The sequence below is a fragment of the Pinus tabuliformis genome, chromosome 8 (assembly GCF_031772625.1).
Source record: "Pinus tabuliformis cultivar Carrire ecotype Pingquan chromosome 8, CPIR1, whole genome shotgun sequence".
In the NCBI taxonomy this organism is placed as follows: Eukaryota; Viridiplantae; Streptophyta; class Pinopsida; order Pinales; family Pinaceae; genus Pinus; species Pinus tabuliformis.
This window is the reverse complement of record NC_142294.1, coordinates 417,935,759-418,224,116: the sequence shown is the minus strand read 5'-3', so window position 1 is coordinate 418,224,116 and position 288,358 is coordinate 417,935,759. Positions and strand designations below refer to the sequence as shown.

Here is a 288,358-nt window from a genome sequence, read left to right as displayed (position 1 = left end):
TGATGGGGTTCATTTTATTTTCTTTTTTGACCTCTTTTTTATTCTTTTCACCCTTTGATTTTTCTTTTAGGGTATACCCTCTTTACATTTTTTTTTATTTTTTATTTTTTTGAAAATATGGAAAACCTTTGCAACAAGAAAAGGTATGAACATATTACATAGCTCATCAAGTCAATCATGATATATGACACCTATTGGTATAGGAGCATAACACTGGCTCCACTTGGGGATGGATTTTCCTGGTGGAAATTCAAGAACAGCAGGTCAGATGACCTCCGAATGATTTTGACTTAACTATGGAATCTTCTTCTGATTGTTGATTTATTGTATGTATGACAGTGACACTTCTGAAGCTTAGGGCCTTCTCTTCGAGCTTCAACTCCAACAAGTTACTATCCAATCAAAACTGTAACATTACAAAGGATATAGTATGTATATGTTAACAATCAGGATACATTAATAAGTAGGATCAAAGTAATGTTTCAACATCCGACCATTAACTGGCCCTTCTTCTGTTTCTGTGCCATCCAAGTTTTTTAGATAATATGTATTGTTTCCTTGTAAGGCATAGATAATATAAGGTCCTTTCCATAGGAAGTCAAACTTCCCATGTTTCCCCTTATCCTCTCTCCTGGAATCCAATCTTAACACTTTATCTCCAAGGTAGAAATCATCTGCCTTGGTTCTTTTATCAAATATCTTCTTAAGCTTTTCCTGCAATACTAGGGATCTTTGATACACTTCCTCTCTGGTCTGCTGTAGATTGATGGTCTGGTTTATCCTTCTTTGGATATCATTAGGTTCCACCTGAGCTTCTTGAAGTAATTTCATTACAGGAACCCCTAATGATCAAGGGAAAACAACCTCCATGCCATAGACTAACTCATAACGACTAGTACTGTTATCGGGAAATCTAGTGTCTATGCAGAGCTACTAGTCCCACTAAGACTGGTAGCTATCTTAGAAACAAACAAACTAAAACTACTTTAGTTTTCCTTTATGAGAAGTAGATAAGAGGGAACAAAGGAGACCAACCTCTGTCTTGCGCTTGGTTCCTTACTTGATTCCTCTCCCTTCTGATAGATCTTTGCCACTCGCTTCCTTGTCTACCCAGCTTCAAAGAGAAACTGTGGAATCAAAGCAGCATAACACTATCCAAGAACAGATATCTACTATCATAAACAATATAGGACCAAATATATATTGACCACACAAATGCATATATCCTCAATCATACAAGAATGTGGAGGAAAACTTGAATAGCTTTATTAATATCAAGAATAGAAAAGAGGATTACAACCAATTAATCTGACCCAGCATCATCCTCTCAGCAAGAAATCCCTTCTTCACCTCATGAAAAGCTTAGATCACCCAACACTATGATGTTACACCAAGAAACCAGCAGCACTTCCTTACAAGATACAAAATTCCAGGCCCTGGATCTCTGGGATGAGGGATCCATATATAGATGTTTGCAAGGGGGGTGAGTTAGCTTTTGAGATTTAATTAGTGTCCTCTCTCTGATAGTTCTTGATTCCACTTGGAGATTGATGATCTCTTACTCATCCCTGGGCGAATGCAGAGACGCAAGTGTCAAAGGAGAAGTTTCTGGAAGATTCCATGATCATCCACCTCGCAAATTGACTCTACCATTTGTCCACTCTCGCCCATCACACCCCATAGAAGGGCTTTTCAGTATGCATCGCACCTCCCGTGTGCATTTAGGTGGGATGCAGTGCACTTTGACCATGGAGCAGGTGAGATGGTCCAGTTCTGAGCAGTTTTTCATGGAGAACTTCTGGGAGATGATGAAATCAACTGACCTTGTTCTTTTAGGGGATGGAACAACACTTTTAGGGACTTAGGATTCCTTGGTTTATGGACATGTTTGATTAGGGTTGCAGTGCCCAAAAATGTCTATAACAGTTGCCCCTAAAGCATGAGGTCGTTAATCTTTTGATGTTGGGTGAAATGCTTTATCATGAGGATCCGAAGTTTTTTCGAGCTGGAAGGCGACTTGTAATAAGATACAATACAATACATTATCTTCATAATATTTTCATGATCTAGCTGAGGCAGGCATTCCCATGCTCAGCTTTATAAATTCATTTTCATGTACATAAGACAGACAATCGTCTGTGTGCAGACTGATGATTCTGGTAGAGCCATCATCCCTTAGATTGGATGATTATCTGTGCAGCAATGATGTACATTTGATGTCTTTATTTTCCTGAATATATATCGCAGCCCGGATGGATGAAACTAGATCTGGGGTCTTCAATCTCGTTCGATCTTCACTCAAAGTACAAGTCGATCCATGTGAGAGATGTTCCGGAGTCGAACATGGAAAGACATCGCCTGGTTACCAGCCAATGATGTAAGCTATTAACAGGCGCGAGAGGAATCACCGTTAATGATGATGACCCTCAAGGTACTACAGTACAATTCACGTGGTGTGAATAACGGACTTGGCGTCGAACACCACGCAAAATCTTTCGGTCAAAGGCCATTGATATAAACCTGTCGCCGGAAGTGAGAAACTTGCCATTGAGGCATGCAAGCTTCAAAGTACTGAAAGGGTTGTCCCTAAGTCGACTTCTTGGATAATGAGTTGATGTCGACAAGAAGCGACCCGCCGTAGGAGGGCCTTAATGAATCCAAAATCTACGGCACGGAACGGAGTAAATGATTTCGGAGGTGAAAACGGTCTGATGATATAGGGTTCAGGGTGGCGGTCATGAGAGAATGGAGCGTGAATGTATTGCAGTGGATGAGACACAGGTGAATTCTCTGAGTGACTTCTCTTGAACATACCGGTGACACTGACATGATGGATTGGTAGCGTTAACCCCAAATATGGATGGTGTGATGGACCAATGGTGATATGACCAGTGAACGGAACAACCCAACCCGACTCGGATGCGGAGTGAAAGTGTCATGTTCAAGAGTGACTTGCTACCAATAAAGTTTCTTCAAGTTTTCTTCCCAATTTTCCCCAGTCATTGCTGACTAGTACCTCTTTATTTTTATCAAGCTTGACGAGGATAACGTATGCTTGTTCTATAATTTTCCCTTCAGGCAAACCCATCGCTATGTTTTAACGAGCCTAGCGATAGTGAAACTTGTTCTTGTCTGTATGGACAAGTTTGTCACTATTCGGTTTTAACGAGTTTAACGACAAAGATAACTCAATCCTTTTCAATTTTAGAGAGTCTGAAAGGGACGTAAAGAAAACTCCAACAATCCTTTTTCGTCATATAATCCCTTAAGTCCGAAAAAGTATAAAATAATACAAAAGGGATGAATTTTCGGTAATTTTAACGAGCCGAACAAACAAGCGCTCGATCTTTTTGTGTAATAATCCCTCAGGTCCAAAAAGATTAAAATCTAAAGGAGGGATAGCACTTCCAGTCACTTTAACGAGCTGGAGAGGCCAATTACTCGGCAATCTTTTCATATTTTACGAGTCAGATGAAAAGAGCTTAAAGGAGACTCGTTTTTCGAGGAACGAGTGATAAATTTGAGTAGCAGCTAATTCCAGGTAAGGTTTGGAATTTTCCAATCACGACAGTGTCACAAGGATGGCTGACATGATCACTCTTCGCAGTCGTTCCTCAAAAAGGGTAAACAATCAAATGGAGGTGAATGATCGGCCAATATAGAGTGGAGGTGATGATGAGAACACGACCAAGGCTTCAAAGGCTGATGATAATGCATTCACGATGGTTATTTACCGGAAATTGGTTCATTTTTTAATGAATGAGCTTAAACTCTAGGGGAAACATTTGCTCACTGCTTATGTTTAATTTTTAATGAGCTTGAACTCCACATAAAAACTGCTCGATCCAGTCCTATAATAAGGATGTCTCATCTAAGATGGCATTTTTGCAAAGCTTTGCCCCACATCCTTTCTTTATGCAAGTTAGGAAACGACCAATCCTACGAGTTTAAAGGGTTATAGGACCTACAAATTTAAAAAATAATTGGTCACTCTTCGCTTGCATGCCAAAGGGTTTGCATGCCCCCAGGTATAGCGAAAAATTTCCAGGTTACCAAAGATTGTTCTATCCGCACTGTAGACAAAACACTTCCTTGGCGATGTCTACCGAAATAGACAAAGGTGAGTGGCGCAACTTGCCTCCACTCACATAACTTTAACAGAGGAATCTTGTTCTGGTCTAATCTCATAAACCAGTCATATATCCTTCGCGGAAACCTACCCTATACCCAAGGTTTTCCTGCCGAAATAGACCAGGGTGCATGCCCCCTGGGTTTCAGTCATGTCCTCCCGAATCACTCACGCTCATCAGGTGGATGGACTGGGGATTGATGAGACATTCCTTGCATGAAAAGACCATTCAGGGATGGTATTTGTCTATTTGCTATGTGTGAATCGGGGAATGAAAGTTGTTCTACGAGCTTGACCACTCTTCCTTCATGCGGAAAACACATTACTCTAAAGAGTGAGGAGACAATGGCTCCCATGCAATAAATATAGTCGCATCCAAGGAGTAGATTATAATCCAGGGGTCCTTGGACTACCATTACATTCATGTGAACGGTTTTCCTTCTCAATGTTAACGGCACATTGGGAAGGATCCCTAACAGTCGACTGGTTCCTTTATCAAAGCCCGTTACATTTCTCATTTCAGGCAAAATCGGTGGCGAACCAAGCGCTTTCCAAGCAGTTGAGGAAATGATACTCACAGAAGCCCCTTCATCTATGATGGTACCGGCCATGACCATTCTGTATATTTGTGCAATGATTCGAAGTGGTACACTATCCGGTAAATGGGGTCTGCCTAGTAGATTCCAATCGAAGGAAACAACTAGGTTGCTTGGAGGTGGGACCGAATAGACGGCCGGATATGACTCTGACGAACTTCCTTCCTATGGTAAAGGAACGGGTAGATTGCCCTCATGTTCATCAGAGTCTGTGTTTACGAAGAGAATTTGAACGGTGTCGTTCTTGTTCTCTCCGGTGACTGTATCATCTGAAGATGGACCTTCTGAAGGCAAGACCGGGTCAGCTGCCGCCTCGACCTTTTGACTTTCGTCTAGTGTGGATTCAGATGGTTTATCTTCAATGATAAACACTTCGACCGCCCACAAGGGCGTGTCAGTCGGATTTTCAACTAGTGATGGACTTGGCAAGAGTTTCTCATATCCAGGAGGAAGCCGTAACGGTGAAACCGGACGGTCGTCCAAAACTCTTTTAGCCTCGTCTAGGAAGGGACAACGGTGGACAGCGTGATCGCCTTCACATAGTTTACAAGGGACTTTACGTTTCCTTTTCTGTCCTGACACTTCACTTTCACTAGTTGACGGTGTACTTTCAACATGATCATCAGAGGTTGTTGACACCAGATTGTGCAAACGAGGAGACCAGTCCCTTAAGATCTGAGGGATGCAAGGAAAATCTTGATGATAGTGCTCTCCTTTGCGAATGACACATGGAGATTTAGGTTTCGACAATGCAGTGTGTGGATTTTCACTAGATGATGCCTGGTTGCCCCTTTTCGCCTTTGGCTCCTTCTTCTTCTTCTCTTTCTTCTTCTTCTCCTTCTTAGTTACTTGAATTTAGGCTTTACCATCTCCGTCAAGCGAAGAGGAAGGAGGAGAGGGAGAATCGGACGAAGTAGAAGGTTTGGGGGTGGCTTTGGTATCGTCTAGTTGCTTGCTTGATTGTTCAGGAATCACGGTGTTCTAGATGACAGAGTTCGAGAAGAGCCATACGGGCAGGCCAATTGTCTATCCTGGAAGCGACAATGTGGCCATATGAGGTGCACCAACATCTCCCTGAGAGGAGAAAGGACTAGGATTTCCTCCAAGGGGAAATCCTTGGTTGGTGGACTCCATTTTTCTCAACCTAAGACCAACATAGGAAAGGTGATGTTTATTCCGATTAAAATAAATTTTAGACGCTTTGACACAACTTGTTTTTTCAATTTTTAAGAGTCGAGACAAAACAAAAGATGACTCTAGTCGCCTTCGATTTTTAATGAGCTTGAAGTGACAAGTGCTCAGATGGACCTTTTCCTTTAAGGAGTCTGAAAAGGAACGAAAGAGACTACTCTGGAAATCTAGACAGAGGGATTACCAAACCAATCGCAAAACTGCAGAATACTTTTTATGGTACGGCAGTCAATCTTCCTGAATGTTGTGTTCAGTGCTTTGCGATCGATAAGGCGGCATACACGGCTTCCTATAGATAAAGGATATAGCCTATTGTGGTCTCCCAATATATACTCAACGGTACGTGGGAGCACAAGTCCGTACTGGCACTTGTCGTCTCAAAGTGGAGGAATCACCCAACCAATAATGAAAACAACAGTTACCAGGCTTTACGACGTCGGAATACGTCTCTAGCCTAGACTTCTAAATGTTGTGTGTTAGGTTCCAAAGCATTTTTAGATTCATTAAATTTATTTTACAGTTGATCTTGTTTAAGAAATTTGCCTTTCAGGTTCACCACGTGATGTAGATATACAATTCCTAAAATGCAATCTAATATGATAAGCAATCGTTTAATCTTCTTTTTGCAATGAAAATCCTAGCTACTAAATAAAGAGAGATGATATTCTTTCAACATAGAGCAGAGAGCACACACTATATGCACTGTCCTAAATCAAACCAACAAACAGTATAAACGCAAATGCACATGCATGTATTTGTTTTCAGCGTTCTTAATGTGTGAATGATAAAAAGAAAGTTAAGTGCAAATCTGAATTATTTTTCAAAGCGGCATTACTAACAAGCTTCTTTTCAAGACAAAATGAAGACAGTGACAACACTTTGTGATTTGGAATTGAAAACTTGCTTTCGAAACTTGAAAACTACTAATTCAAATCAAATACAAGAGTAACAGTGTAATCGACTATCCAGAACAATCAGATTCTCTTCTATGACTAAAAACGACACTTGCGACACTTCCAAATCAAGAAACGACAGTTCAATTACGCTACTTCCTTGTAAAAGAGAACTGAAAATGTCTGACAATACATAAAAACATTTAGAGTTCTTTGCACAATGGAGGCAGAATAATGGCAAGGAAGGGGGTTTCCAACAGAGGTATACTGACTATAGACAACAAAACTCCTGAATAGAGCTGAAAAGAGTGAAGAAAAACCAAAGTCTGGAGGCAAAATTAGCCTTTTCTGATGAGCGCACCTGTTACACAGGGATTCCAATATGCATCCCACCTACAGCACATGGGAAGTGCGATGCATACTGATATCCTTGAAGAGAGGGTGTGATGGTACAGTGCGAGACTTTTGATCCAGTTCTTGATCACAGTTTTCAGCATAGTTCAGGGATTTAGGCCGAGCAAGTGGTAATCAGTAAATAGATCACAGGGGTAGATCTAAGGAGGTTACTAGAGCCACCACAAGAGCAATTAGAGAGTTTGTAAATCGATTGTTCAGTTCATAAACAAAAACTGGAGATAGACTGAAGCAGCATTGATCTACTTTGCACTTGCATAGAAAATGCAGTTCGAAGGCTAGCTGGCTTGCCTTCAGGCTCCGTCTGTAAGTTTATAAAGCAAACAAATATAGACAAACAAACAATCTGTTCACTTCCCAGTGGAGTCTCCATTTTGGTATCGGGAAATCTAGTGTCTATGCAGAGCTGCTAGTCCCACTAAGACTGGTAGCTATCTTAGAAACAAACAAACTAAAACTACTTTCGTTTTCCTTTATGAGAAGTAGATAAGAGGGTAACAAAGGAGACCAACCTCTGTCTTGTGCTTGGTTCCTTACTTGATTCCTCTCCCTTCTAATAGATCTTTGCCACTCGCTTCCTCGTCTACCCAGCTTCAAAGAGCACCTGTGGAATCAAAGCAGCATAACACTATCCGAGAACAGAGATCTACTATCATAAACAATATAGGACCAGATATATATTGACCACACAAATGCATATATCATCAATCATACAAGAATGTGGAGGAAAACTTGAATAGCTTTATTAATATCAAGAATAGCAAAGAGGATTACAACCAATTGTTCTGACCCGGCGTCATCCTCCCAGCAAGAAAGCCTTTCTTCACCTCATGAAAAGCTTAGATCACCCAACACTATGATGTTACACCAAGAAACCAATAGCACTTCCTTACAAGATACAAAATTCCAGCCCCTGGATCTCTGGGATGAGGGATCCATATATAGATGTTTGCAAAGGGGGTGAGTTAGCTTTTGAGATTTAATTAGTGTCCTCTCCCTGGTAGTTCTTGATTCCACTTGGAGATTGATGATCTCTTACTCATCCCTGGGCGAATGCAGAGAGGCAAGTGTCAAAGGAGAAGTTTCTGGAAGATTCCATCATCATCCACCTCGCAAATTGACTCTGCCATTTGTCCACTCTCGCCCATCGCACCCCATAGAAGGGCTTTTCAGTATGCATCGCACCTTCCGTGTGCATTTAGGTGGTATGCAGTGCACTTTGACCATGGAGCAGGTGAGATGGTCTAGTTTTGACCAGTTCTAAGCCGTTTTTCATGGAGAACTTCTGGGAGATGATGTAATCAGCTGACCTTGTTCTTTTAGGGGATGGAACAACACTTTTAGGGACTTAGGAGTCCTTGGTTTATGGACATGTTTGATTGGGGTTGCAGTGCCCAAAAATGTCTATAACAAGTACTAATAGATTTTTTGGTGGTGTGTCTGTCTGCCCATAGTGCATTTGTCAGTTTCTTGTGCCAATTTTTCTTGTTCTCCTCCAATAATTTTTTAATGATATTAATGAGGCTCTTGTTGGAAGACTCATTCACTCCATTCCCTTGGGGGTAATAGGCTGTGGAATGGCCTAAGGTGATGTGGTACTTGTTATAGAAACTTATAATCTTCTTGGATTCGAAAGCAACAACATTATCAGTGATGATTTTATCAGGATAGCCAAATCTAGACAATATGTTGGTTTCTAAGAATCCTATGATCACTGTGTTGTTGGCCTGTTTGGAGGGGATGGCCTCTATCCATTTGGTGAAATAGTCTGTGGCAGTGAGAATCCATTTGTGTTGGCCAGAAGAGGGGGGATGGATTTCTCCAATGAAGTCAAGGCCCCATTGTTGGAGGGGTTTTTCAGTGGAAATTGGTTTGAGGGGTAAAGGTAACAATTTTCTCTTGCCTTCAAAAATTTGAAATTTATGGCAAGTAGTAACAAATTTATTTACATCAGCGAACAAGGTTGGCCAATAGAATCCAGCCCTTAGGATATTGTCTGCAGTTGATTTCCAGTAAAGAAGCCCACCATAGTGTCCTGCATGAAATTCTTGGAGAGCCTTGTCAGCTTCTTCTTTTAGTAAACAATTCAATAAAATTCCTTCATGATTTTTCCAAAAAAGAACACTATCTAAAATACAAAACTTTGAAGCTTTCATCTTTAAAAACCTTTTCTTTGTTCTAGATAACTCTGGAGGAGCCTGCAAGTTTAGTAATACATAAATTACATCAGCATACCAAGGTGAATCTAAGAAGGCCTAGCTGATTTTTGGAGTCGCCATCTCCTGTTTGTTATCCAGTTCATTAATGTCCAGGGCTTGACAATTTGTTTCTGTCATGAGTTTGGCCAATCCCTGTCCTTTTATTAGCTTGGTAGGTTTTATTTCAATATCATTTTCCAATATGGTAGCAATCCATTTACCTCTTTTTCTCTCAATTCCATCCTGTGTTAAGATGTCTTTGACAACAACATTTGGTACATAGGCTATCACATGAGAGTATAATATATAGATTCTGAAGTCTTTAATAGCTTTAACAAGTGCAAAGGCTTGTTTCTCCATGATTTTGTATTTTAATGATGCATCCCTGAGTGCTTTACTAAAAAAGTCTATGGGTTTCTCACATCCTTGATCATCCTTTTGTAATAAAACAACTGCTATAGTGTGTTCTGATGCGAATGAAAATATTATGAAGTCTCTATCAAATTGTGGACTGGTAAGGACCAATGTTCTAGTTAAAGCCATTTTAATTTCTTCAAATGCTTGGTTGGCTTCTACTGTCCATTTAATAATTGAATCCCTTTTTAACATATCATTAAGCAATCTAATTAGTTCAGCTAAATTAGATATGAATCTTCTCAAAAAAATTATCTTTCCTAAGAAAGCTTGAAGTTCTTTGATATTTCTTGGATGAGGTATCTGCAAAATAGCTTCTATTCTAGCAGGATCAATTCGAATGCCATCTTTGGAAATGATATGGCCCAAGAGTTTACCTTCCTCTAGACCAAACAAGGACTTCTTTGGATTTAAAGAGATACCATATTTTCTGCATTTTAGAAATACTTATCTGAGATGGTCCAAATGCTGCTGATCTGATTTAGAAAAAACAGTTAAGTCATCCAGATATATAACAAGAAAATCATGAATTTTTTTTGCAAATGCTATGTCCATTGCTCTTTGGAAGGTTGCTCCTTCATTTTTAAGCCCAAATGGAATTTTGATGTACATGAATGTGCCCCATGGTGTTGTAAAAGTAGTTTTTTCCTGGTCATCAAGATGAACCAGAATCTAGTTATATCCTGAGAATCCATCTAAAAGTGAAATCCTAGAAGCACCTACTACCCTTTGTAAAATATGATCCATCTTAGGTAAAGGGTAATTGTCCTTTAGAGAAACCTTATTCACATTTCTTAAATCAACACATAATCTGATTTCCCCAGTTTTCTTCCTAGTAGGTACTAGATTAGACACCCACTCTGAAAACCTAATAGGGGCAATTATCCCTGCTTCATACATACGTTTAATTTCTTTTTCAATCAATGGTAGCAGTACAGGGTTAATTCTTCTGAGTTTTTGTTTGAATGGTTTTTTATTTTCTTTCAAAGGTATTGTATGTTGAATTATAGAGGTGTCATATGATTTCAAGTCCTCATAGCTCCAGGCAAAGACATCCTGGAATTCTCTCATTAGTTCAACATATTTTAATTTTTGGTCAGGAGGCAAAGATTTGGATAACTTTATCATTTTTGGATTTTCTTCTGTCCCTAAGTTATATTCTTCGATGTCTGCTTTTAGTGGTTCCATCTTAGGTTTCTTTGGAATATCATTAGAATCAAAGAGATCTTCTAGAGGAGTTAGTCCTTTAGGCAAGTGATTGTCTTTTAAATCAATGACTTCTGATTCTCCTTCAATAATCTCATCAATATCCATTTGTTTAAGGTCCTGCATTTCTTTGTTGGTGAACTTTGTGGGATGAAGCATTTGAATTGTACTTTCTTCTGAAATGTCTGTTTCTACCTCATTTGTTTGATCAAATTCAATAACTGTATCTACATCTATGTGACTGTTAGAAAATTCTTCATCTAAAGTCAAGAAATTATTAATCTACTCATCACTATCAAACACTTGCCAGTTCTTTAAATTGTCAGGTATAGCTGGTCTGTGTCTAATCTCAACTGTAAACTGATGATTAGGTTCGAATGGTAATTTGCACGTGCTAGCAAACATTGCCAGACTATGGGCTTGCAAGTTGTGTTTTCTTGGGATTTTAGCAAGCTGAGTTTCTAGGAAAGTATTAAGAATATCTATAACTGTTCGTTTGTAGTATCTCAATTTGGGATCATTAGTTAGATACTTCCCTTTGATCTGTTGAATGATTAAATTAGAATCTCCTATGACAGATACTCTAATTGCTCCTAATCTTTTGACAAGTTTAAGACCTAGCAAGAGAGCTTCATACTCTGCCATATTGTTGGTGCACTTAAAGTCTAACCTGTAGGCATGGCCTTCAGCATGGTCATTTTCAAGATTGTACACCCAAGCTCCTGCTCCTGCTCCTAATTTTTTGACTGATCCATCAAATTCTAAGTGCCAAAGAATTTCATGTTCGTAATTGGTATCAGGAGTATCAGGAATTTTTTGAATAGTGAGATCTATTTTTTTACTTTCTTCTGGTTTCTCTTGGGTGTCTGATATTTCATTGTTCTCGGATATTTCCTGGATTTGAACACTAGATTTTTCTTCTCTAATTTCTTTTGGTTTTGCTACTAAAACTTCTAATTCGTTGCAGGGATCAATTTCAGCATTATAAAGAATGAATGAATCCATATCAGAGTGTACTGAGTAGATGGGGAAATTTTGGGGTTTCCCCTGACTACTTACTACATATTTCATTAAAGTTTCTCTGTATAGTTTCTTAGGTTGGCCAAAAACTGAAATAGTAGCATAGGACATGTCCAATTGAAGAGATCCCTGAAGCTTTGCACCCGAGGATCTAGACAATAATATGCCATACTTTGGTGGAATATTTGCTACTACTATGTCCATTAAGATTGTCTTCACAAGGTATTGAACCAGTGAAACACACAAGTCTTTTATTAATCCTAAACATCTCACCTGACTTGAATTGAAAGAAAAGAGGTATTTGTATGGCCTGGTGATGTCTAGGTCTAATTTTTCCATTACAGACTTAAGCATTAGGTTGTGAGATGCCCCATAATCAAACATGGCATTATGAAGTATTTTGTCATGTATGTTTGAACTTACATAGAAAGGAGGAATTCCTCCATCTAAGGGTTTTCCATTTACTTCAGGGCCAAAGATTAATTCAGGTTGGTCATCAAAAACATATACTGAGTCTTCATTTCCAGTGATTTTGAGTGATCTATTGATTTGGCTTTGGTAGACATCATGTTTAGCTAATTCAGACAATGCAACAACTATTTTTAGTTTGCCTACTTCAGTCTCCAGATTAAAAGGTTTTTCGGTAAGAGCTTTTGTATTTCGGACAGTTGGATTCTCTCTATCTTCTGTATTTTCTTTACTTTTCTCCTTCTCAGGAGTGGGGTTATGGGCTGAAGTTGTTTCCAAATCAATTTCTGGAGGTTCTTCCACATTTCCTTTGGGAGGAGGAGAGGTTGAGAGTTGTCTGTTATTAGGTTGATTATCGGATACATCTTCAATTATTGGATTAGCAGGATTAGGATTTGATCTAGAAAGAATATGTACAGGTGTAGTATTAGTCTTACCTTTGACAGGTTGTTTTGTAGCTTTCTGTTTGTTGGTTTCAGGGACATCAATTCTTCTACTCCTCAGATTATATTGCTTGTGAACTTCATAAATGGTTGTATCATATCCCTCCCTGAAGTCAAATGATTCACCTGACTGAGTTTGGAATTGTTTAAGAATATGAGCTTCTTGATCCTCTTGGGTCAAGAAAACTTGTTGTTCATTATTGAGTCCCATCAAGTTTATTTGAGTATCTTCTCTTGGTTCATCAAAATTTGAGGCTTGAGAATAATTTTCTTGGAATGGGGGCCTAATGTTTTGGTCAGGACCAGTCTTTCCAGTGTTCTGGTTTTGATTTTTCCTGAAGTTTGGATTTCTTCCAGTATTGGTTGGCTGACCATCCCAAGGGGCTTTCCTTTCAATCGTTTCTACTCTATCTCCTAGCCTATCCATCCCTTTAATAATAGCATCCAGTTTCTGTTCAAAGGCTGAGGGTTCTTCTTTTAATGGTATTCTCCTTTCACTTCTGGCCTTGGCTCGTTTAGATATCAGGTTGGCTTCAACACTGACAACTATACTTTGCATATCTTCTAAAGTTCGAGGAGCTCTTTCCCTAAGCTAGTAGGCCATGTCAGAATCAAATCCATCAGGGAATTTGATTAATGCTAAATCAGGAGGAGGTCTGAGGTTTTGAGGGATAACATTGTAAACATTATTGAACCTAGTGCAGTAATCTTGCACAGTTTCTTGTGTTCCTCTCTTCAGGTTTTCATATTCTGATAAGATTTGGAGAGGATCTTTCTTCTTTTCCCATCTGTTTAAGAATTGTCTATAAAGAGCTTCTAGGTCATTTATACTGTTTGCAGGTAGGGCTCTAAACCAGGTTCTAACTTCTCCAGTCAGACTTTGAACAAATATTCTCATTCTTACATAATCAACATTTATTTCATATATTTCAAAGTAATCAGTCATTTTTTTGGTATTTTGTTGTGCAGTATAAGTACCAGAACCATCGAATGGAGTGATTTTACTATGGTAGTCTTGGGGCATAGCCCCTGGATTGGCTGGTAATACCAATGGAGTATATTTGTTTGCCATTGCAACAGGTAGTGATGAAACAACAACTGAAGTTGGGATAATGATGGGTGTTGGAGTGTTGGATGGAGGGGTAGAAGGGGTGGTTTGAGGTTGAGATGTCTGAGGAGATGGTGAGGAACTCAGAGAAGCAATAGTGATTGTAGAGGGATCAGGTGTTCTTTTAGAAGTAAGCTCAGATTGTATTGAACTTTGCAAATGTTTGTCAAGATGTGAATTAACAATTTCAAGTTGTAAATCTTCAATAAATACTGGGTCCTAAACCAAGCGGACCAACTCAGAGTCAGAAAATGTTACAAACAAAGAGGTCTCAAATTGCTCATCAAAGGGTTCATCCTCAAGGTAAATCCACCTTACAGGGTAGGATCTTGATCTGTAGATGGGCCGAGAACTAGCAGTACTTTCTTGGCTTTCCTGTCTCCTAAGAATTCTGGGGATCAAATTAGGATTCTCAAACCCAGGTGGTCGATTTGGATCAGGATTAGCTCTGGTGTAACGAGTTCTTTCTGAAACCAGATTTTCAGCGGTATTTTGGTTTTTTCTTTAAATGGGATTAACAAAAAAACTTCAATAGTTTCTTCAAGAGGTTTCAGATATGGAATTTAAACTTTCTTAAAGACTTATTGGACAAGAGGAACTGGTCGAGTGTTTGGAAACCAGATGTTCAATCCATAAACTAGACCGGAGATAGATTGAGACAACATTCATTTAAAATGCAATTGCAAAGCAAGAGCAGTTCAAAGGCTACCTGGCTAACTTCAGGATCCATTTTTAGTTTATAAAGTAAACAATAGTAACAAACAAACTATTCATTCCCCGGCGGAGTCGCCACTTTGTTATCACTAAGATTTTCCTTGAAGTTGTTGGGAAGAGGAAAGGGGTTCGAGGTAACCACAAACTAACTTTTAGGTATAGAATCTAGCTAATTTGTACCTAGAGCGGGCTCTCTCTTCAAGTTTTAGCTTTGTTTTGAAAGTTATTAGGCTATTTATTAAAATTTAGGGGTTTTGATTGTGTTTTGGTGGTGAAATTCAATAGCAGAGGGGTAGGACTGAATAGTTTAGGCCATTGGGCTAATGGAGTCAAAGAAGATGGCTTAACTGGATTTGGTTTCTTAACAAGGGATGGTTTCACAGGGCAAGATAGCTAAACAGGGAACAAATAATGACTTGGTAAAATGGAATGGACTCAAAATGGATGAAGGGAAATTAAGAATCCTTCAACATATTTTGAGAGAGGGAACTTGGATGATTATCAATAAAGAGAAATTAAGAATTCTTTACTAAATAATCAAAATGAATAAACTAGGAAACAAGAGCATTTAAGAATTCACTGCTTATGCTATTTTAGAGGAAAACATTTAAGAATAAAAATGATTGAAAATATATTGCACTTAAGCACTTTCTGATTTATTCTTTTTCGTTTACTTATTGATCCGGTGTTTGACTCATGAATCCTGTGAAAAGTCCTTTGCATTAATTCTTCATCCAGCTAGCCATACAAAATTTGTCCAACAACACTTTATTCCAAAATAATCAGTTTTACAGCAATGTCTAAGAATCCACCCTCAATACTCCAATTGAGGGAGTATTTATACAAAAAACTTACAAAAAATATCTCATAACAAAGTGAGATATATTCTAGGATGACTATCAATAAGTTACAAGAAAAATAGAGATAGATGGTCTCGTAGATAGAAGAAAAGGCAAAATGATGTTGTGATGTTCCTATTCTTATGAATGTGCTGGAGGCAGGCCCTATGATTTGGCATGCTGCTGTCTTCTTTGTAATTCTGTGCTAGCTGCCCTGTTTTCACTGATACTCTTTACCTGCTCTGATACTCTTTGACCTGTTTGATCTCTATTTATCCTCTTTACCATTACTGACTGTAGTAAATAACCAAAATTTACCTTTTACCAAGGATAATTTACAAAATTTCTAACATTTCTTCCCACCATTTTGGTTGTGGTATTCTAGTTTTTTGAAGTTTCCTTAGGGTCTCATCAGTTTCGGTATACCTGAAAAAGGTAGGCTGAATTGGAAACAAGTGCTTTATTTCATGCTCGACATAGAATAGGTTCTCTAAGATGTCATAGAGAACTCTGCCTGTAGGCAATGCTTTTGATGTTGATGCACTTGTTAAAGAACTTGCCTGGTTGCCTGCATATTGATTCAATTTCTCCACATAGTCTATATGCCTCATTAACTTGTCATTAATAACTAAAGGACTAGGCAACCCTTTACTAACAAAATATCAAATTTCTTCATAAAAGCATTAATTTCTTCCTGCATGTCATGGCATCTTCTTTCTAAATTTTGCATCAGAGTCCTTTTAGTTAAAACTCTTTTGGCTTCCAGAATTGTCCTTGTTCTATCTTCAATGCCTAGTTCTTCAAGCTGGTATTTATTCTTGGTATTCAAAAAATTTATGAGCCTGGTGGCTTCCTCAGGCATCTTTCCTAACTCTGCTCTTGTCCTTTGAATTTCTTCTCGGGCTGCCTTTACTAAATCAATTTGTTCAAAAATTATTTGGATTGATGGCCAAACATCATTTATTGACTGAGTGATGTTGGCCCAAAGAATCTTTTTAATATCTGTCAAGGGCTTGTCAAATGTAAGGTATTTTTCTAATGATTTTACCTTGTTTTCTAATCCTTTAATTTCCCTTGTCTTTTCTGCAACATTTATCTTTGAGAGATCATACTTTTGCTCCAAGGTAGCAAATTGTTCTTTTACCTTTTGCAGCTCTGTGACTTGGAGCTTCAATTCCTCCATTGATTTTACTAATTCATCTGGGCTGAGACCTGAAATTCCTGCTTGTGCTGTACCTGTTGTTGTTGTTGTTGTTACTGCCTCTGCTGTGACCACTGGAATATTAGGTGCTAGAGCTGTTCCAAGGGTGGAAGGGATTGCAGTGGAAACTACTAGAATCACATTGGGAGGCTGAGAGGTCGACTCTCCCTGCTTGTCCTTCAATGATTTCTCCAATTATTGTTTAGTTTCCTTTAACTGCTCATTAAGTTTAAGAACTAAAGCCATCAGCTCTTCTTCTGTTCTTTGTTGTATAACCTTAGCTGTTTGTGGGTGTTGTGAAGGTGGCAATTTCAGTTGCTTTCTCAAAGCGGCGATGTCTTCATGGAGAAATTGCGCAAGGAAATAGGAGGCTTGGAGGACTGAAGGAAGGCCTATGTGTTGTCTATTTTTTCTATGAGGAGCAGTGAGGGATTGTACTGAGAGCTGGATAGCTTGAGAGCTAAAGCTTTGTGTAATCCTAAGATATTTTCCACTTGTATGATAATACAGATAGCGGGGTTTTTAGCTAAGGCTTTCCCCAGAGTATTCTTCTGTGTTTCATGTGTGATTAAATCTTCTTTTCTGTTATATGTGTTCTATTTGATCTTGCTCAAAATTGATTAAGCTTCCGCAAGTTTGATTGTAGAAGTAGATTAAGTATTTTGCTTTATTACATTGTATTATCAGTTTAATCTACGGTGAAATTTCTACAGTGGCCACCAAAGTGGGGAAGACCTCATGATGCAGGTAAGAAAGAAAATGTTACTCCTTACAAGAAGCATAATGTAGTTGAGAAGGGACATGGGTCGTAACCTGGAGAGTAACATAATAGAGGTGATGGTAGGGGACCACTGCAGTGTCAGATTTGTGGAAAAGATCACCGCAAGAAGGATTTTTTGTTGTATCAAGGTGGTAGGCCTCAGATCTATAATGCTCAGGAGGTGCAAAAAGTTGGGGATGTTAGCCATAACTTTCCTCATATTTATGTAGTTGTGGACAACAAGCAAGTAGATCACCAGGCATCCATTACTGAGATGGAAGGTAAGCTTTGTGATCGAGTTGTTTTTATTTTGATTGGCCCTGGATCCAATTATAGTTGTGTTAATATTGACCTGGTTGATAAGTGTGGTTTGAGAAAATAAGTGCATGCAAAGTCTTGGTTGGTGCAGTTCGCTACAGGTATTAAGAAAAAGGTTCATCATTGGGTAAGAGGTTGTGCATTTGAGCTGAATGGTATGCCTACATCAACACATCTAAATGTGCTTCCATTGGGATCATATAGTATGTTTTTGGGTATGGATTGGTTGTACCTTCACAGGACCAAAGTGGATTGTTATGACAAGGCTATTGAGTTCCTGGATGATAATGGGGAAAGAGAATCTTGCAGGGTAAGAAAAATCCTACATCAATGAGGAAAATTACAACTATGCAGGCCAAGCGCAGTTGCAGGAAGGGATGTGTATTGTTTGTAGTTCATATTTCCACTGAAAAGGGTAAGGATGTCGAGGATGCAAAAGTCCTCAATAGGTACCCTATCTTGCAGCAGTGTTAGGATGTGTTCCTACCAGAGATTTCAGAGTTTCCTCCCCATAGGGAAGTGGAATTTTCTATTGAGTTGGTACTAGGAGCAGCACCAACATCAAAGGCACCTTACAGGATGAGCACTCCAGAGTTAGTGAAATTAAAGTTTCAGTTGAAGGAAATGCTTGACAAGGGATAAATTAGGTCAAGTGTATCACCTTGGGGTGAACCAATTTTGTTCGTGGAAAATAACGATGGTACTCTCATATTATGAATTGATTACAGGTAGCTAAACAAGGTGATGATCAAGAACAAGTATTCATTGCCAAGGAATGATGACTTGTTTAATCAGTTTAAGGGAGCAGTAGTATTCTTAAAGATTGATTTGAAATCAAGATAACATCAAGTGTGCATCAAGGAAGAGGATATCTACAATATTGCTTTCCAGATCAGGTATTCACGTTATGAGTTTGTTCTGGTTCCTTTTGGTTTAACTAATGCTCTAGCTACTTTAATGTGTTTGATGAATAGTGCGTTGCGTCATTATATGGATAAGTTTGTGATTGTATTCATTGATGATATATTGATATATTCCGAGAATGAGGAAGAGCATATTGAACATTTAGAAGCAATGTTGAGATTGATAAGAGAGTGTCAGTTATATGCCAAGCTTAATAAGTGAAATTTCTTTTAGTCAAAGGTACATTACTTGGGACATGTTGTTTCCAAGGAAGGCATAACAGTGGAATGGGAAACTCCTAGGAATGTGGATAAGGTCAGATCATTCATGGGGCTAGCGGGTCACTACAAGCGGTTCATCAAGAACTTCTCCAAAATTGCATGTCCTATAGCATCATTGCAGAGGAAAGAGAAGAAATTTAAATGGACAGAGGAATGTTCAACAAGTTTTGAGTAGTTGAAGCAGTTGCTTACAAATGCTCTAGTTCTAAATATTGCAGATCCAGATAAGGAGTTTTTGGTGTGTACAAATGTTTGCAAGAGAGGACTTAGTGGAGACCTGATGCAAGAGGGATAGGTGGTGTGCTACGAGTTAAGGAAACTAAATGAGCATGAACGAATTTATGTGATGCATGATCTTTAGTTGGAAGCGATCATCCATGCATTGAAGATATGGAGACACTATCTTCTTGGCAGGAGATTTGTCTTCATAAGTGATCACAGTGGATTGAGATACTTATTTGACCAACCTAATCTAAATGTCAGGCAAGTTAGGTGATTGGCCACGCTCAGTGAGTTTGACTTCGAGATCAGGTACATTAATGGTAAAGAGAACAGGGTTGCAAATGCTCTTAGCAGAAGAGTACAAGTAAATCATATAACAACTATGAGTTCATATGGGACAGATTTACAAGATCGGATCTTACAGGCAGGACAATAGGATGATAGGTGTAGGGAGCTTAAGCAAAAGTTACAGTAGGGCACAGGGGAATAGGATGTGTATTATCACCTCACGACAAATGGCTTGGTGAGATTTAGGGACAGGATCTATGTGTTGGATGATAGTGACCTTAAGAAGATTATCTTGAAGGAGTTTCATGTCAAGCCATATTCAAGTCACCCGAGATATCAAAATACGTTGAAAATTGTGAAAAAGTTCTACTATTGGTCAAATTTGAAGACAAAAGTGGTAGATTTTGTTGCTAGACATCTGGACTGTCAGCAGGAAAAAGCTTAGTGTAAGCACCCAACTAGTTTGTTACAACCTATTCTGATTCTAGAGTAGAAATGAGAGGTCATTTCCATGGATTTTATTTCATATTTTTCGAGGACATCAAAGCAACATGATGCCATCATAGTTATTGTTGATAGGTTCAACAAGGTAGTTCACTTCATTCCAGTGAAGACTACTAATTAGGCTAATGAGGTAGCTGAAAGCTTCATTAGGGAGATAGTGAGAATGCATGGTAATCCTAAGAAGATCATATCAAATAGAGATTCCAAGTTTGGGAAGGAGCTGTTTGTAGTTTTGGGTACAAAGTTGGCCTTCAGTACAACTTCTCATCCATAAACAGATGGACAGACAGAGAGGGTTAGCAGGATACTCGAGGATATTTAAGGATGTGTGTCATGCATCAGCAGCGGAGATGGGATGAGTATCTTCCACTAGTGGAGTTTTCTTACAACAATGGTTATCATAAGTCACTAAGGATGAGTCTGTTTGAGGCACTCTATGGGCGGAGTTGTAATACTCCCATCAAATGGAGTGATCCAATGAACACGGTATTTATTGGACCGAATATGTTAGGAGAGATGGGATAGGAAATGCAGGTTATCAAGAAGAATCTAAAGGCAACATAGGATATACATAAGAGATATGCAGATCAACATAAGGTGTTTAAGGAGTTTCAGGTTTGGGGACATGTGTACTTGCGCATCAAGCCCAAGAGGAACTCCTTGAGGATTGGATCACGTGCAAAGTTGGCACCATGGTACTATGGGCCTTTTGAGATCCTCGAGAGGATTGGACCAGTTTCCTATAGACTTACATTTCCTCTAACACTGAAAGTTCGTGATGTTTTCCATGTTTCATTACTTAAAAGATATGTGAAAGATGTTAATCATGTGATTGATTGGTTTGTATTGTAGGTGGAGCCAGAAGGAGAATTCCAGTTGAAACCTCAATGCATATTGCAGTGGAAACAACTCATGCTCTAGAACAAAGCAATCAAGCAATTTAAAGTGCAGTGGAAGCACTTTAGGCTCGATGAAGCTACATGGGAGATGGCTGATGAGATGTGGGCTATGTATCCTTCATTATTTTTTAGTGGAGGAAAATGAGTTTTTGGTATATGCACATTTTTATGTATGGTTGCAATTGTAAATACTGCAATGAGTTGCATTATAAGGCTCCAATAAGCAGTGCAATTGTTATGTTGTCATGTTTGTCATGATGCCTTTGCTTTTGAGCAGGCTGTTCATTGTAAATACGTAATCGAGCTAAGTTATAAAGCTCCGTGGGCAATACGTTTTTATTTTCAACGGTCTTGCTGGTTATAGGTGTCATAGAACACCAAGGATGGTGTTCCCCTAAGGGGGAGGGGTTTGTAACAACCCCTAGTTAAAAGTTCACATAATAAAGTTAATAAGGGTAAAATAAGACCAAGATCATGGGACACTTATTCCAAGTTTAATGTTGGGCAAAACATCATAGTGGACATCAATTTTTGTTTATTATGGCAAAGGTAAATTAGCGAAGGCATTCACAAAGGCTTTGAAAAGGCAAAGTGGCAATTATTGGCATTTATTTATGGAAATAGAAGAAATTATGAGAAAAGGGAGCTCAAAGGTCATAGGTTGCATGTGAGGAGGAAATTGAAGGAAAATGGAGGGAAAATGAAGAAATTAGAGGCATAAGAGCATCAGTTTGGGGAATTTTGTCTGTTTAGTTTTGGAATTGGTTTTAAAGAGTTGAAGAGCACTAAGAGGAGAAAGCAAACAAAGGAAGGACAGGGAGGACAAGAAAGCAAAAGAAATCAAAGGAAAGAAAGGAAAAGTTGGATCAAGTGGCTACAATGGGATTACTTGCAGGTATCGAGTTGCATGTATGATTTCCTTGCTATTTTTTCCATGCATGGTACATGCATGTGGGTGTTGGTTCATTTGTTTTCATTGTCATGGGTTTTTCCTGGTTTGACAATGGTTTCATCATTGCCTTGCCATTTTTGGATAGCCATGTTGTGATGGGATTAATTCTTGGTTGAGCTTTGGATTTCCAAAAGATTTTGGATCTGGGTGAGGTGGTCTTGGGAAAATCCCAAGGGTTGGGGGTGGAGATTGTTTTCTCCGGGAAGCCCTCAACAGGTGGGTGGAGACAGGAAAATTCTTGAAGGGATGGTGAAGGAATTCTGATTCATTTGAGCTTGGTTGGTTTTGTGATCTCAGGACCTGTTTAGGTGAGATCATGGTAGTGTGAGGGTGGAGGTGGTTTAACCTCTAGATTCCCTTGATTGTTAATGTATTGGATTATCCCATGAGATACCACATTCATGTTTGGAATATGGCATGGGGGTGATTGGATGAAAGAGAGATTTGGTTCAGCCAAATATATGGTCGGTTGGTACGTGGAAGTCCCTGACTTCGTTGGCTTTTGCATATGTTAATACGAGTTATTTTCCTCTTGTATTTTATGAGAAAATTTACTTGTGATGATGTGGATTTAATGGTTGTTCTATCATTGTTGTTGTTCTGGTTATATGATGGTTATAAGCATGGTTTTATGATAGTTCCATTTATGGCTCTTATCATGTTTTGATTGGTAAATGAATGCTTATTCAATGCATGATCTAATAGATATTATTGCAGCCATTGTGAGAGGGTGTTATACCTTCTTGATGATTCTCATATAACTATCATACCCTTGTGTTCATATATGTATTCATGACTTGTAAATTTCATATTCATTATGTGTTTGACTGATCCAGGTGGATATTGGTGGCCACTTGCCAATTCCACTTGAACCCCCACCATTGCTTCTTTCAGTTTTTTAGTTTCCTTAATTGTAGCACAGTTTACTAAAATCGTCTTTTCCGTTGTGGTCCTCAGAGAGATCTTTCCAACAGGGTATCATGCACGTCAAACAGAGATAATATGACCAAGTCGCGACCCTGGGAAGTTGGTTGTCCAACTCACCCCAAAGGGGCCCATAAGCTCTTGGTGTTAAATCTCATCAGGTTAGTGTTTTAGTTGTTTAGGGTTTGCTCTTATTGTTCAATAATAAAAAGGCCCTTGAGCCTCATTGTAAGGCAGTTCAGAGGCATGTAGCCACCACATCTCTTCTCAAAGATAAGCTACCATCACCCTAGCCAGTTTATTTCCATTTATGTTTGTAAGCATATTTCAGTATTTTACATTAATGAAATGAAGTATTATTTATGCTCCATCTCTGTGTTTATGGTTATCTCTATAATTTGTTGCGTTCATGTTTAAATCCGGATCAGTGGTATCATAGCAGTCTGTTTTTTTCTTTGTTTTTCGTTGCATGTCCCCAACGAGGTCGGGATATAAGGAGTTAGGGCTTGAACTGATCGAACCTTTGCAAGACCAGCGTTGCAATTCCTGATGGCCTCCCATGGCGGATGAAAATAAAGACGAGGGGGCAAGAGATCCTATCAAAATCTTGCTCGAAGAAGCCCTCGAGAGACAAAGGAATGCGATGATGGACAACTTTGCCCAAATCCTTCAGCGGATACCCAGGGGCGACATGTCGCTTCCAACAGCTACTCTAGAAACACCACACCGTTTAAGATACAATTTAATTTTGAAATCCCCATATTCGAGGGTCAGATAAACACAGATGCCATCAATAAATGGTTAAATCTGCTAGAGGGTTATTTTTCTGTTCATGATTTTTCTAGTCAGGAAAATATTATTTTCACTCTCCTCAAAGCAGCCCCCCACGTCAAGGACTCGTGGGAAACCTACTGCGAGCAGAAGGATGAAAGTACAGCCTCACTATTTTCAGCCACACCCACTTGGAATTCATTCTGGGATGCCATCAAGGAGCAGTACTATCCTGTCAGAAGCTATGATGATCAATACATAAAGTGGACCACGCTGCGACAGGGAAGAGACCAAGACGTGCCAGAGTTTACCAATATTTTCCATATCCTTCGCACAAAGTTGGGTATCAAGGATACGAAGCAGCATTTGGTACTCAAATACCGAGGCTACCTGCACAAGTACATCCAGGAAGAAATAGAATTCCTGAACATCTCCTCACTCGACATGGCATATCGCTATTTCGTGAAGGTCGAGCAAAATTTTAAACAGAAGAAGTGAGACTTTGGATCTGCGAATCCAAAGCAAGGGAAAGGTGCTCCCAAACTGCGGAACAAAGGATAAAGCCACGGCCCAAGACAACCCGCCAAAGCTTCAATCAAAGAACAACGTCGTGAAGCTGAAAAAGGACAAGGGAAAGTGGTGTGAGTTCCATAAGAGCTCCACTCACAACACAAGTGAGTGTCAGGCCAAGCAATCACTGGTGGCCGAGCTAAAGGTTTCATAATCAGATGCATGTTCCGACTTTGAGTCAGAACTCGACAATGGGAATGACAAAAGGAAGCAGATTATCAATGTGGAGCCCAACGCCACCATTTCCACCACAAAGATCCAGAAGGAGGAACCCGAAGATCCAGAGGAGGAGGAGCGTCTCTTCCACTCGCAGATGTGGGTAAAGGGCTCCCCACTACAGTTCATTGTCGACAGCGAGAGCCAAAAGAATCTCATTTCGGCAGGGGTCGTGAAGCAGTTGGGCTTACCGACCACAGCACATCCACAACCGTACACCATCATGTGGCTTCACCAAGGATGGCATCTTCGCATGAGCCAGCAGTGTCGCCTTCGATACAACATCAAGCCCTTCACGGATGAGGTATTGTGTGACATTGATCCCATTGAAGTTTGCGATGTATTATTAGGACAACCATACTTGTGGAAGTGACATGTTGTGTATGAATCAAGGCCCCGTGCTGTTATTGTTACTTTGGGAAAAAAGCTGTATAGGATACCAGAGGTAGCACTGCCTACCGCCATCTCTTTGGTTACTGCAAAATAATGCAGTAAGCTCATTTCCAAAACCGAGAAATTTGTTTTCCTGATGATATGCCGTCAAGGAAAGAAAAAGACAGTGGCCATGACCTCTAGACAGGGCCCCTCTGCACGACAACTACAGATGGACAAGGTCGTGGAGGAGTACGAGGACATCTTCACCTCCCCCAACAGGGATTCCTCTACACTGTCAGGTCAAGCACTCCATCGATCTGACCCCAGGTGCACCGCTATCCAATGGACCAATCTATCGGCGCTCCGTTCTGGAGAACGATGAAATCAAGAGGCAGATTCAGGAGCTATTGCGAAAAGGTCACATCCATCCGAGTTCATCACCCTATGGGAGCCCAATTATGTTGGTACAGAAGAAGGATGGGACTTGGAGACTCTATATTGACTATCGGGCGCTGAACAAGATTATTGTCCGTAATAGGTACCTGATCCCACGGATTGATGACCTCCTAGACCAATTGAAGGGGGCAAAATATTTCAGCAAGATCGATTTGAAGTCGGGATATCACCAGGTACCAATCGAACCCTCCAATGTGTGGAAGACTGCCTTCAAAGCCAAGGAGGGCCTTTTCGAATGGTTGGTTATGCCTTTCGGATTGACGAATGCTCCTGCAACCTTCATGAGGCTAATGGATGACATCTTGCAGCCATTCACCAACTCATTTGTAGTGGTATACTTGGATGACATCCTGATCTTTAGCCAAAGTTGGGAAGAGCACCTCCACCACATCCGACGGGTTCTCCAAACACTGCGGCAACACAAGTTATGTACCAATTTGGAGAAATGCACTTTTGGCATGACCCAGGTTCAGTATCTGGGATACATTACTGATGAACAGGGGGTGCATGTGGATCCAGCCAAGATCCAAGTCATTCAAGATTGGTCATCTCCAACCACTCTGACAGAGCTTTGCAGCTTTCTAGGTCTTGCCAACTTCTACCGCAGGTTCGTGTTGGGATTTTCTCATATCACTTGGCCCTCGAGTCAAGTCACCAAGGAAGGAGCGAAAGCAAAATTCTTTTGGTCTGAATCTCAATAGAAGGCATTCACAGAGTTGAAAGATCGCCTCTGCTCGGCACCAGTGCTCGCGTTACCAGACTTGCAACAACCATTTGAGGTCGAGACAGATGCCTCTGACTATGGTATTGGGGCAGTCCTTACTCAACATGGGCATCCAGTGGCATATCACAGTGAGACACTTTCAGAAATAGTCTGGAAGTATCCCACTTATGACAAAGAGATGTATTCCATTGTGCAGGCCTGCCGACAATGGAAGCATTACATTTTGGGGAAGGAAATGGTCATCCACACAGACCACCAACCACTACAGTTCATACAGACCCAAGTGAAATTGCATAATGATTGCCATCATAAGTGGTCCACATACCTGCAACAATTCCATTTGAATATCAATTATAAGAAGGGCAACACATATAATGTTGCAGATTGCCTCAGACGACCACCGATCATGGCGTTAACCACCATGCTCAATTCTTGTGGGCATGAGACTTCTGATTGGCCACTTCTCTACAAAAGCAACCCAGAATTTGGCCACACATACCAGACACTCTTGGAGGGTCAGCATGTTCCAGATTTTCACCTCTAGGATGCCCTGTTATGCCACTTGGGTCACCTTTGTGTTCCTTCAAGCGAGCGTGCCAAGGTGATTTGGGAAGCACACTACAGTCGAGTTGTTGGGCATTTCGGGGTCGAGAAAATGGTGGCAATATTGCAGAAGTAATTCTATTAGCTGAATCTTCGACAGGATGTTGGGAAGTACATCAGATCATGCACTGCCTACACCATTGCAAACCAACCATCAAGAAGCAAGGCCTCTATACCCCGCTGCCTACCCCTAGTCGACCTTGGGAATCCATCTCCATGGATTACATGTGAGGCCTTCCTTCCACTAAGCATGGAAATGACTGTGTTTTTGTGGTCGTCGACAGGTTCTCGAAGATGGCCATTATGGCGGCCTGCAAGAAGAATATCACCGCAAAAGCCACTGCTAAACTCTTCTTTGAATGAGCATGGGTACACTTTGGGATCCCACAGTCTATCATATCAGATCAAGATAGCAGGTTCCTCACTACATTTTGGTCCAGTCTCTGGTCGATGCAGGACACCAAACTCACTAAGTCCACAGCCCTTCCATCCTCAAACTGATGGCTAGACAGAGGTTGTCAACAGGATGATCATACACATTCTGCGCATGTACAACTCAAAGAATCCGCACACATGGGACGAGAGCCTCCCCTATGTTTAGCACATCTACAACCGAGCTCTCCACAGCTCGAATGGCCACATCCCTTTTCAGGTGGGCTTGGGATTCCAGCCACTATGTCACATTGATGTGGCCATGCCATTTGTAGATACTCATGTCCAGTCCGAAAAAGATAAGGCGAACAGCTTCATTTAGCACATCCAACATATTCACCAGCAGGTCCATGACATTCTGGAGAAATCAAATGCCAAGTACAAGCAGCGACATGATCAACATCGGGTGCCACACAAGTTTCAGGTGGGCAACAAAGTCTGGTTGCATTTGCAAAAGGAACGCCTTACCGGAGCTTATCGGAAATTTAGACCACTCTGATATGGTCCTTACACCATTACCAAGGCTATGGGAGACAATGCATTTGAGCTCAACTTTCCCCCATTCCTTGGCCTACACCCAGTGTTCAATGTGGATTGCCTTCGGCCATACTTTCCACCATTACTAGACACATCCAACATTGCAGAATAGCTCACACCCACAGAGTTAAATCCAGATTTCATGGAACAAGCTACAACTGATCGAATCATGGACACACAGATCAAGCACACTTGCTAGCAGAATATCCAACTCTATCGAGTTGTCAAAGCAGACCAACTCCTTCACCAAGGCAAGTGGCTCACCAGGGACCAAGTTCAGCAGAAGTTCCCTCGTCTCATGGAGGAACTCAGCGCAATGGGGACCATTGCTTCCTAAGGGGGGAGGAATGATCTAGGTGGATATTGGTAGCCACCTGCCAATTCCACTTGGACCCCCACCATTGCTCCTTTCAGTTTTTCAGTTTCCTTAATTGTAGCACAATTTACTATTTTTAGCAGTTTTCTAGGGCCTAAACTTCCAGAGCCGTTTTAAGGCCCTAAATGACGTTTTTTTGGAAATCTACCGCCAACGATTTTCTGTTTAAAATTGTCTTTTTCGTTGTATTCCTCAAAGAGATCTTTCCAACGGGCTATCATGCGCGTCAAATTGAGATAATATGACCAAGTCGCGACCCCGGGAAGTTGGCTGTCCAACTCACCCCAACAGGGCCTATAAACTCTTGGTGTTACATATCCTCGGGTTAGGGTTTTGGTTGTTTAGGGTTTGCTCTTATTGTTCAATAATAAAAAGGCCCTTGAGCCTCATTGTAAGGCAGTTCAGAGGCATGTAGCCACCACATCTCTTCTCAGAGATAAGCTACCATCGCCCTAGCTGGTTTATTTCTATTTCTGTTTGTAAGCATATTTCAGTATTTTACATTAATGAAATGAAGTATTATTTCCGCTACATCTCTGTGTTTATGGTTATCTCTGCAATTTGTTGCGTTCCTATTTCAATCTGAATCATTGACGGAATGTATGTCATGGTTAGGATTGGTTAGATAAAGTTCTTGACTAATTTTTGCATTAATGGCTTTTTCCTTGCGTTATTCATAATTTTGGAAAGTTCTATCAAGTAATGGGCAGAGGTTTGGATACTAGCCCTGAAAAAGTGGTTTAGATTTCGGGGTTGCATGCTCAAAACTAGGAAATTTAGACTACAGTCGATAGGAGGGAGGGTTATCCATGTAGGAATTTACAGGTTAAGTCCCTTAGATAGAACACCAAAGGACACCGCTCACAAACAGATCACAGATCAATACACTAGTATTCTTGACGTAGTTAAAACCCTCAAAGAGGGAAACAGTCCACGGCCTGAGCCAACACGGCCACTTCGGGCAATTTATTAATGTAAAAAGAATAAAATTTACATAAGCTTCTCTCATGAATGATCACCTAACAAATGGCCCTCCATCCTCTTTAAATAGAGATCATGGACCAATCGGGTGTTAAGACACAGATCAAGTGTCGATAATACCAAGGAGAGAATGAACCATCGGATCACTTCATGTCTAGAACATATCGTGACTGTCAGATTGCAAGTTACAAAAAGTACATACTGAAGAAACACACTTTACCTAACTATACACTAGACCAATTTGTACTTAATTATTTCCTATGTGTCGGAATATCTAACATCCCCCCTTAAGAAAAATTTGGGATAGGATTGAACGATGTACAAAGATGACATAATAGGAGAAGGAAGGAGGCATTAGAGCCTATCCCCTCTTAGTGACAACTTCCTAAACTCCAACCATAAATCAAAGTTTAGTAAACTTCACCTCTATGAGAGCCTTTGTAAAGATGCCTGCAACTTGATCATCGGTTGAACAATATTGCACTTCAAGAACATGGTCATGAATGAGCTTTCTGATGAAGTGCATGTGCAATTCAATGTGTTTGTTGCGTTGATGTTGGACCGGATCTTTGCATAATTGAATGGAACTTTGATTATCATACCAAAGTCTAGTCAAATGTTGTTGCTAAAAACTAAACTCTAATAGGATCTGACGAAGCCACGGGACTTCCTTACTAGCTTCAATGGCGTCGTGATACTCTACTTCTGTTGAAGAAAGAGAAATGGTACTTTGTTTCTTGCAAGCACATGTAATAGGTCCAGAACCAAGAGTGAGGACATAACCTCCAGATCTTAAAAATGACGTAGCTAGGGCTACCGAAACCTTTTTGCGTGAAACGAAAGGGGTTCCTCACTGAAAGATATGCTCCTAACACAATAGATCAATCCTCTTGGACTGAAAGTGGCCAGAAATAGTAGAAATACGAAACAACAATCGGATGTAGTTGTACCGGCTTCGGATTTGGATCACCAACGGATGCGGCCCTCGAATAGCTCTGATACCATGTAGGAATTTACAGGTAAGTTACTTAGATAAAACACCAAAGGAAACCGCTCACAAATAGATCATAGATCAGTACACCAATATCCTTGACGTGGTTAAAACCCTCAAATAGGGAAACAATCCACTGCCTGAGCCAACGTGGTCACTTCAGGAAATTTATTAATGTAAAAGAAAAAAAAATTACATAAGCTTCTCTCATGAATGGTCACCTAACAAATGACCCTCCATGCTCTTTAAATAGAGATCATGGACCAATCGGGTGTTAAGCCACAGATTAAGTGTCGGTAATACCGAGGAGAGAATGAACCGTCAGATCACTTCATGTCTAGAACATATCGTGACCGTCAGATTGTAAGTTACAAAAAGTACATTCTAAAGAAACACACTTTACCTAACTATACACTAGACCAAGTTGTGCTTAATTATTTCCTATGTGTCGAAATATCCTAACAGGTTATCCATGATATTGGAGGGTTAGAGTTGGTGGCTTGCACTAGGAGTCCAGATCACTAAAAAGGAAAGTTAAATCATAGTTATGGCACCTGTAATCTAGGTGTATATAGGTGGCCACCCACCTATTCCACGTGGACCCCCACTATTGTTTCTTTTTAGCTTTCTTAATTGTAGCACAACTTACTATTTTTGGTAGTTTTTCGGGACCTAAACTTTCAGAGTCATTTTGGGGGACTAAAAGACATTTTTAGGGAAAAAAAAAAAAAGAGATTGATAAAGTGTAAAAACTAGCTTGCCAGTTTGTTTACAACCTCCTCTTTGAAACGAGGTATTATGATAGCCAAACAGAGATCATATACCAATTTTACAACCCCAAGAAGTTGATGTTCCAACTTACCCCAACAATGCCCACAAGCTTTTGGCGCTTCATCTCCTAGGGTTATGCTTTTGGATGTTTATGGTTTATCATTGTTTGTCAATGATAAAAAAGGCCACCGAGATTTATTATAACACAGTTCAGAGGCATGTAATCGCCACATCTCTTCTCATAGATAAGCTACCATCACCCGAGCTAGTTTATTTACATTATGTATGTAAGCATATTTCAATTCTTTGGTATTAATGAAAGGAAGTTTTATTTCTGTTGCATCTCAGTGTTTATGTTTGTATCTGTATTATTTTGTGTTCTTGTATAAGTCTGGATCAACCTGGAGTGGTTGTTTGGCTCCTGGGGATCCTGTAGCACCTGAGGAAGGTTAGTAAAGTTTCAGTTTGTCGATTCTACTTCCTTAACTTTACTTAGGAGGTTGAGACATGTCATAGTAGCCCTAAACTCATGTTTACCCCAATAGGTTGGTGAAAATGGGTAAATGTGGTAGGGATGGTTACACCCTTCCTAATCTTCTCGAGGATTCCTAGCATGAGGAAATTTTTGGGGACAAGAGGATTGTTTCTAAAGAGGTGACCATACTCATGGAAGTGGTGGCAACAGAAAGGAATATGTTCATAATCAAGCAACCACTTCTAGCTTGAGTCCTAGAAAGAGATGTCAATGGAAGTTAGCGGGGGTTGGGGTATGTTCATGTAGATGCATATTCTGGCATATGAAGTATATCTACCTCTCTTCATGATTTATGATATTTTGGCAAATTAACTGAGAGCGTTTCCCGTGTCTTCCAACATTTCTTCCTCCCATAATTCTCTTGGGAGGGGAAAAGTTGGATCCATACTAGAGTTGCCTACAAAATTTACTTGTCTACGTTGAAATGTTCATTTTAGAAACATAAATATATCTCTCCTAAGTTGAAAACATAGGGCCCATTTCCGAATACTCTGATTTTGACCTCTAGGTTAGAAAAAGTTATTATAAAAAAACCATTGGCTCCCAACTCCAGGTCCACTTGTCCCTTTGGATTCCACTTACTCTATATCCACTACATGAGAGACTTTTTTAAGGCTAGAACCCTATAAATTTGCTAATTAGGGAAATCTCTTGCATAGATTGATTGTATGTCATGATTTTGTTGGATTTGACTCCTAATTTGGGGTATTTTGCTACCATTGGAAGATATCAGCCAATATTTCTTCATTGTCGGGCTTAGCCAACCCATCTATCCATTGTAGTTTCCAAACCCTCAAGTTGTTCCTGCACCATACCACTAGGAGGATGCAATGCACAAGGATTTTATCAAATTAGGAGTGACCTGACAATTTGATATACCTCAAGATGATGTTTCGATAGGAGGGGAATGGGCCCCCTCTTGTGGTGCATGACATGTAGCAAAGAAAAAGGGTAAAAGAAACCCTAATCAAATCTACAGATTCGCCAAACATATTTCTTCGCATAGTCACATGTTTCTTAAACATGTAATCTCATCATGGTTGTGAGAAGAGGACTAAGAGATCGCAGGACCATTGGATGAGTTCTTGCATAATTTTATACAATTGTTGAGCTTATGGATTATGGAGTTAATTTTAGAGGGAAGGATAATGTATAGTTAATGATTGGGAGAATAACATTGATGTCTCACATAGTTTGTTTCAAATCTAAGGCTTGGAGGTTGTTGTTGTTGGAGCTACTACTACTAAATCTATGACTAAGGGGATTGTTCTATTAACTATATACTTCTTCTAAACATGTTGTTATAGCACCATTTGTCACTCTTGGTAGATCTGATGCTCTGATTATAGCCCAGGGCAACCCTTCCTTCCAGACTTGGTCCAAAATCTAAAAAACAATGTTTATTCCCTATGCACTACGTTGCGTTGTGATAAAAAGTGTGTACACGTGGGTCAGAATTTATCCAACCCGTGTACATATGTTAAAACACTTAAAAAAATTAAATTTCCTTAATTTCGGGTGGAGTTCACGGGTTTTACCTGTTACTCACCTCCTATTGCCCGTGGCCCAACTGTTTCCCAACTGAAAAAACTAATTTGGAGAGGTATAAATAAACCTCCATGGGAAGGCCTTAAAGGAGAAAGGATGAGATATTGATACTATAGTGAGATTATCCTTGATCAAGTCTGAAGAATCCATGTGCCTCCTGCACTCCCCAAAGCTTCAGGAAACCCTTATTTCCTTGATTATAGATATCCCCCATCTTGCTTGAGATATCCTTGTATTGGTAATGGACGAAGATTGCTGAAGGCTGGGAAAGGACAGATCGGGAGGACGGTTCTGCTTGGAATCAAAGAAGGACTCAGGTCGTATTTCTCCACCTTATTTATAGCTTACTTCAATAAAAGGAATGATGTTTTGTTTCTGATATGAAATGTGTTTATGCATCAAAATTATGTTGTAATTCATTTATGAATCTTATATTGATGTATAATTAGTCATTCATTTATATGATTTAAAGTTAACATCGTGTATATTCTTTATGTTTCTACTGTTGTATGTGTTCCATTTGAATAATTTTCAGGTTTCAAGAACATTAGGAGAAGCTGAGGGCTTGCAACCTGCAGGATCTACCTAAACAAAGGACATCTGGGTAAGGACACTCCTACATGATTTAGTAGAATAAGGATTTTTGATGATTGCTTAAGCATTTCTTGTTGAGGTTTTCCCTCTGCTCTGTTGGGGTTCTCAACCCAAAGCCCTAGGGTGGTTTCACCCGTAACAGAATTGGCGACTCCACTGGGGATAACAATATTGTTATTCCTGGTTTGGGTTGTTTGTTCTCAATGAGGGTTCACTTTCTTAATTGCTTGCTTTTACAGTATTGTTTGGTCCATTAGTATCCCAAGCATCGAGTCTGATCTTCTTGATCAGACCTTGAGTCATCTGCTGTCTGGAGAATTCATTTTTCCTATAAGCTTTCTTTTTCAAAAATCTCCTTTTCACTGAAAAGATTTGGCCTAGGATTGCTTCTTAAGCAAGTTTGTAGTTTGTATCTTAGGTTCAAGGCTTCGTTCTGAAGTTCTTGGTTGTTTTGGTCTTCCAAAACACAAAATTGTTTTCAATTTCGTTTCTAACCCTAATTTCAAATCCCTTGCATTTCTTTCCCTTGTTTGGTGGCCTTGTTGCTTTTCTTGCTTTTTGAGAGTCTTTTTTACAAGTTCAAAATTATTTCTTTCCTAACCTTTTTGTGAGTTTGTCAAAATCTTTTGCTGCGACTTGGGACAGTTTGTACAAGTTCATAGTCTTTCTTGTTCAAGTTTCATCCATTTTGGAGTTTATAACTTGTGAGATCGAAAGACTCCTTATGCCTATTTATTGATCTTCCGAGTGTTAGTAGTACTTTTGTGACCTTAAAAAGTTGTTTTGTTCCCTTTAAAAGAAAAAGCTCAAAAAACTTTTCTTTTGTTTTTCTTTTTCCAAGCTTTTGGTTTACGGTTTCTTTTGTTTTGTTGTTGAGAAGCGAATTGTGATCTTTTGCAATTTGTTTTGCTTGCTTTGGAGAGATTTGTTTTTAATTTTTTGGCCCTCTTCATTTTCAAGTTGGCTTATTGTCTCTATAAAGAAACACATTTTTGCTTCTTGTATGAGCATCCATGCACTATCATTACAGTTCGTGTTACAAGCATTTTAGTCTTTCTGTTAGATTTAGGGTGTGTGAAGTGCATTTTCTGGAAAAATAAAAAGTTGCTTGTACAAGTTTATTCGTAGAGCTCTATAGAAATCCCTTTTCATTGAAGAAAATAACTGCATTGGCATGTAGCTAAGTTTCTAATGGTTTCTGTTGCGTCAAAGCATCATCAGTTTCAATCTCATAATTCCCCTGACTTAAAGAACAGTTATATAAAATCATACGATTAACAAAATGAACTAGAACTTTTATTGTTGTCATTAAAAAAACACCAATAAGTTTAGGTTCATTAGGGCCTTGGATTAGGTGAATGGAGAGTTAACTCTCCAAAGCCGCTCAAATTACAAAACTTAGAAGTTGAATAAAGAGCGAAACCCAATATCGTTAGAAAGACCGGGAAAGCTCTGTGACTCGAAGTTAAGTATGTGGGAGAGTGAAGACAAGGAAGAGAGATACCCCCTCTCTTGCTTGTTGGATCTTGTGTCATGACTGTTCTGCCCGACTTTTGATACGATTTGGTATCCATAGTGGCCTTTCCTAAGGATTGCATAGGTGGCTGCGGAGGAGAATCCTATGGCACCTGAGGCTGACGTTGCATCACGTCTAGCGGTACTTCTGGAGGGTACCCTTGTGAAGCTTGGGTGCTTGCGCTAGCAAAGGTTGTTGTTTGGAGGTCAGTGTAACTGCTTTTGATACCTTCGCTGGTAGGCCTGGGCTGTCATTATCCCAGACTATCTTCAGAAGGTCCCTTACTTCACTTTCTTGTATTTTGGTGTCCGATCCTCATCACTCATAGCAGAAATACTTGGAAGTTGCTTGATTGGTTGTATCTTTAGGGACTTTATAGTTGAGTGCTCTTTTCTCTTTGTATATAGTTGGCTTTAGGTATTTTTGTCTTGTCACTTTTGGACTTTAGATTCTGAGTGACCGACCTACCACTCCGCCGATCTTGAAAGGCTTTTGATCTTTCTTTTGAAAGTTGTGGAGTTTCCTCCTCAAGGGAAAAGGTTTTGATTATGCATCTATCTTCCTTGGAAAGTCATTTGTACATTCCCGTAAGGGAAGGATCTATGAATAAGTTAGATATGGCCAATATTCCTGTGGAAACCAACCAAGGTACCCTCCCAAAAGGGGATCCTTGTGCTTTTCCTTTCTTTGGAAATGTTGGTACCCCCTTAATGGCCACTTTGAATATTCCTGGATTGAATGTTGGACTACCAGTTTGGTTGTGGTCCACTCTGAATATTCCAGATGTTCTTGAAGCTTCTTAAGCAAATGCTTTATTTCAAGGGCATCAAATGGGTTGTTCATCTTCTCTCAAAGAGAAATATGGGATTCCTCTTCCTCCTCCCTCTTATAACGAGAGATATAAAAAGAGAAGAAAGAGGAAGATGAAGAAGAAGAATAATTCTATCCATTCATCGTCAACCTCTGCAAGTCATGTTGGAGATGAGATTTCAACCGCTACAAGTCATGTTGGGGGCATAAGTCTAGTCACTGCGAGTCATACTAGCAATGGGTCACCTACCTCTATGAGTCATATTTCTGTTGACTCACCTGCTTCTATGAGTAGGGATGGGGGCACAAGTCCTATCTCTCTTGGGAAAGAGTCACTAACCTCTGCAAATCATGTTGGGGACTCTCCGCAAATCACTGCTAGTCATGTTGGCGGAATGGTTGTCGATAAGAAACCTAGGCGTGGAAATTTTAAACCTAAGTTTCCTTGTAATATATGCAAGGGAGACCATCTTACTCATTTATGCCCTGGTATTCCAGAGGTACAAAGGATATGGTCCGAGTCTGAAAGTTCTTCTACTCCTAAATCTGATATGGTTTCTCAAAAGTCTCATCAACCATTGGTTGATAATGTGGTTGCGCCAGTGCAATCTCTAGCTTATTACACTCCTCTTTTGGGGGTGAAGTGCCCAACAACAGAGTCTATTTGATTTCTAGTACAAATTATTTTGGTATAGGGGGCATTCTGGTTTCTTCAAATGTTCCCCCTCCAAGTTCTAGGAGTTCCTCCTTTGATTGGGATAGTCTTGTCGAGCCTCGTCTTCCTTCTGTTGCACCTTTCCAAATAAAGGTTTGATTTAATTCCACAAATGTCTATCAATGTACGGTGGATCCTCTGCAAGTATTATATCCTCCTTGACTTGGAAAGCTTTGGGTTCTCCAAACTTGTTGACAACTAAGAGTCAGTTGTTAGCTTATGATAAAAGACCTAGTGAATCTATGGGTGTTATTCCTCAATTTCCTATTACTTTAGGTGGGAAGACTGTCTTAATCGATATGATCATGGTTGATCACCCTTTAGACTTTAATATGCTACTTGGGTGTGATTATGTCTATGCTATGAATGTTGTGGTGTCTTCACTCTTTCGAGTGATGTGTTTTCCTCATAAAGGGAATATTGTCACTATTGATCAACTTGCATCTGATAATCACCACCCTAATTCGAATTTACTACAGAATACCCCTTGGTTTGTTCCAAGTGTTCAAGTAGACTCTACCCCGCCACGGGTGAATTATGTGGCGTTGAATCCTCAATGTTCAGTTGCTTCTGAGAAGGATCCGTTGAGCTATTATTTTCCTTCTTGGGACTTGGTCCCGGCAGTTGACTAAGTGATTTCTCCTATGGGGACATGGGACCCCTTAATTCCCTCTTTTGATCCTTGTAGTTCTCATGATTTCTTGGAGTTTGATTTGCCTTCATAGGAGGAACTTTTTGAAGCCATGAGTTCTGACTACCAAAGGAGTCCTTGGCTTGAGCCCTGAAGAACTATTATGCATAAGCCGCAAGGCTGCATGGTTCCTTGTACCATATTGTATATATAAGGTACACATTTTCAAGTTTTGTATTCTATAACACAAGATTTTATCTGAAGTTTATATGTGGGATGTATTAACTTCTTGTCTAGTGTTCCTATTTATGTCTATAGAACTTGGAAGATTTCTCCTTTGGAAATTTGTATGGTTGATCCGCTCTGACAAGTATTGGTTCTCGAAACTGGCATATAGGTTAGGTTTTTCACCTGCATTGTGCATTTATCAGTTTCCTTTCCCATTTTGGCCTTAGGATTGACCCCACCAAGATATGATGTGGAACCTTCTCTTTTCTTAGAAGTGTCATAACTTGTGTGGTAGAGCCTACCTTATCATGGGCACCCTAGATAGTACCTTGTTGTCACTTGGCACCCATGTTGAATTTTTGTTCTTAGGCTCAGGAGTCCTCTTTAGTCCTGCCATGACTTATGCGTTGAATACTCATTCTCATTCTTCTGTGCTACTTTCTGACCTTATACCCTAGAGGCTCCTTTGTGTTGAGTCGTACTGCTGCATTGCATATTGACTACTTGCACCTTTTAGACTTGAGTCGGCTTCACTTGGACTCGTGTTTAAGCCACTTATCAACCATGTCTTATGAAAAATCAACCTTGTAATCACTTAGCCTCTGCAACTTGACACACACTTATACCCGTGGAAAGAACATCCCTTTGAGTGTCCTTGACCAATTTCGCCACCTTGCATTGAGCATAGGAATGTTCCCCTCCTAGGAACTAGAGCATCTGCTTTTTCGACACTCGTTCTTTCCACTGTACTATAACATTCTTTTATTCTTTTTCAAGCTTCATATAAAAGAAAAAGACAAAAAATTATATATTCCAAAAAAAAAGAGTGGGAACGAGACATTATTTCCATATTTTGATGGCAGCTAGAGTCAATCGTGTTGCCCTTGAACAAAGCACTCAAAAGAAAGTCTTTCCTCCATTGGGGTGGGCTTTAGTTTGACTTAGGAGAGCCTTAACCTTGTTATCAAGTCAGTCCTCCTCTGATTGGTTACCTCTTCCAATCATATGGAGAGTTTTCTTATGCCTCCTGCATGACAAACTTATACAAAGTTATCATATGCTGCCATGTAGTCACAGTTGAGTCATGCTTTTGTTCAAGGGAAGTAAACCTGAGTCGGCCTCTCTGCGGTGTCTCTTGACCTATTTTTTAGTCGACCATCCCTGGTTGTCAGCGTCATGTTCGTTATCACATCAGTTTTATTGGTCCTTTGCTCATGCCGGTTTGAGAAGGTTTCCATTGAATTCTTGTTGGCGGGTCTTGTCCTTATTGACTACGACAAATTTCTCTAAGGGAAGATCTAGAGTCTCACCCTGACCCTATTTTCATTATTGATATGTCACCTTGTGTTCAGCATCGATCAGTATCATGGTTCTTTGACTGGGTGGTTTCCCTTGTGTTCGACATCAGCTTTCATTATCACACATTTGGATTCGTGCAATGCCTTGGTTTCCATTTGACCCTATTGGTGGGTTCCTCGCCTTTGTGTCATCTTTCATTATTGGTTGGTTCAGAGGGTTTCTATTGTGCGCTAGCCACATCTCGTGTACGCCGGAAACGTGCTTCAGTTGGGTTACTACATCTTTGTTCGTCTAATTCCTTCCACATTATTGGCCTATAGGTTACACTCGCGCTAGATTGATGAAGGATGCCTTAATGCCTTCCTTCTAGTGGATCTTTTCCCATCGACTTTAGCTCATTTCTCTAGGAAAATGATCTAGAGTCCATTTGGCAGTACCTCAGGGTTTGCAATCATCAGCGGCAGGTTCCTTCGCTATCGACAGTGGGAAAACATCATTGTCTCCTAATTGATAGATTCTTTCAATCGTTCAACTACGACTCATTTATTCGCACTTGTTAGATTGTACTGGGTACCTTGACTCTCATCATCATTATCGGTGAGTAGTCTCGCGTTTGTTAACGGTATACATCAATGATCGGTAATCAAACGATTTCTCACATGGTCGAATTCAGATCATTCATTCCCATTGTGTAGAAATGTACCACGACGATCGGTGAAGACCTCGGGTTTGCATCAGCATGTCCTGGTTCACTTGTCAGTTGCTCCTGTTTTTGCTAGTTGACACCATCCACATTATATGTTGCAGTTCCTTATAGCAACATCTTATATGCTGGCACTCGAGTTGTGGTGTAGTACCATTTATTCCATCATGTTCACTTGGTACTATTTGGATCAGTTTCTTGGCTTCAGTGATCAGCTTCATACTTCAGCATCATTGATCAGCTCTTTATATGTGATATTCAGACATGTACTTTCTTGATTATGATCAGATGATCCATTATGTATTTCCAGTTCCTTTATACTTGTATGCATATTGGATCCGCTTTTGTACTTGACATGCGGACATGCTTTACTATTTCTGAGCATGGGTATGCCCGCCTCAGACAACAGTTTCTTTCTGATCTCTTTCGATGGCTTGGAAGGCTGAATTCTGGTGAACTCCTCCTCGGTCTCGGCATGATTCCTTCCATACACTTAATACATTTTGACCATCATGTACCCCTTCTGACCTCATATATTAGGGGGCATCTATTATAGCACCATTTACCACTCTTAGTAGATTTGATGCTCTGATTATGGCCTAGGGAAACCCTTCCTTCCAGACTTGGTTCAAAATCTAAAAAACAATGTTTTGTTCCCTATACGCTAATTTTCCCTGTGATAAAAGCGTGTACACGTGGATCAGCATATATCCAACCTGCATACATATGTTAAAACACTTACTTATTGCTTGTGGCCCAACTGTTTCCGAACTGAAAAAACTACTTTGGAGAGGTATAAATAAACCTCCATGGGAAGGCCTTAAAGGAGAAAGGATGAGATATTGATAATATAGTGAGATTATCCCTAATCAAGTTTGAAGAATCCCTATGCCTCCTGCACTCCCCAAAGCTTCAGGAAACCCATGTTTCCTTGATTATAGATATCCCCCATCTAGCTTGAGATATCCTTGTATTGGTTATGGAGGAAGATTGTTGAAGGCCGGGAAAGGATGGATCTGGAGGACGGTTCCGCTTAGAGCCGGAGAAGGACTCAGGTCCTATTTCTCCACCTTATTTATAACTTACTTCAATAAATTATGATATGAAATGTGTTTATGCATCAAAATTATGTTTTAATTCATTTATGAATCTTATATTGATGTATAATTAGTCATTCATTTATATGATTTAAAGTTAACATCATGTGTATGCTTTATGTTTCTACTGTCGTGTATGTTCCATTTGAATAATTTTTCAGGTTTCAAGAACATCGGAAGACGCTGAGGGTTTGCACCTTGCGGGATCTACCCAAACGAAGGACATCCGCGTAAGGACACTCCTGCACAATTTAGTAGAATAAGGATTTTTGATGATTGCTTGAGCATTTCTTGTTGAGGTTTGCCCTCTGCTCTCTTAGGGTTCTCAACCCAAAACCCTAGGGTGGTTTCACCCATAACACATGTATTCTTAAAACCCATTATATATATTTGTATTCAAAAAGGTGGTATATATGCATGTTGCTTCCATTTGATAAATTTGCTTGAATTATTTATTGGTTTACGTTTTAAAACCTTGCATAAATTAGCTTTCCAACCTAAGGATGCTTGTTGAAGATTATATGAATAAGTTATTTTTAATGGTACATGAACTTTATGTTGCTTATTTAATTATTTTCTCTTATTGAGAAATATTCATTGATTTTAACAAACTAGGAAAGTAGTTTTTGTTATACTATAATTATTATATACTAAGAATTTATGTTGGCCAACTTAAATGAATTATGATTAATATGCAAACCTTGGTAATATAGGTGAACCCAAACAAGTAAATTTTATTATTTTTGAGATTCATGTTAATAATTTTTTTGAGAGCTTCCATGGTATGCTTCACCCATTAAAGGATGCAAATTTGTACATATTGAACTCTATTATGTTCTTTAAGGAGATTGCAAATTAGAGTTGTTAAAAAAAACAATCCACTTCAAAGCGGACAAGACAATAATGCACATGTGTAGCTATATCTATTGGCTAAAGATGACATGATGGTAGGAAATTTCGTTAACAGGTGTTTCCACATTTAAATAAACCATGGGAGTTAGACTCAATGATTTTTCTTAGAGGTCTACAAATAACTAATAGGGGTAACAACTATTTGGCTATAGTCATGGATTATTTCAACAAAATGGTTGTGATCATACCTAATAGAAAAATAGATTTGGCTTATTAGGGCTTGTAATTATTCTTGAAAAGATATGAGTGTACTTTGGTGTACCATCATTAATAATATTTGATCACGAAAATCAAATTATCAATTAATTTTTGCAGGTGTCGCGGGGAATGATGGACAACAAGCTAGAAATGAGTACTGCCTTCCATTCACAATTGTATGGCTAGATAAACAACATAATTACTTAATAGTGTAAATGTTGCATAATTTTAACTATAAACATATTGATGTATAAGATGCCAACGTCCCAATCACACAATATGTGATTTAATTATGCACTGCATAATGTGACACACACTTCACCTTTAAAGTATTCCTTGGATTCTTGTTGAAGAACCTATTGCCATTATGGATCTCATCCCTAATGAAGTGATAGTTAAGGAGACCATTGCATATGTACATGTTATAAGGTTTATAGATCACATTCAAAATTATAAAAATTGAGAAGCCTTGTAGAAGCACAAGGCCTCGAATAATCAACATTGCATGGATTGTTTGCTTTTCACAAGAGTTGGAATTTAGGTTTACCTTTATAAATAGTGCTTTTAAGCGGAAAATAAAAAAATAAACTCACTCATATATGACATGTACCACCACTGAATAAATTGAAGAGAACATGTTAAAGTTATAATTATCACCCTTCTTTTGTTGCAAGGGAAATCACCCTGTCTCGCAGTTGGAGGGTGAGAGTAAGGGTCAATACAACAATATTCATATGCACATAGCCATTACAAAAAAAAATCTCATCATCATATCACTCACAAGGAATTGAACCTCAGTGGGGGAGATAACAACCATTCTGCCCAACCACCCGAGCTAACCCCAGTTGATAAAGTTATCACCTTATATGAGCATTCATCTTATATTTAATGTAGAATGCTTAAAACTTTATGGAATACCACTGATAAACGACGAAGAAGAACTTGCTAGACTTGTTCAGAAGAGTTCGTTGTCAAGATTGGCATAAAGTTAGAGACATATATGGTTCTATAATGGATATTATGGGAAACTAAATAAGGGACCTTGCGACTTTACTAAATTAAGTAGGAAGAAGGTCAACCACCCCAAGCTTACAATCATATATACCTTAATGCAAGTGAAAGCAAAGTTTTCCCAATTGTTAGGACGATTATAAAAAAACTAACAATTCATGAGTGGGGGTTTGATTTGAAAATTAATAGATTGAATGAGATGATGACTAAAGGAATCACACTATTATTATGTTCAACCTAGAATATTGTTTAAGTATGAGAATAAATTGAATCGGTAAACTTTGACACTAATTAGGTGCTCAAAATTAGGCTCAAAAATCAAAGTGTCAAAATCTTGATAAGCTTAGCTTCAGATCGAAGAGCTCCTTATTCTGATTCCAACGGTGTGAATGACACTCAAATCCGAGCTCATATGCAGAAGTTAGAGAAAGTCAAAGTCCAAGTTTGACTTGGACACATGGCAAGATTGGATGATGTGGCAAGTCCCTTCAGCGAATGAGGAGGCACCAAGTGGCAAGCCGCCATTGGCCCCCGCATATTGCAAATTGCAATCGTAGGCAAGTCGGTGTTAAAAATCAGCCCCAAAACAGCCAAGGTGCGATGCAATAAGGCAGACGGGAAGGCATTCAAGAATCGGCTGGAGGTGCGATGCGATGGATCGTAATCACAGATCGGCGAAGGGAAGTCATTACGGAAAATTGACCCCAACTTACCCGGGTTGCGATGCGATAAACACAATTGTCAATAGCAATCACAACTCACAGGAAAACAAAGACCCGCATTAGGTTATCCGCCGATTGTGAAATGCGAAAGGATCTCGTATGCAATGCGACTTTAGGTTCGGGTAATACTCATGTCAAGTCTGCCACATCGCAATCGCACATCGTCCGCCGTGTTCACAAGACCTTCTGTTTTTTACGCCAATTGCGATTTGCAATAAGACAGTCGACCGACGGATTATGGCTTGTCGGGCGGCAAAATTTTCACTCAGTTAGCGTGTTTTTGGGGCTAATTCGTAGGATCATGCCGAAAATGGGGCAATTTGTGGAGCAAATAATGGGAAAATAAGGGGAAGTCATAACTTCTTCAGTTTTTCACCAAATTGGATGCAAAAAGAGGCTATATAGCCATTTTTGGAGATCCTGGACTGATTGGAGCAGGTTTCAGAAGCATTTGAGCATTGTAAACACATATTTTTACACTTTTGAGCATAATAGAGAGGCCCAAGCCATTGGAAGTTGTACCAATGAGACGTATCCTAGGAGGGGTGAACTCCTTTATCATGTGCTTGTTGTAATGTGTTTCTGATGATGTTCTGTATATGTTTATGCTGCTGTTAATTTTCTTATTTATGTTAAATTCCTCATAAAATTAACATAAAAACTCTTCATTTCACTTGCAAAAATTGATGAATCCTTAAGCACAATGAAAGAATTTTGTTAATAATCTGAGGAAGATCTTAACACTGTAAACTAATATTCTAAATTAGATTAGACACACACCGTATTTATAATTCAATTACGTTAAGGACACACACTTATATCCCATTCCGTGATCTCAATGTTCTAACCTAGTTATGAAGCACATATTGAAGTGGTTAGCTTTATTTACAATTCAATTATGTTAAGTACACATACTTATATCTTATCACATATTATCAGTGTTCTAACCTAGTTGTGCTAATTTAATCCAATCATACATAGAATTTGCCATGCTACCTGAATGCATGTTTTTAGATATGCACAACTTAGTTCACCATATGTGCATTGACATGAATGTATTATTCAATGAACCAGAAGTTCAACACTCACAAAAACCCTCACTTTCTTTCTCTTCATCTATTCATTTTCCTAATAATTATACATTTATATTTTCAAATATGAACAAATGAGATGTAAAATATTTTTTATATCCTTAGACTATGTTAGTTATACTATGATTTTTTATTATAAAAAAATTCATCCAAATCATATTTTCTTAATAAATAGCTATAGTGTCATTATCCCAAGGGGTTAACTTAACTAATTGTTACTAGTGTTTTGAGCATTTCACTAGTTCCATGTGAATAGGCTCCCAATTTGAATTCCCTTGAGATAAACATATTAAGTTATATTAATGAATTTGCTAAAAACATTATATATAAACATAAAAAAACATCCTTTAATTTCCCAAAGATAATTTATTAAATAAATTAACAATAATATTATGCTTAAAAAACAAACAAACAAACAAACAAAAACTACTCATTTATTATTCAAAATATAAAATCAAATTCATAAATTTCCAAAAAAAATATACAAAAAAAACTCATTAAATACACATAATTTAATAATGGTACATCAAAACTCTCTCACAACCAAACAAACTTCTTATTTTTCCAACCCACTTTTTATATAAAAAAATACCTATTACCTCTCTTATTTATCCATTTCAAACACATCCCAAAAAAAATAGCATCAATTGAAAGACTAGTCTTTAAAAATATTTACATACCCTAATCTCATAGTGCTCACAAGAATAAATATCATATATTTTGAGATAAGGTTAATCATATGGAATTTAATGGCTTGAGTAATAAAATTGCATAGTTTCTATTTAGAGTTTAATGGCTTGAGTAAAAAAATTGGCTTAGTGGTAGGCATTCATTTTTACTTGTTGAAAAGGTAAGATATTGTTTATAATATATGGTTATTTGATTTAATAAGATGTTTAATTTTTTTTAATTGTTTTTTGTTTTTGTTGGTTTAATTTCTTTTTGTTTTTAATAATAGCGGAAATTGAAATTTTGGAAGTTTGAAATTGAAAATAATTCTTAAAAGTCAGTGTTATGGACAATTTTTTTTTGCAAAAGTGAAATTCAAAGTTTCTACATAATTTCAACTAGATTTAGAAGAGAATTAACTAGAAAAGCAAGGTAATTTGGATGTCAAATATCCCATGCTAATTTAATGATTTTCGTGTGTCAATAACTTATTTATACATAACATGTTACATGACATGTTTATCATCTTTTATCAAATTCGAATTTAATTGTAACACTATATTTTCATTTGACTTAACTTATCTCTCATGATAATAAACTATATTTATTAAATATAAGATTTGATTATGTTAAATATGCTTAATATATTCTTCTTTTTCGTATCATAACTTAAATATTGTATTAAAAAATTTGCACCATGAGGGTGGGGTGGAGGTGGAGGTGGAGTCTGAGGGAATAATGAAGAGAACATAAAAAATGTAGTGTTACATTAAAGATACATAAATTAAAAATTATGGCAGTTAGGTTTGAGTTGTTCAAAAAGTGTGATATCATAGCATGATTTTAATAGCAAGACTCCCATAGTATAAATCATAATAGTGTAAATTATCCAATACAGCCCTAATATCAAACAAAATTTAACTTCCATGAAGTGTTCAATCTGAGTTTTTTGATATTCTTTCACTTGAAGATTCACTGGCTCTATTGATGAAGTTGTCCACAACAAATGTCACTTTCCCAACGAATAATAAGAATGTAGAGAAACCAGCCTACATCCCAGCAAATGTCATTTTGTTATTATGCCACAAAACATGGATCATTGTGAGCTCTTTCGAAATTTAAATGATGTATTATTAAAAAGAACAAGTAAAAATGAATTCAAAATTATCTTAAAAAATAAAAGATAGAATTTGGAAAAAGAAATATTATAAAGGGTTATGACAAAGCTAATTAATGAAGAAGTCATAGGATGTAAAGTAGTTGGGGACAAGGTGTCCTATTAAGGTTCTTCATGGTGAAAAGGTCCCTAATTCGAAACACTATGGGCATATATCCATACATAAGTACAGGTTGTTATGGCCCAGACCAGGTACAATCCCATGATGATTTTGATGACTTAGATGTCGTGGGTTGTAGTTTCTCAAGCCATGGATTAGTCATTATGATTTGCGAACAAACTAACCAAAAAATATTTAAATAATGAACAATACATAGATAAAGCTACCATGATCTATCCAATAGTTTAGGTCTACAAGGAATGGTAAAATTAAAACTTTGAGTTTGTCTTTATTCATACGCTTCGAAAAATTGCCATCGATATAGATTATGAAAAATACATCCAATATAAGAATTGATTTATAACACATGTGAATGAAGTGAAAACATGTTTACTAATCGATTTGCACCACCCATTATTCAAGGGATAAGAATCCTAATTGCTGAAATTCATGGCCTTCATCATTTGATGGATAATGTCTTCTTCCTTGAAGTCTTCCTAAGATGATTTATTGACATTTCATAGTTAAGTGTGATCCTTTCCTAAGGTAAAAACCATATTTCTTATCATAGAGCATTTTGCCTCAAATACCTTGGATTTGTTGCTTCTACTGGACTTGAGCATTCATGAGCATAACATCATGAGAGATGCATTGGTGCTCATTTTCATGGACCTTAGTGGTTATCAAAGAATTTGAGGTTCTATTGTGACTTATAGATTCCTCATGTTTTTGAAGTACCCTACAAATTTCCTATGCCTCCATAATCCATTACTAGGAACTAATATCCAATCAAAGGAAAACAACTTGGTGAGTCCTAAAATAAAACCTTAGGCTATCTTCTAAATTGATGCTACTATTAAGAGATGAGTCAAAGTTCACAAAGATAGGTGAACAAGGGGTGGAGATCCATATTCAAAAAATAGATGATACCACCAACCCAAGGTCACCAACACCTTAAACTCTAAGACACCAATCACTAAATAAACACAAATGACATAACTCCAGACACAACCAACTTGAGGTCATTGATACCTAGAGTTCCAGTACACTAATCACTGGGAAAATACCAGAATTCCAACAATACTAGAACTCCAGACACCATGTAAGCTTCAAGATTTCATAATAAAAAAGAGCACTGGAAGATCTTTGGGACCTTTTGGCACCAAATGAAATTTCCAAAACACATACTATGAGAAAAGAGAAGACCTTAATAGGAAGGAGAATTGTTTGGGAGTCGTCCACCAGTAGACAATATCACTTGGACCAACCATGAAGTGTGTCATTATCCCAGACGATCCTTGATAAGATACATCAATGGATTTAAAATGTTAGCTATAAACTAATTCTAACATTTGTAGGACAAGTGAACCTGTCCCTTAATATCTCACTCCCTTGCTTGACATCATATGACAATATAGTTACCATGGCATTTATTGCTTATTGAGAAAATATACCCTCATTTTTTGAATAACTCCAACATTTAGTTCAATTGCTTCAATGACTAGAGCATTGACTTGTCAATTGCTCCTTTAAAGCATGGAAGAAGGAGACCTTCTAAAGTTTGGGAACGTCCTTTTGAATCTTTATCATTGGAAATGTTAACTTAACATCGTTAAGAGTTTTTTTTGAGATCATTATGTTGATGATTATACTTGAGCTGTCAAAAATAATTATAATTCTTACTCTATTTACATTTATTGAGCATAAATTCTAAAAAAAAACATAATTCTTAATCTAAATCAAATCTGATTCTTAAAGTTTAATTCAAATTTCAAATAAATTAAAAAAAATTAAAACCAAAATTTTAATTTGTTTTCCTAATCCATGTATTTTTATTTTTTTTAAATATCACTAACAAAAACTTCCCACTTTATAAATACCATTAATTTTTATTTATTTATAATCATGCAATTCATCCCATCAAAACAAATTTCAAAGAGTCGCACTCAAAAATAAAGTTCAAATACAACCAATTGATCTTGGGACAGTTCAAGATAACTTTAGTCAAATAATGGAAAATTTGATTTCAGATATTTTCGTTTGACATTTCACCGTTGAAAATAATTATGGTTAATAATGAAAGTTGAGTTTCGTAATATTTTATTCTGACATTTATTTGTAATAATAGTGTTAGAAGATTTATATATGCTGCTAAATAATGCTGAGTAATAAAACCTTGCTTTTTTATAGTATGATATGAAAGGGTTTATGTATAAATTAATGGCTTACCAACTTGTGCACTTATAATATATGAAGTGTTTATTTATAAATTAATGAATTATGAAAATTGTATATTTAGAAATATGGGTTAGAAAGTTGTTATAAATTATTTATTAATATAAGTTTATTTTAATTTGATTAATTGATTTTATTTTAAATAATTATAAGGAGAAGATATTAATTTTTATGGTAAAAATAATGATTTAATTTGAAAATAATAATTAGATATTTGATCTCAGATTTTTGTAACTAGTTTCGGGTTAAATTTTCTATCTTCTTAGGTTTCTTCTTTGGTTAATTTATTTTATTAATTGTTTTATTCTTGACTTTCTCGTATTTAGAATTTTGTCTCTTGTTCTAATATTTTTAATAGTACCATATCAATAATATCTTAATATTATCAATCCGGGCTTGTACTAACATCCCTAGATCTATTAGATAGCTTTACCTATAATTTTGATATTATGTTTTTTACCCTTACCTTAATAAATATATATATAAATAAATAAATAAAAATAAAAATAAAAATGTTAACTAATGTTTAATAATAATTTATTAATTCCACTTGATTATTAATTATATTAAATCATTATTAAAAGATAAAATAAAATAAAATAAATAAAAAAAAACCACTTAAATTGACTATATCTTTTCCCTATTAGATTTAAATGATTAAATTCCTTAAAAAGAATTCAATAAATTATCTTAATAACCAAATAAAATTTATAAATAAAATGGTAAAGTAACCCCTTTACATGACCAAGATGGATTAAATCTTATCCCTATTTGATTTAAATGATTAAATAGATAAAAAGAATTGAATAAATTAATTTAATAACCAAATTTATAAATAAAAGGAAATAGAATAAGATTCAATTATATAATATATTATAATATATAAATTATTGATTTTTTTTATTATTATTTATTAGACTAACCTAAGTACCCACGGGGAATTTGAACCGGTGACCTATCGGAAGGAGTGCCTTAACAACGCACCCATTCACCGTCAATCCAAAGCCCCGTGGGCATTATTGAATTATTTATTAAGAAGGAAATTGGTTGTTTTTTTACTATAATTAACATAATAATATTATTATATAATCTAGCCATTTTTTATATAGCCGTTAATGGTCACACCTAACCGTTTGGAAAATCTGCTCTCCCTATTTAACTTGCAGCCATGATCTGACTCCTCAACTTGTCCTGACAATGAACCACACTAGTTGGTTCGAAATGCATCGGCAAAGGTTTTCTACATGTGATTTACGCTGAAACTCTTCTTAAAAAATGTTATGGATCACAGAAGCCTCAATTCAACAATACATCAAGAGTGTTTGATGGTCGATGTTTTGAACCTATTAATGAGTTCATCTTCAGGATCAACATGAAAAACAATGATCAATCAATAGGATTAAATAGCAGCATGATGCATCTAGTTGCGAATTAGTCATTACGATTATAATATTATTCAATGAAAACTATCATTAACCGCTAGTTTTTTTTGTTAAGAAATTATAATAAAGTTAGATTATTTAATAATTATTATTATTATTAATTATTAGTCAACATGTAAGAAACTATTAATTAGTAATAAATTAATTTTATTTTTAATTCTTAAATTATTAATAATTGTTAAATAATTATTGTAAAAAAACAAAAAGGTGATTCATTTTAATTTTTATTATTATAATAGCTTGAAAACATAGGAGATAAATAAAAAAAAAAAAAATTAATTAATTAATTAAAAATTAAGCAAAGTTTTTTGGTAGAAATCACATAAGATAAATTTTCAGCTGGCGTGTTTTGAACCAACAAGTGTGGTTCATCGTCTGGTCATGATGATGAACCACACTTGTTGGTTCGAAAGGTGTCAGCCAAAAATTTCTCTTATGTGATTTCTACCTAAAGACTTTGCTTCATTTACTATGGATCATAGAAGCCTAAACACAGTAATTAAAAATTGTTAATTTTTAAATTATTATAAATTATTAAGTAATTAGTAATAATAGGTCAAACAAGAAGAAAAAAAATGATTTAATTTCAATTTAAATTTTTTATTTATAGAAAAGCTGGAGATTAAAAAAAAGGATGATTAAACAATAAAATAAATAAATAAATAACACAAAATATAAATATAAATCACAAAGAAGGTAGGAATCCAAATCTTACTTAATTTCCAACCATTGTCTCTATTGAGATTTTTTATGTGCTTTTCAATTTCAATGGTCTCTCTCAACTTCCTATGGTGGAAATGATCAATCCTCACAATGACTTTGGAATCCTCAATGCACACATGGTGATTTGTTTTTTTCGCATGTTCAGCAATAGCTGAGGATCGAGAACGATTATCCCTGATGTCTGTTGCATGTTCTTGAATTCTCAGATTAATTGAGCAAATAGTTTCTCCAATGTAGGGAATTCCATATGAGCATGAGATTGAATAAACCCCTTTCGTGTCCGTCGAGTTCACAGGGTCCTTCACAGATCTGAGGGAGCTCCTAATAGTATGAAGGGGCTTGAAGGTCGCAGTGACATTATTTTTCTTAAGAACACGAGCAATATTATCAGTGGTTCCATGGATGAATGGAAGAAGGACATTTGAAAAATGTTCATCATGAGGTTTTTTAATCGAATAACCTTTACCAACTTTTTTGAAAGCTAAAAGACCTTGATGTCTATTATAACCATTAATTTCAAAAACTTCAAGAAGGTGGGATTTCTCATCCTCCAGGTGGTTTTCATCCAAGCTCCTTAGCACATGGGTAGGAAGGGTGTTCATAACCCCAAATTTTTTCCCTGGGAAATGGTGAGAATTGGCATGAAGATATTGTTTTGTGTGAGTCTTCTTGTGAAACACCTGGTGAGATAAGGAGCCATCTTCCATTCTGGAAAGGAGAACATCAAGGAAAGGAAGGTTGCCATCAAATTCAACCTCGATTGTGAATTTGATGGAGTTTGATTGAGAATTAAGATGAATAAGGAACAAATCCAACTGCTTACGACCACGGGGCTATATAACACAAGTATGATCTACAAACCTTTTTCTAGAGCTTGGGTTGAAATTGAGCAGAGGCAAAAGATTTGGTCTCAAAATCCTCCATGAATAAGTTAACAACAACATGAGAGAGCAGAGAACCCATGGAAACTCCACATGTTTGCTCATAGAATTCACCCTGGAAGCTGAAAAAGGTAGATGTCAGGTAGAGCCAACTAATTTGGCAGTGTCATCATCAATAATCCGATTTATGACATTAATGGCCTCATTAATGGGGATTTTTGTGTAAAGGGAAATAACGTCAAAACTAACCAACAAATCCCTAGGGCTAGCTTGATACATATTAGCTAATTGGAAAAGGAAGCAAAGTCCTTAACAAAGGAGCTTGTGTGACCAACTAGAGGCTTGAGCTTTTGAGCTAAGAACTTAGCAAGAAGATAAGTAGGCCCACCTATTGTGTTGACAATAGGTCTTAGGGGGAACTCATCTTTATGAATCTTAGGAAGACCATAAATTCTAGGGGTGAGGGGGTTACTCTCAATAAGTTTCTTGTTGAGGGGGTCAAGAACATGGTTAGATTTAACATCATTGATGACCTCCTTAGAAACTTTTTCTATAGGATTCTTCAGGAGTTTCTTCTAACTCCCACTATTATATAAGTGGTCTAACATTTTGTGAACATAGTAAACTTTATCCATAATAACGACAACCCCACCTTTGTTAGCCTTAAGAATGACAACATCATGGTTATCTTTCAAGGACTTAACAACAAGTAATTCACTTTTGCTAATGTTGCTCTTAGGAGGCCTAGGTTTCTTAAGAATAATGGCATAATCTTGCTTAATAACCTTCTTAATATTATCAGGAAGTTCCCTAATTCCAAATTCGATGTTGCAAATGATGTCCTCAATGGGAATCTTTCTCGGAGTCAGAGTGAAATTTAACCCTTAATTCAAAAGGCGAAAAACACGAGGATCCAAATTGAAACTGGATAAATTAACAACATTATTAAGAGGGGGAAGAGAAAATTTATTATTATTATTATTTTGTAAGATTGGTAGGTATTCTTCATTCATTCATTTCAAAAACAGGTTACATCCATGAAAGAAGTTCAGTGGCTTCAACCCGCCCATTGGGAAACTAGGTATGTTGGGCACCGAAACTCATTATAAGCCATCCAAAATCTCAATAACTTCAGTCTGTCAAACAAGGCCTTATAGGCCTGAATGTCTAAAAACCAATGTTCATCTACATAGCTGTAATATATGATACTATCTGACATATACATCAAAAAGTTCAACAAAAAAACAACCATAACAGAACTAAAAACTAATCATCATCAGAGGACTCCACAGGGGCAGGGTCCTTAGCACTAGATCTGGGTAATTTTGAATAGGGGAGGCATGGAATGTGCTTTTCGATATGGCCAAGGTGAACATTCTGTTGCTGGATTTGGAATTGAATAAGCTGTAATTCCTTCTGGATTTCTTGAAGGCCTGGGTCGATTTTCCCATAGTCAACTGACGACGACATGATAGCTTTAGCCACGAGACTCTTCATAAGCCAATAGAAGTGCATTGTTTGTTTGTATTGTGTGGTGCGCCCAGCAATATGACCAGGATATGGAGCAAGAACTCGCCAATCCTCCACTTGCACTTCAACTTCTGCTCGCTGATTGAGATCAACTTCCCATGACGATATCAATTGTTTCACCTGAGCTGGAGTTCCAATATTATAAGCCTCAACCGCTTCTTGTATAATCTGAGCATCCGACCTGCGCCCACTTCGTTTTGGTGGCCGAACTAATGAGGAACCCCTATTACCACGATTATTAGTCTTACAACCTTTGCCCCATCCTCCATTACCAGTTGAGCTAGTACTAGGGGAAGGGCGGGCCATTTTGTTTACCTTCAAATTACATAGACTATAGACATGCCAATAGATAGGGTAGGTCGAGAACCAATACTAGTCTTTGATCACACACCCACAATGTAAACACAGTTTATAAGGACCTGATGTAGAAACATTAAATAAGAGAAGGAAATAAATTTAGTTAGGCAAAATACTGACAAAAAGGTGGAAAATCGACGAGGGTGGCCTCCACCACCATTCTATACCACTATCCAGCACCTTGTGCTCAAGAATACCGAAATATAAAGATATACAAAGCTATCGTTGACAATTCTGATATTGTATATCATAGATTGACTCCCTCAGCCAAAAACCTTTACGGGCCACCTGATATACATATTAAATCAAATAAGGAATGCGTACTTTTATTGCTATGCTCACGATGAACAAAACATGGGAATCTCCTTTACTGTCGTCTATACATTCCTTCACTATGCAATAATTAACACATAATGGAAAACACATGCCCATTATAGACAATAAAATGCCAAAGTAAACTGACACCAGCATAGAAACATCACACACAACAAAGAATAACACTACAAAAACTTTCCATATTTCCAAACATCCATTTCCATTACCTCCAACATTCCAATTATAGAGCTTGTCATTGTCATTGCAGTGGAGAATATTTCGAACATGCCATAGTCTCGGAGGAAAGGGAAAAGAGAAGAAAGCATACCCGGTTGTGAACGACAACAACCAGGAGGGATTGGACCTAGTCTGAATGCAGTTGTGCCAACCCGGTCAAACCAGCATGAGTGAGAGAGTCGAACGCCTTCCACTTTTCCTTAGAACCTAACACCAGGACAAGACAAATGCGGGCAGGAGGAGAGCTGTCTGTTCCACTTGTAATTTATGAGCTCCATAACTCGTCATTTCAACATTTAACATTCCAACATTGTCTGCCATCCCACTAGCCTGTTCGCACATGCGACGCGTGGAAGGTGGTCACCCTTCAACCTTACAAAGGTCACATCAACCATTTATCAAATCCCATGAAAAATTTTGTACTCTATCATACCTAGATCGAGAAATTATTATTATTAATTATAGTGTTATTATTATTAATATTTATAATATTATATTAATATATATAATAATAATAATAATATTATTAATATTAATATTAATACCATTATTAATAGAATTATTATTATTATCTGATGAGATTAATACTATTAATCCTATAAGTGTTTTCAAAATCGATACCCTAACCCCTACTATTATAAACGAAAGAATGGAGGGAGTTATTAGATTCGAGGAATGGACGAAGGGAGCGGAACGAAGGGAGGTTGAAAGGAGAGGGATAAAATAATTTATATTTATAATTTTATAAGAGAGGAAAAAAAAAAAAAATCATTAAGTTTATTTAAATAATATTTATTATAAATTAATTTAAATATTAAATTTAAAAATATTATATATATAACATAGAAAGATGTCAATAATATCATTCTCTTTTAAGTATTTAAAAGTTGGAAACTTTTCCCAAAACATTCTAACCTTAAAAAGAGTTATCTTACTTTGTTAAAACATCTCTTTAAGATATTGAGGTTATCTTAATTTGTTTAAACATAATACGGAAAGTTTTAAATTACATAGTCAAATGAGATCTAATAATTAAAATTCCAACCAACCTATCAATTAAAATTCCAACCAACTTATCTTGTTATTATAGATAATTTAAACAAGAAAATAAATTTTCCAAAATTTCTAAAACCATATATATAATTTATGATTTTATCATTTTTAAAAATTCTTTTTCATTTTTTTTTAAGTAAAGGGATTTTGTATCATAATAGAGTTATAAAAATTATATTTATCAAAACATTAGAGCTCAATAGTGATTTATCGTGAACATGAGCCTCACAACATGAAAACAAAAGATGAATGCATATAGAGCAAAGACCAACAACGCAAAAACATAGAACAAGACAATTAGCAACGCTACCTTGAAAAACCACCAACAGTAGTTAACACTCAGGGGGGTCCTCCTAGACCACAAGGCATAGTTTGTAGTAGTTTGAGTCGTCTGGCAGAGGGAGCCCCATGGAGGTTGGAAACTCGAAGTGTTGTTGAAAAGAACCATTGACATGGCCACCTCGACCATTGACTTGGTTGTTAAGACTGCCACCTTTTGCCACAAGAGGGACCTGAACCAACAAAGTTAGATTTTGACTCACCACGTGACTGGCGAGATTGTGGCGAGGGGTTGCGAGGCCTAACCTAGGCAATGGTTACGTGCACTTGAGAAAGTGAGGAGTCATCCATTGTATCTGTCAAGGGCGATTTAGAGCCCTAAAGCTCCATACCCAAAAGTCAGGCAATTCGACGATATGTAGAATTTGCATGGTGTAAGTGGCATTCATGGTCTAATACATTTCCTTCCAACAACATGTTGGTTTCTTCTTGGTCTTCATAGAGGCGCCTCAAGATGTTGCACAGGGCCCAAAGATAGTCATTAGAGACCTGAAGCTTGCATGCTTCAACATGTACCACCATTATTCTAAAGTGGTGGGGAATTTCACAATCAAAATGTTCATCCCCGTGCCCATGTCAAGGGGGAGGGGAGGTCGACTTCGCCCATGACCTCATCTGTTGGGCCATCCTCATTCTCGGACCACAACAGTAGAGAAACCAAATATGAAGGTGTGAAGCAGAATAGTGTAACCACCTTCGTGCTACAGGAGGAATTGATGACCATTGCAAAAACTCCCAACAATTTAATGAAGAGTGAAGGACTTAGGACTCCAAGTGGTGTAGTCATGCGCTTTAAATGTCGGAGGGGGTTGGACTTGACACCCCCCCAGTTTTTCCATTCTCAAGACATGGTGGGAAGCGGGCTTGATGTGCCGCCAAATTCCCACCCAAGGTGTACTTGTTGGTTTCATTAAGTGGAATTAAAAGTTGAAGCTGACGAGATTGCCATGTGAATCCAAGAGAAAATAATTTTCTAGTTCATTTTATATGTGGTTATATATATATATATATATATATATATATATATATATATATATATATATATATATATATATATATATATATATATTTTTTTTTTTTTTTTATTTTTTTTATTTTTTTTTTATTTCATGTTTGATTTTGTTACAATTTGTATATATAAAATAAAATTCGATGCATTTTTATTTGTATATTAAGATTAAAAAGTTTGATACCTCATAAATTAATTCTTTTCTAATTGTAAGAACAAAAACAATAATTTTTATTTGAAATTTAATAAGATTTATTTTAAATTTTATAGAATTCTAATATTTAATGTTAATTGTGTATTTAATCGTAATACATATATATAGATGTTGAATTTAGTTTTACATTTAAAACAATTATTTATCAATTCAAATTACAATTTTAACAAAAAAAATGTCAAAATTAAATTTTAAAGATATTGAATCAAAAAATTTAAAAGCATTATTTTAAAGTTAATTTATTAATTAGGCTGGGTTGTGGCTCAAAGAAATATGCAGAGCTTTTATACTTGAAATTGCTCCTTATATTTTCTCTTTGAAAGAGGGTGCCCAAGGTTAAGTTTTCAATGATTCTGGTGTGGTGGTTTAATGAATCTTCTGTATGTCACATGCACACACTCAAAACCATCCTTGAAGTTTTATTGTTTAATTTTTTTTTGACCACATCTCATGTCAACATATTTACAAGAATAGAAACTCAATATTTGATGCACTTTCCAAGGAGGACATGCACCAAGCCTGCACTTTCCAAGGAGGACATGCACCAAGCGTGGGGCACATGGTAGATTTCAAAGCAGGTTGATGGATAACATTATGAGTATTTCCACAGACCCTTCATAGAGGGTTTCCAGGTGGAAGCAACACAAGATTAATTTCCATTTCAGAACTACACATATGCGGATCTGTTCCAATTTTTTATAGTTTGCACCAATTGTTATGATTTGCACATGAATACATTTTGCACTCAGTTTTTTGTGTCTATTTCATGGTGATGTTATAATGCCATAATCCTCAAGAGTCGTTTGATGTAATCATTATGTTATGTTTAGAATATTTTTTTCAGAGATGAACTGTTTCTATGGATCAACCTTTATAATATGCTTTTCTGGCATCTACAACATGTAATTTTCATTTTTTTTTAATGAAAACTATTATTTTTCCTTGGGGAAACAGGTTAATTCATTATAATTTTAAGATCTTTATATATGATCATGTTTATTCCAATAAAAGTAAGATCCTAAAAAAACTAAAGTTGCAACTATATATATGCACAATTTAACTAATAGTTGAAATGATTTTCTTGCTCAATAAAATTTCAAGCAAGATTGTGATTCCATGTTGTTTAAAATGCACTTTTGAATGGATGAATGGATTCAACACCCTAAAAAAACCCCAAACACTCCAACTTTGCATGTTAAATAACTTAAACTTCTGAGTGTGATTTCATGTTGTTTAAAATGCACTTTTGAATAGATGAATGGATTTAACACCCTAAAAAAACACCAAACACTCCAACTTTGAAGTTGAAATAACTTAAACTTATGATTGTGATTTCATGTTGTTTAAAATGCACTTTTGAATGGATGAATGGATTCAACACCCTAAAAAAACCCAAACACTCCAACTTTGAACGTTAAATAACTTAAACTTATTATTATTAAAAAATTCACTGAATTTTGGCCAAAATCAACCAAGAAAAATGCCCAAAAAAGAGTCATTTTGTCTATTAATTAGACTATATATATATAAATTTTATTAAATATATCATATATAATTTATTAATAATTATTTTATTAAATATAAATATATTTTAAAGTAAAATTTAAATTTATATAAAAAAGACAAAAAAATTTCACAACCATTAATTTTTATTTTTCATTTTATTAATAATACTAAATGGTATTTTGTTTACATAATTGCTTTTATGATGCATCAGATAAACAAGTTTGAATGGTCAGAAAACATCTCTCTACATCTATTCTCTACATCTATGTAAGTTTAAATGGTGAGAAAACATCTTTCTACCTCTATTTAATTTGATGTCAAGATTTGGTAATGACCCACACTTGATGGTTCTTAACTCGTCAACAATTTTTTTTCTTTTGTGTGATTTTCACCAATTTTTTTAGCATATAAGTTTTAATCATCTAATATAATTAATAATTGTACTATTAAATTAAATAAATAAAATTACAATAAAATTTAAACAGAAGTGAGACTACTACAAATCAATTCCAAACACCAAAATTCTAACCAAATAATAAAATAAATGAAATTACAACATAATTTAAAACCAAATAATAAATGAGATTAGAGAAATTTAAAACTTTGTTAATACAATGTTAAAAGAAAATCCCAATTAATATACAGAAAAATTAAACTTAGGGTGGGAAAAAATACTAATCATTGCTCCCACTATTTAAACTAATCCAATTACCATTATAATTATATAAAAATAATAAAATAATATATTAAACATAAACAATAATAAAATATAATATATTAAACATCTCCATTATAGTTCTTGCGTCTTTAAAATATTCTCCCCTATTCTCCCCTAAATTAAGAGGTTTCCCACTATACCAACTAGTAAGGTCATTAATCAATATATTTAGTAAGGAAAAAAATCTAACATCTGTAGGACAAGTGAACATCTATAAGACAAGTGAACATGTCTCTTAATATCTCACTCCCTTGCTTGATATCATATGACAATATAGTTACCATGACATTTATTGAGAAAATATACCCTTATTTTTTGAATAATTCCAACATTTAGTTCAATTGCAATTTGGGAACCTCCTTTTGAATCCTTATCATTGGAGATGTTAGCTTAACATCATTAAGAGTCTTTTTTGAGATTATTATGTTGATGATTATACTTGAGCTGTCAAAAATTATTATAATTCTTACTCTATTTATATTGAGCGTAAATTCTAAAAGAAAGCATATTTCTTAATCTAATTTTTAAAATTTAATTCAAATTTCAAACCAAAAAAAAATATTTTCATAAACAATGTATTTTTATTTTTTTTTAAATATCATTAACAAAAACTTCCCACTTTATAAATACCATTAATTTTTTTATTTATTTATAATCATGCAATTCATCCCATCAAAACAAATTTCAAAGAATCGGACTCAAATATAAAGTTATTTTGGTAGTTTAGAGAACGTTCAAATACAACCAATTGATCTTGGAACAGTCCAAGATAATTTTAGTCAAATAATGAAAAATTTGATTTCAGATATTTTCGTTTGACATTTCACCATTGAATATAATTATAGTTAATAATGAAAGTTGATTTTCGTAATATTTTATTCTGACATTTATTTGTAATAATAGTGTTAGAAGATTTATTTATGCTGAGTAATAAAACCTTGCTCATTTATAGTATAGTTTATAACGCGATTTTTTGAAAGCTTTTTCGGCGGATTTTTCAGGTCGAAATCCGGCAGGAATTTATTGGAATCGCAAGTTTGATAGCTAGTTTCTGCACAATGAAAGCGTCCCAAGGGTTTTCGAGGGTGCTGATTCCAAATATGCAGTTAAAAAACCATTTTAACTGCAACAAATCAAGATTTAACCTCAATTTCTTCCGCCCGGATTCCGTCACTGGAATCTCCAAAAAGTCGCATTATAGACAACTCCATATGAAAGGGTTTATATATAAATTAATGGCTTACCAACTTGTGCACTTATAATATATGAAGGGTTTATTTATAAATTAATGAATTATGAATTGTATATTTAGAAATATGGGTTAGAAAGTTGTTATAAATTATTTATTAATATAAGTTTATTTTAATTTGATTAATTGATTTTATTTTAAATAATTATAAAAAAGAAGAACCACATTGGTTGGTTTGAAATGCGTCGACATAAATTTCTCCATGTGATTTTCGCCGAAGAATTCTTCAAAAAAAAAAAAAAGATATTAATTTTTATTGTAAAAATAATGATTTGATTTGAAAATAATAATTAGATATTTGATCTCAAATTTTTGTAATTAGCTTTGGGTTAAATTACATCAAGAGTGTTTGATGGTTGATGTTTTGAACGTATTAATGAGGTTCATCTTCACGATCAACATGAAAAACAATGATCAATCAATAGGATTAAATAGCAGTAGGATGCATCTAATTGCGAAATTAGTCGTTAGGATTAAATATTATTCAATAAAAACTATATTAGTCGTTAGGATTATAATATTATTCAATGAAAACTAACATTAACGGCTAGTTTTTTGTTAAGAAATTATAATAAGGTTAGATTATTTAATAATAATAATTATTAATTATTAGTCAATATGTACGAAATTATTAATTAGTAATAAATTAAATTAATTTTTAATTCTTAAACTATTAATAATGGCTAAATAATTATGGTAAAAAAACAAAAAGGTGATTTATTTTAATTTTTATTATTATAATAGCTTGAAAACATATGAGATAAATAAATAAATAAAAATTAATTAATTAATTAAAAATTAAGCAAAGTCTTTGGGTATAAACCACATAAGATAAATTCTTGGCTGACGTGTTTTCGAACCAACAAGTGTGGAATTTCTCTTATGTGATTTCTATTGAAAGACTTTGCTTAATTTACTATGGATCACAGTAATTAAAAATTGTTAATTTTTAAATTATTATAAATTATTAAGTAATTAGTAATAATAGGTCAAACAAAAGAAAAACAAAAAATTGATTTAATTTTAACTTTGATTTTTTATTAATAGAAAAGCACGGGATTAAAAAAAGGATGATTAGGCAATAAAATACATAAAGAATAAAACAAAGAATAAAAATAAAAATAAAAATCACAAAGAAAGGGTACAAATCCAAATCTTACTTAATTTCCAACCATTGTCTCTATTGAGATTTTTTACATCCTTTTCAATTTCAATGGCCTCTCTCAACTTCCTATGGTGGAAATGATCAATCCTCGCAATGACTTTGGGATCCTCAATGCAGACATGGTGATTTGCTTTCTCTGCATGTTCAGCAATAGTTGGGGATCGAGAACGATTATGCCTGATGTTTGTTGCATGTGCTTGAATTCTCATATTAATTGAGCAACTAGTTTCTCCAATGTAGGGAATCCCATGAGATTGAATAAACCGCTTTCATGTCCTTCGGGTTCACAGGGTCCTTCACATATCTAAGGGAGCTCCTAATAGTATGAAGGGGTTTGAGGGTCGTAGTGACATTAATTTTCTTAAGAACACGAGCAATCTTATCAGTGGTTCCATGGATGAATGGAAGAAGGACATTTCAAAAATGTTCAACACGAGATTTTTTAATCGAAGAACCTTTACTAGCTTTTTGGAAAGCTAAAAGACCTTGATGTCTACTATAACAATTGATTTCAAAAACTTTGAGAAGGTGCGATTTCTCATCTTCCAAGTGGTTTTCATCCAAGCTCCTCAGCACACGGGTAGGAAGGGTGTTCATGACCCCGAATTTTTGCACTGGGAAATGGTGAGAATTGGCATGAAGATATTGTTCTATGTGAGTCTTCTTGCGAAACACCTGGTGAGACAAGGAACCATCTTCCATTTTGGAAAGGAGAACATCAAGGAAAAGAAGGTTGCCATCAACTTCAACCTCCATTGTGAATTTGATGGAGTTTGATTGAGAATTAAGATGAACAAGGAACAAATCCAACTTCTCACAACCATGGGGCTGTATAACACATGTATGATCTACAAACCATTTCTAGAGCTTGGGTTGAAATTGAGCCCAGAGGCCAAAGCTTTAGTCTCAAAATCCTCCAAGAATAAGTTAGCAACAACAGGAGAGAGTAGAGACCTCATAGAAACTCCACATGTTTGCTCATAGAATTCACCCTGGAAGCTGAAAAAGGTAGATGTTAGGCAGAGACCAACTAATCTGGAAGTACCATCATCGATAATTCGATTTATGACATTAATAGCCTCATTAATTGGGATTTTTGTGTAAAGGGAAAAAATGTCAAAACTAACCAACAAATCCCCAGGGTCTAGCTTGATACCTCTTAGCTGATTGACAAAGGAAGCAAAGTCCTTAACAAAGGAGCTTGTGTGACCAACTAAAGGCTTGAGCTTCTGAGCTAAGAACTTAACAATAAGATAAGTAGGCCCACATATTGTGTTGACAATAGGTCTTAGGGGGACCCCATCTTTATGAATCTTAGGAAGACCATAAATTCTAGGGGTGAGAGGGTTACTCTCAATAAGCTTCTTGCTAAGGGGGTCAAGAGCATGGTTAGATTTAACAACATTGATGACCTCCTTAGAAACATTTTTTATAGGATTCTTCAGGAGTTTCTTGTAACTCCCACTATTATATAGGTGGTCTAACATTTTGTGAACATAGTCAACTTTATCCAGAATAACGACAACCCCACCTTTGTTAGCCTTAAGAACGACAACATCATGGTTATCTTTCAAGGACTTAAGAGAAAGAAATTCACTTATGCTAATGTTGCTCTTAGGAGGCCTAGGTTTCGTAAGAATAATGGCATAATCTTGCCTGATAACCTTCTTAATATTATCAGGAAGTTCCCTAATTCCAAATTTGATGTTGCAAATGATGTCCAAAATGGGAATCTTTCTCGGAGTCAAGGAAAAATTTAACCCTTAATTCAAAAGGCGAAAAACATGAGGATCCAAATTGAAACTGGATAAGATAACAACATTATTAAGAGGGGGGAGAGAAGATTTATTATTATTATTATTTTGTAAGCTTAGTAGGTCTTCTTCATTCATTCATTTTCAAAAGCAGGTTACATCCATGAAAGGCATTTAGTGGCCTCAACCCGCCCATTGGGAAACTAGGTATGTTGGGCACCGAAACTCATTATAAGCCATCCAAAATCTCAATAACTTCAGTCTGTCAAATAAGGCCTTATAGGCCTGAATGTCTAAAAACCAATGTTCATCTACATAACTATAATATATGATACTATCTTACATATACATAAAAGAGTTAAAAAAAAAAACAACCATAACAGAACTAAAAACTAATCATCATCAAAGGACTCCACAGGGACAGGGTCCTTAGCACTGGAACTGGGTAATTCTGACTAGGGGAGGCATGGAATGTGCTTTTCGATATGGCCAAGGCAAACATGCTGCTGCTGGATTTGGAATTGAATAAGTTGCAATTCCTTTTGGATTTCTTTAAGGCCTGGGTCAATTTTCCCAAAGTCAAATGACGATGACATGATGGCTTTAGCCACAAGACTCTTCATAAGCCAATAAAAGTGCATTGTTTGTTTGTATTGTGTGATGCACCCACCAATATGACCAAGATATGGAGAAAGAACTTGCCAATCCTTCGCTTGCACTTCAACTTATGCTTGTTGATTGAGATCAATTTCCCACGACGATATCAATTGTTTCACCTAAGCTGGAGTTCCAATATTATAAGCTTGAACCGCTTCCTATATAATCTGAGCATTTGACCTGCGCCCACTTCGCTTCGGTGGCCGAACTGATGGGGAACCCTTGTTACCATGATTATTAGTCTTACAACCTTTCCCCCATCCTCCATTACCAGTCGAGCTAGTACTAGCGGAAAGGCGGGCCATCTTGTTTACCTTCAAATTACACAGATTATAAACATGCCAACAGATAGGGTGGTGAGCTCCAGTATTGTAGCAATAATGCTACAACTCCTGGGGCTTCCTGTCTCTCATTTTATCAACCCGGTAGTTCGTACAAACTTGGAAGCGACGGTGCTGTATGCACAAGTACTAGCTCTTGTCGCAGCTGTCACTTGGTCAGCTGGCACAAGTCCGCTAGGGCTCAAGCCAACTTCTAAAGGCTCACAGAAGAAGCTTTATCAATGATGGACGAAAGCTAACTCAGAGAAAACTACTCTACTTGGCGAAAATGATCTGAAAGCAAATCAAAGCATGTAAACCTAGGAAACCCTAATTTAACTAGTCTAACCTCTATACTGCAAGGAATGTGAAGGAAACTTCTACCAATGCTGCTGTTACCTCTAATAAGTGGAAATGCATGGATCTAAGCTGTTTGCATCATGAAAGACATGTTTTTGTATTTTCCCTTTAAATGTGTGGAATGGTTGTGATTGTGTGCTAATTAGGGTTTGGTTGTGCAGATGGGATGAAGAAGGAAGGAAAGCGTGGGACAGGTTGGGAAGGCTAGGGGAGGTCCCTAAGGATCCTTAGCATCCATCCACAGAGGTTCCTCACATTCAGATGCTCAGCAACCGAGAGAGTGGCCTCCTACAGGATGGCTGTGGAGGATCCTACAGGATACTCTGTTTTCTATAGGATGTCTACCAATGGCTACAGGATGACCTACCGTGAGTGGTTGGAGTGATGGAGGAGTAATGGAATGGTAGGGGGAGATGTGCAAGGTGGGGATGAGGCTGGTGATGGATGTAGAAGTGAAGGAATGGGATAGGGAGTGAATGAAGGGAGTAGGTTGGAAGATGGAGGACTAGGTCAACAACGAGGGCTAGAGAATGGAGCTATGCGAGGAGTGAAAGTCTTTGGAGAGATAGCAGAGCGGAGTGAAGGTCGAGAAGACGTGTGTGCATGTGTGATCAAGGTGGAGGAGAAGGTAATGGGCCGAGAGGGAGAAGTGTAAATGTAACAAATGCTTATGACTGTTATCAAACCGAAAGTGCATCAACCTAACTACCTGTGCTCATAATTCAATGATCAACAATCAAAAACGCGAAGGAGAATATGCATGAAGCTGTGGTAAAGGAGTGCAGTGCATGAGTGGATGACAAGGAAGCATCTAACGTAACCGTGACTGTATTGTAGCAATCATCAAGTGAAGAAATGCGTGTTTTTAGTGGCTAGCTATGGGCTGCACCCCAATCTTCAAGAAAGATGGCAGTGAGTCCTAACAGCCTTTTTGTTGGAGCTCCAATGGACTCTATCTATCCTCTGCTACACTAAACGACTGTAAACAAACTCACCATAAGCAAATCCTATCTACTCATGAAAAAGACCAACTCAACAACCTGTAATTCGAATTGCATGTACAAATGAAAAGCTCAAAGTGCTGGAAATGAAATGGGAACAACACTACAGCAGAGGGGATCTATGGCTCTCAGGTTGGGCCCTAACCTGAGAGCTATAGTCTCCTTAAGAAACTTAGAACTAGATCACAAACGGTCTTCTTTATTCATAATCTGATATCATGCCAAATTGGCTTACAAAAGAGAACGAAACTTGAGCTGTGCTCCAAAATTACAATAGTAACACGAGAGTTTCAACAACCTAACCAAGGCTAAGGCCTCTATACTTATACAAAACGATGCTCCAACAAGTATCCATGATTCTAGGAGCTCGGCTGTTCAATCTATAGTTTAACTGCTGATCCTGTAGGATGATCATAAATGCTGTTTCCTGTAGAGCAGTTTTGAACTGCTGTTCCTGTAGAACAGCTGGCCGTGTATTAAGCTCGGAGGGAGGATGGAGTGGGGCTCGGAGTTCTTGGTGAGGATCACGAGGAATGTCCCCCAAGACCGTGTACAACCTCTCCTTACGTCAGCAATGCCAACTCGTTGTCTCCTTGCCACCTTTTAATGCCAAAACCTGGAATCACAATGCATTAGCTACGTAGATAAAGTGCCTATCCTTTCTCCTACAAACAACATGAATAAACTAAGAAGTGTATGCATAAACAATAAAAATGAATGGTTTGAGCAAGCAAAATAGGCCAAAAATGAGCCCAAATTGTACCAAAATTGGGGCTCATCATAGGGTAGGCCGAGAACCAATACTAGTCTTTGGACAAGCGCCCACAATGTAAACACAGTTTATAAGGATGTGATGTAGAAACATTAAAGAAGAGCAGGAAACAAACTTAGTTAGGCAAAAGCGAGACAAAAAGGAAGAAAATCGACGAGGGTGGCCTTCACCACCATTCTATACCACTATCCAACACCTTGTGCTCAAGAATATCGAAATACAAAGATAAACGAAGCGATTGTTGACAATTTCGATATTGTATATCATAGACGGACTCCCCGAGCCAAAAACCTTTACGGGCCACCTCATATACATATTAAATCAAATAAAGAATGTGTAATTTCATTGCTATGCTCACGATGAACAAAACATGGGAATATCCTTTACTGTTGTCTATACATTCCTTCACTATGCAATAATTAACCCATAATGGAAAACACATGCCCATTATAGACAATAAAATGCCAAAGAAAACTGACACTAGCATAGAAACATCACACACAACAAAGAATAACACTACAAAAGCTTTCCAGACATCCATTTCCATTACCTCCAACATTCCAATTACAGAGCTTGTCATTGTCATTGAAATGGAGAAGATTTCGAACATGCCACAGTCCGAGAGGAAAGGGAAAAGAGAAGAAAACGCCCCCCGTTGCAAACGAAAACAACGAGGAGGGATTGGACCTAGTCCGAACGCAGCTGCGCCAACTCGATCAAACCAACATGAATGAGAGAGCCGAACGCCTTCCACTTTTCCTTAGAACCCAACACCAAGACAAGGCAAATGTGGGCAGAAGGAGAGCTGATTGTTCCACTTATAATTTATGAGCTCCACAACTCATCGTTTCAACATTTAACATTCCACCATTGTCTGCCATCCCACTAGCCTGTTCGCACTTACGATGTGTGGAAAGTGGCCACCCTTCAACCTTGCCAAAGATCGCATCAATCATTTCTCAAATCCCATAAAAGATTTTGTGCTATATCATACCTCGATCAAAAAATTATTATTATTATTAATCATAATGTTATTATTATTAAATTTATTGATATTAATATTTATAATATCATTAAGATAAAAAAAATAAAAATAAAAATAATATTATTAATAAAATTATTGTTATTAATAATAATATTTTTGATGAGATTAATACCATTAATACTATAATTGTTTTCAAAATCGATACCCTAACCCTTACTATTATAAACGAAAGAATGGAGGGAGTTATTAGATTCGAGGAATGGACGAAGGGAGCGGGACGAGGTTGAAGGGAGAGAGGGATAAAATCATTTAAATTTATAAGAAAGGAAAAAACATTTTTTTAATCATTTATTTAAATTATGACTTATTATAAATTAATTTAAAGATTAAATTAAAACATATTATATATAACCTAGCAAGATGTCAATAATATCAATAATATCATTCTCTTTTAAGTATTTAAAATTTGGAAACTTTTCCCAAACATTCTAACCTTAAAAGAGTTATCTTAATTTGTTAAAACATCTCTTTAAGATATTGAGGTTATCTTAATTTGTTTAAACATAATATGGAAAGCTCTAAATTACATAGTAAAATTAGATCTAATAATTAAAATTCCAACCAACTCATCTTTTTATTATAGATGATTTAAATAATTTTTTTTTTCAAAATTTCTAAAACTATACATATAATTTATGATTTTTTTGAAAAATATTTTTCTATTTTTTTTAAGTAAAGGCACTTTCTATTATAATAAAGTTATAAAAATTATATTTATCAAAGCATTAGAGCTCAACAGTGATTTACCATGAACCAGAGTCTCACAGTAGGAAAACAAAAGATGAATGCATATAGAGCAAAGATCAACAATGCAAAAACATAGAACAAGACATGTAGCAATGCTGCCTTGAAAGACCACCAACACCAGTTAACACTCAGGGGGTCCTCCTAGACCACGAGACATAGTTTGTAGTAGTTTGAGTCGTTTGGCAGAGGGAGCCCTAAGAAGGTTCGTTGGTTGGAAGAGGTTGGAAACTCGAAGTGTCATTAAAGAGAACCATCGACATGGCCACCTCGACCATTGACTTGGCTGTTAACACTGCCACCTTTTGCCACAAGAGGGACCTGAACCAACAAAGCTAGGTTTTAACTCACCACGTGCTTGGCAACATTGTGGTGAGGGGCTACGGGGCTTGACCTGGGCAATGGTTACGTGCACTTGAGAAAGTGAGGAGTCATCCATTGTATCTGTCGAGGGCGATTCAGAGCCCTGAAGCTCCATACCCAAAAGTCAGGCAATTCGACGATATTCAAAATTTGCATGGTGTAAGTGGCATTCCTGGTCTAATACATTTCCTTCCAACATCATGTTGGTTTCTTCTTGGTCTTGATAGAGGCGCCTCAGGATGTTGCATAGGCCCAAAGATAGTCATTAGAGACCTGAAGCTCGCATGCTTCAACATGTACCACCATTATTCTAAAGTGGTGTGGAATTTCACAATCAAAATGTTCATCCTCGTGCCCATGTCAGGGGGGAGGGGAGGTCGACCTCGCCCACGACCTCGTCTGCTGGGGCATCCTCGTTCTCAGACCATAACTGCAGAGAAACCAAATATGAAGGTGTGAAGCAGAGCTGTGTAACCACCTTCGTGCTACCGGAGGAATTGACCTTCGTGCTATAGGAGGAATTGATGACCATTACAAAAACTCCCAACAATTTAATGAAGAGCGAAGGATTTAGGACTCCAAGTCGTGTAGTCATGCGCTTAATGCACTTTAAATGCTAGAGGGGGTTGGACTTGACCCCCCCCTCCTTTCTCCATTCTCGAGGCATGGTGGGAAGCGGGCTTGATGTGCCGCCAAATTCCCACCTAAGGTGTACTTGTTGGCTTCATTAAGTGGAATTGAAAGTTGAAGAGATTGCCATGTGGATCCAAGAAAAAATAATTTTCTAGTTCATTTTATGTGTGGTTATATATATATATATATATATCAATATTAAATTATATTTTATTTTATGTTTGGTTTTGTTATTTTTTAACATTTTAACTTTGTATATATAAAATAAAGTTTGATGCATTTTTATTTATGTCTTAGGATTAAAAAGTTCAATATGTGATAAATTAATTCTTTTCTAATTGTAAGAACAAAAGCAATAATTTTTATTTAAAATTTAATAAGATTTATTTTAAATTTTATAGAATTCCAATATTTAATGTTAATTGTGTATTTAATCGTAATACATATATATAGATGCTGAATTTAGTTTTACATTTAAAACAATTATTTATCAATTCAAATTACAATTTTAACAAAAAAAAATAAAATGTCAAATTAAATTTTAAAGATATTGAATCAAAAAATTTAAAAATATTATTTTAAAGTTAATTTATTACATATAGATGCTGAATTTAGTTTTACATTTAAAACAATTATTTATCAATTCAAATTACAATTTTAACTAAAAAAAAATGTCAAATAAATTTTAAAATATCGAATCAAAAAATTTTAAAATATTGAATCAAAAAATTTAAAAATATTATTTTAAAGTTAATTTATTAAGCGGGCTAAATTGTGGCTCAAGGAAATATGTAGAGCTTTTATACTTGAAAATGCTTCTTATATTTGCTCTTTGAAAGAGGGTGCCAAAGGTTAAGTTTTCAGTGATTCTGGTGTGGTGGTTTAATGAATCTTCTGTATGTCACATGCACACACTCAAAACCATCATTGAAGTTTTATTGATTAAAATATTTTTTGACCACATCTCATGTCAACATATTTATAGGAATAGAAACTCAATATCTGATGCACTTTCCAAAGACGACATGCACCAAGCCTGAGGCACATGGTAGATTTCACACCAGGTTGATGGAGAACATTATGAGTATTTCCACAGACCCTTCATAGAGGGTTTCCAGGTGGAAGCAACACAAGATTAATTTTCATTTCACAACTACACATATGCGTATCTGTTCCAACTTTTGATATTTTGCACCCGCTGTTATGATTTACAGATGAACACATTTTGCACTCAATTTTTTATATCTATTTCATGGTGATGTTATAATGCCATAATCCTTTAGAGTTTTTTCAGAGATGAACTGTTTCTATGGATCAACCTTTATAATATGCTTTTCTGGCATCTACAACATGTAATTTTCATTTTTTTTAATGAAAACTATTATTTTTCTTCGGGAAACAAGTTAATTTATTATAATCTTAAAATCTTTATATACAATCATGTTTATTCCAATAAAAGTATGATCCTAAAAAAGTAAAGTTGCAACTATATATATGCACAATTTAACTAATAGTTGAAATGATTTTCTTGCTCAATACAATTTCGAGCAAGATTGTGATTTCATGTTGTTTAAAATGCACTTTTGAATGGATGAATGCATTCAACACCCTAAAAAACCCCAAATACTCCAACTTTGTAGGTTTAATAACCTAAACTTATGATTGTGATTTCATGTTGTTTAAAATGCACTTTTGAATGGATGAATAGATTCAACACCCTAAAAAAACCCCAAACATTATGGTTGTGATGTCATGTTGTTTAAAATGCACTTTTGAATGGATGAATGGATTCAACACCCTAAAAAAATCTCAAACGCTCCAACTTTGCAGGTTAAATAACTTAAACTTATGATTATTAAAAAATGCCTTGAATTTTGGTCAAAATCAACTAAGAAAAATGCCCAAAAAGAGTCATTTTGTCTATATATATATATATATATATAATTTATTAAATATATCATATATAATTTATTAATAATTATTTTATTAAATATAAATATATTTAAAGTAAGATTTAAATTTGTATCATATATAATTTATTAATAATTATTTTATTAATTATAAATATAAATATTTTATTAAATATAAATATATTTCAAAGTAAGATTTAAATGTGTATAGAAATGACAAATTTTCTCACATTCATTAAATATTTTTAATTTTTTTTTATAAAGGATTTTTTTTAATAATATTAAATGATATTTTGTTTACATGAATGGTCAAAACATCTCTCTATATCTATTGAATTTGATGTCAAGATATGATTCTTCATAACCACACTTGATGGTTCTAAGCTTGTCAACAAAATTTTTCTCTTATGTGATTTTCACAGAATTTTTTAGCATGTAAGTTTGAATCATCTAATATAATTAATAATTATACGATTAAATTAAATAAATAAAATTATAATAAAATTTAAAGACAAGTAAAACTACTCTAAATCGATTCCAAACACCAAAACTCCAACCAAATAATATAATAAATAAGATTACAATACAATTTAAAACCAAATAATAAATAAAATTAGGGAAATTTGAAAATTTTTAATACCATGTTAAAAAAAATCCCAATTAATTTGTTGAAAACTTAACTTAGGGTGAAAAAAAATACTAATCATTCCTCCCACTATTTAAACAAATCCAATTACCATTATAATTATAATTATATAAAAATAATAAAAAATAATATATTAAACCTAAACAGTAATAAAATATAATATATTAAACATCTCCATAATAAACAGTAATAAAATATAATATTTAAACATCTCCATAATAGTTCTTGCGTCTTTAAAATATTCTCCCCTAAATTAAGAGGTTTTCCACTATACCAACTAGTAAGGTCATTTATCGATATATTTAGTAAGGGAAAAAAGGTAGAGGAGCAAGCCAACGAATCCAATCGAAGAATTAGTCGGCCCACCAAATATATAGATAAAACAGAGCATTGACCAAGACAATTAGAAATTAATCTAAACCCCAAATTAAAAGAATTAGTCGGCCCACCAAATATATAGATAAAACAGAGCATTGACCAAGACAATTAGAAATTAATCTAAACCCCAAATTAATATTAAAATAAGGGAAAATGAAAGGTAGAAAAACATTTTTTACCGTTTTAACCAATGGCGAAGGGGTGAGAGTCTCTGGTCGCGGGAAAAACAAGGTAATTCAAAAAATTACCTTGGTCAAATTTTGAATTAAAAAAAACGGAAAACCCCACTTTAGAAAAATCCCTCATTTTCAATTCTGAAATTCCCGACAGCTAAAACACAAAAATCAGTAAAATAGATAAAACAAAAATAAAAAAATGTTGTGGTAAAACCCTAAGGCCTGAAGGAAAAAAAAAACTACGTTATCTCCGCGTCTAGAGGTTTTATTGAATGAATGCAGTCACACTCACAACACTTTGGACCCGGAAATGTTTGCGTAAATCCCGGACAGGCGCCTCTCATAATATTTCCGCAGCTTCCCCAGCTCACGAGCTTTCATTCGGCTTTTGAATTGTGATTTTTCATGGACTGTGCTATTTTATATGATTTTTTGAAGCCATCTGTTCTGTGTGGAGTAGTGGACTCTGGTTTTCTTTCTACAAAGGGTTTGCCGTGGCCATGTAACCTACCAGCAAATACAATCCATTAGTGTTATTTTTGGTAACTTCGTGAATGAATTGGCAAACATTTTGACCTCAGAAAACCCTCGAGTCCGTACTCTTTCATATCGACGTTTTACTGATATTTTTTTTTCTTTTATATTGTTATAAATAATTCAAATACTTGTTTCTGCTATCCAAGCATTTACTGGTTTCTTGTTTTTTCATCTCTGTTCTTGTTCGTACGCTTTTTTTTTTTTTTTTGGTTCAATTTTTTTATTCTCTCCATTTATTGTGGGGTTTTGTTTCTTAATTTGTCTCTTCCAAATTCATCGTAATAATAGATTGTGTGCCCTGATAGTTATACGTTTTGTCACTCAAGAAGCCTGTCTCAAGTGTAACCCATTTCAGAGTCTGGATTACCCATGCAAGCATATAGTGCTAAAAGTGAACCCTTAGCATTTTCCCCGTTGTTAGGTTTTTATTGTTGCTCCAATAGTGGCTTTATTCTCGTTCCATTTTGACTAATGTTTCTGTACATATAGGCAGTTTATAGAACTTCTCTGGCTTATTTTCTATCGGATTAGAGCCACGTGCATTGAGGACAGTAGTTTGCTTTTTTCTTTTGAGGACGGTAGTTTGTGTTTTTCTTTTCCTTTCCAATGAATGAGTTCTGCACTAGAAAATAATTTTGCAGTGCATAGGTTCTTTTTGCAATTTCTCGATCTGGTCCATGTATTGTTGCTCAAACGTATGTTGACACAGTGAGGAATTGGTACTCTTGTCACTAGTTTGTTTCGTTTCCTGGTCCCATCCCATCCAGTGCTTGATTTGAAATTTTGAACAAACCAACAGTGTTTATAGGGATATTTTGTTATTTGCATATTACGTATATACTGGGGCAGACTGAGACATTCTCGAAGGGATCTCCAGGAAGTTTGAAGGAAGTATACATGGGCAAGCAGGGCCCTTGCTGCCATTGTGGGATATCTAGTGAGTTTTCATCCTTTATCTCCTGGGTGGGTTTTTAATTTGTACATCCATTCATTTCAGGGGACTTGGATGTTATTATTGGATGCAAGGAGATGGGTAGCATATGTTGTTGAAAGTTTTGCATGAAGTGAAACAAATAGAAATCTGAAATATAAGAAGTGTGGTGGACAAAGTTGAATCGAGGTAATGAAGCCTTGAGGCAATTAATAGCTTTTGCCCATTCTCAAAGTTGCTTAATTTTATGCATACGGGCATCTTTTGTGTGTATTGGATAATGGCAGTGATAATAATAATCATGTTGCCTGAGTCTTGACACATGCCCATTGATATCATTATTGCCAAATTAAATTGTTTAAAACCAAACACTGAAAAGGAGGTAAGGTTGTATAAAATATAAATGCAAAAGGTTCAGAGATCACATATGGCATATGGTCAATTTAGATTGCAGATCAAAACGCGTTGCCACCTAACCTTGCATTCTCTCACTTCGGCCCATAGCTGGTGTTACATTGGCTCTGTGGGTTTTAGCCTTCTTGGACAGACTAATCAATGCCCGAATAATAAACGAAGTATTCAATATTATAGTACACAATTTGGACAGGGTTTAAGTTCCCATACATTTAAAATGTCCTTGTGCAGTAAGAGGTAACATAATCTACATTATCCACCAGAATCTTGAAGCCTGCATTTGGCGAATGAAACAGCTGATTGTAAAGGCTAAGTTTCCATACAGGTACTAATCTCGTATTGCAGTGGGAGGTCAAATTGTTTGCATTTGTCCACCCTAAACTCTACAGGTTGACAAGTTACAGCATCAACTACAATACTTTTAAGATAATTATCTTCATGATTATAATCCTTCAATGCCCCTCTTGATATCCATGATACTCTTTGTTGGTCAATGAGCATTTAAGAGTTAAAATGCATGTAACTAGCCATAATCCAGCTCGCTAGTAGTTGATAATAACATGGCCAATTTACTATTTAGGCTTGCTCATTAGTTTCATAATAACATGATTTTCTCTTGATAATAACATGGCCAATTTACTATTTAGGCTTGCTCATTAGTTTCATAATAACATGATTTTCTCTTTAAGTTTTCCTGTAGGGGGAATTTCAAACAATGCTCATCAAAATAGCCTAACTGATGACTTAAAACTCCAAATAACTGTATAGTTATTACAAATCAAATACTCTCATGGCTTGCCAGTCTTCAATTAAATTAATGACATCATTTCTTACTATTCTTTTGTGTAGCTCCCCTGCATTTGTGCTTTTCCCCACTCTGGCTTCTCTAGGAGAATTGTATGATAGAAATCTTAGAAGTTAAGAAATGTTTGGTTACATGCGTAGCTATAACCTGTACTGCTACAAAGCACTCAATCGTGTGATCTTAAAACCAATAAATATCTATTAGATTTTTATGCATTGAAAACAACTAATACCACACTAAGGGGCTAGGCTGAAACAAGCCTGGCAAGATGGATCGGACGAGATTTCTGATGGTAACTAAGTAGAAACAGGAGATCCCAGTTCCTCGGGAGAGCATTGCATTGGATGCCCGAGGACCTATTTCTTTGAGTCGTCTAGATATAAGCAGAATATGCTGGAGTGGATTGATGCAGCAAATATAAATTTTCCAGGAGCATTTTCACAAAAGATAGGTATACGAAGAGAGAAGATTTTGACAGAGAATTGGGCACAGCTGAAAGATGCAATGACGATGTGATACCAGGGGTATTCCCCCCGCTCTTCTGGATTTTACATTTATTTAGAAGCAATTGCATTGAGATTTCCTGCCAGGATGTGTCTTTTTGCAATTTTTTTCTTCTTACTTTATCCTGTCATAATGTCTCAGAAAAAGAGAGATTCTCCTTTTATGTACTTTAGGTAACCATTTTAACCTTGTTTATTTCAATCAAATTTGAACATAAATATATGCACATATTTTACTTTTTACAAGCTGTATGAATTGGAATATTAACATTTAATCCACGCAAATCCCTTTCTTCATTCTTCCCGTGCTGGCAGCCCTTTTTAGGAAACTTTCAATATGGTTTGGAGATGTTAAAATGACCTTATAACTATATGATCAGCATAAAGCAAAAGTTTAGGCTTTAACACATAGAAAAACTGCAGTTTGTCTTAGTATTTTTATAAGATAATCTTGTTAAAACTGTTTAATGAAATGAGCGAGAGTAGGAGCTCCACTAAAGAGATGTTGGAAGGCACTGATGGCATGTTCGCTTGGTGCTAAATTATGACATTTAATATGTCGTAAAGCTGATCTTTTTTACACCATTGATCATCTCTTGATTATTTATATATCCTTGACATGATCTCATGGCTTCTTGAATGAAATTTTTAACAGTCTTTTGACTTTCTGAACTATGGTGTGAAAGAAATTATCTGTTGTTGCTTTTCAATGACTATAACTTTGGTTTTTGAGTCCTTGATTATCTCTCTGCAGTTTGGAAGGTGTGTTCTTCCATGTAGCCATTTGTGCAACATCTATTGCTTGTAGCTGGTATATTGTCTATGTTGACCTTCAAGTTTTGAATTCAGGTTAATGCTTAACTTGAGATTTCCTTGTTTGGTCAGCCAGATGTTCATACATACATTTTCTGGTTTCTCTAGTTCTTATCTATTACACTTTATCGAGTGCAGTTAGAGGAATGAAATGATTTAGTGCTAAGTGACCTCTTCCATAGCAAGCCTTGTCTCGTTGAAGATTATTTTTGCCTATGCAAGGCTTTTGTTTCTTGAATTTGTAAATCTTTTATTTTTGTGCTCATGTACCATTCTATGGTATGGTGGTTTGCTAGGATTGGCTAGCTCAATTGATTATTTTATGTATTTTTGAACATTTGTTGTAATGTCAAATCTTGTTAATCCTCTTAGTTCATAGCTACAATCGAAGCTTTCTTTTACTCTTGTGTTCCATTTTTTGGCTATTTAATATATTATTATTCTATTTGTTTTTTCTATTAGTATTATCATTTCTATTAATAGATTAAATATGCACAGAACTAACAGAACATCTAATTTCATTTATGTGAAATTAGCAACACGGTCCTTCAATATGTTTTTTTCCTTTTTCTCTTTGCAAATAAGATTGGGACTTCCTTTATGTTACAGGTGGGGAAAGATACTTTTGGTGGCTAAGGATATGTACATTAAGGGCAAAGGGTTTTGGGTGAGGCGTTTCAACTTGAAACCTTGCTTTGATTTGACAAGCTCCATGTTTGTGCTTTTATAGAACAAAATTAAAAATTGTTTGCATTCTAAGTAACCAAACACATCCATATAGGGGCTGTGTCTTGTATTTTGCATTTCAGACACCAATACATGCGGAAATGTGTTTGACACATGTTTGCCACATGTCCTATTGTGAATCGGACACCTACCAAACACATGTCAGATACTTGCCCTCAACATGTATCGGAATTTGGACATATGTCCCCCATGTAAGCAACATTAAATCATGTTTTAGCCTTCTTTTTTTGTCAGTTCACTCAACAAGTTGGAGCTGTGAGGCAATTTGGAGTGCAATTTAGGGTTATTGTGCAATGCTAGAAGGGATTACAAGTGTCGAGCAAGCGGATATATCCACCAATCTTTAAGTTTATTTCCTACAACAGTCCACTGTCTTCCTCATTTCATAGAGATTATGTCTTAATCATCAAGGGCAACTGGTAAAAGTCAAAGGAAAGGGAGAATTTTTGGGGAAAGGCAAATAAACCTTCTTCAAAAAGGGTCAAGGATACAATTCTAGTTGATGGTTGGTGGGAGAGGTTAGATCTTACCATTAAGATCATGCAGCCTATCATCTACGGTTCTAGCATCTAGTATCTATCCTATTTTGTATTTGCCATTGACACTCCCATAGTAGTAGTGACTCAGTACCTATGTAATACATTTTGATTTTGAAGATTTAATGAGAAAATTGTAGTTTATGTTCTAATTTCACTTGTGTTTGTCATATTATCATCATTGATGTAGTACTAGTTGTATGCCTGAAGTTGTATCATCATCGTGTAAAATTGTAAATGTTTTATTTTCTAAATTCTAAAGATACTTGAATCTTTGTCTATATTTACTTTTGTGTGTGTGTCTAATAATTCACTAATTTGTTCTCTCTCTCTTTCTTTATATATATATATAGTGTGTGTGTGTGTGTGTGTGTGTGTGTCCTATGTTAGACAGTCATATTTCTGTGTCCTCCATGTTTTGTGTCATTGTGTTAGGCATGCTATTTTTAGAAATATCAAGGGGGGGGGTGAATTAATATTTCTTGCCCAATCAAATTTTATTTAGTTTATGCTTTCATTTCAAATTTATCTGATCCATAATTTCATTAGCATCACAATGTGATATAGATCTGAGCATGTTTAGTAAACCATGAGCAACATTAAACATAAGAACATGTAAATTATAATAATGCAACACATCGTCACATAGGGACATTGAATTTTTAGGTGGAAATCCAATTTGGAGAAAACCACCGCTGCTATTGTCTTCTGTTTTTTTTATTATTATAAGGAAAATATTTCATTACATCTTGCATTGGTGTAGACTCTTACCAGTGTGCAGACTCTTACCTGCTGGAGGCTACCACCTCCACAAAGTTCTCCAACTATCACTGAAAAGAAGCTACTACTCCCTGATCAAGTTTACCGGTTACTACCAGAAGGAACCCCCTACTCCTTCATTGAAGGCTCCAACCCTCAGTACTGATGTGGACCACGTTTCAAAATATTTCACACTAGATCTACTTGACTCAACCACAAATCTTGCAGGTCACATTTCATCCAATTTTAAAACTAGACCTACATCAACCATTATGCTCAATCATTGAGTAATTGAATACCATGATACCAATTTGAAACAAATCATTGATCAAACAAATATACTCAATAGCCTAGGTTCATCAATTCAAATACCAAGCCAAATATTAGGGCTCACTGTCAAATACCAAGCCAAATCCTTTTTTAGCAACACTGTCAAATATCAAGCCAAATCCTTTTTCTCAACAATAATGACAAATACCAAGCCAATACTCATATATCATCATAAACATTTCTTGTATATTTCATCAATGCCAACACCCTCCTTGCAACCACTTTCCAACAAACATGTTACAATTATGTCAACAACATCCCTAATGCAATAACCAACAGATATTTCAATACTGATGATAAATTTTAATCTCATCAATAGGTATCCATATAGACGAGCAACAATATCACATAAGCAACATAAGTCTCTGTCTTGCATACAAACTTTGTCAAAATCATTGATCCCTGCAATCCTTTGTCATAGATTTCTGAATACACATTAAGACACTCATTCAAGGCAATCTCATCATAACAATATCCACTTTCTACTGCATACATGTGATCTCCATGTTCACAACAAAATCAATTATCCTACCATTAGGATCTCAACACAATACATTATGTAACATAAGTCATCTCTGAATGCAAACTATCATACTAATCTTTGTGCACAATGATAATACTCCGTTAACTAGGCAAAACACTGATCTCAATTCACCAAGCATCATTTAAGTCACTGTAATCAAGCAAACAAGTATAGATCCACCATGTAGGTCACTGTCACTGCAACAAAACAATTCATTACACTCTCGACGTATAGATCTTTGCCCTAGCAAATCAAACAATTATAGAACAAGTAGTAGTAGCTATAGATTTATGCAACACCCTCATAACAGTGTCAACATAACCTTTGCATACACTGTTAAAGCAACACAGTGATTTCTGCATATAGATTTCAACACTCAACCTCTGTCAAAACTAGGAGCATACATGAATCCATATCTCAAGTGTGACAACAATAAATTAAGCACAGTGTCAACATAAGTCTCTGTCAAACTAAGTAGCTCAATCAATCACAAAGCCAGTGATAACTACATTAGCTTCAATCCTTCATATCGCAGCGCACTAGACTAATCTCAGAATCATATGAAAGTGATATGAGGCTCACATCATTAATTAGATTTTTGGGATTTGCAACACATGGGTTAGTCTCTACAAAATCCCTCCATCCATTATGTTCTAGCATCAGATAACAAGTATTAGCGAGCTAAGTTACTCAAACCATCTCAGGCAAACAAATCTCTGCATTCAACAACGCTGCAAATAATGAGTCAGGAGACATAGGTCTTGCAATTAACAAGTGAGAAGATACATGCTCTGTTTCATACAATCTCTCTGCACATATGTTTCAGATCTTTGCATTCTCATAATCAGATCTGCAGAAAAAAACATGTTAAGGCTTTCAAACTTTTACCAAAACATTAGATCTTCAAGTGACAAACCAAGCAATGAAGATATATAATAGATCTCCTTCAATCTCTCATTGAGGGATAGATCTGAGCCTCCTCCTTGTGCCTTGGTGCACACCTGTTCGAGACAAATCACAAGCAACTCAAGGAATGCACACTCACTTGATCCATCTCCTTGTCTTTTTATAGCCTGTTTGTCTTGCCAATACCACAGGCAAATCCAATGGTTTTGTTGATAGGAAACTTTGACGGGATCAAATAGAAGTTACTTGACCTTCCACACACAAATACATTAAGCAAATCCATGGTTTAGTCAAAGATTTTTATTTTTCTACTCTTACAGGCAGTAATGCACCTCTCCCCTTCGGGAAGTGAGTTAGTAACGTTGGGCTTAGACATGAAACCCGCATTAGCCTAGGCAATAACGCTCCTTCTGCGAAGAAAACCTGTGTTACCCTGTTATCAAGCCCCAAAACACAATTGAACTTTGGTCAAAGCTCCTCCAACTTCTGGGATGCCTTCTCCGGCTCCTATAGGACCTGTCCAAGCTTTGACAAATCCTAATAACATCACCTTAACCTCAATAATCATCAAAATTCTTCCTCAATCAGTCACCTGTGTCTCTTTAGTTGTCTTGCCTAGAATTTCACTTACAAGCATCAACAAACCTTGTCCATCTTCTTGTAGCTTTTCCACACCCTGTGCAACCTTTTACAACTCCCATGCAATCATCAAGACAAATGCAAATCTTTTGCAATCATTAAGAATCATCATCCGTCCATGACCTAGCTAGGCGCATCAGTTCTGCATGCTTACCAACAATGTCATAGTATGACAAGGTCATGATGACATGGTGTGACAAGAGTGTCGTAGTGTGACAATATTATGATGACATAATGTGACAAGAGCACAATCCTATGTTGACATCCAGGCATCCAAGCATCCAGGTTGACATCAAGGCCAACACATTAGCCATAATGCCAACAACTATTTGACCTCTGGCCTTGAAAATGAAAGTAGAAGCCATGAAAAAGAGATATATCATGGGTTGGTCCATGGTCCTTAACCTTTGGCATATAAAAATGTCAAAAAATAATAGTTTGCAAGGAACTTTGTTGGTAGCCACTAAAAATCAATTGAAAAACATAGAAATATTGGTGTATAAGGGAGATATGACTCGGGGCTATTTGGCATTGTTGTCTAGTGAGATGGGGTGTAGTGGATCTTACTCCAATGGTTTCTTGTTGCCCTTTTCTTTTGCACCCACATTTGAAACCATGTTGAAGCCCCAAATGGTTTGTATGGTAGTCTTTGTCGTTCAATTGTTGTAACTCCATACTTCCTTGCAATGTTGTGTTATCTCCTTTATCCATAGTATCCATATGATAGGGATAACTTCCTTCATATGGCAATACAAATCCACTGTGAGGGAGTATTTGGTAATCCTACTCTTTGAGAAACCTGTATTAGGGACAATGATGGCTAACTTCTCATCAATTTTGGAGCTTTCAGTAGCTCCTCTCTTTTAGTTGACTTTTCCCTTGATCTTGTGAAGTTGTTGGATTGTGGGAGTTTTGTGCTTATCATTGAAGCCTATCCCTTTTGATAGGATTGATAGTCAATGCAAAAGAGTGTTTTTCATGAGGAAAGAAACCAACAATTTAGGTTAAACATGATGCTTGAAATAAGTATTTTGCTTGGAAGAGAGAATCACAAAACAAAAAACTCCTTTTAGAGAAACAATTTGACAAAAAACTCCTTTTAGAGAAACAATTTGAATGATCAAAGGAAAAGATTGACCATTGACAAATGACAAGGTGAGAGCAAATGAAGAAATTGCCACTCTCTTTGCTATTAATGAATATGTGCAATGAGGTTTTTGCAAAAGTTATGAAAAAACCTTTCATTCTAGAACTATAAGGAACTCTGCACAATTGGTATATCTATAATTGTTGGCAAAGTCTTGGTTGCCATGCATGCTTTGTGCATATAAGTCTCTTAATTGGTTTATTTGTGGTTTTTTAATGGACAAATTCTTGGGAACACAAAACAATTATTTGCCCTAGTTGGAAACTTTGCCATTTATTTGAATTGTTTTAGGTGTTGATATGTTTGACATGAATTAACAAGGTGTGGCACTTGCATGTAATTGGATGGTTAGATCATTTTTTGGAGACAATGTATGCATTATGCTCATAAAAGTTCAATGAAAATGAGCATTTCTTAGAGTTGAAAGATGGAAGTGACTTTCCTGAATTTTGCTACATTTATGTTGTAAATGTTCATGGGGGAGCCTATAGCTCCATCAACCTCCATGAAAGCATTAATATTGAGCCCAATGATGTCTTTTGAAGAATGGTTTAGGCTAAGAAGGTTGGGCTAGATTATAATGAGGGGAGATCATGTGCTCCTTTTTGAACATCTAAAATTGCTAGATCCCTAATGGAAGGGATGAGTTGTCTCGATAAATCAATTGTTGGAGCTAGCGTATCTAGGTGACATCATGATAATGGTCTTAAGGCCATTGAGAAGGAGGGCATTGTGTGGTTGGTCTATTGTCATTGGTGCCTGTGACTAGAGTATCTATTATGTGGTTGATGCTTTCACTAGTTGAAGTACATTAAAAAAGGATATAATCAATCTAATGGATTTGGATCTAGAGGAGTCTCATAAGGCTTGTCATTTGAACGTAAATGCCTCTTAAAGATAGAGGGTTAAACATCTTTAGTTGGGGTTTTGGAAAAAGATAGCAAGGGTCACTTTCAAATCTATGTGAAGATGATGGAATCCCCCTTGGATCTCATAACAAACAAGACAATTGAAAATGAAATCTCGTCAATCGGACAACCTCTACCTCTTGAAGAGAACATAGCTAATAGATCCCATCCATTTGTGAGATATTGTGATAAGTCTTTAGTAGCAACTTATGAGACTTGAGAGGACTTATAATAAGACCAAGGAACTAGTTTTATTTAGATGGTTTGAACTTTGGACTAACAACAAGACCATCAACCATTTGTAAGATATGCTCAAAGTAGAAGGCCATCTTAGGGCTAAAATGTTAGGAAGTAGACTTAAGTAACACAAACAAATTATTGATAGATCTCATCCCTAATTACCATATTAATCTCCCTTCTAGGTGGAGAAGGTCATAAGGAAAAAGGAGCATATATAAGGTGTGATATAGTCAATGAAGATGTCGATAGTTTTAGGAAAAACAAAAATGTTGAAAATCTCACACCATCTCTACACTTAGAGACCTACAAAAATGTTGAAAATCTCACACCATCTCTACACTTAGAGACCTGGGAAGTGGTCTCATTGAGGAATGAAAATCCAAATATGGGTGCATTTCCTAGCATGAGGTTGAGTCACCCAAAGACCAAAGTCTATTAAGAAAACAAATAATCATGGAGATGCTCTAGAGACAAGGGCTATTTTTCAAACTTATCTTGGACAATGTTTTGTGGAACTTTATGTTTTCGATGGATCATAATGATTTGGATTCTCTTGACTAGCACTTGATCAACATCCCTAAGCTATGATCACAAACATTAGAGATGTGGAGATCAACATGCTTAGTAATTATGTCAAATAATGCATCATTAAAGGCATATCCTAAAAGTATATCTAAAAGTGCCAACGCTTTAGCATAGATAAAGATGCATAACCTGTTGGGAGTCACGATCAACATGGTCACGCTTGACCTTCTCAGCTCTCAGTCACAATGCTCACACCACTTCAATGACCTCCTTCCGTTCTCTAAATGAGACAACTACATCACACTCAACACCCTGACATTTCTTTCGGTCAATTACACATGGTTTGAGGAGAGATCTCATTAACTATTACACAACTTTAGTTACTCTTACACGGCTTGAGGATGTATTGCTTACCATGGCTCAGGGTCACATGTACTAAGGCGCTAATGAGCAAGTACTCTGCTATCCTCTGATACGTAAAAACACGATTTTGAGGTAGCAGTCATGTGATATAGAGAGCTGAAGTTAAGGGTGTGACACAAATAAAATTTGGTGTTTTGGGCGCCAAAATTTGGTTAAGTGACGAAGGTTGTTATGGTTGCAATGGTCGAGTCTAATTGATATTGTCAAGATAGAATTTTACTAGGGGTAAAACCAGAGTTTGATGCCCATTGTATTGGTGTACAAGTTGCTAGAAATGGTGAGACGATTGTTTGAAATGGTTTGCTGTCGGTTTAAAGATCGGAGTCCGAGAAAGCGCCAAAATGAGCTCAGAGAGATTAACAAAAGAACTGTAGTAGTGAATCTAGTGCAGTGAATGAAAGCTAAATGAAGTTGGTAAGCAGTACATCCTTGAGTTGTGTAAGAGTAACTAAAGCTGTGTAATAGTTAATGAGATCTCTCCTCAAGCCATGTGTAATTGACTAAAGAAAATGCTTTTGTGTTGAGTGTGATGTGGTTGTCTCATTTACAGAAAGGAAGGAGGCCAATGAAGTGGTGTGAGCACTGTGACCGAGAGTCGAGAAGGTCAAGCGTCTGAGAAGCTCAAGCGTTTGAGAAGGGTAAGCGCCTGAGAAGGTTGAGAGTTGAAAACGTCGAGAGTCAAGAGAGCTTGATGAGTGATAAAAAAGATGGAGTTGTGAAGAAGAACATAGAGAAGACTGATATGAAGTGATGAGAAGTTGCTACTGATTGAAGGAAAAGCAAATCTGAGTGCTGTGATAAGATTGGAGTATTAAAAGAGCTACAAAGCAGAGACAGAGGCTGAGGATGATGAGCTATATTATATGATATTAGGCTGAGTGAGAGTTGAAGTAAAGAAAACAACATATTCAATATAATAGAGCACCTGTGGATCTGAGTTTGATAATGGATGAAAAAGGGATCTACATGGTCCAGCAGGTTGGTGCTTGCACATTAGGGAGTCAGTGCTTCCTTCAAGTGGGTGCTTGAGAAATAACTTGGGGGTCTGTGCCTCTTGCAAGTAGTGGCTTGCAAATTAGGGAGTTGGTGCTTCATGTTGGTTGGTGCTTGTGAAATTTCTGGCTACCTAGAAGGTGCAATTAACCCAATTAATTATTTCCTGTTACTTATTCACGACAAATTAATTCTTTTGCTAGAAGTAATGAATAACAACATCAAAAACACCATTCACAAAATAAAATTACAGGAAATATACAAGAAACCAATCACACAATTTACACCAGTATTTTTGGACAAAATGTCCCTGGAAAAAACCTAATGTGGGGCAAACCAATTTTCAAATATGAGCACTTTTTATTAATATCTTCAACAAAAAATGCTATTGAGAAATTACAATTGCTTGCCTGACATTGGAAAAGCTCTGACAATATTTTATCTTCACGTCTGAACAAATCGAATTGGGAAACTTCACTGTCTTCCTTTGCAGATCAACTCTTCCCTTTCGTGCAATTCACACTCCCTTCTTCCAATCGCAGTGGTTAACTGGGAACTTGCACTGCCCTTTCCAACAATTCGCACTGCGTTTGGGAAATCCTTCTAGCAAGTTATACTGCCTTTAGCAACTCACATAGGCCACTTACACTACTTCCAACAATTTGCACTGGCAATTGAAAACTCAATCTCGACCTCTAGCAACTCACACTAGTAAAATGGCAAACTCGCACTGCCAAAATCAACCTCTTTGTGCAGAAATAATTTGGCCCTAATAAACTCCCTCCGGAACTTAGAAATTGGAAATCTATCTGATGAAAATTAATCCCGAAAATATCTCTCCTCAATCACTGTTGTTGGAACCCTTTGGTGTCTTCTGTAAATCACCCACTCAAAGTGTCTATATCTCCAATGTTGCTCATCGATTTGCCTTTATAATCTCTTATTCACAAATGAATGGCCACAATTAGAAGTTCACTTGATCCAATCGATAACTAAGTTCAACTTAGAAACTTTCTACGAGCTTCTAGAGGTAAATTGATGTTATCCCAACTAATGTCAATTAATTATTCACTTTCCCTAAATTAGACTTAGGAAATAATTAAAAAATCACTAATTGACATAATTATCATATTTCCTGTAGGAAAAATTACATAGGCTTGGAGATAATTAAATCCTCTGTGTTCCTAGCCTCAATGACACCTCTCAAGACTAGAACACTTCTCTTAGCGAGGAAGGTGTTCTCCACAACATGCAACTTATCCCTAAAGAAGACAAATTTTCCTTTACCCAAGGCCTTTCTCAGAATGTCTGCAACCAACTGATCTGTGTGAACATACTGTAATTGAATTGATCCACGTTGTACATAGTCTCTGATGAAATGGTATTTGATGTCAATGTGCTTCAAGTTATCATGAAACACTGGATTCTTAGATAGCTTGATGCAACTCTGATTATCATAGTGGATACTGGTCAACTCCATCCTTTGACCAAATTGTGCCACTACCAACTTTTCCAGCCATATGTAGCCATGTATTCTGCCTTTGCAAAATTTAATGCAACTGACTTCTGCTTCTTGTTGTACCAAGAGACATCCTTTGATCCCATGCTGAAGCAATACCCTGGAGTGCTTTTCCTGTCCACTGCATTACCTGTGCAGTCTGCATTAGTGTATCCCATCAACCTAACACCATCACCCTGAGTATGCCTCAACCCATACTCCGTCGTACCTCGTAGATATCGCAACACATGCTTTGTTGCTGTTCAATGCACCCTTTTTGGTTCCACCATGAATTGACTGAGAGTGTTGACCGCAAAGAAAATGTTTGGCCTTGTGTTGACTAGATACATGAGAGAGCCAATAAGTTGTCTATACAAGGTGGTGTCCATTGCCTCCTGTTTAGATGCATCATTCTTCTTCCAATTGGTTATCATAGGTGTAGACATGGATCTACAGTCCAACATCCTGAATTTCTTCAGGATCTCCATAGTATGTCTCCCTTGACCAAGGGAGATCTCCTCATTTGCCTGCCACACTTCGAGTCCTAGAAATTAATGCATCAACCCCATATCCTTCATCTTGAACTCTGGTACTAAGTCCCTCTTGCAATCCTCTATGAGCCCTAGTGACCTAGTAAAAAATAAACTATCCACATGTAACACGAGCATGAGTGGCGCACCTACAACCATAAGATAGTAGAGGTTCGAATCTACCTCACTCTTCACAAAGCCTATTTCCTGCAAGTAGCTGTCAATTCGACCATACCACACCTTGAGAGCTTGCTTGAGTCTGTATAGTGCTCTCTTCAACCTGCATACATGGGTCTACCTCCCATGTGTCTCAAAACCCTTTGGCTGTTCAATGTACAACTCCTCCTCTATAACTCTATTCAGGAACGCCATCTTGACATCCATCTAATGGATTTGCCATCCCATCTGTGTTGCAAGTGAGATCACAACCCTAATTGACGTATACTTGGCCATTAGAGCAAATGTATCTTCATAATCTATTCCCTCCTTTTGAGAGAACCCTTTGGCCACAAACCTTGCCGTGAACTTTTCTACAATGCCATCTGCAGCATGCTTTAAATTGTAGATCCAACGAGAACTAACCACTGCCATATCTGTTGGTCTAGGCACCACCTCCCAAACATCGTTCTGCGTGATGGAGTTGTACTTCTCCACCATTACATCCTGCCACACTTGGTGTTGTGGAGCCTCCTGGTAGCTGGAAGGCTCATTGTCAATAAGCTCACTCATCAACACCTTGTACCTTAAATATCTCTCTGGCGGTCTCTTGTCCTTGGTGCTTGATCTAGGAGCTCCCAAAAACTCCTGCGTGTCTCTCAACGTCTGAAGCACCTCTCGATTCCTTCTCCCACTTGTGGTGGGTGGAGCTTCAAGCTCCTCATCCTATTGCTGCTGCTCCACATGCTATGAACTCTCCTCTGCACCTATACTTGTTCCTATACTAGTAACTGTGCTAGTACTAGCGCCATGAGCTTGACATCCTTGTTCATCCCTTGGAGCTTTTGCTGACTGACTCTAATTAATTGTTGGTAACTCCCGAGATCTCCTGAAGGCTTTCTCCTCTTGGAACTTTACATATCGTCTCACGATGATCTTCATGCTACCTGGAATGGAGATCCTGTATGCCTTAGAGGTTTCACTGTACCCCACGAAATACCCCTTCTTTGCAGTCAAATATAGCTTGGTGCGCTTCTCATTCGGAATGTGACAATATGCAATGTTGCCAAAAAATGTTTAACTTTTGGCTTCTTTCTTGTAAATGCCTCCTCGGATGTCAGCTTTCCCAACACCTTGAGCGGAACCTTATTCTGAATGTACGCTGCTGTGCTACATGCCTCTGCCTAGAGATATCTAGGCGTGTCTTGATCATATAGCATGGCCTTGGCTGCTCCAAATATTGTCATGTTCTTTCTTTCTGCAACCCCTTTCTTGAGTGGGTTGTGCCAGAGCTGTCCATTCCCTCTTGATTCCTTCCTTAACGCATAAATCCTTGAAGGCTTTCTCGATTTACTTGCCTCCATTATATGTTTGAAGAGCCTTTATCTTCTTTCCTGTTGAGTTCTCCACAAGAGCCTTAAACTCTTGGAAGTGACTGAAGACTTCATCCCTCGTCTTCAAGAAGTAAATTTAGGTCTTCCAGGAGAAGTCATCAATAAAGGTCACAAAGTACTCATAATCCTTGAGAGACTTAGTGGACAACCACAAATATGAGAATGTATCAAATCTAGCACATCGTTGGCTCTACTGTCACGCTTTGGAAATGCTACCTTTGCAAACTTCCCAAGTACACACCCTTTGCACATGTCATCATGTTCCGTGCTTACTTTCGGAACACCTGTTACGGTCTCTTTGAGCAGCTGAAGTGCTCCATGATGGATATGGTCCATCCTCCTATGCCATAATTCTACCATATCTCTGTTACTACTGCTGCTAACTAGTTCCTTTGGAGCATCCAATTGCAACTTGTTGCTTCTCACCCCAATTTCCTTTACTGACTTGCAATCTTAGTGTTTGATATACACTTTCTGTCTTTTGAAGTACACATTATACCCCTTATCCTGAGGAGCAAAAACTGAAATCAGGTTCATTCCTAAACCCAACACATGTAACATATTTGTTACATAAGTATTGTTGCTTGAATCCCTCTGAAATGTAACTGTCCCTCTCCCAACTAGAGTACACTTGGACTAATTTCCCATTTGAATCTGAAAGCATGTCTCCTTTGCTTTGTAATACTCCCTAATCCTTGTCATATGACTTGATGACCCACTGCCAATATATTAGACTCCTGTGGTGGTCGAGCTTGGTAAACAAGCTGTGAGAGTGAACTCATCTTCAAGTTTTGAAGATAACTCGTCAATATTCGCTGAAGCTGTTGTCTACTGCTTCTTCTTGCCACCCTACTTCTTGCTCGGACATTGATTGACATAGTGTCCATGCTGACTGCTTCCAAAACACTTGACTTTACTTAAGTCCTTTTTCTTCTCACCCTTGGAATTAAGCCCTTTGCTTGAGCCCTTCTTGGCTTTGCCTTTTCTCGCAAGAGCAACATTTTTGTCATCCTCACGCTTTTGGCTTTTATTGCTGCTACCACTAACAAGGCTCAACCTAAGCTCTTCCTGAGTGAAATCACTCCACAAACAATCCTAGTCAAGTAGGTCTTGTCGTCCATTGATCACTTGGACAAACACGTCCCACTGCTTTGAGAACCCATTTAGAGTAGTTCTCATGAGCTCATCATCATCTATCTTCTCTTCGACAACTGCTAACTCATCCTTGACAAGTTTGATCCTGGTGAGGTAACTGATTACGCCTTCTCCCTTGTTTTGTCTGGTGTTTCTTAGCTTCTCTTTGAGGATCAACTTCCTGTTTATAGTAGCATTCTGGAACAACTTCAGGATGGCATCCCACATCTTCTTAGATGTATCCAATTTTGCAATATGGGGAACGATGTGATCTTTAACCTCATCTTGGATAATACGCCTAGCCTTGGCATCCTCCTTGCAGTAGGTCGCAAACTACCTTGGATATGTTGGTATGGCAACAACTATCGTAGCATACTCCTTCAGTCCATGCTCCTCCAACAATAATAAAAAATGGATTTCCAGATGCTGAAGTTCAATGCACGATCAAGTCTGTCCTAATCCCTCAAACTAGCTGAAGCCATTTCTGAAACCCTCAAACAATAAACCCCAATAAATCTGAATAGATCTGAAGAGATCTATCTGTGTGAAAACCTTTGATTTCTCCTTTGAAATCCTCATGCTCAGATCACTAATAAGAACGCTTCATTAACTCTGTTACCATGTGAAATATCTGGCTACCCAGAAGGTGCTATTGACCTAGTTGATTATTTCCTATTACTTATTCACGTCAAATTAATTCTTTTGCTAGAAGTAATGAATAACAACATGAAAAACACCATTAACAAAATAAAATTATAGGAAATATACGAGAAACCAATCACACAATTCACACCAGAATTTTTGGGCAAAACATCCCTGGAAAAACTCCAGTTCAGGGAAAATCAACTTGCAGATATGAGGGCTTTTTATTAATATCTTCAACAAAAACTGCTATTGAGAAATTATAATTGCTTGCCTTACATTGGCAAGGCTCCAACAATATATTATTTTCACTTCTTAACAAATCAAACTGGAAAATTTCACTGTCTCCCTTTGTAGATCAACTCGACCCTCTCCGACAATTCACACTCCCTTCTTGCAATGGCACTGGCTAATTGGGAACTCGCACTGCCCTTCCCTCCAATTCGCACTACATCTAGGAAATCGGTCTAGCAAGTTACGCTGCCTCCAACAACTCACACAGGCCACTCACACTACCTTTAACAATTCACAGTGGCAACTGACAACTCGATCTGGACCTTTGGCAACTCGCACTGGTAAAGTGGCAAACTCGCATTGCCAAACTTGACCTCCTTTTGCAGAAATAATTCGGCCTTGATAGGCTCGCTTTGGAACTTAAAAACTGGAAATCTATTTGTTGAAGAATAATTCCGGAACTATATCTCCTCAATCACTACTACTTAAACCCTTTGGGGTCTTCTGAAAATCACCCACTTGATGTGTCTATATCTCCAATGTTGCCCATCGATCCGGCTTTATAATCTCTCATTCACAAATGAATGGCCATGATTAGAAGTTCACTTGATCCAATCGATGGCTAAGATCAACTTAGAAACTTTCTACAAGCTTCTAGAGGTAAATCGATCTTATCCCAACTAATGTAAATTAATTATTCACTTTCCCTAAGTTAGAATTAAGAAATAATTAAAAACTCACTAATTGACATAATTAAGATATTTCTCTTGGGAAAAATTACATGGTCTTGGAGATAATTAAATCCTCTGTGTTCCTAACCTCAATGATACCTCTCAAGACTATAACACCCGTCCGAGCTACAAACTCTAATAGTGCCAGCAAAAACAAGTAGGGGTTGGTGCTCCTTCAAGTTGGTGTTTGTGAATTAGGGAATGGTTGCTTCCTTCTGGTTGGTGCCTTAAAACATAATGTAACAATAAGTTGGGGCTTGCATTTAATAAAGAACAAAACAAGAATGGTGGTCTTCTCCCTTTATGGGTTTCCACATACATCTGGTGTGTCTATGTGTTGCATGTGTATGATGTTTATGATGCGACTGTGTGATTTATGATTTTTTCTATGTTGCTGCTTACATGTTTGATTGAGAAGTAAAGTGAAAGTATATATTAACAATAAGTGTAAAAATTGGCCTTAATACTAATTCACCCCCTCCTTAATATTAACCTGGTTTCCAACAATTGGTATAAAAGTGAGGTTCCTTCAGGAACAACTTAACCGCTACAAGGTAGATCCAAGGAATTGTGGCCAATAAAAGGAAGAATATGAAGAAGGCATCTGAGAAGAAGATAAATAATCTCAAAGTCTGTGATTGTTGAAACAATGTACTGGATGTGGTAGAAGTGCCAATGAAAACAATATTTTCCTAGTCATGTATGGAGAAGAGCAATCAAAAGCAACACAATTTACTCCAGAAAGTAGATCACAAGAGACCATGGATAACCGAGATTGGCTTACACCAAATGTAGTACCATTTTTGAATTGATTAGGTTATTTAACCTGGAAGGTAAGAATGAAAGTCTATTTAATGGCCTTTGATTTAAATGTATGGTTATCTGTAGAGCATGGAGTAAAAAATGAATATGATATAGAAGCAAAGAAGATTATCTTGAAAGGATTATCAAATTCAGTCTCTAATAAAGTGAGACATTGTGAAACTGCGAAAGAAATGCTAGATAAGCTACATGGCATATTTGAAGGAGAAAATCAATAGGTACTCCTTTGTCATAAATTCTCAAGATGTTGATTATTTAGAGGACGAAGCTGGAGGTAATAAAAGTACTAATGAGGAGCTATCTAAAAGTAAATTGCTATTCTGCTGCAAATGTAAAAGATTAAGTCATCTTACTCTTAATTGTTCAAATGCAACGTCAGAAAATAGTTGCCATAAAGGAGTACTAGAAGTTGAGAGAACACCCCATAAGGAAAATAAGAAAAGATCTCATGACTATTCATTCGAAGAAGATAGTGAGTGCACATCTAGTAGTGAAAAATAAGGAATACTTCTTATGTCTATGGAAGAGAGTTTAGAGTCAAAAAGTGCAATAGATCGTAGATGTGAAATTGTTAGTTCCTCTGATGACTTGGATGAAGAAGCCGGTGTTGTTTTTCCACGATACTGTAGAATCTTACAATCACTGACACTACCAATCCAAGTATCACAACAAACTACTTTGCACAGTGGAACAATAAATAGCAGTAAATCGACATGTGCACAAATATAGACAACTTTTTACAAGTTTTAACTGCCCAATTTTGTTATATTAATAAAGTGTAATACAATTGTCTAGGGCTCTCGTACCAGGGATAATGGCCCTCATAAATCCACTGATACAAGACTACGACTGAGACTTGGTGTCATCAACAATGACAACCAAACTGCCCGAACAAGATACACTGACCATCTAGTTGATGTAGCGCGCTCTCTCATCTCCTCTCGGTTGTCTTGGAACACACTTGCTCGGTCCTTTGGCTCTTGATCTGCAACAACACAACTCTGCCTCTATCAATGAACCAACTCCATAAGGTCATTGAACACGACTTCAACTGCTCTCTAGCTGATCGCTAGCCCCTCAACGCATCAACACATCAAGACTCCTGTTGAGTTGTTCACAACTTCGTTTGTGAACAACTCTCAACTGCCCACTGCTACTTCTCAACTTCTTTGGGATTTCTTCCCCAGCTAGCTGCTCCTTAGTCCTTCAAGGACCAACTCGTAGGGACTTTCTTCCCACTAGTGCCTTACTGTGCTGCTCGATGAAGACACTCCTTAGGGGACAGAGGGCTGCCACCTATCACTATCAAAAGTCCTTCTTCAACAGTGAACTTGGGTTGATGTGATTTGCTTCCTTGACCTCCTTTTTTCGTCCTTCAAGAATCAGTTCTGAGCTCACTTACTTGTGCCTCTCCTAGTAGACCATTTTTCCTTCAATGACCTGCACTTAGGGCTTGGAGCAAGCCACTACAATCCTCCCAAACAACTGTTCTTTTGGTTGCTCCACCAATTATCCTACACTAGGACAACATCCTCTAGCACTGACATTAACTCAGGAAGATGACCAAACCTGTCCAACAACCTCCTGCTGCTCTTCTTGATCTTGTGCAACTGATGATGATGAATTTGCTTGTCTACCCGAGGCATGCGAAATCTTTCTTGAGAGAGATCTGCACTTGTTGGATGACCAAATGAGGTCTACACTCTATTTATATGTTCTTGTGTGGTGTGACTCTAAGCCCTTGAGGGCACTCCTTCAACTAGGTCGACTTGTTATCTTTATTAGATAACCACACTTAACATATAAAAAAATTATCTTGCTTTGTAGACCTCCTTTTTCTGTGCTCTTTGTGGCCCCTAGTTCCTTTTAGGGTCCGCTTTCATCTCCATAAATCAAATCACGAAAACTCTTCTCGATGTTAGTTTTTGTACCATCGGATGGTGTTCTAGTCTCGAACTATGTGGAGATGCTAAAACACTTGAGATCTCCAAAACCCAAAAATCGTTTTTGGAAATTCCACCTAGAGATAGCTCAATTAAATTATTTGATCGATAATTAAAAAATGCCTTAGTCTAACTTAGGGAAATCAATTAATTAATGGGAATTAATTGAGAAAGGTGAGAATTCTCTAGAAACTCACATGGATCAACTTAGAAATGATCTTAGCCGTTGATAACATTTTAATCATGGCCGTCGGTGATCCATCTTGAGATTATAGGAGGGGGTCAATGGGATTGATGGAGAACACACAAGAAAGAAGCCAGTAGTGCGAGTTCCTTGGTAGGTCAAGCTATCCAGCGTCAAAGGTCGAGCAGAGGAAGAGAGTTCAAGCCATAAGGGACACAGATGGGTAAAGACAATGATTTTGGAGGAGGATTCCAGCTCTAGATAGTCAGGAGAGGAGGTCGTCTTATTTCTCTAGGAGGTTGCGCAAAGCCTCAAGAAGGTAGTTTGATTTTGCTGAGTAGGAGGAGAATTCAGTTGCTGAAGTTCAGGATAATTTTCCAAAGGGATGGAGGATTCTTTCCAGAGTAATAACATCAGGCAGAGGCAGATTCGTGGCAGGATTGCGCTGAGCGTGTGAGTGACTGCGCAGGGGTGACACAGAAGTTGTGCAGAGGGTTCGAGGTTACCAATTCGAGTGGTCAGACTGAGCCAGGATTGCTTGTGGAGGAGGGTAATTTCCCTTAGATATTTTTGCCAGTATTTCTCTTAGGAAAGATTGCCAGTTTGGCGTCCATTTCATTGTACTCAAAATTTCACTGCTACATAATAATAAAACCCTAAGCCGCTGCACCAGTTTTCCCAATTGGGTTTTTTCGGGGACAATTGTCCAAAAATAATTGTCATTTTTATATGTGTGCTAACATTTCCTCAGTTTCCAACATTTTATTTTCTGCGGTATTTTTTATGGTGAAAAATTGTAGTGTGATTTATTCGTTATTTGTCATAGCAAATAAACTTCATAATTAATTTACAGTTAGAAGAATAAATTTCCCATTGCTGCAATTAGACTTGAAAATTTCACACTTGGTTTTGGCCCAACATCTTTGGGTGCAAAACCCCCACCTTGGGTTCTAAGCCCACAAACCACATTTGTGGAGCCCATTCCTCCAAAACCCTCTATTCTAGGGTTTGGAGTACCTCCCAAGCTACAAACTCAAAACTCCTTAGCGAGGGAGGTACTTCCAACACTAGGAAGTCTCCATCATCATTACCGACGACACTAGCCCATCTAGTGTCCATCATTGCAACATACTCTGTAGAATGAACCCTGCAATCTCGGTAGTGCCTCTGCCTCATCTCATCTGAACCTGAAGACCTCAACACTTCCATAAGACTGCTCCCTCTGAAGCTAGATTCCCTCTTAGTATATATGATCTCCACTGGCTCTATCTATCTGCTACAGATCTTGTGTCCTACAAGATCAGTCCGAGTTGTGGTCGAACATAGGCCATCATCATTGCAAACCAGTCCTGCAGGCACTTATCCTCCTGGATAAAACACAACTTGTGCACATCCCTCCAATCTCGGATATGCAACATCATGATCCAATGAAGAAACTAGCCTGCCAATATGCAGTCCATCACATGAAGCAATCTTGATCATACCAATCTCGTCCATGCCAAAGCAATCCTCGAGCTGTCCCAACGATCCATGGCAAATCATAGGAAGTCCATGATCAACAACTTGCCCTACAACAAACTGTTGTTCACCAGGCTCTCCACCAATCCACCAGAACTCCTAGCCAATCTTGCTGCTAAGACAATCAATACCACATCTACATGTCTTTAGCTGAACCCTCTGCTGCATGATCTAGACAATCGTTAGCCCTTCAATGCATCAACACATCGAGACTCCTGTCTAGTTGTTCACAAATCTGTTTGTGAAGAAATCTCAACTACCCACTGCTGCTCCTTAGCTCTTTTGGGATTTTTTGCCCAACTAGTTGCTCCTTAGTCCTTCAAGGACACAACTATTAGGGACTTTCTTCCCATTGGTGCCTTTCTGTGCTGATTAGGTCAAAGAAGAGAACACAAGATTGAAGGAACAACTGCAAAATGTTGAAAAAGAAGAAGATCTTGATGAAGAGATATCCTTTAGAAGAAAACTTATTTTTTCTCTAGAAGAGATTGAGAAGCTTACAAAAATAAATCATGAACAAAGAGACTTGTTGCAGGAATATGAGATCAGGAATCAGGGTTTTGTAGTATTAAAAGAAACCACTGTTATTCTAAAGACTCAACAAGTCAAAAGAATGAATAAGGTAATGGCAAATTGGTTAACTGAATGAGAGGCTCATTGTGAGAAAGTAGAAGCTGAGGTTGTTTCCTTAAGAAATGATCTAGAAAAGAAGAACAATTAGTTGCAATTTGAGAACGATACCAAGATCTTAGATGATATTCTCAATAGTCAAAGATCTCTCTCCAGGAAATCAGGTTGGCTTTCAAGAAGCAATTAATGGAGAATCCAATGCAAAGGCATGTTCAGGTAAACTAGAAGGCAATAAGGAAACATATAAAAGGCCTGTTAAAGAAAAATAATAGCAGCAAGATACAAAAACGAAGTAACATGATCAACAATGGAGTAAGCAAGAAGCAGAATCAACAACCAAAGTGAATCAAGATGAGTATCATTCTCATTTATCCCCAAAGATAAGTATAACAAAAATATGTATCAACAACAACAAAGAATTGTTTATAATAGCAATTCAAACAACTATAGAGAACGAATGAAGAATCAACCGAGATCCTTTCCCCCTCAAGAACAAAGACATCAAAGATTTAGAGGTCTCCCTTCTCAAAGGCAAAGTACTCCCACGTACCAAAGTTTTTTTAATGTCTATTGTTTCTCTTGCAATAACTTTGGACATAAAGCAAAAAATTGTAGATATAATGCAAGCAATCAAAGTATGATGAGTAATAGTTACAAGAGAGCATGTAACACTCCAAGGAATAAATATGTTATCAATAATAGAGGATATTGAGTGAATACTGTTAGGAATCACAACTCCTTTGCACCTTTCTTTGATCTTGTTGTGTGCTACAAGTGTGGAAATCATGGGCACAAAGTAGCTGAGTGTAGACATGGAAAGAACATGTCTCCCTCTAAGAATAATGCAAATATAGGCAACATGCTAAGAGGAACAAGGAATTAACAATGATCTGATATTTCACACGAGGACAGTTAAAGTAAGATTAAAAGATACAAACCCATTTCTCCCTTAATGAATCTCCTTGAAAATTTCATGTCTGAGAATCATAGACATCAAGCAAGTGACAACTCAACCAATCCTCCGAAGCGAAACAAGCAAGTAGAAAGCATGAAGATATGGAGAAGAAAGAAGAATAAGTGAAATGCAATCTTGTATTTTGTGCTCTGTTACCCACCACCTGTGGGTAGTGTATATAAGAGAAAAATTCTCTCATAGATGGTTCTCAGCTAGCAAGCAATAACCCCTTGCAGCCACCAGATAGCTCGATGTGCCATTATCTCTGCCACGTGAGCCAGCTATGTGGTCCCTCGCTCACTTGTTATGATTGTATTTTTGAAGGTGGGCCTCCCGACCCCAAAGGTATGTCTTTTCATTGGTATAGTTGAATAATCTTCCTTACTTGTCATGAGCACTTTTGGGCATGGATTGGTGGGGAGATTCGACGGAAAGAGTGGGCTAGGTCTGTACTCTTGTCTCCATTGCCCAATTTTGGGGTTAGCCTTGTATCCTAGTCCCATAGGATCTCCTTTACTGGCCATTAGCTTTAGGTCAACACTACACGGGAAATCCCGATTTTGGTTGTGTGGTCTCGCCTCCCGACACCATTTACATCCCCCCCCTTCTGCTCATTTTAACCCCATTCATCTCTTTTCCCATCTGGGTCCACATAGGATTAGCCTCCCCCTCCCCCTCCCCTTGTCCACAACTTGGGTCAGGCCTGAAATGATGCTCGAAGGTTGATGCAGCTAAAAAGAAAAGAAAAAGCATAATTTGGCCACTCTCAATAGGAAATGTACCACAAAATGCAAAAGATGGTCGGGACATACAAATTTAGCACATGGGCAAAAGCCAAACATAATCTCTACCCCTTATCACCCTGGTTCCTATGGACTCTAGATGAGCCCCTCCATCATTTAGGAACCCATGATTGTCCCAACCCCTAGTGGGCGATGAACTGCCCCACCTTAAGGTGGTATCCACTGCTATATATTCCACAACATGCTCTTATCCCCTCGAGCCCCAAGCAGTTATGAAGAAAAATCAATCAAAGGCAAAAGGCATATGAAGAAGGGTGGAAAAACAAAGGTCGGGGTAACTCATGTGCCACGATTTGCTCCCACCTACACTCATCTACCTACGTGTGGGCTTCCCATATTATAGTTACTCTTGTACCATGACATGTGGTCTGGATGATTCCCCTGATCTCCACTTCGTTCCATTACCATATCATTTGCCACCTGCCACTTGAGGGATGTACCATGGACATGTCACCCCCTTTAAAGGTTGAAACCACCTAATAGGGCCCGTGCTTAACACCCTCATTGAGTTTTGAGACACTTGTACATGCTAAAGCCCACTATGGAAGGGCATGCCACCATGAAGTGCCCCACTGATTCCATGGCTTGTAATCTCTTTTACTTTATTATTCTAATGATTTGTTGTATTGGAGGGCAAGGGGACGCATTAGATCTTATGCAAGATTGCTGGTGGGTCTCCATTTGGGGCTTGGTCTCCCTATATAGGGTCCTAGCCCTTTAGAGGGCCGCATTGGCACTTTGTAGGATGAGCATTGAGAGCCATGGGCCTCCACCATAGCAGAGAGTACTTGATGGATTCCCAACACCACTCATTGATTGCTCATGTTCCACCTTTTGGATGAGGATGAGCACCTGGTTCACCATGCCGAGCCAACCCCACACTTGCACCATACACTTGGCAGATGATCTAGGGTCCAAATGAGGGCTTATGACATTCTCCTAGGCCTTTTAGATGGTTTACAGGCAGTTTCGATCCACTTGGAGACCCATGAGGATGTCCTTTTGCGCTTCACACCCATTTGGGGGCACCACAGGGATTTGCTTGGAAACAAGGGGCCAACCCCCTTGTCCACTATGCTTGATGTCCATTCTCACATCATGGAACACTCAGGACTTTATTAGGCCTCCTCAAAGGCCCAACGACTCACTTTATTAATCATTAGAACCTCTTCAGAGGCTTATTATTATGTCATTAAGCTATCTTGGTGGGCTTGTCACCAAGGGATGTTATTATTGCACATTATTTTATTATTTGGGGTTCGATTAGGCCAAATTAGGCAAATCGAACTCATTAGTGATTGTGTAAATACAAGTGAGGTGATTCATTTTCATCATCATCACTTGGATTGGGATTTAGTAGCTCTTGTGAACTTCACATTCCCTTTTGGTGGACGAATTTGGATGTTATGGGTGAATTTTGATGTTTGGATCTACTTCTCTTGTCTTGGAACTTCATTATTGGCATAATATGATGATTGGATATACTCTCTTGTACATGTAAGTAATCTTTTCATTTACTTTGTTACATGAATGTTGCTGGGATTTTCGTTATACAAGTATGAAATTTACTGCTTTCTTGTACGAAGTTGTGGAAATTTTGTTCTTTTATAGCGTTGCATCATTGCATGGGCCATGTATGAATGGGTGAATATTCCTAGAGGTTATTTTGTCAAAATATACCTTGATAAGTCATCATTTATTGCATATCAAAGTGTAAAGATCTCAAGTAGTTGCTCCCATGCCCTAATGCCATGCGAAGTTGCTTGAAGACCTCCTTGATTGGGTGAACCTCTTCCAAACCATAAATTCTCTTGACTCCATCTTCCCCAAAGGATAAGGCACTGGTCCTTCCATAGGTGATCACTTTAAACACATTTTTCTCACCTCTCCTCCTCTTTTTAGGCCTAGTCTCCATAGGTCATCTAGAGCATTAATTATCTCACATTCTAGCCATCGAAGGAGTTCGATCTCTTGCCCATTACTACGTTAGGGTTTCCTTTAGAGCCCGTCCAAATTTTACGAAATTCTGATGGTGGGATCTCAAGATATTGCAAGCCCTAGCCGAAGGATTGTCTCTTGCCCTAGGTTTCCCTTGGCTAGTGACCTCATTTGGGTCATTGCACTTTATTCCAAGAAGATTTGTCCATTGATCCTCTTCCTTTCCACAAGTAGGTTAAGCCCCTCCTTGATTGATCAATTCCACTTCCTTGACCTAATTCTGGGTCCACTTGGTCCCATGTGGTCCCACAACTTTACAATTCCAACTTCGCAAAGATCACATAAATACCAAGTCTCCATAAGGATTTCTAGGCCTAGGAATCACATTTACAAGATACATTCCCGAACCCTAGCCTCAAGAATCCTCTTAGCCCTTCCTAGAGAGCCTATCACCTTACTTTCCAAGCAAGAAAGCCATACATTTGAGTCTCTTTTAGGAATAGGCCTTTGGTATCACCCTTCATCCTCTCATTGATCTATTCATCTAGTGATTCCTCTTATATCGAGTCTCCTCCCATCATTGAAAAGTCCGTAAAGAGCAAGGAGCCTTAACTGAGGTGACAGTGGGCTATTGCTCCATTATTGGCCTTGACCTAGTACTTGCTCTATAGGATGCCTGCTAGTTTGAATGGTAACATGCTCAAGAAACAAACAAGCAATGGTATATAAACAATGACTGCTCTCATCATATGGCTGAAGATAAGAGCAAATTTCCCTCTTTAAGGAAGATCAAAGGTGGCAATGTTATTCTTGGAGATGATACATCAACCAAAGTGATGGGAGAAGGTAAAATTATCCTTGATAGTAAAAACACTAATGTTGAAAATGTCTTAGTTGTTAAAGTCTTAAAGCATAACATCTTGAGTGTGAGTCAAATGGTTGATAGAGGACATGAAGTCATATTCAATTCAAGATGATGTAAAATTAGAGAAGAAGATTGGAAAATTAATAGCAAAAGGAATCAGAATTCCAGATAATGTATATGTGGTGAAAAGAAGTAAAGATAGAAATAAGTGATTTATGGTAATCTCTTCTTCAGATTATGAATAAAAGAAAAGCAAGGGACAACAACACCTCAAGTCAGAAAAGGAAGAAATATTTGAGGGTGAGCTGAAAAGGGTAGAACTATGAAAGAGAGAATGAAGTCGGCATAGTACACAACAACATCTCAAACTACATGAAGAACAATATAATCATTGAAGATGGTACATAGTAGAAGAGTGGTGCGCTAAAAGCCCTAAAAGCAAAGAAGCGAAAGCGTGGTAGGCCCATAACCCATGGGTTTGTAGGAATAGCTCTCAAGCAAAAGCAAGGAAGGAAGATGTTAGGAGGCTAGAAGAGAAGGAGAGTGTGTAAGCCGAGGAGGAGCTGCACAAGAGTTGATTGCTCAAAGCAATGAAAGATGTTTGTCTCAGCTGTGTAAAGTGCTTAGGGGGAGCAAATGTATAGCTCTGCATGTTCCTTAGTTATCAATTGGTATCTCTATGTCAATAACTTCCAAATCCATGCATCAGAGAAACAACCATGGATAGTGAAAACTTCCAAGGGAAGAAGAGCATAAACATTGAGATAGTGCCTTTGAAGAGATGGAGAGTGCGAACAATCACATGAGCAACAACAAAGGCACTTTCAGTTAAGTTGTTTGTACAAAGACGAATTGGAAGATGGAGAGTAATCAACCATTGGCTTATCATAAGCAAAAGGAGGAGAATGAATTTATTACAATAGTGGAGAAGTGAGAAAAGATTGAAGATGGTAGCTGATTTCAACCAAAGGTTGCATCATCATCAACTTGTTATATACTCTCAGGGGAAGTAATGTTAGTAGTCACAAAGTGTCAAGAACTAGATGAATAGTCAAAAGAGATAGTATATATTCAGGGGAAGCATGCACTTACAAAAGCAATCATTAGCAACCTATTATATTTCCTCAAGGGGAGAATGGTTAGATATGGAGTATCCAGGCCCTTTGCCATTGATGTCAAAGGGGGAGAATTAGCAAACATTGGAGAACAAGGGGGGGAATGAGTAGACATTAGTAGCCTACTAGGAGGAGCATTGCTAAGTGTTGTTGCCATAAATGTCTAGCAATGTTTGTTAATATTGCCATCAATGCCAAAGTGGGAGATTGTTGAGCAAACTGTTGTCATTGATGTCAAGGAGTGTCAAGCTCAAGGGAAGCTTGTTGGAGATTGTTGAGTAGGAAGACAACTATCATTGATGTCAAACTATTGATTTGAGGGCATTTTGTCTTCAGTAGACCAACTCAAGTGCCCTTGGAAAGTTTATAGTTGGATAGCCCTCAGAAAGGCGTGGGATGAGCTTTTTCTGGTTATTTGATTTATAATTTGACAATGTATCGTGAAATTTTTGGTTAGAGGTCCAGGGGATCTTGCAGTCCTACGATTGATAGAATCCGCTAGACGGAGATATGTTCGTCACTTGATGGGCAATTTCATGGGCACTTGATAGACTCTGCAGGATGAGAATTTTCCTGATACTTGATGCAAAATTTGCTGTTCGCGCCCTAGAAGGTTTTGGCATGGAGACAAAAAATGCAATTGACAGAATTTGCAGCACAGGAAAACTTCCATCAATTGATGCTAGGCATTTGTGAAGTTGGTGGCGCGATTAACAAAGAGTGGGATAAAAATTTTGGTAGCATCGGTAAATGACACAAATCCAACGTTCAAGGTGTTTTAACAAAGAAAAGTGCTGCAAAACATGAAAGCTTAACATTTCCTCCGTACCAGTATAGGTGGTGGAATTCTTGATTGGATGACAAGGATGATGTGGTAGTTAGCTGGAAGACAGGTTAGCACAAAGATAATGTGGCATGCTGATTTGGCATTTTTAGGTACCCAAGTGGCCCTTTTTTGGGCATCCACAGGGTGACATGTGGCAGGACGATGTTGTGGCATGATATGTCACCGTGTTGCAGAGGTCTAGCAAAAAGGTTCGCGGGAGTGTTGTATTGGACAGTGTCGCGGTTGACGGTCTCCGGAAGATAGAGATATATCAATTGCTGGACGTGAAAAGTCACAAAGCGCCACAGAGGGTGAGGCTGAAGCCCTTTGCAAAGTTTGGTTGTGGTGGCACAGTTAACAGAAGCTGGGAGATGGGAAGTGGTCCGTCACTTGTTCGCATAGTTCTTGGCGCGCCACAAAAGTATTACATGAGGTTGTGACTTGGAAGAGTCGTTGAAGGGCACGATGCGGTAGATAGACTTTGGGAGATGAAAATCTCATGGACACGACATATAACTTGAATTTGGCCTCCCGAAGGCCTTTTAGTTAACAAAGGAATCTATAACGAAACCTGGGATCCCACTCTGTACTTGTGACAATTGGCTGATAGTGAGCGATAACTCAACAAGAGACAACGTGACTGTAAAAATTTCTGTTTTCCCACCCCGGTTTTCAGTTTCTCCTTATTTCTCCCATGTAGTTAAATGCCCATTCCCATAACCATACATTTAACAGACTGAAAAAATAAATATTGCTGAAAACACAAATTCTGGAAATTTTTCAGAATGTTGGAAATTGCAGAATTAAAAATCAGCAATTAAAAACAGCCATTAAAACACATTAAAACACTGATATTTTTTGTCAACTTGACCCTGGAAAAACCCCCTACAACTCTTGGGGAAAACCAGTTTGAGAGCTCTTCTTTATTTTTGAAAATTGTCTTTTTACAGTGAGAATTATTCAGCAAAAAATCAGCGAGCAAATTTACAACTTATCTCCTTTCCCGTGCCTCACAGCAATCTGGAAATTACAGCAAACAGGACAGCAAACTGCTCCTCGATTTTTGTGCAAAAATCTGCCTTTCACTATGTGCTGAATCAGCTGTACAAATCTGCTCAACTGCTGCCTTGGAATGTGTGCCAAGCTGCTGTCTCCTTCTCCTTCCTGCTCAGAAATCTCTCTTGCTCTCTTGCTCTCCTTCTCCCAATCTGCTCATGAAAGAATGAATGACCTTTTCCTCCTTTTCCTCCTTTAATATAACTCCAAGTGACTTTTGGGTGATCCAAGTGACTTTTGGGTGATCTCTAAATCCAATGGCTGAAATAGATTTAGATCAATGGTTGAGATTAAATGCTCATTTAAATCTCACTTTCTATTTTTTAATTCACCCCACTTTAATAAAGACCCACTTAGTCATTTATTTCCAAAGTCACTTTTCCTTTCTAATTTTTCATTGACTTTATAAAAGTCACTTTAAAATTAGACTTAATAACTTTATCACTTAAAGTCACTTTTAAATTAGATTTAACTTTATAAAATTATAAAGTCACTTTAGGAGAAAAATTAAATTCTTTTGGACACTTTTCCCTAGGCCAAAGATCAAAGCCTAAGGGAACCACCTGTCCTCCGGTACCAAATTTCAACACTCCCTCTTACCGAGGAAGGTGTTCCTCACCACACCCATCTTGTCTCTGAAGTAGACATGCTTGCCCCGTGGTAAGGCTTTGGTAAGGATATCTACAACCTGCTCATCAGTGGAAATATACTCAAGCATCACAGCTCCCTTCTGAACATAGTCTCTGATGAAATGATATCTGATCCCGATATGCTTTGACCTGTCATGAAATACTGGATTCTCCGTGAGTTTAATGCAACTCTGATTATCACAGTAAATCACTGAAGGTCTCAACGGCTGACCAAATAAGCCAAACAACATCTTGCGAAGCCAGATGGCCTCACAACTAGCTAGACTGGCTGCCATATACTCTGCTTCCGCTGAACTCAGTGCTACTGACTGCTGCTTCCGGCTGAACCATGACACTACTGCTGAACCCAACCCAAAACAACACCCTGAAGTGCTCTTCCTATCAGAAGCACAACCTGCCCAATCAGAATCAGTGTATCCTGCCAATCTCACTCCATCTCCCTGCCTGTAGTCCAGACCATAATCCACTGTCCCCTGCAAGTACCGCAAAATGTGTTTTGCAGCCACCCAGTGAACCTTCCTAGGCTCACACATAAACTGACTCATCGTGTTGACTGCAAAACATATATTTGGTCTAGTGTTGACCAAATACATCAAGGAACCAATCAGCTGCCTGTACAATGTGGGATCCACCAACTCGGAATCCGAAGCATGAAGCTTCTTCCAGTTGGTGATTATCGGTGTCGACATGGGTCTACAATCCTCCATGTGGAATCTGCTAAGGATGTCCACAATATACTTCCCCTGCCCCAGGAAGAAATGCCCCTCCTCCTGCCACACCTCCAAACCCAAAAAGTAATGCATCAAGCCGATGTCCTTCATCTCAAACTCTGCCACAAGATCTCTCTTGCAGTGCTCTATGAGTCTCTCTGCACCTGTAATGATCAAGTCATCCACATACAGCACCAGAATGGAGGCTCCTCACCAATCACAATAAAGTAAAGGTTCGGATCTGCCTCACTCTTTGTGAAACCCATCCCCTGCAAGTATGCATCTAAATCCAATGGCTGAAATAGATTTAGATCAATGGTTGAGATTAAATGCTCATTTAAATCTCACTTTCTATTTTTTAATTCACCCCACTTTAATAAAGACCCACTTAGTCATTTATTTCCAAAGTCACTTTTCCTTTCTAATTTTTCATTGACTTTATAAAAGTCACTTTAAAATTAGATTTAATAACTTTATCACTTAAAGTCACTTTTAAATTAGATTTAACTTTATAAAATTATAAAGTCACTTTAGGAGAAAAATTAAATTCTTTTGGACACTTTTCCCTAGGCCAAAGATCAAAGCCTAAGGGAACCACCTGTCCTCCGGTACCAAATTTCAACAGTGACCTAGTAAAATGGCAATGATGATGTCAACATGATGTTAGCTAATGATGTGGCATATTATCGAGATACGCGCGAAGTGGCTGATTTGTGAGCATTAGCCCCTTTTGGTGGAAAGCAATGTTTTAAAACTAGGCCGATCCAAATCGGACTTAGCCTGGTCGACCAAGTCGGACCCCTGCCCGGGCCGACTTGGTACAAAAACTGTTTCGAAGGCCGGTCTGTTACCAAACTGGCCAAGTCGGACATCGACTCGGCCAGTTCGGTAACAGACCGGCTGGCTCAGCCGAGCCCGTCATAACTAGGCCAAGCCGGTCCGCGATGGAAAAGGGCGGCAAAGTCAGACTTGAAAGCTATTTTTTTTTTGGCTTAAGGTTTTCCTCAATGCATCTACCCTCTCCCAAGCCTATAAAAGTTACCCAACCCCCTCACATTTCTTCACAACTATCTCATTGCATTTGTGAGGTGTTTGTGAAGAGTTGGAGTTGGTTTCTGGAGCAACAGTAAGGAGCCTCTTGGGAAATCATTGGAGTAGCAGTGAGGAGCTTCTTGGATAGTCATTGGAGCAACATTTTGGAACAACATTGAGGAGTTGGTTTTTGGAGCAACATTGAGGAGGCTAGATGTATTTTTTTTTTCACTTCTCAATTCTGCCTTTGTTTTTTTTTTTTTTTTTTTGCAAATCTGGAAATTGAAAAGAGTATTTTTTCTAAAAGAAATGAACATTGAAGAGTTGTTTTTTGTTCTTTTCATTTTTAGACTTTTGTCCTTTCATTTCCAAGTCCAAATATCAGAAAATGGCTCCTAAAATGAAAGATGCTACTTGGGCATATGTTGAGATGATTGATAATCAAATGCATTGCAAATTTTGTCATAAAAAAATTAAGGGAGGTGGAGGGGGCATTCATAGGTTGAAACAACACTTGGCTGGTATTAGAGGCCAAATTGTTCCATGTGCAGCACCAACAAAACAAATTGGGGATATTAGGAAGGAGTTGCTAGAAAAATTTGAGAAGTTTGAGGAAGAAAAAGCTAGGCAAAAAGAAATAGAGGCTGAAATAGGGAGGAAGAGGAGTATAAAACACATGATGGCTGCCAACCCCAATTTTGATTATGAGGGCTCTTCATCTATCCCTTGCATTGATGCATCCAACCCCTTTCGCTATGTTCCTCCCTCTTTGGAGTCTATTCAAGAAAAGGGTAAGGGTAAAATTAAAAAGAATGGTGATATCAAAAGTTATTTCACAGTCACACCCTCCTCTCCCTCTGATAGTGCACATGGTCCTCAAGCTAATAGAGGTCAAATGCAGCCTACTTTAGATGACCATTGGAAGAAAGAATTGAGAGAAACTGCCTGTGATTACATAGCTAGATGGTGGTATGATGCTGATATCCCTTCAATGCTTCTCGTTCACCATATTATGAACCTATGTTTGATGCCATATTTGCTGTTGGAAAGGGCTTCAAAGGCCCCACTATGCATGAGTTAAGGCGATCTCTTTTGCAAAAAGAGGTTATGTCCATTAATGAATATTTCAAAGATTTCAAAAGCTCATGGGTGAAAACAGGATGTACCATCATGTCAGATGGATGGACTGATCAAAGGAACCGTACCATGATCCATCACAAGTTTTCTTATCTTTTGCCCACAGGGAACCATGTTTCTAAAATTATTTGATGCAGCTGATAAGGTGAAAGATGCACACTTGTTGTTTCAGCTTTTGGATGAGGTTCTTGAAGAGGTGGGGGTGGCTAATGTTGTTCAAATAATCACATATAATGCCTCTAACTATGTTCTTGCTGGTAAAATGTTAGAGGAAAAACACAAAACCATCTTTTGGACCCCATGTGCTGCACATTGCATAAACCTCATGCTTGAGGATATTGGTAAAACAGATTGGATCAAGAACACTGTAGAGCATGCCAAAAGCATAACAAAGTATATCTACAATCGCGAATGGATTTTGAACCTGATGAGGAAAAACACAGTGGGTGAGGATCTTGTTAGGCTTGCCATCACTAGATTTGCAACTTATTTTTTGACATTGCAATCTATGCTTTCCCAACATAGAAACTTGTAGAGGATGTTTTCCAGTGATGAATGGACTGAATGTGAGAAAGAAAGTTAATGAAGACATATTTTGGCAAAAGGCAACAAAGATTGTGAAGGTTATTGAGCCACTAGTTAAGGTGGTGCGGTTCGTGGATGGGGAAAGATTGGCTATGGGTTTCTGTTAAAATTGGCAACTAGGGCCAAATTCCACCTTGGGACAACTCTTTTGATGGAGATGATGATTGCATTAGATTCCTCTTTTCGAGAGGACCAAGATTGATATAAAGATCATCTCATTTGGACAAGCAGAAGTATGATTTGGAATTTATGCCCACTCGTGTTCAATTTGTTTAGGTTGGCCACATCATCATGTAGACTCATGAAGACCAATAGACATGTCTCTTCACTCCCATCGACTTGTATAAATACAAGTGTCTTCTCTTCTCATTTGGCATCTTCATCACTCACACATTCTCTCTCCTTCTCTCATTGCTTCGTACAACATTGGGCATTCTCTCTCTCCCATGTGTAACATAAGGAAGATGAAATTTTAGGGCCGAAAATCACATAAATTTTGTAGTTTGACCAATGTTGACTAGCGTTGACCGTGACCTTCCAGGCATCATTTGACTTCGATTTTTTGGGGTTATTTCTATCTCAGTAGGGTGCATCTTTTGGCACAGAAATTGCGGCATTCTGTGCATTTTGACTGTAGACCAAAATTGCAGGTTGATTGCAGATTTCAGACAATAGTTTGACCAAGTTTGATTGTTGACTTTATCATTATTTTGGGCTGACTTTGACCTCCTAATCAAGCCAAGTTTGATTGGGGAAGATCGAGTTGTTTTGAGGACATTCTATTGTTGCTTTGACCAACGTTGACTTTTTTGGTTAGGGCTGAAGTTTGATTGCAGTTGGCTGCAGAAATTTACAAGCGCTGTTTTGACTTTGAATTGGGCAAGTCAATTTGACTTTTGTACTCTCTCTTTGTTGAACATTTGATATAATAATAAGGAGATTCAATCAAAGGGTTTTCTCCACATTGGGGTTTTTCCCTAGCATCCTCCAAATCTGGTGTTCTCTTGTCTTCGCTTGTCTTCTGCATGTTGTTTTATGTTCTATCTGCTTTTACTATCAATGTGATTATTATGATTGCTATTGGAAATTGGAAATTGTCATTGCACTGCTAAGGAACATTGAAGTAAATTGTGCTAGGCATAGAACATACCATTGTTAAACTAAAATTAATAGTTTCATTTATGAGGCTATGGATCAAGCAAAGGAGCAAATAAAGGCAACATACAAGGATAGAGTGGCTAAGTATGGGCCCATTTGGGAAATCATTGATCAAAGATGGAACAATCAACTCGATCGCCCTATACAAGCAGCTGGGTTTTTTCTGAACCCAAGGTGTCATTATAAAGCTCTAGAGGCTGAAGCTTTGACTAGTGAGGTTAGAGATGGATTGATTGAGTGCCTTGAGCGTATGGTCCCTATGGAGAGTTAGCAGTTGGAGATACACCGACAAATAACTTGTTTCAATAGAGCCACAGGTACCTTTGGCAAGAACCTAGCAAGGATTGCAAGGGAAGCAGATGAGCGAGGTAAACATTCAATTTTCAAATTCTTATTTTGTTAAATTATTTATAATTTGAAAGTTGGATATAATTTATTGAGGTAAATCATTACACAACTATGTTTCTTGCAACACAATGGTGGGAGGCCTTTGGTAGCCATTGTCCTCAATTGCAGAAGTTTGCAATCCGTATTTTAAATCAAACTTCCAATGCTTCTGGGTGTGAGCGCAATTGCTCTATCTTTGAGAGGATTCACACGAAGAAGAGAAACCGTTTGGAACAAAAATGGTTAAATGATCTAGTCTACGTCCAATACAACCTCAGGCTAAGACACAACCAATTGATGAACAAAAGACCTGATACAGATCCCATTGTGTTGGAAGATATTGATCCATCAACAGATTGGGTAGTGGAGAGTCAACCAACAAAGTTTGAACTTGATGAGGATATTGGTCTTGATTCGGATTTAGAGATGGAGCACTAGTACCAGGCCCAACCCCAAGTTCTCCAGTTGTAGGCACTTCCTCTACTCAACCACGACGCAGTCTATTATTGTGTGCAACTGCTACTACCTTAACAGTTGTAGTTGGAGATGTTGATGAGGAGCCATGGGTTTCCTCTTCTGTCTCCGATTCCGAGTCTGAGCCAGATGATCTTGGCTTTTTTAGCAATAGTGACTAGTGATGTTTTGTTATAGAGGCCATTTAGAGCCTCCTTGGTTATGTGTTTTTTGTTCTGATCCCTATATATTACATGTATTGGACAGTGCACTAGGTGCCATTTTGATATAATAGATATATTCATGAGCATACTTTGATCACATGTTGTCTTCTCTCTATATTCTAATGCTTTGAGTTTGGAAACATGAATGAAAATTTTCAAAAATATGTTTTTCATAAAAAAAATATTTAATGTATTTTTTACAAAGACAGAGTCATTGAAATCAACTAGGCCGAGTTGATATCGAGTCGGAGTCGACCCTCGGTCGGTTTTGAATTCAAATTAGAGTTTTAAAACTACAGTGGAAAGGCGTGGTTCTTGTTGAAGAATATAACTAGTGTTGATCTTCATAAATTGTATTTTAGTGATGATGTAGTTGTCAAAAGAAAGAAAAAGAGAATTTTTTGTTGTAAAAGAAAATTGACTTATTAAAGCATGGGTTTCATGCTTGGGTCATTAGTCAATAGGTCAAAACACCCATTGTGTGCTTCTAGGAGTATGGCTTGAGTCATTGTCATTATTATTACATTCTAGACCCTTCTTGGGATCTTTATGTCAAGAAAGAAAATAAACATTTTTATGTATATTCTCCTCCTCTACTAAGTCGACTTCCTAATCCTTCAAGTCAGCCTCAAAATAGTTGACAAGTCGGCCTAGTAATGGAGATTTGAACTACTATATATACAAGTGTATTCTACCTATTGAAGGACAAATATAAGGCATTTAATTTGTAGTTAAGAAGTGGACAAAAAATATGAAATACTAGAAGAAGCTTTGCATATGGCAAAAAGGAAGGAAGCCTAGCGAAAGTCTAAAATTGTGATTCTCTCACTCGTGTGAGCTTATTGAAGTATTACAGGACCAAAAGTGCAGAACTAAGATAGGAGAGCGGAAATTGCAGAAGAAGAAAGGGACTGAAACCCTAATTGGGATGATGTTGTTTATTGACTTGATACTTGGCAGTTTGACTTATTTATGGAACGCTGACTTGGTAGAGTGAAGGAAGTCATTTGTCTTGGGTCTTGGTTGTCTCAATTTGATTTGAATCTACTAGTGGAAGAGTTTCACTAGGTTTTCCCATTCATAGGGGTTTTTTACATTTGGTGTCCATTTGACTTTGACGATCTTCATGTTTTTTGCTAGCTGTTTGATGATTAAGAATATAATAATGACAAGAAGAAGAAGAATCTAATAAGAATGTCACAAGCAACTATCAAAGTTAAAGAGAAATCAAATTAAATTAGCCCTACTAAGCTGCCCTAGGCTTCTCAACATGGTATCAAAGCTAAGGTCAGTGTCCATGGCAGCTTAAAGATCACTTATGTGCAAAGGTTTTCAAGTCTAATTCTAAAAGACGAGCTATATAGAAGCAGTGCCAAGCTTTGAAATAAAATTCTGGGCACATCTACAAGTCAATATCTCTGTGGTAGGGCCACAAGCCTGAGCAAAAGGAGCAAAGGATTTAAAAAGCATAGAAGCATTACTTTGTAGATCCAAGAAGGTTAGATCTATTGGAAATACTGAGAGGGGGGGTGAATCAGTATTTCTTAGCAATTAGCACTTTTAAATCTTTTCAGAGCATTAGTTAATCTTCAATTATTATTAATGTTTATGGAGTGATAACAGTAAATAAAAGAACACAGTAGACACAAGAATTTTAGGTGGAAAACCCCCTTCGGGTAAAAAACCACCGAACACTTTTCTAATAAATTCTTTAATCTTCAGCCTCAATTGAAATGAAAGCAACACCTTCTTAGAATTCTAGAAAAGCATTCTTCTCGAGCTCCCACTGGAAGGATGCCTCAACGCCCTAGTTTCTTTAGTAGTCAATTGAATGGATGCCCCAACATCCTAGACTAATCTACCACCTTAAGTGTTCATAGGCTCCAACTTGTAGGCGACTTCATGCACCAACGTAACACCTCCCTGCCACCCTATAATGACTAAAATGAGACAATAGTGTGGATTCCCATACCAGGGACAACGATCCACGATACAATATGATTTACAATGGTTTTGATCGAACACCCAATCACACTATGACCTGCAACCCAACCATGACATCTTCCCAACAGAGACTCCTATACCTCCCAATAATGCCTTTTCGACTCTAGCCAGATTGATTCTTTTACAATAATGACTCTTCCAATGATGGCACTTTTACAAATGACTCTTGGCCTTGACACTTCTTCACAATATACGGATGGTTGTCATATTTTCAAAGTATGTCCCGTTGCAATGCTTCCTTTGATTTGATACTTTTGCTCTTGAATTCCTGCTTGAAGTTGTACTTGAATCTTCTTTTACCTACATGCAAAATTTGTGCGGCGAAACCAATCCTAAAACAAAACAAAATACCCTCCAACTTACCTCTGCTTGCAAAACACATCTAAGTGCATAATAATGAATAAATACAAATTAAAAATTACAATGCGTACCTGAAGTGTGCTTGTCACTTTTGTTGTTGACTTGCTGCAGCAGTAGACAAAGACTCCCACTGTTGATATAGGCCTGGACTCTATGCAAGACTATATCCAAAACTGACCTAAAGATATATACAATAAAAATTGATGACAAACCCTATACTCGTGATGGACCAAGTTCTAAGTACAACAACAGAGACCATTCTATCAACTATGACAAGACAAGTAACATGAACTTACAACATCATATAGATTTAGCAGACTTGGTGTAGCATCAAATGTGTAGTATCAAGAATAGGACACCAGAAATGTGGTATCAAAACTGACTGTGACATATAGGGACATAGAGATATAACCAAGACCCTATATGTACTTACGTTGTCCTGCAAAAACATATGTCAGAGATGATACTCATATTTCAAATGTAAACACTAATCATACATACCTTGTTGTAGGAGACTTACCCTTGACTGTTGATGTGTGGTCCTTACTACAGTGATCCTTGAATGCATGTTTTTTCTTGCCGTCTAGGAGCTCGATATTGAATCTATTGTATCTATGTAATTTCGGATCTCCAAGGTGTGAAATTTCGTCCTGTGGTAGCCCTCAGAGTCCTCTTTCCAACCCCACAGGTCTGATCAAGATTGGATTTTTCAAGAAAGAGTTATGCCCAATCTCCCACGATGACCTGATTATACACTGGTTCAGTAGAGCGAACTTGTACGAAGTGCCACGTGTTACTGTTGTGACCTTCGGCCCTGAAAATACTACTCAACAAACTACAGTTTGTCTTCTTTTCGTGACTATTTACGAAATTTGAATCCAATGCTCAGAGAGAAAGTTATGATGATTTTCCCAATGTCACCTGTTTGACATGGAATTCGGGAGCCTGCAAAAACCCTAACTTCCTCATATCATATCTCCGAAAATATAGTGAACCAAGATCTGAAATTCGGTCACGAGGTTCATCAAGATTTCGGCTCAAATGGGTTTTAATTTCAGCTTCTGAAGCGTCACAGAAAAAAGTTATAGTGAAAATGCCACGATGACCTGTATGAAGCCACAAAATTCCCACTAGAGGAGGATATGAGGGTCATTATCTATATGAATGTTTTGAGTTGAGAGGTTCCTCAACAAGTGAACGTTGGAGGGATTTTAGGAACATTTTTTATTATTATTAATTATTGACTATTCAATGACCACAACCAATTATGAGTTCCATGCTACAACCTCATAGGGTTTTAGCTCGCTAACTGGGGTTAGTAACTTCAAACATAAATATCTCTCAAACCGTGAAGAATCACTTGGCGTGCCATATATCAACGGAAACACCTCGTTGAGTAGAATCCATCTAGAAGATCCTTGAATCAGAATAGAGTAAGTTGTCAAGTCAAAATGCCCATGCAAGATCGGGGTAGCCTCTGGTGTTGCTTGGGTTGACATCAATGACAACCACTGATCAACAAGATCAATAGCCTGATCAAGGCCGAGAAACTTGAGAAGAAGAGCAAAGTTTTGTTTAGAGTCTGAAATCATTTTTTGAAGATCTGAGATCATCGAGTTCTGTGCATCTAAAGTTACAACGTCTTGTGCACATTAAAGTGACCAAATTACAGTCTAGAAGTGTCTCTTATCAAAGGTAGTCCAACGAAGAAAAAGAAATCAAGAATGATTGGCTTGAAGGCATTATAGGCCTGTTACAAAATAACAATCACCATATGAATTGAAGAAGTTGAGACTTTTGTAAGAGGAGACGTAGACCTTTGTACAAATATATATAAGGAGACCGAACCTTAACTGTTGCAGAGAAGCCGACCCAAGAGGATAAGAGAATCTATGTGTTAAGTCAATATCAGTCTTGGGTAGGGAGTCTTGGATAGGGAGCTGAGTTTGGTCAAGGAACATCTCTGGTTTAGGGTGTGGATTCTCTGTGGAGCAGGGCCGCAAGTCTAAGGCAGCCAACAAGAGCTTGGAGGATGTGTCTTGGGCTAATTGTAGTGTGTATACCCTTGCAGACTTAGGCCACAATTCAGACGAGAGGTAAGAGGGTTTTCTGTGCTAGTTTTGTGTTTTATATCTCTGTTCAGACTGCAAGAAAGGAGATGCTACAATAGTAGATTGTGTGACTTGTTTGAGGGGTTGTGAGGCCTAGGGAGGCTTTACCCTTCAAGTCGCAACCACAAGAAGGTACAACGTAGTTGAACATGGCCTTCTTCCTTGGTTTTGGGGTAGATTTATGTTGCTGGTATAACATGCTTACTGTAGGGTGTCTTGTGAAGCTTTTCCAAGGCCCAAAACAATGCTTGAGGAGCCAAGAGTGGACAAGTAAGGGCAACCTAGTTGGAGAAGGGAACAGTAAGTTGGAGTAGAGATTTAGGGCTGTTGGTGTGCCCTAATCAGTGCTCCAGAGTGCACAGATCCCAAGGCATGAGAACAACAACAAGAAGTTGCAGATGGATCCTTGTTGATGGATGGATGCTAGGTGGATGAGGTCCTAGAAGACGACAATTTGAGGAAGAATTTTGGCAGCCAAGAGGAAGGGTTTTCATAGTGGTTGGCTGCCCTAACCAATGAGTAGATACTATAACATTGTATTGGACGCTCGTGGTCTGTTGGAGGGCAACGTGAGAGTGGACCAAGTGTGGTCCTAGATAAGGCAGAGTTGGAGCAGCCTAAAGAACAACTTGGAGGATTGTAGAGGCTTGCTTCAAACTCAAAGAAGCAAGTCTCTTGAAGGGCCAAGGGATTGTTAGATGTGGTAAAAAGAGAGATCATAGGTCTGATCAAGTAGGAGCAGTTTGAGTAGCCCTAGACTTGCCTTGTGGAGAAGGACATCTACAACATAAGGGTAGTCCTCCTAGCTCATGTTCATTGTGGGAGAAAGACATCTTTCAATGATAGGTGGTAGCCTTGTGCCCTATGTTAGGCTTCATTAGAGCAACGCAGGAAGACTATAGTGGGCTGAAGTCTCTAAGTAGTCGAGGAGCAGCAGTGGGCAGTTGAGAGTTGTTCACAAACGAAGTTGTGAACAACTCGACAAGAGTCTCAATGTGTTGATGTGTTGAAGGACTAATGATTAACAAGAGAGCAGGTGGATCCGAGATTCAGTGGCTAGATGGACTTGTTGCATTGATAGAGGCAGGTGCTGTAGATCGGGAGCTGAAGGACTGGACAGGTGTGTCCAAGATACGACTGAGAGGAGCTGAGAGAGCGCGCTATAGTCAATGGTCAGAGTATCTTGATCTGGGTAGATTGGTGGTCATCACGACAAACACCAAGCCCTAGTTGTTGTATATCTTGTATTAGTGGATGGATGAGGGCCATTATCCCTGGTACGGGAGCCCTAGAATGTTCTATTATCAGTTTTATTAATATAACGAAGTTGGGTTGTTGTACAAATTTGTAAAAAATTGTGTATATTTTGTGCTCTAGTAGATTTATTGCTGTATATATTCTGTTGTACAAAGTAGTCTTGTTGTGATACTTGCATTGGTAGCGTAAATGATTTAAGATTCTATCCTAGACTCTAGTATCGTGGAAAAATAACACAAGTTTCCATCAAATCAATGGCAATAGATGCAAGATGGGTGTGGCATTTTGTAATTGTGGTCCTAATAGAGATCTTGATCAATGGTTGCCTCAAAACCCTAGTTGCACAAAGGGGCTCTATTGAAAAGCAAGTTATTTCTTTAAAACCCTAGTTTTGGTTGTGTAATTTCTTCCAAGAAAGATGTTTACTATAGGAAAATCTTGTGGTCCTAGCATTGAAGAATACATAGCATATCATAAGACAAACAATATAATTCGAAGATGCACTCTATTCCTTAATCTAAGTGATGATGTTGTCATGTGGTGGTAGTGGCTTAACTTTGAGAAGGCATTTAGCCTTACAAATGGAGATTATGAACAAATATTTCTAGATAAGTAGTGTCATGCTAAGAAGAAGGATAGAGAGAGTACCAAGGGTCTATTTTCATGTGACAACTTCCTATTATTAGTTCGTGGATGTATTCAATAGGAGAAGGTCATTATTTTATTAACCTCTATTGCAAGCATAATTTTATCACTGTTAGCTTGACTAAAAGATTGTAGGTTGCTGCAAAGTATATTCAAAGCACATAGGTTGAAGGTGAGAGCATTCAAATTTTTGAAGATTTGAAGCTTAAAATGGATATATTTTTTCTGCATTCCAATTTTCATGCTATAGATATGGGTGATGTGGATATTATTCTTGGATATCATTGGATGGACTTAGTTGGTACTGTTAAAATTGATGTGTGAAAGAAGTTTATGAAGCTTTGGCAATGTTACTTGGGAGCGGGAGCGACCATTTTCAGAAGCTCCTGGTTTGGGAGCGAATCGGGGAGCGATTTTTTAAAAATATATATATTTTTTAATTTTTGATACATATATGTCAACAAAAACATGTAGAATGATGAAATAGACATAAAAAACATAAAAAAACATAGATTGAACCATATAACAACAATCATCTAGAAGTTATAATCTTCATCAACCACGTCCGCAAGTTAGTAACATAGTAACATACAACATATTGAGTCTCATGATTCATCAATCTTAAAGTTTCAAGCTTTTAAAATTCAATATATAACATTTATCATCATTGATCACCAAAGTTGTACTTGTAAGCTAAGTGTAACCATTACAACAAATAATATCTAACATGAAATGAAATGTTATAAAATGAAATGAAATGAAACAACTTTCAACTTTCATGAAGCATCATATTCATAATTCATTACTAATGAGTTATAATTGCCAACTTCAAACTTAAATTGTCATATATTGTTTAAAAAAATATCATAATAAATATGAAAGAGTCAATAGTTATAAAAGCTACTAGAAACTAGAAAAGAGAAGTAAATCTATTATCTATTTCTTATGCTTGGGCCTCTTGCCACCACGAGAAATGTCTAATTTTTTAGTCTTGTTGCAAAATCAGGATCTTTGTCATTAATATCACCCTCCAAGCATTAATATCCAGAGGTATCTTTGTCATTACCTTTGTATCTGTATAGGGATCTTTGTCATTAATATCACCCTCTAAGCATTAACATAAGATAGAAAAAGCATAGCATGTCAAGTCAAGATTTTGTTTGAGTGATGCGTACATTTTTAGAAGGGTCATGATAGAGGAGTTCGACAACCAATGTCACTAACATCAAGGTACATAGAGGGATTGGTACTCTTGATTAAATATGAGTTCCATACCCTAATACATGACAAAATTCAATGGAAACATTGCAATCCCCCAATCCTGAAATCCTGAAAAAATGATAAGTCTGCTGGATTTTGAATGAAATCTAAAATTCTACTTTCTCCATATGAAATCCAATGAGGACGAAACCACTCTCAAACATCCTGAGTCATTTCATGGTAATGTTAAAAATTTAAGTAAAAGGATGAAAATGAAAATTAAAGAAAATGTCACTTTTACTTTAAGAATTTAACATTACCATGAATAGCATATCAATACTAGGGCCTAGACTTGATCATTAAGTTGCCCCACTCAAAAACTATTTGTTTCTTTCAAAAAAAATTGCATTTCGAACATTACTACAAAAAAAAAAATGCAAAAAAGGCAAAACGCTCCCGAAAAGGCAGGGAGCGATTTTTTTTTTAGGGAGCGCGCTCCCGAAATCGCTCCCTTTTCGGGAGCGCGCTCCCGACCCGCTCCCGAGTCGCTCCCGCCCGGAGCGCGGATCGGGATCGGGAGCGAGGGGGGGGGTGCTCCCCCGCAACACTGAGCTTTGGTACAAGAAAAAAAATCATATTGTAGGATATTTCTCTTACTAAACAAGAAGGTTCCAAGGTGGCACATGAAGAAGTCCTTATAGGAAAACTGATTGTAGTAACTATTGATACATGAGATGAAGAGTTGGAGTCCTAAAACAACGGTGTCCATTGTGTGTCGTGTATTTCTTCTTGCTCAGTTCTTGTTTCTGCATGTAATTTAATTAGTGAAGGTTGCAGTGTATTGGTTTCGATATTTACTATAGAACACAGTAAATAATTTGTTCAGTTATTTAACAAATAGAAGAAACTTAATCAGTGGTTGCAGTAGTGATTTGGTGATTCCGAATTTTCACAGTAGGGGTCATGTGAATAATGATGAGGTGGATTGGGACACAAGGGTCTTAGGGCCAAATGCCATAGGCTCAAGGGTAGTAATGATGTGGGACACCCACATATTTGGGTGTATGAATGTATGAGGGAGCATAATGTGGTACATGAGTTACCTCGACCTTTATTTTTCCACTCTTCTTCATTTGCCTTTTTCCTTTTATTGGTTTTTCTTTTATTTTACAGCTCGGGTTTCCAGGGGACGAGACCATACTGTATATGATATAAGCAATGATTACCCCTTTAAGGTGGGGCAGTTCATTGCTCGCTAGGGGTTGGGACATGCATGGGTTCGTTGATGATGCAGGCGGAACTCATAGGGGCCTGGAACTAGGGTGATGGCCATAATGATAAGGGGTAGAGCTCATTTTTGGCTTTTGCCCATGCATTATTTTTGTACTGTCCTAACCATCTTTTACATTTTGTGGTATCATTTCCTTTTGTATGTGGCCATGATATGCTTTTATCTTTTTTTAGCTGCATCAACCTACTGGGCATCGTTCTAGGTTCGACCCAGACATGTGGACAAGGGGAGAGGGAGTACCAGAGCCTTGTGGACCCAATGGTCATGTGGACCTAGAGAGGGAAGATGATGAAATAGGGCATGTAATGTGCGGAGGGGAGTGAAAAATATGAAATAGGAAAATGAGACTGCACTACCAAAATCAAGGTTTCCCAAGTAGTGCCCATCCTGAAGCTTTAAGTCAATAGGGGAGATCCCACAGGACTAGGGTTAAGGATTAACCCCCCATTTAAGGTGAGGGGACAAGACTACAGTCAAAACCCCTCTTCCTTCCGAGTCTCCAAATAATCCATACCAAGGTGTGCCCAAGGAAACAAGCATAAGCACCCGATTTCACAGTGAAAAACATACCTTTAAGATTTGATGGCCCACCTTCAAACATACGCTCTTGATAGATGCGCGATGGGACATATCACTGGGTCAGAGAGTGGATATTAACTAGAACAATATCAGCGACACTAGTTGCTGTTAGGGGTTGTTGGTTGAAGACAAATCTAGAAGAAAATTTTTCCTATGGGGTCACCCACTGGTGGTGGGTAACATGCCCCAATGTTGCCTCTCCAAAGATGAGTGTTAGGCCTTTAGGAACTTCTACATGATTCTACACCTCTTGATGTACCTCTAGATGTTGAAATGCTAAGCTTGATAGGTTGGGCGTTGGATTATTTGATGATGTGCCCAAATGGAGCTAGGACGCCTCAGAATTGGCCTTGACCCTGTTTGATGGACGATGCCTTGTTGTTCCAAAGCCTAGATGAGAATGGATGTCAGTGAGATGACTTGGGAGGGCTAGCAAATTCTTCCTTGGTGCCAATGCTTGCCTTAGTGCCAAGTCACTCCTATATGACTTGGAAGGGTGATGTAGGCCTTTTTATGGATGATGTCATAATGGAGGAGGTGCCTTTTGGAGATGTACTCATGCATTTTGAAGATTTCTCGGAGTGAGTAGCACTCTTGGACCATTTTATCACTTGATGCATTATTGACCATTCTTGGAGGATGACATCGTGGTGGAGAGCATTTATTCGCGCACATGTGGGTTATTTTTGGCATTTATTTATGTTTTAGAGCTATCTCACAATCGACTTCTGATGTTTGACTTAGGTGAACACTCAAGTAAACCTTTTTAAGGTTTTTGCTTGTAAATCAATGAAAAGTGACATGTTTACTCTCATATAGATAGGGGGTCACTCCTTTTATTCATCATCATCATTTATCAGACTTCTCTCTTACAAAATTGCATACTCTATCAACTCTGCCTGGGCATATGGGGCTAAGACCTCTATGGAAAATAAGACCTACTCCTCTTTTTGATCCAACAAGGCTTTAGAGAGTTTGATATTTTCCACATTAACTAGAGTAAATGCACATCTATAGGGTAGATTGAGTCTGTAGGCATTATCTCCCACCTTTTCCAGTATCTTGAAAGGGTCCATACTGCAAAGCCATGATCTTCTTACTAGGACGCTGTAGTATTTCCTTGTTCCATTGTAGCCATAGTTTGCCTCCCACTCTGAATGACTTCTCTGCTTTGTGTTGATCATGCTTGGCCTTATATTTTTCATGTGACTTCTTTAGCATCTCTTGTACTTGCAAATGGATCTGCCAAATCTTCTCAACAAAATTTTCTTCTCGTAATGCATCCCCCGTGAGATCCTCCCTCACTCCTCCTTGTCCATATACAATGTCCAAAGGTGAAGGTGGCAAATATCGTAAACAAGTTTCAAATGGGGACATACTAGTGGAAATGTGGATTGTTTTTTTATAAGGGTGTTCTATATAGACTAGATTTTCATCCTAGGCCTTTGGATGCTTTTGATTGTAACCCCTCAGAAGCTGCACCAATTTCCTTTGAGTGACTTTTCTTTTCCCATCTGTCTATGGATGGAATGCTGGAGACCTCTTTAAATTTGTGTCCATCTTCTCCCAAAATGTAGTCCAAAATGCATTGAGAAATTTGGAATTCTTGCTTACAATGATGCTTCTAGGTATCCCAAAGTGCATCCAAACCTGTTCAAAGAACAAGTTTGCTACTTCTTGATCTTTGATTGTCTTTTTATAGAGCATGAGAATGCACATCTTGCTAAATTTGTCAACTACCACAAATAAGTAGTCATGTCCCTTCCCGAGAGTTGGTAAACCTCCCACGAAATCCATGGTAATTCTTTCCCAATGATTAGTGGGTAGACCTTGCTTCTTGTTATTTGGTATACATTCTCTAATGAACCTTGTCATATCTTTTTGCGTTTGGGCCAATACACATACCTCTGTAAGTTGGCAATTGTTTTCCCAACACCAAAATGTCCTACAACCTTGGAGGCGTGAGCCTCTTTGAGTAGCTGCAGACATTCACCTTTAAGAACTCGAAGCTTGCCCATCCTGTCGAGTTAACCCATTAGAGATGGTGGTCAATTGTTTTGCCACCATCATCTACATCACTGGTTGTGTAGCTACTGAAACACCTCCTTGAAGTCCTCATTTTCTGTATATGCTTCTCCATATGCATCATGGGTGAAAGGGTCCATGTGCATCAAGGTTCCTGTTGTTGTAAATTTTGATGTGGGTGGCCTTGAAACATGTTAGCCAAATTTCTTGTGCTACCCTTATTATACTTGATAACAAAATGAAACTATTGTAAAAACCCCATCCATTTGTAATGCTTGGTTTGCTGAGCCTTACTTTGGACTTGCAGGTACTATAGCTGCTGGTGATATGTGTGGATGACCGTCTCTTTTCTCATCAGATAGAGTTTCCACTTTTTGACAACTTCTATTAGGGGATAGAGGTCCTTGTCATAGGTAGGGTGGTTGAGAACTACCCCATAGAATTCTTCAAAATGGTAGCATACAAAACTTCTTCCTTGCATCAAGACTGCTTCTATGGCATACCCACTTGCACCTGTCTTCATTTCAAAGGGTTGCCGCAAGTTTGGTAATATGAGAATTAGTTCTTAGCTGATTTTGCTCTTCAACTCATCAAAAGCCTTTTGCCGACCCTTTCCCCATTGGAAACTTTTGCCTCTAACTATTATGGCGTGGAGTGGTGCAACTATTGCTGAAGATGAAACTATGAATTTCCTCAAGTATTATGTCGCCTCAACAAAACTATCAAGTTTAGAGACATTTGGAGGCACCAACCAGTTCATGATGGCCTTCATCTTCGTGGAATTTATTTTAAGCTCCTCTCCACCTAAGTTGCACGAAATGTTTCAGAGTTTCCGAAATGGGTACGTTTAGAAATGTCACCTCCCAAAAATGGAAACGTCAGCCGAAACGTTAATTGAAACATCATATATGTATATAAATGTAAAAAGAAAAATTATAAATAAGTGAATAACACATTATCTTGCAAGAAAAAGGGGAATAACACCCATAGATGACAATTTTGAAGGAAAACCAAGTCTATATTAACTCCCATAGATGATTATATGATGGTCAAGTTTTGGCTGAGTTTCAGTGGAGTTTCGGAGTTTTGGGTAGGGGTACGGGTACGACTCGAAACGCCGGGTTCCTAGAAGTTTCGTGCAACATAGTTCTCCACCAATCACATACCCTAAATACACCAAAGGTTGCTGTGCAAACTCACATTACTTGATATTTTCCAAAAGCTGGTGAATCTTTAAAGTCTTTAGCACTAGTATCAATTGTGAGACGTTCTCCTCCTTGGTAACATTGTAAACCAATATATTATCCAAATAAACAATAATAAATGAATCTAGAGAAGGTCACAATACATCATTCGTTAGTCTCATGAATGTAGCTGGTGAATTGCATAGGCCAAATAACATGACTAACCAATACCAACCTTGTTTGATTTTGAAGTTAGTCTTCTAGGTGTCTTCTTCTTTGACTTGAGCCCGGTGATACCTTGATTTTAAATCCAACTTGATGAAGTATTTTGTTTGCTGTAACTAATCTAACAAATCATCAATTTTGGGTAGGGATTACATGTTCCAAGTCCCAGGGTTAGTTGGCACAATTATGATTGGTGACTCACAAGGTGAGGTACTTGGTTGAATCACACCTTGGTCCAACAACTGCTGCAATTGCTTCTTCACCTTGCTTGTTTCTAAAACAGGCTGTCTATACAACCCAATAATTGGCAATGGAGAGTCCGACAATAATTGAATTTCATGCTTCACTTCCCCCTTGGGTGGCCATGCTTTAGGCTCCTAGAACGCTCCCTTGTATGCCTGTAGCAACCCTTCCAGTTGTTGTTTCTGTTCTTTATGACACTCCTCTAGGGATGCCTTTACCCTTATTGACTCCTCACAAGACTAATATGCTCTTAAGAACAATAAAACATATTTGTTGCTAGAACTAATCAATATCTTGGTTTGGTTGGCACTTACCAATGAAATCTATGATTCCCGATACTTGATGAGGCAATATTGGTTGGCTCTCTCCATGAAGATTCCATCTTGCATATACAAGTAGAGACTCCCAAAGATATCTCCACGTACATCAAGTGGTACTACATCCAATTCTACTTCGTTAATAGAATTAACATTGATAACAAATTTTATTTAATACTATCTGTTACCTTAATTTCTGCATTCTTATTTACCCATACCAATAGATATCGGATAGGATGATCACAAACCTCCAATCTAAGTTTGTTGACCAGGTCTGTTGCTATGAGATTAGCCAATGAACTTCATCTGCTGCTATGAGATTAGCTTGTGAACTTGACGGAAGAGTTTGGTCATTTCTTTCCGTTCTTGGCAATGAAGGCTAGCTTTTGTCCACATCGGAGCTGCTTTCTGCTTGATTGGCTAAATTTGTGGCGAGAATATTCTTTTTCTTCCCATCTTTCTTCCAGTTTTTCAGGTTCAACTTTGGATACAATTTCCAACACCTCTCCTTAGTGTGACGATCAATGTTGCAGTGATTACAATGATTGCCAAGATCCTTGCATTGGAATGTAGTCACTGCTATCTTCTTATCCTTTTGATTTTCCACTTCTTCTTCCCTTGGAAGCTTCCTAATGCTCTTTCTTTTTCGAACCATTTGACTACCCTTTCTTTTGGCCAATGCTTTCTAGGTGTTGTGCCTGAACACAAGTCTCGTCCACTGTTATTGGCTTGAACAACATCATTCGCTTCGTAGATGGCTTTGTAGACCCCCTAGGTATTTGAGGAGTACATTTGGGCTCTTTGGGAGAGATACCTAGCATTATGGCCATCCTCTTGAATTTAGTGGTGTACTCTTATACACTTTTCCCTTACTTTTGGCTGAAGTAGTGCCATTGGATCTATTGGTCCTCTACATACCCGATAGGGTAGACTTCGGACTTTATGGGAGTTTTGAAGTCCTCCCACTTAGCTACTATGTGATCACCCTCCATCCTAAGTGTCTTGATATGGCTTTCCCACCAGGTTAGGGTATGGTGCTCTAATTTCAATTTAGCAATTGGTATTTTTCTGCTCCTCATCTATGTGGTGAATACTAAAATATACTTCTAATTGCTACAACCAATGATTCAATTATAAGGCAGCATTCTCATCTTGGTATGACTTTATGTCGACCTTCGATTCCATCTTAAACAAGCATTGTGAATGGGTAATGACACTCGAATTTGGTCGCTCTTTCTTAGGTTCTTTCCTCGACTCCTATTTTGGGTCATCATGGTCCCTCAATTTCCCCTTTGATATGACCTCTAAGTTGGAACCTCCATCTTCTCTGATTCCAAGCTTGTTTCGAGACTAAGCTTCTTGGATTCCCTGCAACTTCCTACAAGACTCCCCAAAGAAGCTTGCTCTTGTACCAATATGATCTGTAAACTACTTTGGATATTATATTGGATAGTTTCTCAGAGCAAATCGATAAAATAAATTGAAATCTATACTACAAAGGTTAAACTCCTTTAGATTCTAGATTTGTTAATTATTGATTTTTTGCTTATGGATGGAATAGATAAAATGCTGAAAATAGAAACAAAAAATACAATCACACCTCCATCAACAGTGAAAACGTATATTTGCTCTACTTGTGTCTTGTTAGGCTACTAGAGAACACTAACTCCCTTTGTTATGGTCTCTAACTCCCACTCCTAGTTGCTCTACTCTTCTATGGTACAAGACACAATCGCCTAGAATGGAGCCCCTTCTCCTTTTAGTGGCTCGGTTTCAACATAGCCCGATAGCCAAATGGGAGTCAGGTTTCATTCCTTCAAGTCTCAGCTAGAGTTATAGCTTTGATCCTTCTAATAGTCCACAAGTGGCTGTCCCCTTTTGCATGAGTAAATGTGACTTTGAAAGCGTTGAGATAGCTGACAAATAATATAATGATCCAATCCGGATCATTCTAGCTCACCTTTGTGATGAATATCGTTTGTGGGCTACTCTTGCTAACTCACCTTGCCAATTAAGAAATTATATCAAGCATTGCTGCAGGTTGTTCTTAATGTATTCCACTCGAGTGCTAACATTGCTAGCTTATCCATTGATTAAAAAATAAAAAATAGAGGTAGAAATGGTGTAATAATAAGTAGAGGTTAGAGATAATGTAGTTTATGATCACTACTCCTAGGTCAAGTATCAAGGCATTTGAGATGCACATTACTAAAATTAAAATAATCAAATAAAGATTATCTCATTAAAAGCTAACAATCTGAAATAATCGTATTGTATTTACCAAATTTCATCAAATAGTGAATCATTTTGATTTTGAACATGAACAAGGTCCATTATAGTTTTGAAATCTCAATGTTTCAATGATGCAGTGGAGCATAAGTTAAAAAGGCATCGTTGCACATTGGAAAGCAGGTAACTTGAATTAGGAGATATATTAAAGCGAGATATTGTTTGGATCTCATGCCTAAAGGATGGTAGTAATTATCCACGTTAAACCAATGGGATTGTTATGCTTGGATGCCTACAATAATTATGTTCTCATCTACTCAACTAATGGTGTAATGAACCTAATCTAGACAATTGCTATTGCTAATTATTATTAGTTATGTCCCCCAATAGTCACATTTATTGATTGTGACTCACTTCGTCACTGCTATAAGCCCAAGCCATTCATTCATTGTAAATCTACGATTCGAAAATATTCATGGTCAATATTGATCTGAAATGGATCCAAACAAGGGAATGGTTGTAAGATTTAGCATCTGCATGTGTAAGTGGGAGGTTAATGAAGATTAGATAACCTATTAAAGACCATGCAAGTGTAAATGTAAATGAGACAAAAGAGAGAAAAGAAAGAGAAATAAATGAAAAATAAAGAATAATAATTAGGAGAGAAAAGACTGAGGAACGGGAAATGAAAGGATAGGCCTATTGGCCTTCCCATTTCCCTAGCTTTATCTATTTCTTTTTGCCCTTTCACTCTCAAAGGATCTTTTGGGGACCAAGGAGGGGAGTATGCACAAAGAGCCAAGAATTGTGTAACCAGAGATTGCTGAAATAGAGAATTGAGAAACCATTGAAAGCTGGTTTTCCCATTTGGGTTTCTTGGGTAAAATCTTTCAGCCTCTTGTGTGTTTCATTGCTGTGTAATTGTTTCAATTCTGTGCGTGTGTGTGCACTATAACAACCACACCATGTTAGTGCTCTCTCTCATCTATAGCTGATTGGTTTGATTAACTGCTGGTATTAAAAATGCTACAGCATATTTACTATGCATGCATTCACACATGGATTAAATGGGATTTAGTTTGTGAATCTTGTAATTCTCGTACACATGATTGTAATTAATATTATTACTTGAAATTCTGCATGAATGTGATATCATGCCTGAATGGCATTTCTGTACAACAAGTGGTTGATTTAAATAGTCAAAAGGTTCCTGTCATCCATCCAAGTGCTTAAAGGAGGTTGATGGCTGAGATAAAAGAGCTGTTACCATGTTTGCATTTTTTCTGCTCAATTTTTGTTCTTGGTTCCTTGTAATCAACAATTCTTCCTCTTAGTAGAATGTTGGGCAATGGATAGAGCTGTTCAGAATAATTAGCAGAGTCATACACTTTCATATTATTGCTTAGTGACTGCCTGAAAGGTGAATTGAGCCATCCATAAGCCAAAACAACTCATTCTTACCCTATAGCACGAGAGGATACTTCCAGCGATCCCGTGGAGGTTGTATGTGGGCTTACGGCTTGTAGAGGGGTTGTTCGTCTTCCTTTCTTTGCTGAATGTTGATTTGGGCCTTGTTCCATAATTGGTGAAACCAACTCAAATATGGCTTCATTTACTAAGTCAATTCAATTGTTGAGCCAACACCCTAGCATTACATTCTTTGCTCAATCCTGGATGTGTCCCTTCAATTTGTTGAAGAAGAATGAAATCTGTTTGAATTGTTGATGAGGGACCAGTGGTCTTAATTTGAGGTGACTACAATTGCTAAGGAAAGAATAGGGTCCATTATAGAGATATGAAGCTAGCATGAAGAAGTCATTTTACCTTTGGAAGTGAAAACAATTGAAGCATGGAATTGATGCAGCTTGAGGTAGAATCAACCTTCCATTGAAATTAATCGATTTGTCTTAAAGAAAAACAATTCCATGAAAAATTGACTTGGCTAGGTATAGAAATCTAGATGCAATGAGGAAATCTATAGCTTTAGAACATGATTAGTTCACACTGCACAGGTGAATTTTAGCAGCTTGGATATTTTTAATTATCAAAATGAGGAATGATGACATAATCTTGAAGTTCTATCAATAAGTCCATTATTCTACCTTGAACACTACTGATAATAAAAAGAGGGAACAACTGAATCTGTCCGAGCTTGACTTATACAAAAGGACATGCTTAAGTGGAAAACTGGAAAACTTTGCAGATTAGAGGTTGTTCTATTTTAGCATATACTAGGTGTAATGGTTTCCCACTACTAGCATTTGATTGGCATCACCGTCCCAACAAGCAAACCCATCCTTATGTGCTTGTTGATTAATAGTGAACAGAGGAACTTCCAGAAGAGTTTTTTCCCGTACTTAGAGACCAGATGTTGATTGGCACATTGAGAATAGAGATTTATTTTCCATTCCATTGCATCTGGTTTCTTATGTGCAAGTTACACGGAAGCAAGAGACAGTAAATCAACCGTGAGAAGAGGCTACACAGAGAGCATAAGCTTTGAAGTTCATCCTGTACAGAGAATAGGGATGGGTTTTCATTTTCCATGGATTGAATATGAATATATATTTGAATATATGTGTGCAAAAGCTTTGCACCATGTGTGGAAGATGGATTTTGAACGATAGGTTCATAACAATTGATATCAGAGTAGATTTTGTCCTCAGCTGGTCTGTGGCCAAGACCATTTTATTAGTGGAGAAGATTCCAATAGAGTCAGCAAGCTATCTTCAAACATCTAACATTTATTGTGGAAAAAAAGGAAAGAAAAAAATAACTGTTCCATGAATTGCAACTCTATAGAAGTAACCATCTTTAAATAGAGCAACATGTGAAAAACAGTTAAATGAAACAAAACAATTATCATGTTTCTTGTTCTCAGCATTCCTTGAGGTTTGAAGATAAGTTGAATAATACCGGTAAACAGGTATGCATTTCTGAAATGGGAATGCACTGGAAATGTGACCCCCCAAAAATTTGGAAATGGGGAAACGTGATACACACACACATAGCGCATTATATTGAAACTTGGAAAGAAATCATTATGAATAAATGAGCAAGAACATTTAAATGACAAACATAAATGACAAGCAATGTTCCACCATCACTTATATTGGGATCCTCATCATTAGTATCACCCTTTGCCTCTACCTCAATCCTCTAGGGACATCAGTCAACACCACCCAATTTTGATGAAACTACCTAATCCAAGCTTTAAAATATGCTATGAAAAGCCTAGCATGCCTGATCAATGATTTTGGTTTGAGTGAAGGGTACATTTTTGCTAAGGCCATGACAGAGGAGTCCAACAAGCAATATCACTAACATTGAGGTACATAAAGGGCTTGGTGCTCTTGATTAACTACCAATTCCATACCTTCATACATGATAGAATCTAATGAAAATAATCCTGAAATTCTGAAAACTATTAAGTCTATTGAATTTTGAATAGGATATGAAATTCTACTTTCTCCATATGAAGACCGATGAGGTTGGAAACATTCTCCAACATCCTGAAACAATTAATGACAATGTTAAAAATTTAAATAAAAGTGACATTTCTTTAGTTTAAGAATTTAAAATTACCATTAATTAACAATATTTTTGTGCAAACTGAGAATGAAACCCTTTTTAAAGAAACGTTTCTAGATTAGAGGTTTCTAGAAGTGTCATTAATTCATAATTAACCTCTGACTAGGCAATAAAACTAAAAATATGGGTCCCAACAATTAAATCCATGCAATATCAGACAAATTTCATTTGGCAACACATTGTACAGATGTTTAAACATGTTTTGGTTTGTATGAAACACATTTCCATCATGGGAAATTCATTTCATACGAATTAAAATGCATTTCAATTGAGTTTCAGAGTTCCAATACAGAAACACAACTAATATGCAACAGGAGGCCAAGTTTCTTGCAACATATGTTTGATGATACTAATAATGCTCATAAAATCATGTCATTGTGGAATGCTCTCTTGTTTAATGACTAAAGATATTGAATTAGATTGTATCAAGTGCCTCTTTAAAGGATAATATCAAAATAAGGATCACAAACAAACCTGGTAGAACATCCATTGTGTCCTCGCAAGCTGTTTTGTTGATTTGAAGTAGAGAAGAATTAAACAATAGAGCTGTTAGTTTTTGTAGCATCGGATGTGTTCTAGCCACAAAATTTTGTGGAGAGACTAGAATACCTGAGATATTCAAAACCCATAAATCGTTTTTCGAAATTCTGCCTAGAAATTACCTAATTAGATTATTAACCAGTTTTTAAATATTTCCTAAGTCTAAACTTAGGGAATATGGTTAATTAATCAATATTAGTTAAGTCAAGGCGAGAATCATCTAGAAACTCACTCGGATCGATCCAAAGATGATTTTAGCCATCGATTATGTTTTAAGCTTGGTCGTTGGTGCTCCAACATAAAATTATAAGAAGAGGTCGTTGTGGTGATGGAGAAGACACTTCAGTAGTGCGATTTATTGAGTAGTAGCAGTTAGTTGCCACAGAGAGAGCTAGAGATCGAAGCAGTGAGAGAGGGGTAGAGACAGTGAGGCTGGAGGAGGTATTCTAGATCCAGTGAGTGCGTTTGCAGAGAGGCAGAAGAGACAAAGAGAGGCTGACACGGAGGCAACGCAACAACTTCTAGAGGAAAAGTTGAATTGCTGAGAGGGATTGACATTTTCAGTTCTAGAGGTCGGGAAGGAGTCCCAAAGTGCCAGATAAGTGTCTTTCTGCAGGTAGTGCAGAGGCTGACACAGATGGTCAGAGGGCTGAATTTCTGAAGGCAAGTCGAGCCGGGAGATTGTCGGTGGGGTGAGCAAAATTCCTCACTAGATTTGGCAGTATTTTTCTCTGTAGGATTGCCAGATTTCGCATCCAGTTGTACTTAGAATTTCTCACTGCTGCTTAATAATAAAACCCTGAACTGCTGCATTGGTTTTCCCAAGTTGGGTTTTTTCGATGACTTTTGTCCAAAAATAATTGTGTTATTTTTATGTGTGTACTAGCATTTCTTGCAGTGTTTATTCTTCCACAGTTTTATTTGTGTAGATTGCACTGTGAATTATTCAGTATTTGCCTTAGCAAACAACAAATAAATTGTTAAATAAAATTAACATTTAGGAGAATAATTTCCAGTTGTTGCAATAGGATTCCAGTTTGGAATTTTCACATGGTATCAGAGCGCAGTTGATCAGTTGGAGAGCTCAGAGGCGAAAAGAGAAGGAATTTCGTTGCTCATTGTGGGTAGTAGGCTGAAATTCCCAAGGGCAGCGCAGTCATTCTGTCAAGAGGTTGAGTTACTTGTGGATGTTCGATTTTTTCGAGTGAGGGGCAGAAAAATTCAATCCTACCAAATCGATTGATTCTAGATGAAGAGGGAGCAACTCATAGTTTTCGTTGAGAAGATCTCTAGCTAGACGCAGAGGTTTTGCAGCAGTATGCTAGAGCAGATCCAACATCGGGTGTAAAAGAGAAGAGTAGACACAAAGGGAAAATTCCTCTCAGGGAACTTCTAGTCTCAAGAAGTTCGTTTTTCCTTGCAAATTGGCAGTAGTTGTGAGTAGATCTTCTCACTCTAGAAGGGAGTGCGAGTAGCAGATCCAACAACCGAGCAGAGGGAAAGAGGGAGATTTTCGGGTTTTCCCAGCTTTTGAGTTTTGTAGATTTTGCAACTTTGCAGAGATGGCCATACGAGATTGCTAAAGGTGGTCGTGCGAGTTATCCAGAATGCAGATCTGGGCAGTAGATCGACTTCTAGCTGCCGGAGACAGGTACCAGAGGAAGTGCGAGTTGTCTAGTGCAGGTTGCAAAGCGAAGAAAGGTCCCAGTAAGGGACAAGGCTCAAAGGGAGATAATGGGGCACTAGATCCAGGAGGAGGAGTATGAGACTCCATTGTGCCAGAGGAGTCCACCTCATGGATCAGTACCTTGCTATAGGGGCCCACAATATTCAGTAGCAGGATGGATTAGTGACAGTTGATGCAGTCAAATGCCAGAGTGACAGTTGTAGAGACTAGTAGTAGTCAGATGCTGGGGAGCGCAGTGCATTTGGCACAATGCAGAGTCAACAACAACCCAAATTCTTGAGTGACAATGCAGATACTAGCAGCAGTCAGAGACTTGGGTGTCAAATGCATTATACTGATCACAATTGATTCAATATTTTTGATGTTTTACAATTGCAAACAACAATAAATGAGAGGGAGTTGCAGTGCAGATGTAGTGTTGGCAACAGTTCAATAGGGTCAACAACAACACAGATGCAACGTATATCATAGTTACGCAGTCGTTGGTGGGCAATATGGCATCACCAGCATGACAAGAGATGTTGCTACAGGGGGTGTAGTAGCACTAGAACACATTCCTCGCTAAGAGAGAGTGTTAGTTTTTGTAGAATTAGATGTGTTCTAGCCACGAAATTTTGTGGAGACGCTAGAATACATGAGATCTCCAAAACCTAGAAATCGTTTTTGGAAATTTCACCTAGAAATGACTTAATTAGATTATTAACCAGTTTTTAAATATTTCCTAAGTCTAAACTTAGGGAATATGGTTAATTAATCAGTATTAATTAAGTCAAGGCGAGAATCATCTAGAAACTCACACGGATCGATCCAGAGATGATCCTAGCCATCGATTATGTTTTAATCTTGGCCATTGGTGCTCCAACAAAGGATTATAAGAGGAGGTCGATGTGGTGATGTAGAGGACACTTCAACAGTTCGATTTATTGGCAAATCGATTTCTTGAGTAGCAACAATTAGTTGTCAGAGAGAGAGCCAGAGATCGAAGTAGTGAGAGAGGGGCAGACATAGTGAGGCTGGAGGAGTCATTCCAGATCCCGTGAGTGCATTTGTAGAGAGATAGAAGAGCCACAAAGAGGTTGACGCTAGGCGAACGCAACAACTTCTAGAGGCAAAGTCAAGTCACTGGGAGGGATTGATGTTTTCAATTCCAGAGGTTGGGAAGGAGTCTTAGAGTCCCGGAGAAGCGTCTTTCCAGTCAGCAGAAGGCAGAACGACTTCATCAGAGACTAGTTTGAGGCTAAACATCCAGCAGGTTATGCAGAGCATGTTAGAGGCTGACAAAGAGGGTCAGGGGCCGAATTTCTGAAGGCAAGTCGCGTCGGGAGATTGCTTGTAGGGTGTGGAAAATTCGTCACTAGATTTTTGGTAGTATTTTTCTTTGTATGATTGCTAGATTTCGGCATCCAGTTGTAGTCAGTATTTCTCACTGCTGCTTAATAATAAAACCCTCAACTGCTGCACCGGTTTTCCCAAGTTGGGTTTTTACGGGGACTTTTGTCAAAAAATAATTGTGTTATTTTCATGTCTGTGCTAGCATTTCTTTTTGCATTTATTCTTCCATAGTTTTATTTGTGTAGATTGCAGTGTGAATTAATCAGTGTTTGCTGTAGCAAACAACAAATAAATTGTTAAATAAAACTAACAATTAGGAGAATAATTTCCAGTTGCCGCAATAGGATTCGAGTTTGGAATTTTCACAAGAGCAACATGTGAAAAAACAGTAAATGAAAGAAAACAATTATCATCTTTCTTATTCTCAGTATTCCATGAGATTTGAAGATATTGATAATGCTCATATAATCGTATGATTTTGGAATACTCGTTTGTTTTAAGGACTAAAGATATTCAATTAGATTTTATTAAGTGCTTCTTTAAAGAATAATCTCAAATTAGGGATCACAAATCTACCTCATAGATCATCCATTGTGTCCTAGGGAGCCGTTTTGTTTGTTTGGAGTAGAAGAGTTTTTTTTTTGAAAATTGTGTAAAGGACAACATTCCCAATAATTGTCAAATTTTAGTAATTTGAAAATTTTACAAATTCATTGATAATGCCTTACTAAAAACCATTTTGTTGTTGTACATAAAAATAAAATCGACATTTGCAATTTTGGAATGAATGGATAGAAAGTGCCTGAGATTAGGTAAGGAATTTTGAAGGAAATAGTCGTAAAAAATAAAATTGGCCTCTATTAAGATGACTCTACTACTAAGCTAGTGTAAGTATGTCCTTTTCCCTATAGGAGATCTTGGGTAAGAGAAAAGGTGCATTTGTGACACCCATTTGCATCTTGCCACAAATCAAAGGATGGTCCCCCAACCCTTTGTTTAGGCAGAGTTCGTGGCACATCCCTTTCATATTAAGATAGTTTTTAGATTGGTAGAGTTATGCATCATCTTCAAAGATTCTTTGGTTTAGTGGTTGACATGAAGATTCTTTGATTCAGTGGTTGATCTTGCTTACCAGTATTTGAACTACATGTACTAGTCTATCCCAAGTCCAAGAGAGTGAGGTTTTCGTACTTAGATATGTCTTGTTTGCTTTAGTTAGTTGGTATATCAATAGATTTCCTTCCCCAAGTTAGGTACTATTTTGATGCTCGTGGCAAAGGAATGGGATTATTAGTAAGGATATTCATAGGCAATCAATGTTACCAGACTCGGAATCGACAATAAATCGGCGAGGCAAAAGAGCGAAGAGTTTTAATCGGATCGGTAAAAAATCGTTGAATTCATTAAATAAAAATATACACATATATTGAATTAAAAAAAACGTATTTCATTAATATTGGGTAAAAGCATGTCCAAACAATGCATAATATCAATAGATGTCCAAAATATCATGAATGAATAATTATCTCATATATGTTATGAGTCCAAACATGATCCAAAGCACTGAGTCTTGAGTCCTTAAAGCATATGCTTCTAAAAGTTTACAAAAAACTGCATACTAATAAAAAAAAATCAGCAACTAAGAGTCTAAGACTCTTAAGAGTGAGAACTAGAAGCGATTCCTTCCACTCCTTCGCTTGCTTGAATCTCAAAGTTCTCCAAGTCATGAAGGTTTAAAAGAGGAGGCTCCTCTAATTGAACCCAGTGTGCCGCATTTGTAGTTTGCAAATCTATCTCTTCAAGGTCGATTGGTGAATGATCCATACCTGTCATTATCATGAGACATTGAAATGTGAATTAAAGTTTCACTTTGAAGTTTGAACTTTAAAGTACGAACTAGATTATGAAACCTTCAAATTCAAGCTCTCGAGTCTCACCTAGTATTTGTTTGTTGCGAAGTCATAGATTGTAATGGACAAATATAAGGTCATTCAAGCGTTTTTGTGTCAATCGGTTGCGCTTCTTAGAATGTATTTTCTCAAACATGCTCCAGTTGCGTTCACAACTTGAAGCACTGCATGCTTGGTTTAAGATTCGAATGGCAAATCTCTTCAAATCTGGCATATCACTACCAAAGTTTTGCCACCAAAGACCTAGCAAGTGGTAAGGGTTTGTGAGTAGAAGTACTAAATAGTAAAAACTTAAAAAGAAAAGAAAATTTAATAAAACATTTAACATACAAAATAAAGAATAAACAAATTTAATGAATTGATGAAGCCTTCAAGCTTGGTACCTGGCAACATCTTAGACCTTTCTCTTATAACACTAGTATAGGTAAACAATTTAGATGGCGCCCTATAATCTTGTAGTTGGGAAAAGACACGACTTTGATGTTCTGGATCAGGGAAGCACCTTTCCATGCATGTCATAAGTCCTCTGCCAACCTCCCCATCCTCATTAAATTTGCTCTTATCATAAAAATATTGTGGGTTTAAGAAGTACCCAGCAACATGTAAGGGGGAATGCAATTGCCTATCCCAACGTGCATCTATAATGTCCCAAAGAGGCATATACTTTGTCTCATCATCCCCATATCTTCTTTTGATGGCCTCCTTTGCGAGATCCATCGCCTCATAAATGTAACCCATAGCAGGTTTGTCACCATCGACCATCCTGAAAGTTCAAGCATTCAAATTTAAAGAAATATGAAACATTGTAAATAAAAAGAAGCTTGAAATGAAATTTAAAAAATGAAAAAGTTAAAAGACTTGAAGTACTTGAGAACTCTAACAAGGGACTCCGTCACAACAATAATCTCTTCGACATATTTCCAGAAACCATCATTAAACACAACTGCAGCGATTTTGATGCCTTCAAGCGTCTTGGAATGTTTAGATCCCATCCACTCAGGTCCCAAGAACATCCTCTTCAGATTTATCTTTTGCTCAACCACAGATTGCAAAGATATGAAATTTGTTGCAAATCTAGTCACTGCAGGTCGAACAATTTCTTTACCTTCAGTGTATTTTCTCATAGTGTTTAGGACAATAGTGTGCTTGTATAGGTATTTGGTTATGGATTTTGCCTTCTCCACAACCTCATGTATCCATTGAAGCTTACCAATGTCCTCAAGCATTAAATCTATGCAATGGGCAGCACAAGAGGTCCAAAAAATAGTGGGGTGCCTAATCTCAAAAAGTCTACCAGCAACCATATAATTAGCTACATTATTGGTGACAATTTGTACAACATGTTCTTCTCCCACTTCTTGAATGAATTCCTCCATCATTTCACAGATTAGTTGGGCAGACTTAACCTTTTCTGAAGCATCCACTGATTTGAGAAACATTGTGCCTACGGGACAAGATACAAGGAAATTTATTAAAGTTATATTCCTCTGATCTGTCCATCCATCACTCATGATGGTGCACCTTGTTTCTACCCATGATGAACGAAACTCAGCTAGCACAAGCATGACATCTTCAACACTCTCTAACAACATATCTGTCCTAAGGCTCTCTGATGTAGGGGCTTTGAACCTTGGACCTGCAATAGCAATTGCATCAATCATAGCTTGCAAATAAGGACTTCTGGCACAGTGGAAAGGTATGTCAGAATAGTACCAAAAGTTAGCAATGGCCTTCCTTGCCTGACTATGGATATTTTTTTTCCAACCAGTGGCATCCAAGGTAGGTTGGGAACCGGGTTTTGTGCGGGGAGCAAAAAAGGTGTTTATGTTTCCACCTCTAGTGTTGAAGGAAGGAGTCGAAGGACTCGTATGGTTTTGAATTTGACTTGGCCTTGGAGGCATGTGTGGAAAACTTGGGAACGACATTGAGGATTCAACAGAGTGAGGTGACATGGGGCTAGTGGTAGAAAAAATATCAACTCCAAGAGTTCCTATTTCAGTATTTTGCTTTGCTTTCTTGGCATTATGCTGATCTAACATATCAAGGGCCAAGGTTGCTTGGTGTTTGACATTATCGTCAACCTTGCTACAAAGACCTATATCATGGCCAGGTATTTGTGCAAGGTGGAACTTGAATCTATAAATGCCTCCACTACATTTCGTTTTGCAAAATTTACAAAGGAGCTTGGGGTCTCCGGGAATCTTGTCATAATAAGCCCAAGCAAAGTCCTTCTCTCTCGGCATTGTTGTTGCTTTGAACTTGTGTTTAATTTGTGGCTCCTGTGAAAGACAACAAAAAATCAAATTTAAAAATGATCCAAAAATTTAAAATATGCTAGAAATCTAAAAAATTAAATGAAGACAAATGTCAGTAAACAACAGTCAACTAAACATATATATTATAGAGATTATGCAAAAGGCGAGTGAGGATCATTGTTATGGAGCAATATTCTAATGTACTAGGAGTCTAGGAGATAGATAGGATCATAGGTGTGACTCTGTGAGGATCACTGTTATAAAAACAGGGACAATTCTAAAGACAGGCCATGGGTAGAGACTAGTTTTCAAATGCAAACTTTCAAGCCACCTCTGATGCCAGATGCAAGACAGAAGAATTTTCTTTCTCTTTGCTGTTAGGAAGAGAATTAGCTCTAGAAAGTTAGAAACTGCATTGCTATAGCTGCAACCTGCAACACTTTCCTTGTTTTAGTATTTCTCCAGCTAATGAATTTCTCTTGCCCCATTGTGACCAAAATTGCATTTTTCTTCATTGCCCATACCCTGCATTCTGTCTTTGAAGTTGCATTCTTGAAGATGCTTGTTGAAAGGCTAAAATTTAAAATTAACTTTAGTGCCTGTCCTTTACTATCTGTCATTTGTTACCTCTTATGACATGCTTCTTTCTGGTTGAAGTTTAAAACTTTAATGGAACAGCTCAGAAGCCAAGGCTTTCAATTTTTTGTTCCAGCAAGCACTTATATGCTCAATTGGTTGATGACTCAAAAAAGGAGACATTGGCTTTTGCATCCACTGCGCAGGAATCTATACATGGTGATGGTAATCAGCCATGCAATACTGTTGTGAGTATTCTTGTCATTCTTACGGTAGATCCATATCTATGACAAGATTTCCTCATAACTGTTTCTTGAATTTTCTCTTGATCAAATGGTGCTAGGCTTTTCAATGGATGGGTCACTGTCCAGACATGCCAACAATGTAGGAGAAAAAGTTTAAATTAACAGTGATTAAGAACATTGAGAAGATGCCTAATAATGTTTCTAGGACTAATTCCAGCGAAAGAACGAAGATTGTTAAGCATGAATATGTAGCAGAAGAATAACTGCAAGTCGTTGAAAATGGATAGAGTGCTGTCTATGGATAATGACACATAGGAAATCCATACCTATGGGATAATGATGCTGTCTATGGATGACACATAATGATAAAACAGTACCAACTTGTCAAGGATAGCCAAGCTAACTCAATGACACGGTTTTTTATTCGCTCTTATTAACTTCCAAGACCACTCAAAGACCAAATCAAGCATTTTAAACATGTTAGTAATTATAATTAAGAAGGCCGAAAAAATAAGTTTGGAAATCCGAAAAACCTCGATACTAATTGCAGAAGGCCGAAATGCCTCACAAAACTTGTCTGCGAGTCATGGAGTCTGGACAGTGGACGCTCTGGAGTCTGCGGCGTCGACGGCTCTGCGTCGTAGTGGAATGGCTGCGCGTCGACGGTGGAAGATGTGCGAGTCTGCGGCTGTGTGGAACTGGAATCGCTGTGCGAGTCTGCGGATATATTAATAATAACGACAACCTGGAGGCTGAACCCCGTAAACCTAAACTGAAATATGGCGGGACGCGGAATTGAAATCTGGCGGGACTCGGGAAATCGGCAATAATCGGGTAAATCGCCAGACTTGCGAGTCAAACTCGCGTTGACCACGAGTCAAACTCGGTCAACGCGATTTGACTCTCAGAGTTTCAGATCGGGTCTTTTCACCGGCGAGCAGATTATGAATCGCGATTAATCGGCAAAATCGGCGATTCCTGTTTCACTGTAGGCAATACATCTAGGTTGGCTAGATCACACTTCTAGGGGCTTGACACCTAAGATGGCCTTTAATGTGGAGCATTTCTTGGAGGTTAGAGATGACCTTATAGTGCACACCCCTTGCATCCTTTAGCACTAGATGCATGGGTTCAGGATGTCCCTAGGGTAGTTCAAAGTAGGCTCTCATTAGCTTTGGTTGGAAGTTGAGGACCATATTTCAGAGGGCAAACTACGCTAGATTTTCTATATAGTCAGAGGAGCACTTTATATTCAGTTGCCCTTGATAGTATGAAATATACAATTGGTTCCATTTCTTGCTCAAGGGGTCTCATAACTACCCCTCAATTTTTTTTTTTTTTTTTTTTATTTGTATCGAGAGCACTTGTGCTTGGCATTATACTTGGGAGAGGCATTTAGGCGTAAATCTTACATCCTGTAGCCCCTTCTTGCCCCCCACTGTAGCAGACATCACTTAGAGGAATACATCTTTCTTTGGTGTGCTAGTAGATAGGTACCCCATCATGTAGGCAAGGAGAAGTACCACTTCATCCTCCATATTTGTTGGACATTAAGAAACAATGTGACCCCTAGTAGGGAGACCATGCTGAGTTGTCCTATCAGGTCATGGGACAACCAGTAGGTAGCACCCCTCCACTAACACTTGACATGGAGTCAACTCTTTTAGATAGAGAGACATCCCTTGGGCTACATCCAACTCATCTAACCAATCTTCTATGTAAGGATTCTTCCCTTTAGCCTTGAATGGTAGGAGAGTTTCCCTTTCATCTTTAGATGGGGGCGCCTCCTCTCCTTTGTCTGACGACATGCTTTTTCAACCATGAGTTTCTTTCCCTTAAACTTTGCCCCATAGTATTATACTTTTTGACGTTTAGATAGTTTATCTTAGATCATATATTTGCTTTGGTGTTTTCCTTTTATAGGAGTGGCTTGCACACATCCACTTAGCATTGCCACTTATGTATTGAAAAATCCTAGTGACCTAGTTTGGCTCTTGGTTGGATGTTAATAAATTTATGTTAACTTACCTAGTTGTGAGCTTGATTGTGCAATTGTTGCATTTGAGTGTGTCTAGCAATGGTTGTTGCTTGTAGAGAAATATTGTGTTGAATGAAAAATTTATTCAGGCGCATTATACTTTTTTACAACTACATGTATAACAATGTATACAAATGAATTAGTCAAATTTGATTCCATCTATTGCTCTTATAGCCTTGTGCCATTAGTTTTGTCTCCTCATACAACCATCTGCATAACCCTTGGTGAATAATACTAAAACTAACTTGGTATAGCAATGATAAGTATATGTTGAGGATGAAAAGTATAAGTTATACAATATTTGGAATTAGTTATAATTCAAATATATCATATTCAAAAGTTATTATATGGGGATTCCAATTATCCTGTTTTAAAACATAAGGTAAAGATATAATGTAGAAATTTCAAATTCAAGATGGGTCCCACTAATGGAGATGAACTGACGCAAAGGCATTGACACTGGAAAATAGCTTAAACATTGACCTTAGCCTAAAGGTGACTTGGTTTACTTGAAGCAAGTGCATAATTATTCACCTCTGCTAGAACAATTACCATTTAAGATAGTGCAAGATACATTCCTTTCATCAAAGCGTTTATTGGTAAAGCTAGAGTTTTCAAAACATCGACATGAAGACACCAAGCTCATCACTACTAATTGCATTAGTTAAATCACTGGAACAATAATACTTGCAACACCCTGTAATGATGATTTAATGTGGAAAATATTTTAGTTGATTGTTGGAAGTTTTCATGGACTAGACCAAATAAATAGTCGCTCATTAGAAAGAAGGGGACGATTATAGAAACTATTGCAATAGTTAGGCAATGCATTCCCATGTCGGACCTTGAGTGTGATATTCATATGCTTGAAATATTTAAATATTTCTTTGTTAATGCTAGTGAGCATCACATTGAAGTTGTGCTCTCTCAATGCTAACGAACATAACCTTGATTTTGGATGAAAGTGAATATATATGACAATAATTATTTTCTATTTTACTAGCTAAATTGAAAGTAGTGAAGCAAAAGTTTTCCCTAGCTACCCATATGCTAGTTGTAAATGTTATTAGATGACGTGTAGAAATGTTGAGGCCATTTTTGATAGTTGAATTCCTAGAGATTCAAAAGTCCTCAACCAAAATTGAAACTTCGTTAGATAAAATACAAGCACATATGAAGCAAGGTATTGAAGAATGTATCGATGTCTAGGATGGATTTCAAGTAGTTGAGATAACTTTCAATGTTGATAAAATTGAAGTGCAAAATTATGTTTGATGTTGATTCAAGTTGAGCCACTGTTGGAATTTGGTTATCATTGATATCAACCCAAGCAACAACGTGAAGAAGCCCCGCCTTTGTTGAGATAAATGATTGTGAAAAACAATGTATTTGCTAGCATCAACTGATTCTAACCATCATGCTGTTTCTAGTGGTAGGTGGCTCGCCACGTAACTCCTCACGGTTGAGTAGTTATGCTTTCTTAAAGTCGGAGCCTCGAAGTTTGGTCATGGTACTCCAAGATGGATGGTGTTTTGGTTCAACATCGCGGCACAAAAAAATTGATGAAAATTTATTTTATTTGGTGATACTTGATATCTTTTGTTGGGTCATTCGTTGGTGAAGTCGGTCATATATTAGGGGTTTTTTCAATGGTCCTGATCACACGTAATATGGGCAAATATTTGTTTAATAAACCATCAAAGCACTATGTAAATGCGTAACAAAAAGAACAATGGTTATCCTCCAATTTTTCTGGCAAGAAAGACAATGTCAAGTCGGCCTTCTTAAACTCTAAACCCCTCAACAAAGTCTATATATGTGCATGTATCCTTGGACTTAAAGTAAAACATTATCTCTGCGAAGAACGTGAAGAATACGTATTCTGGGCTTTGATCCAAGGTTCTGACATTGAGTTTGAGGTCAATGGAGAATTCTGTTTCTATTCCTTTTATGAGGTCAATGGTGATCTAGCCTACGACACTTGGGCGATTTGGTCTTGATTTGATTGGATTAATTTGTCAAAAATACAGAGAGTTGAGTACGAAGGCCTAGAATGCATACTGCTGCAATTTGATTCGTAATCAATACAAGTTAAAGCTAGTGGATCTTGTGATGCTGACTGTGGGGTAGTCTGTGAACTTGGAATCCTGAGTGCTATAGATTGGGCTTTGTGCGTTCATGCAATGGCAGCATGAGAGAAGTGAAAGACCGATGCATAATTTGTCCATGGCTGATGCAACCTGTGTGAAGAATACGCTGAAGTGCTGCAACAATTCGGATGAATATTGAGCTGGTTTGATTGCAGTCATAAACGGTCAACTTGGCATATCATTGGTGTGAAAAGTACTATGAAAGCGATCTTGGTTCCATGGTGTGTTTCGTCTCCTATTTTAAATATGACAAGGCATGTGGATCGGGTCATAGTGTTGTGACTTCTCAACAACACTCTGACATTTACTAAATAACATATATGGACCGGGTCGTAGTGTTATGACTTCTCAAAAACACTCAGATATTGACAAAATAACATATAGCGCATGACTATTGGCAATTTTTTTTGCGAAGATAGAATAAAACCCCTGGTTATAATATAGTTCTAGTCTGATAAGATTTTTTTGCATAATATAACACAAGTTTATTGGCAAACTATTGGCATAATACAACGCAAACATTTGTTTGAGGCAATGTTGTAATGTAGCGCAAATTTGATTGAAAACGAATATTGAGAGTTGTTACATTGCGGATGAAGTCCTCATTTTTGGTTTTGGTGTAAGCTCTTGCGGGCTTGGTCTATGTTCTGGTCACAAATTAAGTTTGAGTTCCAAGTATTGTGGTGTGTTAATTTTTCATCAAGAATTGTTCTATGCTGCAACTATTACTTCAACAATTTCCAATAACATCCAAATTACAATTTCACTTATTCAATTAGGCAATGACAATGGAGCAATAGTAGATAGAGCAACTATACAAATGCACAATGAAAGATAGCCAAGAGACAAAAGACACAATACCTGGTCATTGACCAGGTAAAAACCCCACTAGGGGGAAAACCATTTGCTAATCTTCTTCTATTAGATTGTCTTCAAATGTTCAACAAAGAGAGTACATCCTCCAAGAGTCAAAGTCAAGCTTTGACTAGCCAATATCCAAAATCCAATATCCAAATCCAACCAAGTCAATATGCCAAGAAACTTCTCCAAAATAGAGACAAGGGAGAGAGTAAAAAAAAGTCAACTCTTGTGCAAATCTTTCCTAGTCAACAAAAACAATGTGTGCCCTAACTAGTCAACGCAATAGTCCTCCAAGAGCTCGGTGGAAGGTCAATAAATTCTACCCTCTTTGTTGATCAACTAGGAGTCAAAATAGTCCAAATCTGAGATGTCAAACCTGGTCAAAATAGTGATGTAGCTTGCGGTCAAAATCTGCAATAGGTCTGCGGTCAAAGTGCCCATACTTGGTTTTTGTGCCAAAGAATGTGGCCTGCCAAAACAGAGATACCCTCAAAAGATCGAACCAAAATTCTGCCCAGAATGTCAATTGTCAATGCTGGTGAATGCTGGTCAAAGTTGCAGTCTGTTTCAGATTTTGGCCACCTGTAATTTCGTCCTCTTTCTCCTTCGCACGTGTGAGAGAAGCCCTGCAATTTTCAGATAGATCGAACCCAAGAAGAGAGAGAATATTGTTTGATGAAGTGTGTCCAAATGAGCATGAGGTGACCTTGATTTATAAGCATTGTAGGAGGGCTAATTAGCCTCTTAGGCCGACTTGAAGAAATGGGCCATTGTGGGTTTCATCATCAAAAATAATTTATTTTCCTTGTCCAAATTGAGTGCTCCAAAAGTCAATTTTGGTCCCTCTCGGAAGGAGGGATTTAGTCGAATGGTTGGAATTTGTCACAGAGCTGCCAAACTAACATGGTGGAGTTTTGGTTCAACTTATGTGGTGATTCTAACACTCATATGAAGTAATGCGACTCTAAGCTCTATGTAGGCAGAGTTGGTTGGCAATTTTCCACACAGACTTGTCGGGTTTGTTGAAGAATCTAGTAGGGCAACTATTTTCCTTATCCTTAATAATTATTTGTGAAATTTAGTTAGCTTCTTCTTGTTCTTTATTAAATTCTCTTAATCAAATAATTATCAAGAGCATAAACCATAAGATCGTAAAAGACAAATGACGCAAAATATAGGCTCAAAGGCAGGGCGAAACCCCTCCAAGGGGAAAAGCCAAAAGAATCTCCTCTTATTATAGAATCCAATCAAATGAGAAAAACCAAGACCCAAACATTTTGACCAAGACCCCTCCAAGCACCAATTAGTCCTCCTTCAATGCCCTTCCAAGAAGTCAAAGTTAACTCTAGTCAACAAAAGTCAAACGTTGTCCATAGTTGCTCGAAAATTAGATTCCGGCTCCCAATCTTAGAACTTTGGACCTGGAGTGACTTTTGAAATTTCGGCCTACAACTTTCAGCCCCTTGCAACATAACTAAAACCCTAATCCTTGTATGTGTGAGCAGAAAAGATAAGGTTTCAACCTCTTTCCTTCACTAGGGTTCTTCTTCTTGTCTTCTAGTCTCCTCGTTCTTGTTTTTCTTCTTGTTCTCTTGTAGATCAAGCTTGTTATGATTGCAGATCGAATGTTCATCCAAATGAGGTCGAGCATCTTCTATATATACACACATGTGGAGGTCGAATAGCATCAAACTGGGCTGACTTCTTCTTGACTTGTGCCGACTTGGTCTTGGAGGTATTCTCGACTTTCTTAGACTAAAAAAAATTCTTTTACATGTTACAACTTGCCCAACAAGGTCTTTTACAAATTATAAAGACTCTCTTGAGTCTAGAAAAATATTCTTTTGAATTGAGAAACCCTAGGAGCATGAAATGCATGCTTGCCCTAGTTGACCAACAAAATGAAGTATGAAACCCATGCTTAATTTTTTTTTTTTTGGTTTAATTGTAACATAAAATGTACATAATAACTTGAGTATAGTGACAATTATGAAGACTGAAACTAGTTACATTTTCCAACAGGGTTGACTATATTATGATAGGTACATGGATATACAATCAACAAGGTCCCACACCCATTTTGGTACCAACTCAATCATATGATATCAATTTAAATTGATATGCACTATATGATATGCAACAATGAAGCGCAATTGGTAATCTAACTGCATTTGAAAACAAAGGTTGTGATAGCATTATTGTCATTGATTTGAAAGGAGCAACAAAGGAGTAGCAATGCATGTTGTAAGGATATTTGACAGTAGATTGGTATGCTTGTTGTGTTTGGATACAAGGTATGCTTATATACAAGTTGTGTGTTGCATGATTTGAAGACTGGTTTGTTGGAGAAAATTGTTGTGATGCAAGGCAAGACTCCATAACAGCAAAGGCAAGACTCCATGACAACAAAGGAAAAACTCCATGAACTTGATGACAACAAGGCAAGGTTTTGAGGCAATGACCTGAAGATGTTGTGATGAAAGGCCAAGGCAAAGGAAAAGATGTTGCAAAGATTGTTGTGTTGCATTAATGGCAAATGTTGTTATTGACCATGAGGAATGAATGCTCAATTATATACTCATATGTTATTTCTATAATGTTACATGATGTTGGCATTATGTTGATGTATTTAATCATTACATATGGTTGAAAACAATACTAGGTGGAGCATTTATTTTTGTGTCCTAATATTCAAAATATGAAGAGTTTGGAAACGAATGAATGGAAGGCAAAGAGTCAAGCTTGTTCACTTCATATTCCTATGTGGGATACAAACAACCAACAAACTATCTTTATAAAAGAAGTGATTGTGGAAGACAAGTTTTGGTAGTGTGGTTAGAGAGTGGGAGAATGTGTGAGAGCTGATTGACGTATTATGCATTAGGTACTTGGCACATATGAAGCTTATGGGAAGCAGATTTGAAGGGAAGAAGAGGCAAAAATGAAGATGGAGATATGCAAAATTTATGAATAGCTAAACCAACACATTGTTGTTTCTTGTTTGCATCAGGGGATTGTAGTCTCCTTTCAAGTGGTGACTTGATAAACATCAAGTTGGAGCCTTTTGAGGTAGGAGCCTCCTGTGGGTTGTAGCCTACAAAAAACATATGGGAGTTGAAGCTTCCTTGCATGTTGTAACTTGTAGAAAATTGAGGTAGGAGCCTCTTGTAGATTGGAGCCTACAAAAAATTAGATGTAATAAGGAGTAGGAGCTTGCCTTTGGATCACAACAATAATAAAATTGTGGTTTTCTCCCTTTATGGGTTTCCACATATATCTGGTGTCAATATGTGTTGTTTTGATGTGATGTTTTGGTTTGCTTATTACTTGTTGTTCACATATTCAATCTGTTGGTCATTATTTGTTAAGCTGCTCATGTAATGTTTCAGTTATTAATGAAAAGAATTTTAACGTCCACAAATATACTAAACTGGTTCACCCCTCCTCTCAGTTTAGTCAAGTTTTCATCAGGTTGAGGGTTCGAATCTGGTCACTCAATAGGTCATAAAAATATCTTTTATTTTCGTCCCTATGTTTCATTTTGTCAAACATATGAGAGGTTGGAGGTATATGTTTTGTATATCTGTGCCGTTTTATTGTCAATTTGTACAAATTTTCCCAGAAAGGTGTAAATTGTAGAACATTAAATTTTATATATGGTTTATTATGGTTTTTGGAGTCATTATTTGACCAAATTGTAATATGGAAGAAGCGAGATGATCACAACTCAGAGACAAATGCAACCAAACAGAATTTGGGATAAAGGTATATGAATTTTATGCTAGTTGAGATGATGGTACAAGTTGCTTACGATAATGCAATAGTAGTATTGACAACAAAGACACCATGACTATTGACAACACTGATTGGGCAATATGATTTCATCTCAGAGACTTGTTGTGGATCTGTGTCTATATGGCTAGTGTTTGCCATTGCATATGCATGTTGAGCAGAGAGTATTGAGTGCCGTTGGATTGTTCATATATGGCATGACAATGTATATGACTTGAGCAAAGCTTTTGTGGCAGTGGACTTGGCAAAGTTATTTATGTTGCTAGGGTTTGATCTTTTGAGCAAAAAAAGTTGATATTGTTGATGATGACCTTGTGATAGTATTGCAGATCGACAAAATTAGCAGATTTCTTGATGTTGTTTATATTGATACTGAGCGAAGGTGGATCTAGTTTGAAAATGAGATGAAATCGTGGTCCGTTGTGGTAAATTGAAGGTCAGAGCCTTTAGGCCAAGTGGTGGCTCGCTGAATAGGGTGGTAGGGTGGTGTAAGGCAGAGATTGGAGTCTCCTTTAGGTTGGAGCCTAAGAAGACTTCAGGGTGGCAGGGTGGTGCTCGGGCAGGTTGGTGGCTGTGCAAGGTGTTGGAGCATCCGTTTAGTGGAGTTGATAAGGCTGGGGTGTCAGAGCATCCATTTAGTTGGAGCTAATAAACTAGGGGGCTGGAACCTCCTTTTAGTTGTTGCTTGTAAATCAGGGAGTCAGAGCTTCCTTTAGGTTGGAGCCTGTAAACCCAAGGGATTGGGGCCTCCTTTAGTTGGAGCTATAAATCTTGGAAGTTGGTGCTTCCTGTTGATGCATTTTTTAAGACATATATTGAAATTGTTCGGTGGTTTTTCTCCCAGAAGGGTTTCCACCTAAACATTCTTGCGTAATGTTCATTTGATGTGATGTATTGTGGATTATCTATTTTGATTTAATGATAATGATAATTAATGCTCTATGAAGTTAAAATTAACTAATTGAAGTGAAATATTGATTCAACCCCCTCAGTGTTTCCAATGGTCACGTACATTAACAAAGTTTGGGCCACTACCTTTTTATCCAATGATGGTTCACAATATTTCTTGTATCCTAATTGCATGTACAATATTTTTCTCGCTTGAGGAATAAATTTGCCTACCATCATGATGAACATAAGTCTTCATGTACTAGACAATTGATATGATATGTTGTTGGCTCATGGTCAGATGTGATCTCTGGGACAAATGCAACATTATTCGTTAATCTTGCTTCATGGAGGATGCATCTCGAGAAGGGAGGAGACAAAATAAACCTAAATTTTTTTTTTTTTTTTTTTACGGAAATGGGTAAGGATTTATATTACAAAAAAACCACTTAGCAACGAGTGCATATGCTGAGAGAGCTTTGGAACAAAATATTTATGAGACATATTGCCTTCCTTGGACAAAAATTATATGGGAAGGCAATTGAGTTTCTGAAAAAGCTACTTGTATAGATTCTTACATATGAGCACTATGTTAGATTTTGTAGCATCGGATAGGGGTTCTAGTCTCAATTTGTGTCTAAGAGGCTAAGGAACAGGAGATCTTCAAAATCCAGAAAAGGTTTCACGAGATAAGCTTGCGAAACACCTTAATTAAATTAATTAGCCATCATTCTAAATTTTTCCTAGTCTAACTTAGGAAAAATGGTCGAGAAAGCTCTCGAAACTCACATGGATCAAGTTTGAGTTGATCTTAGCCATTGATAAGGATCTAATCATGGTCGTTTATGCTCCAACGAGAGATTATAAGAGCAAGTCAATGGGATGGAGATAGACAGTGTTGTGACCTAGTGTGCCAAGATTCAACGAGGGAAGAAGTTCGAGCCAAAGGGAGAGCATCAGTGATTGAGGGAGCAATTAGAGGAGAATTCCGAAGAGTTTTTCAGGGTCTCTCCAGTGCCAGTCAAGTAGGAGAAAGGGGGTTGAATATTGTTGTAGGGAGGACCGAATAGCCAGTGCACATAGCCATAAACCCTAGTGCTGATAAGGGAGTCCTTTCAGTTGCTAAAGGTCGGGAGATCACCTGGAAAACAGAGCGAGTCATTTCCACAAGTAGAAAGAGGTTGGACGACTTAGTTGGAGTCAAATTACACGCAGTACGAATTTCCTAGGCCAGTAGTGTGAGTTCCAGGGACGCCGTGTTGCCGAGGAGAGAGAACGAGCAGTCCAGAGCGAGGCCGAATTGTTGTAGAAGGGAGATAATTTCTCCAATATATTTTTGCCATATTATTTTCCGGAGGATTTCTAGTTGGGCATCCAAATTATTGTACTCAGATTCTTACTGCTGCATAATAGTAAAATAACCCTCAGTTGCTGCACTGGTTTTCCCTTTAGGGTCTTTTCGAGGGCTATTTGTCCAAAAATATTGGTGCTTATTTTATTGTGTGTGTGCATTTTTTTTCAGCTTCGAGTTTATTTTCCACAGCGTATTTTATTTTTGGTGAAGATTGCAATTGTGAGTTTATCGATATTTGCCGTCATGACAAATAAATTGTAGAACAATTAGAGATAACTTTCTAGTAATTGGAATCAATTTTTTTTCACACTACCCTAGTGTAATTTAACCTTACAAAACATCAAAAAACCTTTTGACATTATAGATTTAAGTTCAGATTCACTAGACGTTGAGTTCCTTTGAGTTGTTCTTGAGCCCATACTTATTGATCTTGATTTCTTTGGACTTGATTAACTGAAACCTCTTCCACTGGAATGAATGAGCCAGTGTGTGATTGATCTAGAATTGGAAACTATAGGACCATTTATGCCATTTTTTTCTTTAACATATTATTCTCCTTTCTCAGAATTGAAATAATGAACCTAATTTAGACAATTGTTGTTGTTTATTATAATTAGTTAGGTCCTCTAAAAGTCACATCCATTCATTGCGACCGACCTCTTTGTGGTTATATAGGCCAAGCCATTCATTCATTGCAAATATATCAATCAATATCTCCTGGAACCGGAAGTCAGGGTATGAGATTCACTCAATTGAACCAGCGGGATCGAACGAAATCACTCCGTACCCACTTGAATTGAAAACCAGGATTACAGAGGGATTTGATCTATCTATATATCCTTGCTGGACGAGTGTAGCATCCTGATATCTTGCTATTCCTTGCTAATCCGTCATTAATCTATAATCAAGTTACTTTCAGAGGTAATTGAATTGCCTTATGTCTCCTAGAACTTTTGTTTCAACAAGTTTTCCCTTTTAATTACCATCTTTAGGGACTTCCTGTTGATTTCTGGTAGCATCGGATCTGCTCTAAGCCTCAAAATTTGCAGGGAAGCTAGGACACATGCTAAGTCACCTGACACGGGGCTTCGGGACACGTAGGATTCAGGATTCGTGGTGTTGGATTCGGGACACGCTGACCCCCCGGAACAGGACACGTTATATATTATTTTATTAATATATATATATATATATAATATTTAAAATATATATATATATATATATATATATATATATATATATTAAAAATTAGATATTATCATATTTCTTACACAAATTTTAATTAATGATACAAATTTATTGATTTCAAACATAGATTTTCATCTATAGCTATTAGCATGCATAGTACATACAAAATTCAAATAAATGTCAGTGGTACTGGTCACATAAATGATAAAATCATAAATCTATTACAAATTTAAATCATGATTCATAATTCATAACTGAAAGACAACTTACAAGTTACAACTACAAGATGAAGATAGTAAGATAAACACACTGACAACTGTAGTTTTCTCATTAAGTCATCAAATCAAAATGTGTTACATAGGTAGTGTTGGTGCAATGCCAATGGCAAATAGAAATAGAAAATATAAAACAACTACAGCCTACAGGTATACAAGCCTCAAGGCATCAATCAACATCAGAATCAGCATAACTGTCCCCATCATCATGGTCCCCACTGCTCTCCTCTGCATCCTCCTCCTCCCCTGTATCCATAGTCGCCTTTGCATCTGCTGGTATGGAGGTCGACCCCTCTAAGTCATCAAATCTAACAGGCTCTAGCACTGGATCACTGAGATCTATGTTGGCCAATGCCAACTCAACAGTGGTGTCCAGACCCATATCATCACGAAAGACATCCCACATCTTTCTCTTTCCCCTCAACCACTCTTCCCTCTACATGTAAATAAGACGAAGGTTGGTGTGCACATACACCATTGTCTCTGCCCTGGACTGCTCAAGCCTGCTCTTCTTCACATTATGCAAATTCCCATATGTGCTCCAATTCCTCTCGCAACAAGAGGATGAAGTCACCTGAGAGAGGAGCCTCATGGCTAACTGCTGAAGAGGAGGGCTTGTTGCCCCATGATTTGCCCACCAAGAATAGGGCTTCTTAACCCCCCTGTCTCTAATCACATCATAACCTCCAAATCGACCAGTGCCAGTGGAAAACTCTGCAAAGGCATCCTCCACCTCAGCAAGCAATGCACTATCCTGATAAATCCGCCTCAATGCCTCTTTCCTCCCCTGTGAGATTTCACCATCCATGTGAGGAGGGAATCTGCGGGAAGGTCCACCATTCAGCCACTCATGGCTGTAGTATTTGGGGTTCAATGAGTGAGCCAAACAATGTAAAGGTGTACAATTCTTGTCCCATCTGCTAACAAGAATATCATGTATGGTATCGCAGAAGGCCTCTGTTGATGTCTCATACTGGGGGCACTCACTTTGTAGAATAATGCTCCTCACAGACTCAATCATGGAATCCCATCCCTCATAAACCTCTCCTAGGATGGGTTTGTCTGTATCTGCAACTCGAATCAAAGAGATGATAGGGTCCATGATCCGAATAATTAGATCTACCCTCTCCCACCAAGCATCATCTAGTACTGTGTCCTTCACTCTTTTAGAGGCTGCCTGATCTGTCTTTCTCCAAAAAGACCAAAACTCAGAAATAACCATGGACCCAAGAGCAGTCTTGACCTCCCTCAACCTCTTCAACATCATGAATGAAGATGCAAACCGTGTATCAGCAATCTTCAACAATGATAGATTGCTGTACTCCTTGTAGATAGTGAGGGCATTTGTATGATTTTGCACAAAGTTACGGATATGTCTTGCATCCTCAATAATGCTTCCAATCCAAAGCACATCAAAAGCAATGGATTTCAGTGCTAAGTTCAATGAATGGACAATGCAAGGTGTCCAAAACACTTGTGGATATTTAGCTTCCACAATCATGCCAGCAGCCTTGCAAACAGGTGCATTATCTGTAATGATTTGCACACAAGATTCAACACCTACATCTTCAACAACTTTAATAAATAACTCACCCATAAATTGTGCATCCTTGTATTCACCAAGTGTATCCACTGCTTTCATGAAAACTGGACCATTCAAGGAAGACACCATGAAGTTTATGATTGGGTGTCGTGCTGGATTTGTCCATCCATCAGAAACAATGCTAACCCCAGATGTTGGCCATGATGCCATAATAGGCTCAAGCATTTTTTGCACCTCTTTTTTTGCCTTCGTCAACAATGTGGTTCTCAGCTTCTCTGACCCAGGAGGCACATACCCTGCTGGAGCCCCTTGAGTTAGAGCTCGGCACATCTCAACAAATAAAGGTGAACGTGCAACATTAAATGATATGAAGTTTTGATAGAAGAAGAAGGAAATGGTGATATCAAGCTCTTCCCGTCTCTCTTTTTGGAAAATCTTGTCCATTGGACCAAGTGATCTTCTTTTTAATGCTTGTCCCCTATTAGAAGTAGAACTCTCAAATGGAAATTTGGTGGTGGCTTTCCTCAAAAATGGAAGGGGGTCTTCATTCTTGGGTGTTTTTGATTTTGAAGCCAGTGCCACATGTTCCATACCAACATTGGCCTCCTTTTCCAATTCTTTTCTCTTTTGTGAAGTAATAGCTCTACAAGATCCAATCCCACAACCAGGTATAGCCAACAAATGTGATTTCACATGGTAATATGTGCTTTTGAAAGAAATGTTACAAAAGTTGCATTTCCATTGCGCATTGCCTCCTCCCTTTCCCTTGTTGTTTGGCCCATCCTCTCTTGTGACATATTTCCACAATGGATATTTATCATTGTCTTTAAGTCCTCTTCCCTCAACATTACTTGCAGCAGACTCTGATGATATTGGGGGAGGAAGGGCATCTCTACCCATGACATTCTTGCCCTTCCTTTGCCCCCTAACTGCTGCCTTTGATTGAGCCATGAACACTGTTACCTCAACCTGTAAAAAAAATGAACAAACTGCTGTAAAAATTTAAAAATGCAAAAAAAATGAACAAGAATCAACACTAATTTGAATTGTAATTTGTTACCATTACCAATTTATTGCATAGATGATGTGCAACTGAGTTTTCAGTGGCACATTTCATCAAACAGTTTATAAACACACTGCTGTAGGTGCTCTTCTTGTATTTATTTCAATGTATTATAAATTTATACACAGTACCACAAGAATGCTTATAAGTTTGGCACAAACTACAGTCTACAATATAAAGGTGACCAAGGAAAATAGCTGACAGACATCACCTGTGGATTGCATCAGGCCATGAATAGTGTCTTTCTTTTGCACATCAAGGTTCATTGTCTACAAGGGGAAGCATAATTTTTTGGGGCAGACTGGGCAGTGCATTGTATCTATAATCTACCCCGGATCCAGCCAGTCATGTTATATGCTTCAGGTTTTTTACCCTTACTGCTTTTTGGACACAACATTTGATTGAGCATTTTCCCTCAGTTTTTTATAGTTAGAGCCCCTCAATTGGAAGGTCCTTGCTGCATGAGTAAGATTTTATCATATGCGGTCAGGATGTAAGCATGCTGTTCTTCTGATGTGTGCAGGACTGAAAGAGTTTGCTTTATCTTCACATAATGCAATCTCCTCTTAACCTCAAAATGACTCTCCAATCAACAAGCTAGAGATTACTAGTTAAATAGCTGATTATCAAATATGTTCTGTTGAACACACCTTTGTCTATCTGCATAAATTTAAGGTAACATTTGAATGTTGAGGCTAGGGTTATATCAATATTATTATGGTTGATCCAATGATCCACCATAACCACGGTCCACTTGTGTTATAAACTGCAAAAAGGAGTGAGAGAGATGCGATGAAGCTTGACTGCAACAGTTTTAAGTTTTAAGTTTTAACTTTTAACGGAAGTCTATTCCAAGTTATCATATTTCCACCGTCTATTGGAAGTCTATTCCTTATGAATCAAGAACTGCAGTGTAATAGGTAGGTTTACTAGGTTACGTAGGTAGGATTCAACAAGCTGGAGCACGCTAAGGTTTCCGGTGGCATGAAATAAAGTTTTACGGTTACCAAAGAAGAATATAAATCTTCCACTAACTTGAATCTCAATTCCATTCAATACACGCTACCTCTTTTACGATTTATCTGGTGGACTACTTACCTGGTGGACTGTGGACGTTTGGTGGTCGATTCTCCTTGCTGAGAGTCTGCTCCTCGCTGCAACAGCACAATGAGTTGCCAAATCACTTGCAAAATGAGCCTGTCAACGAGCAAACACGCCCCTTTAACCCGCGCTGGAAACGAGTCCCAGAAACAGGACACGTTCCTAAAATCGCGACACGCTGTGCCAAATCGTGACACGTTATAGGACACGACGTGTCATACAGTTTGGACACGAATCCGTAGCGAATCGTGTCGGATTCGCTGGATTCGCGATTCGAGAGGGCTTTTGGACGAATCCGGTGATCTAGGACACATGTATTCAAGAATACCCAAAAATCGTTTTGGAAAATTCCACCCCGAGATAGTTTTATTAAAATAATTAATTATTTTTAATGGATGCCTAAGTCTAAACTCAGGAAATTAAAATAATTAAAGGGTATTAATTAAAGTGGGTGTGAAAATTCTAGAAGAAGACAAGGATCAAGTCAAAATGATATGAGCCATTGATTAGAATTTAATCTGGGCTGTTGATTGATCAATGAGAGGATTATAAGAAGAGGCTTGAGGGCATTTGGAAGACACATCGAGTGAGAGATCAGAGATCGATTTTCTCAAGAGAGCAGCGCAACAGTTGCAGGAGAGGTCATCGAGGAGATTTCTTGCAGTGAGGGGCAAGGATAGTTTTTCGGTCGGAGAGTTACCTGATCCGAGGATACATTGCAGAGGAGGCATAGAGAGATCTATAAGAGGCAACGTTGAGCTGTTGATTTATTGTAGCATCAGATGTGCTCTAAGTCTCAAATTTTGCAGGGAGGCTTGGGCACATGTATTCCAAAGAACCTAGAAAGCGTTTTGGGAACGAAAGAATAGATCCATTGAAGAATTTGTCAAGGAAATGATGCATGATTTGGACCTGCCGTTTTTCTTATGGGGCGAAGCATCATGAACAACTGTGTACATTCAAAATTGAAGTCTTGATAAAGTTCCAAAAGGTATGACTCTTGAAGAAGCCTTCTCCAAAAGGAAGCCAAAGGTTGGGCACATGAGAATGTTTGGTTGTCCTATATATATTCATGTTCCTAAGGATAAAAGGAATAAGCTTGAGCCTTCAAGAAATAAATGGTTATTTGTTGGATATAGTGAATCTTCAAAAGCCTACAAAATTTACATTCTAGAGTAGTGACGGATTGAGGTTAGCTAGGATGTCTCCTTTGATGAAAAAGTGTCATATTGGAGGTCTAAGGAAGTCTCCATAGATTCCTTGGAAGAAGTAAAGCAGGAGACCTCAAGAGAAGAGCACTCAAGTTCTACAGAATGTACCGGAAGGCCAGAAGGGCCTCAAGATCTAACAAAACTAGTTATAGTTCCTGAGATCAAGAAGAGACCAACATGGCTTAGATCCACTTTGGAAGAGGCAGAAGGACATGCAACTCCTGATGGCACATCTAGAGAAGTGAAGAAACCTAAAAGGTTCTCCAACGATGCAACTCTTATGACAAAACTCATTGATGGGGAACCTTCCATTTATGAAGAAGCAACTAGTCAACCAATGTGGAAGGAAGCAATGAATGAGGAGTACCAATCAATCATGAAGAATGATGTTTGGGAAATTGTGCCAAGGCCTGAAGGAGTAGTGACTTCCAAGTGGATATATAATCAAGCATGTTGCAGATGGGAGCATTGGCAAATACAAGGCACGGTTCGTGGCTGGAGGGTTCTCCTAGAAACAAGGAAAAGACTATGATGAAACTTTTGATCCAGTTGCCAGGTACACCTCCATTAGATCCATCATTTCACTTGGTGCTTCTATGGGACAGGAACTACACCAGATGGATGTAAACACTGCTTTCATCATTGGAGTAATTGAGGAAGAGGTGTACATAGAGCAACCTCAAGGATTTGAGGTATGTTGAATGGAGTCTCATGTTTGCAGGTTGAAGAAGGCCTTGCATGGACTCAAACAAGCTCCGAGAGCTTGGTATGCTCATATCGACAGTTATCTAACAAGGTTGGGATTTACCAAAGGTGAAGCAGATCCAAACCTTTACTTTGAGGTTGTGAAAAATGCACCTATGATCCTATTATTATATGTTGATGACTTGTTTTTGACAGGTGCCAAGGCTCTTATCTTTCAGTGCAAGAAGTAGTTGGTTTTCGAGGTCGATATGAAGAATCTTGGGTTGATGCACTATTACTTGGGAATAGAAGTATGGCAGAAACTTGGCAAAGTCTTCCTTAGTCAAGGGAAGTACGTGATAAAGATCCTTCAAAGTTTCAGAATGATGGATTGCAAATCCATGACGACTTTAATGGTGACTAACTTAAAGAAGTTAAGAGGCTCTGACTCAAGTTTGGTAGATCCATCTTATTTACAAGCAACTGATTGCTATGCTAATATATTTGGTTAGCACTAGGCCAGACATTTGCTTTGATGTGAACACTTTGAGCCAGTTTTAGATAGAACCAAGACATGAGCATTGGTTCGCAACAAAGCACATATTGAGATATTTGCATGGTACATTGAATTATGGATTAAAGGATGTTGCAAACAGGGATGTACAACTTTATAGACATATACAAACGCAAATTGGGCAGGAAGCGCTGAAAACAGGAAGAGTACCTCGGAGTGTGCTTCAGTTTGGGATCCGCTATGATATCATGGATGAGTAGGAAGTAGAGGTTGATTGCACTCAGCAATGTTGAAGCAGAGTACATTGCAACCAATGAGGCTTGTACCGAAGAAGTATTCAGCAAAGAGTTGGAATCGATGGTGATACACTGTAATAATCAAAGTTGTGTGAAGGTTTTAGAGAATCCCACTACATCTGCGAAATGATGCAGAGGAGAGCAATTAGGCTCGAGTACATCTCCACCGATGAACAAACAATTGATGTTCTAACGAAACTGTTGCGAAGGGACAAGTTCATGTACTTCAGAGACAAACTGGGGCTCGTGGAGATCTCCCCTCTCGTTGAGAGAGAGCGCTGATTCGTCTACGACACGGATGGACATTCTCTTGAAAGTGATAATGGGTCCAAGAGACCCAAAGAGCTCAATAGACATTGTTGTGTGAGTGCCGCTTGGAAGAGGACCCTGATCAAACAATAGGCATGGTGGAGTGAGGTCGTTCAACATCTAGACCTTGATCACACACTGGAAGGGTGGAGTGAGGTCTTGGACCCTTATCACACACCAGGTAGGGTGGAGTGAAGTCTGGTTCAACTTCTAGACTCGATCAGCAACGAGGAAGGGTTTGAGTGAGGTCTTGGCCCATAGTGCTCACTAGGAAGGTTGAGTGTGTAGGAATTTACAGGGTAAGTTCCACAGAAAGAATACCAAAAGGACACCGCTCACAACCAGATCTCAAATCAATACACCAGTATTTTTGACGTGGTTAAAACCCTCAGAGTGCAAGGAGGGAAACAATCCACGGCCTGTCCCAACGTGGGTACTACAGGCAATTTATCAATCAAAGAATGAAAATTTACATAAGCTTCTCTCATGCACGGATTACTCGAACAATGACCCTCCATGCGCTTTAAATAGAACTCATGGACCAATCGGGTGTCAAGCCACGGATCAAGTGTCGGTAATACCGAGGTGAGAGTGAACCGTCGGATCACTACATATCGTGACCGTCGGATTATAAGTTACAAAATGTACAACGGTAAAGAAACACACTTTACCTAACTCTAACCTAACTCTATACTAGACCAAGTTGAACTTAACTATATCCTATGTGTCGGAATATCCTAACATCCCCCCTTAAGAACAACTTGGGATAGGATTGAAGGATTTACAAATATGACACAATAGGAGAAGGAAGGAGGCACTAGAGCCTATCCCCCCTTAGTGACAACTTCCTGAACTCCAAGCATATATCGAAGTTTAGTGAACTTCGCCTCTGTGAGAGCCTTTGTGAAGATGTCTGCAACCTGATCATCTGTTGGACAATATTGCACTTCAAGAACATGGTCATGAATGAGCTTTCCGATGAAGTGCATGTGTAGTTCAATGTGTTTTCTGTGCTGATGCTGGACTGGATCTTTGCATAGCTGAATGGCACTTTGATTATCACACCAAAGTGTGGTTGGATGCTGCTGCTCAAAGCCAAACTCTGATAGGATCTGACGAAGCCACAAGGCTTCCTTACTAGCTTCCACGACACCACGATACTCTGCTTCTGCTGACGAAAGAGAAATGGCAGCCTGTTTCTTACAAGCCCATGTAATAGGTCCTGAACCAAGAGTGAAGACATAACCGGCAGTAGACTTCCGATCATCAAGGTCACCAGCCCAATCAGAATCAGTGAAACCAACTAACAGAGGAGCTGCTTTGGCACTGTAATGAATCCCAAACTGTACTGTACCTCGAACATAACGAAGTATTCTTTTAGCTGCTTTCCAATGACTTTCACGGGGGTTTTGCATAAAACGAGCAACAAGGCCAACAACAAAGGAAAGATCAGGACGAGTATGGGTTAAATACAAGAGTTTTCCGACAAGTTGACGGTATAAGGTAGCATCAACTTCAGGAGAAGTACAAGAGACTGAAAGTTTGACTCCAGACTGAAAGGGAGAAGGGGCTGGCTTACAGTCTTCCATGTGAAAATGACGAAGAATATCACAAGCATACTTGGACTGGGAAAGGAAAATACCCTCTTGGGATTGCAAGACTTGAAGACCGAGAAAATAGTGTAAATGTCCTAAGTCTGTCATTTCAAATTTCTTTTTGAGGCTGGACTTCACATGGTTTATAAGGTTGGGATCACTACCAGTAAGAATAAGATCATCAACATAAAGAACAAGGATGATAAGAGAGTTGCCCACTTTCTTGGTGTAGACAGTATTGTCAGAATGACACCTAGAAAAGCCAGATTCTAAAAGAAAGCTATCCATTTTGGCATACCAAGCCCGAGGAGCTTGCTTGAGGCCATAAAGGGATTTCTTAAGTCGACAAACAAGGCTGGAGTCTGTTTGTATGAAGCCAATGGGTTGTTCCATATAGATTTCTTCCTGCAAGTCCCCATGCAAGAAGGCAGATTTAACATCCATCTGATGGACTTCCCATTTTAAAGAGGCAGCAAGGGAAAGAACAAGGCAGATAGAGTTCATTTTGGCAACAGGGGAGAAGGTTTCAGTGTAGTCAATGCCCTCAACCTGTGAAAAGCCCTTAGCAACGAGACGAGCTTTATGTTTATCAACTTTCCCATCTGGTCCATACTTGGTTTTGTAAACCCATTTACATCTAACAAGTTTGCGTCCCTTTGGTAGAGGAACAAGATCCCATGTATCATTTGTCATTAATGAATGATATTCTTCATTCATAGCTGCTTCCCAATGTGGATGGCCTGAAGCTTCTGCAAAAGTGTCAGGATCATGATTTACTGGAGCTTGAGCCAGTAAAGAAGAGGCTCTTTCAAACTGAGAACGTGTACGTCGCTGATCTGTAGGATCACCGGCAAGATCACCTGCTGCATCCCGAGTAGCACGGACCCATCTTGGAAGTTGAGGATCCTGAGAAGGTGGGGGAGGATTATCATCCTCGCTTTCATCATCTGAAGAAGAAATGTTTTCAAAAGTAGAAGAGATAGGAAGAGGTGGCACATCCGCTGGACTAGGCTCGCAGGCCGATTTATTTTCATCAAATTTTACATCTCTTCTAATGATAACATTTTTGGACTTAAATGGAATAAGTCTATAACCTTTTACATCTTCAGAATATCCAACAAAAGTACATTTCTCACTCTTAGGTTCTAAAGCTTTATGCTTTTCATCTGGAATATGGGCCCATGCTTCACTTCCAAACACACGAAAGTGACTTACATCTGGTTTAATGGAACTCCAAGCTTCTTCTGGAGTGATATTCTCTAGAACCTTAGTAGGAGTGCGATTGATTATATAATTTGCACAATTAATTGCTTCGGCCCAAAAACTAAGACTGAGTCCTTTAGATTGCAGCATACAATTAGCCATTTCCTTTAAGGTGCGATTTTTCCTTTCAGCTACACCATTTTGTTGTGGAGTGTATGGAACAGTATGTTGCATTTGAATTCCATTTTCGGTGCAAAAGTTGATGAATGTGTTTTTAACATATTCTCCACCATTATCAGTTCTTAGCTTAAGAATTTGATGTCCAGATTGTTTTTCAACAAAGGCTTTGAAGGCCAAAAAAGTGTTAAATACTTCGCTCTTGAGTTTTAAGAAGTATACCCAAGTGCGTCTGGAGAAATCATCAATGAAAGTTAAGAAGTACTTGCAGCCAGAGAATGAAGCAACAGGAAGAGGACCACATAAATCACTGTGCACAAGCTGTAAAGGGGCTGAGGCGTGCCAAGAGGCACGTTTGTCAAAACTGTCCCGATGATGTTTTCCGAGTACACATCCGGAACAAACACCATCTCTGCAAGATACCATAGGAAGACCTGTCACCATATTTTCTTTACATAGATGCTGAAGGGAGCGATAGTTTAAGTGACCAAATCGCTCATGCCAAAGTTTGCTCACTTCATCATTATGAGCAACAAATACTGAGGGAAGATTGGATGACCCAAAGTTGTGAAACTTATACAACCTTTTGGAATCATCAGCAAGACCAGTAGCTAGAATCTGTTTAGGATCTTTTAGATCCTTGATTACAACATCATGAGGTGAAAATTCAACAATTTTACCTTCACCTGAATGAGTTATCTGATAGACAGATAGAAGGTTGCAGGATAAGGTTGGAACACATAATACATCATTAAACTGACCATTGTCTAGATGAACAGTTCCAGTCCCTACAACATTAAGAGATCTATCATCACCAATATATATATTTTTGGTGTTACAATCATTTAAAGAAGAAAACATGGCTTGGTTTTTGGCCATGTGACAAGAGGCTCCAGAATCAATGAGCCACTCATGAGAATGAGAAGAAGAAGAAGATACATTTAATGCATAACCAGACTGAGATGATTGACAATGACATGCAGAAAGTGCCATTCCGGAAGTTGAAGTTGAAGTAGGCTCCACATGGATGTTATGTTTCTTCATTGCGGCTTCCAAGGCTTCCATCTTCTTAAAGCATTTAGATTCTAAGTGGCCATCTCGATTACAAAAGTTACAATGTCTATCAGTCTTCTTCCATTTGTTTTTATTGGTCTTATCATTTTGCTGAAATGATCTTTCATTTTGAGGCTGAGATGGTTTAGGACCATTCTTTTGAGGATATGACTTCTTAGGATTCTTTGAATTTGGTTGCTGCTGGGCGGCTAACGCTTTCGTGGAAGAGTTTCCAAGATTAAAGAGACCAAGGTGTAAGAGTTTTTCTTGTTCTCTTATTAAGGAATCACAAAAGGAGTCAAAGGAAGGGGCCTTGTAGTCTTGTCCTTGACAAATGAAAGCTTCCCTTGTAGAATGGAAAGTGGAAACAAATACAGAGTAGGCTGGTCCCAACTTAGTAAGGATGGAATAAATAAGGTTACCATCTTCTTTCTTAACTTTAACACCTTCCAAGAGATATCTAAGGGTCTTGAATTTGGACAAGAAATCTTCAATGCAAGAAAAATTATTAGGATCCAAAGTAAGCAACTCATTTTCAAGTTGATGGGCTCTAATTTCATTTTTAATCCCAAAAACTTTAGCGAGTTTTTCTAATGCTTCATGAGGAGTCTCAAGTCCTGCAATGTGGAATCTAAGATCAGGAGAAATAGACATCCCTATCAAACCACGTGCTTGATCTTGTCTATTTTCCCATTTTGCCGCTTTGTCTTCATCTTTTGGTTTCTTCTCTTGGTCTGTGGCTATTCTGAAGAGACCTTTACTTCTAAGTAAATCTTCCATGTATTCTACCCATTGGAAGTAGTTAGTGCTGTCAAGAATGACTTGGCATGGACTTTCCATTTTTTAAAAAAAAACTGAAGCTGAAGATGCTGAAAGTAAGTGTTCCAACGGATAGATCTCGAAAAAATAGGCGGTTTTAAAAAAAACGGCTCTGAAAAAGGCTTCCGGATGGAGAAGTTATGGCTTTTTAAAAAAAAATTGTTGACGTTGCAGGCAAAGTGCGCGAATGTGCGGGAATGAAAAAATCCGCCCCCACAAAATGGAGACTTGAACCCAAGACCTCTACTCTCTTAAAATAGCTTTGAACCAATTGATCTATACAAAAAATTTGAGAGAGAGAGAGAGAGAAAGGGGGGGCCTTGGTTTGCGTGCTTGCCTTGAGAAAGCTCTTTTTCCCTACAAAACACAAAACACAAAACCCAACACGAATATGCAAAGAAAAACGAACCTTGCGGCTCGAAGTTAGCTTTAGCCAAAAAACTAGAAATTTTAAAAAAAAATCTCAAAGTTAGCTTTAGCCGAAAAACTAAATATTTTTCTCAATGTTTCTGATTTTCCGAGATCACACTAAGGTGCAGGGAAAAGAGCATACGCATGAGAAAAATCCTTCCTTTCTGTTTCTGATTTGCCCAGATCGCACAGAGTCGCAGGGCAAAGAGCATACGCAGAAATGAAAGGTATAGATCCGGTTAAAAAAAAGGCTAAATAAACTGAGACCGAAATAAGCAGGGAGAAAATAACAGTAAACTGCAAAAAAACACTGTATACCTCCCGATCTGAAAAATGACGCAGCTAGGTCTACCGGAAACCTTTTCGCGTGAAACTAAAGGGGTTCCTCACTGGAACAGATGCTCCGAACGCAACAGAGCAGTCCTCTTGGCCCGAAAGCAGTCAAAAACAGCAGATCTAGGAAACGACAACCGCATGCAGTTCTACCGGCTTCAGATTTGGATCACCAACAGACGCGGCCCTCAACTTGCTCCGATACCATGTAGGAATTTACAGGGTAAGTTGCACAGAAAGAATACCAAAAGGACACCGCTCACAACCAGATTTCAAATCAATACACCGGTATTTTTGACGTGGTTAAAACCCTCAGAGTGCAAGGAGGGAAACAGTCCACGGCCTGTCCCAACGTGGGTACTACAGACAATTTATTAATCAAAGAATGAAAATTTACATAAGCTTCTCTCATGCACGGATTACCCGAACAATGACCCTCCATGCGCTTTAAATAGAACTCATGGACCAATCGGGTGTCAAGCCACGGATCAAGTGTCGGTAATACCGAGGTGAGAGTGAACCGTCGGATCACTACATATCGTGACCGTCGGATTGTAAGTTACAAAATGTACAACGGTAAAGAAACACACTTTACCTAACTCTAACCTAACTCTATACTAGAACAAGTTGAACTTAACTATATCCTATGTGTCGGAATATCCTAACAGAGTGAGTGCTTGCTAGTTGAGGGTCTCAACATTTTTGGCCTAGGTAGTGGCCATAGGATTCGAGGTCTAATCACTCTGGAGGAGTGAGTCCTGATATGTTGATGACATTGCCATGGGTTTGGTATCGCCCTAGAAATGGCCACTATTGGATGTTGATAATAGATGATGCTGCTAGTGATAATGGATAAACTTTTTCATTAGAGAAATTTGTTCAATCTAAGAACATCTATCACAGTGATTATGAATACCTCCCTAGTTAAGAGGGAGTGTTGATATTGTAACTATGGTCGGTCTTCATAATGTACTTTTGGTCACTTGATGTAATTATATTTATCATTTTAGAGCATATTTTATAAATGCTTGAGTTAAAGAAAATTTATCTTGAGCCAAAGTCCCATTGCAACTTTTAAAATATGTAAATTTGAATTTTTGAAATGTAATTTTTGGCTCCAAAAGGTGACGTTCGACTTCCCTCCTAGTCAAGTCGACCCTGGCCAAGAAACATGTCTTTTCACCTTAGATAGACTATTATATAAAGACAACTTGACCTCCTCATTTGGCAGATTTACATTCCTCACTCAAGACAACATTTGGGTAAGCGGAGGAGGTCAAGAAGGATAAAGAAGCACAAAGAGAGAAGGTCGATTTTCTCTCTCTCCTCTCTCATAAACTCGCACTTGTGGAAAAAAGTCTCTTTTTGTGATTCACATATTTTTGGGGCAACAACTTCAAGGGTCTAGAATTTCCCTGGGTTATTGAGCAACTTTAGGGTGCGAAAATTATGGGCTATTGGACAGTTGTTGTGAGGCTAAAATTTCTGGACCAGGTAGGCAGAACGAAGTGGAGCTTCAATTTGGGTTACTTGACTTGGAGGAGAAGACCAGGTTTGATCATAGGTCTAAGCGTGTCTCTTATTGAACACGAAGAATTTCTCTATTGAAAAAGGTTGTTGGGTTTTTCCTTGTAGTGGGTTTTTGTGTTGAAGAATGTAGCTAGGTTTAGTTTTCATAATTGTAGTTGAAGTCAAAATGTAATGTATTTGTCAAAAGAAAGCAAAATAATTTTTTATTATTAATTTAATTGACTTGTTAAAGCATGGGTTTCATGCTTGGGTGAAATGTATAGGTCAAGCCTCCATTGTAGGCTTTAGGATTATTTTTTGGCTCAAAGTCATTTTTTTTTATTGGTCAAAGACTCCTTGATCATCATCAACCTCCTCAAAGCATCCTTGTTGTTAGCCTCAAACAAGTCTTTATCGAGTTGGCCTACTAGTCGGCCTACATGTCAACCTAACCTTAAATGGAGACACAACTATTCATGGATTCATGTCAGCCTATTTTATGGACAAACTACTATATATCAGTGTTACTTGGGAGCGGGAGTGAAAGCGGGGAGCGGGAGCGAAAACGTGTGCCGGAGCGACATTTTCAGAAGCTCCCGGTTTGGGAGCGAATCCCAAAGCATTTTTTATATAATACACACACACACACACACACACACATATATATATTTTGTTTTGTTATTTTGATACATACATGTCAACAAAAACATGTAGAATGATGAATTAGATATAAAAAACAGAAAGAAACATAGATTAAACCATATAACAACAATCATCTAGAAGTTATAATCTTCATCAACCACGTTCACAAGTTAGTAATATAGTAACATACAACATATTGAGTCTCATGATTCATCAATCTTAAAGGTTCAAGCTTTCAAAATTCAACAACATTAATATCCATAGGTATCTTTGTCATTACCTCTGTATCTGTATAGGGATATTTGTCATTAATATCACCCTCTAAGCATTAACCTAAGATAGAAAAAGCATAGCATGTCAAGTCAAGATTTTGTTTGAGTGATGCGTACATTTTTAGGAGGGCCATGATAGAGGAGTTCAACAACCAATGTCACTAACATCAAGGTACATAGAGGGATTGGTGCTCTTGTGCTCCCTCGCAACTATGCTATATATACTAGCCTAAGGCCTTCGCTTAAAACATAGTTCAGATAAAAATTTCAAAGGATAATTTTCGGTGCTACTGTAGGAGCTCAGATAGGGTACAGGGGATGATCTTGACGCTGCCATGAAAGATCAGATCTCAAAGATTAGTGAAGATTACAGTGAATTGTATGGATGATTTCGGTGCTGCCACATAAGTGCTATTACACAAATGAATAAGCTTAGATCTACCTGAAATAAGTTCTTGATGCCATAGAAGAAGGTGTTCTCTCGGTGCAAACGCATGATAAGGGTTCGGTGCCACTACAATGATGAGGGTTCGATGCCACCACAGTGAGGAAGGTTCAGTGACACCATAGTGAGTAGTGAAAGGAGGATGACTTGATGGAGGTAGTCTCGAGTCTAAATTGTAAGGGTCTTGGTCGTCTCATCTTGAATCTACTTAAGGAAGAATTTTGACTGTGTTTTCGCCTAGAGTGGTGTTTTGCCCTGGCAGCATGCCTACATCTTGTGTTCTCTTCTATTTGTTGTGTGTCATTAATCTTGATGATAAGAAAAGATAACTAAAAGATCTAATACTAATAATGAAAAACATCACAAGTTAATGTCATAATAAGAGAAATCGTTTAACTACCACTCCTTGGATTTCTCAACATGGTATCAGAGCTATGGTCAAGGTCAAAGGCAGTTTGAAGATCACTTATACATATTTGAAGTATTCTCAGTGAAAGGATCTGTTTGCATTGAAGATCAAGATCAAGATCCCAAGGACATTTTTGGGCTAATATTCTGAGGTATCTTGAAAGGATGGATAACAAATTACAGTGAGCTAGTTCATTCACCATATTAAAGACACCTTGCAGAAGGAGGAGGATTCCAATATTCCTCAAGATGACAAGTTCAAATCAATTTGTATGAGAATCGGTGAAGTCACAGTTCAGTATATAGGATTTCAGATCAGTTTCAGAAAATGTAACTTCACTCAAAAATACATAGAAGGTTTCGATGAAATCATATAACAAGGTTTTGGCATACTAAATTTATGTAGCAAAGGAAAATTTGGATATCACAGGTGTACATAGTAAGTTAATTTCGGTTCAGGTCCAGTGGTACTACAACTTTGATGCTACCATAATACTACAATCTCGACACAATTACAGAATAGAAAAGAGTTCAATATATCTCAGAGATCAAGTTTGATATCTCAGAAATGGAGTTCGGAAGACTATTCATATAGACAGATTATATAACTCAAACCGAGATATTGAAGCTGTCATAAAACTTTTTCTATATTGCCATCACAGTAATAAGGGACCCAATCATGTCTACGTTGCTATCATAGAAATAAAGCACCTAGATTGATTGAAGTATGACCAAAGTAAGGAAGTTGCCTCAATGTATAATTAGGATCTTGGACCGAAATGTGAAAAAGGCTTACATGCTACAAAGTACATATTGACCTCCAAAATACTAAGTTGATTCAAGTCTGGTAAAAATTTTGAGCACAAATCCGAGACCTAAAACCATTCTTTTGAAGACTATGAAAGGAATTTGAAGTCTGTCCTATGGAAAAATGAAATTGATAGTCCAAGGGACCAACTTGAAGAAAGAGGATCTGAGTACAAGGAACCAAGTAAGAATTGTTACTACAACAAGTCTAATAAGTTATCAAATTAGAGGTATGTAATCATAAGGTGTGTATGTTCATGAGCTTTTAGATTTGCAATATTATCTAATATTAAATGATCCTTGCTTATAAAGATTGATAACTTACATCCTTATCTTCTAGGGTTTACATGTAATCTAGGATGTCAAAAGTCCTACTGATGTTTGAAAGAATGAACAACTTATCATAAGATTCCCTCCTCCATGATTATGTAGAACATCTAACTTAAGAAATTAAACTTTATGTAGAACATCTAACTTAAGAAATTAAACTATGTCCTTGGTATCACCTGTTGTTCTTGTAAGTTTGTGCTATAGGTATAAAAGATGATGGCTTAATACAAGGAGAACACTTCAAGGAATCCTTACCAGGTTTTCCAAGGAACATCCCCTGGTATGCCTCAAACTATACACCTTACTAGATTCTCTTAAAAGTATGATCATCGTATTTTTGAAGTTTGCATTACATTACTAACATCGTTATGGCTCAAACTATACACCTTACTAGATTGTCTTAAAAGTATGATCATCATATTTCTGAAGTTTGCATTACATTACTAACATCAATGTGTAACTGTCTTGATTCATAATGATTCTTGTTTCGGGTGATTCATCTCTTGATAAATATACCCTCATATTCTTAATTGATCGTATAAAACCCTACACAGGTTCTTTGGAAAACCCTAACCTAGGGGTAAGCCAATGGTAATGTTAATGAATGAAACCCTAGCTTGCTTAGGGTTATTAGGAAATTGCTATTGTTGATGATGACATGTTTGGGGTTTTGGTATGATCATGAAGACCCTAACTTGTTACGGTTGAATGATGTTGTTTGAAATTGTGAACCTTTGAAATTTTGGTATAGTAGGATTTGCTTTGCTATGATATGAAACCTTAGATCTTTCCTTTGAAATTTTGGTATAGTAGGATTTGCTTTGCTATGATATGAAACCCTAGGATTTGGTTTGGCCTATAAGCAAATTCCTTGTTAGGTATTTAAAGTCCTAGGAATGAAACCCTAGGTTTATATATGTGTCCATGTAGTTGAAACCCTAGCTTGGTCTAGATCGATATATGTCTAATATGTTGCCTAAGATATGATATGCTTATGCATGATTATGAATTTCTAGATATATGTGTTGACCTAATTTTTAATGGTCATAAGTCTTAGAGTTTAATATAAGTCCTTCCCTGAGTTTGATATTATAGGATGATGTTGTAATGAGAAAATCTAGGGTTTGTAGCTAACCCTAGTGGATGTTAGTCATGTTGTTGATTGAAGCTGTAATTGGTTCTTGGTTGTTAAAAACTTATATATGATATCTAGGGTTTGTATGAAATCCTAGTAGGAAGTCTAGCATATGAATTCTGAAAGTTGTTAAATACTTTGTAGATCTATATTTGTTTGAATTGTTTCTAAAGTTTGCAATATGTTGTAGTAGGGCATGCCATACCATTGGTAGAAACATTGAAACCTTGGATGTAATGAAAGGTATTGATGAAGTAGTCTAGGGTTTATGACAAAGTCCCTAGCAATATGTTGAAGAGTATGTATCTCTTGTTTGGGTATCTGATATATATAAAGTTGAAATGCTTCCGTGATTCTGATATGACTAACTTCATGCTTCTATAGATTTGATTGTACTCGCTCTCTAAATTGTGCAGGTACATAATCTTCAAGATGGTGAAGATGATCGCAAGTAAAGCTGATGTGAAAGATGATGATTATGATAACTTTGATGAGATGGATGGAAGCCACTAAAGATTCTCCGATGTCGAAAAGAAGAAGAGATCTCCCTGAGATTAAGAGGGAGTCTAGATAGAGAAAATCTCCTTGGTTGAGAGGCAGAGCATAGTTTTGATTGGAGAATGAAGTTTGAAGGATATGTTGTTGTATGAAAAGAAAAGTATCAAAGATTCAATTGATGGGCCTATCGTGTTTGAAAAGCAACACCAGGAAAAACCACAAAGGTTTGTGTTTATTTATGAATATGTGAAAGTATATTATAGATTGGGGTTGTGTTTTTACAGGTGAATCTCTCGAAGGTTTTGATAGCATGCTGGTTACCAATCAATTTGATTGGGAGAGATTTGTTATCCTTGATTTGCTGAATCAAGGAGTGTTGAGGCTTTATGAGTGAAACATTGCCTGGAAAAACATTTGGCCGACACTTTATGTTGATGTCTAGGTCTCGAAGTTGGAAAGGTGGTGTTGATTGTAGAGCTCTGATTTTTTTTTGGATGAACACCTAGATCCCTCGGTTGATGATTAGCAAGTAAGCCTGATGGTACCTATAGAGGCTGAAAGCTTGAGTCCATATTAGTCCCACTTGGATGGATTGCCCTGGTCAGGAATCTAGTCCATGGCATTGCGGTGCCTAAACTTCTTCATAGATGATGTGAGATCTTCCATGTACCTCTTTGATTATATGTAAATATGAATACCTCCCTAGTTAAGAGGGATTGTTGAAGAATGTAACTAGGTTCGGTCTTCATAATTGTACTTGAAGTCAAAATGTAATATATTTGTCAAAAGAAAGCAAAATAATTTATAAATTATTATTATTAATTTAATTGACTTGTTAAAGCATGGGTTTCAAGCTTGGGTCAAATGTATAGGTCAAGCCTCCATTGTAGGCTTTAGGATTATTTATTTGGGTCAAAGTCATTTTGTTTATTAGTCAAAGGCACCTGCATCAAAGTCTCCTTGATCATCATCAATCTCTTCAAAGCATCCTTGCTGTCAGCCTCAAACAAGTCGGCCTACATGTTGGCCTAACCTTAAATGGAGACACAATTATTCATGGATTAATGGCAAACTATTTTATGGAATATACCAGCCAAAGGCCTTCGCTCAAAACACAGTTTAGACAGGAATTTCAAAGGATATTTTTTGGTGCTACTATGGGAGCTTGGATCGGGTACAGGGGATGATCTCAGTGTTGCCACGAAAGATCAGATCTAAGAGACTAGTGCAGATTATAGTGAATTGCATGGATGATTTCGGTGCTGCCACAAAAGTGCTATTACATAGAAGAAGAAGCTCAGATCTCTCTAAAATAAATTCAGATGCCATAGAATAATGCGTTCTCTTGGTGCAAACACATGATAAGGGTTTGGTGCCACTACAGTGATGAGGGTACGACGCCATCACAATGAGGAAGGTTCGGTGACACCACAATGAGAAGTGAAAGGAGGTTGACTTGATGGAGGTAGTCTCGAGTCTAAATTGTAAGGGTCTTGGATGTCTCATCTTGAATCTATTGAAGGAAGAATTTTGATTGGGTTTTCCCATAGAGTAGGGTTTTGCCCTGGTAGCGTGCCTACATCTTGTGTTCTCTTCTATTTGCTGCTTGGCATTAACCTTGATGATAAGAAAAGATAACTAAAAGATCTAATACTAATAATGAAAAACATCACAAGTTAATGTCATAATAAGAGAAATCGTTTAACTGCCACTCCTTGGATTTCTCAACATTTCCTAGGATAAATTTTGTCTCTCTTTTGTGCATTGTGATCTCTCTGTTGTACTGTTGAATTTTTGAAGTATAATTGCTAAATGATATATTGAAATAAGATAAAAGAGAATCTACATCAAAAGTAATTATCAGAATTTCAGAAATATTGTGCTAACCCTAACTGCACTAGAAAATCAACAACCATTCCCTACCTTGATCAAAGGTGCCTAAATTTATATTTTCGAGATGTGGTAACCCTAAGCATTAGGTAGAATTTTTTTCTTTTGCCATATGGCAGTCTAGTAGTGAGACAAGGGACTTCTTCTTGTGTGGTTGGGAGACCCATTACCTTTATTGTACCTCATATATGAACTTGCTCACCTTGAAGTATTCATCCTTGGGTCAGTGCGAGTAGCCAGACCTCCATCAAGATATTTTTCCACTTAGGCTTAGATGTTAGGAAAGACAAGTCTTTTTGCTTTGGAGCACCTCTTGGGGTTTTACAGCCAAGTTCCCTGAGTATCGAGCACTCTTGAGTCTCCAAATGACATCGTCAAGTTTGCATTGGTTTCTTCTTAGTGAGAGATGGCGACATGGATACTCTTCCTCTATTTTTATTTTGCAGCTCTGATGCTGATGTTGAGCCAACGCCTCATGCCTTGTACAATTTACCACCTCTATTTTTTCCTATCCCTTTTTGTCATTGACATTTGCATATTTTTATTTTGATAACATTTTAGCTTCTAAGAGTGTTCTAGAGATTTTCATAATTGTACTCTCTATTACCATTGACTTATCTTTTGGTCATTTGTGGACATCAATAAAATTATCCCGTCTTATCTTAAAATGCCATTTTCTTGCAACCCATGCAGAACATTTCATGCACAGTTAGCCAATTCTAAAATTCTTTGATAAGGGAAGCACGTTTCTTTATTGTCGGCATTGATATTCAATTACTGTTAGTTTCAACATTTAGCCTAGATCTGATTATCATGTATAGCTTTTGTTGGAAAGGAATTGACAAAGATTAAAGGGTAATCAAAGTCTCCCCTTGTCCCTTTTGTATCTTCGATTTAAAGATACTTTGTCCCTGATGGGAATTATTCTGTTTATTGATATAGTAGATCAAGAACTTAGAAGTATTATGAAAGGGCATCACACATTAGATGGTAGCATGGAAAGGAAGTATTTGGATGAAACATATATTTTGTGTGCTTATGTTTCCAGCTCACGAGGTAGTTAAGTTATGGAATCTAACAAATCTGTGAATGATGATGCAGCTACGCCGTTATGGCGTAATGGGCCACCAGAGAAGCCAGTGCTATGCAATGCCTGTGGATCGAGATGGAGGACCAAAGGAACTCTTGCAAATTACATGCCAATGCACTCTGGAGGGTGTGGAGCCAATGGTTCTTTGGATTACAAATGGCCTAGGGGAAAGAAAGTATCACAGAAATTCAAAGAGCAAAGATCACACAAAAGAAAGGAACCATGTGATATTCATCAAGAGATGGAATTTACAGTGGCAAACTCCAACCAACATCTTGGAATTTTTTTGGACGAGGATGCTAGTACGAGGTCAAGTTCAGTATCAGGATTGTCATATTCAGAGGGATGTATGCAGCATGCTGGTGCATTTGAAAAGTATAGCACAGGTTTGGATTTACAATTGATTCAAGCAATTTTTTGTTCCTAATCATCCTGATAGTTCTTACAGAAGGCTAAATGTATCTGACTTCATAAGTTTGAAATTAATATTAATTGATAAAAGTGTCCTTGACATCGCAATTAATTTTTGTCATCTTTTGAACTTTGCCTGATTGACCTAAGGAATTAGGTTTATTAAGTGGGAGACAAAGGAAGCTAGTTATATCTGCATGATTTTGCTTGGAAAATCATTAAAGCAGACATGACCTATAAGATTTAGAATATAAATTGCATAAAGACATTTTTATATAGGGCAACTTTTTTCCTTCAATAGACATGACTGAATTTCCTGTTTTTACTTAAAATATAGTTCCTTGATGTGGCCTTGCTTGTAAATAACTCCATCTAAATAGTTTGAAAAGGTTCATTCACAGTGGTGATTATAAGATAAATTTAGCCAGTTTGAAACTTCGATCTGGATGCTTTCTAACTGTTAAGAGAGAAGTAGAATATACCTATATTCATGACTTAGAGAGAATACTTGGCCTTTTGTGATTTCATTTGTGGAAAAGTGATATTATATTATGGTTGCTTAACTAAAGTGCTTTTTAATGGAAACTCAGGTGGATTTGGTTAAAAACCTCTTAGTAGCTTGAAGTTGAAAGAATTGACTGGTTGAAAGATTGCATCAGTTTATATAGATATGATACTGTAATTTGCAGTCTTATTAAATCTTTATGTAGAAGGCGAGTACATTCTAATGGATAAGCACAGAAGGTTGTTGTTGTGGGTTGCTAATATTTGACCTTTGCTTCCTTGAACCATTTTGTGATTGTATCTTCTATTGTTTATGATTTCTTCTGAGTGCTCAAGAGAACTGTTTCCCTTCCACGTAACTTATGCCTTTCTATTCACTATCTTGTCTATTTGTCATTTGATTCATCGTCATTGATGTTATTTAGTTTGTCTGCATAAATGATATGCTACTGTTAGAAATCTAGATTTGCCCGACTTATATTTTTTCTTGGGAAAATTGACTTAAACCAGGGTTGCACATAACCTGTGTCAAGGTAGACGTTGCTTTGTAAGAAAATCTTAAGGATTCTGAATATTGTGGACTGGTTTACTACATGGTTTGATTATGAAAGATATAACTGAACAAGGATTGGAGTATAAAATATGAAAGTGCTGATAGCCTTATTTTGACCTCGTATTCTATCTTTTTTCTGAAAAAGTTGTGGTCAAATTTTTAATCAGGATTTCCTGTAACAAAATCTTTCTCAATAGGAAGGTAGAGCTTAAGAAGCCTGGGTATTGTGAACCAAACTGGGACATGCATTATACAAGGGCAAAGCTTGACTTCAGGGCTAATTAGTAATTTGTTGTATTGCTGTTTCTCCTTATCTATTGGTATAGCTCTTTTCCATAGCCATTTGCTAAGCAGACATTAAGTATACTAGTTATTTAGGTATGTAATTTCCCTAGTAAATTCTCAAATGCGGACATGGCTGTAACAGACTGCCATCTGCATGTTCCCTGTTACCGCAAAATCTATTGGCCTAGTACAAAGCCTCACTAACTTCTAAGTAAAATATCCCATATTAATTTATATTTTTCATACATTCCTTTAGAAATTTGCCCGAAATAATTTACCAAAAAATTGTATAAATTCCAACAATAAATTGAGAAACCAAGAATTCACAAAAAATCGTAGAAAATGCCAAAGCCAAAATCCCAGCCAATTTTTTAATTAAAAATACTGAGGAAGATTTACATTTATTTATTTTGGCAAAACCTGGTAGATTGGCCCCTGGAAAATAATTTGGCCCACACCTAGAAGATTTTCTGGCTTGAAACCGTGGCTGCAATTGTTGAAAAGTGTAACTAGGTTCAGTCTTCATAATGACATGTAATTGTGATTTTATGTAAAGGATGTAAAGAAGAAAAGTAAAATTATTGTAATGCTTGCATCATGGGTTTCATGAGAAAGAGATTTTATTTTTAGTTAAGGCTCCCATTGAGAACCCTTAGGGATATTGTCATCTAGTCATAAAAGTCTAAAGAGTCATTGTCATGTATTGAAGGCATGTTACACATTGTAAATAGTCATATTTGTTTTTGTAATTCACCCTCCAAGGCCTTGTCACTAGCCCTCACTCATGTCGGCCTACAATGAAAGGATAATTCTAGAAAGATGAAGTCGGCCTACTCCAAGTGATCATGTCGGCCTAACTGTCATGAACAAACCACTATATATAGCAGTGCTCGGCCTCATTTGGAGAACAACAATTCATTGAAGCAAGTCTCTAATAACAAGTGCGAAAATCATACTAGAAGGAGTGTCAAGATCAACGAAGGAAGAAGAAAAGAGAGCAAAGGAAGTGATATCACTGTGGGACTGTTTTTGGGCTATTCTATCCTCACACGTGCAAAGATTACAGATCTGAAGGAGACCGAAGGTTGCAATCATACAAGGGTAATCGAGTTTGGGTAAAGACTTCGCTTGAAGAAGCTGAGTAGAAGTGTAACGAATCTCCCTCCTCAACGGGAGACTATTCAAGGAGCAAAAGTCAATCTAGGGTTTCTGTTGTAAAGAAAGGAGTTGCAGACTTACAAGAATAGGCCGAGATTTTGAAGCAAGCCGAGAAGAGCGAGAAGAAGGGCAACGTTGATCTAGGGGAGAAGAGGAGGCTTGTGACTTGGTATTGGAAGGGAATTAGTGTCAAGGGTCTTTGTCATGGTCTTGGTATTTGTCAATTGAAGATTCTATAGGAAGAATTTGTTTGGGTTTTCCTCTCAAAGAGAGAGGTTTTGGCCCTTGCTAATAGTCTATATACTGTGTCTCTTGTCTCTTTATTATTCATGAAGTGGTAATTGTCTTGATGAAAAGAACACAATAATAACAAAAGAAGGCAAGATCATAATCAAGAAGTAAAAAGGCACTCACAAGCAATTATCATAATAGAGAAATCACCTATCTCTTGGTGCCCTAAGATTTCTCAACGTGGTTTCAGAGCTAAGGTGACAAAGTCGAGGAGGGGCATTTAATCAAAGAGACACACAGGGATTGAGTTTCAAGAAAGGGATCAAAGCAAGTCGAAGAATACCAAAGTGAAAGTTCAAGATCTACATCATACCGAAACCCTAGATCGAAGAAATTTACTTCAACAAAAGTCTTGGAATCATCATCAAGGAGGAAGCAGAAAGAAAGACCAAAACCCTAGAAGCATTTCCGAGGTCATCACTCAATCATCATCTAAGGAGTGGAAGCTTTTTCAAAGACTAAATAAGGCTAGATCGAAGAACATCGTCATCATCTTCAAAAGGGTTTGTAAAGTACGCTCTCTCTCATTAAAGCAAAGCTTTAACCTCTGAAGAACTTCATCAAAGTGATCTCTCTATTGAAGGGATCAAGGACTACTCTTGTAGAAAGATTCTATCAAGGAGTAGTCTTCTACTATCTATATCACTATCAAGTTAAAGGAGGAAGCAAGTGGAGAAAGCAACATCTACTCAAGTAAGTATTTTTATAACTTCACATGAATCTATCAAAATGTCTTTTTGAAAGGAAAGCAAAAAATTAGTTGGGGCTTCAAATTTCCTTGCGTGGAAGAACAGAACAGATCTAAACCTTATTGAGAATGAAGTCATGAAACCATCAAGGGGTCAATAACACAACCTCCTAAAGAAGATGCTCAAGCACTTGCTAGATACATGGAAGGGGAAGGGAGGGCCCAGAGGATTCTGATAGAATCTATCAAAGACTCCCTCATACCATATGTATCAAAGTTAAATACTTCACAAGAAATATATGAAAAATTGGTAGAGTTGTTTTCTGTAAGTACTGTAGGAGAAGTTATCTCTCTAAGGCAAGAACTCTACGAATGGAAGATTTCAAAGGAACATGAATATATATAGGACAACCAAAGATTCTCATGTGCCCAACCTTTGGCTTCCTTTTGGAGAAGGCTTCTTCAGGAGTCATACCTTCTGGAACTTTATGAGGACTTCGATTTTGAATGTACACAGTTGTTCATGATGCTTTGCCCCATAAGAACAACGACAAGTCCAAATCATGCATCATTGACTTGATAGATTCTTCGATGTATCTATTCTTTCGTTCCCAAAATGCTTTCTGGGTTCAAAATACGTTGCTCACCATGGAAGAAAAATAAGTGCAATTAATCAACACCATGGAAACAAATCATGCCAAGGAAATAAGTGTTATGAAGGCTAATCAAGTCACTTTTCAAAATAGGTTGGATGAAATGGAAAGATTACAGGTACAAAAATTCCAACTTAGGTTAAATGATGAATGGGAAGAGAACAAAGAAACAAATCATAAGCCTCCCGGTCCACTGAAGCAATCTTCATTTCATTATGAGGAGGTAATTTATTCCATTGAAAAATGGCTAATTGATGGAGACTTGGATAGCAAGGAAACTGAGGGGAATTAGGTTTATACTTATGAGATTGATCCATCACCCATGTCAGAGCAGAAGCAGAATGGACAAAGGCAGGTCAAAAAAGTCTTGGATACTTCGAATTTTCCATCTGAGCGTCTTTAAGATCAGGCATAAAGGTCTACTTTGATCAAATCAACATCAACATCACAATCTGTTAAGAAGAAAAGAAAAAAGCGAAAAGGATTTGGTAAATCAGATGACCATACAACATAGTGTTGGGACAGATCAAAGTCCTAAGATATTCAAAATTGGACAGGGCACACCAGAAAAATCACCCATGGATCTGCACGAAAGTAAGCAAGTTCTCAACTTGAACTTCATTGAAGAAATTTGATGTCATGGGACATCTTTTTGTATCATATTTCTAACCTTATACCTAGTCATTTTTGTTTAATTAGTTTTATTTCAAGAATAATTGTCATTTATGCTCTTAGAATAAATTTCCGTTTCTTCATTTCTGTACTTGATTTCATTTGATGATATTTGGAATGGATACTGTTGATATATGTCTTTTGTCAATGGACGCAGATTCCAGGTTCTTGCACACTATCACGTTGTATCTAGCATGCATCCCCATATGGAGCCAAATGTTGACGACTAGAGTGGTACTTGATGATTATATGAAAGACTCCACGCCCAAGGATAATCCATAGGACAATTGTACTATCAGATATCATTAGCCAACATAGTTTTTTAAACCCTACTTCTATTTTCTCATCATCTTTCTTGTACTCTGATTCCACACCCTGCGGGGAATTGTAATAAGTGATACTAGTAATGATGAGTTTTGAGTCTATAGCAGGCTTAGAATGTTGGAACTCTATCAGCAAATGAGTACACCTTGGAGTGTTTTTTTTATTTGGTTAATTAGCCACTCTTTTTTAGAGGCGAATAATTTTCTGGGTTTTTCCACTCACTTTTTACCCCAAAGCCGGGGTGACGGTTTGAAGGTTGAGCCCCTAACACATCTTAGTGTCTAGAGTTGATGTATATTACCATACTAGATCACACAAAAAATTTCGTGGAATTTGGTTAGGTCTAGGTAGTTATTTTTTAGATTATTCGCATTGCGGAAATTGCTAATAAAATTATACTTGTAATGTAATAAGTGATGTTTAGAGAAGTTGTATGGGGTATGTATAATGAAATTTGCACCTCTCACCCTCAACTTTTTATTATGACACACTTTGATGGGTTAAAAATGTGTTTTGAACCATCAAAACTCACTTTTCCTAAGTTTAGTGGGAAATTTGGCAATTAATTAAGCTAAAAATTAAATAAATGGAGAAAAATAAATATCCACACATGACAAATGTTGTGGAAATGGGGTGGAAAATTATGGGGGAGTTGAAGTGAAGTCCCAAGGTGATGTGAACTCCTAAATCAAGGAAAGGACGTGCTCAAATAAATTCGAATTTCTGGCATTAAATGAGAAAGCTGCTTACTTGGAAATTCGAATTTGTGAAGTTAATGCACATTTGGGAGGACTTGGGAGAATATTTGGTGGAGAGTTTTGTGAGAAATTGTCTCCACATGGGTTACCACCCATATACACTTGTCATTCTATCATAAAATTCGAATTTGGCACATAAGGGAAGAAGAAAATGATGTCCACTTGCTAGAATTCAATTTTTACACTTGACATTTGTTGGTTTGGGGTAGCATCATATTTGCTCTAGCCATGAAAATTGGTGGAGAGGCTAAAGCAAATGAGATCTCCAAGACCTAGAAATGGTTGGGGAAGCTCTTCAGTGAGCTGTTTGAACCAATGTTGTTAAAAGATCGGCGCCGGGAATAAAGCAGAAAAAATCGGCAAAAGCGGGAAAAAGCGGAAAAAAGCAGAAAAAAGCGTTTGGCACAAAAATATTCATTTTTTTTCAATTTTTTTAATATCTAAACCATCTACAACATAAAATAAATACATTGACACATAAATATGATAAAAAAACTAATATATAAGATGTTTAATATCATTTCTAGCGCTAAAATCACACATAACATTGAATCATGTCCTGAATAGTAAGTCCTGAGTCCCAACTCAGCCTCAAAATATCAACAAAAAATATGATAATGTATCTCATCATGTAATAATGTCATATACAATAAAATGAAAGTCTAATCCTATTGATTTCCTCTGCCCCTCTTGTGAGAAAATGTCACAGCTTTCTCTTTCCCTCTAGATGTAGAAGCTGGTGCCTGTGCTGGTGGAAATGGCAGTGGAGTTTGACGTGCTCTAGAAGTTGAAGAACTAGTAGTAGCAGCTACAGGAGGTAGACGGAGACCACGTCCTCTACTGGTGGTAGTGGTAGCTCGGGTAGGCGGTGTCACCTCCTCCTCCTGCTCCTCCTCCTCCACCTGCTCCTCCTCCTGCTCCTGCTCCTGCTCCTCCTCCCCCTCATCCTGCACTAACCAATCATCAGTGGGATCCATGACAGGCCTCTCGGTCTCAACCCTCCATTCAGCAGTGGTGTCAATCCCATCCAATAAGATGGCATCCATATCAGGTGTCCTCTCTAGTTGCCTCACCCACAATTGAAGATTGTAGTATACATAGACCATGTCATTAAGTCTATGGGACTCCAACCTGTACAAAGTTCATGAAATAATAATTAATAATTATTAATTAATATTATAAAAAAAATATTGTTTAATGAATTCAAAAATTTATTTGGAAATTTGCAATATTTTAAATGTTTAAGTGTTAACCTATTGCGCTTCTTGTTGTGTATTTTTTCAAATACACTCCAATTGCGCTCACGTCCTGAGGAGCTGCATGTTTGGCTGAGGATGCGTATGACAAGCTTTTGCAAAAGGGGTACTCTGCCACCATACATCTTCCACCATGCGTCTACAACAAAATTACAAATAAAATTTTAAATAAACATAAGAAAAAAATGGAATTTGAAGAGAATGAAATTTGAAACAAAGTTACAAAGTACAAACTAAAAAATACCTGGCATTTTAATCGTCCTATCAGTGACAACCATCTCAAAGCCAAATGTGCCACCTGACATCTTATATGTCTCAATTTGTTTAGAGATCTCTATACGTTGTTCTGGAGATCTCACCATCTTCTGGACACAGGATAATAATCCATCCATGATCTCCGCATCAAAATCAAACCCACATGCATAAGAAAATGCAGGGTTCAGGAAAAGCCCAGCAGCATGAATGGGACGATGGAGTGTGTTGTTCCATCGCTCATCAATCACTTCCCATAGGAGTTGTTTCTGAAACCCATCATCTCCCTTATCATCATAGTAGGGCCGAATGGCTTCTTTGGCCCTGTCCATGGCTTCATACAAATAGCCCATTGCGGGCTTCTCACCATCAACCAACTGAAGAACCTTTACCAAAGGTTCAGTAACGGCGCACACCTCCTGCACTCCCGCCCAGAAGTCTTCTTGGTATGAAACTAGTCTGCATACGACCTCTCTTTCTGGTTTGCGGCTCATTGACGAAGCACGCCACTCCTCTGAAAGAAACATTCTCTTCAAATCCCACATAGAATTCAAAAGGGATTGAAGAGATATGAAACTCGTCGCAAACCGTGTAATGGCGGGGCGCACCAACTCTTTGTTGTTGGTGCATCTTCTCATCAAGCTAAGCACAGATGTATGATTGTAAATAAATTTTGTGATGCTTTTTGATGAGTCAACAATATCTTTGACAAAGGGAATTTTCCTTATGTCCTATAACATCAAATCAATACAATGGGCAGCACAAGGTGTCCAAAATAAAGTAGGATACCTTTCCATAAGCATTCTACCAGCAGCAACATAATTTGCAGCATTGTCCGTTATGACTTGGACAACGTTTTCTGCACCCACCTCCAAAATAAACACATCCAACAAATCACATAAAGTTCTTGCATCTTTGATTTGATGAGTTGCATCAATAGATTTGATAAACATAGTCCCCTTGGGACAACTAACCAAGAAGTTTATAAGGGTTCTCCCCTTTTGGTCAGTCCAACCATCTGACATAACAGTGCATCCTGTTTGTGCCCATGATGCCCTAAAATCCTCCAACCTTTGGGTGCAGTCACGCTTTTCATCTTGAAGAATCCGACCTCTGAAATCATGATAAGAAGGGATTTTGTACCCCGGACCAACACTGGCAATAGCATCAACAGCAGGTTGGAAAAATGGATTATTCCTTACAATGCTGAAAGGAATATCACTCCAGAGGAGAAATTTTGCCATCAACCTATCAGCTTGTTCTTTTTCAGTTCTTTTTAGCATTGAACCGATAGTTGGTTGTGAACCAGGTGTGGTTCGAGGAACAAAAAATGATGATGCAGCTATCGGATTGACTGACGCTGCAGTAGAACCAGTGCCACTTGGTCCACTTCCTTCAGCTGACCTTCTTAGTTGCCTTTTGAGTTCTTCTTTGGCCTCTCTAGTGTGCTCTAATTCTCCCAATGCTCTCATGGATCTTTGGATAAGTTCAACATTTGTATTTATACAGGGCCCCACATCATGTCCAGGGATTTGTGCAAGGTGGTACTTCAACCTGTACACCCCCCCACGTATCTCCTTTCCACACAACTTGCAATTCAAGTTTTGTCTATCATTCGGAGCTTTAGGTTCACCATATTCCCAGAAAGGATCCAATTTCCTTGGCATGTTTGTTTTTGAATTTTGAATTTGCAAACCTATGGAAAAATAAGGATTAGGAAATAGGAATTTAGGATTACAAATTACAATTTAGCATTTACAAAATTACAAGTTAATTATTTCCAAAATCCCAATTTCCAAACCCAAGTTACCCAACCAAATGGCAAATGCCAAAAAACAATGAAAAAACATAAACAATGTTTAAAAAAATGAAAAATAAAAATAAAAAATTGGTTCCCATAGTCATACCAAGTTACCCATCCCAAATCAATGAAAAATTACAAAAGATTCTTTAAAAACAATGAAAACAAAAGGAAAATGGTGCCCATATGAAGTTTCCCAACCAAAAACAATGAAAAACAAAGTTTTTAAACAAGAAAAACAAAAAAAAATTAATCTACATACCGTTTTTATGGACAAATTGGTGATCTCCTCTTGGATTTCTCCTACAAGCACTTGCATTCGCTCCCAAAGTGGACTTAAACCCTTCAGCTCTTCTCCTCAACGCTTCTCCTCCTCCTCCACGCGGCGACAATAAAAAATGACATAAAAAAAATCGCATTTCATTGTTATAACCCCGCTGCCCGCGCCCTCAGCGCTTTTTTCCATTTAAATCGCGTTTTTTTGAAAAAAGCGTGCTTTTTTTTGGAAAAAGCGGTATAAAAAAAACTGGCGCTTTTTTCCTATAAAACGCGGGTTTTATTTGGCAAAGGCAAAAACGCGCGCTTTTTTGAAAAAAGCACGATTTTAACAACACTCAAAAAAGCGCGATTTTAACAACACTGGTTTGAACACATACTGCTGTGATTCTTTATAACAACCAGAGGTGGGATTCGATTATTGAGGAATCCCGTATTAAAAGAGCGATTTTAACAACACTGGTTTGAACACATACTGCTGTGATTCTTTATAAAAACCAGAGGTGGGATTCGATTATTGAGGAATCCCGTATTCGTCGATTGCTCCAGCAGATAGACATAATCTGGGATATGGTAAGTCGATGAGCAAGGAGGCTCCATCGCATTAAGATGATGTACAAGTCTATACACCTTGTCAAAGCCCCGAGGAAAGATCTAATTTGTGATTTTCCCAAACGACTTGGAGTCGTCAAGAAACTCTTGTACAAGGGTCCTGCATGTTGCATACATTGAGCTTTGGGAGCTCTGAGGGATTGCGGTTCTTACTGGAGCAACTTACGACCACAGGGTGACTCACCCTCCCCTAGTGGTGTGCACTGGAACAAGATGATTCGCTCTCTTGTGGGACAAGATGATTCGCTCTCTTGTGGAACAAAATGATTCGCTCTCCTGTGTAGCAGGATGATTAGTTCTCCTGTGAGGCCTGGATTGATGTGTTCTCCATGGCGATTGTAGCAGGATTGATGTGTTCTCCTGTGAGGCCTGGATTGATGTGTTCTCCATGGCGATTGTAGCAGGGTTGATGTGTTCTTCTGTGAGGCCTGGATTGATGTGTTCCATGGCGATTGTAGCAGGATTGATGTGTTCTCTTGTGAGGCCTGGATTGATGTATTCTCCATGGCGATTGTAGCAGGATTGATGTGTTCTCCTGTGAGGATAGGATTGATTAGTTTTCCTGTTGAGGCATCGTACCCATGTAGTCTGGGACTCATGGGAAGTACCTCTCATCTGATCAATGAGCAGGGAAATGAATTTAGGGACCATAGTAGTACCGATGGACGCATCGTTGTATCTACTGTACTCCCTATGCTAGGATGACCTCCATTGATCTGGGATCAATGATACTGGTCTGGGACCAGTGGTAGGAGTGGTACATTCTATGACACTGACTTCGGGTCAGTTGAGACTGGTCTGGGACTAGTGGTACGCACTCTGAGACTGACTTTGAGTCAGTGGAGGATGTTACTGGTCTAGGACCAGTGGTAGGAGTTGTACATACTATGACATTGACGTTGGGTTGGTTGAGATTGGTTTGGGACCAGTGGTACATACTCTAAGACTGACTTTGAGTCAATATGATACATCCTCGATCATTTCTTCTTCTTCATAATTCGGACGAAAGCAGAGCAGAATAGAACAATGCAAGAGCAGAGCAGAACAGAGCAGAACAATACAGATCAGTACAGGGCAGAACAAGACAAGCAGAACATGTAGAATAGAGTAGAGTAGGGCAAGGGTCAGGCTGTACAGGGTAGTGCATTTGATGGATGAATAGTAGCGATTGACAGACAAATTGCAGATGAAGTTCTCCCTAGTTGAGAGGGAGTGTTAAATTGGCAACTAGGGCCAAACTTCATGTGGGTCATCTTATTCATGGCTAATAATATTTTTATTAGATTCCTCTCGTCGAGAGGTGTAGAATTGATCTAAAGATCATCTGATTTCGATAAGTATTTATGGAGATATGAGTTTATTTTGATTATGGAATTATTATCAAGTCGACCTACAACTCATGTAGGCTCAGAAGCCCAACAGTCACATCTATTCAAACATCATCAGTTGTGTATAAATACAAGAGGACTTTTCCTCATTTGCACTCACTCATCTCATCACATCTCTCTCTCTCTCTTGCGCAGAAAAGAGGGTCTTCTCTACTGCGTAGAAAAGAGTCTCTCTCTCACACGTGGAATGAAGATGCTGAAACTGAAGCTGCAACTGCAGATCCAAAGTTTGACCAACGTGGACCATCAAACCTCCTCTTTTGAACTGCGTTGTAGGTTCATCTGAACCTCCTCTAAAGGCTGCAACTTTTGGTGGTGGAATCAAGTTGATTTGATGGTCGGTTTGCGAGATATCGATTGCCCTAGTTTGAAGGAAGCTGCTGAAACTGAAGCTACAATTGCAGATCCAAAGTTTGACCAGCATGGACCATCAAACCTCCTCTTCTGAACTGCGTTGTAGGTTCATCTGAACCTCCTCTGAAGGCTGCAACTTTTGGTGGTGGAATCAAGTCGATCCGATGATCGGTTTGCGAGATATTGACTGCCCTAGTTTGAAGGATGTTGTTGAAACTGAAGGTGCAACTGCAGATCCAAAGTTTGACCAGCGTGGACCATCAAACCTCCTCTTTTGAACTGCGCTGTAGATCTGAACCTCCTCTGAAGGCTGCAACTTTTGGTGCTGGAATCAAGTTGATCCAACGGTCGGTTTGTGAGATATCGACTGCCCTAGTTTTGATGATGAAGCCGCTAATGCTGATGCTGCTTATCTAGGGTTTGATACTGTTGATATAAATAAGATTTATTGTACTATTTCTCTCTGCTGAATTATTGAAGATAAAAGAAGATTTGATCAAAGGGTTTCCCCACACATTGTGGGGTTTGTCCCTGCCTAGCCGCTACATCTTGTGTCTCTTGTCTTGGCTTGTTTTCTGTCGATCGTTTAATGTTCTATCTGCACTTTACTTATGTACATGTGATTGCTAATCTGTGGAATATAATAATAAAAGGAAGTAAACTGTTATAACCATAGAACATACCATAAACTAACATGGTATCAAAGCTGAGGTGAAGACAAAGCCCGAGCAAGAGCAAGAGCAATCACCGAAGAGAAGATTGGCAAGGCTATCCTAAAAGAACTATGGGGTCCTCAACACTTTTTCCTGCCGAAGACAAGCTCCGTGAGAAAGCTGACTATCACGGATGGAAGATGTCTATTGATCTAACCCTAGAAGATCAAGGAGTGCTGGACCATGTAAGGGGCAATATTGTTGAGCCTCCAGCAAATGCGTCCACTGCTGCTTGGAACAAATGGAAAAACGGAGAAGTCAAAACAAAGAAGATCATCTGGGACTCTATCGACAAGCACTTGGTGGCCTACATCTTTGAACTGGACACCTCCAAGGAAATCTACGATAGACTGGTGAGTATATTTAAAGTTAATGATGCAAATCAAGTTTTGTTTCTTAGAAATAAACTGAGGGAAATCAAGAAGGGTAAAGATGAGAGTATGTAAGCATACTTAAACGTTGGTCCAGATGTAGATCTAATATGCATAGCCGGTAGATTGCATTTTTGTGGAAAGATTATGATTCGATATTACATATGTAATATCAATAGGTCGAGTGAATAGGTTGAGTGAATAGGTCGAGTGCAGCTATCTCTATCTCCCAATGCTATCTCTATCTCTATCTCGCTCTCTCTTATGAATCACCGAGATCAAGAACGATCTCCTATCTCTTGGGGAGACTATTATTGACAGAGAAATGGCACTCACGACTCTTGGAGGATTACCATCCGAATGGTACGTGTTCAGGACTACTCTTTTGAACAATAATATAATTCTTGGTTTCGAGGAATTAATAGCTAGATGCATTCAAGAAGAAACGAGGGTAGAAGAGCAAGAAATGCCCATGCCTAAACATCCTCCTACTGCCTTTTCTTCTCATGTTAAGAAAAGAAATAATTTCAAGTTTTCCATCCAATGAAGAGCAAAATGGAGTTTTCTTAGTCTATAGCTATTTGATCATCCATTTAAAATTCAAAATACTTCTTTGGTTCTAGTTCTTTCAAAGTTATATCTCTTATTCAAGAGTCATTTCTAAAGCTAGGCAAGTATGGCGGTTCACTCCCATTACTTGAGCTAGTACTTTGTAAATTAAATTCTAAGTTTAGTTTTGGTTTTTTTCTCCTAATTTCACACCGACAATTGGTATTTTTTTGTGTGTTTTGCAGCCCATAGGCTTGAGCATTGGGCAACAAGGAGCTTGAGGAGAAGCTTTGGAAAACTATTCATTCGTGTGTATGCAGGACCCCCTCACGCTGTCCAAAGACTGATTTCTAAGGAGGCCATAAGCACTTGGGAGAGAGTTACAAACTCATCTAGGCCGTGGGCCTTTTGAGCCTTGTGAATCTCTTTTGGAGAGTTTTTTCCATCTTCAAGTTTGTTGTTGTTATATTTTTGGGGAGAGAGTCTAGCTTTGTTAGAGTCCCATCTTTGTAAATATCTCTCTCGTATTGTGGGCTGCCTTCTTAGAGGTATTTTTATCCGCTTTAAGTGCTAATAAAAGATTAAAAAATTTGTTGGAGGGAGCTTGGGATTTTTCCCATGGCATCCAACTTCCTCATTTAAAGGAGGGATTCTTGTGGGTGGCCGAATCTTGCTTTTATTTTTTTCTTAGCTTTCTAGCTTTAAAATTTCATATTGTGCATGCTTAAAATCAATACATTTCACTCCACATGTAAATTTTTACTAATCTTGTATTTAAATTCCCACATGCATACACTCTCAAGTTTTGCAAACTATTTCTCTTTGAAGCATTTGCATGAAGCATTAGTTTAATTTGGGGAATTAACACAATTTGCACTACATCTAGGCATTTTAGTATAGGAAGGCCCCAAGCTTCATTAAAACTTACCTCCAACTTATGTTGGTTGAATAGACTTTTAGGGACCCTCTACCTCTATTGACTCCTCATTGTGGGATCCAAACATTTGGGCGAGGATGAGGTCCAAGGACTAGAGTTCAATTGTAACTTTGCCTTAGCACTAACTAAAAAAATAAATCAAGAAATCATTCCATCATATTTGTTTTGTTTGCAAAGTTCTTAAATTTCTTGCTTTCTTGATGGTTTAATGTCTCACATGCAAATCTTATTTCAAGAGGCATTTTGGATGCAAGCATTGTAATTCCTTTTAAGTTTTGCAACACGTTTAATTTTTCTTGTACTTGGAAATTGACTCATCTTGTAGTTTAATTATTGTCATAAATGGTTGATTTCACTTTCAAGTACTATTATTTTGGGTTGCAAATTTAATTTGCCGTTGTCATCTTGGTCTAACATTTGAGTTATCTTTGTATCCTTTTGAGCAAGATAGTTTCCATGCTTTGATTTGTAGACTTATTCATCTTGAAAGCATTTATAATATCTTGTGCCGACAATTTATTGTTTCACTTTTCAGGATTATTTTGGCTTTCCATTTGAAAGCATTTCACTTCATTCTAAGCAAATATAATTTCATTTCTTAAAGAGCAATACTTTGAAGGCACTGGTTGTTTATGTATTTCATGCTTATCTTATATATTTATGGTTATTGCTCATATCAGTTTTGCTTATAAATCTTAAAGAAATAATCTATTTAACTCTAACAATTCTCCTAGACACTCACATCTTTTTAACTTAACTTTTCATTAGGGACCACCCCGCTTAGCTAACCTAGGAGATAACTCAAACAGAGAGAGAGTCAGGATTAGTGTGACAATGCCTTCTCGTAGTTCCCTGCCACCAACCACACCTTCTGGGGTTGAAGGCTTTTCTCACTGACTTGTAGGTAGGTGTAGGCGACAGGGTCAACAGTAATCAAGTTTGATCCTTAGGCACTTTGATGTATGAAAGAAGATTCAAATGGAGATGGACCATGAGGATGTTGAGGCTTGGATGAGAAAGTCATCATGATGAGGCATGTCTAAGTTTAATTATTGTTGGTTATCTAGTTATCATATTGTTTTGCTACCTGGAAGGATATTGCAGAAATAAATGAAGAATGTTGAGGCAAGCTCAACATAGTATACTTGACAATTATAAAGTTAAGAGATATTCATCTCGAGATTGAAATGGTAGCAGTGTGAAAAGATAACTTGAAGGTCAACAAGGGAGATCACTTTCATGCAAAAGCTATGATTAACTTGAAGTTTGGAAAGGCTCAATGTAATGGCCTCATCCATGATGTCAAGATGAAAGTGATGAGCAAGAAAGATAACTTGTATCCTGTCACAAGATTGAAGAGTGAAGATGGCTCCATGATACCTCGAAAGAAAGAAAGCTCGATGCGAAGAAGAGAGGGAGCCATGTAGCTATGAAGAACAATTAACTGATACTCTTATAAAGACAAACTATAAGGCTTGTGGTGTTGACGGCCTCATCCATTATGTCAAGATGAAAGTGATGAGCAAGAAAGATAACCTGTATCTTGTCACAAGATTGAAAAGTGAAGATGGCTCCATGATACCTCGAAAGAAAGCAAGCTCGATGCGAAGAAGAGAGGGAGCCATGTAGCTATGAAGAACAATTAATTGATACTCTTATAAGGACAAGCTATAAGGCTTGTGGCGTTGACGCCCTTATCCATGATGTCAAGATGAAAGTGATGAGCAAGAAAGATAACCTGTATCCTGTCACAAGATTGAAGAGTGAAGATGGCCCCATGATACCTCAAAAGAAGCAAGCTCGATGCGAAGAAGAGAGGGAGCCATGTAGCTATGAAGAACAATTAACTGATACTCTTATAAAGACAAGCTATAAGGCTTGTGGTGTTGACTTCCCAAATAGAACGGAAGTCTGTGATCTCCTTTGGTTTTGAGAAGGAGCAAAGAAGTCTCCTTGAAAAGAATCAAGGATCTATTGATTCTATTCCTTGGGCAAGAGGGAATAGGGATATCCCCTTTGGTTGAGAGGAAATGATGTTAGACATCACATGTGCATTCTCGTATTCATGTGTTAGGTAGTTGACCAGGACTAACAATGGTAAGTTTAAGTGAAGGCCTTGGAGAGAGAATGTTGGAGGATTGGATAAGCATATGTGATTTCCTTGAGGGTAAAACATCTAAGAAAGGAAAGGGACTGACACTCTTTGAGGATATGACAGGTGTCCAAGATAAGAGTCGTCAAAGAGGACTGATATTCTTTGAGGATTCAGGAATGGAAATCCAAGATAAGAATAGTCCTAAAAGGACATACCTTGTGAACATTTAGATGGGGTATGTGCCTTGTAGAGGTAGTGCGGTATCACACATAAAGCCTCCCAGCATAATGCTCTCGAATGAAGTTCAGCTTGTCAAGTTAGGCCTCACTGATAGTGCTCGTTATATTATTGATGCTTACAGTTTAGCTTATCAATCTGACTCTTATGAGAACTCTTCAGTTTGAGACTGATGTTGTACTAGTTGTACAATTATGAATGCCTCCCTAGTTAATAGGAGTGTTGGAAATGTAACTAGTTTCAGTCTTCATAATTGTTATTGTACTCATTCCAATATGTATCTTATGTAACAAACAAAAGAAGAAAAGAAAAAAGTTATTATTGTAAAACATGGGTTTCATGCTCTTTATTGATGGTCTTCTACGTAAAGGCATGTTCTTCATGCTTCTAGGGTTTGTCAGGTCATAGGATTTATTGTCATGAGTCAAGAGAGTCAACATCATGTTTATAAGGCCCTTCCGGATAAAATACATCTTGTAAAAGAATTTATTTTGAGTCTAGAAAGTCTTGGAAGTCTCCAAAGTACAAGTCAGCCTTGGAAGCTTTAAGTCGGCCTGAAGGAGGGAATTCGACCCCTTGGAAAGGCAGTATATAAAGGAGCAGTTTGACCTCATTTGGACTGATCAACAAGTTCGATCTCTTTTGAAAAAGTTCGATCTAAGGCTAGAAGGGACAAGGAAGGTGGTGCAAAGGTCTAGAAAGAAGAAGAAGTCGAAGACAACTTATTTTTTGGCTCTATCTCTCTCACATGTGTGAAATTATAGGGTTTCTACAGCTATAGAGAGGGGCGAAACTACAGGTCTGAATTGCAGGAGAGCGAAGTGCAATATCTAGTTGCTGGAGGAGAGAATACTCTATCTTGACCTCGTTGACCTTGGGAGGAGATGTCTTTCTCTTAGAAGGATCTCTTAAAGAAGCTGAATTAGGGTTTCTAAAGGAGCAATAGGGCCAAAGTTGCTAGATGAAATTGCAGGATTGAAGTTGTGTTCGAAGTTATACTTCGGAAGCTGGTTGATGTAGAATTAAGTTGTGACCTTGGAAGGGATGACTTGGTACTTGAGGGAGGACCTGGTCTAGGGTTTGGGTCTTTGTTGTCTTATTTGAAGCATATTCTATAAGAAGAGAAGAGTTTCTAGGTATTCCCCTTGGAGGGGCTTTGCCCCTTGGCTTGGTGCCTAACTTCTGTGCCACTATCTTTATTATTTTTCTCTTGATATTTGTTTAATGAAGTAGATATAATAAAGAAAGACAAGAATAATAATAAAGTTCACAAGCAAGTATTAAGTTTAACGAAAATTGGAATTAATAGTTGCCACATTGCATTTTCCAACACCTAGCCCATTTGTCAGAGCACATGTTGGAAGGTGGGTAATCCGACCCCAAAGGTACTTTGTTCATTATGCAATGGGTGCTTATGCTTGTTTTTCATTTGGGCATTTGGCATGGATTATGGGGTGACTTGGAAGGAGAGAGGTTTTTAACCATGGTTTTGTTCCCATGCCTTAAATGGGGGTTTAATCTTCAGTCCTAGTCCAGTGGGATCTCCCCTAATGGCCCATGGCTTTAGGAATACTTGGGAAACCTTGATTGAGATAACATGGTCACGTTTTCCCATTCCATACTTATCACTTCGATCCATACATTATGAGCCCTATACTCTGCCTCCCATCTCTGGGTCCACTGGGATTTAACACACCCCCTCCCCATTTCCGCATATCTGGGTCGGGCCTAGAAATTTTGCCTCGAGAGTTTGATGTAGGTAAAAGAAAAGGAAAGAACATAACATAGCCACAAGCAAGAAACAAAAGAAAGAAAATTATAAAATGCAAAAGATGGTCGGGACATTAACATTAGCACGTGGGCAAAAGTCACGCATGAGCTCTACCCCTTATCATTATGGCCATTGCCCGGTTCCTAGGGCTAATGTTTCCCTACCACATCATGGAAAGGAACCCTTGCATGTCCCAAACCCTGGTGGGGGATGAACAACCCCACCACTAAAGGGGTAACCATTGTTACACATCATTCAAAACATGCTCTCATTTCCTATAGCTTCAAGTAGTAATACAAAGAAAAGTCAAGAAAAAGAAAATGACAATAAGAGGGGTGGAAAAACAAAGGTTGGGGTAACTCATGCATCCATGATTGCTCCCTCCTCACATTTGTACGCCTAAAATGTGGAATTCTTCATCATTGCTACCTATTTGACCATGGCATTTGGCCCTGAGACCCTTTTTCCCCTTCGTTCCATCACTATTCACATGCCACCCATTGATTGATGGATGTACTAGGGACCTGTCTTTCCCCTTAGCGGATGGGAACACCTAATAGGGTTATCAATTGGCCACTCCTCCCTAGGGAGGTAACACTATTACATTATCAAAGCCCCAAATTTAGAAGGGAAGCCTTGTATGAAGTGTTATTTTGCCTTTGATTGACAAGTTCCTCAGACAGAACACCAAAGGACACCGCTCACAACCAGATCCCAGATCAATACACCAGTATTTTTGACGTGGTTAAAACCCTCAGAGGGAAACAGTCCACGGCCTGAGCCAACGCGGCCACTTCAGGCAATTTATTAATAAAAGAATGAAAATCTACATAAGTTTCTCTCATAGACGGATTACCCTACAAATGACCCTCCATGCGCTTTAAATAGAAATCATGGACCAATTGGGTGTTAAGCCACGGATCAAGTGTCGGTAATACCGAGGAGAGAATGAACCGTCGGATCACTACATATCGTGACCGTCGGATTGTAAGTTACAAAATGTACATAGTAAAGAAACACACTTTACCTAACTCTATACCTAACTCTATACTAGACCAAGTTGTACTTAACTATTTCCTATGTGTCGGAATATCCTAACATCCCCCCTTAAGAACAACTTGGGATAGGATTGAAGGATTTACAAATATGACACAATAGGAGAAGGAAGGAGGCACTAGAGCCTATCCCCCCTTAGTGACAACTTCCTGAACTCCAACCATAAATCGAAGTTTAGTGAACTTCGCCTCTGTGTGAGCCTTTGTAAAGATGTTTGCAACTTGATCATCTGTTGAACAATATTGCACTTCAAGAACATGGTCATGAATGAGCTTTCTGATGAAGTGCATGTGCAGTTCAATGTGTTTGTTGCGCTGATGTTGGACTGGATCTTTGCATAGCTGAATGGCACTTTGATTATCACACCAAATTGTAGTCGGATGCTGTTGTTGAAAGCCAAACTCTGAAAGGATCTGACGAAGCCACAGGGCTTCCTTAATAGCTTCTACGGTACCACGATACTCTGCTTCTGCTGAAGAAAGGGAAATGGCACCTTGTTTCTTCCAATCCCATGTAATAGGTCTTGAACCAAGAGTGAACACATAATCGGCAGTAGACTTCCGATCATAAGGGTCACCAGCCCAATCGGAATCAGTGAAACCAACCAATAGAGGAGATGCTTCGACACTGTAATGAATCCCAAACTGAACTGTACCTCGAACATAACGAAGTATTCTTTTAGCTGCTTTCCAATGACTTTCACGTGGGTTTTGCATAAACCGAGCAACAAGGCCAACAACAAAGGAAAGGTCAGGACGAGTATGGGTTAGATACAAAAGTTTTCCTACAAGTTGACGGTATAAGGTAGCATCAACTTCAGGAGAAGTACAAGTGACTGAAAGTTTGACTCCAGACTGAAAGGGAGAAGGGGCTGGCTTACAGTCTTCCATGTGAAAGTGGCGTAGAATATCACAGGCATACTTGGACTGAGAAAGGGAAATACCTTCCTTGGATTGCAAGACTTGAAGACCGAGAAAATAATGTAAGTGTCCTAAGTCTGTCATTTCAAACTTCCTTTTAAGGCTAGACTTCACATGGTGTATAAGGTTGGGATCACTACCAGTCAGGATAAGATCATCAACATAAAGAACAAGAATGATAAGGGACTTGCCCACTTTCTTGGTGTAGACAGTATTGTCAGAATGAAACCTAGAGAAGCCAGATTCTAAAAGAAAGTTATCCATTTTGGCATACCAAGCTCGAGGAGCTTGCTTGAGACCATAAAGGGATTTCTTAAGCTGACATACAAGGCTGGAGTCTGTTTGTATAAAGCCAATATGTTGTTCCATATATATTTTTTCATGCAAGTCCCCATGCAAGAAGGCGGATTTAACATCCATTTGATGGACTTCCCATTTGAAAGAGGCAGCAAGGGAAAGAACAAGGCAGATAGAGTTCATTTTGGCAACAGGGGAGAAGGTTTCAGTATAGTCAATGCCTTCAACTTGTGAAAAACCCTTAGCAACAAGATGAGCTTTATGTTTATCAACTTTCCCATCTAGTCCATACTTGGTTCTATAAACCCATTTGCATCTAACAAGTTTTCGTCCCTTTGGTAGAGGAACAAGATCCCATGTATCATTTGCCAATAATGAATGATATTCTTCATTCATAGCTGCTTCCCAATCTGGATGGCCTGAAGCTTCTGCAAAGGTGTCAGGATCATAATTTACTGGAGCTTGAGCCAGTAAAGAAGAGGCTCTGTCAAACTGAGAACGTGTGCATCGCTGATCTGTAGGATCACCGACAAGATCACCTGCTGCATCTCGAGTAGCACGAACCCATTTTGGAAGCTCAGGAGCTGAAGGAGGATCCTGAGATGGTGGGGGAGGATTGTCATCCTCACTTTCATCATCTGAAGAAGAAATGTTTTCAAAAGTAGAAGAGATAGGGAGAGGTGGCACATCCGCCGGACTAGGCTCGCAGGCCGATATATTTTCATCAAATTTTACATCTCTTCTAATGATAACATTTTTGGACTTAAATGGAATATGTCTATAGCCTTTGACATCTTCAGAATATCCAACAAAAGTACATTTTTCACTCTTAGGTTCTAAAGCTTTATGCTTTTCATTTGGAATATGGGCCCATGCTTCACTTCCAAAAACACGAAAGTGACTTACATCTGGTTTGATTGAGCTCCATGCTTCTTCTGGAGTGATATTCTTTAAAACCTTAGTAGGAGTGCGATTTATTATGTAATTTGCACAGTTAATTGCTTCTGCCCAGAAACTAAGACCAAGTCCTTTAGATTGTAGCATTCAATTAGCCATTTCCTTTAAGGTGCGATTCTTCCTTTCAGCTACACCATTTTGTTGTGGAGTATATGGAACAATATGTTGCATTTGAATTCCATTCTCAGTGCAAAAGTTGATGAATGTGTTTTTAACATATTCTTCGCCATTATCAGATCTTAGCTTAAGAATTTGATGTCCAGATTGTTTTTCAACAAATGTCTTGAAGGCCAAAAATGTGTTAAATACTTCACTCTTGAGTTTTAAGAAGTATACCCAAGTGCGTCTGGAGAAATCATCAATGAAAGTTAAGAAATACTTGCAGCCAGAGAAGGAAACAATTGGAAGTGGACCACATAAATCACTATGCACAAGCTGTAAAGGGGCTGAGGCGTGCCAAGAGGCACGTTTTTCAAAACTGTCCCGATGATGTTTTTCGAGTACACATCCGGAACAAACACCATCTCTGCAAGATACCATAGGAAGACCTGTCACCATATTTTCTTTACATAGATGCTGAAGGGAGCGATAGTTTAATTGACCAAATCGCTCATGCCAAAGTTTGCTCACTTCATCGTTATGAGCAACAAATACTGAGGGAAGATTTGATGACCCAAAGTTGTGAAACTTATACAACCTTGTAGAATCATCAGCAATGCCAGTAGCTAAAATCTGTTTAGGATCTCTTAGATCCTTGATTACAACATCATGAGGTGAAAATTCAACGATTTTACATTCACCTGAATGAGTTATCTGATATACAGATAGAAGGTTGCAGGATAATGTTGGAACGCATAATACATCATTAAATTGACCATTGTCTAGATGAACAGTTCCAGTCCCTACAACATTAAGAGATCTATCATCACCAACATATATATTTTGGGTGTTACAATCATTTAAAGAAGAAAACATGGCTTTGTTTTTGGCCATGTGATAAGAAGCTCCAGAATCAATGAGCCACTCATGAGAATGAGAAGGAGAAGATACATTTAATGCATAACCAGACCGAGATGATTGACAACCACATGTAGAAAGTTCCATTCCTGAAGATGAAGTTGAAGTTGAAGAATGCTCCAAATGGATGTTATGTTTCTTCATCGCTGCTTCCAAGGCTTCCATCTTCTTAAAGCATTTGGATTCTAAGTGGCCATCTCGATTACAAAAGTTGCAATGTCTATCAGTGTTCTTCCATTTGTTTTTATTTGTCTTATCATTTTGTTGAAATGATTTTTCATTTTGAGGCTGAGATTGCTTAGGACCCTTGTTTTGTTTAGGACCATTCTTTTTAGGATATGACTTCTTAGGATTCTTTGAATTTGGTCGCTGTTGGGCGGCTAACACTTTCTTGGAAGAGTTTCCAAGATTAAGAAGACCAAGGTGTAAGAGTTTTTCTTGTTCTCTTATTAAAGTATCACAAAAAGAGTCAAAGGGGACTTGTAGTCTGTTCCTTGAGAAATGAAGGCTTCTCTTGTAGAATGGAAGGTGGAAACAAACACAGAGTAGGTTGGTCCCAACTTAGTAAGAATGGAATAGATAAGGTTATTATCTTCTTTCTTAACCTTAACACCTTCCAAGGGATATCTAAGAGTCTTGAACTTGGACAAGAAATCTTCAATGCAAGAAAAATTATTAGGGTCCAATGTAAGCAACTCATTTTCAAGTTGATGGGCTCTAAGTTCATTTTGAATCCCAAAAACTTTATTGATTTGTTTCATTGCTTCATCAGGAGTATCAAGTTCTGCAATATGGAATCTAAGATCTGGAGAAATAGACATCCCTATCAATCCACGTGCTTGATCTTGCCTATTTCCCATTTAGCAGCCTTATCTTCATCCTTCGGTTTCTTTTCTTGGCCTGAGGCTATTCTGTAGAGACCTTTACTTCTAAGTAAATCCTCAATGTAGGACAACCATTGGAAGTAGTTGGTGCTGTCAAGGGTAAGTTGGTATTGACATTCCATTTCAACGGAAACTGAAGCTAAAGATGCTAAAACTAAGTGTTCTAATGGATAGATCTCGAAAAATTAGGTTGGTTTAAAAAAAACGGCTCTGAAAACGGCTTCCGGATGAAGAAGTTATGCCTTTTTGAAAAAAAGTTGTTGAAGATGCCGACGAAGTGCGGGAATGTGTGGAAATGAAAAATCCGCCCTCACAAAAAAGAGATTTGAACCCAAGACCTCTACTCTCTTAAAATAGCTTTGAACCAATTGAGCTATACAAAAAATTTGAGAGAGAGAGGGGGGGGGGGGTTTGATGCTTTGGGTTGCGTGCTTGCTTTGAGAAAACTCTTTTTCCCTACAAAACAAAAAGCACAAAACCCAACACGGACATACAAAAAAAACCGAACCTTGCGGCTCAAAGTTAGCTTTAGCCGAAAAACTAAATATTTTAAAAAATGAACCTTGCGGCTCAAAGTTAGCTTTAGCCGGAAACTAAGTATTTTCCTCAATGTTTCTGATTTTCCGAGATCACACTAAGGCACAGCGGAAAAGAGCATACGCATGAGAAAAATCCTTCCTTTCTGTTTCTGATTTGCCCAGATCGCACAGAGTCGCAGGGCAAAGAGTATACGCAGAAATGAAAGGTATAGATCCGGTAATAAAAAAGGCTAAATAAACCGAAACCGAAATAAACAGAGAGAAAATAACTGTAAACTGCAAATAGACACTGTATACCTCCAGATTTTAAAAATGACGCAGCTAGGGCTACCAGAAACCTTTTCGCGTGAAACGAAAGGGGTTCCTCATTGGAGCAGATGCTCCCAACACAACAAAGCAGTCCTCTTGGCCCGAAAGCAGTAAGAAACAGTAGATCTAGGAAACGACAGTCGGATGCAGTTCTACCGACTTCAGATTTGGATCACCAACGGACGCGACCCTCAAATAGCTCTGATACCATGTAGGAATTTACAGGGTAAGTTCCTCAGACAGAACACCAAAGGACACCGCTCACAACCAGATCGCAGATCAATACACCAGTATTTTTGACGTGGTTAAAACCCTCAAAGAGGGAAACAGTCCACGGCCACTTCAGGCAATTTATTAGTAAAAGAATGAAAATTTACATAAGCTTCGCTCATAGACGGATTACCCTACAAATGACCCTCCATGCACTTTAAATAGAAATCATGGACCAATCGGGTGTTAAGCCATGGATCAAGTGTCGGTAATACCGAGGAGAGAATGAACCGTCGGATCACTACATATCGTGACCGTCGGATTGTAAGTTACAAAATGTACATAGTAAAGAAACACACTTTACCTAACTCTATACCTAACTCTATACTAGACCAAGTTGTACTTAACTATTTCCTATGTGTCGGAATATCCTAACACTAGGGACCTGTCTTTCCCCTTAGCGGATGGGAACACCTAATAGGGTTATCGATTGGCCACTCCTCCCTAGGGAGGTAACACTATTACATTATCAAAGCCCCAAATTTGGAAGGGAAGCCTTGTATGAAGTGTCATTTTGCCTTTGATTGACAACCCTGGTCCACTTAGATGCACTAATGATTATTGTACCTAATGTTGAAGATGTAGCACTGGATATTGTGTGTAATTGACAAGTGGTTTTCTTCATGGGATGGTTAACTTAACTGGGGCCCAAACCCACTAGAGGAGCATATGATACCCTACAGGTGAAGCATTGAGAGCCATGGGACTCTTGTCACTTGCAGAGCATCATTCATATGCATGGTCACCCTTAGCACCTCAATAAGATTGCACTTTGCCCCATATTATTCATGAGATGATGCAATTGGACCAATGTTACTTGGGAGCGGGAGCGACATTTTCAGAAGCTCCCGGTTCGGGAGCGATTCCGGGAGTGTTTTTTTTATATAATATATATATTTTCTATATTTTTTTATATTTTGATGCATATATGTCGGCAAAAGCATGTAGAATGATGAATTAGATATAAAAAACATAAAAAAACATGGATTGAACCATATAACAACAATCATCTAGAAGTTATAATCTTCATCAACCACGTCCACAAGTTAGTAACATAGTAACATACAACATATTGAGTCTCATGAATCATCAATCTTAAAGTTTCAAGTTTTCAAAATTCAATATATAAAATTTATCATCATTGATCACCAAAGTCGTACTTGTAAGCTAAGTGTAACCATTACAACAAATAATATTTAACATAAAATGAAATGTTATAAAATGAAATGAAATGAAACAACTTTCAACTTTCACGAAGCATCATATTCATAATTCATTACTAATGAGTTATAATTGCCAAACTTCAAACTTCAAACTTAAATTGTCATATATTGTTTACAAAAAATATCATAATAAATATGAAAGAGTCAATAGTTATAAAAACTACTAGAAATCTATTGCTAATGCTTGGGCCTCTTGTCGCCACGAGAAATGTCTAATTTTTTAGTCTTGTTGGAAAATCAGGGTCTTTGTCATTAATATCACCCTCTAAGCATTAATATCCAGAGGTTATCTTTGTCATTACCTCTGGATCTGTATAGGGTTCTTTGTCATTAATATCATCCTCTAAGCATTAATATAAGATAGATAAAGCATAGCATGTCAAGTCAAGATTTTGTTTGAGTGATGCGTACATTTTTAGGAGGGTCAATGATAGAGGAGTTTGACAAACCAATGTACATAGAGGGATTGGTGCTCTTGATTAAATACGAGTTCCATACCCTAATACGTGACAAAATCCAATGGAAATATTGCAATCCCCCCAATCTTGAAATCTTGAAAAACTGGTAACTCTGTTGGATTTTGAATGATATCTAAAATTCTACTTTCTTCATATGAAATCCAATGAGGTCGGAACCACTCTCAAACATTTTGAGTCATTTCATGGCAATGTTAAAAATTTAAGTAAGGTAAAAGTGACATTCTCCTTAATCTTCATTTTGATCCTTTTACTTTAAGAATTTAACATTACCATGAATCACATATCAATACTAGGGCCATAGGCTTGATCAGTAGGCTTCCCCACCCAAAACTTATTTGTTTCTTTGAAAAAAAAATGCATTTGCAATATTATTGCAATTTTTTTTGCAAAAAAGACTAAACGCTCCTGAAAAACCAGGGAGCGTTTTTTTTCACTGGGAGCGCGCTCCCGACTAGCACCCGAGTCGCTCGTGCCCAGAGCATGAATTGGGAGGGGGGGCGTGAGGGGGGCCGGGCTCCCCCACAACCCTGATTGGACTAGCATGCCCCTGTCGGCTTAGCAAAGATCACATGGTTTGGCAGTTGATCCTAGGTTCAGATGAGCTTTGTCTCACCCCTTGAGACATGGGAGGGCTAACACCATCCTTAGAGCCCTCAAAGTTGGATTAGGACTAGGCTATTTCAGTGCTACGAGACCCATGAGACTAGTTTTGTGCCCCAAGTCCCAAATTGGTGTTGACAAGATGATTTGCATGGAAGTTTAGGGGCCAACCCTAAGGCTTAATTTTAGGAGCTCTTTACACACATTTTTTCACATGAGGAGCTTAACGTGTGCCTCCAAGAGACCTATGCATGCATGGTGCCAACATGTCAACCTTCTTGTTGGTTAATTCTTATGTTTACACATTTCCTACTAGGTCGACTTGTGGCCTAGAGTGGTCTTTCACATCACTTTATGACTTAGGAGTGCTTCTTGTCCTAATTTGAGTTAGTCAGACTCATATATATTAGAGAAACCTCATTTGAGTTCTCTCATCATCAAACTTGTGAAATTTAGACCTCTTAGAAGATTCACACTAGCTTCTTGTGGGTGATTTGGAGTTGCATGGATGCATTTCGATGTATGGAAGTTGATTTTAACGTTCTTTGGAGCTATTTTTCTATCTAATGGATGGATGTATTGCATGCTATCTTCTAAGTGCATCTTATTGTTCAGTATCTATTCCCTAAATGTCTAATGCATGTAACTATTGGTTCTAGGTTAGATCTCGTGCCCTAATATGTTGAAGATCAATTTATTGAAAAATATCTAGATGAATGTTGTATGTGGTGCTCATTATGACATGTAGTGAATGTTCCTAGTGGAGTACTTGTAATTCTCCATCAAACTCCATTATTCTATTAAGAGGGTCATTGCTGAAATTTTGATAGCTAGGGCATCAAATTTCGGCCTCCTCAGAGGGAAATTAGGCTTATCTATTTCATCTTGGACTCAATCTGCCCATAGGACAAGGCACTGGTCCAATCACGTGGTGATCAACCTTAAATTTCGCCATAATTTTTTCTTCCCAAATTCTGTCCTTTTAAGGCTAGGAAGGAGAATCTAGGGCTTGTAGCGAAATTTTAGGGAGGAGGCTTTTTGGTGGTTTGAGAGCGTAAACATCAAGAGGTAGATCTTGATCACTTGACCTATCATTTGGGTGGGCATCCACTCAAATTTCATCCACAAAATATCTATTCTTAGGTGTTGCCCTAAAAGAGAAACCCTAGATTTGTCTCCCTCAACTTGACGACTTTCTTTATGGTTTCATGAGCCTTGGAATTTTTGGAATCCACCACAAGGAACCTTTTCTCTTTGGTCTTGACCTTTGGAACACCCATTATTGTCAAATACATTATGATTAAACACTAGGTATTGCACCTTCCTTTTCTGAGTATTTTCATTAAGAGTGATTTGCTTCCTTAAAGAAGCCTTTAAACTTATATTGTGTCTCTCTCTTCAATGAGGCCTAGTGAGATCATCTCATACGTTATCTACAACCTATCTATCTTAGAATTGATCTCTTCTCTCTTACTGGGACTCCTCCGATTGGTGAAAATACGTAAAGGACAGGGGGTTTTCGCTGAGGTGACATTGGGTCTCTACCCCATTGTTAGCACTTTGTTTAGCTTTTTCCTCGTAGGGTTTCCCTCTGTAAGGCTTGCTAGATTTTGCAGCAACAAAACCCATAACCATCCTCTTTGTAAAAGAAGATCAAAACCATCATTTCCCTTTATTCATAAGGGATACCTAGGATAATAATAACCATTGTAATATTGAGGGAGCTAGGAGGGTCTCTTATGGATCCCATTCCCCCTACCCAGCAGGGGTCTTGTGTGTTTTGTCTCAATTTTCGTGGTGTGTTTAAATTTGGTTAAAATTTGCTTAAAAGAATAAGTCCAAGACTCACAAACCATTGTTTTTATAAAGCTTAGATTTCATTTCATTTACAAATTAGATTTCTTTATGTTTTAGATTAGATTTCCGTTTCTGCAAATAAAGTAACGAATCTTTCCCCTCCAAGTCTTGTTATGCTCTCGACCATTGCGAGTGAAGCTTAATCCTTGGTATGATTCATAGAGGACTTGTGTTGGTTGGATAGTTTAACTAGGGAAAACTTTTAGCCATTTATCCTAAGTTTGGGGAAATGATCGTTGACTTGCGAAATTAGGGAAATACTCATTGAAGCTAAGCTTCTTCCTCTTGGATCTCCGAGCAACTTTCTTGATCTCATTCGAAGGAGAAGGGTGAAAGGGGAAACAAACATTGAATTAGTTTAACTTTTCCTGTAGTCACACGGACCACATATCCGTCTTCCACTATTAGTGATCACATATCTGTCATTCCACTCATTAATAATCCAAGTGAAAATTTAACTTAATAAAATTAACCAAGAGCACATTTCAAAATATTTTGTGACAACATCCTTTGGGCCACAATTATCATTCGCCCATATTTACTTTTCAAGCAAGTATTTACCTTTCTAGCACTGGTCTTATTGTCATTTCATATTATTTGCTTATGAATGGTTTATTTGTATGCTTGCAAGTTACATGCTGTTAATTTCATGTTTTTGGTAATTAAATAAATTTCTAGAATAATTCATTTAACATTGCTAATAACTTATCTTAGCCTTAGCTTATTTTCTTAGGGTCTACCCCCCTTGGCTTCGCTAGGAGTTAGCCTAGATGGAGGAGTCGAGATTGAGTGACAACGACTCGATTCGAGACTTTCCCCCAAGGTTACACTTAGTGGATTAAAGATTTCATCCATGTAACTGAAGGTGTGGATAGGCGGCAACAACCCCCATACAAGCATTATGGCATAAGCAAGTCTTTTTTTTGTTGAAAATTTCTTCTAGTGGGTCTCCAAATGATAAAAAATGATGGTGGGTTATCCTTTCCCAAGCAGAGCTTGAGTTTGACCAAGCCTTAGGTAAGCACAACCTACCTTTCTAGGACGTCTGGAAGTATTCACCCGCCTTCTGTAATGTTCCCATTTTTTGTGAGTGCAAAATTCACTAAGGAGTTTTGCCAATTTTTGGTGATATTAAATAAAAAGGAGAAAATATTATTTTGTGGGAGAAAAGTGGAAATTATTATTTTAATGAAGAATGGCGGCAAAGTAATATTTTATTAGTGGAAGGTGGGGACCACCAAGGGAGAGGACTAGCAATTATAAATAGAGCTTGGAGGCTTCCATTTGGTATCTTTGATTATTTGACAATTCAACATTAGTTCTCTTGAGCTGCTTAGACAAGACAACTATGCTGTTCAGCACAAGGAATTTTTGAGCGGGAATTCCACCCTCATTTCAGAGAAATTCGAGTGTCTCCCTAGTGAGGCAAACTGGGAAGCTCAATTCAGAGTTTCCATTGGGCATATTTGCAAGTTATTTCAGCTGGTACATTTTTCTTCCAGGGTGTAGAAGTGGTTCAAATTGCTTGTGGGGAGATGTTAGGGTCCAAACCTAACCCCCTTATTTATGTAAGAGGATCGAGTCATAGTTATAGTTAAATAAAAAGTCAATAAAGCCCATATTAATAATTGTAAGTGGTTGACCCGCATTTAAAGAAGGGACCATAGTTAGTTGCAAATGGGCCATGGTATTAGATAGATGGTTTTAATAAGAACCATGGTATTGCATGTATGAATTCTATATAAAGGATAGAGACTCCCCTCGAGGAGCATCATGTCTTATTTTGTAATTGAGCCCAACTCTATTGGAGTATGCCCCCTCGAAGAGGCAAATGAACATTGCTTTCCTTTCTGAATAATAAAATACTTGCTGTTATTTCTTATTGTTCTGCGTTCTGGGTAGATTTCTTCGCATATTTGGTATTCTGGTATTTTCTTGCAGGTCAAGAGCATAACAAGTGGTATCAGAGCACTTTCCAGGGTCGGTGGGATCAACATTTTTAGCAATTTTTTTAGAGACATGTTCCGGTGTCTCTAAACCACGGGATCTGTCGTTGAGCGCATAAACCTGCGGATTTGGGGAGGCATGCACACAGGAAATACAAGAGGTGGTCACGCTTATTGGACTCCCTTGTAACCCCTGTGGGTACCCCTTGGAGTAGTAGCGCATTAGACAGAACCGTGCACGGACAGTCTTCCAAGTACCCTCTGGTTATATCGGAAGTCCCGTTGGCCATCTTGTTGCTACAGTACACCGAGAATAGCACTAGGGGAGATTACTCGTGTGTACAATAGGGTATTCGGGTTGTATGGCTAAGGGTACGGTTGATCCTCCTTGCTTAGTGCCCTGAAAGATTGTGCCGAGTACTACTGTCAGACCCTTATGTATATTGCGATCTGTAGCACCTGACACTCCTTGAGACCATAGTTCCTGGGTCTCTCTCTAGATCACGCATCATCTTTGCCAGATCAGATCTAGCAGGTGGGGTTCTGTCGCAGCCGCAACAATCAGTTCCGCCATTCAGATCTATCAGATCCGCTAATCATATTTATCAGATCTGCCATTTAGATCTAGCCGTTGGGTTCGGTAGCAGTCGCCACAATCAGATCCGCCATTCAGATCTAGCAGCAGGGGTTAGATCACTGCCACATTCCTACTCATACTTTGCAGTTGAGGGAGCCAACAAATCAGACTATTTGTGTGGGCCCCTATACCTAGGCGTGATTCTCGCAGGACATTGGGTAGAATTGACTTTCTGGGATTCGGCTACTGCATTGTTCCTAAGCGAGGAGTAAAAATCCTTTCGGAGTAAAAAAGAGTTTGAGACCCTCCCGGGACGCTTATAGGAGACTTAGCCCATAAGAATTAGGTCGACGAGCTGAGCAAGGTGGTACCATTCACTTGTTAGCGTCAAAAATTTCGGGCGGTCCCAAATTTTAAAGTGCACTGGATCGGTGCATGGTACAAACTAGAGCTCAAGCTATGGCCAATGAGAAGATCGACAGCCTTGAAACAAAGTTGGACGTAGTACTGTCGTCGCTCAAGACCTTAGCTGACACACTCGCAAAGGGCAAGTCGGAGGAACACTCGGAGGCATATGCTTTCAATGAAAACATTGAGGGCGAGTCTAGCCATTCTCTTCACCTCTTTGGCAACCACCAACAGTCCCAGACGCGACCACCCAAGCTGGACATGTATAAATTTGATGGCTCTCATCTGGCCACATGGCTAGCACAAATGGAGCAATATTTCACATTGAATCACATCAGAGATGATGCGACTCAGCTTAGTGTGGGTAGCATGTACTTGGACAATGAAAGATGGCAATGGTGGCAGTGGCATCAACGTTGCTATGGAAGGCCCGTGACTTGGCAGACATTTGCAAAAGCTCTTATGGATCGCTTTGACCATGAATCTAACTTTTTGGGTCGTCTCACTAAGCTCCGACAGACAGGAACAGTGAACGAATATATTACAGCCTTTGAAGCCTTAGCCTTCCGCACAGGAGGTCTACACGATTAGTTCTACTTGGAATGTTTTGTCAGTGGTCTCAAAGAAGCCATACAAGCCCACGTCCGACTGCAACACCCAACCTCATGGTTGGATGCTTGCAAGATAGCTCGTGAAGTAGAACGTGCGTTAGCGGCCCAGTCCAATCACCCAAATTTCATAGCCAAGGGTCGCCCCACCCAAGCTCAAAGCACTACCCAAACACTCAAGGTTCAAAAGGTGTCCCTAGCGGAAATGGCGGAAAGAAGAAAGCAAGGATTGTGTTACTACTATGATGAGAAATAATCCCCTGGGTATAAATGCAAGGAGCCCAAATTCTTTCAAATTGATGCTACTAATCACAGTTCATCGGAGGAAGCCCCACCACTTGAGGAACCAGAGGAGGAAGATGAGGACAACCAGCTGGACAATGTACCTAAAGAACCAGTTATCTCGCTTCATGCTTTGGCAGGGATTTCTTCTCCCCAAACTCTCAAAATCAGAGGTTTTATTAAGCATCGCCCTGTAGTAGTCTTGATTGATAGTGGCAGTACGCATAACTTTATCCATCAAAGAGTCGCGGAAGCAGTGCATTGTTTTGTCAGAGCAATCTCTAACTTCTAGGTCCAAATTGCTGATGGGGGGACAATGAAATGTGAAGGCCGCTGTGAAAATGTCAAACTTCAAATGGGGGATTATCAGTTAAAGACCCACATGTTTGCCATACACATGGGAGGGTGTGACATTGTCTTGGGTGCTGAATGGCTCCGCACACTCGGCCCAATCACAATGGATTTCCAGGAGTTATATATGAGCTTTAAGCAGAACAACCACACACATACCCTCCGCGGACTCCAGGCGGGTGATCCCTCTATCATCAGCTCACATAGGATGGAAAAATTGTTAAAAAAGGGCCACCATGGAGTTATAGCCCAATTTAATGCCATCCAGGCCTTCGAACCCACTTCTCTTCATATTCATCCTGAGATGCAATAGATCTTAAACAACCATCTGCCAGTCTTTGACAAGCCTCATGAGCTTTCGCCCTCGAGAGGGGAACATGATCATAGCATTACTTTGGTCCCAGGGGCCCAACCACCAAATGTGCGCCCATATAGATATCCGTTCGCCCAAAAGAATGAAATTGAAAAAATCATCAAGGAACTCTTGGAAGCAGGCATCATTCGTCCTAGCATTAGTCCTTATTCATCGCCTGTGGTCATGGTGCTCAAGAAAGATGGGGAATGGTGTATGCGTCTAAACTTCAGGGCCCTCAACAAGTTGACGGTCAAAGATAAATTTCCCATCCCTGTTGTTGATGATTTGCTGGATGAACTAAATGGGGCTCAATTCTTTACTAAGCTCGACCTTCGCTCGGGCTATCACCAAATTCGCATGAAAGAAGTAGACGTTCCAAAGACTGCTTTCCAAACTCATGAAGGCCATTATGAGTTCCCGGTCATGCCATTTGGTCTTTGTAATGCTCCATCCACTTTTCAGAGCCTCATGAACCACCTGCTCAAACCATATCTCAGAAAATTTGTCCTTGTTTTCTTTGATGACATCCTCATCTACAGCCGCCCCTGGGCCACGCATCTTCAACATGTAGATCTGCTCTTGCAACTGCTCCGGAGGCATAAATTATTTGTCAAGATGTCCAAGTGCTCTTTTGGCATGGAAGAAGTTGAGTATTTGGGCCACATTGTGGGGCGTGAAGGTGTCAGGGTGGACCCCAAAAAGATCCAGGCAATGTAGGATTGGCCTCAACCAAAAACCTTGAAGAGATTGAGAGGATTTTTAGGTCTCACGGGCTACTATCGCAAATTTGTCCGCAATTATGGTCGCATTGCTAGACCCCTCACTCACCTCCTCAAGAAAAATTCATTTCTCTGGAATGATGAAGCGCAACAGGCATTTATAGCTCTCAAACATGCCATGTGTTCCACTCCCGTATTAGCACTACCCGACTTCACCAAATCTTTTGTGATTGAATGTGATGCTTCAGGTACAGGTATTGGGGCGGTCTTAATGCAGGAAGGTCGACCCTTGGCCTTCACTAGCCAACAACTAAGTGGGACAATCTACCTATGAGAAGGAGATGATGGCCATCTTACATGTAGTAGATACCTTGCGACCATACTTATTGGGGCGGTGTTTCCAAATCGGCACAGACCATCAAAGCCTTAAATATTTTTTGGACAATCTGGGACAATCTACCTATGAGAAGGAGATGATGGCCATCTTACATGCAGTAGATACCTGGCAACCATACTTATTGGGGCGGCATTTCCAAATCTGCACAGACCATGAAAGCCTTAAATATTTTTTGGAGCAACGCCTATCCTCACCACAACAAGATAAATGGCTTGCCAAAATGTTGGGATATGATTATGAGATAATTTACAAGAAAGGGCGCGAAAATGTCGTAGCAGATGCGTTATCACGCTAATTTGAGGAGGAAAGCACCCTACTCGCAATCTCCCTTCCCATTCCAGAATGGATTGAAGAGGCTCATAAGGAATGGTTTTCACATCCTTTGCTCTCCCAACTCATTAATAAATTGCAGGCAGATCCAAATTCCACAGCGGGCTACTCTTGGCAGGATGAGATTCTTTGCTACAAGGACAAAGTCGTGATATCACAAACATCCACTCTCAAAAGTCGCATTTTGGTGGAGTTACACTCATCTCCCACTGCAGGCCATTCAAGTTTTCAGAAGACTTATGCTCGCACTCGACGTTCATTCTTTTGGACAGGCATGAAAAAGGACATTCTTACTTTTGTAGCTGAGTGCGACGTATGTCAGCGCCACAAAGGAGAAACAGTCAAATCCCCAGGCACATTACAGCCATTGCCCATCCCGGCCTCAATCTGGACGGAGGTTTCTATGGACTTCATTACGGGTCTTCCGAAGTCAGGCAACAAGTCAGTCATCATGGTGGTTGTGGACAAACTTTCTAAGTATGCTCATTTTTGCGCCCTACCCCACCCTTTTACACCGACTTTGGTAGCTCAATCTTTCATGGACCAGATCTTCAAATTGCATGGCATGCCCACTTCCATTGTGTCTGATCGTGACCCGATCTTCACCAGTAACTTTTGGCAGGAACTCTTCAGGCTACAAGGTACCCAACTACAACTTAGTACTTCTTATCATCCCCAAACTGATGGTTAAACTAAAGCAGTCAACAAATGTTTGGAGACCTACCTTAGGTGTTTCACTTCAGAAAAGCAACATCTATGGGTACAGTGGTTACCTCTAGCCGAATGGTGGTATAACACCAACTATCATGCCACCACCAAAATGACTCCATATGAAGCTGTTTATGGTCAACTTCCTCCTTCACCTACTTCTTATATCAAGGGATGCTCGAAGGTAAAAGCAATGGAACAACTCCTACGGAACCGCACAACCATGCTGGCCCACCTCAAAGAGAATCTCCATCAAGCTCAAAACAACATGAAGCAATAGGCAGATCAACATCGTTCAGAATGCCAATTTCAAGAAGGGGATCAGGTATTTTTGAGGCTGCAACCATATAAGCAAACATCACTCAAAGACAAGGGTTGTCAGAAATTATCTCCAAAGTTATATGGACCGTATCAAGTACTTCAGTGCATTGGAGAAGTCGCCTACAAGCTAGCTTTGCCACCCACTGCAAAAATCCATCCAGTCTTCCATGTCTCATGCCTCAAGGGAGGAATAGAGGTTGAGGAGAGATAGAGGTTGAAGATTGGAGGTATTCCTCAGGGGAGAATTTAGCCAAAGTTGGGAGAGATTTCCAGTGGTGGATTTGCGCTTAATTCAGCAGTAGAGGTTTTGTGGGGCGTTTTCTGGCCAAAGGGCAATTTTCACTTATTGGGGAACACTGGGGATTGGTGGATTCAACCAAAACCCTTTCTGGGTTTCTGTGGGTTTATTGAGAGGAGTCTATGGCTAATTTTATAGAATTTTTTGGCGATATTCAGACCTAAAATCCTAATTCTTATAGCAGGGCGAATTGTTAGTTAGCTGAGGAATTTGCACCATTTTGTGGGTTTGACTTTGGCTTGGAGATAGGCCAAACCCGTTCTGGGTTTTTTGGTGGAAAGCTCAAGATTAATTTGGCAGAATTATCTTGAGCACTTTGGAGGCTCAAACATGGGTTTCTTTCAACTAACAGTTGCAGAATTTCCAGGGCCAGCGCAAAGCATTGAGGAGAAGGCTTTCCTCTGGATCTGGGTAGCATCTTTCTCACCTGGGATTGTTTATCTTGCTTTGGCAAGCCCAGGTGCACACATTTCATGCATTGTACTCTTCTCCATATATAATAAAATAGCTGAATTTTGGTGCAGTTTCGTTGTAAATTGTGGGTGTTTGATTGTTGTTTAAATATTTCGGTGTTGTATGGTAGTTTACTTTGTTTATCACTATTATTTCAGTTTTGGAACATTACACCTTCCCTCAAGTAGGAGTTGATAAGGACATATAAAACTAATTTATATACATGTTTGAAGTATTAATCTTTCAACTCACGTTTGACGTTTCCTACGGTAAGCACCGGTGTTGCGATCATCGCGATGTTTTGAAAAGATTGCGATTTTTTAAGTCTGTCGATAACATCTCCTAATTTTTATGATTTTTGTTTTTTTGTTGTTGTTGTTAATTTTGTTTATTTATCGAAAAAATCGCTGAAAAAATCATGATTCGAGCAGAAAAAATCATGGCCCTTCGAGATAGCCATTTTAAAAGTGATTTCATGAATTTTATTTGTCATTTTTAACAGACAATGGACTTGTTTGAGATTTGAGGAGGAGAGGAAGGCGACTACTAGGGCAGAGGAGGAGAAAAACGAGAGATTTTAGCATCCCAAGCAAGGGAAGTTCGTGTTTGGACCAAATTTTCTTCAGCAAACTGTGGTTTTCAGGCATGGGCACCAAATTTGTCCATTTTTTTGTTGGTTTTTTTCTTGTTTTTGCTTGGGTTTTTATAACCCACTGATTATCAATGATTTTTGAGTGGATTTGGTTGTGTTTTTTTTTTCATTTTTGTTGCATAGAGTGGAGAGGGTTCATTTTGGTAAAAAATGCAAAAACTTGATTGTTAGATTTATTAGTTTAATTTTTTCTTGTGCTCTGTTTTTTTTCATAATTTTTGATTGGGTTTGAATGTGCATTTTTTCTATTATTGTTGGATTGAGTTGTTTTTTTTTTTTGTTGTCAAAAATTCAATGTGTTGTCATGTATGTAATTTTAATTTCTTTTTTTTTTTTAACTTGCAATTCTTCTTGTGCTATAGGTTCAAGTTTCAAGTTTCAAGTTCAAACTTCATCTTACATTAAAACTCAAGAGTTCAACCAAGTTACAACCATGCCAAGGAAATTGGACCCTCTGTGGGAATTCGGTGAACCTGATGGAGGGTTTGATAGATCAAACTTGTCTTGCAAGTTGTGTGGGCATCATATGATAGGGGGGTTTATAGATTGAAGTATCTCCTTGCACAAATCCCTGGACATGAGGTAGGGCCTTGCACCAATACAAATGCGGAAATCATCCAAAGAGCCCTCAGATCATTGGAAGAATTAGAGCAAGCCAAAATTTCCAAGTCAGATCTGAGGAAACAACTAGCAGGGAGAGTTTTAGGAGGTGAATATGAAAGTGGCACTGGTTCTACTTGAACATCAATATCTACAACCGACCTTGTAGCTACCTCATCATTTTTTGTTCCTAGAACCATGGTTGGTTCACAACCATCTATCTCTTCAATGCTTAAAAAAAGGAGAAAGAAGAAGCTAACAAGTTTTTGGGTAAGTTTCTCTTTTGGAGTGATATTCCTTTCAGTGTTGCAAGGAATAATCTATTTTTCAGCCTGCTGTTGATGCTATTGCAATTGTTGGCCTAGGGTACAAATTCCCTTCTTATGATGACTTTAGAGGCCGCATTCTTCAAGATGAAAAGGTTGACTGCACCAAAAGATTGGAGGAGTTTAGGGCATCATGGGCACAAACAAGATGCACTGTGATGTCAGATGGTTGGATCGACCAAAAGGGGAAAGCCTTATAAACTTCTTGGTTAATTGTTCCAAGGGGACAATGTTTATGAAATCTATTGATGCATCTGCACATATCAAACATGCAAAATTATTATGTGATTTGCTGGATGTGTTTATTTTGGAGGTCGGTGCAGAACATGTTGTTCAAGTCATAACGAACAATGTTGCAAATTATGTTGTTGTTGGCAAGATGCTTATGGAGAGGCATCATATTTTATTTTGGACAACTTGTCCTACACATTGTATTAATTTGATGTTGGAGGATATAGGAAAAATTTCCTTGGTCAAAGATATTGTTGACTCATCAAAAAGAATTACAAAATTTATATATAATCATGCATATGTGCTTCGTTTGATGAGAAAATTTACCAACAAGAAGGAGTTGGTGCACCCCGCCATTACACGGTTTGTCACCAGTTTCATATCTCTTCAATCCCTCCTTAATTCTATGTGGGATGTGAAGAGAATGTTTCTTTCAGATGAGTGGCGTGCTTTGACATTTAACCGCAAACCAGAGGGAGAGGTCATATGCAGATTAGTTTCATACCATGAAACTTTTGGGCGGGAGTGTAGGAGGTGTGAAGCATTACTGAACCTTTGGTAAAGGTTCTTCGATTAGTTGATGGTGACAAGACCGCAATGGGCTACTTGTATGAGGCCATGGACAAGGCCAAAGAATCCATTCGGGCCTACTATGATGATAAGGGAGTTGAGGGGTTTCAGAAACAACTCCTCTTATGGGAAGTGATTGATGAATGATGGAACAACACACTCTATCGTCCCATTCATGTTGCATGGATCTACTTTAACCTTGCATTTTCTTACCTCTGTGGGTTTTTATGTGATGTTGAGATCATGGATGGATTCTTCACCCATGTTCAGAGGATGGTGCGATCTCCAACAGAACGTGCAAAAATCTCCAAAGAAATGGAAATATACAGGATGGCAGGTGGCACATTTAGCTTTGAGATGGCTTTGGTTGATAGGAAGACTAAAATGCCAGGTATTTTTCAGTTTGTTTCAAATTTCATAGTCTCTTCAAGTTCATAACTTCATACTTTGCTTCAACTTTCAAATTTCATTTTTTTCTTATGTTTATCTTATTTGTAATTTTGTTGTAGATGCATGGTGGAGAAGCTATGGTGCTAGAGTACCCCATCTGCGAAGTCTTGCCATTCGAATCTTCAACCAAACATGTAGCTCCTTAGGATGCGAGCGCAACTGGAGTGTATTTGAAAAAATACACACCAAAAAGCGCAACAGGTTAAACTTAAAACTTAAAATATTCCAAATTTTCAATTAATTTTTTGAATTCATTAAATAATAATTTTTTTATAATTATTATTTTATGATCTTTGTACAAGTTGGAGTCACAACGACTTGATGACATGGTCTATGTCTATTACAATCTTCGTTTGTGGGTGAGGCAACTTGAGAGGATACCTGATATGGAGGCCATTTCATTGGATGGGATTGACACCACTGCTGCATGGAGGGTTGAGGCCGAGAGGCCTCTTATGGAGTTTGTCGATGATTGGTTAAAGCAGGAGGTAGTGGAAGGCGTATGTAATATTCCTAATTAGCCATGGCTAATTGGAATATTCGATTTTGTTCAATTTTTGCCTTCTATAGTTATTTGTAAATAAAAAAAGTGAGGAAAGGGGACATAACTCACTTTTAAAATAAAAAGTGACTTCCTAGTAGCACAATGTTGTGACTTAAAGGGGGAGCCAAGGGGGCCAAAGGGGGACGCAGAAATGGAGCCCACACAGACACATGGAGGGACTGCGCAGGAGGGAAGAAACACGTGGCAAGAGAGGAATCACGTAGGAGGAGGTGAGCCTTGGGATTGAGAGAGGCAAAGGCTATAAAGGAGAGAGGAGCCCCCTCATTTTGATCATCTGTTATGAGTATTGTGATAGTCATTTCGACTTAGAGCACGCTGGCTGTTTAACTAGTCTGCAACACTGTTTAGTGCATTGAGTGTCTCCGTTCGGAGATCTCACCCTTAGCCCCGGGGGACTTCGAGTGCCTGCTCGGGCAAGGTATTTCCATTAGCATCTTAGCAGTAGTTTCATTAGCATTTCAGCAGCAGTTTCATCAGCATTTCAGCAGCAGTTTCATCAGCGTTTTGGAGGACTGCGCAGCACGGAGAGAGGGATGCAGTGCTTTCTGGCAGGAGTCTGGGTTGAGGGTTTGCAGTAGGATTTGTGCTGAGAGATTGAGCAGGGGATCAACCCTTGTATATTGGAGAGTTTTGGCAGAGGTTTCAGGCAGATTTTTGGAGGGTTTCATTTAGTGGCAGCGCAGAGCATTGAGGGAACCCCAAGGGGGTGATTTCGGGGGTTGGCCATTTCAGAAAAGCTTTCTGGGTTTTTTTGGGTTTCTTGAGTAGAGTCCGATTCCAGAATTTCAGCCTTTTTTGAGGAGGGCAGCAACCCCAAATCCTCATTTGATTTCTAGCAGCAGCAGCAACAACACAACTATTCTCCAGCAGCTTGGACGCAGTTCAGAGAGGGGCCATTCCTTCACTATTCTAAATGTATTTCTTCACTTGCCTTGTGCCAGTTGAGGTGCCATCTTTCTGATCACCTCCAGTACTCATTCTATTACTCAGTATAATAAAATGGCTTAGCATTTCTATCTGCATTTCTTGAGTATCTGCTTATGGTTATATCGTTATATGTTGCACCATTGTTATTCTATATTTTTGAGCTTCTTGACTTTTATACCACTTGTGTGTTTCTCCTATACTCTTAGACAGAGTCTGGAAAGGGCCAGGTAGCCTCCAGATCTCGTCCTCTTTTTAGAGGCGACATATATGGTAAATTCCCTCCCAGTCCATCTCTGGTTGGAGTTTGCTTGTCTTTGAGGAATATTCCTAATAAGGGATATTACAGTGGTATCAGAGCATAGATCTGGCTCAACTTGTGGGGCTAACAATCTATGACACCGGGGGAAAAACCTTACATTTGTTACAGAGGTCGGAGATACGGAGACATTGGGTGTAGGTTGGAGAACACTTTACAGAGAGGGAGACTATGTTCCGGTGGTGGACACAGAATAGGAGGAGCATGTGGTGGACGCAGAACAGGAGGAGCCTGTGGTGGACGCAGAGCAGGAGGCTCCGATGGTAAATGATGACGGGAAGAGATATGCGGATATGCTCCTCAAGTCGGTGCAGGATCTGTCGAGGAAGATTGAGGTGATGGGGCAGAGATTCACGGTAGTAGAGGCCGGACAACGTGAGAGCCCACGAGTTTTCCAGGTTGGTGAGGGATCGGGCGCATCCCACCATTTGCCAAAGCAGCGTGATACTGCGCAGCATGTGGCCTCACATGCCCCTACACGCTCTACCATGCTTACTTTCTTAGGAGCAGACACGGGGGCCGTAGCCCAACAGGAGGCAGAGCTCGGACATATGGGCGATTATTTTGCAGAGTACCAGGCCTATGGGCAGGAGTTCAGGGAAGCCCTCTCATTCAAAGATTTTGTTAAGCTCCAGCGGGATAGCAGACCCCGCGACCATCACAGAGGGTACCGACATTACCATGATGGTGACACTCACTGTGCAGCGAGTAGATTCCATTTGCCTACATTTGATGGTTCATCAAACAATTCGGCAAAGTCTTGGGTGGAGAAGCTGGACATTTATTTCCAGCTTAACCAGATGTCGGAGACAGAGGCCATCAAGGTGGCAACATTGCATTTGGATGGTGAGGCCCAGGATTGGTGGTTTCATGGGATGGTTACTCTCGGGCACTCTACAGTGACGTCATATGTTTAGTTTACTAGGAGATTGATGGAGCGATTTGATCGGAGGGATCCAGACTAGCATTTTGTTGAGCTAATGAGGTTCAAATAGACAGGGAGCCCAGAGACCTACATTGCAGATTTCTTGAGGGTCTCCGTAATGGTGCCAGACCTATCCACAGCGCGGAGGGTCTATATGTATGTTGAGGGGTTAGCAAAGCCACTTTGGGGTCTAGTTCGATCCACTAGACCAGCTGCACTCCAGGACGCTATCAACAAGACCTGGGACTTACAGGATGTCTTACCTGGGACTTGGACACCTTACCCCCAGAGACAGACTTTCCAGTCTAAGGGGAAGGATGTGAGGATTCCACCTCCAAAGGGGAATCCAGGAGGAGTACAGATGTACGACGATGTCAGGAGGACGCTGAAGAAGAAGCGGTTGTGCTTCACATGTCAGGAGCCGTGGGCACCAGGACATAGATCTGCTGCTGGCAAGGCACATTTTATTGAGGTCTTCTCCGAGAGCAGCGGAGAAGAGGATGACGAGGATGATGTGGAGGCAGGAGATAGCCATGTCGTACAGGGACCTTTGCCATCTCCACTGCCAGCAACAGGTGGTGCATCTTTTGCACCCACCGGAGTGGCCCTTGCAGCCTTGCGAGGAGTTCCCAAGTATCTGACGCTACGCGTACGAGGGACAGTACGTGGCCAGTGAGTATTAGTTTTGGTTGACAGTGGGGCGACCCATAACTTCATCGATGCACAGATGGTTGAGCAGAGAGGTATACAGACAGAGGGCTTCGATGGGTTTTCAGTCTTGGTCCCAGGAGATCAGACCATGATGTGTGCTCGTTATGTTCCAGAGCTTTCAGTGACGATGGGCACCTACACATTGACTGACCACTTTTTCGTGGTCGATATTACGGACACCAACATGATACTGGGTGTTCAGTGGCTTATCACTCTTGGGAAGGTCACGACGGATTGGAAGACCCTAGAGATGGAGTGGGATGATGAAAAGACAAGGAGGCATGAGAAGATACGGGGACAACACACATATCCGCCTCAGACTGTTTCGGCTCATCGGATGGAGGCAGTCTTCCGGAAGGGAGACATAGAGTGGGCAGTGGAGCTGCGTGCATCAGAGGCAGGGAATACAGGGCAGACGGTACATCCAAAGATACAGTCCATCCTTGATCGGTATGGCTTAGTGTTTGGGGAGATTCCACTAGGACAACCATCGAATCAGGTGTTTGAGCACATCATCTAGCTTGAGCAGGGCATACAGGCATGATCACCACCCCCTATAGGCACCCCAAGGCCTATCGAAATGAGATTTAGCGGGCTAGCCAGGAGTTGCTGGCTCTTGGGCACATTCGTCCGAGCACGAGTCCTTTTGCTTCTTCTATGGTGTTGGTGAAGAAGGACGGTACATTGAGGATGTGCATTGACTACAGGGCCCTGAACAAGAAGACTCTGAAGAACAGGTACCCCATGCCCAGGATCGATGAGTTGATGGACAAGTTGAGAGGAGCACGTTTCTTCTCAAAGATTGATTTGAGATTTGGGTACCATCAGATTCGCGTGAGGGAGCAGGACATTCCCAAGATCGCCTTTAGGTGTCACTATGGGCACTTTGAGTTCTTGGTGATGCCTTTTGGGCTAACCAACGCCCCCGCTACGTTTTAGTCCTGCATGAATCACATCTTCCGTAGTCACTTGAGGAAGTTTGTGTTGGTATTCTTTGATGATATTGTCATTTACAGTAGGACTTGGGAGGAGCATCTCCAGCACATTGAGACAATATTGTGTATCTTACAGGAGCAGTAGTTCTATGCCAAACTCTCCAAGTGTGAGTTTGGGTTGACGGAGATGTTGTATCTGGGACACATCATAGGGGTGGACAGAGTGAGAGTCCACGAGGAGAAGATCAGGGCCATCAGAGAATGGCTGGAGCCGAGAAACATGATGGAACTTCGAGGATTCATTGGCATTTGTACTTACTACTAGAAGTTCGTCAAAGGTTTCTCACAACTTGCTGCACCCCTGACAGATTTGACGAGGAAGGGGGCATTCAGTTGGTTGGATACAGCGCAGCGAGCCTTTGACAGGCTTAAGGAGGTTATGAGCAGCTGCCCAGTGCTTGCGTTGCCAGATTTTACGCAGCCATTTGTTTTGGAGTGTGATTCGTCGGGAGAGGGGATCAGCGCAGTGTTGATGCAGGGAGGTCTCCCTATAGCCTTTGAGAGCCGGAAGCTCCTTCCACACAAGAGGTTGTATATTATATATGACAAGGAGATGCTGGCCATCATGCATGCATTGGCTAAGTACCGACAGTATTTGGTGGGTAGCAGGTTCAGGGTGAGGATTGATCACAACAAACTCAAGTTCTTTTTGGAGCAGAAGCAGCTACAGGAGAGGCAACAGAAGTGGATCAATAAGATCCAAGCATATGACTTTGACATTGAGTATGTCAAGGGTGAGAACATCGTGGTAGCAGATGCCCTTTCACGTAGACCAGCCACGTTGTCTCTTATGAAGTTGGATACAGACTGGAGGGCTGACTCTTAGTAGAGTACTCCAAGGATAGGTTTGCATGTGAGGTTCTGGATGGGCAGGTGACAGATGACAGGTACAGGGCGGTCGATGAGATCATCAATTACAGGAACCGGATCTTCTTGACTGAGGGGTCTCAACTCAAGAAGAAGATACTCCAGGCATCACATGATTCACCATTGGCAGGACATCAGGGGTTTACCAAAACCTACAGGGCCATTAGAGAGAGGTTCTCATGGAAGGGCCTCAAGGAGGACGTACTCCAACACATCCGGGAGTGCGATGTTTGCCAGAGGAACAAGGGAGAGATGAGCCATCCCGCGGGTTTATTGCAACCTCTTCCCATTTCGAAGGGGAAATGGGAGAGTATTTCGATGGACTTCATCACAGGGTTGCCCATGGTACAGGGCAAGGATTGTATCTTTGTCGTCGTTGATCGACTGACGAAGTACGCACATTTTTTTGCCATATCCGCACACTATACAGCAGCACAGGTGGCCGAGCTGTTCTTTAGAGAGATCTTCAGGCTACATGGTCTTCCTAAGACCATCGTCAGTGATAGGGATAGCCGTTTCATGGGCGGGTTTTGGCAGGAGCTTTTCCGGTTGGTGGGGACAGAGTTGACACCGAGTACCAGTTATCACCCACAGACGGATGAGCAGACAGAGATAGTTAACAAGTGGCTGGAGGGCTACTTGCGTAACTATGTTAGTGGGCAGCAGCGAGCATGGCTGAAGTGGCTGCATCTGGGGAAGTACTGCTACAATACTTCACATCACATGTCCATTAGTATGTCACCATTCTATGCCTTATATGGGTATAATCCTTTATCTTTTGCTGACGTGATGTTTGGTGATAGCAGGGCTCCTAGAGCCAAGATTTGGATCCAAGAGAGTCAGGATATCCTCCGAGCTCTCAAGGATAACATGGCTACAACACAGAACCAACAGAAGCTGTATGCCGACAGGGGTCGGGTGGAGAGACAGTTCGAGGTAGGGGACACGGTCTACCTATGATTACAACCATACCGATAGTCGTTACTGAAAGAGAAGGGGGCTGAGAAGCTCAAGCCCCGCCTTTATGGGCCATACAGGGTGATACGCAGTGTTGGTCAGGTTTCATATGAGTTGGAGCTGCCCCAAGGCAACAAGATTCATAACGTTTTTCATCTATTATACCTGAAAAAGGCATTGGGGTAGCAGGTGACAGTGACAGATGAGCTACCACCCGTGGATGATGAGGGGCATTTGGTATTGTAGCCGGAGGCTATCATTGATACTAGGGAGAGGCAGTTGCGGAGCATGACGGTCCGGGAATTCTTGGTGAGGTGGAAGAATTTGCCGGATGAGGGTGCCACTTGGGAGAGTGAGAAGATCTTGCAACATCCATCACTTTAGTTGCTTGAGGACAAGCAACATTTTGCCGGGGGAGACTTTAATATTCTTAATTAGCCATGGCTAATTGGAACATTCGATATTGTTCAATTTTTGCCTTCTATAGTTATTTGTAAATAAAAAAAGTGAGGAAGGGGGACATAACACAGTTTTAGAATAAAAGGTCACTTCCTAGTAGCACAATGTTGTGACTTAAAGGGGGAGCCAAGGGGGCCAAAGGGGGACGCAGAAATGGAGCCCACGCAGACACATGGAGGGACTGCGTAGGAGGGAAGAAACATGTGGCAGGAGAGGAATCACGCAGGAGGAGGTGAGCCTTGGGATTGAGAGAGGCAAAGGCTATAAAGGATAGAGGAGCCCCCTCATTTTGATCATTCTGTTATGAGCATTTATTTCGACTTAGAGCACGCTGGCTGTTTAGCTAGTCTGCAGCACTGTTTAGTGCATTGAGTGTCTCCGTTCGGAGATCTCACCCTTAGCCCCATGGGACTTCGAGTGCCTGCTCGGGCAAGGTATTTCCATTAGCATCTCAGTAGTAGTTTCATCAGCATTTCAGCGGCAGTTTCATCAACGTTTTGGAGGACTGTGCAGCACTGAGAGAGGGACGCAGTTCTTTTTGGCAGGAGTCTGGGTTGATGGTTTGCAGTAGGATTTGTGTTGAGAGATTGAGCAGGGGATCAACCCTTTCATATTGGAGAGTTTTGGCTGAGGTTTCAGGCAGATTTTTGGAGGTTTTCATTTAGTGGCAACGCAGAGCATTGAGGGACTGCGCAAAACCCCAAGGGGGTGATTTTCAGGGGTCGGCCATTTCAGAAAAGCTTTCTGGGTTTTTCTGGGTTTCTTGAGTAGAGTCCGATTCCAGAGTTTCAGCCTTTTCTAAGGAGGGGAGCAGCCCCAAATTCTCATTTGATTTCTAGTAGCAGCAACAGCACGACAATTTTCTAGCAGCTTGGACACAGTTCAGAGAGGGGCCATTCCTTTTCTTTCTGAGTGTATTTCTTCACTTGCCTTGGGCAAGTCGAGGTGCCATCTTTCTGATCACCTCCAATACTCATTCTATTATTCAGTATAATAAAATGGCTTAGCATTTCTCTATGCATTTCTTGAGTATCTGCTTATGGTTATATCGTTATATGTTGCACCATTGTTATTATATATCTTTGAGCTTCTCGAATTTTATACCACTTGTGTGTTTCTCCTATACTCTTAGACAGAGTCTGGAAAGGACTAGGTAGCCTCATATCTGGTAAATGCCCTCCCAATACATCTCTGGTTAGAGTTTGCTTGTGTTTGAGAAATATTTCTGATAAGGGATATTACAGCGTAGAGGGGGAGGAGGAGCAAGAGGAGGAGGAGGTGACACCACCTACCCAGGAGAGGACGTGGTCTACCTCCTATAGCTCCTGTTTCTTCATCTTCTAGAGCACAACAGAGTCCACTACCAACTCCACCGACATCTACATCTAGAGAGAATGGGAAAGCTATTGCATTTTCTCGCAAGAGGGGCAGAGGAAATAAGTAGTATTAGTTATTTGGTTCATTTCATTTTATATGGCATTATGACTCATGATATGAGATACATTATTATATTTTTTGTTCATATTTTGAGGCTGAGTTGGGACTCAGGAGTCAGGACTTACTACATGATTCACTGTTATGTGTGATGTAGCACTAGAAATGATATTACACATTTTATATATTAGTTCTTATATCATATTTATGTGTCAATGTATTTATTTTATGTTGTAGGTGCTTTAGATATTAAAAAAATTGAAAAAAATAAATATTTTTGTATTTTCCAAAATTTTCTTGATTTTAATTTTTTACTGATTTTTTTCTCGATTTTGACAATTTTTTCTGGTTTTTTCGCCGATTTAATCCCGATCGCAATATTCGCAACATTGGTAAGCACAACCTACCTTTCAGGGTTGTCTCGAAGTATTCACCCACCGTCCTCCAAGTAGTACTTGATAAGATGACTTTTCAGACTAATTTATGTACATGTTTGAAGTATTAACCTTTCTATCTTGAATTATATATAAGGGTTTAGGTGAAATGGGGTGAATTAGGCTGCTATCTATCTATCAGATAAGGAAGGCATAACCCAACTATTCTTCTCTAACATTGCAAATTATGATTTTTAATTGAAAGCCCCAAACCTTTTATACAAAGAGTTATGGAGTTCAATAAGTGCCTTGGTAACATTTTAAACTTGAAGAGCAAACACAAATAATTCTATTTAATTATGTAAAATACACATGCATAAAATAATCATGTTAATCCTTAAGGACATAAGACAAATAGTGTTAAACACTATGATATTTATTTGGATGTAATAACAAATACAATTTTTGAGAACAAAAATCTATATAGATTTTTTCATAGTATAGATATCTAAACTCCCCACTCGTTATATTACCAAAACTCACCCAAAGTGCTATAATATTATATAGTATGTTCTTGAAGTTTGGTAATACATTAAAGATATTGAATGAATACAAAATTCTTTAGTATGCTTCCTTAAGAGTTTAATGGGTTGATTATTCACCACCTATTATAGGTTAGAACATAGTTTAGTGCTAAATGGCATGTGGCCATTGGCTTGACTTAATAGCCCCCTTGTGGTGTGTTTGTTCTCACAACAGGAAAAATTAAACATGTCACTGGGGGGAATTGTACCCTCAACAACATGCTTTGACCAATAAAATATGTTGATAATAACAACATGACTTGAATATATATATCTTACGTTGATTTATCTTTCAAAAAATTGAAATTTGGAATCTCCAAATTATAAATGTTCTTTGCGTGCATGTCCATCCCCACATCATCACCAAATTTTCCACCTTTGCAACCTTTTTTAGTAACATAGGTTTAGTATTTGCTTTGCCAACTTATATGGCATAGCATGGTTGAGATTTCTATTGTTGTCTTAGGAAGGAAACATTGGGGTCATATGTGCATTGTTGGCATGCAAACTTATGCTATGGTTCACTACCTGGCTAAATTACTTAGTGGGACATTACCATGCAATCATCTCAAACTTATATGTTGATATTGATCCATGGTACAAATGCATACAAATTCTTGGTTTACATCATCATACCTTTAGCATAAGGAGAGCCGTATGTTACTAATTATCTAAGGTAGGTATTCTGTGATCTTTGGAACACTATTGATCGATTGTTCTATTATGGTCATGCCATAGTTCTTTAGTCTAACTCTATTGTCATCTTGTTATCTGCAAAATCTACTGTTTTCACTTAGATGATTGTGCTTGTCAATTGATGATCAAAAGGTTTCCAAAGATTAGATGATTTTGGATGGTTCAATATCTTCTAATAAGTATGAATGAGAAATTACATGACATAATTGTATTGACAAAGTCTTTATCTTTGCTATTAAGAAAAGGTTTCTGGCGTTGAGGTGTTATCATTGATGCCAAAAGAATTGTCAAGCATGACGAAGATTGTTGAGATGTTGTAATTGATGTCAAGCCAAGTTTGCTATAGCGAGGAGCCAACATGTTGAAAAGTTAAGCAAGAAAAGCCTTAAGAAGTCCTAAGATACAACAAGAAAACCCTAAAAAAAGAAGACCAAATAATGGCACTATCATGAACATGTGGAGTTAAGGTTAGGAGATGTTAAAACACTGTGTAAATAGAGCGGATTGAAGGAGGCTTTGTAGATTTGTATAATAAGAATGGAGCTCTTGACAACGAGCCTTGAAAAGCTTAAGAACCTTTCACTATTTTCATTGGATTAATTGTGATGTCCTTGTGGTTTAAATTGTTTGTTGGATAGAGAAGTAGATCCAACTCCCTCTTTGTAGCGTGTCTCCAACAGTTATGATAGCCATGGCTGTGGTTCTAGGCACATGTATCTTCGCTCTCTCATCATTATATCTCCCCACATATTTCACTGAAATGTTGCGTTCCAGGGCTCCACATTCATGCAAACACTGCATTTAGGAAACTACACAAATTCAACACTTGAAGAATGACATACATGAAACTGGTATAGAAGATCTATTAAAAAATGCCATAAGGATCATTCGTTCCATGAAGTATCTGAATACCAAGATTTGTGAATGGCCATGCACACTTCCATTAGCCTAGATGCAATGAACATAAATAACAATATTCTTGATGGAAATCTCATAAACCCTCCTAAATTTTACGAAGAATAACAATACTAAAATAAAGCCCTCATGGAATGATAAAAAAAGGTATGCCAGGAAACATTATTCTCAGGTTGTAACTTGAATTGTAACAAAAATTTAGCCAAAAAACGAATGAAACACTTTAAGCCCATTGAATGTCAAAGCAATGCAAAAGAGATGAGTCTAAGCCATACACAAGTTTTAAAGATTAAAAGTAATACAAGTTGGATCCAATGAAATTACAGGTCGACTCTTAAAAATTATAGATGCCCACACTCGTATAAATATGAGCATGGACATGTCATTTCGACAAAAATGAATAACAAGTCCTCTAAGGCGGTCGAGAAAAGAGATATGAGGCAGTGTAAAGCGGGTTTCTAGCAACATAAGTTTTGAGGTCTGAGTTCCAAACAAGGCGAGGAGGTCTGTTGATTTGTAATTATTGTTTTTTTCTATGGTCTGGTTCAAAGGTGGCAAAGGTTTGGCTAAGATGAAATTTGTTCTAGCACCTACAACAGATAGAACTATAATGTAACTGAGATGTCAATCCCACGATTCAATTGAATTTAAGTGCAATCAATTGACGACATTGTGTCTAATAGTAAAGATTGAGCTTTGTCATCTATATCGAGCTGCGTGGTTGTTGTGGAGTAGGTCGAGCACCTACAAGATCTAGTTGGTAAAGTAAAGCATGTCATAGGAAAGGATCTTATATTGTGCACAATGATTAAGATGTTGTAGAAGGTGACAAGGGATGTTTAGGCCACAGGCATGTAGGACAGCTAAAACAACTAAGGGCGTGCATAGGAGCAAAAACCAAGGTGAGGTATGCAACAAGTTAAAAGGAGAAAAGGAACAAGCTTAAGGGTATTGGCTGAGGTATAAAGGCTTAAGTTCACAAGCAGAAGGAGTCAAGGTGCAGGAACAAGCAGAGGAGCCTAACGAGTGTTTGTAATCAAGTTTGAGGGTGTAAACCTAAGGGTGGGTTGGTTGGGTGATAAGCTACTGAAGAAATCAAATTTATGGTAAACCAAGAGTTGTTGTTGACATGCAAAAGAATCTACGAATTTTTGAGTTGGTTCTTAGCGAGGAGATTGGTATCTCATATGGGTTGGTGCCCTTGAATTTTGCTGGGTTGGTGCTTAGCTAGGGGATTGGTGCCCACAAATTCACTTAGTTGGAGTTCAGTTAAGGGATTAGTGTTGAAATAAGTAACTAGGTTTGGTCTTCATAAATATGAAATGTATTCTTTATTCTTGTATATTGTAAAAAGAAAGAATTATTATTATTATTTTTGTAGCATGGGTTTCATGGTCAAGGTTAATTTATTTTTATGTCAAGCACCCATAGAGTTCTTCTAGGATTTGTCATAGAGTCAAAGAAGTCAATTGAGTCATTGTCATATATGAAAGAGACCCAATTGGGCACTTTGTATCATGTAAAGAAAATTTATGTAAGTCATTTTGAGTCATAAAGACCCTCCAAGATCAAGTCGGCCTAGATGCAACAAGTCGACCTTCAAGGAATGACAAGTCGGCCTCATAAGGGCTATTTGACCACCATGAGAAGTCTATATATAAGAACTCGACCTCATCAAGAGAACATCCAAGAAGTTCGAATACAAGACAAGAAGAAGCCTTATAGCCAACAAAGAAGAAGAGAACATTGAAAGAGGGAGAATGAAATTTTTAGGGCTGTTTTTGGGCTGCATTCTCCCACACGTGTGAAGAGTCTAAGGCATTTTTTGTTGCAGAAATTACAATCATAAAAGGAGCTGGGATCAAGTGTCAAGAAGGTCAATTTTGCTAGCCGAATTTCCAAGGAAGAAGAACCAATTCGAGCGAAGGACAAAATCACCATCTTTTCTCACACGTGGAAACTAGAGTTTTTGCAGTAAAGGCTGAAAATTGCAGTCAAGAAATTGTAGGTCCGAACTTGAGAAGTTACAACAGTTTTGTAGCAGTTTGACTAAGGTTGACTTTGTGAAAGACAAGCTCATCAAAGGAGAATCTAACTTGGTCTTGGAGGGGTCTTGGTCAAGGGTCTTAGGTTTTGGAATTCATCATTTGAAGATTCTATAAGAAGAGAAGAATTCTTGGGGGTTTTCCTCTCAAGAGGAGAGGTTTTGGCCCTGGCTTGCAACCTACAATTTGTGTCCTCTTGTCTCATTGATCTTCATTGTTTGGTAGCTGTTTGATGATAAAAAACACACTAATAATCTAGTGAAAGAGAAACTAATAATAAGTACACCAAGTTAAGTAAAAGAACATCACAAGCAATTATCAAAGTAAGAGAAATCACCCTAATCTAGCCGCCCGTGATTTCTCAACAATTAGTGTATCTCATAGGTCGGAGCCTACGGAAGTTTGAGTTGGAGTTGATAAACCTATTTGTATTCTTTATATTAAGACAAGTTTTCTTCCAGTTATAAATCTTCTATGTCCATGTGTTCAATATTGAATGGTTAATATAGTGATTTGTTGATTATAAATTGGTTAATTAACGAAACACTGATTCACCCTCTCAGTGTTTCCAATATCTAGCCTTTGATACATGGAAGCAGTTAACTAGGGTACTTGTTGAAATGTTCTTGCAATTTAAGAATGGCATTGGGGCAGTTACAAGCACCTACAAAATGTCTTGGTTGATTTCGTGGCCTATATTTCATTATTAAACTGATGCAACAAGATTTTTGAGTCTTAATAGGGATCACTAGAAGCAACATCCAGCCCCATTTTTACTTGTTTATGTTTAGTGACTTGGTTTTAACCAATGTTATTGGAATCGAATCAGTGCTCAAACAAGAAAACTCTTTGAATCAAGAATTGGTCAAAACCAGTGAAAAAACCAAACCAAAAAGCCGGTCAACAAAAAACACTTAAAATATTCAAATTTTAAAGAAAAACATATATCTTTGTGTGCTTCATATGAATACAAGCTATTTATAGATAAATAAGAAAAAGTTCTCATCTTTATATCATGTATGGGTGCACCTAACGAAAAAAGCACATAGTGCAATCCATCTCTAAAATGAAAATACATAAACAAATAGGCTCTAGATGGCCTCTAACATCCAAAAAAAATCATGCTACAACAAATACCTACATGTCATGAAAATCATTGCCTATATTGGCATCTTTGTCATCAATATCACCCTCTAAGCATTAGAATAAGATAGAAAAAACGTAGCATGTCAAGTCAAGATTTTATTTGAGTGATGGGTACATTTTTAGTAGGGTCATGACAGAGGAGTTCGACAACCAATGCCACTAACATCGAGGTACATAGAGGGCTTGGTGCTCTTGATTAATTTCTAGTTCCATACCCTTGTAGATGACAAAATCCAAAGGAAACGTTGCAATCCCCAAATCCTGAAATCCTGAAAAACTGTTAAGTTTGTTGGACTGAGTGACATCTTAAATTCTACTTTCTCCATATGAAATCTATGTTGGAACCATTCTCAAACATCCAGAGTCATTTCATGGTAATGTTAAAAATTGGAATAAAAGGATGAAATTTGAAAATGAAAGGTAAATGAGAATGTCAGATTCCAATGAATTGCATAGCAATAGTAGGGCCAGAGGCTTGAATATTAGGCTGCCCCACTCAATTTTGTTTTGTTTTGTTTTATTTATCTTTATATTAAATTGTGTTTGGAACATCTTTGGTCACATTGTACGAAACCGACTGATTCGGTTCCGAACTAGCGAGTTTGGTTCTGAACCGGCCATTTTTGGTTTTAGATCTCGAACCGGACCGGTTTGACCGACCGGTTCTAGATCTCGAACCAGATTGGTTTGACTGGCCAGTTCCAATAAATATGTTTTAATTGGTATTTTTAAACTCGGTCAACATGGACTTGGACTCATCTGAGTTGACCATAAACCTGGTGAACTTACTCTGCTTAGTTCAAGGACCAATTTGCTATCAAACTGGCTGAGTCAATGCATGACTCTGCCAGTTTTGGTCTAGGTCATTTGAGTCTCTACCTACTAGGTCAAATTTGTCATCTTCCTCATCGCGGTGCAGATTCTAGGAAAATCTAAATAATTTTTTTTTACCTAAACCCCAAATCCTATCACCCTAAACCCTAACATCAAACTATATGGAGAACATCCCTTCCACCTCTATTTGCCTCACACCTATCTCATTGAGCAGTTGCAGATGTTCCTGAGGAGTTTGATGAGTTTGAAGATTCCAAGCCAGAGGATGATCTTGTAGCTCATCCTGAGGATCCCATTTCTAGTAGTAGTGATGAATTTGATGATTGATAATGTTGATCAATGATTTGTAGAAAGCTAGTAGCTTGTAGCTTATTTTTTGTATGATATAGGTCATTTAGAGACTTACTGATTATGCATTTTGTTTTTGATATGTACTGCACTTGGTGCTAGTTTGAATCCTGATATATTCACCCTTACATGGTATATACATGAGCAAACTTTGCATATTTTGTCTCTAATTGTTTGAAATCTTTAAAATATATATATTTTATTAGAATTTAAATATTTTATGTATTTTTTAGTAAACGAAGTCATTAAATTCAAACTGATCCCTGTCATGGCCAAGTCTGAGTTGACCCTTTGCCAATTTCGAGGCCAAGTCGGAGTTTTAAACCATTGATTTTTACAGCTTCAGAATTCTGCTTTTAACAAATTATTATATAAAGGAACTGCAATGATATATCATTGATTCACAGAAGGTCCTTTTCCATATCATGTCTGTTTTTAAATTCTATTTACTATATATACTTTGTCAAGGCTGACTCAAAATTGCTTTCGGTAGTGCATCTGCTAGTTCTTTACTGCTTTTGCCTAAGGTGTGTTATTTCAGGGCTCTTATGACTAATTTTTGTAAATTATGCAGTTGCATGGGATTCTCCTGTACCCTCAAAGAAACGCACTTCTATGTTTCGCCAGCGGCCATCATCTCTTGAAAATCTTACTAAAAGTGTGCAAGTTTCACATGGGCAAGATTTGTCATACCTATCAAGTTCCTCAGAAGATGATCTGCTTTATGAATGCAAGGATCAGATAATTACTCCTGAGATAGGTCTTGGTGGTGTATTTATTAGGCAACCACATTCAGCTACAAGAGAAGAAGAGTCAGAAGCAAGTTCACTTTTAATAGACAATAAAGGATACAGTAAATTTGATGTTTCAAATCAGGCTTATTCTGGGGTAGGGGACACTCGTGTACAGATATGGGGTGATGATATAACTAGATCTGAAAGATGGATGGAAATGAAAGAGCTGTAAGTTAAACATTGTGTAGTTACTGTATGGGACATTTTTTTCTGTATTTTTTGTGCTCTATTATATTGCACTGATTAATGTTAATAAGCATGAAAAGGATCATATCATTTTAGAACTGAAGGTTGTTAAATTGTCTGAAACAGTCTTTAAATTTTAGTCTTTCATATTTGTTTTTTTTGCAATTGATTACTTGATCTTACAGGAAAAAACTTCTTCAAAGTTGCCATTCGCCTTTAATATCTATTGAACTAGAGGTAAGACTTTGTTTGCAATTGCCTGATGAATAAATATGAGCTACTGAAACTTAGCTAATACCCCAGCCAGATTTTAATAATATTCTCTACAACCTTTAGGGAGTATTCTCTTTTAGCCTTCATATTCATTAATATTTGAAAGGGGGGTTGCTTTTCGAGAACTTGGTTTTCTACATCCTGACATGTTTGCAGTTATTCATAAACTATAGGATGTTGTAAACTTTGATACATTTATGGAGCTCTTAAACGAAGACGAGCAAAGGCATCTGGTGAAATATCTTTCTTCTGTCGATCATTCCGGACTTCCAGAAAGGTTAGTCGGAATTCGTTATGCCATCTTCTTTTCCTAGCATAGCATTCATGATTCTTCTATGTTTTCTCTGCCTTTCTTGTTTTTTCTCTTTCAATCTGCAAATACTTCTTTCCTGTTAGAACTGATATTGCTTTGAATGCCCCACCTAGTATTTACATTCTACTACAAGAGATGTAGGCACATTACATTATGTTTTTAAGTCTTTAGTATCCTTGAATTATATTTATCTCAAAATTTAATCTGGTGGTGGTTTTGTTTTTCTAGCTTGAAATGCATGTTTAACAGTGGCCAATTCAAGGGGGCTTTATCCAACTTTCAGCACTTACTTTCTGAAGGCATGTTTGGGACTTATGGGTCTAGGTTGAGCCCTCAGGTAGAACGCCTTTTTCAACAACTCTTAATAGTAACAGATTTGACAAATTCTCAATGGCTAGAGAGATATTCGAAACTCCAAAAAGATGTTAAGGACAGCAAGTGTGTCAACTTTTCAGAGGTAAAAATGTGATGCTTTAAAAACATATGAATTTCTAGGATATCCAGGCTCATGCTTCATGAGGATGTTGTCATTTAAGGCATTATATTTATCAAATATCACAATCTAATCAAAGCATTTTGTGACTTGCCAGATTCCAGAATATAAGGAATCCACAAAAATAAAGGATTTTGGTTTGCCTGCATGTTCTGTTTCTAAGCCCTGGAAACATGCCACTCACAAGGCATTCATGAGCTCTCCAGGTCAACTGTCCAGCCAAGTTATTACAGGTATATTGTTACATCCACTGCTGATATCGGTTAGTGGATGGAAACTATGCGACTTCTGTTTGAGCTTTAGTCCACTGCGTATTGTCCATTATGAATATTTCAATCCTAAATTGGAGTAGGAAATTGTAATGTATTCAAGTAGTTAATACACTATCTTATGTACAAATGTTATTCAATTAACATCAATACTTTGCCTTTTTGTTGACACCACCTAATGGGACTCATATTCTTCATATTTGAAAAATTAGGTTATATTAAGGAGCAATTCAGTGAAGTTGCCTTCCTAGTTACTTTTTCTACTTATTTACTGTAGTACCCTTCTTGGGTGCAAATTTGTGAAGCATCCTGTTATAGAATGCTATGATGCATTCTTGCAGTCTGATTCCATATAATCTTTTGTTTGCTCATGACTTTCTTATCCCTTTTGACCTGAACATAGAAAATTTTGCAGCCAGGGATACTAAATAGTAAAGAGTGCCCCTGCCCTCTCCCGCTATTGCACTCACTCCTGCAGCTCTCTCCTTATGGGATTGAAGCAGGAGGGTTCCCTAGGACAAGAATAATTGCTCCTGCCCACTGTTCGGTTTGTGCTCTGAATTGAACTTTAACATTGTTCCCTTCATGGTCCAATCTCACTCCCCGAATGTTCGGAACTCAATGCTGTGGTGACTCCATAGATGCGCTGGTTTTCTTTTCACTTATCTCAGGTTAGGATTTTGAGTGGATAAAGTTCTGGTTTTTTAGGAGAGCAAGTTTGAGAGAGCTTTGAGGAGGGAGGGATTGAAGTCTACCACAGACATTCTCCTGCTGTTAAAAAATTGAAGATGTAAGCGCTAAGCCTATGCTCTGTTGTTTTTTTCCTTGGTGTTGTTTATTTGTTCTCTTTTCAAATTCCCTCATTTCAGGTTTTTCTTCAGTGACTTGAAGAAAATGTTTCTCATGTGATGTATGGTTCAGTTTGTATTTCTAATGGCATAGGTGTGAAATAGGAGTGATGGGGAAGACAATAAGATTTCTCACAATAACCCATTTGATGAAGACGAGGAAGAAGTAGAAAGGGATAAAGGTGAAAGTGAAGGCAAAGTTATAAGCAAAACTCTGATAACAACAATGTGGGTGTAACAAAACTTGAAGTGGGGAAGAGGGGGTGAAACCACTAAATTGATATACAGCTATGGTTGCAATGAGAGCAAACATTACACTGATGTATAGACTGTGTGAGGAAACATATTTGTCGGGTATGGCTGGGTTGAAAACTCAACTCCATGTAACTAAAACTTTGCACCTTAGTATTAAAGGGAGGTAGAGAAAAAGACAAGAAGAGGAAGAAGCAAAAAGTATGGTGAAAAACAAAAGGTTACATCTGCTGCCACATCTAGATGTTTGGCCATTGCAAATCTCACGATGCTAGTGGAACCTTGTATGCAAGGGGTGGAAGTATAACAATGCCATATTTCCTTGATATTGGTAGTAGGATGGCATGGATGTGGAAATGTTGTGGTTTCTCTATTCATATGGTATACTGTTCAATGTTCTTTGTTCCCCCTATTGGCATGAGATGGTTTGGGCCATCAACAATGCCCTTAGAAGATACAAGAGCCCTGGTACGAGAAAGTTATTTTGTTTTACTAGTCAAGGAAAAACAAAAATCCAGAGAGATATAGGATGATTTATAAATCAATGGGGTGAACATGGAGTATCCATTATATTCGATGTTTCGACAAACATTAAAAAAACAGCCATCAATAAATGTACTTGTTGAGTAGGCTACATGTGTGAGCTTCCTTGTAGCCCATGATTATTATGCAATTATTAAGAGTGCACTGTTAGTTTTTGTAGCATCGGACGATGTTCCAGTCTTGAGACTTTGTAGAGAGGCTAAAACACGGGAGTTCTCCAAAACCCAGAAATCATTTCTAGAAATTCCACCCAGAAGCAGCTCAATTAAATTAATTGACCATCATTTAAATTTTTCCTAAGTCTAACTTAGGAAAACAGGTTAAATAATAGTAATTAATTGAGAAAGGTGAGAATTCTCTAGAAACTCCCACAGATCGACTTGGAGATGATCTCAGCCATCGATTAAGTTTTAATCTTGGCCGTTGGATTCCCAACTAGAGATTATAGTAAGAGGTGGATGGGTAGATGGAGAGATATACAAAAGAGAGCCAACAGTGCGAGCTCCTTGGGAAGTTCGAGCTAGCCAGTAGTAGAGTTCGAGCTAGAGTGGGGACGCAGGGCAGTTAATTTTAGGTATGTTCTATGCTTAGAGCAAATTTACTTCAATTTTCCATATTAGCTCAATATCAATTCCAAATTACCAATCACTTTTAGCATGATAGTAAAATGCAGATAGAACATAAACATAAATCACAGAAAACAAGCCAAGACATGAGGACACAAGATGTGGCGCCAGCCAGTGACAAACCCCAATGTGGGGAAACCCTTGATCAATTCTTCTTATGTTCTTCAATAGTTCAGCAAAGAGAGATAGATAGTACATATACATCAGAAGTCAACATTTTGACTTGACAAAATAAGAGTAGAGATCTTCTCTAAGAAGATGACACATGAGGTAGCAGATTTGAACTCAGGTAATTCCATCACCATGCTGTAACTATCACTGTGCTACACCATGCTGCTCCCATCATCACTATGCATCATCAATGTGCTGCACCATGCTGCACCCATCATCACTGTCCATCATCAATGTGCTGCACCATGTTGCACCCATCATCACTGTTCATCATCAAATGGAACAACAACATACAATCCTCTAATAATCTAAGATCTCAACAGTATTATTACACACAACAGCTCCATACATAATGCTAATGATATGGGTCCTTAAATATCTCACACAGTGACCCAATCAGACTTTACATAGCAACCCTATTGGATACATCTGCCCAGCATAACATACCCAAACAAAAATGCTGCTGTTTGGAGCCTCCGTTAGCTGCATATAAAACACTTATTGATAGCATCCTAGTGCACCCTAAGTGCTGTGGTTAGGAGCCTCCTCTAGCTGTTGTGTGTTTCCTAATATAGGGTGAAAGGATCTCCCTTTCTTGCGGATTAGATCTCCCTTTGAGGATTGCGGTTAGGGCTTTTATGGATCTTCCTTTAGCTGCTTATAGAGGTTGCCTTTGACAGTGAATGGAAGCTTCCATCATGACTGCGTTAAGTGCCTCTTCTTGCTGCATACACACCCCTAATAGGACATCGTATTAGGGCATCATTTAGCAGTGGTTAGGGCTTCTCCATACTAGCGTTAAGGTTGAATTCATGGACTGTAATTTAAGGCAACGCAGGTCTCTTTAGGATAGCGTTAAGCTTCTTCATGTTTAGGCACGTAGAGTTTCTCCATGATAGTGTTATACTTCTCCACATTAGGGCAGCGTAGAACTTCTTTAGGACAACGTTAAGCTTCTTCATGTTTAGGCAACGTAGAGCCTTCTTTCTCATGCCAACATCTAGATCTAGGGCTTCTTAGAAAAACGTATTCTCTTAGGATCTTCTTCCTTCCACCAAAACCCAAACGAGTGGAGAGGAAGAGATCACATGAGATGAGTGACTAAATGACTTGCAAGCCACCTCTTTTTATACTAAAATGTTGAGCACAAGTGGGGGCAATTTGGTTGTTGGCCGACCTTGACGAATTGTCCCATAACACAAATAAATTCATATCTCCATGAATGCATTTTGAAATCGGATGATCTTTAGATCAATCCTACATCTCTCGACAAGAGGAATCCAAAAAAAATATCATTTGCCATAAATAAGATGACCCACATGGAGTTTGGTCCTAGTTGCTAATTTTAACACTCCCTCTCAACTAGTGAGAACTCCATCTGCTAATCCATCTGCCATACTGTACTATATCTTCCATCAATGCCCTGCACTGCTCTGCTCTGTTGAACTATGAATAAGAAGAAGTGATCTAGAATGTATCATACCATCGTCTACTGACCCAAAGTCAGTCCCATATAACAGAGAGTGTCTCATACCACTCTTACTTACCCAAAGTCAGTCCCAAATAAAGAGAGTGTATCATACCACTCTTACTGATCCGAAATCAGTTCCAAATAAAGAGTGTATCATACCACTCTTACTGATCCGAAATTAGTTCCAAATAAAGAGAGTGTATCATACCACTCTTACTGATCCGAAATCAGTTCCAAAAGAGAGTGAGTTATATCACTCTTATTGACCCAAAGTCAGTTCCAATTGATCCCAGATTAATATCATCTTAGCATAGGGAGTACAGTAGTAACACGATGCTTCCATTGGTACTACTATGGTCCCTTTCTTCATTTCTTTGCTCATTGGCTAGATGAGAGGTACTTCCCATGAGTCCCAGACTACATGGGTAGGATGTCTCGACAGGAGAAGGATGAACCACTCATCTTGCCTACATGTTGCCAGGGGTATCCCAGGGGAATGCTGAACAACTCACGTTGTACCCAACAAATCACTAGGGGAAGGCTGAACCACTCACCCTATGACTGTGTCTCAGTAGGAGAAGGATGAACCACTCATCCTGCCTACATAGCAAACCACTAGGGGAACGTTGAACCACTCACCCTATGGTTGCTCATCACTCGAAGATGTACCCCCAAGCCCCCGGAGCTCCCAGAGATCAATGTCCATATCATACTGGACCCTTAGGAGGGAGTCCCTCCACGACTCCTAGTCGTTCTTGGAAAGTCACAAATTTGACCTTTCCCAGGGGCTTTGACAGAATGTCGGTGACCTGCGCATCAGTCCCAATGCGATGGAGCCTTCTTGCTCCTCGATGTACAATATCCTAGATAAAGTGGTACTTGATGTCTATATGCTTGGAGCGATCATAGAATAGGGGATTCCTCAACAATTGAATCCCCCCTCTGGTTGTCACAGAAGATCTCGGTGGTATCCAACATGTGTCCAAACAACTCACTGAAGAGCTTCCTCAACCAGGCAGCTTCACACAAGGTCATACTCGTAGCTATGTATTTAGTCTCAATGGTGCTCAAAGCAACTGAGTTTTGCTTCCTGCTCATCTAGGATATCGTAGCAGAACCCAAAGAGGACCAACACCCAGAAGTGCACTTGCGATCCTCCTCATTGCCTGCCCAGTCAACATTCAAATAATCATGTGGCTTCACATTTTCGGCAGTGTATCTCAATCCATGAGAGATTATGCCTCGAAGATATCTCAAAATATTTTTGGCACCAATCTAGTGAAGCTCAACCATATATGAAATCAACATGCTAACTACAAAACATATATCCGGACGAGAGTTCACCAAGAACATCAATGCTAGAATGAGTTTATGAAACTCAGAGGCATTTCCCAAATTAGGTCCATCATCACTATCACATAACTTTTGAAAATCAAGCTCCATTGAGGTACTCCTGGGCTTGCAGTTTACCATTCCAAATTCGGAATCCAACTCCCTCTTACTTTTGCAAATGAGAGGGTCTGCACCTGTCAGAAAGAGGTCTTCCTCATAAGGTGCCAGTATGAGAGGTTTATCATCCACAACCTTCAAGCAATGGTTTGGATCGGCTTCACTCCTAGTGAATCTTAGCTTCATCAGACAACTATCAATCCTCTCATATCAAGCCCGAGGTGTTAGCTCTAAATCATAGAGAGCTTTCTTCAACCTGCATACATGAGATTCCTGATCATGAATCTCAAACCCCTCGGGTTGTTCCAAACCTGTGGACTTGCTACATGAGGGGAATGGTCCCCTTGTAAGATTTTCTTTCGGTACATCTCAGACATGTACCTTCATGCTCTTCTTGAATTCAGGCATCCTTGTCACCATCTGACTCACAACAGACCTATTGGATACTTCTGCACAACATAACATACCCAAACAAAAATGTTGCTGTTTGGAGCCTCCGTTAGCTGCGTATAAAACACTTATTGATAGCGTCCTAGTGCACCCTAAGTGCTGCGGTTAGGGGCCTCCTCTAGTTGCTGTGTGTTTCCTAATATAGCGTGAAAGGATCTCCCTTTACTGCGGATTAGATCTCCCTTTGAGGACTGCGGTTACGGTATTTATGGCTCTTCCTTTAGCTGCGTATAGAGGTTCCCTTTGACAGTGAATGGAAGCCTCCATCATGACTGCGTTAAGTGCCTCTTCTTGCTACATACACACCCCTAATAGGACAATGTATTTGGGCATCGTTTAACAGTGGTTAGGGCTTCTCCATACCAGCGTTAAGGCTGGCGTCATGGACTGTAATTTAGGGCAGCGTAGGTCTCTTTAGGACAACGTTAAGCTTCTTCATGTTTAGGCAGCGTAGAGCTTCTCCATGATAGTGTTAGGCTTCTCCACATTAGGGCAGTGTAGAACTTCTTTAGGACAACATTAAGCTTCTTCATGTTTAGGTAGCATAGAGCCTTCTTTCTCATGACAACATCTAGATGTAGGGCTTCTTAGAACAATGTATTCTCTTAGGATCTTCTTCCTTCCACCAAAACCCAAACGAGTGGAGACGAAGAGATCACATGAGATGAGTGACTACATGACTTGCAAGCCGCCTCTTTTTATACTAAAACGTTGAGCACAAGTGGGGCAATTTGGTCGCTGGCCGACCTTGACGAATTGTCCCATAACACAAACAAATTCATATCTCCATGAATACATGTCGAAATTGGATGATCTTTAGATCAATCCTACACCTCTCGATGAGAGGAATCCAACAAAAATATCAGTTGCCATAGTTGCCAATTTTAATAAACAGTGATCTAGAGGAAGTATTCTAGTTCCGAAGAGGCATAGAGAGGAGGCTGAATTATTTTCTCTAGGAGGCATCACAGGGCCTATGTAGAGCCTCAAAGAGGTAGTTCGATTTAGCTGGAGTGGAGGTCGTTTCAGGTTCCAGAGGCCAAGAGGATTTTCTAGTAGGCAGTAGAGACACTTCCTCAGTTAACAACAAGTAAGATGGCTTGAGTAGTAGTTGTTTTGGGTAGAGCGTGTGACAGGTCGCGTAGAGGTGGCACAAAAACTGTGCATAGGGTTTGGACAACTTTCTTGGGTTTGTCAGTTTGAGTCGAGATTGCTTGGAAAAGAGGTTAAATCCTTCAATTGATTTTGCTAGTATTTCTCTCAATTTGGATAGCCAGTTGGGCATCCATATTTCTTTTACTCAAAATTTCACTGCTGCATAATAATAAAACCCTCAGTTGCTGCACTGATTGTCCCACATTGGGTTTTTTCGGGGATAGTTGTCCAAAAATAATTGTCATTTTTATGTGTGTGCTAGAATTTCCTTGTTCCTATTTTTGCTTCCTTAGTATTTTATTTGGTGAAGCAATTGCAGTGTGAATAATTTGTTATTTTGTCGTAAACTACATAAATTGCATAATCAATTTGTCAGTTAGAAGAATTATTTCTAGTTGTTGCGTTTCAAGGAATTTTCACATGGTATCAGAGCGTATTCGATAGACAAGAGGCTCAAAGTCGAAGTAGGGAAAATTTCGTTATTCAGAGGGACAACAAACCAAAATTTTCTGGGGCTGCGCAGTGCCTAGCCAGGTGGTGTGAATTGCTAGACAGGCTTTGATTTTCCAGTGGCAATAGGCAGGAAAGTTTGATTTGTCCGAAGAAGCGATTCCAACAGTTATTCGGAGTAGCAACTCAATATTTCGCAGAGCAGATTCTTGTATAGGCACAAAGGGTTTGCAATAGTTTGCTAGAGCAGATTTAGTGCCTAGTGGAAGAGAAATAACACACAGATTTATACTCCAGATGTCTTCAGTAAATTCTCCTGAATTCTCTAGTATGGCCATGGACAGATTCGATAATCAAGGGGCTTCAGAATTTTCTTCCAGCTTGTAGGACAAATTTGCTTGCTTAAATAACTCAACTTCAAAAGTGTCTAGTACATTGACAGTGGAGCGTCAGCTCACATGACAAGGTTTAGAGAATATTTCTTTAGGTACAATGAAGAGCAGATGGACTTCCAAATTACGATGGGAAATAGGACCAAGTGCACTCCAGTGGGGAGAGGAATCATTGATTTTCAGAGGGAGTCAAGAGCAAGTACCAACGCTACATATGTATTGCATGTGTCGAGATTGGGTATGAACCTGATTGCAGTTTCCCAACTACATAAGATAAGGGATATGATGTCCACTTCGTAGGGAAGAAGGTGTTTGTTAAACACTCGAGTTGGAAGAGGGTGAAACATATTGGAGTTCGAAGCAACAGGTTGTACAGGTTACAACTCGATTCTCCAATGGCACTGATAGGCAATGATAGTAATAGGGGGGAGACCTGAATGAGCTATGGCATAAGAGAATGGGACATTTACACCATGGAGCACTTAGAATGCTCGAGGAGACTGTGACAAGTGTTCTAGAACTTAGCACGAAACACGATGATGTGTGCAAAGGGTGTGTGCTTGGGAAATATGCTAAGGTAGCATTGCCAAGAAGTGACAACAAAGCAGATGGCGTGTTGGGACTGGTACATTCAGATATTTGTGGCCCTATGTCCACAAGAGCTCTCAGTGGGGTCGAGAATTTCGTCACCTTTATTGATGACCATTCCAGGAAAACCTGGATCTACTTCTTGAAGACCAAGGATGAGGCCTTGTATTGCTTCAAGGAGTTCAAGGTTCTGCTAGAGAATGCGACAGGGAAGACGATCAAGGTGCTTCGCTCAGATAATGGTGAAGACTAGAGACTATACTGATAAAGACTTCACATATTTTTGTGCGAAGGAAGGCATCATAAGAGAGTGGAAAACTCCATACAATCAACAACAAAATGGGGTAGCAGAGTGTAAGAACAAATCCATAGTTGGGGCCACAAAGGCGATGCTATATGACAAATATTTGCTCAGGTTTCTATGGGTAGAGGCATGTAACACAACAATGTATATTCAGAACAAGATTCCTAACAAGGCATTGGGGAAGATGATGCTGGAAGAAGTCTTCTCAAGAAAGAAACTCGAGGTAAGTCACTTCAGGATCTTTGGCAGCATAGCTTACTGCTATGTGCCAGATGTGAAGCGCACCAAATTGGATTAGACTGCCGGGAAGGGGTTCTTCGTTGGGTATAGTGAAACGTCAAAGGCATATAGGATCTATGTTCCTAGCAGTAGGAAGATTGTAGTGAGACATGACGTAAAGTTCCTGGAGGATAGAGCCTTCAAGAAGTCTCGCGAGATGCCAACAAGTGGCAAAGTGAGCCAACAAAAGCTCTATTTGTCCAACAACAGGGACAACTAGTAGGATGGTCATAGGGATCTAGTACAATTACCAATACTAGCATTTCCTCAGGTGTAGGGGATCTAGTGAATTGACAACAGAGGAAGCAGTTGAGGAAGGATGAGGAACTAGTTGAACCTCCCACCACTAGTGGTCGAATCAGCAGGGAAGTTCGTCAGACATTGAGAGATGCATAGGAGTTCATTGGAGGTCCTAGGACAAAGAAGAGAAAGCGCAGATAACCTGATAGTTACCAAGCATTGGTGGCATAGGTTGTAGAACCTTCCAACTATCAGGTAGTTGCACAACATCAGGTGTGGATAGATGTCGTGGTAGAGGAGTACAGTTCTATCGTGATGAACGGTGTTTGGGAGGTGGTGGCAATACTTGAGGACATGTCAGTTGTAGGTTCTCGATGGATCTACAAGATCGAGTACGTTGCAAATGGTAGCTTGGAGAAGTACAAGGATAGATTTGTGGCAAAGGGGTATGCACAAAAAGAAGGGATAGATTACGAGGAGACCTTCGCCCCAGTTGCCAGATACACTTCTATTCGGTCAGTTGTATCCCTAACAGCACAGATGGGGTGGAAGATTCACCAAATGGACATCAAGACAACATTCCTGAACAAGGTGATAGAGGAGTAGATGTGCATAGAACATGAGGGCTTCGATACACATGAGAGGCACACACGTGTGTAGGTTGGAGAAGGGTTTATACAGGCTCAAACAGGCTCCCAGGGCATGGTATCGTCAGATTGAAAACTACTTGCAGTAGATGGGATTCGTCAAGAGTGACGCAGATCCCAACCTTTACTACTTGATGGTAGAGGATGAGCCACTCATCCTAGTTTTGTATGTGGATGACCTCTTCTTGACAGGGTCATCAGGGCTCATAGAAGATTGCAAGAGGAACCTGGTACCAGAGTTTGACATGAAGGACTTGGGGTTGATGGACTATTTCCTAGGATTGTAACTGTGGCAAAAGGAAGGGGAGATCTTCATTGGTCAAGGGAGATTTGCTACAAATGTTCTGAAAAGATTCAGAATGCATGATTCCATGTCTACGCCCATGATCACCAACTAGAAGAAGATAGACACATCAAATGACAAAGATGTTGACCCCACCTTGTATAGATAGCTCATCAGTTCCCTCATGTATCTGGTCAACTCTAGGCTAGATATCTGCTTCGTAGTCAACACTCTTCAGTCAGTTTATGGTGGAGCCAAAGAGAGTGCATTGGACAACAACGAGGCACATTTTGAGGTATTTGCACGACACAATAGAGTATAGGTTGAAATATATCTGAGGGGATGACGTTAGACTATGTGGATTCACAGATGCAGATTAGGCATGTAGTTCAATGGACAGAAAAGTACCTCTGGGTACAACTTCAACATTGGATCAGGGATGATTTCTTGGTGCAGCAGGAAGCAGAAGTCAGTAGCACTGAGCTCTGTAGAGGCAGAGTATATGGCAGCTAGCATAGTTACGTGCGAAGCTATATGGCTTCAGAAGTTGCTGGTGAGCTTGTTTCGACAGAGGATGGAGGCGACCAATGTCTATAGTGATAATAAGAGTTGCACAAGTTCTCTGAAATCTAGTGTTTCATGACAGGTCGAAACACATAGATATTTGGTGTCATTAATTAGAGATTGTGTGCAGCGTGGAGTAGTCAAATTCATTAGAGGAAATTTTAGTCTAAACGTGGCCTCCTAAGGCAAAATTATAAAATAAGAGCTATGAATTTTGGAGGGAAAAAAGGAAACTACTATTTTTTATTGTATTTTTGGCTTATCTCCTTATAGGTTTACTCAAATTTCAAGTGTAGAGAGCTGTTGGATGCAGATTTAAATTTTGTATCCAATGAGTATCTATTATGCATACTTTTGAGACGATCCACATTGATAAAAATTGAAGATACATCAAAAAAATCCGTTGAATATGATTTTTTAATGTATCTTCTATTTTTATCAATGTGGGCCTTCTAAAAAATCTGCATTATGGATACTCATTGGATGAAGAATTTAATTCCGCATTCAACAAGTGTCTACACTTGAATTTCAGTAAACCTATAAGGAGATAAGCCAAAAATTCAATTAAAAAAGTAGTTTTTTTTTTTCTTCTCTCCAAAATATTTACATGTACCTCTTTTTAAATTTAAATGATTTTGATTGGTTTACATATTATATACGTGAAAATTTCATTGGCACTTTTAAGCTAAAATTTCCTCTAATGACAGTATGTTCCCTCAGAGGAGCAGGTTCCAGATATACCCATGAAGGCTCTAGGAAGAGCTAAGTTCATCTATTTCAGAGAACATATGGGTATAGTTCAGAACCCATTTCAATAGTAGGGACAAAGTACTTTGCATATTTCTCAATTGCAGTAGCAGCAACAACAATGAGAGGGATGTTAGTTGGGTTGCAGTGCAGATGCAAAGTTGGCAGTAGTACAGGGTGTATAGTGCAGTCCTAGTAGCAGCACAGATGTAGCATGGTTCAACTACAATTAGTGGCAGATGAATCAGAGTTCACGTAGTGGTTGATGGACAATGGCATGTAGCTACAGTTGTCAGACATAAGCAACGTGTATGGAGGATGTTACAAATATAGAGTTGGAGAACACCTTCCTCGCTGAGAGGGAGTGTTAGTTTTTGTAGCATGGTGTTCCAGTCTCAAGATTTTGTAAAGAGGCTAAAATACATGAGTTCTCCAAAACTTATGAATCATTTTTGGAAATTCCACCTAGAGGTAGCTCAATTAAATTAATTGACTGTCATTTAAATTTTTCGTAAGTCTAACTTAGAAAAATTGGTTAATTAATAGTAATTAATTGAGAAAGGTGAGAGTTCTCTAGAAACTCACATAGATCGACTTGGAGATGATCTCAACCATCGATTAAGTATTAATCTTGGCCGTTGGAGTCCCAACTAGAGATTATAAGAAGAGGTCGATGAGTAGATGGAGACATATACGAAAGAGAGCCAGCAATGCGATTTCCTCGGGCAGTTCGAAATAACCAGCAACAGAGTTCTAGCTAGAGAGGGGATGCAGGGATAGAGAGGGGCAGAGACAATGATCTGGAGGAAGTATTCCAGTTACAGAGAGGCATAGAGAGGAGGCTGAATTATTTTTCTCCAGGAGGCAGCACAAGGCCTACACAAAGCCTTAAAAAGGCAGTGTGATTTAGGTGGAGTGGACGTCGTTTCAGGTTCCAGAGGTTGGGAGGATTTTCCAGTAGGCAGGAGAGACACTTCCTCATGTTGAAGAAAGTGTAACTAAGTTTGGTCTTCATAAATGTAATTTTGACATTTGTATTTATTCAAGAAAAGAGAAATTATTTTTATATTATTTGTCAATGAGTTTCTTGCTCATTGAAGTAGGTCAAGCACATGTTTAAGTGCTTCTAGGAAGTCAAAAGGTCATTGTGTTTATGTCAGACCCTTAGAGGGCATGTTATACTATGTATAAAAATTGTATAAGGTCAAAGGAATACCTCCAAGCCAAGTGCAAGTCGTCTCCATGCAGCAACGTCCTCCAAAAGAAGCTAAACGATGAAAATAATGAAGAAACAATCAAGTTGGCCTAAAGACATCATGTCGGCCTAATGTCGGCCTAAAGGAGGACAATCCTCTATATATAGAGGCAATCCACTCCCTCTCAACGTCCAACAAGCAAGCTCTGAAATCAGCGAAGGTAGAAGCCAAGGAAAGTGAAGGAAAAGGCAAGTCTAAGGGTCTCCAAGACAAGCGAAGAAAGGAGGAAGAATATCGAAGTGAAGAGCACTGTTTCTAAGACAGAATGCAGTCACACGTGTGAGATAAAAGAGGTCAAGTCTGCGGGTATGACAATAGTGACAAAACATTCCATGAACTAGTGTTGTTTGGGCTAGAGACTAGGCCTACAATGCCTCCCAAGTGAAGCAAAGAAGCCTATCTCTCTCAATGTTTAAAACTCCGACTCCGGTTCGGAAACAACTGAGGGTTGGCTTTGACTCTGACCCCGACTTGGTATTGACTCGGCTGGTTTGATTTCAATGACTTGGTCGTTGTAAAAAATACATTAAATATTTTTTTATTTATAAAAAACATAATTTTAAAGATTTTCATTCATGTTTCCAAACACAAAGCTTTAGAATATAGAGAGAAGACAACATATGATCAAAGTAGGCTCATGAATATATCCATTATATCAAAATGGCACCCAATGCACTGTCTTATACAAAGTTCATACTTAGCCACCAATGCCAGGATTCTTTTTTGCCTCGGCCGAAGGACAATCACCGGACTACAACAACAATAATACCAATTCTCTGCCCCTAATGAAGTCTCAAAACCCTTGATTTAATTCTGGTCAAGCTCCAAAACAGTCAGAGGTAAATATTGATTTATTAGTCCATTGCCAGAACGTTTGCTTTTTTAAAAACATTGTATGGCTCAATGCATTGTTTCAGTTTTCTAATTCATGCCACTAGGATAACCATACTTCGGCCTCGTAATTTTCAAAACTTTCTCATAGTGATAGATTACTTTAGGGCTATAAATATGCAATAAATAACAACCCAACCATTGATATGTAGGAGGCAAAACAACTTTTGACAAATGTGCTTCAATATTTTTGTCAAAGAGACGAGCAGGCCAAGTTGTTACCGAGCTGGCTGAGTCATTACCGAGTCAGCCGAGTTGCTATTGAGTCGACCGAGTCAATGAATAGCTCGGTAACAACCTGGCCAACTGTTTCGTTTTGGCCACTGAGTCGACCCGACCAGGCATTGGGTCGGTCTGACTTAGCCGAGTCGGAGTTGACTTAGCCGTTTTATAAAACAATGATCTCTCTAGCGAAGGAAAAAGGACCCTAATTCTCTAGGGTTCCTACTACACATGGTAGAACTAGGGCTGCTGTTCAGTTACATCTATTTGTACACCTATCTCAAGAAGAATCTCGTTGGATCAAGGGAAGGGTGTCTCCTTAAGCATAGAACATCTCTAAGAGAAGAAGAAGCATATCTCATCAAGAAGCTCACATAAGCAAGGTCTATCTCTAGACAAGCAGCAAAGAAGGAAGACGAAGTCCTAGGGAGCAAAGTGCTGGAAAGAGGAAGTCTAGTTTAAATTGAAGAGTAGAGGAAGTACTTGAATTGTGCTTGGAGGACATCCTAGTCATGGGTCTAGGGTTTGGCATTGATCAATAAGAAGCTTCAATAAGAGAAACCGAAGGGTTTTCCTCTCTAAGAGAGAGAGGTTTTGGCCCTGGCAGAGAGCCAACATCTGTGTTCTTATCCTTATGGTTTTTGTAGCAGTTTGATTGAACACACACACTAATAATAAAAAGGAGATCAAGCTAAGGTAACTATAAAATTGCTTCACAAATTGTTATCAAGTAGAGAAGAATCCTAATATACATCATTGCGTTTGATTCTTCAACACCTCAGTCGGCAACAAGCAGGATGACTTGAGTAGCAATTGTTTCGGGCAGAGTGTGTGATAGGCTGTGCAGAGGTGACGCAGAGCTTGCGCAAAGGGTTTGGACGAGTTGCTTGGGTTTGTCAATTCGAGCTGGGATTGCTTGGAGAAGAGGGTAAATTCCCTCAGTTGATTTTGCTAGTTTTTCTCTTAGTTTAGATAGGCAGTTGGACATCCATATTTATTGTACTCAGAATTTCACTGCTGTATAATTATAAAACCCTTAGCGGTTGCACTGGTTTTCCCACATTGGGTTTTTCCAGGGACATTTATCCAAAAATAATTGTCATTTTTATGTGTGGGTGCTAGCATTTCTTATTTCCAATTTTTGCTTTCGCAGTATTTTATTTGGTGAAGAAATTGCAATGTGAATAATTCATTATTTTTCCGTAAACAAAATAAACTGCATAATTAATTTATCAGTTAGAAGAATTATTTCTAGTTGCCGCATTTCAAGGGATTTTCGCATGGACATAATATTGTAGACTTGTTAATGAGAATTATTATAAATGTTGGATCGTTCAATAAATGTACCTAGTGTTTCGGCTAGATGTGTGATCTTCGCTGCAGCCCATGACCATTGTGCAATTATTAAGAGTGGAACTAATATTGCAAACTTGTTAATGATAATTATTATAGACCTATTAGCCTTCTTTCAACAGGGGTACATATGCACAAATTTATTTTGTCAACACCATTGTAAGCCCATTGAGTGCAAGTATAAAGCCATTTAAAAGCCCTATAGGATGAATATTATGTGAGTGTGTATCCTAGATCTTGATGGTGGATGGTCATGGTCGGTCCTTCTAGCTTCATCTTCATGGTACTTGGTTTTATGGCATTGACGAGATCCCCTTGGTGGGAGGTAACTCCCCTCCCTTGGTGGACATTCTTATGTCCCAGGGTGGTACATAGACATTATGGACGTGGGCCTATTAGGAATCATGATTAATGGGAACGCTCAGTGTCTAGCCTTGTAAAGGTGATGCTTATTGTACTTTTACCCTCATCTCTCCTTAATCTTTTTGCACCTATTTGTTCCCGACATGGTTGTCTCATTGAGTTTGTTGTCATTCCTTGGGCTTGGTGCCTTCGTCTTGTCACAATTCTTCATCTTGGCAGTCTCACATTTTTCAATAGTTTGTGGTTCCCAAGGATGTTTGCGGATGCCAATTTGGGTTCTTGGGGTTTGTTTTTTTTACAGAAATGGATAGTGGATATATTAGATACTTGGCCTTAATGCCAAAAAACGAATTGCAAAAGGTGAGCCTAATTCCATGAGTACCGCACAACCTTGCAAGGCTGTGGCATTTATGCTTAGCTCACATCTCTTTTTAGTTGCTACTATGTGCTCAATTTCAGAGATTTTCCCAAGTTTGTGGATACATACATACTGATTTAACAATAGGCAGTAAAACATGACAACGCTCTAAATTAAGGAATTGGTTCCCATGTTTCCTGTTTGCCTCTGAGCAAAGCTCCAGCCATAAGAAGGACTGCTTTGTTGGCTTCATTGTCCGCCTCCTTATTATTAGTTCTCAACATGTGGTGGAAATTCAATTTCTGGAATGAGTCTCCAAGATCTGTTATTCTGAAGATCAGCCTTGCAAACCTTAGGTCTGTTGGATTGGAATGAGTCACCATAGTGTTAATGATAACCTGAGAATCCCCAATTACATTAGCCTCCCTGATGTTCAACACTTTCAAAAGCTTGAGACCTTGAAAAAGAGCCAAAGCCTTAGCTTGAATGCTAGAAGCGCTGCCCAAACCCCAGGCGAAATTGTGGATCCTTATGCCATCTGGATTCAATATGACACCTCCAGCGCCAGCTCTTCTAGGGTTGCCCTTTGCAACCCCATCAAAAAATAGAGAGTGTCTCAGATGGTTTGTGATCCATCCCTAGAACTCTTTTGCTGTAGCCCTTATTTGCCAATCTTTGGGGAGGGAGATACTATTTGCAATTTTTTGGAACTGAAGATCGAGAGAAGAGCCCCAATTTATATCTTGCTGGGTTAAACTTAAATCATCTTTATGCTCTCTCAGGCACTCTTTTAACTGGCATTTAATCTTAACTACCACAAGCTTGGCATCCTGTTCGTAGTTTCTGAAGATCCTTTTATTTCGCTCAAGCCAAACCTGCCAACAAATTATTTTAGGGAGAGTAGTCCAAGCAGCTCTGATAATTTTGTTTTTTGGTGGGGGACCAGGATACCTTTGCAGCCATTTAGCAAAAAGATCAGGAATGGAGGAAGGCAAAGCGAAGCTGGAGCTCAAAGTTCCCAGCAGCTCGGTCCAGATATGCATTGTGAAAGTGCATTCCAGCATCAGGTGGGTTACGCTTTCCTGGTTTTCCTTGCAAAGGCTGCACCTAGAAGGGTCGTGGAAACCTTGCTTTTGAAGATTATCATCAGTCAGAATTTTGGGGGTTCGCCCCCATGGAGGCCTCGGGCTCGCCCTAGGTAGGCCTCCTCCCCCCCACTGCCTCCATCTGCCGAAGCCTTCTCTTGGCTCTTGGCCGATTTGCCGCCGAAGAAAAAGAATGAAGCAGCCAAGTTTGTCAAGAGGCTCGAGGATATTCCTGAAATTTCCCTGCCGCCAGAAACCCCGATCCAAGTCGCCTTGTCCTTGGCTGAGCGAGCCCTCGTTGGCCAGTTCACCGGTCTATGGCCTTCTCCTAAGTCCACTGAGATCTGGGTCAATAAGAACTGGGCACCTTTGATCAAGAATAGCGTCACTTCTTATTTCTTAGGATGAGGGTTTTTCCTCTTCGAATTCACCTCTAAGGACGACAAGGATCTGATCTTCCAGAATGGCACCTATTTCATGGGCCGCCAGGGCCTTTATCTCAACAAATGGACACCGAACTTCGACCCGACAGTCAATGTTCCCACGACTATTTTGGTGTGGGTCAGGCTTCCAAACCTTAGTCGATTTTTGGCAAGGAGGGATAATGCCATATCCCTTTCCACGGCTCTGGGTTCGTGGCCACATGAGGGTGCTCACACAGCTTGGCGTAGCCTTGAGCTACGGTGTATCCACCAGCCTGCGCACCCCATCCTCTTAAGTCACGATTTCAAGCCAGTGTTGGAGCCAAGCCATGTAGTTTGGATATCAGGACCTCGCACTCCATAAACAGCTCTGGGGGCGTTTGAAGATTCCAGCCAGCCCAACGTGAATCCTGCCAGACGGAAATGTCCCACAGGGAACGCATTCCAGCCTCGTTCATCCATCTGCACAGCGCTTGAAGTGAGCGACAGTCTCCCAATGACTCATTGTTCATTATCCTGTTTGTCCAAAGATTGATCCTTTTTCCATTACCGAGAACCCAGTAGGCATGAGCATTGATGAGGGGGCAGGCTTTGATACAGAGCTTCAGAAAGGGTGTATTTGGTTGCATCAGAGGGTGATCTAGGCAGCGGGAGCGCTGGCCTTTGAAGTATTTTTTCCAAAGAGTTAATTGCGCCCAGCCAGGGTTAGGTGCAATAATTCTCTTGATTAATTTAGCTCCCATTGCAATATTGTGGTTGCCATGATTTTTGAAATTCAAGCCTCCTTCCAACAACAGTTTGGAGATGGTTTCCCAGTTGACTAGTAGAATCTTTTTCTCATTCTGGTTGCCCCCTGTCCAAATTTTTTTTCGAATGATCTCCTCTATTTTTTTGAGAATACCAGTGGGAGCAAGAAGGACAGAAAACTGAAATAAGGGAAGGCTGTTAAGAACAGATTTGATGAGAACAAACTTACCAGCAATGTTAAGCCAGGGAAAGCCCTAGGCAAGCAACTTCTTCTTGAATTTCTCAAATTGGGGGAGCCAATCTCTGCTGTAGGCTCTTTTGATAAAACAGGGAGGCCCAAGTACTTGAAGGAAGTCCAATTTGAGGAGGCGGCGAAACCAAAGGATTTGGAAATGGAGTTGAGCAAGTTGGGAGTTGTGTTCCAGCAATAGATATGGCATTTGCCATTGTTTAGGCAGCTTCTTGAGACAATACAAAACTCGTCCAGAGCTCCTTTAAATTTGGAGGCCATGAGCACAGAAGCAGCTCCCAAAAATAAGGTGTCATCTGCAAAGAGGGCATGATTTATATTTTTAACGCCTCTTGCTATGCAGAGCCCAACGATTTCTTGATCCATCATTTTTTTTGTCTAAATGAAAGCTAAGGACTGAGGCTTGAAGAACAAATATGTTAAAATTGGCAACCAGGGCAAAACTTCATGTGGGTCATCTTATTCATGGCTGATAATATTTTTATTAGATTCCTCTCGTCGAGAGGTGTAGGATTGATATAAAGATCATCCGATTTCAATAAGTATTCATGGAGATATGAATTTATTTTGATTATGGAATTATTATCAAGCCGACCTACAACTCATGTAGGCTCAGAAGCCCAACAGTCGCATCTATTCACCCACCAACGTTGTGTATAAATATAAGAGGACTTTTCCTCATTTGGACTCACTCATCTCATCACATCTCTCTCTCTCTCTACTTTGCAGAAATGAGTCTCTACTGCGCTGAAATGGGTCTCTCTCACACATGTGAAGCCGGAAGCTGTTCAATTTGAAGCTGCAACTGCAGAAGTAAAGATTGACTTGCGTGGCCTAGAAGATCTCCTCTTTGGAACTGCGCTGTAGGTTCATTTGAACCTCCTCTGAAAGCCGCAACTTTTGGTGGTGGAATGAAGTCAATCCGATGAACGATTTGCAAGATATCGACTGCCCTAGTTTGAAGCCGGAAACTGCTGAAACTGAAGCTGCAACTGCAGAAGTAAAGATTGACTTGCGTGGCCTAGAAGATCTCCTCATCTGAACTGCACTGTAGGTTCATCTGAACCTCCTCTGGAAGCCGAAACTTTTGGTGGTGGAATGAAGTCAATCTGACGGTCGGTTTGTGAGATATGGTCTGCCCTAGTTTGATAATGAAGCCGCTAATGCTGATGCTGCTGATCTAGGGTTTGCTACTGCTGATATGAATCAGATTTATTGTACTATTTCTCTCTGCTGAATTATTGAAGATAAAAGAAGATTTGATCAAAGGGTTTCCCCACACATTGTGGGGTTTGTCCCTGGCTAGCCGCCACATCTTGTGTCTCTTGTCTTGGCTTGTTTTCTGTCGATCGTTTAATGTTCTATCTGCACTTTACTTTATGTACATGTGATTGCTAATCGGTGGAATATAATAAGTGTTGAGATTGCAACAAGATGATGGAGCTTAGTGAAAAGAGTCGCCTTCACTAAGTGGGCCCGCAGGCTATTTTTGGCGCAAGTCTATTTTTAGACATATGGATCATGTCTATGTTTATGGATGATTGATCAAGTTGGGAAAAATAGATGGACTTCTATTTTTGATGAAAGTGTGAGTGATCACAGTGTGAGTGATCAAGTCTATTTTTAGACTGGCTGTCAAAAATAGAAAAGTCAAATATTATTATCTCACAATAATATTTGGACTATAAACTTAATCTTATTCTCTTGGAGCACTTCAGTTTGAGCTACGGAAGTGGCACATGCAGCTGTCAGAAGGAAATTCGTTTTTCTTATGAGTCAGTTGAGTTGTTGCATGCATGACTTCAGTTAGAACTCAAGTGAGTTGAGTTTAGTGGACTGGAGGTACAGTTGATGGAGTTGTGTTCAGTTTAACTTAGTTAAACTGGTTGTAGTTAGTCTAACTGCAGATAGACTAATGATGAGTTGTTAAACTAATTATTAACTCATAATACAACTAAAGAATACATCAGTTAACTCAGTTGCATGTCAGTGCATGTTCAGTTCAACAGGGACAGGTGGTAGAGAATCAGATTGCTATCAGTTGTGACTATAGTTGTGCACCAGATCTTGCACAATCAAGGGATTGAGTATGCCAATGAGTTTGCTCACGTATTTGGCCCGCATTTTAGCCTTTGCTCACGTCCACAAAGAGTGAGTGACTATTTTGCAGGTGAAAATCGAGTTTGGGAAGCAATTCTCATCAGTTCTTGAGCAGGTATTGAGCAGTGGAGGCAGGCAAGCAGTGGAAGAGATTTGGAGATCAAATCTGAGCTGTATTGTGTGTAACAGGTGGAGATACTTGTGAGAAGTATTATGCTTTGTATTGTTACATGATTCAATCAATATAATATACAGATAGTGTGGGGTTTTTAGCGAGATGCTTTCCCCGGGATACATACTGTGTTTATGAGTTTGATTGATGCTTCTATGTGTGCCTGTGAATGTTTCTGCTTCTGTAAATTGATGATCAACGTAGAGGAGATTATGTATTATACATGTTCCGCTTATAATTGTATGATCAGGATAATCTCTGTGAATATGTGTCAAATTATTCAAAGTTTCTACATGGTATCAGAGCTAGATAATTGTAGAAAAAATTTCTACATGGTATCGGAGCGAGCTAGATAATTGTAGAAAAAATTTCTACATGGTATCGGAGCAGCTTGATTTGTAGAAGAGATTTTTACAGGATATCAAGCGAGGGTTGATCAGAAGCAGTTGAGTTGGTTGCTGGTGGAATTCGAATTTGCAACAGTGTTTTCTTGGTGACAACGCAGCAATGTCTTTCAACGGATTGCAAATGTTATTCCAAAGCAAGAGCGACCTGGCGCTCAAGGATAAACTTAGTAACAATAAAGATGAGAATGGATCTTCATCAAAGGTATCTGATGAAGAGAATTGCGCTTTGGCTGCCAAAGCAAAGAATGGGAAGAACAAGAAATCTTCTCATTCCGGTGCGAAAGGCAAGAAGCAGGACATGTCCAAGGTGAAGTGTTTTCACTGTCACCAGCATGGACACTATGCCACAAATTGTCCGCAGAAGAAGAAGAACAAGCAAGCTGCTGGATCTGCAAGGGGAGAGGCTTTAGCTTCTCAGTTTGAGCTTGATTTTTCATTGATCGCATGCTTGGTTTCAAGTGTGATGGGATCAGTGTGGTTCTTGGACAGTGGTGCGTCTTTTCACATGACGGGAGATAGAGATTTGTTCTCTGATCTGGAGGACAAAGATCTTGGAGTGCACATCGAGATGGGCGATGATGGTAGATACAGTGTGACCGGTATCGGTACCATTTCCTTTGAGAGGGAGTCTGGTAAACCCTTTGTATTGAAGGAAGTCATGCATGTTCCAGGATTGAAGAAGAATCTCATCTCAGTGGCGATGTTAGAAGACAAGGGGTATGATGTTGTTTTCAGCGAGGGAAAGGCCTTCCTGCGCAGCAAGACAACTGGTGAGACCCGGAAGATAGGGGTTCGAGTGAGGAACCTTTATTAGTTGCATGTAGATGGATGCGCAGCAATGGCAGGCAAGGCAGAAGGATTGGTGAGCCGGGATGATGGCGAGTTGTGGCACAGGAGATTGGGTCACCTTCACCATGGAGCCTTGAAGATACTGTAGCAGATCACTACAGGGCTTCCTAAAGGCACACTTGCGCAGTCAGATCAATGCAAGGGGTGTACTTTGGGGAAGTTTGTGAAAGCCACCTTTCACGAGAAGGATAGTCGCGCCACGACGATCCTTGAGAGAATTCACACAGACGTGTGTGGACCTTTCTCAGTTGCTTCGACAGCAAAACACAGGTATTATGTGATTTTTGTTGATGATTTCTCTCGTAAGTGCTGGATCTTCTTCATGCAGAAGAAGAGCGAGACATATTCAAAGTTCTGTGAATTCAAAGCACTGGTCGAGAAGGAGTCGGGGAAGAAGGTGAAGGCTCTTAGGAGAGATAATGGTGGTGAATACATCTCGGACGAGTTCAAGGATTTCTGCAAGGCAGAAGGGATTCGTAGAGAGCTCATAGCTCCCCATAACCCACAGCAGAACGGGGTAGCTGAGCGGAAGAACAGAACGATTGTGGGTGCTGCACGGGCAATGTTGCATGATCAGGGCCTACCCCTTCACTTGTGGGCGGAAGCATGCAATACAGCAGTTTATGTGCAGAACCGTTGTCCTCATAGGATACTTGGCATGAGTACACCCGAGGAGGCTTATTCTGGTAAGAAGCCTGATCTTTCTCATTTGAGGATTTTTGGTGCTAACGTTTACATGCATGTGACGAAGGATGCCAGAAAGAAGTTGGAGCCGACTGCAGAGGTTGGGATATTTGTGGGGTACACTGATACTCCCCACAACTATCGTGTGTATTTGCCAGACAGTGGTAAAACTGTTGTGCGACGGGATATAAAATTTCAGGAGGAGAAATCCATGAAGTGTTCGCTTGAGAGGGAGCTACACTTGCATGCAGATGAGGAGCTATTAGTTCCTAAGGATGAGCTTCAGGACGTGGATCAGCCACAGGACGAGGTTCATCGAGTGGAAGAGACCACTCATGCAGCGCCAACCATCAGAGGGCGAAAGCGCTTGACAGAAGCTGAGCGACTGGCTCAAGATGCAGAGAAAGTTGTAGGATCACCTACAGCCCAACGCAGGCAGAGACAGTCACCTGATCGGTACACTGGATACATGGCTCTTATGAGCAAGTGTGTTGTGACTGAGCCATCCTCTTTCGAGGAAGCTGTGGAGGATCCCGCATGGGTAGACGCCATGGTGGAAGAGTATGATTCTATTGTCAGAAACAGTGCATGGGAGATTGTTCCTAGACCGGAAGGGAAATCAGTGGTGGGTTCGAGATGGATCTACAAAGTTAAGCAGGCAGCTGACGGGAGTGTGGAGAAGTACAAGGCAAGATTTGTTGCCCGAGGCTTTTCACAGATTGAGGGGATCGATTATGAAGAGACCTTTGCACCTGTCGCAAGGTATTCTTCCATACGGACGATTCTTGCTCTCTCAGCGCAGATGGGATGGCACATTCATCAGATGGATGTGAAGACTGCGTTCCTCAACGGAGTCATTGAGGAGGAGGTGTACATTGAGCAACCCGAAGGCTTTGAAGTCTTCAGCAGCGAGTCGCATGTGTGCAGGCTCAAGAGAGCGCTGTATGGGTTGAAGCAAGCACCACGTGCTTGGTACACACGGATAGACAGCTATTTCACAGGACTTGGATTCTCCAAGAGCGAGGCGGATCCGAACCTATACCAGATTGTGGTGGAGGGTAAGTTGCTTATCATTGTACTGTATGTTGATGATTTGATTCTAACGGGTGATGAGCTGTTGATACTGTCATGCAAGAAGGATCTTGCTACAGAGTTTGAGATGAAGGATTTGGGCCTCCTTCACTATTTCCTAGGATTGGAAATATGGCAGCGCAGTGGTGGACTGTTTGTTTCTCAGGGCAAGTATGCTCGGGAGATACTGGAGAAGTTAAACATGCATGGCTGCAAGCCTGTTGATACTCCTCTTCCTGGAGGTTGGAGGAAGGAGGATGCCACTTCGGGAGAAGAAGTGGATGCCACTGTTTATCGACAGTTGGTGGGGTCGCTGATGTATTTGGTCAATACACAACCTGATATATGCTATGCAGTTAACCAGCTTTCACAAGCTATGGTTAAGCCTACCAAGCTCTTTTGGAAGGCGGGCAAGCATGTATTGAGCCACTTGAGAGGCACATCGGGATATGGATCTTGGTACAGGCAGGAGGATGCAGAGTGGGTAGGGAGCCCAACGGACAGAAAGAGCACATCAGGAGGGGTCTTCAGTATCGGATCGACAGTAGTTTCTTGGTACAGCAGGAAGCAGAGATCTGTGTGGATGAGGATGATCTTGGTCAGGTTTTTCGGGTCCAAGCACATCAGGTACCATCATATCAGAGATTGTGTGCAGCGGAGGATCATGTTACTTTCGTACATTCCAACGGAGGATCAGGATGCTGATATTCTGACGAAGGCTCTCACCAGGAGCAAATTCGAGTACCACCGAGGCAGGATAGGGGTTGTTGATAATCCATATCTTGTCGAGAGGGAGTGTTGAGATTGCAACAAGATGATGGAGCTTAGTGAAAAGAGTCGCCTTCACTAAGTGGGCCCGCAGGCTATTTTTGGCGCAAGTCTATTTTTAGACATATGGATCATGTCTATGTTTATGGATGATTGATCAAGTTGGGAAAAATAGATGGACTTCTATTTTTGATGAAAGTGTGAGTGATCACAGTGTGAGTGATCAAGTCTATTTTTAGACTGGCTGTCAAAAATAGAAAAGTCAAATATTATTATCTCACAGTAATATTTGGACTATAAACTTAATCTTATTCTCTTGGAGCACTTCAGTTTGAGCTACGGAAGTGGCACATGCAGCTGTCAGAAGGAAATTCGTTTTTCTTATGAGTCAGTTGAGTTGTTGCATGCATGACTTCAGTTAGAACTCAAGTGAGTTGAGTTTAGTGGACTGGAGGTACAGTTGATGGAGTTGTGTTCAGTTTAACTTAGTTAAACTGGTTGTAGTTAGTCTAACTGCAGATAGACTAATGATGAGTTGTTAAACTAATTATTAACTCATAATACAACTAAAGAATACATCAGTTAACTCAGTTGCATGTCAGTGCATGTTCAGTTCAACAGGGACAGGTGGTAGAGAATCAGATTGCTATCAGTTGTGACTATAGTTGTGCACCAGATCTTGCACAATCAAGGGATTGAGTATGCCAATGAGTTTGCTCACGTATTTGGCCCGCATTTTAGCCTTTGCTCACGTCCACAAAGAGTGAGTGACTATTTTGCAGGTGAAAATCGAGTTTGGGAAGCAATTCTCATCAGTTCTTGAGCAGGTATTGAGCAGTGGAGGCAGGCAAGCAGTGGAAGAGATTTGGAGATCAAATCTGAGCTGTATTATGTGTAACAGGTGGAGATACTTGTGGGAAGTATTATGCTTTGTATTGTTACATGATTCAATCAATATAATATACAGATAGTGTGGGGTTTTTAGCGAGATGCTTTCCCCGGGATACATACTGTGTTTATGAGTTTGATTGATGCTTCTATGTGTGCCTGTGAATGTTTCTGCTTCTGTAAATTGATGATCAACGTAGAGGAGATTATGTATTATACATGTTCCGCTTATAATTGTATGATCAGGATAATCTCTGTGAATATGTGTCAAATTATTCAAAGTTTCTACAATAAGAAAAAGAAGTAAACTGTTATAAGCATAGAACATACCATAACTTAACATGGTATCAGAGCTGAGGTGAAGACAAAGCCCGAGCAAGAGCAAGAGCAATCATCGAAGAGAATATTGGCAAGGCTATCCTAAAAGAACTATGGGGTCCTCAACACTCTTTCCTGCTGAAGACAAGCTCCGTGAGAAAGCTGACTATCACGGATGGAAGATGTCTATCGATCTAACCCTTGAGAATCAAGGAGCGTTGGATCATGTGAGAGGCAATATTGTTGAGCCTCCATCAAATGCATCGGCTGCTGCCTGGAACAAATGAAAAAATGGAGAAGTCAAAACAATAGAAGATCATCCGGGACTCTATCGACAAGCACTTGGTGGCCTACATCTCTGAACTGGACACCTCCAAGGAAATCTACAATAGACTGGTGAGTTTATTTAAAGTTAATGATGCAAATCAAGTTTTGTTTCTTAGAAATAAGCTGAGGGAAATCAAGAAGGGTAAAGATGAAAGTATGCAAGCATACTTCTTAAGAACCACCGAGATCAGGACCGATCTCCTATCTATTGGGGAAACTATTACTGACAGAGAAATGGCACTCACAACTCTTGGAGGATTGCCATTTGAATGGTATGTGTTGAGGACTACTCTTTTGAACTATAATGTAATTCTTGGTTTTGATGAATTAATGGCTAGATGCATTCAAGAAGAAACAAGGGAAGAAGTGCAAGAAATGCCCATGCCTAAAGGTCCTCCTGCTGCCTTTTCTTCTCATGCAAAGAAAAGAAATAATTCGGGACTAAATCAAAAGGAAAGGCTGGACCTAAGGCTAGAAGAAAATGACGATGTTACATTTGCGATAAAGCAAGTCACTATGTATGAGATCATGAGCATCATGATGAATGAGATCATAGACATATAGCATAGCATGATGATGATGCACACTAGTTTGAGCAGCATTATGATGGATAAAATCATGGACATGGGCAGCATGATTAGAGAAGCATGGTATAGTATGCAGTGGTGCAACTCGAAATCCCTCTGATGGCAATCAAAGGAATGACAAATTCAACAACAAAGGTAAGAGGAGAGCTGGGAATCAAGGAAGATGACAAGCATTCAAGAAGGCTAGAAATTCTAGGATGTATTAAATGCACCTGACCTCAAAAGGAACCTAGTGTCCATCTTGGCAATGGAAGACAGAGGCTACAAGGTAACCTTCAGCAATGGCAAGGTATGTATATGGAAAAATAATGTTAAAGATGCCTTTACTCTTGGGTTTAGTGTTGATTCATTATATCAGGTCGATGGAAGTCCACTAGGTGTCATGTCTTGTGACGCAACTCTTTAGTCCGAACTTTGGCATCAGAGGTTTACCCACCTTCATTACAAAGCTCTACCCGATGTAAGACAGATGGTAACAGGGATGCCCGAATTCCAAGTAGAGAAAGAAGGTGTATGTCCGGGATGTGCCAAAGGAAAGCTCAAAAGGGGACCATTCCCCTCAAGCCAAAGCAAGACCTCCGATATATTACAATTGGTTTACTCAGGCATACCTGAGGTTGGCATTAAGAGGGAGACTACTACACCACATACTCCACACGATGATGGAAGCTTTCCGGGCCATGCTACATGATCAAAGACTTCCAAAGTTTCTATGGGCTGAAACTACAATCACCGCCGTATATGTACAAAATCGATGCCCTCATCAAGCATTGGGTTCCTAAACTCCTAAAGAAATGTTCACCACCGGTCAAAGGGAAGTCGTGATTAGTCATGATGTCACCTTTGACAAAGATATGGCTCTCAGCAAGGTGGACAATCTGTTGACTTTGAGTAGCTCTCTAGAAGCCGACACTTGGGAATCGAAAGAAAAGGATGATGAATCAATGCCTGATGTAGAATAACCCATGGATCCGATTGATCCTCATCCACATGAGCCTTCCTCTTCTAGGAAGAGGCCTTCATGGCTTAGGGGGATACTTGATGATGCTGAAGGACATGTTGCACCCTAAGGAACCTTCCATCAAAGTAAGAAACTTAACAGGTATCAGGGATACCTCACCATCATGAGCACGATCATACAAAATGAACCTTCATCATTCTCAGTTGTCATCAAGCATTAACTATGGAAGGATGCTATGACCATAGAATATGAGTCTATTATGGAGAATGATGTCTGGGAAGTAGTTCCCAGACCCTGGACAAGACAATTGTTACTTCAAAATGGCTCTACAAGATAAAGCATGCAGCAAATGGAAGTATGGAAAAGTATAAGGTTCATTTTGTTGCTCGTGGTTTATCCCAGAAGGGAGGTATAGACTATGATATTTGCACTTGTTGCCAGATATACGACCATCCGCTTGATCATAGCCCTTGTGGCTTCACAAGGATGGAACCTACATCAGATGGATGTTAAGAGTCTCAGTGCTCCCAAAAGATTACTTATTGAAGATTATCCTTGGGTGATTTTATTAGCAGAAGCCTTAGAGGTTATTTATCCTAGGAGTACTTGGATTATCTAATCTCTAAGATCTGTTGGGGAAGCCTCCCTTGTGGGGATAATATCCAACCACAAAATAGTAGGGGAACAATCTTGTTGCCCTTAACCTAGAGTACTTAGTGAGACATTGAACCAAGGTGCTATATTTTGCAGTAAAAGGGACCTTTTCGTTTGAACTCAAATGCTAAATTAACCTAAAGAACCATAGCAATCCTATCTTTCACCTTAAACCCTAATTGTCCAAATCAATATTGCACGACTCGTACTCGGCAAATACATAGCTGGCATATCACTTGCCGACTTGGGAAGACTTGGGAAAGAATCGACAAATAGCAAAAAACTAGAAAATATTTCATTTTTTTGCATAAAAGATGAATTAATGGCATTTCTAATGCATACAAGTTATAAAACTGTGCTTTGCACAAGAATTCATAACATCATCTCATAAAATACGATCATATAACATAACACAATTGATATTTGTATTCAAAATTTTTAAAAGCAAACTGAAAAATGATTTCATAAACAAAATCACATGTCGTAGCAACTTGTAAGTTCTCCATGTGAAGGTCCCTGCAAAAGCTTGTTGCAGGCTTCTGCGGCCCTGATGCTAGAGGTGAGCTTGATTCCAAGTGAAGTGAGTGTGAGCAAGCAGGGAAGAGGCTGGCCTGAGTACCAGCCGAGTGTCCATGAGTTCGTAGAGTGCTCTTGAGTTTCATTGAGTTTGGTGAGTGGCGAGTCTGTGGGTTGAGTATGGCCGAGTCACTTGTTTCATAGTTGACTCAGCCATACCTGACCCACTCGGTGAGTACTTGTCGTGTCATGCTACATTGGTCCAAATCCTTTAACTGGTGGTATTTGAAGTAAAATCCTTAGGAGGCTCTTGACTTGGTTTTATGGGGCCATTAGATTCCTAAGATCTAATAAGGTGACCCCCCTTGAGTTAGAGGAGAGCTAGCACGAAACAAGAGGAGGGTTGGTGAGGTGACAGCATCCCCACTCTTGATGACAATGGATCTCGCACTTGAGCTTTTGGACTTTATCTCTAGGAATGCGAGATTTTGCTGTAAGAGGTTTGAGAGAGAGGGATCTCAAGCATATGGTGGAGAGGGTTGCATGTAGAAATGGGGTTATGAGTGAGGATGAAGTTATGTGTAGGTAGGGTCCATGGGCATTTGGCATGGAAATACGAGCAAGGACAATAGAAGAACTGAAGAAACAACAAAACAATTTCACAGAAGAACCAGAATGAATTTTGTGGGGGTGTTGAAGTGAAGATGGCGAACCAGCCAAAGGAAAAGGAGCCAAATCAGAGTAATGTGCATTTAAGGAAATATGAGCAGGGTGGGCTAGAGAACTAGAAAAACAATAGTTGGATGGGAGAAACACAATCAACTTCATGTGGGCATGGAGAAACAGGCCAGGGAAAAAAGGTTTTGTTTTATGGAGAAAGAGAGGAATTAGATTATTAGAATATGGTTTTCAGCAAACATGAGCAGGGAGGGTGGAATGCTAGAGAAATAATAGTTGCATGGGTGGTCGTGTGGGAACTAGAATTAATTATGTGTGGGCAGGGAGAATCAGACCAAGAAAAAGAGGTTACCTTTCATGGAAAAACAGAGGGATTGGATCACAGGGATATTATGGTTCCAAGGAAATGCAAGCAGGAAATGTGGGAGAAGCAGAGGAACAATATTCATTCAGGTGGATGCGTTGAAGAATTTGAATCAAATCCATGCAGGAATGGGCACAGGCAGCGAAATAACAGAAACACTGATAACAAGTGGACTATTGCTGATAGGTAGATTTCACTAATGATGTTTTGGCATACATATTTTTCGGCACAGTTCTCTTTTGGATTTGAACGTTTTATTTATTTAATTTAGAATTCGACGCCTGCTTTAAATTGCGGGAGCCTTCGCTTTGTGCACTTTCAATATAGTTGTATATTGTCATACAATGTATATTTCCACTGAAGTACAAAAAAAATCATGCAAATTTCTATATCATTGTTCTGAATAGTTTAGACAAACCTTTTCATTTTTGGATTGTCTTCAAGGGTAGCTATGGTTTCATTTTAATTTTCCTTCTTTACTTCACACACTCCGGTTTACAGGATCATATCACACAAAGAACCCTGTATTTGGTTATGTTCTAATAGCATTATTATTTCTGAATTGCAGGATCAGAAAAGTCTACAAGAAACACTGACAACATGCAAATAGGTGGGCCTAATACAGTGCATCCTGTCACGCCTGCTTGGGCAAGTTGTAACATGGAAGGCATATGCCATGAGAGCATAGACACAGGGAGTACTTCCAAGGATGCTGCCGGATTTGAAATAAAACCAAAGGGTAGTCCTTCACTTGGTGCTAGCAGCCTGTTTTCTTCACCCTCAAAAAGATGCTCGTCATTTGTATTTGACTCTCTAGGAGATTTTGCAGACGAAGACTCTGATTCAGTTTTGCTTTTTGATGTCCCTTCAAACCTGTCCTTTCCACAGGCAGAACTTTTGCACACCCCTGTTTTGAAATGTAAAGCCCCCAAGGACATTGTTAGTGATGCCAGCAACCTTGAGAATTCAAACAGTGGTGGACCAGTTGTCAACTCAGAGGAAAGTCCCGATTGGGGTAGCCTTTTATGGAACTCTTCATTTGTTGGATCTGGCCAAACACTATCTGGTGGAACCGTACTGAACCCGGATAAAACACACCTCTGAATAGTTCGATCAATCGGCGTTGCAAGTGATATGCTATAGTGTCTATTTTGAAGTTCTTGTTTCTTTCTGAGAGAGTCCTCAAACCCCAATTTGGCTATATAGAGGGGTAAATGTTTCATCGAGTTGTGGTCAAGAGTGTATGATAGCTAGTTCGGATCCTTGTGCAACTGTGTTTGTTGAGTTGAAAGTATACCTGTGATGTAATCAGACAGAGCAGCCTTGCTTTGATATTTCTACGTAGAAAATACAAAAATAAAAGAGCTTCCCTGTATTTCCAGACAAACCCTTCATAAAAATCTCTTGTGGGCTACATTTATTTTGCTCATGAATTATTGGGTTTTATTTGTAATCTCATGCATTGATTCTATGTTCACTGTTCCAGCAACAACTGGACCTCGTAAGATTCATCCATGGTGTTTCATTAATTGATCAAGTTTCTTGTTATACCTCTGAGATCGAGCCTAACCTTGTTGAAATCTTATCTGTTTATCTCAGATCCTCTTTTTCCCCTTTTTTTGAAAACAGTACATTGCTGTTCATTAACAGCTAGCTGACAAAATGTTCAGGGGTTTCGTAGAGAAAACTTGGTCAAGTTCATCATATGTTTTTGGTGGTTTTCCATGTTGAAGGTTTTATTGTGAGAAAGGAAAGATGGTGGTCTGAAGTGTTCCTGTCATGGTGCCGGGCGATTGTGGAAGGTGATATTTATGGATCAGATAAGATTCTTGTAATCAAGGATATGAGATGACTGATGCTATGAGACAACTTCTAAACAGAATTAGACATGTTTATGTCGAAAATGTACAGCGCTTGTTGTGAAGGTGATCATGAGATCATAAAAAGGTCAATAAGAGAAAGACCAATGCGAGGCAGAGTGCAAAGTTTCCAGCTAGGAGTGGTTGGTGTCTTGTCCGTGCACTGGAATATTATTGATACATTGCCAGACATTTAAAAAGAGTCATTAATGATAACCGAGGGCACCAATCCACCAGCATGGAAATTTTGCTGGAACTGCTGTAAATGCATTGTCATTGATGAAGCATATTCTCAATGGAAACCAAAACAAAATCTAAAGCCACACTTCGGCAAATCGAAAGACCTTATGTATGCTCAAAATATCGTGCCCATGCTAGAGGTATTGTGCCATTTGGTTCTATTCAAAACTAGGTAAATGCAAATTCTTTTATCATCTAGAATAGAGCATGCATGTGAGGAAAGTACAATGCCGCATAGTTAATAAGAAATCAAGCATTTCTATAGTGGTGAGGTTAAGTTTTTCCATAGCAGTTTAAGTAGGTTGTTTGGGAGTATATAATTATCCCACGTACGAATAAATGAACGTATAATATAAACATTGCTTAACTAGAATAAGAGTATACTATTATTTCAGGTATATTTCTTAAATTTCTTTCCAGAAAATTCTCTGCAACATGAACTATGAAAATTTACACTCTCATATGCTTAGCTTTTCAAAATGTATGTAGTATCATAGGGATACAGGCTTGGATCATTTGATCCTTCGAAGACAGAAGATCCAAGATAATTGAAGTTGTTCAGTTAGAGGAGAGAGAAGGCATAAAGCCAAGGTAAGAAATTATTTGACTTTTGTATGTTTAAAGCCTTGAATGATTTTTAGTCATATCCAAATTTAATTGCAAAGCTTAAAGGGTGTTGGATTCCCACAGCAAATGTGGGATAAATTGAAATAAATCAAAAGAATATAAGACAAGAATGTTAACACCCATGAACAAGAAGGTCGCAAGTCTGAATCACAACCACAACATGATTGAGAAGAAGTGACGAAAGCCAAAGTGGGATAGTGTTTAAATGCTGCAAGGGCATGTTCTATGTGAAAGCTGGTGTAGTCCAGCAAAACAATTGTTTTTTGTAGATTAAATACCAGATTGTATGCCTTCAAAAAACCAGGGCATCTAATATGTTGGCTCCCCATGCCTCGGAGAGATTAAAGACTGCTCCGATATATTTTCCGATAATAAATGCTCTGAATCATTTTTTCCTTGAACAATGAAAAGAGTTGAGGACTCTAATAAATGACTGAACTTTAGATGAAACTTAATAAAGAATGGTACACGAGATATAGAGTACTAGATATAGAGTACTTGGCGATGGAGTCTTCTGTTAAGGTGTCCATGGTGAAAAAGTCACCAATTCAAAACCCCTGAGCACAAATCCAGCCATGAGTACAAGTTGGTGTGATCCAGACTGGTTGCCCTAGCTTGCTGTTTCTCAAGACACAAGTTAATCCTACCAATTTATAGACAAACAAACCCCCCAAAATAAACAAAACAAACTAAATAAAAAACAAATACACATAAATAAAAATAAAAGTTATCACTTATATGAAATTGTCATTGAACAACTTGAGGCATGACTATTAAAGAATATAAACATAGGTTTATTCTTAACTTTTCCTACTATCTCCTAACTCTTCTATCTATGAGCATATCCTTCTTTTTTTTAACTAGCACCTTTATATAATATCTCCTAAATCCTTTATCTATTAGCATATATTTTTTCCCGAACCAGCACCTTTATATATCCTAGAGACTTTGATAAGTGTACTGCTTACTTTGAGTTTTAGATGGGACTTAAACGTAAAAGCGGCATTGGGAAGCAAGAAGCCCACTTTTATGGGGTGTTTGCTTTTTCCTTAAAAGCTTCTTACTATTTTCTTTATCAATCAGGGTATCCTTTTTCAGTGGTTCCTTTTACAAAGTTAAGGGGAATGTTTGATAATTTTCTTTATCAATCAGGGTATCCTTTTTCAGTGGTTCCTTTTACAAAGTTAAGGGGAATGTTTGATAATTTGTGTTCAAACTAAATTTAGTAGCTATTCTATTCTTATTGAGGTAAATGAGTTGAAGCATTGTCTAGTTGTTTGTTTTTGTGTCTTTAAATTATGAATCTTAATCTATTTATTCTATAGTTATGAATGGATAGACATTAGCATGGGATATGTGGCATTCACATATCCATATAACATAAATACACATATCATAGAGTTGCAATGAGATTATTTAATTGGTATGTATTTTTCTTTTCGAGGTTGGTTTTTATTTTTATCTTCTTTGTGTAATATGTCAAACAACAATATTTTTTATCCATATTGTTTGATTTTCTCATTGCTTTTGATGTTCATTTTGGTGTTGTTTTATTTTTTGTTGTTGTGTATTTCAGATTTTCTTTCTACTATTGATATACCAAAAAATATTTGTAAAGCACCATTAATATTTTGCTCTCTCAATTTCCCTACACTTGTTTTTTTACTATGTTCATTTGTTCATCTTCTAATTCCCATTGTATTGTTGCTCTATTGCAATCATCTATGACTATGTTTTTTGTATTACTTCATATGTTACATGCATTTTCTGTTCATTAAACACATTTGTTATATGATAACCAACTTTGATGTTGATTATTTTACATTTCTACCTTATTAGTTTACACATCATCTTTTTTTTTCCGGGGGAAATAGAGTTCATAATTCTATTAAGTAGATAATAGAGATTACACGCTGTTGATTCCAAGGCATATGCTGTAGTGTGGCGATGCCACTGTTCAGTAAATATTTACATAAAGCTGTCCTGTAGGTGTCACTATGGATACGATGGGGCTGTATCCATAACAAAAAAATAAACAGTATTACATAAAAAGTTCAAAATTAAGCAGAGTTTTGAGGTGTATAAACCTCGAGCCAAGTACTAACAAAATAGCGTCGATCAGAGCCATGCAGATATATACAAAAATTGACAAGTGGATCAAAATTTTCAGATGGGGAGGATGTCCCCTTGTTGTAGACCATCAATATAGGGACGGTGGTAGAACCTGTGCATCCCCTCTGGGCTGTATTCTTCGATCATCCAATCGCCTAGAGGCCGATCCGCCGCTTCTTTCGAGAGCCGGTCAGCAGTTGTATTTCTTTCCCTGTAGATATGAGAAACAGTGATCCGGTCAAAATGTGTTTTGAGAAAAACAATTTCTTCCAAGATGTGTTTCAAAGAATATGTATGACAGATAGATTTATTATTTGCCCAATCAATCACTATCTTTGAGTCCCCAAAAATTTGTACTTGTCGACAATTTTTAGATAGTGCAAAATATAGTAGATGTCTCAGTGTAATAAGCTCAGCATGATTGTTGGTACCCAGACCGAGTCCCAATCTCAGGTGGAAATAATGTGTATCTGTTAAATGAAATAGAATACCCCCTCCACAACCATGAGCCGATGCGGCCCCATCGAAATAGGCCCAAGGCATATCCCTGTTAATAATTTCGGGCGTGATATGCCTGGGAGGATTAGATTTGTTTTCATATGGAATTTCTGTGTAGGCTGCGCAAATGGAAGGCGGAAGGAGCTGCCAGTTAGCCCTGCCCTCCTCAAATATGATGTCGTTGCGCTTGTTCCAGATGTACCAGGACACCACTAACGGTAGATTTCTTGCCTTTTCCGAGGTCACAGCAGTCCACCAATGCGCCCAGGCTGTGGGAATATCATCTGCGTGCCAGGCGGTGGTGATATTGAGGGACTGTTTGACCTGCTGCCAAATGTCTAAGGTGACTTCGCAAGTGAGGAATAGGTGAGGCGTAGATTCCTCCTCCTTTCTGCAGAGTACACACCAGGTAGGTCCAGCAAAAGCCCGGTTTTTGAGGTTGTCCCCGGTTGGTATTTTATTCGCCAGAATGTTCCACATTAGAAGTCTGGCCCTAGGCTGTGCTTGAAGCTGCCAGATATCCGACCACCAGTTTTTGTGAAAGTCAGGCTTCTTGGCCTCAATGATCTTTAAGTAGCCAAGCTTTGGTGCATATATTCCAGATTTAGCAGGTGCCCAAATGAGTTCATCTTCCTGCTCATGTAGCTTGATATGTGTTTCAGTAAGTGCCTGTATGTATCTTTGCCAATGTTCAGTCCATTCATCTGTCAAGTGCCACTGTTGATCCGTTACCCATGCCTGAGTGAATATGGTAGATCGATGTGGGTCACCAACCTGTGCTAGATATTTGATGCCCCTATTGTTGAGGTGTCGGATCAGGTCTTCCGGCAGAAGGTGAGCGTTCCCTGACCCAGGCCAAGGGTCTAACCCTATACGGACTTGAGCTCCATTACCTATTTTCCATAATAGATTATCCTTGATGAGAGGCAAAGCTTTTAGAGTAGCTCTCCAGATTGCAGATACGCCCTGGTAATTCCATGATGGTCTGCGAAGCCAATCTGTGATATTGGAAGGCCAAATGTATTTTTTATGTATAACTTCGGCCCATAAACTGTCCATCTTGAGTAGTGACCAGCCCTGTTTTGCTGTTAAAGCTTGTGCAAATTCTGAGAGGGATTTAAGCCCCCACCCACCCCATTTCTTTGGCATGGAGACGAGGGACCATCTTGTCCAAGCAAATATCTTTCCCTTTTTATTACCATTCCACAGGAATCTGTTACATATTTGCTGTATTTTTTGTAAAATGCCTTTCGGGATCCATGTGAGGGACATCCAATAAACTGGTGTGGCCTCAAGAACTGATTTGATCAGCTGTAGCAGTTTACACATCATCTTATAACAAAGGTCCAAATGTTAAGTACATCATCACCAAGATTTCCATTACATACATTCAAGTTCACTTCTTGCCATTGAGTACATCACCAACCTTTCCATTACATATATCATAATAATGAAAGGTATCTTGAGAATCCCATTTAACTATCTACTTAACACTACCCTTCATGAGTTCCTATTTGCCACTTCTATGAATTTAGACCATTATCACCTTGAAAAGATCAAATCAAACTCTTTAGTTCTTCCTAGTTAACGATTCTAGTGAGAAAACACATATCCATGTAAATCGTACTTGTTTATCTTTCACTATTGACGATCTTTATCCTTGAAGTATTTAGTTTGACTTGGTTTGTAGAGCATTTTATAAACTTTTTGTTTTTGTGATATCTTTATGTTCAATCAAGAGAACAAAGGTCACATCAAATAAAAAATGGATGAGATATTACAAATATGCTAAGATAGAAAGTGAGATCAAAATCAAAATTCATTTTTTAATATTTTTCTTACTATTTCTCTTTTTAAAAGTCTACTCTACACTCTAATCATAGTCACAAACAAATCAACTAATGCATATCTTTTCATGGGCCGCTATTCCATGCCATTTTTAACTCTACTATAGCAAAATAGTCGACACTAAAACCATGAAGTTTACTTCCTCAAGCATAGCCTAATGATGTTAACAACTCACATTCCTTACTCATCAAGTGACTTGCCTTTCATGGGTTTCCCTTTTGGCAATCCTGTTGAAATTTGTATGTCTAACACGTTAGAAATCCCTACTGCATCTTTTGGTTTAAATTCTCCTACTTGTTTATTACATTAACAAGTTATTTATAAATATAAATACTGAAAATAAACACAGATGCAACCTTAACTCATATACAGATCGGCCATTGAAATAATGAGACAAACACACAAGGGACACCGTTATTTTTGGACAATCGTCCCCGGAAAAACCTAATGAGGGAAAATCGATGCAATAGTTCTGAGGGTTTTATTATTAAACAACTTTTGAGAACAACTAGAGTGCTAGAAATGGCTCACCCAACATAGATTGTTACACGACAGTAATACCTCTTATCGGAGACAGATATTTAGCTACTTTGCCCCACGAAAATCCTTTTGATGCTTCCTCTTGGCTTTGCGTCAGCCTTGCTAGCTTCAACTCAACTCCTGAAGCCACTGCGTCAACCTTCTAGCTCTCTGCGTAAGCTCTCTAGCCCTCTGCGTCACCCACACAGATCCCTAAGCTTTTGCGCAGTCCCCAACTGCCTCTGCGTCAGCCTCTTTGGTCTCTACGCTGACCCTCTGGCATTATCTTTGCCTCTCTGCTATGTAGTCACTGCCCCTCGTTGCAACAAATCACTAGCTCGATTCTCTTAGTGAAACCCCGCTCCAGAAAATTGAACTGACTGATCAATTTGGTGTCTCCAACTGACCTTCAAGCCCCTTTTTATATTTTTCTCGTTGAGTCTTCAACGGTTGAGATTAAGTCCCTAATCAACAAGTAAGATTAGATTTGGCTTGATCCATGTCATTTAGAGCATTTTCACGCAGTTTTATATTAGTACCCATTAATATTTTAATTTTTTTTAAGTTTAGATTTAGGAACCCCATTAAAAATATTAATTATTTTAATATCTCTCCAACTGGGTGGAATTTTCCCGAACCATTTCTGGGTCTTGGAGATCTTATGTGCCTTAGCGCCTGCACCAATTTTCATGGCTAGAGCACATTTGATGCTCCCACAAATGAACGAATCTTGACACTATCAACAAATTTGGAGGTTAACAAAATTCTAGGAAATATTGCTTTATCATAGTTAACAACACCCTAGCTACTTTGTGTGTTAAGTTACCATTCAAAGACATATGGATTTTATTATCCCCAACACATTGCTATGATTAGGCAAGTGTGGCACTATTCGTTTAGGAGTTGGCTTGGTAAAGGAGGATCTACTTATACTTTCAATTCTTTCAAGATGTGGGTGGAGAGCCTATGAGACCTTCCTCTCTTGTCCTTTGATACTAAATATAAAATGCGTCTACATAGTCGTGATGTGTTAAAGAGATTAAGATAATATTGAAGGACTTTTGAGAGGATATGATTAAAGCACAAGAACATGTGGATTTCAATAAAATAAATATTTATCAAATTACAAACATGGCTGTCCTTTTTTTTTTTTTTTGTTACCGTGGTTCACATATCCTAAACATCAACGATTGCTACATCCACATAATATTTGCACTAGGAAGATTGACCTTAAGGGATCAAATTTTATCGGCTCAACCATGAAGCTTGACTTTGAGAGTGTCGAAAGAATTGAACTTGTGGCCTCTCAATAGCAAAGGTGGTTTAATGATGGGGACTTGATCAATTGAGCTAACCCTCAAGGCCAAAAACATGGTTTTCCTTATCAAGTTGTAGAGACTATCCAAATTAAGTGGAAGAGCTTAGAAAGGTTGGTAATCAATGAAGAAATATAGTGATTGATTTAGATTTAACAAGCACACAACTATTTCAAGCACCTATAAATGTAGATAATCAATTTATAAATTATCTTCTTTTTAGATAAATGCAATTGATTGAAATAATTTATGGCTTTTTCCATGAAGGAAAAAATATTGCTATCATAGAACCTTTCTAAGTTTTGTTGATATGAAAAACATGTTTACAACTTCAACAAGATACTTGAAAGTGTTATAGAAAATTTTCATGACAAGGATATTAGAGATTGATGCCAATATAGAATTTTACAAAATTGATAAAATTACGACAAAAAACAAGACAAAATGTGTTAAAATGTACATACAAAGCTTACCACTAAGAGAAGAACAATGATGTTAGATGTAATCAACAAAGCAATAATGAAAACAAAACAAAGTCAAACAAGGCACGGTGAAAGAATATCATTTAGGACGAAGATAATTTATACAACATTTAATGAAGTGATGGACTGAATTCAATGAAGTTCCTTGTAGTGGCAATATTTTTTTTTCTAAATTAAGACTAACCTAAGTACCCATGGGGGATTTGAACCGGTGACCTATCGCAAAGAGTGCCTTAACAATGCACCCATTCACCGTCAATCCAAAGCCCCGTGGGCCCTTGTAGTGGCAATATTAAGGATGTGAGACAATCCAAATAAATCTTACTTAGAAAGAAAAGAAGAAGAGGAGACATTTTAAATACTAAGTAGATATTGTAAATTAAACTAGAAAATTCAAAATATAGTGGTCAATATAACCACTAAAGAAGAGGTCATTCATTATGGAACACATTTCTCATATTTTGAAGCAACAACTTAAAGCTACATAATATCCAAGTAACAAGCAGCTCATCATGCCATATCAATAAGGATTTCAACAATTTTAGTGAAGTCATTAGTTGATCATAGATCACAACTAAAAATAGAAGTAATCACTCAATCACTAACACTTTGCTACTTTCATCATAGGAAATTTTGTATTGTGGTAAAGGGGTCACTCAACTAAGACTGTATAAGTGATCTTAGTAGTGGTTGAAACCTAATGCAACAATACTAACAATCTATTTGCTACAATTTACAGTGACCTTGTTTGCTATAAAATTTTAATTTAAATATTCTATTAGATATTCCATTGGAACAATTCATTTACAATATTATGAAATCTCTTATTATGTTGTGTTTTACTTAGATTCTATATTTAATGTCTCTAGCTTAATGCATGAAATACTGAACAAATTGGCACTAAAATGAAATATACGGGTAAATAACATACCATCCACACAATGAACATAAGATGTACGCTAGATGGGAGCAACCCAACAAGAAAGTGAGGCACATGCTTTGCTCTTTTCTTTTTAGTTATGAAATGAAAATACAAAGAGAAGGGCACTCACTACGTAGTTTCCATAGACATTGTGCTAGTAAGGCTGCTATAAGATCTTCTACTCCCTTTGTTCTACTTTAATATCCCACTCCTAGATGCTTTGATCAACTATGAAACAATGAACAATATAATAAGAATGGAACCCCCTTCCTTTTCTAGTGTTCTAGTATTTAACATAACTTGATAGTTGTCTAGGGTTAGTGTTAGGTTTTTGTATGCCTCAATCCCAATTAATGTTTAGGTTTTGGACCATCTATATTTTTCTCGAAATTCCACATGAAATAGCTCCATATGTGTATTTATGGTGGTCAATAACATTGATCAACTTGTCAAAGGCATAACTTTTGTATATAAACTTCTATCGAGGTCATTTTCATGCTATTGGAGTTATCTCAAAGTGTAGAACAATGCCAAAAGATTGTGAGCTAATTATGACCCCCAAAATGATTGCTTAAGGTTTCAAATAGGCTCCATAAGGTTTTGGATCCTAAATCACTAAAGTGTGATGTGCCCATAAAATGGGCTCTACAATCCAATAATTCAAAATTTTCCACCTAGAAAGTACCAAAATAGATGAAAAATTATATGATGATCCATTCTAGAATGGGGAGGCTTTTGGGTCCAAAATATTTTATTAAAGGAGGTGAGGAATTTTTTCTTCTTGTCTTCTCCCCATAGTACCATTTGACCTTGCTTGGGAGTTGTTCTTTCAACCCAACTTGCCAGAGTTTACATTGCCCCTGTTTGGTCATTTAGGACTCCTTTCATCACACTATTCTTATGCTTAATTTTCATGGGATTTTGGTACTAAATCTGCTATAGTAGGTAACAGTTGCTCATTAATTTCCTTGTCCAACCATGGAAGGATCATAACCTTTTAGTTTTCTAGAGTTAGGGTTAGGGATTTTGCATGCTTCAACCCCCAATTAATGTTTAGGTTCTAGACCATCTATAATTTTCTTGAAATCCACACAAACTAGCACCACATGTGTAAGTAATGGATGTTGATGTGGCACTGACTTGGAAAAATAGTGATCAAAAGCATAGGTCAACTTTCCAAAGGCATAAATTTTGAATATAAACTTTGATTGAGGTGATCTTCATGCTATTGGAATTATATCAAATTGGAAAACAACATCAAGAGATTGTGAGCTAATTGTGACCCCAAAAATGGTTGCTTAAGCCTTCAAATTGGCTTTAGAAAGTTTTGGATCCTAAATCACCGAAGTGTGACATGCCCATAAAATGGTCTCTATAATACAATAGCTCTAATTTTTCCACCTAAAAAGTACCAAAATAGATGACAAATTATATGATCATCCATTCTAATCATACCTCCCCATTTAGGAAGATTTTTGGTCCTAAAGTATTTTACTGAAGGAGGTGTTGAATTTTTTCCTCTACCTTCTCCCTGTACTACCATTTGACCTTGCTTGGAAATTGTCCTTTCAACCCAACTTGCCAGAGTTTATATTGCCCTCATTTGGTTGTTTAGGACTTCTTTTGTCACTTAATATCTTATGCTTACTTTTCTTGATATTTTGGTGCTAAGTCCTCTAATATAGGTAATAATTGTTCTTTAATTACCTAGTCCAACCATGGAAGGCTTATAACCTGATAGTTGTCTAGGTTTATGGTTAGGGTTTTTGCATGCCTGAACCCCTAATTAATGTTTAGGTTCGGAACCATCTATAATTTTCTTGAAGTCCACGCAAACTAGCTCCACATGTGTAAGTAATGGACATTGATATGACAACCACTTGGTACCATGGTGGTCAATAACATAGGTTAACTTGTCAAGGGCATAAATTTTATTTATAAATTCTGATTGAGGTGATTTTCAAGCTCTTGGAATTATCTCAAAATGTAGAAAAACATCAAGAGAGATTGAGCTAATTATGGCCCCAAAAATGATTACTTTAAGGCTTCAAATAGGCTCCAAAAGGTTTTGGATCCTAAATTACCAAAGTGTGACATGACCATTAAAGGGGCTCTACAATCCAATAATGCCAATTTTTACACCTAGAAAGTACCAAAATAGATAAAAAATGATATGATGATCCATTCTAAATCATACCTCCCCATTTAGAGGGTATTTTGGTCCCAAAATATTTTACTAAAGGAGGACCTGAGGAATTTTTTCCTCTACGTTCTCCCTAGAGTACCATTTGGCCTTACTTGGAAGTTGTCCTTTCAACTGACCCTTCCAGAGTTTATATTATCCTCGTTGTTGTTTAGGAATTCTTCTCCCACATTGTATCTTCTACGTACTTTGGCTAATATTTTGGTGCTAAGTCCTCTACAACAGGTAATAGTTGCTCATTAATTTGCTAGCCCAACCATGAAAGGCTTGTACAAATCTAGATTCTCTACGTTCAATACTAAGTAAATGTGTATATGGGGGTAGATGGAGTCTATATCCATTATCGCCCACCTTCTTTGACACTTTAAACATACCATATCATAAAGCCTTGATATAATTACTAAGATTGTGTAGTTCTTCTTTGTTTAGATACAACCAAACTCTATCTCCAATATTGAATGTTTTCTCATTTTTCTATTGATTATGTTGGGCCTTGTACCTTTTCTGTGGTTTCTCATTAGAGAAATTTTGAGGTAAAACATGGGCCTCAAAGCAAAAATGTACAACCAAAATCAACTTTATAAGAACCAATAAGATTCAAGATGATAATGTCAGACATGTGGGATGATTCACCATTTTTGGAGTAAAAAAATAAAAAGATTTAAAAATTAAAAAAAAACCATATTTTCAACTTATCTCCCTATGATTTTACTCAAATTTTAAGCGGGAGCACTCATTGGATGCGGAATTTAATTCCTCATCTAAGAAGTACCCATGTTTCATACTTTTGATGGACCTCGCTACACGAAAAATGAGAAATACATGAAAAACATGATTGCAATAATGTTTTTCATGTATTTCTCATTTTTCGTGTAGCAGGGTTCATCGAAAGTATGCAACATGGGTACTCCTTCGATGAGAAATTAAATTCCAAATCCAATGAGTGCTTCTGCTCAAAATTTGAGTAGAACCGTAGAGAGATAAGTTGAAAATACAAGTTGAAAAAATAGTCTTTTCATTTTTCCCTCTAAAATTTTACGATGAAATCTAATATTCTTTTATAGTTTCCATTATTATTTTATAAGATTCCTTGGGAGACCCATTTTAGTCATCAAATTTTTTAGTGTCTCTCATACTTGGAAATGGATCTTCTTGATATAATCAATGATTTTCTATCTTTCAATTCTTCTCTCTTGGTGTCTTCTATCACGCCTCCTTGATGTCCATATACAAAGTCTAATGGAAAAGTGGTAAATCCCTAAGGAAAGTTTCAAAAGGGGACATGTTGTAGAGTATGGATTGCTCTATTATAGGAGATTTAAATATAAATCAAATTTTCATTCCAAGCCCTTTGATTCTTTTGATTGTAACCCCTCAAAATTTGAACCAATATCTTGTTGACTACTTTAGCCTACCCATATGTCTATGGATGGAAAGTTGTGGATATTTTCAACTTGATGTCCATCTTTCCCAAAGTGTAGCCCAAAATGCTATAAGAAATCTAGTATCTCTATATGAGATAATTCTTTTGGTATTCCATAGTGCACCTAGACCTTTTCAATGGATATATTTGAAGCATATTGTTCCCCGATGGTCTTTTTAGAAGGCATGAGAATGTGCATCTTTCAAAACTAGTCAACTAGTACCATAGATAGATTGTCACGTTCCTTCCATGTTCTTGGAAAAATACCTGTGAAATTCATGGATATGCTCTCCTAGAGTCTAGTAGGTACAAGGAGGGGAGGGTATAAACCTTGCTTTTCATTATTGGTCTTGGTGGTGTAGAAAAATATGCATCCACTAAAAAACTAAGCTAGTACATATTCTTACATTTTAGGCCAATAAACATACCTATTTAGGTTGGAAATTATCTTCCCACACTAAAGTGTCATACAACTTTGGAGCTGTGAGTTGTTATTTTTTGTAGCATCGGATGTGTTCTAGCCTTGAAATTTTGTGGAGAGGCTAGAATACATGAGATCTCCAAAACCCAAAAATCGTTTATGAAAATTCCACCTAGAAATGGCTTAATTAGATTATTAGTCAGTCTAAACTTAGGGAATATGACTAATTAATCAAAACTAATTAAGTTATGGTGCGAATGTTCTATAAACTCAGACGGATCAACTTCAATTTAATCCTAGCCATCGATTAAGAACTAATCTTGGCCATTGAAGTCTCAACAGAGGATTGTACGAAGAAGTCAATGGGGCTTGGAGAAATCACTTGAGCAATTTGATTTTGTGAGAAGATTGATTTCCTGAGTAGCAACATTCAGTTGCCGAAGAGAGAGGGACAGTGAAGCCAAAGGAAAGATTCCAGTTCTGGTGAGTGCATTTGCAGAGAGGCAGAGAAGCCACAATGAGGTTGACGCAGAACAACGTAGTAGCCTCTAGAGGCAAAGTCGAATTGTTGGGGAGAAGCAAAATTTCAGTGTCAGAAGCTGGGCAAAGGTTCCGGAGGCCAAGAGAGACATTTTCCCAGACAACAACTGTTTAGTCAATTTAGTGTCCTAAATTGCTTGCATAAATTATCAACCGAGGTTTGTAAGTTGATGAAGTGTAGTGCACTATATGTGCTTAGTTAGCCCTTCCTACTTCGTTGTTTTGTATTTTTATATTGTTTTGGGGGTTTCTGTTCTTTGATTCCTAATAATGTACAAACTGAATTATGAGAAATTGAATCTAAACTTCCTAATGTGAACCAAGAGCTTAAAACTAGTCAAAATCTAAGTTAAAAGAAGGAAAACATAGCATATGTCCTATCTTGTCATTAATCCTAAGTCATGAATCTAATTCTTAGAATTAAGAGGTGAAGTCGTGAGGAATGCTAAAATAAATACAGAGAATGAAATTAACTGAAGTACTTCTAGTTATTCTATCCTTCAATTTTGAAAGATAACTTTCATGAGATGGAATACAAACAATTTTCTATACTTCATGATCTATAGAACTAAATAAAAACATGCAAAAGGTAACTGATTGGTTTCAACCATTGTGTAAAGTGAATGTTAACCATTTAGTTTAGGAATGGTGATCAAAAACATTCGTTAACACAGTGCATTGACAATCTGAACTAGAAAATAAATAACAAAAACAGTGACTAGACTAGTCAACAATGCATTCTCATTACTTTTAACCTTACTCTGCTTAAAAATAAAGTTGTTTCCTTTACGAAATGGGTTGGAGAAACAAGACTTCACAATTGAATTCTAACATTATGCTATTGATCAAAACTAAAAGAAATCAAACTACAAGAAATCAACCTAAATTAGAAACACTGCTATAAGAAAATGATGAAATTAACACTGAACATAAAACAAATGAAAAGAAAACCTCCTTCAGTGTAGGGGCCCTCTGCAACTCACTGGGTTGAGCTGCTAACTGGTTGAAAATACTCTTTCAAACGATCATTGGTCAACACATGGCTTTATATTATAAACATGAACAAAAATTAAAATTACAGAGCTGCAAGTTTGAGCTTAATATATCAAAAACTTCAAACCCTTCTCGGTTCCGTACAACTGATATTTAAAAGAAAATATTCATAACTGTCTTTGAGGAAAACTAGCTACAGGTGGTCTACACGTATCACAACAAGACTGCGTAAATGTTTGATCAGCTACAGGTGACTTGAATTCGAGCAAGATGGTTGCACAGAACTGTTAACACAGGTGGCTGATCCGAGTTAATGCTGCAACAGAATTGTTGGATTTATTAATTAACCACGAAAGAGTAGACAAAGAGTCCTATTGCTTCCGGGTTTCATATGTTTGACTCCACCTTTGACTGTGGTCTTGAGCTGGCTTTCTTATCGATCTGGGCTGAGTGACTAGGATAGGATTCATGTGGAGTCGATTCCAGAGATGCCCATGTGGTCGGTTTCTTCGTTTGACACCTGGAACCTGCCAGACCATGGAAATAGCTACGGAATACATAGTTAGCTACAGAATAGGTTGCATTCTATAGCTAATTTGCAAAAACTTATTCAAATAGCAAAAACATAAAAATATAACATGTCAATCATTTAATGCTCTCCTTAAGACAAAATCTATCATTTATCATTGATGGGGATCTGTAATCTTATGGAAAAGCAAGGAAAAGAAGTGAGAAAAGTTGTCAGGGAGAGGGTAATTCTGAGGTTCAACATACCCCCACTACAAAATCATTGCATGTCCCCATGCAATTTGTCAAAAATGTGAATTCTTCTTTCCTATTGCATTTGTTCAGACACTTCTGCTAATACATCTAGTTTTCTTCTTTTGCTCCTCTTTGAAGTGACTGCCATCCTGGGTTTCTTCATAAGAAGCCTGTATTTAAGGTTGATGACTGTTCTGTTCAAGCTTCTATTCTTCCTCTTCAACTTCCTATTCTTCTTGTACCATAGCCCTAGGTGCAATATTTTATTATCATGAATAGATTTATCCAATTTACTTTGTTCCTTCGAGTTTCATTTTCTTTCTTGACGCGTCTGTTCAATATCTCTAACTCATAGATTTCTAGTTTGAGAGAGTCAGTTAGAGGTTGTTGTGGATTGATAGAGAGTTCTGGATTAGTTGAGGATTCTGGATCCATTGAGGCACTTTTCTTCTCCAATGATTCTATATAATCACAAATTTGTTGCTGCACTGGGTCTATGCCTGGAGATCCTCTGCTGGGGTTGCCTTCGAAATACTGTTTAGGAGAGTTTTGAGGACTATGCGTAAATGGAACATTATCAGGAGATGGTACTGGGGTTTCTTCTTCTAGATTTATGAGCTCTTTTCCCTTTGATGATATCTTCTTTACCATACCTCAGAGTCTAGAGCTCCTTCTAAGTTGTAGAGGACTTATGTTCTCCTCCTTTGTACCCTTTTTCTCCTTTCCTATCTTTTCTTTTCTCTTGATTTGTTTTCTAATCTTTGTCAATTTTTCAGAGACTAACTCTTCATCAAAAAACTCTTCATCATTTTTTTGTTTGGAGGACTCAGGTTTGCTTTGAATGGTTATATCGATCTTCTTCCTCCTACTCCTTCTGACATTACCCTCTTTAGGTGATTCTGGTTCCTCTTGGAAATAGTTTCTTATCAGGAAATTTTCCCAAGTATCTCCTATTCTTTTCAAATTAAACTCAACCAATATTTTTACCAACCCATGATGGTACATGGTTGTGTCTAGGAATTCTATTTTCTTTTGTACATTTGAAGCCATCCTTCTTAAATTGTTTAGTAGGAAGAAAGGGAGGTTGATGTCTCCATTTTCTAGAAAGTTCATCAATAAATGTATATGATAGACATACATGCACCCGAATCTCCCCTCATAGGTAATGAATTTCTGTAATATCAAAAGCATGCTTCTCCATTTATTTTTAAGTGTTGAAATAGGAATTCCTTTTCTAAACACAGAGACATCCATACCTGGGTTCCTGAGGATCACTTTCCATGATTCACTGTGGAATTCCTTGTTTTTGAACCATCTCTCACCATGTCTTGGCAGTTCTGTAGCCTCTGCTATGTAGGATTCTGTTACTGCAAACTTAATGTCTCCAATTTCCACTTATGTACCATCGAATTATCTAGCAAAATATTTTGTGATATCTTTGTGGAAGCCATCAAATTTTTCAATGAAATTGAGCCATCCAGCATTCTGCAGCATCTCCTTGAGTTGTGCGAATCCATCCATATATTTTGCTCCTATTGGCTCTGTCCTGACAATGAGTCCCATGGCTTTTGTTTTGCAGAATTTTTTTTTTAACCTTAAGAATTACTCTCCTGGTTTATGAAATGGACTGACTGCGGGTATGGTGAAAAATAACTATGGGTTTGTGTGGAATAAGTAGACGATGAGGGTTTGGAGAGGCGTGTATACGTTGGTCACATCGTAGTCTTGACCGTTAACAGATGGAGTTATTAGGGACCGTTTAGGTACAAAGTATGGAGAGTGTAGCGGAGATGTGGTATGATGAAATTATTATGGACCATTTGGTACCGAGTATGGAATATGTGGCGGAGATGTGGTATAATGAAGTGGCAGTCAAATCAAATGATGACTTGTTAAGGAAACATATGATTATTCATATTATATATGACTTATGTTTCTAACTTTCTATTTGAAATAAATTTTGCATTCTACCTTTAGAACTTAACCTTTTGCTTGATAACTCCTTTGGTGTTGATCCGCAGGTACTTTTAGCATGGTTGGTATCTAAAACTTGATTCTTCAATTTCCTACATTCATGATTTATTTGTGAGTTGTACAATTGTGCCAGAGCTAATAAGTAAGTTGTAGCTGCAGAATTAGATTAGCTACAGAATGGAATCAACTGCAGAATGTGAAAAGAAGGAAAAGTGAAGTATGGCTATGGAATATGAGTGTGAAAATGAAATGGAAATGGGTTATGACAGTGAGATGAAATGAGATGTAAAATAAAATGAAAACAGAATGAGACTATGAATTTGCAGACTCTAAACTGCAAATAAATGTAGCTTTTTGTCACTACTTATTAAAGAAAGGAAATGGAAAATATAGGATGTCAGAAATCTCTGACTTTCACCCTGTATTTTCTGTATGAGTGTTCCAATCAATGATTGGTTTTCAAACTCACACAATTTATTATTATTATTATTATTCTTAATATTTTTTTTTGGAAAAATAATGACTAAGTTAGTGGAGAAGAAGAATTCTTCTTCACTAGCTTCATTTCAAAGTTATTCTGGAAAATCTTAATGAACTCCTCTCTTGAAATTGGTTTCTGATATATATTCAACCGATGACCATTCACAAGAAGAGGTATTTTGCTTCCATCTATTGTCCTAATGGCCCAAGCCAATGAGTTTGAAACTTCCCTTGAAAATATTTGAAATTTCAATCGAACAACAATGCCCAATCTCCTGCTTGAAACTTCTTCTCCTTGATATATTTATCATGCCATTTAGCCCTCTGCTGTTGGACTATACTGGTTCTTTGAACTGCATCTTGCCTGATTTCATCAAGCTCATTGAGTTGCTCCAATCTATGTTTCTGTGCCTCTGATAAATCCAGTCCCAATTGGACTACCATCTTGAAGGTTTTGATTTGAAACTCTATAGGGAACATGACTTGTTTCCCATAAACAAGTTCATAGGGTGTATGTCCCGTTGTGTTCCTCCATGTAGTTCTATAAGCCCATAAGGCTTCAGGAAGCCTTTCTTCCCAATCTATTCTATGTAGATGCACAGTCTTGGTGAGAATTCCTTCAATCACCTTATTTGTAGATTCAATTTGAGCATTTTTTTGTGGATGATAGGGAGTAGATTTCCTATGTTTGATCTTGTAATCTTCGACAAGACCCTTCACCATTTTAGATGTAAATTGAGATCCCTGATTTGTCACAATTTCTCTTGGAACACCAAAACGAGTGAAGATGTCTTCAAAAAGAAAATTAACTACAGATTTTTCATTAGAAAAAGGTAATGCTTTAACCTCTACCCATTTAGTGACATAATTAGTGCATACCAATATATACTTATTTTGCTTAGATGGGGGATTAATTGGTCCAACAAAATCCAAGGCCAATTTTTCAAAAGGTTCAATGAGTACCTGAATTTGTAGTGGCATTTCATTTGAAGGAGTAGGTTTCCCTACCCTTTGACAACTGTCACACCTCCTGACATATTCTTTGGCATCTTTGAAGATGGATGGCCAATAATATCCTAAAGAAAGGATTTTATAGGCTGTCCTCTTGTCAGCAAAGTGTCCACCACACAGTTCATCATGACATGCCTTAAGAATCTCAGGCATTTCATCTTCCCTCACACATCTTCTGATCATGAGATTTGGACCTGTTTTATACAATTCATTAGTGATCCATGAGTATCTTGCACTTATTTGAATGAATTTTCTTTTCTCTCTAGGAAACAAATGTGAAGGCAATTTCCTTGTGACTAAGTAATTGGAAATATCTGCAAACCAAGGGGTCTAAGTAGTCACTGCAAAAAGATATTCATTAGGCAACTTATCTTCAACCGGAGTGTCATGTTTGATATTTTGAATTCTGGACAAGAAATCAACAACTGTGTTTTGTTTTCCAGGTCTATCTAGCACAGTGATATTGAATTCTTGCAAGAGTAATAGCCACCTTGTAGCTCTGCCATTAGTAATAGGTTTATTCATTAAGTATCTAATTGCAGAGTGATTTGTATGAACAAAGGTTTCATAACCTGTTATATAATGTCTAAGCTTGTTGATTGCATGAACAACAGCTAAAAATTCCTTTTCAGTTACAGTATAATTTAACTCAGTGGGAGTCAAATTCTTACTTGTATAGTAGATGGCATAGGGAATCAAATCTTTTTGTCCCAATAGCTCCCAGAGTTGTATCTGAAGCATCTGTTGAAATGTGAAAAAATAGTTTCCAATTTGGACCTCTCAAGATGGGTGCTTCAGAAATTTTTGTTTTTAAAGTCTCAAATGCTAACTGGCAATCAGGATTCCAATTGAATTCACAATCCTTGGTGAGTAATTTGAAGAGTGGGGATGCTATTTTAGTGAAATTTTCTATAAATCGTCTATAGTATCCTGTAAATCCTAGAAAACTTCTTACATCCTTTTGGCAATTTGGAATTGATAATTTAGAGATGACTTCAACTTTAGATTTATCAACTTTAATTCCATCTCCTGAAATGTGATGTCCTAAAACAATCCCTTCTGTAAACATCATAAAATATTTTTCATGGCTTAGTGAAAGGTTTGCTTCCTTACATCTTTAAGAACTTTTTCCAAATTTTCCAAAGCTTCTTCAAAGGTATTCTCATAGACTGTAAAGTCATCCATATATACCTCTACAAAATCATGTATTAGATCAGAAAAAATTCCTAGTACTGTTGTTTGGAATGTTGCAGGTGCATTACATAATCCAAAAGGAAGTACTTGGTAAGCATAGGTTCCCTATGGACAAGTAAATGTGGTTTTATCTTGATCTTCAGGTGCCACCTGAATCTGATTATAACCACTAAAACTATCCAAAAATGAGAAACACTTCTTACCTGCTAATGTATCTAACAATTGATCTATAAAGGGTAAAGGAAAATGATCTTTAAGAGTAGCTTTATTCAATTCTCGATAATCAATGCACACCCTCCATTTACCATTCTTTTTAGGCACAATCACTAAAGGGGAAACCCATTTGTTGTCTGAAATTGGGTAAATGAAGTTTACATTCAACAATTTTTGTAGCTCTACAATTTTCCTCAATGTAGATGTGATGTATGCAAGTCTTAGGACTAATTACTTTGATGTCAGTATATTCCCATGGATATGTAGAAAAATGTTGTTGTAATGTCTTGATTAGATTTTCCTGTTGTAATTTCTCCAAGTTATTATTTATGTTCAATGTTCTCCCTGGAAAGATTTCAATTGTAGAGCTACCAAATTCTATCATAGAATAAAGAGACATCTGCCTAGATGACAAATATTCAATATTGGATTTTTCTTGGAATTGATCATGTTCATATTCTAGAGATGATTCAAAATTTTCCATTGTATTCAAGATTTGACTATCTTCAATAATGTTCGAAATAGTAAAGAGAGGTTGAATGCCATTTTCATCATCAATCCATTCTTTGTCATCTATTTCTATGATTGTTCTTATTGGAGGATATAGAGTGAATTTATTTATTGAATTCCCATCAGAAATATACATGTCACCAGATCTACAACTAATGAAAGCATCAGTTGTGGCCAGCCAAGGTCTCCCTAATATGAGTGGATGTCCTCCTTCATTATTCTTGGGGATTAAGATCATAAAATCAACAGGATATTCCAAAGAATCTAAGGATACTGAAATATCTTCTAACACACCATCTAGTTTGATTACAGATTTGTCTGCTAATTGTAGTAATGTAGGTGTGTAAAGAAGATTAGGAAGCTTGAGTTGTTCCATGGTTTGTTTGCTCATGATGTTTATTGCTGCTCCTCAATCAATCAATGTATTTGGAATTTCAACTCCATTGATATGTGTTTTCACAATTGGACTTCTTGGATCTACGTATTTTTGTATGACAATTTTTCTCATTATTATATCTGCTATTTTTCCTACCAGGTGAATTCTTTTTGTTTATTTTTCTTTTCTTACTGGTTTATTTATGCTCAACTCCTTTATTGTTTTAGCTAAGATTGAAATCTCCTTAATGGCTTGTAACAAAGGGATTTTGATACATACATTTTTCAATTCATCTAGAAAATCATAATTAGGCAACATAATCTGCTTTTCTACTCCTCTATCAACTTGTAATCTTTCAGGAAAAGGAGGTGCAAAAATAGATATTGGTTGCTCAATGATAGGAGTTGAGTTCACTATTTCTTTCTGTTTTCATTTTCAGTATTTTGGTTTTGAAGAGATATTCCTTCAAAACTTTTATTGGGCTATAGAGAATCTTCCTCAGAATTGTCTTGTTCTTGAATAACTACAGAAGACCTTTCCTTTTCTAATATCCTACCAGATCTTAGTTGAAGATCATTGAGATCTAGAGGAGTGATCATATAAGTTGGAAATTGTTTTCCTTCCACCATGTAAGTATTCTGAGGATTTTTATTCTTGGGGTTAGATAATGGTTGGGCAAGTAGTTGATTTGGTCTCTGCTGAAATGGTAGGAATAGTTGAGGATTTTGGTTTTGTTGTGGAATTTGTTATGGAAATGGTAGTGAAATTTGAGGGTTATGATTTTGAAGTTTTGGTTGCTGATTTTGTTGTGGAATGTGTGTGGAAGGATAATTTTGATATGATGGAGGATATTGATAATATTGAGAAAATGTTCCATAAGGATTTTGTACTCCTTGAGCCCAATGTTGAGATTGAGATTGGGGTTGAGGCCAAGGTTGCTGCCAAGAATTCCAATTTGGTGGGGGCTGAAGATACATTTGATTGTTAAGTCCCTGATTTTGTGACCCTTGCCATGGTCTTCTAGAGACAAAGCAAAGAGATTCTGCTAAATTTGGAACTGTTTCTTCTTGGAAAACAACCTTAAGACCTGGAATTGAAGGACAACCCTTGGTCTCGTGGTTTTCTGAACAAATCATACAAGTCTCTATGATTTTTGCATCCAAAGGACAATCTCTTAAAGAGTGTTTTTTCTACATTTGGGACAGAAAATAGCTAAAGCATCAACCTCTGTTTTCTGCTTGTTTTGCAATTTAAGGGCGTCTAGTTTCTCACTAAGGCTCCCTAGAATATCTGTTTTGAATTCATCAAGCATATTCCCAATTTATGCCCTACTCACTGATCCAGTTGCAGACTTATTCACTCTAACAAGAGAAGGATCTCTTGGACCTTTCCCAGTTTTGGATTTCCCTCTTGAGAGATGATTCTCCTATGTCATTTAATGGGAGTTGAGAGATATCTCCCTTCCCCATCATGTTAAGGATATCTATCCACTGATCTCTAATGGCTTTTAATAAAAGAGCTTTTAAGGTATCTTCATCTAAACTGTCCATCTTTGCTCTTTTCAACTTATAGTTGAATCTCTCAATTAAATCCTCCAAATTTTCATCCTCTCTTTGTATCATTTTGAACACTTCATCCTTGTGATTGGTAGGCATGCAATAATTAAAATACCCATCCAAAAACGCTTTCTTCATGTCATTCCATGTTCTAATGGACTGAGTGACTAACCACATGAACCACTTCAAAGTAGCTCCTTTCAATGTTGAAGGAAACAACTTAAGTTTTTGAGAGTCTTCTGAGTAATCATAGGTTCTGAACAAGACTTCAAACTCAAACTTCAAAATCCCCCATACTTAAATTCAAACAAAATTGTTTCAGGATCCTCACTTTTTAACCCATGGAAATTTGGGAGGACAGAAGGTGAGATATTTTTCATTGTGGCATTTATTTCTTCATCCACTAGAGGGAATCCAAAAGAATTATCTATTTCCCTATTTCCTCTGCCTCCTCCATTATTTCCTCTACCTCCTCCTCTAAACAGTGTGAATTCTCCATCCTCTCCTTCTTTTGCCATTATAGTTTCTTCAGAGTCAGTATAAGGTTCAGCCTGCAAGGTTACTTTCTCTTCCTCTGGTTCCTCTATTAATGGTATGTGGGAGAGATGTTCTACTTCTTCTTTCTCACTAGGTATTCCTAATTCTTCAACTAAAATCTGCTCCCCTGTGGAGGTGAAAAAGGCTACTCCTTCTGTTGGAGACCCAAGATTTTTCTCCTTTAGGACTGCCTCAGTAGATGAAATAGGAGATCCTTTTGATTGGATTTATGACCTTATAACTTCAGGAGTTCTATGGCTAGGAGTATGAGCTTGAGATGGAGGTGTATCTCTTCTTGTTCTTGGTGGAGTAGGTGGTGTTGTAGGAATTGAACTCCTGCCTCTAGCTATAAATCTACCCCTAAAGTCTCTTTCTCTATGCATATCATTTTTTTTGAATGTAAGAGATAAGGTTACCTAATTACACTTCCTCGGCAGCGGCGCCAAAATGTTTAGTCAATTTAGTGTCCTAAATTTCTTGCATGAATTATCAATCGAGGTTTGTAAGCTGATGAAGTGTAGTGCACTATATGTGCTTAGTTAACTGTTCCTACTTCGTTGCTTTTTATTTTTATATTGTTTTGGGGGTTTCTGTTCTTTGATTCCTAATGATTTACAAACTGAATTATGAGAAACTGAATCTAAACTTCCTAAAGGTGAACCAAGAGCTTCAAACTAGTCAAAATCTAAGTTAAAAGAAGGAAAACAGAGCATTTGTCCTATCTTGTCATTAATCCTAAGTCATGAATCTAATTCTTAGAATTAAGAGGTGAAGTTGTGAGGCACGCTGAAATAAATACAGAGAATGAAATTAACTGAAGTACTTCTATTTATTCTATCCTTCAATTTTGAAAGATAACCTTCTTGAGATGGAATACAAACAACTTTCTGTACTTCATGATCTAGAGAACTAAATAAAAACATGCAAAAGGTAACTGATCGGTTTCAACCATTGTGTAAAGTGAATGTTAAGCATTTAGTTTAGGATGGGTATCAACTTGAAATGGTGATAAAAAGCATTCGTTAACACAATGAATTGACAATCTGAACTAGAAAATAAATAACAAAAACAGTGAGTAGACTAGTCAACAATGCATTCTCATTACTTTCAACCTTACTCTGTTTAGAACTAAAGTTGTTTCCTTTATGAAATGGGTTGGAGAAACAAGACTGCACAATTGAATTCTAACGTTATTCTATTGATCAAAACTAAAAGAAATCAAACTACAAGAAATCAACCTAAGCTAGAAACACTACTATAAGCAAATGATGAAATTAAAACTGAACAGAAAACAAATGAAAAGAAAACCTCCTTCAGTGCAGGGGCCCTCTGCAATTGACTGGGTTGAGCTACTAACTAGTTGAAAATACTCTTTCAAACGATCATTGGTCAATACATGACTTTATATTATAAACAGGAACAAAAGTTAAAAATTACAGAGTTGCAAGTCTGACCGTAATACATCAAAAACTTTGAACCCTTCTCGGTTCTGTACAATTGATATTTAAAAGAAAATATTCATAACTGTCTTTGAGGAAAATTAGCTATAGGTGGTCTACATGTATCACAACAGGACTGCGTAAATGTTTGATCAACTACAGGTGACATGAATTTGAGCAAGATGGTTGCACAAAATCGTTAACACAGGTGGCTGATCCGAGTTAATGCTGCAACAGAACTGTTGGATTTATTAATAAACCACGAAAGAGTAAACAAAGAGTCCTATTGCTTCCAGGTTTCATATGTTTGATTCCACCTTTGACTGTGGTCTTGAGCTGGCTTTTTTATCAATCTGGGCTGAGTGACTAGGATAGGATTCATGTGGAGTCGATTCTAGAGATGCCCATGTGGCCGGTTTCTTTGTTTGACACCTGGAACTTGCTAGACCATGGAAATAACTACGGAATACACAACTAGCTGCAGAATAGGCTGCGTTCTGTAGATAATTTTCAAAAACTTATTCAAATAGAAAAAACATAAAAATATAACATGTCAATCATTTAATTCTCTCCTTAAGACAAAATCTATCATTTATCATTGATGGGGAATCTGTAATCTTATCGAAAAGCAAGGAAAAGAAGTGAGAAAAGTTGTCAAGAGAGGGTAATTCTGAGGTTCAACAACAACTAGTTAGACAGCTTGAGGAGAAGTTGTTCCAAGCTGAGAGCAACAACAATTGTGCTAGGGTGACACATTAACTATGTAGAGGCACTTTGAAGGACTCAATTTGGGTTGAGGTTAGTGCCGGGATATGCCTGTGGAGTGTGGAATTTGTTCTCACTAGATTTTATTGCTTGTATTTCTCTTTAGGATTGCCAGTTTCGGCATCCATTTGTAATCAATTTATTGTACTGTTGCATAATAATAGAGCCCTCAATTGTTGCACCGTTTTCCCGAGTTGGGTTTTTCCAAGGACATTGGTCCAAAAATAACTGTCATTTTATGTGTGTATGCTAGTATTTCTTCCAGTGTTTATTTCTTCTACAGTTTATTTGTGTAGGTTGCAGTGTGATTGATTTAGTATTTGTTGTAGCAAACAATAAATAAATTGTTAAGAATTAATTTAACAATTAGGAGAATTATTTCCAATTACTGCAATAGGAATTGGGTTTCTGATTTTTCACATGGTATCAGAGCACATATGATTAGCCAGAGAGCTCAATAACGAAGGAAGAGGGATTTTTGCTGTTCATTGAGGGGCAGTAGTTTGAAACCCCAGAGGCAACACAATCACCTTGGCCAAGAGGTTGAATTCTTGAGGAGAATCGTTTTTTTTTTTTTTTTTTTTTTTTTTGAGAGGGACAAACAAAACTGATCTCTCCAGATCGAGGGTTTCCAGAGGCAGAGGGAGCAACTAATATTTTTCGCATAGCATATCTCTAGCTAGCTTGCTAGTGTAGTGCTAGCGTTGGGAGGAGGAAGAGCACACATTGAGGGAAAATTTTTCGTAGGGAACTTCTAGTCTCAAGAAGTTCGAATTCCCTTGCAGATCAACAATTGTTGTGAGAAGTTTTTCTCACTCTAGAAGGGAGTGAAAATAGCTCAGTACAACAATTGTTGTGAGAAGTTTTTCTCACTCTAGAAGGGAGTGAAAATAGCTCAGTAGTAGCTAAGTAGAAGGGAAGAGAAGATTTTCGAAATAATCTGAGATGACCACTTCCGCACTACGAGATCAGGACAGGTTGGACTGTGCTTCCAACTATGTCATTTGGAAGGAAAATATGTTCTTCCTTCTGGATGAATATGCTATGAAGCCATGTATTGATGCAGTGGTAGTTATACCCCAGGATGCAGATCAATTGAAGGAATATAGAAAGGAAATGGCGAGGGCAAAGAGGCTGATAATTGATGGTGTTCGAGATCACATTGTGTCACACATAGTGGGCCAAGGAACGACCAAGGAGATGTGGGTCACACTTTCCACACTGTACCAAGGCACTTCCGAGCAGTCGATGATGTGTTTGGAGGAGAAGCTGAGATGCACCAGGTTGTAGAAAGGGGAATGCATAGACCCCTTCCTCACCAAGATTCAAGAGATCCGGGATCAGTTTCTAGCTGTTGGGGCAGCGCCTCAAGCCACAAAGCTAGTGCGATTAACACTCAATAATGTCTCCAAGGAGTGGCAGGTATTCGTCCAAACCATATTGGGTAGAGAAACCTTGCCAAGGTGGGACAGGATGTGTGCCGATTTGCAGGAGGAGGAGTTGAGATGAGACTTAGTGAAGAGCTCCATCAGTGGCAGCAGTAGCGGGTTGAAGAAGGTAAAGGAAGAGGAAAATGTGGCCCTCACATCAAAGGGGCCCAGTCAGGGATAGGGGGAGCAACGAAAGAAGAAGGACCTGTCAAATTCCAAGTGCTTCAGATGTGGTGAGCTCGTTCATTACAATACCCAATGTCCTCTCAAGAAGAAGGACAAGTAGGAGAAGCAACACCAACAGCCAGCATCAACAGAGATCGATAGGCTTTCCTCTAGGCTAGAGGAAGACTTCTCCATGTTTACTGATATACCTCCAGGAGTGAGGTGGAGAGATTTGGTTTTGTAGCCCTAGAGTGTTACAGATTGGGTAGGATTTTTGAGGAGGTCCACCTCTTGAATCAATACCTTGCTACAGGGGCCCACAATATTTTGTAGCAGGATGGATTAGTGGCAGTAGACATAGTCAGATGCCAGAATGGCAGATGCAAAGTTTAGTTGCAGTTAGATGCTGGGCAGCGCAGTGTAGAGTTGGTAGTAGTGCAGAGTTAGCAGCAATGCCGAGTGACACAGTGCATAGTTGACAATGGTGCAAATGCCTCAGTGAAAATGCATATGCTAGCAACAATCAGAAACTCGGGTGATAGATGCATCATACTGATCACAATTGATTCAATATTTAGGATTCTTTTCAGTTGCAGACGTTGCAATTGCAGCAGCAATAGATGAAGAGGGAGTTGCAGTGCAGATGCAATGTTGGCAACATTTCGGTAGGGTCAGCAACAACACATATGCAACAGATATCAGAGTTGCGCAGTAGCTGGTGGGCAACCAACCAAACATTTGTAGCGTGACAAGAGATGATGCAGAGACAGGGTGTTGCTACAGGGGTCTGCAAGACTAGAACACATTCCTCGCTAAGAGGGAGTGTTAGTTTTTGTAGCATCAGATGTGTTCTAGCCTTGAAAGTTTGTGGAGAGACTAGAATACATGAGATCTCCAAAACCCAGAAATCGTTTCTGGAAATTCCACCTAGAAATGACTTAATTAGATTATTATTCAGTTTTTAAATATTTCCTAAGTCTAAACTTAGGGAATATGACTAATTAATCATAATTAATTAAGTTATGGTGTGAATGTTGTATAAAACTCACATGAATCAACTTCAACTTAATCCTAGCCATTGATTAAGATATAATCTTGGCCATTGAAGTCTCAACAAAGGATTATAAGAAGATGTCGATGGGGCTTGGAGAAATCACTTGAGAAATTCAATTTCATGAGTAGATCGATTTCCTGAGTAGCATCATTCAGTTTC

General features: G+C 38.5%; 1 protein-coding gene across 3 annotated transcripts; it reads left to right on the top strand.

The window, feature by feature from the left end:
• Window positions 1–72,213: 72,213 nt before the first annotated feature.
• Window positions 72,214–259,933, top strand: LOC149235830 (GATA transcription factor 26-like). 3 transcript variants are annotated; one of them, XM_089372203.1, is made up of 9 exons: window positions 72,214–73,450; window positions 168,594–168,899; window positions 171,667–172,041; window positions 227,227–227,614; window positions 227,818–227,869; window positions 228,079–228,182; window positions 228,447–228,675; window positions 228,809–228,944; window positions 259,299–259,933. In XM_089372203.1, exons 2-9 carry the CDS (start codon window positions 168,824–168,826, stop codon window positions 259,832–259,834), a joined length of 1,896 nt encoding a protein of 631 aa, XP_089228329.1. In that variant the 5' UTR covers window positions 72,214–73,450; window positions 168,594–168,823; the 3' UTR covers window positions 259,835–259,933. The 3 variants fall into 3 exon arrangements, with proteins under 3 accessions (XP_089228329.1, XP_089228330.1, XP_089228331.1); XM_089372204.1 differs by lacking the exon at window positions 168,594–168,899 and having other exon boundaries at window positions 72,215–73,450; XM_089372205.1 differs by lacking the exons at window positions 72,214–73,450; window positions 168,594–168,899 and adding an exon at window positions 75,169–75,187.
• The last annotated feature ends 28,425 nt before the right edge of the window (window positions 259,934–288,358 follow it).

Coding starts and splice junctions, on each gene's coding strand:
- LOC149235830 (XM_089372203.1), top strand. CDS start 168,824: ATGAAAAGAAAAGTATCAAAGATTCAATTGATGGGCCTATCGTGTTTG. Junction 168,900..171,666: donor CACCAGGAAAAACCACAAAG/GTTTGTGTTTAT, acceptor ATGATGATGCAG/CTACGCCGTTATGGCGTAAT. Junction 172,042..227,226: donor ATTTGAAAAGTATAGCACAG/GTTTGGATTTAC, acceptor TAAATTATGCAG/TTGCATGGGATTCTCCTGTA.